A 229602-nucleotide genomic window follows, 5' to 3' on the forward strand; every position below is an offset into this window, starting at 1 on the left:
GCAGATGTTTTTTGGGGGTATTTAGTAGACATTTATGAAGCTATAAAACTATAAAATAAAACACTATTGTGGTTTTTGTTTTTATTTTTTTGAGACAGAGTCTCACTCTGTTGCCCAGGCTGGAGTGCAATGACATGATCTTGGCTCACTGCAACCTCCACCTCCTGGGTTCAAGCGATTCTCCTGCCTTAGCCTCCCAAGTAGATGGAATTACAGGCATGTGCCACCACATCTGGCGAATTTCTGCATTTTTAGTAGAGATGGAGTTTCACCATATTGGCCAGGCTGGTCTTGAACTCCTGACCTCAAGTGATCCAAAATGCTAGGATCACAGGCGTGGGCCACCGCACCCAGCCTATTTAGCTCTTTTCTCTCTTATGAACGGTAGAGAAAGAGCTGTCTCTATTTATTTATTTATTTACTTATTTTTGAGACTGAGTCTTGCTCTTTTGCCCAGGCTGGAGTGTAGTGGCATAATCTCAGCTCACTGCAACCTCTGCCTCCTGGGTTCAAGCAATTCTCCTGCCTCAGCCTCCCGAGTAGCTGGGACTACAGGTTTGTGCCACCACACCCAGCTAATTTTTGTAGTTTTAGTGGGGACGGGGTTTCACCATGTTGGCCAGGTTGGTCTCGACTTCCTGACCTCATGTGATCCACCCGCCTCAGCCTCCCAAAGTGCTGGGATTACAGGTGTGAGCCACTGCGCTGGCTGAAAAAGCTTATCTTTATTGTGAGAGACTCATTTTCCCTCTTCACCAGGTTGTTGCTCAAGTCATATACTACTGATACTGACACAGACACACACAGAAAGCCAGTTATTTTCTTGACTAATTTATCAGTTTTAAATCAACAATTAGTAATTAAAATTAGAAAAATACATCTTTTTTTTTTAATGGAGTCTAGCTGTCGCCCAGGCTGGAGTGCAGTGGCACAATCTTGGCTCACTGCAACCTCTGCCTCCCAGGTTCAAGAGATTCTTCTGCCTCAGCCTCCCAAGTAGTTGGGACCACAGGGGAGTGCCTTCACATCCAACTAACTTTTGTATTTTTAGTAGAGATGGGGTGTCACCATATTGGCCAGGCTGGTCTCGAACTCCTGACCTCATGATCCACCCACCTTGGCCTCCTAAAGTGCTGGGATTATAGGCATGAACCACTGTGCCTGGCCCCTAGAAAAATAATTCTTAACTTTAAAGATATAAGTCAGATTTAAAATACTTCATGCATGAAAGTTTGCATTTGCCAGACCAAAAAAAGAAAAAAATTCACCTCACAGCTTGCTCTTTGTTTTACAGTTTTACATTTTAAAAATGAATAAAAATTCCACATTGAATGACAGATTGAAGTGACGCAAGTTCTGTGTCATCTCTAAAACTATGGGGCTAATCTGTTCCACACATAAGGATGTGTAAGCCCACAGGGGCGTGCAGATACCAACATCCCTGAGTAAACAACAATTACATGCCATTGAGAACTTACTCTTGAAACAAACACATGTGGCTGAGTTGGGATAATTTTATAACTAGCTCTTCAAATTAGTTACCATACAATGTTTATTAAAGAGTAAGTGACCAGGTGCAGTGGCTCATGCCTGAGACCCAGTGCTTTGAGAGGCGGAGGTGGGAGGATTGCTTGAACCTGGTTCGAGGCTGCAATGAGCTATAATTGCATCACTGAATTCTAGCCTGTGTGACAGAGCAGGACTCTGTCTCTAATAAATTAATTAATTAATTAAGGATAAGTAACTGAAATGTACTAACTTGAACCCTAAATACATTATTAAAAGTCAACAGTGGCCAGGCCTGGAACCTCACGCCTGTAATCCCAGCACTTTCAGAGGCTGAGGCAGGCGGATCACTTGAGGTCATGAGTTCAAGACCAGCTTGGTCAACATGGTGAAACCCTGTCTCTACTAAAAATACAAACATTAGCTGGATGTGGTTGTGAGTGTCTGTAATCCCAGCTACTTGAGAAGCTGAGGCAGGAGAATCGCTTGAACCCAGGAGGCGGAGGTGGCAGTGAGCTGAGTGGCGCCACTGTACTCCAGCCTAGGTGACAGAGCGAGACTCTATCTCAAAAAACAAATAAAATAATGTATTATTTTGCCGACGCCGATATAATTTAATTTTGCTTTCATCTGAAAACCTTAATAGCAACCCTTTTCCTGTCACACCAAAAGGAAATTGACCTGTTTTATTTCCAGGCTCTTCAAAGCACAACCCCACCCACTTACCAGTAATTCTAATTCTTCAACTTCCAGTGGTTGGAACAAGCCCCCGCCCCCTGCCAGTGTTCCCTGAACTTGCCTTCCTTGTTCCTGCCCCTGGGCATTTGCTCACCTTCCTTCTCTTGCCCGGGACACTCTTCCCTCGCCCGGCCACCCTACTCACCCTACTCACCCTGCAAACAGCGACGGCAGCTCTCATTTAACTAAAAATGGCGGGAGCGAGAAAGCACTAGACTAGATGCTCCATGTGCTCCCCAGATCCACCCTCGTCACCTCCCCACCCAGCTCTGAGTCCCAGGAGGCTGACCTGGAGAAACTACCCCAATAGTCTCTTACTCTCTGGCTTCCAGTTGGAACTCTCAGTCTCAAACTTTGTGGGGTTTTATTATATTTATTTATTTATTTATTTATTTATTTATTGAGATAGGGTCTTTCTCTGTTATCCAGGCTGAAGTGCAGTGGTATGATCATGGCTCACTGCAGCCTCTACCTCTTGAACTTAAGAGATTCTCCTTCTTCAGCCTCCTGAGTAGCTGGGACCACAGGCACAAGCCACCATGCCCAGCTAATCCTTTATTTTTTTCTAGAGATGGGGTCTCACTCTATTGCCCAGGTTGGTCTCGAACTCCTGGGCTCAAGCGATCCTCCCATTTTGGTCTCCCAAAAATGCTGGGATATCAGGCGAGAGCCACCGCACCAGCCCTACCTCTTACTTTGTGAGATTACCCTGGGATTGGTGGTGTCCCTTGACCAAAGGTCATTGTTCCCTTCAGGGTGATGTCTTCTACATGAATGTCGTTCTGAGTCTAGTAATTACTCTCTTCCCTAAACCCCTCCAGCCTGAACTTGGTAACAGCTCTGTTACTACCAGCCCAGAGCTACCAAATTATTCCTCATGCTTCCCTTACACTGCTATCTCTAGAAAGAGTGCCTTTATGAATAGATTTTTCTAACATTACCTTAATTTGAATGTCTTACCTCTTTTCTCTTGGAACTCTGTATCAGAGAGAGTTTACATACCGCCCCAGTTTCCCCTGGCCCCACCTGTCTTCCATGCCCTTGGCTGCTCACTCATGGAGATCCCCATCATCAGCCATCACTACTATCAGTGCCTACATTATCGGCTGGACTGACAACCCCAAGCCTCCACCTAGGAGGATGCTCAGCTCCGACACAGCTCCGTTGCTCCCACTCTGATGGGAGTTGCAGCAGTTCTGATTCCCAGGCATGACCAGACCTGGAAGGCTCTGGTCTTTCCTGTCACTGATGGATCTGGAGGAAGAGCTGAACTGTAGTATGTGGAAACTGGCTTTCCCAGCAGCTGCAAAAAAGTGTTTGGAGACACAATCCAGAAAGGCAGGAAGAGAGAATACTCATGGGGGAACCCTGACCAGTGGGAGACAGGAGAGAGGAGAGAGAGAGAAAATAGATTCCTCTCCCTTTTCCCCTTCAGTGGGCTGTACTGGGTACACTGTGTTCGCTATGGCTCCGCTGAAGACATCCCATGTGACTAAACAACTAGCCGTGTGTTTTCCTGAAGCCACGGACAGTTCTGGAATACGTAAAGCTCCTTTTATTTGCTCCCCCTCCTCTCCTGCGGAGATTCCCTCTTCCCACTTCCCTCTTCCCTTACTCTCACTGACCTGGAGTTGGACCTCCCATAAAATGTTAGCACTTAAGCCTTGCCTGATGCCCAGTTTTCTAGGAAGCCTGGTCCAAGAAAGACTCTAAGTGAGGCAGATCCCTTCCTCCTAGTCCCTTCCTTCCTTCCTTCCTTCCTTCCTTCCTTCCTTCCTTCCTTCCTTTCTTTCTTTTCTTTCTTTTTTCTTTCTTTCTTCTCTTTCCTTCTTTCTTTCTTTCTCTCTCTTTCTGTCTTTCTGTCTGTCTGTCTTTGTCTTTCTTTCTTTCCCTTTCTTCTGAGACAGAGTCTATCTGGCTCTGTCACCCAGGCTGGAGTGCAGGATCATAATCTTGGCTCACTGCAACCTCCCCCTCCCAGGCTCAATTGATCCTCCCACCTTCACCTCCCAAGTAGCTGGAACTACAGGTGCACGCCACCATGCCTGGCTGATTTTTGTATATTTTTGGTAGAGACAGGGTTGCATCATGTTGGCCAGGCTGGTCTCGAACTCCTGTCCTTAAGTGACCTGTCCACCTTGGCCTCCCAAAGTGCTTGGATTACAGGCATGAGCCACTGCGCCCGGCTGAGTCATTACAGTCTTATTGCTCCATTTCTATTCTGTAGATAATAATAGAGCAGTCTATGCCTCACAATCACATCCTTAATTACACTGAATGTCCTGGTTGCTATCTTCAGGTTCCTGATCTTGTCCGACAAGTCTGTTAGCTCTCCTGAGCAAGGATTACATTCTATACCATTCTATTTTATTATTTATTTATCTTTTAGAGACCAGGTCTCCCTCTGTCGCCCAGGTTGGAGTGCAGTGGTGCGATCATAGCTCACTGGAGCCTTGAATTCCTGGACTCAAGTGATCCTTCTTCCTCAGCCTCCCAAGTAGCTGGGACTACAGACCAGTGCCGCTATACCCAGCTAATTTTTAATTTATATTTTATAGAGATACGGTCTTGCTCTGTTGCTCAAGCTGGTCTTGACCTCCTGGACTCAAGCAACCCTTCTGCCTCAGCCTCCCAAGTTGCTGGGATTACAGGCATGAGCCACTGCACCCACTACAGTTCTGTTTCAAAGAAGAGGGTATGTTCGAGTAACAAACATTCTGATAATTCAAGTAACTTCATTTTTAGAAATAGGAATAACATAAGGGTCATAGAATTTGGATTCTCATCTTAACAAAGCTTTGGTAAGAAGTTTCTTTCTCCCCTTCCCTCCAGTGACATCATGAAACAATGAAATTTAGTGGAAGGCCATAATTTTTGGAGTCAGGAGAGCTTGGTTTCAACTGTCAATGCTTACTGGTCTTAGCAGCTCTCCTCACAGCAGTTACACAATCTCTCAGAGTCTCAGTTCCCTAGTTTGCTAATATCTGTAAAAAACAACTACCACAGTATCAGTTACAGACAAGACACTCAATAAATATTAGCATCCATTTCCTACATGGTTGTTCCCTTGATTGACAACAGGAAAACCGTGACAATGGCTCAAGCCCTGCTTTGACCATTTCTGATTGAACAAACTTTGCAAATCGTGAGCACAGCCCTCCCCTGACCAGACCCAGGCTCTGGCCTCTAGGAGACAGGTCTGACCCACTCTAGCTTCGGGTTTCTGAGCCTCAGTCACCAAAGCAAAGGACAGAGGAGACCAGCACTCCTCAACACACCTGCCAATTCCAGGTTGAGGGTTAGTTTGGAAGAACTTTGCTCTTAGAATACTTGGCATCACATTGCTGAATTCACAATGTACTGACATTCTAGTCTAGTCATCCCAAACAGGGAAAGTAACACCAACATTGCGATATAGTTTACATTAAAAGAAGTTTGGGGCCAGCCACAGTGGCTCACTCCTGGAATCCCAACACTTTGGGAGGGTGAGGCAGGAGGATCACTTGTGCCCAGGAGTTCAAGACCAGCCTGGGCAACATAGCAAGACACCATCTTTACAAATTTTTTTTTTAATTAGCAAGGTGTGGTGGTGCACGTCTGTAGTCCTAGCTACTTATGAGACTGAGGTGGCAGGATCCCTTGAATACGGGAGATCGAGGCTGCAGTGAGCTATTATCATGCTACTGCACTCTAGCTGGACAATAGAGAGTGAACTTGCCTCAGAAAAATAAATAAATAAGTTTTTTAAAAAAGGAGTTTGAGTGCCATAGAGTTAGTTCACTGTGTCTACTCGCAACTGCATCCCACAGTTCTTTTTTTGGGGGGGTGGGTGACAGGGTCTCACTCTATTGCCCAGACTGGAGTGCAGTGGCATAATCTCTGCTCACTGCAGCTTCTCCCTTCTGGGTTCAAGTGATTCTTGTGCCTCAGCCTCCTGACTCTCGAATTCCTGACCTCTGGAGTAGCCGAGGTAAGGAATTCAAGGCTAGCCTGGCCAACATGGTGAAACCCCATCTCTATTAAAAATACAAAATTAGTGGCGGGGTACGGTCTCAGCACTTTGGGAGGTCGAGACGGGTGGATCACCTGAGGTCAGGAGTTCAAGTCCAGCCTGGCCAATATGGTGAAATCCCATCTCTACTAAAAAATACAAAAATTAGCCAGGCGTGGTGGCAGGCGCCTGTAATCCCAGCTACTCGGGAGGCTGAGGCAGAAGGATCGCTTGAACCTGGGAGGCGGAGGTTGCAGTGAGCCGAGATCGAGCCACTGCACTCCAGCCTGGGTGACAGAGTGAGACTCCATCTTAAAAAAAAAAAAAAAATAGCTGGGCATGGTGGTGCATGCCTGTAATCCCAGCTACTCCAGAGGCTGAGGCAGGAGAATCACTTGAACCCGGGAGGCAGAGGTTGCAGTGAGCTGAGATGGTGCCATTGCACTCCAGCCTGGGCAAAAAGAGTGAAACTCCATCTCAAAAAAACAAACAAAAAACAAAAAAGAAAATGTAGAGACCTATGTATAAAGTGCGCCACCGCGTGCACATTTGCTGTTGTTTATGAAGACGAGTGTTACATAGTCGCTGTATCATCACATATGCCTGTGTGTGCGTAGACTACCTCTGCTAGCAGCAGTCGTTTGCAGAGAACAGAGCTGGGGAATGGAGAGTGGGGAGAGCATCCAGAGGAAGAAGGACAAGCTGAAGAGGTGAATGAGGAAGGCACGTGCCAAATATTTCTGTTCCCTCTTGCTTGCTGGCCAGACCAAAAAAGGAACTTTCAGTTTCAGTGAGAAAATCTGAATTAATTACTTTGTTCTTTCTCTTTCTTCCCTAAGTAACTTAATTAAGGTAGAAACAATTGGTGCTTTCTTGCTCACTGGCCCTGGCAAGGACTCACAAGTAAGTCCACACAGGGAAGTTGTGAGAGATTCTGAGTCTTCGAGGCCTGGAATCAGCTCCCAGCCCTCTGTCCTATTGCCAGCAAAACCTAAGCAAGATGCAAATTTCCAATCAGAAGAAAGAGCTAGGCAGCAAGAAGGGAGTTGTGCGTGTATGTGAGGTTGACACCATTTTCTTTTCACACAAGCCCAGACATTGACAGAAGACTGTCCTAGTGCCAGCTGTTGTCATGCTGTAGCCTCTCTCTATTATCTTTTTTTTGAAATGGGGTCTTGCTGTGTTGCCCAGGCTGAAGTGCGGTGACATAAGTGTGTCTCATTGAAGCCTTGAACTTCTGTGCTAAAGGGATCCTTCTGTCTTAGTCTCCCAAGTAGCTGGGACTATAGGCACATGCCACCATGCCTAGCTAATTTTTTATTTTATTTTTTGTAGAGACAGGGTCTCTTTCTGTTGCCCAGGCTGGTCTTGAACTCTTGGCCTCAAGCGATCCTCCTGCCTGAGTACCAAAGTGCTGGGGTTATAGGCATGAGCCACCACTCTCAGCCCTCTTTCCAGGAGCATCAGTCCTGTGGGCTCACTGTCACTGGTGCATTTGCAAAAAGCAAGAATGAACCAAAAGTTGACTCCCCTACAAGCTCCAAGCCTTCCTTCCGTAGTGCCTATTACCCTTCTTTTTGCGAAAATATTCTCCTTCCTTCTCATCTCTGTTGATTCCTTGGAAGAACGCTAATTAGGCTGAAAAGAGTCAAGCCTTTTTTCAAATTTATAAATGGACCAGTGTGAAGATATGCTCCAATGAAATGCTCCCTGAATTCTACATACATACGGGAAAGATAAAGTGGAGTTTCATCAAGCTTCATAGAGAGAACATCTAGTTAGCATTAATGAATTAAAACGATAATAATAGCCAACATGTGTAGGGAAATTCCATATCTCTTCTAATCTTTAATGTTATTCGTATGATGATACAGTTGCTAGACCAGCTCAGGGCACCTTGGTGTACAGCTGTAATGAGAGACTGCTATGCTCTTAACTGATTATGCATTGATTTGCATTTCCAGTTGACCTCCTTGTACAGTCACCAGGATTAACAAGATGTCATTAAATCAGCAATTCTGCTCCAGGCAGCCAGATAGCCAGCTTATCACCTTTGGTTCTGTAATGTGTGGTGAAGCAGATGTCTTGAAATTGGTTAAGTACTCAGAATTTATCCCAGCCCTGAAAATAAACGCAGCACGTGCTGTGTTCTTCTGTGTGCTGGCTATGAGTGGTCATCTCTCACTGTGATTTTGAAGTGTGACAAAACAGATTTCCCACATCCAGGTTAAACATAGGCAATGTGGGAGGAAATCTGTAGTCCAAGTCCCAGGTGTTGAAAATGCAGCTGCTGCTCCCGGAGCCAAGGACCGTTACCCAAGAGAATAGGATCGTGATTCTCTCTCCGCTCCATGCTTGAATCTGCACACCCTGCCTGGAGAGAGCTGAGCACAAGCCCTGATGAGGGTGTTCACAGAGGAGTACAAAATGCTTGATGATGTGATCTTATACCTGGAAAACCCTAAAGACCTCGCCAAAAAAATTCCTACATTTGATCAATGAATTCAGGAAAGTGTCAGGATATAAAATAAATGTACAAAAATCAGCACCATTTCTTTACTTCAGGAACAATAAAGCTGAGAACCAAATCAAGAAAATAATCTCATTTTCAATAGTTACCAAAACAAACCAACAAACAAATAAACAAACAAATAAACCTAGGTATGGTTTAACCAAGGAGGTGAAAGATCTCTATAAGGAAAACTACAAAACACTGCTGAAAGACATCAGAGACGACACAAAGAAATGAAAAAATCTCCCATGCTCATGAATCGAAATAATTAATATTGTTAAAATGACCACACTGCCCAAAGCAATCTATAATCTACAGATTCAATGTAATTCAAAATACCAATTTTTTTTTCATATTTTAAAAAACCCCTAATATTTATAGGAAACCACCAAATAGCCAAAGCAATCCTAAGGAAAAAGAGCAGAACTGAAGGCATCACATTACCTGACCTCAAATAATATTACAAGGCTATGGTAACCAAAACAGCATGGTATTGCTATAAAAACTTGCATTGCCAGGCATGGTGGCACCTGCCTGTAGTCTCAGCTACTCGGGAGGCTGATGCGGGAGGATCTCTTGATCCCAGGAGTTCTGGGCTGTAGTGCACTATACCGATTGGGTCTGCACTAAGTTTGGCATCAATATGGCGACTCCCGGGAGCGGGGGACCACCAGGTTGCCTAAGGAGGGGTGAACCGGCCCAGGTCGGAAACGGAGCAGGTCAAAACTCCTGTGCTGATCAGTAGTGGGATTGTGCCTGTGAATAGCCACTGCACTCCAGCCTGGGCAACATAGTGAGACCCCATCTCTAAAAAAGAAATAAAATAAAATAAAAAAATAATAAAAACAAACAAAAACCAGTTGCATAGATTAATGGTACAGAATTGAGAACCCGGAAATAAAGCTATATGTCTATAACCAACTGATCTTAGACAAAGTTGACAAAAACTTTAAAAAAAAAATGCTTGGTAAATGACTACTTTGCATCTCTCCTCTCTCTAGCTCAAAGCAGAGTTTTTTTTATTGATTGACTGATTGATTGAGACAGAGTTTTGCTCTTGTTGCCCATGCTGGAGTGACTGCAGTGGTGCGATCTCGGCTTACCACAACCTCTGCCTCCCAAGTTCAAGTGATTCTCATGCCTCAGCCTCCCAAGTAGCTGGGATTATAAGCATGTGCCACCACACCTGGATAACTTTTTGTAGTTTTAGTAGAGATGGGATTTCACCATGTTGGCCAGGCTGGTCTCAAACTCCTGACCTCACGTGATTCGCCCTCCTTGGCCTCCCAATGAGCTGGGATTACAGGTGTGAGCTACTGCACCTGGCCCTAAGTAAGCTTTTGAAACCTGATGCTGATGCCTAAACCATGTCCTTTTAGCCACCATCTTCTTAAGTGTTGGAGAGTAAATGCACATTTAGAAAGCCAGCTCACAGGCAAAAGGCAAAATTACAAGTAAATACTTGATGAAAAAAAGTCTTTTTGGAGACAGATGGGAATATACATGAAATCAAAGAACCTTCTAACAATTCCAAAATGGAACGTGCTTCCTTTTAGCAGAGAGTGGCTAAGTAAGAGGAGCTAGAACCTTCTCTCACTTGTGTTCCCTTCACGGCCCCACACAGTTCCTTGCCCAGAGTTGGTCCCCATAAGACTTCAACTCTCCATTGGTAGGCCTGCTCTCCTACTGGGCACATTCCCTGCTGGCTGCCCACGGGGAATGGCATCAAGCAGTCTTTACTCCTAATCACATTGCAGACCTATGAAAAAAATCCCCCAGGCCCTCCAGAAAACACTGACTTTCACATTGAGTTACACCACAGAAACTTGCTGTCAATAAAAGACCAAATTGCTTGTGTCTGATGGACAGTGAGTAAGCATCAGCAAGGAGCCCAGGGGACCAACAGGATTAATCCCTTCTGGGTCCCACTGTGGTTCTTGGTGACATGGCATTCATCTGTAGAAGCTTAACTCAAGGGGCACTGGCTGATCCTCAGATGAGAAGCATCTCTCCAAGGCTAGGCAAATTCCCATTAGGTCCAGTAAATTCTTGGTACAGTCTCCATCATCTGTTTCTGAATATTTTACAAACCTCAAGGAAAACACAAAAGGCACCCCCTTCTAATTGTGACCATCAGAAGATGAGGCACTAACATTGGTTGCGTGCCTCCAGCGAGCATGTTCTTCTACCCATCTGTCTTGCAAAGGGCTTAAATAAGACCATCTCTAAGGCATGAGCTGGAAAAGCTCTGTATACCTTCTGCAGTGCATTCCAGTGCTTCCATCCAATTCCTGAAGCAGGAATTATCGAGGTGGCTGGAAGTTGCTTTCTTTGTTTTTTGTTGCTGTTGTTTGCTTGTTTTAGAGACAGAGTCTTGCTCTGTTGCAGTGGCATGATCATAGCTCATTGCAGACTCGAACTCCTGGACTCGAGCGATCCACCTGCCTTAGTCTTTCAAGTAGCTGGGACTGTGGGCATGAGTCATCACACCCAGCTATTTTTTTTTTTTTAAGAGATGGGGTCTTGCAATGTTGCTCGGGCTGGGCTATGAATACACAAAGGCATACAGAGTGACATAATGGGGAAGGGTGGGGCTGGGCACAGTGGCTTACACCTGTAATGTGAGGCAGGTGATCATCTGAGGTCAGGAGTTCGAGACCAGCCTGGCCAACATGGCGAAACCTCATCTCTACTAAAAATACAAAAACTTGCTGGACATAGTGGCACACGCCTGTAATGCCAGCTACTGGAATTATCGACTCTGAGGCACAATAATTGCTTGAACCTGGGAGACGGAGGGAGCCAAGATCGTGCCACTGCACTCTAGCCTGGGTGACAGAGTGAGACTCTGCTTCAAAAAAAAGGGGGAGGGGTGTTAGGATAAAAAAACTATATATTGGGTATAACATACACTACTTGGGTGATGGTTGCATTAAAGTCTTATAATTCACCGCTTGATCATTCATTCATGTAACTAAAAACCACTCATTGAAATAAAAAATACATTTAAAAAAATTAGTTACAGAGCTATGGTGGGGCCCTTGCAAGTGATGAGCCCTGAGGCTGAAGCTTTGTTAGCTTCATGGTCAATCTGTCTCTGCCCTTACCGGAGGGGCACCTGTTTCCTCTGCAGTGTTGATGTCTTACTTACAAGCAGGAACATACTGTAAGGCCGGTTGCCTCGCCAGGAGCATGGACGCAGACCACCCCCACCTTCTTTTCAAAAGCTCGGACAAGCCTGGACGAGCTCAGGCAAGCTCAGACATGCTCAGGCTTTTTCCCTTCTCCCATGCTCACACAGCCTGACCTTCCCTTAAAAGAGCCCAGTATGCAAACCCTAGCGTCTTAACAACCAATAGCAGCCAAGTCTTAACAGTTATCAATAGCAGCCGAGTAATTCCAACCAACAACAAGCCAAGTCCTAGGTAAAGGCTTGTAACTTACCCAATAGCAGTCCTGCTCTCCCACAACCAATCGAGCTGTTTCACTCCCTATAAAACCCCCTGTCTGAGAGGAGTCCATGCGACTTCTCTGTCGGACCATAGAACCTCGTCCGGGAGCCTGAATAAATTCCTTTGCATCAGATCTTCCTGTGCTGGCCTCAGTTTCTTCACTTTAAACTCGGCGAGAACAGACCTTACATATACGAGGGAGAACAGGTGTATTGGAGTCAGAAAGGGCTGGATTCAAATACCGGCTAGTTCTTCACTTGCTTTGTGGTCTTGAGGATAACATTACTTACCCTCACTATGCCTCAATTTCCTTCTCTGAGAAAAAAGAGGTAGCAATGCATGTTTCATGTATGTTTACATGGATTGCAATGGATGGCATACTTTACGTAAAACAGGTGAAAGTGTTTGATACTATTTGCTACATGGATGATAGACTTCCATTTAACGGTTTTCACTAGATTTCATGTACATGAGTTAAAGCCACCTGCTACAATGGCTAGTTATTACCTTGCCAAATAATAATGGACAAAGAGCATGCAAGCGTGTATTCAAGGATAGTATAAATGTATAAAAACAAGGTGCAAGATAGAACCACATAACCCTAAACCAGTGGCTCACAATTATTATTTTATTTTTAGTGGGGACAAGGTCTCCCTCTGTTGCCCAGGCTGGAGTGCTGTGGTGTGATCTTGGCTCACTGCAACCTTCATCTCCCAGGCTTCAGTGATCCTCCCTTCTCAGCCTCCCGAGTAGCTGGGACTACAGGCATGCACCACCACACCTGGCTAATTTTTGTATTTTTGTAGAGACGGGGTTTCACCATGTTGGCCAGGCTGGTCTTGAATTCCTGGGCTCAAGCAATTTTCCCACTTCAGCCTCCTAAAGTGCTGGGATTACAGGCACAGTCACAATTATTTTTTCTACCTCAATGTAGCACGGGGCTGCAAATCATTCCAGTTGACAATAGCTTCATACTATTGAAAAGGAGTGTATTGGCCGGGTGCAGTGGCTCATGCCTGGAATCCTAGCACTTTAGGAGGCCGAGGTGGGTGGATCACCTGAGGTCAGGAGTTCAAGACCAGCCTGGCCATCATGGTGAAACCCCATCTTTGAAAAAAAAAAAAAAAAAGAGATCGAGACCAACCTGGCCAACATGATGAAATCCCGTCTCTATTAAAATACAAAAATTAGCTGGGCATGGTGGCGCATTCCTGTGGTCCCAGCTACTCGGGAGGCTGAGGCAGGAGAAATGCTTGAACCCGGGAAACGGAAGTTGCAGTGAGCCGAGATTGCGCCACTGCACTCCAGCCTGGTGCCTGTTGACAGAGCAAGACTCTGTCTCAAAAAAAAATATTTTTTTTTTAGAAGAAAAGGAGCGTATTAATACAATTTGCAAAGCTCCTGGTGTTTGTTGCCTTCTTACGACACATATTTCCCTCCAACCTATATCCCAGTTCCTATAGGCTGTCCTCAGTCCCAGTTGAGAATCATAGTCTTCACAATAACTAAGGCAAAATACTGAATTTATTCAGTTGATTTGACCAATCACATTGGACAAAAGGGTTTTATTTGCATAATATAAAAACATACTTTAAGTAAAACTACTTGCATACTTTACAATGTTACAAATATATAGATGAGAGATTCATGAAGGCATTTGATATAAAACATACATAGTATGCTATTTTAATGTACAAATGCTTAAAAGAAAATTGAGTCAGAAGAATTACAAAAGGAGCATCATCAATAATTTACAAAAGTTTTCGTTTTTCTTAAAGGTCACATTCTCATCCTTTGGGATGTACCAAAATAATGTGGTTTACACAGTTTTATCCACATTCAGAACAACATGTTTTGAATGTCTTAAGCATAGCATGTACAGTACACAATGTTTCCATAGGAACACAAAAGAAACTGTCACTAGTGGCCTGCTCTCAGATGGCTTCTAATTCATCACTTAGCCATTTTTAAGACACTAGTCCAGCTTATTGCTACAATATTCAAGTTGTTCTATTCACCCAAATTATAATCAATTCAATGTATACTAGAATTTAGCAATAAAGACTCAAAGAGTTATATACATCAATATACACAACACAACTATTCCGAGTAAAATGAAGATTCTATACATAAATAAGAACCAAGAATAGTAATTTTCAGGTACCCTATTATCCTTGTGACTGGTATTTTTACAATTTTGAGCAAAGTGCACAGCGAATGAAACAGTCAGCAGACACGATCCTTCTGTGAACGCTCAAACTCCTTCCTTGGAATCACATCACCTGAGAAATGAGAACCTTGAGGCCTGGTGCACACCAGATAGCTTCATGAGTCAAACCCACAAGGGCCACTTGGAGGTACATTCGTGGGTCACGGGAGGTCACACTGCTCCTTCAAAAATGGTACAATTCACTATACAGGGTCCCTGTGTGGAGGTGGAAGAACCAGCCTCTAGGAGATAAATGCTGTCTTAATTTAGAGAAACATGTCGTCCTTCAGCCATATTCAAGCGTTGGTGGCCCGCGAACAAGATTGAAGTAGCCAGCCAGGGCGCCGAGGTCTATGTAGAGAGAACGCTGTCTCTTGAGCATCTCAGACTCCTCGGTGCTTCCCGTGCATGAAGAATCTGAAAAGGAAAATATTAAAAAAAAATAAGTTACGAGAAAACATATCAAATAATAAATAACTGTTCCTTCTGCAGAGAAATAAATCCTTTGGGGCCTAATAAAACCAGCTGGGCACAATGGCTCACGCCTGTAATCCCAACACTTTGGGAGGCCAAGGTGGGCAGATCACAAGGTCAGGAGTTCAAGACCAGCCTGGCCAACACGGTGAAACCCCTTCTCTACTAAAATATGAAAATTAGCCGGGTGTGGTGGCGGGTGCCTGTAATTCCAGCTACTCAGGAGGCCGAGGCAGGAGAATCTCCTGAACCCGGGAGGGGGAGGTGGCAGTGAGCCGAGATAGTGCCATTGCACTCTGGCCTGGGCAACAGAGCAAGACTCCATCTCAAAAAAAAAAAAAAAAAAGACAAAACATTACATAGACCAAAAAGTTCAAACAGGAGTCAGTGGAGATAAGAAATTAGTTAGAAATCCTAGCATATTTTTCCAACAGTCAGATGGTCCTCTTTAAATACACAAAAGTCAGACAAGCAGCAAAGAAATATAAACAAGTATGCCAGGCTTGACATCTGGGTTTGGAACTAAACAGATTAAGAACGCCATAGATTTTTAATAAAAATGGAAACCCCTCTCCCTGCATATTCAATGCTCCTGGAATGTATACTGACTTTCCTAAGTGGAAAAAATTCACAGCTGGCAAGATTTCAAGCAGAGGAAGATGGAAATGTAAGTTGACTTCAAACTCAGTATTTTATCTGTGCAGGGCAGTGCTATGCTGTTTCCCTAACTCACTTGATGTGAGTTAGGCTGGGCACAGTGGCTCATGTCTGTAATCCTAGCACTTTGGGATGCCGAGGCGGGTGGATTGCCTGAGGTCAGGAGTTCAAGATCAGCCTGACCAATGTGGTAAAACCCCATGTCCACGAAAAACACAAAAATTAGCGAGATATGGAGGCAAGCACCTGTAATCCCAGCTACTCAGGAGGCTGAGGCAAGAGAATCGCTTGAACCTGGGAGGCGGAGGTTGCAGTGACCTGAGATCATGCCACTGCACTCCAACGTGGGTGACAGAGCAACTCCATCTCAAAAAAAAAAAAAAAAAAGAAAAAGTGAATCAAGCAGAACCCTTGACTTTACCAACAGCAAAGCTGTCATGTTCAATTTTCAAAGACCAGTATTGCAAACAAGCAAGTCAGAGGCGTTTTCCAATGACTATGCTGCCTACACTCGCACTGAAAATCTGTTGTAATTTGGTGCTAAATTAGCCAGTTTAAAAACAAAACATGCTTCTGTCCGTCTTCTTGCTGGAATTTCTCAAGCAAGGTATGGGACTCGAGGAGTCATTTCGTTTTTTCCAAGTGCTTTCAAGAACTACATCAGAGGTTTGATGTGGATGGAAAGAGAAGGGAAGCCAGGGTGCAGACACAGCAGGGTGTCCCTACCGGCAATGTTCTCAGGAAGTTCCAGCTCCTTCCTACTCAGCAGCCTCTTGCGCTCAAAGAGGGCAGAGTCCAGACTCTGACAGCGCGGCTGATCCTCTCTGGGCGGGTTCAGGGCCTCGTGTTTCAGCAAGTCTCCGGCTCTTGGGCGGTGATTGGGGTTTCTCTCCAGGGCAGCTTCTATCAGCTCTCTCATCCCCGGACTACAGTCATCTGCGATGTCTTCTAGTGGAGGCGCTTGCTTGTGGATCTAGCAATAAACCAGCTCTCTTAGCATCAAAGGTATGGAGATACTCCCTCGACAGCAAAGGCACACTAGTAACAAGATTTAGAGGCTGGGCACAGTGGCCCACGCCTGTAATCTCAGGACTTTGGGAGGCCAAGGCGGGTGGATCACCTGAGGTCGGGAGTTCAAGACTAGCCTGACCAACATGGAGGAACCCCATCTCTACTAAAAATACATTAGCCGAGCGTGGTGGCACATGCCAGCTATAGGTGACACCTATAATCCCAGCTACTTGGGAGGCCGAGGCAGGAGAATCACTTAAACCCGGGAGGTGGAGGTTGCGGTGAGCTGAGATCGTGCCATTGCACTCTAGCCTGGGCAACAAAAGTGAAACTCTGTCTCAAAAAATAAATAAAGTAACAGGACCTAGAAAGGAATTAGTTTCCTACCGTATGCCCTGCAACAAATGCAGTTCATGCCCTCAAACAAGCAAGGTTCCCTTTAATTTCTTTTATCTTTTCCTTTGAGACAGGGTCTTGGCTCTGTCGTCCAGGCTGGAGTGCAGCGGCATGAACACAGCTCACTGTAGCCTTGAGCTCCTGGGCTCAAGTGATCCTCTCACCTCAGCCTCCCATGCAGCTGAAGCCACACCATCATGCCTGGCCCCCTTTAATTTCTAAAGGATACGAGATTAAACCCATCTTCTGGTTTAATGTTGCAAAACATAAGTGCTAGGTTTGAATGTCAGTGACAGCTTCCAATCAGTAGCCCAAAGGTCACTATGCAGTAACAGAGAAGTGTCTGCTCCTGAATTTATCCACAGTAAAATGGGAATTGCGTGTTCCACTACAAGCCAGGCTGGTGTGAACATTCATAATCAAAAATGTTTCAAGTGTTCAAAGAACATACACAACTTCCTTGGCTGAAATATTTATGCTACTCTGATGCTACTGAGTAGTACTGCATTATTACACATACAACGGAATAGCACAAATTATGCCCAATGCACATTTTAGTAAGTTCCCACTAAAATAGCTGTTTTCTTTATAAGAATGAAGCTTGCTTCTACATGGGAAGAACTTGTAGCTTACCTGTCATTTCACCACTGCCTCATTCACATAGGGGTGGTATAGAGGGCACAGCAGCCCCTCCCAGCCTTCGCCATGCATAACTCACCCCCCCAGCCCTGGTTCACCCCCCAACTTACTATGTACAGGTAGGAGGGATAGGCTGAGCGAGGGTAGCGCTTCACCCAGGGTGGGGTGCCCGTCTGCATGTGGATGAGCGTGGCCCCCAGGCTGTAGATGTCTGCTTTTGTTGAATGGCCCCTGCATAGGATGACCTCTGGACTCATGTAAATCTGAAAAAGATGTGGGAAACATTCAGCTTCATTCTCCTCCTTTGTGTGGGGTTCCATTTCCCTAACCCAGTTCTGGAAATTGGCTCATTCACCTTAAGCTAGGAGAATAACATGGGCATTCCCCGGGAACCAGGCCACTCTTGCTGGAAATGTCCTTGCAATCTGACAAAGAACACCTGGCCAGGCGCAGTGGCTCACGCCTGTAATCCCAACACTTTGGGAGGCTGAGGTGGGTGGATCATTTGAGGTCAGGAGTTCAAAAACAGCCTGGCCAATATGGTGAAACCCCATCTCTACTAAAAATACAAAAATTAGCTGGGTGTGGTGGTGGGTGCCTGTAATCCCAGTTACTTGGGAGGCTGAGGCAAAAGAATTGTTTGAGCTTGGGAGGCGGAGGCTGCAGCGAGCCGAGATCACGACACTGCACTCCAGCCTGGGAGACAGAGTAAGACTCTGTCTCAAACAACAACAAAAGAATAAAAAAAAAACCTTTTTCTGGTTGATTGGGTGGCAAAGAGCCTGGAACCAGGAATCCATCTGGGACTCCCACTCATAAGAGTTCTGCAATCCACTGATCAGGTGTAGCTAAGTTTTCTATTAAAATGCCATTCCTCTTACGGTTAAATGAGCTACAAATAGACTTCTTCATCTGTTTGTCATTACATTGCCAACCCCCTAAATATCTGCAGTGATAAAAGGTGAGAGAAGTCTATAGGGTATTAACACAAATTTCTTGAAAGGGAAAACCTTAAAAAAATAAAGTGTATGTTGTAAACGTGATCCTAAAGGGTCATTTTTATGAACCGTCTGTTATTTTTACCTACCATGTAGCCCAGTGACTATTAAATGCAGCCCTATTAACATTGTATATGTTATATTTGGTTTCATGAGTCCATGCTGAATAAACAGGGCTGGTTTTAGAAACAGTTTCTCTAAGAAGCATTTCTTTCTAAACTTAAGAAAGAAAGAGAGGTGGGGCATGGTGGCTCATGTCTCTAATCTCAGCACTTTGGAAGGCCAAGGCGGGGAGATTGCTTGAGCCCAGCCTGGAAAAGATGGAGACCCCCCATCTCTACAAATTAATTAGTTACCTAATTTAATTTTAAAAAGTTTTTAAAGGAACAGAGCAAGCACTGGTGACCAGTGATCTGTATTTATGGCTGGTGCAGACATATAGTAGTGAATATCCCAATTATCAATATTTTGCTCTAAACAGCTTGTACACTGCCACGTGAATAAGAGAATGGAGGTCAGTGTTTCTGGAACACATTTCAGGGTAAGTAGAGAACTAGCTTACAAAAGCTGGAGAAACTGCCCAGTCTCCCCCCAACCCTGCTCAACTCCTTCCTACAAGCCACTTCCTGGCGGGCTTCCTCTTGCTTTCAGCAAACAGGTTAAACTGAGCTCTGGTTCTAAGCTGTCCCTGCAGCAGAGCCGGACCTTCTGGAAGGATTTTGCCACTAAATATATCACAAAGTTAAAAAATTAATGTACAGTATTGTACCTATAGTCAACAATACTGTATTGTATCCTTGTTTTGTTTTGTTTTTTGAGATGGAGTCTCTGTCACCAGGCTGGAGTGCAGTGGTGTAATCTCGGCTCACTGCAACCTCCGCTTCCCAGGTTCAAGTGATTCTCCTGCCTCAGCCTCCCGAGTAGCTGGGACTACAGGCACACGCCACCACATCCAGCTAATTTTTTTGTATTTTTAGTAGAGACGGGGTTTCATCATGTTGCCCAGGATGGTCTTGATCTCCTGACCTCATGATCCACTCACCTCAGCCTCCCAAACTGCTGGGATTACAGGTGTGAGCCACCATGCCAGGCCTACTGTATTGTATACTTAAAAATTTGTTGAGAGGGTAGAGTTTGTGCTAAGTGTTCTTACAACAATGAAATAAAAAAGAAAAAGATTCATCAGGATATTCCCAGACAAAAAAATAAACAAAAAATAAAATAAAATAAAAAATAAAAAGAAATGCAGTGGGTATCATTAACTGTCCATAGAGGATGCCTATCTTCTCTCCTGTACCCCCTCCTCCCCACCAATAAGGCAAGGAATAGGCTGAGTGCTCACTGTTGGCGTAGCCCACAGGGGCTGTGCCTAGAGGCTCTGCAGGTTCTACGTGACTGCACGCCTAGGAAGCCTGCAGGGATGGAGCATCCATAAGCCTGTTGGCCTGGGTGCTGCCCTTCAGGCAGAAACCCAGAGCTTCCTGGCTCACAGCGCTTGTTCCTCAAGCTCTACCAACTACCAGACAGATCAGGGAGGAGCAGGGTAAGAGGTTCAAGCACTCTGCAGGCTGGCTGATTCGAAGGCATGAAACAGCCCCGGTGGGGCCAATACAGGGTTCTCTGGGAGTTCTGCACCCTCAGGTCTGGGCACTGGAGCAAGAGAAAACCTTAAGGTCAGCGATCAAACCCTTCAGCTCTCAACATACTTATTCGAAAGGGAAAGACTGTGCGTGTGTGTATGTGTGCGTGTGATGACTGCACGTTAACTTACGAAGGTAAAACCAAGCAGACTTAGAAGGGCTTTTCAAAAAGGACCAAGTTCTAAAAGTAATTCTAATTTGTTATTCACATAGTGAATTTGCATTCACTATGTATTCTTTGTACCACGTGACTCAAAAACAGTCGATTCTGCAGATGCTGGATTAACCTTGTATGTGTATTACATGGTTACCACAGAATGCTCTGAATATGAATGCTTAGAGAGAAAGACCAGACAGGGGTGACTAGGGTTTGCATTTGCAGCTATGCTGCAGAAATCAGAAATTGTCTATGACTGTGCAATAGCCACACGATCAAGTTCTAACATCAAGCAAGTTCTGCACAGTTGACTGACTAATTAGATCTCCTGGCTCTTTAAGGAGGAAGAGTAAAAGCAAGCTTATTGAAAGGTTTCATTGGTGACATCACAACTTTGCTCATTGTCAAACTTCAACTTGTGTGTGCTTTGCTACTAAGTATATCACAAAGTTAAAAAAGTAATGCACAACATTGTACCTATAGTCAACAAAAGCGTATTGTATACTTAAAAACCTGTTGAGAGGGTAGAGTTCATGCTGAGTTCATTTACTAAGCAGACAGTAAATGCAGGTTGATTAGAAGAGAGTTTATATTTATAAACTCCAAGGCTCAGTTTCTCACTTCATAAAAAGCAATTTGCATTTGCCAAAAATAACTTGATCCAAATACTACTCAGGAGTGAAATATGTTATTATCTCATATCCAGGCATTCTGCTAGACGGCCCCAGAAGGAACACTTCTTTCTCCAATGTTGCAAAATGTTCGACTTCACCACATTGCCAGGAAAAGTATTTTCCATCTTTAATACCATAAATAGTTTGTTTCTCAAACTGGTTCCAGGAAAAAGGGTGGTGGAATATTACATATCTCAACTCCTGACTAATGCCAAATATGCTGAAACATTTTCCAAAGAAAACATATCGTAAGTATTAAGTCTTATTAGATCTCACACTTTGGTAAACTATTCTTAAGATCTAGGGACTGAGCATTCTTTAAAACAAACAAAACTACAGTTTCCCTTCTGAATATCGTTCTGCTCAAAAACAACTATCAAGAATCTTCTCTCGAGTATTTTCAATAATAACTTCAGCAATATCCACAAAAGCAAGGATTTCTTCTGCTGCGCTGGAGAGTCTTGGCTCTGAGATTGTTGAGAAAGGGCTTATAGAATCCTGGGGTTTTTGTTTCGTTTTGTTTTTTTAGGACAAGGTCTTGTTCTATTGTCCTGGCTGTGGGTGCAGGGGTGTAATCACAGCTCACTGCAGCCTCATCCTGGGCTCAAGCAATCCTTCCACCTCAGCCTCCTGAATAGCTGGGACTACAGGCATGAGCTATCATGCAATTTTTACAAAAAATTGTTTTTTATTTTTTTTACTTTTTGTAGTGATGGGGTCTCACTATGTTGCCTAGGCTGGAAGAATCTTGATTTGAAAGGAAGATCTTTTTTTTTTTGTTGCTGCAATCCAGTTCAGTGCAACACGTATACTAGCTAGACTAAGGGTTGTCACCTGACTGAACACCAAGACTGACCTGGTAACCTTGACACAGAGGTGCAGCCAAAGACCCCCTCTCTATTTCCTATGAGCACTTTCAGCAAAGAGAAGGGCATGGGGCTGAGTGGCTCAGGCAGTGAAGCTTCCCCCGGTAGTGATGAGGGCCCAAGGAGGCAGCTTTTACACCCATTTACCTTCCTGCTTGCATCACACCTTATGTTCATCACAATCAACTGTGAAACTAAACTGTTGTGCCTTTTCTTTCCTCCCTTCCTCGCTTCCCCTCCTTCCCCCTCCCTCCCCCTCCCTCCCTGCTTTCCTTTCCTTTCCTTTCTCTTTCTTTCCTTCCTTCTTTCTTTCTTTCTTCTTCTTCTTTCTTTCTTCCTTTCTTTATTTCTTCTTTCTTTTTCACAAAAGAGATGAAGTTTCAGTATATTGCTCAGGCTTGTCTTGAACCCCCGGGCTCAACAGGGAGACAGAGGTTGCAGTGAGACAAGATCACACCACTACACTGCAGCCTGGGAGACAGAGCAAGACTCTGTCTCAAAAAAAAAAAAAAAAAACACCCAAACTTGGCCTCCCAAAGGGTTGAGATTATAGGTGTGAGAACCCCATGCCCATCCCTAAACGGTTGCTCTTTTAACAATTCAGGTAATTTAAAGTAGGTTCTCCCACCAAAGAGTGGGGACCACTGGAGTACCACTAAGGCATGGTCCTCACTGCCTGGTCTGATGCTTCCTTGTCGGTGCCCATGACAACCTGCCACATAGCAGATACTCAACAGACACTTGCTAATTGAATTAACTAGTCAGCCTACTGATGTGAATGTAACATATATTATTTGAAAGACCGTGAATGCATCTTTCAGAATCTCATTTAGAGTTAGCAAAGAAAGGCTTTTCTGGGTTGTTTTGGCTTCACAGATGAGATAAACATGAGAACTATTTTACATCTTTAAATAAGATACATTTATGCTCACTACTTGAGGTTTATTATAGGATTCCTAGGCTCAAAGAGAGGCTTTTAGAGTCCTCATAAATATGAATGACCACGATAGTTAAGACTGTCATTGAGCCAAAACTCAGTGATATTGGTTATATCAGTAATATATATACATATAAAATATATATATATATATTTCATTCTACAAATATTTATCGAGTACCTACTACTTGAATAAAATATGCCAAATTTCCATGACCTGGTGGTCATGAATCTGCTTTAGCAAGCAGAGACAGATAGTAAATTTTTTCTTTATTGCATTTTAGGTTTTGGGGTACATGTGAAGAACATGCAAGATTGTTGCATAGGTACACACATGGCAGTGTGATTTGCTGCCTTCCTCCCCATCACCTATATCTGGCATTGCTTATTTTAATAATGTATGTAGTATTATATTTTTTAAAAGTTATGTCGCAGTTTGATCTTAGGCGTAGACTTAGAAAGAACTGAGTTCAGGCCGGGTGCAGTGGCCCAAGCCTGTAATCCCAGCACTTTGGGAAGCCAAGGCGGGCGGATCACCTGAGGTCAGGTGCTCGAGACCAGCCTAGGCAACATGGTGAAACCCCGTCTTTACTAAAAATACAAAAATTAGCCGGCCATGGTGGTGGGTGCCTCTAATCCCAGCTACTTGGAGGCTGAGGCAGGAGAATCACTTGAACTTGGGAGGCAGAGGTTGCAGTGAGCCGAGGTCGTGCTACTGCGCTTCAGCCTGGGCAACAAAGAGCAAAACTCTGTCTCAAAAAAAAAAAAAGAAAGAAAGAACTGGGTTCAAGTCCACGGTCTGTCACTGAGTGACTTTGACACTTTAATCTCTGCAAACTTATTTCCTTTATTTCAAATGAGAATAACAATAGTATCTGCTTACAATAATAGCATTTACAACGACTGGGTTGTTGTAAGAATTAAATAACATACTGGTTTTTAAGTCTAAGCTTATTATAAAGTTAAGTATAATCTATAATTATTATTAAAGCTGAACTCTGGGTCAGACATGAGGGCTCGCACCTACAGTCTTAGCACTTTGGGAGGCTGAGTCGAGCAGATCACTTGAGGCCAACAGTTCAAGACCAACCTGGCCAATATAGTGAAACTCTCATCTCTATTGAAAACAAAAAAATTAGCTGGGTGTGTTGGCATATGCCTGTAATCTCAGCTACTCAGGAGGCTAAGAAGTGTTTGAAACCAGGAGGTGGAAATCGCAGAGAGCTGAGATTGTGAGCCACTGTACTCCAGCCTGGGCAACAGGGCAAGACTCTGTCTCAAAAAAACCAAAACCAAAACCACGCAAAATAAAGCTGAACTGTGGATATGATCTATTTTGTGGGGCTTTTTTTTGAAACAAGGTCTTGCTCTGTCACCCAGGCTGGAGTGCCCATGGCGTACTGCAGCCATGAACTCCTGGGCTCAAGCAATCCTCCTGCCTCAGCCTCCCAACCAGCTGGGACTACAGGCATGTACCACCACACCAAACCAATTTTTTTATAGAGATGGGGTCTTGCTCTGATGCCTAAGCTGGTCTCAAAGTCCTGGACTCAACTGATCCTCCCGCCTCAGCCTCCCAAAGTACTGGCATTATAGGCATGAGCCACCACACCTGGCCAATCTGATCTATTTTGACATTACTTTGCTTACAAATGTTCTATATTATGCATATCAAGATGCATATTATATTATAAATACTATTACGTATTATAAATAACACAGCAAAAAACAAAATGAAAAATCATGTAACTTTGTACTTGGCATAGAGCAAGTGCTTGTTGAATGTGTTCCAAGGATAATAATGATTGAATGCAATGGTTTTCTTCCCCTTCTTTGTCCTTCTTTCCTACGGTAATTCTAGAACACTTTTTCCTTTTTACTCTTAATAAAATAGTAACAATTTTCATGTGAATATAATTACCTCTGTTCCTCGGAGGTCCTTGGGAAAATAGACATCTTCAGTCATTTGAACACTTAGACCAAAATCCACCAAAACAGCTTTTGTGGACATGAAAACAATGTTGCTAGCTAAAATAAGAGGAAATTTTTTTAAGATAAAATGTTTTATATACTCATAACTCAAATGAAAACATTATCTAAAACAATAATGAATCTCAAAGCAGAAAAGACTGAAATGCTTCCTCTTGTGAGATGGGTGTATTATATTCAAAAGAGGAGAATGAATTTCAGAGTTTAGGTGAAAATCACTTCAGATCCATCAAAAATTCAGTCAATGTGCGTATGAATATTATAGCCCTTAATAATGTTTAAGAACTTGAGTTTCATACTCCAAGATATAAGCATACTGTTGTCAAGCCACTTTTCTACAACAGAAAACTCAAATACCCATTTTCTTTTTCCCCCAGTAAAAGTTGTGCCACTCTAATTTAGTACTGGCTATTAACGGTTATATGGGTCTCTCTTGCCTACTTCCTCTTCATATCCGACCCCTAGAAAACAGCTGGTGAAAGTGTTTTTAATGGATTATTGTTCCACTGGTATACAAAATGAAAAAGGGATTTATTTCTCAAAAATATTTGTCTCTGTGTTTTTAAGTAAATTGCTATTTTTCTTTTTTTTTTTTTTTTCGAGACAGAGTTTGCTCTTGTCACCCAGGCTGGAGTGCAATGGCGTGATCTTGGCTCACTGCAACCTCCGCCTCCCAGATTCAAATGGTTCTCCTGCCTCAGCTTCCCAAGTAGCTGGGATTAAAGGCATCTGACACCACACTCAGCTAATTTTTTTTTTTTTTTTTTGTATTTTTAGTAGAGATGGGGTTTCACCAGTTGGCCAGGCTGATCTCCAACTCCTGACCTCAGGTGATCCACCCGCCTCAGCATCCCAAAGTGCTGAGATTACAGGCATGAGCCACTGCGCTGACCCTAACTTGCTATTTTAAAAGTCTTTTTAACAGGACAGTACCTAATAGGTATGTAACTATAACCTTTCAACAACTGTTGAAAGTCATCTTTCCTTATGACTTTGAAAGCTCTAGCAACCTCGAATGATTCTAAGATATGCCTCTGGAGAAGGAAGATGGACGGTGCTCTGAGGGAGCTGTCCACCCCCACCCATGGAGGGTCTTCGGATTACAGGAAGGAGCTTGTCTGTCTCCTGAATAGTCTCTTTGAGCCACGTCCAAAGATACTTACGTTTAATATCATGATGGATCACTTTCTTTGAGTGTAGAAAATCAAGTCCCTTGAGAACATGCTTCGTCACCCAAATAATTTCAAATTCTCTCATTGGTCCACAGCTCTCCAGTTTCTCCAGAACAGACCCTCCCTCGCCTGCTTCCATAAAGAGATGGACAGTTTCACCCCACAGGACCGCGCCGTACAACTCAGCAATGTTCTCATGCCGGAAGCACGCCTGGATTTCCACATCAGATGGCTTAAATTGATCTACTGGGATCTAGAACACAACAATATGGGCGAGATTCTTAACCCCAAAGTCATCTTAAAAATATATAATATAGGTCAATGCAAAAAACAAAAGTCAAATAAATGCCCTCAAGAATACTCTGCCCTGTATGAAAATGTATAGTAACTCCGCCCCGTTACTATAATGTTCACCTGAGACCTGCCTTTATCTGTCAGTCAGCTTTAAGTATAAAATTCAGAACAAGAAAATAAAAACCAAAATAATGAGTTATTATTTTCATTTAGAGGTCAGAATTCCATCCAAGGTTTTAAAAATTATGAATGAATCACAAAAGAGACAGTTTCCTACCTGTTAGACAACAGTATTTACAGTACTTAGATTTTAGGTTGTATTTTTAATATTTCAGTTTATTGTGAGATGATATGAAGCGTTTGTTGCCACAGTTCATATTCCGCTATAGCAATGTATTTAAAATAAGCACTGGGGCCATGTACAGTGGCTCACGCCTATAATCCCAGCACTTTGGGAGGCCAACTTGAGGCCAGGAGTTTGAGACCAGCCTGGCCAACATGTCGAAACCCGTTTCTACAAAAAATACAAAAATTAGCCAGGTGTTGGTGGTGCACACTTGTAATCCCAGCTACTCTCTTATTACAATGAGAGAAACCAGGACATAATATTAATTATGTATTTTATTTTTTGTTAAATCAAAAATGAGTGTATTTTATTTTATTGTACTTTTAAAAAAATAATTAAAGCAAAACAGACATACGAAAAAGTGTAAAAATGATGGGTCCAACTCAATGAATTACCAACTGAATGTACAAATGTAACCTCCATCTAAATCAAAATGAAAAACCGGATGTCAGGCTGGGCACAGTGGCTCATGGCTGTAATCCCAGCACTTTGGGAGGCTGAGGCAGATGGATGACTTGAAGTCAGGAGTTTGAGACCAGCCTGGCCAACATGGTAAAACTTCGTCCCTACTAAAATACAAAAATTAGCTGGGCATGGTGGCTGTAATCCCAGCTACTTGGGATACTGAGGCAGGAGAATCACTTGAACCCGGGAGGCTGAGGTTACAGTGAGATGAGATGGCGCCACTGCACTCCAGCCTGGGTGACAGAGCTAGAGTCTGTCTCAAACAAACAAACAAACAACAAACAAAAACAGATGTCTCCTAGCATCTTGGCCTTTTCCATCACTACTCTCCAAGGGTAGGTACTCACTATCCTGACATCCAGTAGCATGGATTTGTTTTGCCTGTTTTAGTCCTTTATATAAAGGGAATCTCATGCAGCTCTCATTTTGTGTCTGGCTATTTGGGCTCAACATAATGGTTATGACATTAATCCACATTATTATAGTTGTAATCATTTATTCTCTTTGCTATCCAGTATTTCATTGTGTAAATATACCCCATTTCAGCATCTGGAAAGTTTCCAGTTTGGGACCCTCACAAATAGCGCAGATATGAACATGCCAGCACTTAGCTTTTAGCTTTTGGTGGCCACGTGGCAGGTCTCTGTGGAGTGAATGCACGTACAGGAGAGGAATTGTTGAGTCTTAGGGGTGTGAATGCTCAACTTCGGTAGATACGGTTTTCCAAAGTAGTGGCACCTTGGCAGTTATTGTTTAATAAGAAGGGATAGGGCCCTGGCACGGTGGCTCATGCCTCTAATCCCATCACTTTGGAAGGCTCAGGCGGGTAGATCACTTGAGGTCAGGAGTTCGAGACCAGCCTGGCCAACATGGTGAAACCCCATCTCTACTAAAAATACAAAAAATTGGCCAGGCATGGTGGTGGGTGCCTGTAATCCCAGTCACTCAGGAGGCTGAGGCAGGACAATCTCTTGAACCCAGGAGGAAGAGGTTGCAATGAGCCGAGATCACGCCACTGCACTCCAGCCTGGACAACAGAGCAAGACTCCATCTAAAAACAACAACAACAACAACAACAACAAAAACGGGATAGGGCCTTTTCAATCACTGACGTATTTAAACTCAGCCCTTAAATCTGCCTTCCTGAGAAGGCTACTCTTTCCCAGTTTCTGCCTCTACCTGGCCAGCTCCGCAGCGGGTGGAATGAAAGGAAAAGCAAACAGAATTGCTCCTACTGTGCAGGATGGCTCTTTTCTACTTCTCTCCAAGAGTGATGATGCTATTTATCCAAATCAGTGCTTAAAAAAACAGCACTTTCCTTTTAATCATATAGATTAAAATCAACTATGCACCTAAAGAGACATTTCGGGGCTGAATGGCCCCAGGAAACCCAGAAATTCAGAAAAACAAATGTTTTGAGGCAGTGCACCCTTGGATAAGATCCAATCGAAGGATAAAAATCTTCGGTTAATGCAAATGGACAAACAGACAAAAGCCAGAATGCCAAGACACAGTGTGGGTTATCTAGTTAAAAAACACATACCAGTTTACACGCCATTCTTTTCTTTGTCTTTATATCTTGTGCCAAGTACACCTTTCCAAAGGCTCCCCGAGGAATAAAATCAGAACCAATATTCCTGTAAGTCAGTTTCCAAGGGATCAGGAGAACATCGGAATCTATTTGGTAACGTCCATTTTGGGGAGTGATGACCTACAGCAAAATAAAAATGTGACAGTGTGAGAACTTCAGTCAAGTTGGTTTTTTCTAAGCCCCACCCATTAGGGAGCTGATTATTTTAGAAGCATTCTGATACATAGTTACGAAATTCATGTCACTGTGGGTAATCCTACCAACTGTACAGAGACGGTAACTATATTTAGAGCTTGAGGAAGTCAGAGAAAGCATGTAACAGACACATACGCCTGATCAGACCTGGTCATATTTCCACCTACTCATGAGTAATTAATTGCCAAATAGAACTTTAAAAATTATTTATCTGAAAAAGCATGACTCCTGCAATCAGAAGGCTGACAATAAAGATTGCGTAAATATAAACCGTGCCTGCAGGTTGACTTGTTTCTATTAAAATGTGCGAACCTGTTAGTCTGCATAACTATTACTCACACATGATGTATACAGAGAAAGAGCTGATTAATTGAAGATCATGGAAGATTTTGGAAAACCACGAGCTAAGCCAGAGCTATGAGTTGACAATGCTATGTAAATAAAGTGATGGCAGAATTACTTCTCATCTACTTACTCACTTAATATTTATTGTATACATTGTATCTATCACGTGCAAAATAGGTGCTAGGCACAGTGTTTGGTGCTGCAGAGGCAGCCATGAACAAGAGCTGGCTGACCCCTGACCTCCCAGGGTTCAGCAGCAAGCTGACTCTTAGAATGACAAGTTTTGAAACTAGTTGATTCAAAAATTAAGAGACAGCTGGGAGCAGTGGATAACACCTTGCAATACTAGCACACTGGGAGGCTGAGGCAGGTGGATCACTTGAGGCCAGGAGTTCAAGACCAGCCTAGGCAACATAGTGAGATCTCATCTCCACAGAAAAAAAATAAAAATAAAAACACAATTTAAATTTTAAAATAATAAAACAAAAATTAAGAGTTGTATTTGATAGCAATGTGGGTTTCAAGGACTTGTGCATTTGTCAAAACTCATAAAATTGGACATTTAACATCTGTATATTTGACTATATATAAAGAATATTTCAATTTTTAATTTAAGACTGGCTCCACTGAGGATTTGAACCAGCAATTGCAGGCCTTATACTTTAACTACTGTGCTAACAGGCCACTTATTTCAATTTTTAAAAAGGAGAAAATTAGAAGAGAAAATAATTATATTTAAAACTAAAATAAAACGATATCATGGTCCATGAAAAATGCGATCTGGAATGCATGCCTATAACATGTCTAAATTGTTCTTTCAGGGGATAAATAGCCCCATACCAGTTTTTCAATGTAATCAGTAATATTACGCCTTCTGATTCTGAATTCAGGAATTATGAAACTATCTTTTCTTTTTGAGATGGAGTCTTGCTCTGTCACCCAGGCTGAAGTGCAATGGCGCTATCTTGGCTCACTGCAACCTCTGCCTTCCAGGTTCGAGGTATTCTCTCACCTCAGCCTCCCAAGTAGCTGGGATTATAAGGTGTGCACCATCATGCCCGGCAAAATTTTGTATTTTCAGTGGAGACAGGGTTTAACCATATTGGCCAGCCTGGTCTAGAACACCTGACCTCAAGTGAGCCTCCTGCCTTGACCTCCCAAAGTGCTGGGATTACAGGTATAAGCCATAGTGCCTGGCTCAGGAATTATGAAACTATCAAACAACCTTAACTTATTTCAAGTAACAGAAGAAGCTGAACAGCTAGGTGCGGTGGCCTATAATCCCAGCACTTCGGGAGACTAAGTGAGGTGGGAAGATTGCTTGAGGCCAGAAGTTCAAGACCAGCCTGGGTGACACAGTGAGACCGCCCTTTCTGTTGCATATAAAATTTAAAAGAAGCAGCAGCAGCTGAAGGGGGAATGTGACAAATCCCCAAATCTACCACATGGGAAGAGAATGAAATCCTGAGTCATCTGCAGATGCGTGGGACTTCTCTCTTGGGACACTGCACAGAAATAGTTCTAGTAACTGTAAGGGCCATTCATTCAACTCTACCACTGCTAATTTTAGCTACACATCCCACAAACAGATGTGTTCACTATTAGGGAATAAAGCAGAGACTAACTCTAATGCTTAGAAATATGAAGTCATTGAATTTCAAAACTCAGTATTTACTGAGTGCTTCTGCTGTGTGAGACCCTGTGCAGGGGCCCGAGAGCTAACATAAATATGTGCAGATGGCGATCTTGCCTTGTTTGAAAGATGACCTCCTTTCAAGAAGTATGTCACCTCTGGTCGCTGGAGGCCTCTTTAGCAGCATGCTGAGAACATGATGGATTTAGTCCCTTTTCGCATTCAGACAGAACCCTACGCACAACACTCAACAGCACTCACTTCTTTTCCCTTTCTAGTCATTAAATATTTACAGGCCCGATTTCACCACACCCTCCGGTGAACCATCTCTGTGTTCAACTCACCTTCACGGAAGTTTCATCAACCTACATTTGTTATAATCCAATTTGTTTTTTTGTTTGTTTTTGTTTTGAGATGGGGTCTGGCTCTGTTGTCCAGGCTGGAGTGCAGCGGCTGGAGGGGAGTGGCGGATCTTGGCTCACTGCAACCTCCACCTCCTGGGCTCAAGCGATTCTTGTGCCTCAGCCTCCCAAGTAGCTGGGGTTACAGGCATGCGCCACCATGCCTAGCTAATTTTTGTATTTTTGGTAGGGACGGGGTTTCACCATGTTGGCCAGGCTGGTCTTGAACTCGTGACCTCAAGTGTTCTACCCCCCCCCTCGGCCTCCCAAAATGCTGGGATTACAGGTGTGAGCCACAGGTGCCTGGCCTATAACCCACTTTGAACCAATGTCCAAGAGGAAAAAAGATAATTTCAGCCATTTGTTGAGTGCTAACTACAGCACTGTGCTCAGTACTTCAATATATTATCTCATCAAAGTCTACAACAATAGTTTGAAGTTAACTGCTATTTTTATCTTCATTTCACAGATGAGGAAATTAACTTCAAGAGGTTAAGCAATATGCTAGTTAGTGCAGGCGTTAGGATTCAAACTCAGATCTGTCTGACTCCAAAATCATATCTCCTAGTCTGGGTAAGACTCTTTTATCTTCCAGAAGGCTACAATTAAAGCCTATGATGAAACCCCAGTTATTAAATGCTGGGTTATAAAAATAACTCAGTTATTTATGTGTTTACATATTTTCTGAGCACACCTTAGCCTTCTCCTCTATAGATCACATAATGCAAGTTCCTTCACCCCCATTCACCCCTACTTTATAACTTCTCACATACAGGAGACCCTGCTCTCAATACCTGTGTGTTCTCCTAGGCTCCTTTCATGACTGGCTCTGAATTTCCAGTGTAATGTGCAAGTCTTGACCAGTTCATAGTTCTGCAAATGCCTGGCTCTTGCCTAGCCCCAGATCTCCTGTATTAATTTTTTTTTCTTTTTTGAGATGGAGTTTCGCTCTTGTTGCCCAGACTGGAGTGCAGTGGCACAATCTCAGCTCACTGCAACCTCTGCCTCCCAGGTTCAAGAGATTCTCCTGCCTCAGCCTCCCTAGTAGCTGGGATTACAGGCGTACGCCACTATGCCCGGCTAATTTTGTATTTTTAGTAGAGACAGGGTTTCTCCATGTTGGTCAGGCTGGTCTTGAACCCTGCATTTAAATTTGAGATGGGTTTTTTCCTTCTTTCTAGCAGCCCTTATAAAAACAAAATGTTTTTTTAAAGACAGGGTCTTGCTCTGTCACCTAGGCTGGAGTGCAGTGGCACCATCACAGCTCACTGCAGCTTCAACCTCCCAGTCTCAAGCGATCCTCCCACCTCAGCCTCCAAAGTAGCTGGGACTAAATCACCTGGCTGATTTTTAAATATTTTATAGAGATGAGTGTCTCACTATGTTGCCCAGGCTGGTCTCAAACTCTTGGGCCCAAGTGATCCTCTGGCCTTAGCCTCCCAAAGTGTTGGGATTACAGGCCTGAGCCACCATACCCAGCCCTATCAAACCATCTTAGGGAAGTCTATGCTGTTTATCTCTGTCAATTCTTCAACTTACCAAAATCATTTCTAAGGGCAGACATTATAAGCACACTTTCTATTTCCTCATTCAGATCACCATCATTTATACTAAATGACACGGAGCCCAGAAGCAGCATTTGAGAAAAAAATTTTAAGTATTATAGTAAGAATAAATTCCATGAGTGACCTGTGTGATATGCTACTATGAAACAGACATGGTATTGATCTATATTCATGCAGACATATTATCTAGCACAAAGGCCAAGCGAGCTCTGTCCTACTCTGCTGATCACAACAAATGGATCCTCACATTCAAAATCGGCTCTAAGATAGACACTGACACAAGCTTGAGTTCCCATGGTCCTGCCAAGATGACGAGAAAATTTAACAGTACAATACATGAGAAGTTGTGAACACAGTTGGAAATGTATGTGAAAGAAGAGAGAAGATCTGGGGAACATGGAATTTAAACAATTTCGGAAGGACTGTCATAAGGAAGGGGTGTAACAGTTGCATACAACAGTAACGCCCACAATGGCTTGCATTTATTAAACACTCATTATGTGTAATGAGGCCACGTGTTCATTAATTGCTCCAAATATCAACCCTATAGAGTGTTATGATGTTGCCCATTTTATGGTTGAGTAAACTGAGGCAAAGGGGGTGAAATGACCAGCCCAAGGTCACACGGCTAATCCATTTCAGAGCTGAACTACATAAGCCAGATACTTTAATTCAGGGCCCATCGTCTTCACCACTGCTCATCACAGGTAGTTTTTTTTTAATGGCCAAAAAGTAGGGCTTGCATTAAATGGTCAGAGATGAAAATTTTGTTTCTATATAAGGAAGAGAACTTTCTTACAATCAGGACTGGACAAAGAGGAAATTCTGTGTCCCAGTGTGTGATGAGCACCTTGTCACAGTAGATTTTCAAGAGCAGACCAAAATGTTCTACCAATTATTGGAGATGATGAACAGGGTGATTTGAGTCCCAGACAGAGGGCTAGACCTCAAGTATCTTTAAGGCTTTTCAACTCCGAGGTCATGACTCCATGACTAAGCCCTAAGGAACATCTTCAGCATCTCACATTTATAGCTATAAAGTTGTAAAAAAAAATGGGTGAAGATTTTCTGGTCCTTCATATCCATAAAACCACCAAAGAGTTGAGTGTATGAAACCCATTTTAGATTATTTGTCCCCAGACCAGGTTATGAATCAGCGTAGATGGTAAATAGCGTGTGGCACTCTTACGCAGAGCATTTCCCAGGTTCATCTCCTAAAGCGTCTCCCCCAGGTCTTGCTGGATGTTGGTGGGATCTTTAACAAATGTTACTTTTAGTAAAATCACACACACATACGATCTCTAAACATGCCTATGCTTCAGGATACTTTTGTAATTCCTGGTTCTGCACCCTAAGTAACTCTACGGTGTTGTGGTTGTGGGTTGCCTGACATATCAGGTCTCTATGACTCTGGGTCTCTGCACATGCTGTTCTCTCCATCTGGACCCTCTCCACGTCATCTGGCTGACTCCAGCTCAATGCTTCAGACCTTACCTTAGGCATCAATCCTTCTTGGAAGGCGGTGCTGACATTCTCCTTCCTTCTACCATACTCATGGCTATGTAAGGTACCCTGCCCGTGCATTGCCAGAGCAAACAGGGTGCAGGTGCTCTGGGAGGCAGCACACTCTACGACAATTGCCCATTCAACTGCATCCTGCATGCACCAGGCAGAAAATTCCCAGAGGCACAGATGTTCCATACTATCTCTAGGACCTGACGCACTGTATGTCGACGTCCCAGCTATGTCTAGCAAATGAATGAGTAAACTGTTGAAAGTTTCCCCATCCCTATGTGGATGTACCATATAGGTGGATTTTACTTAGGAACCAATCTGTGTAGTAGATAGTCAGCTGCTGTTTTTCTAAAGCTGAGAGACAGAGAGCAGCAAAAGAAGCCCAGTCGAGTAAAGTTTTGGTAGGGTAGAGGGTAGAAGATAATGGGAACAGAAAGATCTTGAGTACTGATGATTCCAAGTAGAATACCGTGTGAGGATGGAAGGGAGTTAAAAGCAAGCCTTGCCTCCCTTATCATCCTGACTGAAGTGACTATGATCAGAGATGACAGTCCCCATTCCTAGGCTATCATTTATGAAGCATGGAGCTCTGAGGGGTTACCTAGCAGGCACAGCAGTGTAGTCCATCTTTAAGGTCAGTGTCAGGAAAGTCAACTGCAGCACCCCCGAGCCATTGCCCACTAGGTCGATTTGCCTAGTGAGGCCATGTGTAAGATCCACTGGTTTAAGGTCCTCCCCTTATTCTATTCTGTTTTTTAGTCTTCTTGTTTTATAAGATATATTCTTGATCATTTTTAAAATAAAAATCTTTTTAAAGTTTTTCAAGATCCCTGCCTTTACTCATTTGTTTATTCTTAAACTTTGTCCTGGCCTGGCACGGTGGTTCACACCTGTAATCCCCGCATTTTGGGAGACTGAGATGGGCAGATCACCTGAGGTCAGGAGTTCCAGACCAGCCTGGCCAACATGGTGAAACCCCGTTTCTACTAAAAATACAAAAATTGGCCGGGCGTGGTGGCAAGCGCCTATAATCCCAACTACTCAGGAGGCTGAGGCAGGAGAATTGCTTGAACCCAGGAGGCGGAGGTTGCAGTGAGCCAAGATCATGCCAATGCACTTCAGCCTGGGTAACAGAGCGAGACTCTGTCTCAAAAAAAAAAAAAAATTGTCATTAATTATGTACTTCTTCATTTAAAGAGCACAGGACCCACGGCAGGTAATGACAATATTTTACTCAAACCCTTTGCTGATACAATTTTACCCCTCCTCTTAATGTCTTAGTCTCTCTCTTTTTTAGGATTAACTTTTCTGGCCCCACTCCTAAAAGACTTCGGAAGGCTATTTCTTTGTATTTCTTCTAATTTTCCTGAATTCCTTTCTGTACATTCCCAGATAGGCTAGGGGAATAGCCAAACATCTTTGCACGTTTTTGCACATTTACAAGCAAGAATAATTTGCTTTTTCTGCATATTTTCATTTAAAATACTCGTTTTTATAGAAGGAGGATTTAAAAATTTTTAGTACTCATTTTAACAAATAAATATGCTAAAAATGAGAGAAATATACGATTATATTTCTCAATAGAGACATCTATATTACTTTGAACCTGAGTTCTCCAACTATCCTTTAGTTGGAAAATCAGATATGGCTTCTAGTTAATTACTTCTCATTTATAAAAGGAAGAAATATTCTGATGGTAAAGTACTTAGTCAACTATTAAATAGAACTCGGTAGATCCAGACCAAAGCAGTCACACAACAATGCAAAATGTAATCTTGCCCCATGGTGACTGGCTTCTGACAAAACAATTCACTGCATAGCTGACCTAAATTACTGTGTTGTTTCTAACTAAATGAATGCGGTATACAAAAAAAACAAAATAATTAAGTACTTTGTCTGGACTCCGTACTCATTCAGCACTGACCTTCCCCCAAATTAGCCATTTTGCCATTTAGATACACCAGAAGAAAGGGCATCACTTTCATCAATAAGCATCTTTTGCGAGTTACCACCTACTCCTTGGCAAATTATTCTTTTTAAAAAAATTAGGTTACCCTTAGCCAACACCTATGTTCACCCCTGACATACTAAAAGCCTGACAGAATCCCAGGCACACCTAAACACATCACCTGATCTACTCTTATGGCAACAAAATGTTGCCACAATATTTTGCATGATTTACATAATTGGGATGACTAAGCGATTATATCATTTGCCATTCATACTTTGCCAATTAAAGAGAGTGAATCTGTGGATAGCTATTTACTGCCTACATACCATTTTTTTGCAAGAAATGAATTAATAACATTTCAAGATGTGACAAAAAAGGAACAAATAATTCAGCCTTCAAGAAGATTAATTAGTGGCAACGTGTGTATTCCCCTCTCAGACGAAGGAATCTCCTTAGGCCTTTCTTTTCTGTATAACTGATGAATAAACTTTCTAACGAATTGTTTTCTGATTTTTTGTTGTTGTTATTGAGACAGAGTCTCACTCAGTCACCCAGGCTGGAGTGTCGTAGCGCAGATCTTGGCTCACCACAACCTTCATCTCCCGGGTTCAAGTGATTCTCCTGCCTCAGCCTCTCAAGTAGCTGGGATTACAGGTGCTCGCCACCATGCCTGGCTAATTTTGTATTTTTAGTAGAGATGGGTTTTCACCATGTTGGCCAGGCTGTTCTCAAATTCCTGACCTCAATTGATCCACCCACCTTGGCCTCCCAAAGCGTGGGGATTACAGGTGTGAGACACTGCACCCGGCCAAAATACATTCTTCTTAATTACCTATTTGTAGAAATACTACCAAAATATGATCAAGATTCTTTAAATAGAACTTTTAATGAAGACTTTTTTTTTGCATCTTTAACATGGAGGTACTTCTTAGTGATGATTACATATTTTTAAACCATACCTGGCAGCCCATCTAAACCACGTTCAGACACCACTCTGCATTAAATGAAGCTGCAGTAGGAAAGCTGAGCACACAGCACTCAACTAATCGGAAAGAAACGTACCATGTTTAATAAAATTCCAGATTCTTGTGGTCGCTGTCCATAGAAACGCTTTGCAGTGTTGGATATATGGTTTGCAAAAGCAAGCAAATCCTCCACGGTTCCGTATCTGACTGATGACAACCATGGTACCTCTTTGCCACTAAGCAGCAGAGACTCAGCACGCTCATCATTTTCATTGCTGTCTTGACACACGGTCATTAGACTGGGCTCATAAACTGCTGGCTCTTCACTTGCATAAAGGTTTTCCATAATGTCTATTACGTCGGACACATTTAAGTGTTTAATTAATAAATCAATCTCTTCTTTATTGTCACTTCCAGTGCTCATGTACTCCATTACTGTTGTACTTTCTGGAGAGTCTAGGAAAGAAAACACAAATACTTAGCTTACGAGATTTGTATTTGCATTCAAGACCAACGGGAAACTGACATACGAGGATTGGCAACAGGATTTTCTATGCTTTTTATTTTAGAAAACGAGGGTTCTGTGTCAATTGTGTGTGTGAATTCAAGTTGACAGCGCAGAGTTGAAAGGGACCTAAGATAACCTTTAGTCCAGCTCACTTTGCAGAGGGGAAACCTGAGATCCGGAGAGCTTACTCTTACTCACGGAGTCAGTGGTATCACCTAGAGCCAACTTTCACTAAACATACACACGAATCAAGAGCAGCTGGGGAATCTTTGAATTCCCCTCAGGCTTCCAGCTCCTTAGGGCTTCCAACCTTACACAACCCAGCTATTCCGCCAAAGTGGCACCCTCCCTGCAAGAATCGCTACGACTTTTTTAAGCCTCCGGTGACTTTAAAGAACTACTTCGCTAAGTGCAGGAACTAACTTGGCAAATAAAACTCAGGCCCTGAAAGCCAGAAGCTGGTAAAATGGATTTCAATCTAAGCAAATTTGATGGCAATAGGTCAAGTTTCAGGAATGATTCTTATGCAAATGAGTTAAACAGCTCATTGGAAGGACAGAGAGCCTTGTTCTCCCAGTGATGAACGTAAGATGACGATACATTTAACCTCTGATTCAGCTGTCCTCCCTTTAAGACTAAAATTCTTTAATACTGCAAGGCAAACATCTTGAGGGACCCAGAAGACTAATATCTGGATAAATGGCACTCTAGAAGCTGTGAGTAGTAGAAAGAAGTCAGGCAAGTCAAATCTATCATAAGCAAGGCCAAGTGACTATATTAACCAAAATTGCATTTCAGTTCTTATATACAAATCAACTGCCACACTTAGAGATCTGTAGATGAGAAAAAGAAAGTAAAGCAAGGGTAAAAAGTGACGCTGTTACTCAGGATTTTAGAACAACTCTGTTCTGAAGGAGAAAAGATAAAAGGCTATAAGAGATCTAACAGAATTTCAAAGCACACTGATCTACTTAAAGCATTGCTGGCACTCCTGAAAGCACAGCCTCTCTCTGAAAGGTATTTCAAGTTCTTAAAAACACAAGCCTTTAACAAACAAGACACTCAGGGCTAAAGCCACGCACCTCTGATCAACCTGGAGCTTCAGTTCAAAGCTCAGGAAATGCTCCACTGCAGAGCCACCTGCACGCATGACCCAGCCATCTGCCTCTCAGTGATTTTATTTTAAAAATTTGCACTCAATCTGCAATTTAGTGTCATCATTAACTTACTTGATGGTCATTTTCTGACGTATAAGTCGTGTCTAAGGAAAGCGGTCTAGCACCCGGCAATCCAACATTCCTCTGGTCTCAGACTGCTTGGAGTCAAATCTCATCGCCTCCCCCTCCCCCAACACACCCCCTATTTATTGCTTGCATGACATTGAGCAAGTCTCTTAACCTCTCTCGACCTCAATTTTCCCCATCTGTAAAATGGAAGTCATAAAACACCTACCTCATGAGGTGGTGGAGAGGATTAAGAGTTCAAGCTCATAAAGTGCTCAGTGCAGGGTCAGGGGCATGGTAAATAAGCTGTGTCATTTTTAGCTGCTTTATATGCATGAGAGAGAAAAGTACTGAGTCAGACTTGTGGCTTGGCAGATACTGCATTAGCCTCCTTTCTTATCTGCAAAGGAGACGTGGCTATCTATTCCCCTGGCTTCTTCGAAGTAAGAAGATAGCATCTAAAACAAGACACAAAGAGAAAAAAAAAGGCAGAAACCTATGAAATGCTTTGATGGCTGTTATCACCACAGTGAAATCTAGAGTGAGGAGGCAACTTCCCCTCCTGAGATCTTTGACGTCCTCAAGGGAGATTATGATTCAGGTTCTTGGAGCCTACTGAGTTAGGAAAGGAACTTCTTAGGTTAATGGAGGAACATTTGACTTCGGTTTTACTGAGCTGTTTAGCTGCAGTTTCTGCTTGTCGAATTTAATGGAAACACAGAAGTTAAAACAAAAACAGCCGAATTTGGGGCCTCAGGTTGAAAGGATCCAAGTCTCCTGGTTTATTTAGCAAATGGATGACTTGACAGAAAAAAAAATGTTGTCAGTACTAACATGACTCAAGAAAGAAACAGGAAAAAAGTCCACATGGTTCAAATTCATTCAGTTGATCCGGAAAGACAAATTCTAGAGGTTTTTTTTGTTTGTTTGTTTGTTTTTTAATTAGTAGTAGTAATATTCTTTTCTTCTTTATTCTTTTGGTTTTTTTTTAACGGCTGGGGTGTTCCTGTGAAAACTGGAAATTCGAAATGACAAATCCTAAAAGAGCTATAACACAAGGTTTTGGTTTTTAAATCCTGCAAATTCTCAAGCATTTATATGTAAAACTCAAGAGCTTAAACACACAGATCCACACCCCTAAACTGAAGGTTGCCAGGAATGGGGAGAGGGAGGGAAGCAGGACCGGGAGGTAGAGGAGTGTCTGACGCTGAGACTTTTCTCAGTGCCTGCATTAATTCCTTAGCAACACAGGGCTCCTGTCACGCAAATCTGTGTTCCCCAGAAACCCTGCTGACCGGTCCGCCTGCTAACTGCTCCTGCAAAAAGCCTCAGCACTTTTCAGCCTTAATTAAGCACACAATATGCTAATAGTTTCTGGGTTATTCATGATCTGTACCCATCTAGAGAAAGTTCGGATTGTGAAGGTATTCTACTTTGGCACTAAAGATGTTTAGTATAAGATGATTTTTCCTCTAACACAGTTTATAATAAAAGACTTCATAAAATTCCTGCTTCCTAATCGAACAGAAAATTATGCCAACTTTTGGAATTGGAGAGATGTGCAAATACAGTCAAAATTAGTTACACTGAATTATTTCAGAAATCAGCAATAAAATTGTGAGGATATTCTGTTCCTAAACATTAACATAATACTCTTAGCTGCTTCCATATACACAAACAAAATGTGAGTGTTTCCTGGCAAGTGTGAATGAAAATGGCCAATGTACTAACATATGCTTCTGCCTAACAAAGAATGACTAGTCCTTGTGTTATTTCCCACCAAAAATATTTTTTTAGGCTGGGTGCAATGGCTCACACCTGTAATCCAGCACATTGGAGGCCAAGGAGGGTGGATCACCTGAGGTCAGGAGTTCAAGACCAGCCTGGCCAACAAGGTGAAACTCTGTCTCTACTAAAAATACAAAAATTAGCCGGGTGTGGCCGCCAGCGCCTCTAATCCCAGCTACTGGGGAGGCTGAGGCAGGAGAATCGCTTGAACCTGGGGGGCGGAGGTTGCAGTAAACTGAGATCCGGCCATTGCACTCCAGCCTGGGCGACAAGAGCAAAACTCCCTATATGTATATATATTCCTGCCAAAATAGGACACATCTCTGATTATGTTTTTGTTCTCAAAAAGCCCTGGAGTGATGCCTTTCAGGCGTTTAGAAGAAAGAACCGCCACTCTGCTTCAAAACCTCTAGATGCCACAACGTTCCCATTTTCCTTATATGACAAAGTCCTCATGGGCCACCTGCCAGGAGTCCTGCACACAAACCTCAGTCCTTCGGAGAGAGTTGGGGGCGTCATCGGGAAGTGGATTACACTCCCCTGGGCACAAACGACTCAGGCCACAGGTATGTAAAGCAACTGCAGGAGTCTTTCTTTCCCTGTTTTTATCAAGAGCAGCCTTTTATCTTGTCTTCCCAAAAGTGAAATAGATAAGCATCGCAAAGTTTCACTCTTAAAGGCAGCCAGTGGCCTTCCCCTGTTAACTTTGGAGACTATCTCTGTGCTCCCCAAGTGTCCTTCTCCGCCCAGAGCTAGAAAAATTTCAGAGTCCTGATCAAGCTTTATCTCTCGAAAACAACTTCCGTGAAAATAATTTTTTTTTTCTCCTAGTATTCTTTCTTAGTCCAAAAGCCCAGCATGCGTGTTCTGCGAAGACCTCTTTAGTCACGGGATACAGTCCAGGTTACAAACTTGAATTTAGTTTCAGCCATTCACAAGTCTCTCGGCTCCGCCAACCCACACTCCCATCCCTTCCTCCCGGTTCTCTCTCCCTTTAGTCAAGGGAGGCTAAAAAGCGTGTAAATTATCAAAGCACCCATCATTTGGGAGGGTCGCGTCCTCCAGCCTCCGAGCTGCACTCACCGGGTATCGGGCAGGTAGAGTGCGGCCGTCCCAGGGGCGTCGGCGACGGGAGGCTCAGTGACAGCGGGTCCCTGCTTCCCCGCGCACTGCCCAGACCAGCACTGCCCTGGCGCTGCGGATCCGGGAAGGAGGAGGAAGGGGGAGGAGTCGCGAGTCTGCACCCCGTGAGAGCCTTGCGCAAGGTGCTTTCCAGCTGTGCCTGGTGCAGCCGGCGACCCGCGAGCGCAGCTGTGGGCACACCCCCCACCCCTTCCCACGCCAGAATTCCCCTCTGCTGGGGGCATCCTCCATTTCTGCATGGGAATCCCCGGGCACCCATGCGTGATGCGACCCGAAAGACACGCCCGAGACCCCCAACCCTGGGTTACCTGCGGCTTCGGTGCTCCCACGCCTGCCGAGCGCTCCAGCCGCGGCCCCCCGACAGTTCGGTGCGCAGCTGTCTGCAGGCCCGTGGGAGCCGGGCACGCCGGGCCACCGGGATCCGGCGGCGGCAGAAGCAGGAGCCAGGGCGCTGGACCCCAGAGCGTGGCGCGCTGTCCGGAGCGAAGCGGACTAGTGAGCCCCGCGTCGCCAGCGCGCCCAGACCTCCCTGCTCTGCCCCTGACTCATGGCGTCTGAGCCGGCCCAGGGGCGGCGCAGCGGACGCCAGCCACCGCCTCCCCGACTTTTCCATTTCCCCTTTCTCTCCGTAAACAGAAAGAGAAGGCCAGATTGAAGGGGAAGCCAGAGCCCCCGCGCTGGGAAATTCCGCGCCCCCCCGCCCCCTAGTTTGCCCTCGGCGCGCCCGGGCGGAGCTGGAGGCGGGACGAGGGAGGAGCTGAGCGGCGCTAGGGGAGGGGCGCGGTACTGGAGCTGCGACCCAAGTGGAGGGCCTGGGACAGGGACGAGTTTTCCCCCGGGCCTGGTGACCCAAGGCTTCCTAATGGCGGAGTTGCAAGAGGCGGTTGTGACCTTTCCCGGTCCCCAGGGAAGGTCGTATATCTTAGTGTACTCGAGCCCTCCGCTCTTCTCTGGAGTCCCAGGGTCCGGCGGGAGTGAGGCGGCGGGGGGCGGTCTCCAGACCTTTTTCCGAGCGCCCCACGCCCTGGGGCCGCAGAGGCGCGGCACGCCCTCCCATCCGTGCTGCGGGAGGCGGGGGAGTTTCGGGTCTTCTGGGATCCCGGACTGTGGGTCCGATTGCTACTAGCACGGCTCTCCCAGATTTCGCTTCAAGTCCACACACAATGAGGGCAGTGACCCGTGGTGCGCACGCAGGGACTCGGGCTTAGAGATTCCTAAGAAGCTGTCGCAGGGTGAGCCCCAAACCTGGGTGTTGGGCACCGGTGGGGGGCCCGTGCACTCTGCCTGCAGAACCTGGTTTTCTTCTTTACAGCCTTTATTAAAATCGGTTATTTTGCGGCACCGCCTTATTAGTAAGCGTACCTGTACTGATCTCAACCCATCCCCCACGCCCCTCTAACCCTCAGTCCTAGCTGCTCATCTGGGGTTTTCCTTCTCGAGTGGAAAGCGCTCACTCCAGGTGTAACCGGAAGAGAGTTCTACAGAAAAGCGCCTCTCTCCTGAAATCCACTCTGCGGGACATTCCCAATAACCCGACACCCCCTCCCCCTACATTTCCCACCTATCAAGCATCCACTTTAGCCAGGCATTCGGCCAGAGCGCAGAGGGCGAGGGACCGTGTCAGGTAGACATCCTCTCTCTCTGCCCTACGGCCCAGGACGTGGAGTGTCCCAGGCACAATCCACATCAAACGCGGTCACAAACTGAGTCCACGCCCTGTTCTTCCCGGTGCCCAGGCCGGTGCTCCCTCTGCAGTTGCAAAACTGGCCCCGCGCGGTGGCACACGCCCGTAATCCTAGCGCTTTGGAGGCTGAGGCGGAAGGATCACTTGAGGTCAGGAGTTGGAGACCAGCCTGGGCAACACAGCTACTTCGTCTCTACCAAAAAAAAAAAACAAAAAAAAAAAACTAAAAATTAGCCAGACATGGTGGCTCACGCGTGTCATCCCAGCTACTTCGGAGCTGAGGTGGGAGAATTTCTTGATCCCAGGAGTTCGAGGCTCCCATAAGCTACGATCATGCCACGACACTCCAGCCTGGGCGACAGAGCGAGGCCTCGTCTCACATTTAAAAGATAAAATAATTTTTTTTTTTAAATCTGACTTGGACCCTCACTAGAGCCCTCCACGTTTCTGCTATGGAAAATGAATTGCAATTCCGACCTGAAGATGTATTGAGAGAATTGCTGGAGGAGATAGGTTAGCTGAGGTTACAAGCCGGGGCCTCTTTGCGGGACTTTAACTCGCAGACAAGCCCTGGTAGCAAATCCAGCGTCGAGGGCCGATTGTCTGACTGGGCACTGTCATCCCCCTAGTTATTTTAAATACGACAGCGATTTCATATTATACTCATTCATCTCATGAAGCCGGACGTTTGCCATTCCCTCCAAATCTCCAGGCGGTCCCTTGCACCTAAAGGGGAACCGCTTCCTAAAGTCTGTGCCTCTCTGATCGTGGAGGGAGGGAAGGCAGCTTCCACCAAACTGGCAGCACAGACCCGGCGGAAGCAGCCTGGGCCGGGGTTGGGGAGGCGAAGCCCCGCTCGCCTGCGCGCCGGATGGGTGGAATTTGGCATTGGCTCAAGCGCTGAAGCAAAAGTTATCAATACACTTTTGGCCTTTTCGCTGGAAACCGGGTTAGCACAGGTTGTTGCCTATGATTGTAACGTGAGAGATTGAGAGACGTCTCTTTCTCCTCTGCGGTGTTTAGACAACAAAGGATGATCTTTACACGAGTTTTAAAAATAGAACGATGGAATCACTACCCTCCCCACCCGCCTTGAGTGAGCTCATTAAAACCACACCTAATCTTCTGGGAACTGCATTATTAGCCTTACTTCCTACATAGAAGTCTCCCAAATATAGCTGCATTTTAGGGAGCTGGTGAAATGCTGGGCTAGCAGGGTTCTCAATGGCTTCTCCTGGCTTACACCATAGTGGGTTTCATCTTTTGGGGTGAATTAGGTGAGTTTACTTGAAAATATTTGTAAAGTTTTTAACAAGGAGGCCAAAAGGGAAAGAGCAACTGAAAAGAAAGAAAAAGTTTGTGGACTCTTTGCATTTATTCATTTATTTGAGACAGGTTCTTGCTCTGTCACCCTGGCTGGAGTGCAGTGGGGCAGTCTCAGCTCACAGCAACCTCCACCTCCCCAGCTCAAGTGATCCTCCCACCTCAGCCTCCCAGATAGCTGGAACTACAGGCACACGCCACCACACCCAGCTTATTTTTGTATTTTGGGTAGGGTTAGAGACAGGGTTTTGCCATGTTGCCCAGGTTGGTCTCAAACTCCTGAGCTCAATCAATCCGCCCGCCTCAGCCTCCCGAAGTGTTTGCATTTTTCTTGGTCTGGCTTTTGTTTTGTTTTTTATTCAGATTTACAAAAACAATCCTGCTCTTTTAGGGGCATGCTAGCTAAGTGAGGTTTTGTTGCTGTTTGTTTGTTTTTTGTTTTTTGTGTTTTGTTTTTTTTTTTTTGAGATGGAGTCTTGCTCTGTTGCCCAGGATGGAGTGCAGTGCCATGATCTTGGCTCACCACAACCTCCACCTCCAGAGTTCAAGTGATGCTCCTGCCTCAGCCTCCCGAGTAGCTAAAACTATGGGTGAGCGCCACCATGCCCAGCTACTTTTGTATTTTTAGTAGAGACAGGGTTTTCACTACATTGACCAGGCTGGTCTTGAACTCTTGACCTTGTGATCTGCCTGCCTCGGCCTCCCAAAGTGCTGGGATTACAGGCGTGAGCCACTGCACCCAGCCACTAAGTAAGTTTTAAACATATCAATGAGAAGTCCCTTGAGCCAGCGTGCACAACCATGGGGGGTTATTCTAGAAGTGATCCTAAAGCAATTACAAAGCAGCTCTATAGAAGCTTTTTGAAGCAAACAAAATGCGTTTGCAAATGAGGTGATAACCAATTGCAGTTTACCTGAAGAGGCTTGCTCCACTCACAGGTTGGGACATTAATGGGTTTGTAATATGTGGTTTGGAAATTCGAATTATTTTACTCACAGAAAAAAAATATTAACAATGGGTAGGTAACCCTGTTGACCCATTAACCAATGTAACCACAATTGTGCTCTAGACTAATTAATATGATATGAGGCATTGTTTCTCAGTTTTTAATATTCATAAAATATGGTATTTTGTGAATAAAATAAACCAATAAATTGGGGCATAGCTATAGGTCACTTGGTGAAAATATGTGTTTTTTTTCCTAAAATAACAATAAAATACAAAGTATGAAGGAAAATAATTACGTACTGAATTTGAATAAAGCTTTAAATGAGATAGTTTTAAAGTTCAGAGGAACGTGAGCATGATTTCATGATTGTAACTTTTTCTTTATGGTTTTGTGTTGAAACAGCTATACATATTTGCTAATCAAGATGTTTGAATAACGACCTCTTCATACTTTTGATAATAACCTTCAGGTGAGAAACTTTACAGACACCTAGGTAATAAATTTACAGCTATTATTATTGTCTTAAATTGTAAACAATTTGAAACTGGATTTTAAAATCCAGTAGCTCTTTTTCCTTTCATTGATGTGTATAAGTTTCTTTTTCTTTTTCTTTTTTGAGATAGAGTCTCACTCTGTTATCCAGGCCTGTGTGCAATGGCACCATCTCAGCTCGCTGCAACCTCCACCTCCCAGGTTCAAGCAATTCTCCTGCCTCAACCTCCTAAGTAGCTGGGATTACATATGCTTGACACCATGCCCCTCCTGGCTAATTTTTTGTATTTTTAGTAGAGACGGGGTTTCACCATGTTGGCCAAGCTGCTCTTGAACTCCTGACCTCAGGTATCCACCTGCCTCGGCCTCCCAAAGTGCTCGGATTACAGGCGTGAACCACCGTGCCCGGCAGATGTGTATAGGTTTCTTATGATAATGTGAGTGGATTTCAGATGTAATTGAAGTTTTTCTGTCCAGGCACAGTGGCTCATGCACAGCACTACAGCCTGGGTAACAAGAGCAAAACTCTGTCTCAAAAATAAAATAAAATAAGAATAATCAAAGTTTTTCTTTTCTTTTTTTTTTTTTGTTTGTTTGTTTTGTTTTGTTTTAAGACGGGTTTTCACCATGTTGGCCAGGCTGGTCTTGAACTCCTGACCTCAGGTGATCCGCCCGCCTCGGCCTCCCAAGTGCTGAGATTACAGGCGTGAGCCACCATGTCCGGCCTGTTTTTGTTTTTTGAGACACAGTTTCACTCTGTCATCCAGGCTGGAGTGCCGTGGTGCAATCTTGACTTATCGCAAGCTCCGCCTCCTGAATTCAAGGAATTCTCCTGCCTCAGCCTCCCAAGGAGCTGGGATTACAGGCGTCCGCCACCAGCCGGGCTAATTTTTGTATTTTTAGTAGAGATGCCTTTCCCACTGTGGGAACCAACCGCTCCACCCTCATGACCCGCCCTTGCCACTGGCTGCTCCTTGGACTGTGGCCATCTGCTCCAATACCTGAAACAGGGGGCACAGGTTGCAGTGAGCTGAAACATAAACTCCTTCTTCTAGCACAAACTGGGTCCCTGTTCATGACCACGCAGTGTGTCCTGCAGCTGCTGGCTGATGAGAACCTGTTCAGCCTCACTTAGTATCTTGGGGTGGAGAAGAGCTGTCCCTTAGACCTGTGGGGACCACAGCGTGCATGATTAGATTCTGCTGTCCCCCAGTAGCCCTCTAAGACAGCCCAGGTGAGAGTGCAAAGACACCAGGCCCTGGAGCCACAGGCCCACCTGCCTGCCTTAAGGAATAGAGATGAGTATCTATAATGCACTCACGGTACAGCAGTGGGAAAGGCTATGTCCTCAGCTCTTAGAACCCACCCCGCTTCCCATCCACCCATGAAGACAAGGTTGACAGGGACAGTCTTCTCCATCCTCCTCTTTCCTTTTTCCTTCTCCTCCCCTTTCCAAACATTTCTGTGCTCACCAGGTTTTGCCTTTACTGTGTAAAGTGAAAACAGCAAGTGAGCAAGGGAAATGGGGCCCAGGAGGGATGAGGTCCTCCCCTGGGGGAAGGGGAGAGAAGGCCCCGGTGACCCTGGGAAGGGAAGGGGAGTTCCTAAATTCACTCAGCTGTGGCTGTTGTTTGTCTTGAAGGCTGGGTGTAAATTGGGCCTGTGAACCAAGACCATCTGTTCTCATGTGCACAAAACTAAAATGTAGGTCACTCAGAGCCTGAAGCACTGTTCTGTGTGCTAAGTGTTAAGAATGTTACTTACTTAGTGTTGCGGCTTCCCCAAATTTGAGGTTCTTGAACCACATTGTGAAAACAGAAACTATTGGTCTGTTCCTCTGTTCCACCTCCAAAATGGAAAGTCCTTGTGCAGGGTTTCTTAATCACGGCCTTCCGAAATGACCTGCACCCGGGAACTCTGCAAGGCTCTGTCCTCGTGCCCATGCTTAGCTTTCACTTGCCACACTTTTTTTTTTTTTTTTTTGAGGCAGAGTCTTGTTCTGTCACGTAGCCTGGAGTGCAGTGGTATGATCTCAGCTCACTGCAACCTCCGCCCCCTAGGTTCGAGCGATTCTCCTACCTCACCCTCCCAAGTAGCTGGGATGACAGGCATGCACCACCGTGCCTGGCTAATTTTTGTATTTTTAGTAGAGACAGGGTTTCACCATGTTGGCCAGGCTGGTCTTGAACTCCTGACCTCAAGTGACCCGCCCTCCTCTACCTCCCAAAGTGCTGGGATTACAGGCATGAGCCACGGCAGCCAGCCTGGCTCACTTGCCACACCTTTTTTTTTTTTTTTTTTTTTGACGGAGTTTCGCTCTCGTTACCCAGGCTGGAGTGCAATGGCGCGATCTCAGTTCACCGCAACCTCCGCCTCCTGGGTTCAGGCAATTCTCCTGCCTCAGCCTCCTGAGTAGCTGGGATTACAGGCACGTGCTGCTATGCCCAGCTAATTTTTTGTATTTTTAGTAGAGACGGGGTTTCACCATGTTGACCAGGATGGTCTCGATCTCTTGACCTTGTGATCCACCCACCTCGGCCTCCCAAAGTGCTGGGATTACAGGCTTGAGCCACCACGCCTGGCCACACTTTTAAAGGGGTAGAAAGGCTCAGCAATCGTGCTCCCTCCAGCTCCCTATCTCCCTAAACTGCCTAGGGCTAAATGCTGTGGTGTAGTCCCAGTTGAGTTGGTGGAGATTACCCATGTGCAAAGTGCCTCCTGTCATTCCTTTACATATTAGCCTCACAGTCCTCTCTCCCCTCCCCGCAATGCAGGGCCTGAAAATACTGCACAGTGAAGGTACTGCCTGGAAAGGGAGGGAACTGCTGTCAACATATTGTTCAGGCAGGGGGAGGAATTGGTTAAAAAAACATATGCACACTCTGATCCCCATGCTGTACATGCAAGTGTAAATGCATAAACAAAGAAAACAAGGCTGGGCACCATGGCTCACCCTGTAATCCCACAGTTTGGGAGGCTGAGCTGAGAGAATCACCTGAGCCCAGGAGACCAGCTTGGGCAACACAGTGAGACCCCATTTCTTAAAATTTTTTTTCAATTAGCCCATGTGGTGGGGGTACCTGTAGTCCCATCTACTCAAGAGGTTCAGGTGAGAGGATCGATTGAGCCCAGGAGGTTGAGGCTGCAGTGAGCTGTGATCAGGCCATTGCACTTCAGCTTGGGTGACAGAGCAGGACCCTGTCTTTTTTTTTTTTTTTTTTTGAGACAGAGTCTCACTCCATCACCAGGTGCCAGGCTGGAGTGCAGTGGCATGATCTCAGCTCACTGCAACCTCTGCCTCCCAGGTTCAAGCAATTCTCCTGCCTCAGCCTCCCTAGTAGCTGGGACTACAGGCACGTGCCACCACACCCGGCTAATTGTATTTTTTAGTAGAGATGGGGTTTCACCATGTTGGTCAGGATGGTCTCGATCTCTTGACCTCGTGATCCGCCCACCTCGGCCTCCCAGAGTGCTGGGATTACAGGTGTCAGCCACCGCGTCCGGCCCAGGACCCTGTCTTAAAAAATAAAAAAAGAGAGAGAGATCCAAGATGGCTGATCACTAGCAGCTCAGGCACGTAGCTCCCAGTGAAAGCGCAGAGAACGAGAGGACGCCACACTTTCAGACGAATATTTGTAGCTCACGGACCAGGAGATTCCCAGCGGAGGAGCTCCACGGGTCGCCAGAGCGACTCTTGTGGCCGGCGCAGCGGTTTTGCTGGCGCCTTAAAGCGGCAGTTCTTGGTGCAGAGTCCAGAGATTCCTGGGCAGAAAGGCACCATCAACCTTAACACCGCTGTCTTGGCCGGCGCAGTGGATTGCTCAGATTTCGGCGCTGGGAATCAAAAAGCTGGACGTCCGCTCAGAGACCTAGTTAGAAAGTCGGTAATTACAAAGACGACAGATGGATAAATATATAATCAAGGGAAGAAAGCAGCCTAAAAAGACAGAGAATTCTCAAAATCAGAATGCCTCTCCCTCTACAGGGGATCGCAATTCCTCATCAGTAACGGAACAAGGCTTAATGGAGAACGAGTGTGTTCCAATAACAGAAGCAGGTTTCAAAATGTGGGTGATGAGAAACTTCTGTGAATTAAAAGAACTTGTTCTAACCCAATGCAAAGAAACTAAGAACCTTAAAAAACGGTTTGACGAAATGCTAACGAGAATGGACAATTTAGAGAGGAATATAAATGAATTGATGGAGCTGAAAAGCACCACACGAGAACTTCGCGAAGCATGCACAAGCTTAAACAGTCGAATTGATCAAGCAGAAGAAAGGATATCAGAAGTCGAGGACCAGCTCAGTGAAATGAAACGAGAAGACAAGTTTGGAGAAAAAAGGATAAAAAGGAATGAGCAAAGTCTCCAGGAAATATGGGACTATGTGAAAAGACCTAATCTACGTTTGATAGGTGTACCTGAATGTGATGAAGAGAATGAATCCAAGTTGGAAAATACTCTTCAGGATATCATTCAGGAAAACTTTCCCAACCTAGCATGGCAAGGTAATATTCAACTCCAGGTAATACAGAGAACACCACAAAGATATTCTTCAAGAAGACCAACCCCAAGGCACATAATCGCCAGATTTATTAGGGTTGAAATGAAGGAGAAAATACTAAGGGCAGCCAGAGAGAAAGGTCAGGTTACCCATAAAGGGAAACCTATCAGACTTACAGCAGATCTCTCAGCAGAAACCCTACAAGCCAGAAAAGAGTGGGGACCAATATTTAACATCCTTAAAGAAAAGAACTTTCAACCCAGAATTTCCTATCCAGCCAAACTAAGCTTTATGAGCGAAGGAAAAATTAAATCTTTTGCGAACAAACAAGTACTTAGAGACTTCACCACCACCAGGCCTGCTTTACAAGAGCTTCTGAAAGAAGCACTATACATATAAAGGAACAACCAATATCAGCCTTTCCAAAAATATATCAAAAAGCAAAGAACATTAATACAATGAAAAATTTACATCAACTAATGGGCAAAACAGCCAGCTAGCATCAAATGCCAGTATTAAACTTATATATATTTCAATTGGATAAAAAGCCAAAACCCATCGGTATGCTGCATCCAGACCCATCTCACATGCAACAATACACAAAGACTCAAAGAGAAGGAGGAAGATTTACCAACCAGAGAGTAAAAATAAACAAATACACAAAAAGCAGGAGATGCAATTCTCGCCTCTGATAAAGTAGACTTTAAAGCAACAAAGATCAAAAGAGGCAAAGAAGGATATTACATAATGGTAAAAGGATCAATGTAACAAGAATAGCTAACGATTCTATAGATCAACGAGATAGAAAATTAACAAGGATATTCAGGACTTGAACTCAGACCCGGAACAAGTAAACAATAAACATTTATAGAACTCTCCACTTCAAATACACAAAACATACATTACCACCTCACACCTATTCCAAAAGTGACTATATAATTGGAAGTAAATCACTCCTCAGTAATAGCATAGCATTTCATAGGTTTAAATGAAATATTGGTTGGCTGTTTGTTTGTTATCTTCTTCCCTTATTCCTTCCTGACTACATCATTAAGTATAATTATCAGTATACAAGAGGTTTTCAATACCCATTACTAAATTGCATTCTAGCCTGGGCAAGAAAGCAATACTCCCATTCTCTCTCCCTCTTTCTTTTCCTTTTTCCTCCTCCCCATTCTCTCTCTCTCTTTCTCTTCCATTTTCCTCCTCCCCATTCTCTCTCTCTCTTTCTGTTCCATTTTCCTCCTCCCCATTCTCTCTCTCTCTTTCTCTTTAAAAAAAAAAAAAAAAAAAAATACTAAAGTTAGCTGGGGATAATGGCAGGCACCTATAATCCCAGCTGCATGGGAGGCTGAGGCAGGAGAATCGCTTGAACCCGAGAGTCGGAGGTTGTAGTGAGCCGAGATCACGCCACTGCACTCCAGCCTAGGTTGACAGAGCAAGACTCCGCCTCAAAAAAAAAAAAAAAGCCATGATTACTAGTACACTTTGGTAGCACTGCCTCTTACAGTATTAGAAGTTTTAGCCACCATTGCCTTTTTATCACTAGTACAGTGTCAATGCAGTGACAAAGGGAAATATGTTAGTATTTTTAAGAATGTTGGAGCCCCTCAGTGTTCCAGGGACCTCACTTTGAGAACTGCTGGTCTAGTGGCTGATGTCCCCATGATAGACAGTACCAGACAGTGTACAGTGATCTCCTATCTCCTTTTCCAGCCCCTCCTTCCTTGGGCAGTTCGGGAAAACACCAAGAGCCCCTGGGCCCTTTCTTGGGCATCTGTTGAAGTTGGCTAGGTGATGAGCAGTTTCTTTTTCTTTTCTTTTCTTTTTTTATTAATTTTAGAAAAAAAAAAAAAAAAAAAAAAGAATGCTACCAGGCGTGGTGGCTCATGCCTGTAATCCCAGCACTTTGAGAGGCCGAGGCGAGTGGATCACCTGAGATCAGGAGTTGGAGACCAGCCTGGCCAATATGGTGAAACCCCATCTCTACTACAAGTACAAAAATTAGCCGGGTGTGGTGATGGATGCCTGTAATCCCAGCTACTTGGGAGGCTGAGGCAGAAGAATCGCTTGAACCTGGGAGGCGGCGGTTATAGTGAGCCAAGACTGAGTCATTGTACTTCAGCCTGGGCAACAAGAGCGAGACTTCATCTCAAAAATGAATAAATAAATAAAAATAAATTAATAGCAACTGCATTTTGAGCATGTACTGTGTTCCCAGGCCTCTGCTAAACCCTGTGGATGGATTATCTCCTGTGACTGTCACGACAATCCTGAGGTGGGTCCTATTCTCTCCATTTATGCGTGGGATTTACATGAGTTTAAAGAGGTTAGGCGTCCAGGGAAATCCGTTTCTAATCCATGCCTGGCTGACTCTAAACTCAAATAAACAGCTTCCTGCATCTACAGGCAGGGGATCTGCCGCCTGCAGCAAAGGCACCTCTGTGTGCGGCTGGGATTTGTTGGTGCCCACTGGGGGAACACAGCTGTGAAATGCCTCAGCCTGCTCTCCCAGCCCAGCTTCTTTCCTATGCTGGCTAAAGAAGTGAATGAGTTTCAGGCAGTTTGCAGGTCTAATGTTTTCATCTTTGATCTCTAACTCAGGGGAGGGGCTGTCAAGGAATTTCAGCTATCTCTTGAGAGTAGGGATGTGGGAGGGCTGAGCTCAGGACGCCATAGAACACTAGTTTTGCTCACCCTTAAAGTAGTCCTGCCTTAATTTCTCCAGGTCTGCAGGAACCCAAAGAAACGTGCTGCCTCCTCTCACGCAGAGACGCTGAGGTAGTTCTGGACGGGAAATAGAAAGTGGGAGGAGGTATTGCTGGAGCTTCAGGCCTGTTTCTACGGCATTCCTCAAGAAAGCTTGAGGCAGAGGGAGGCATCTTTCCCCATTCACCCAGCCAACAATAGCACAAATCCTCATCTTCCAGGCCAACACTTTTCCTTAAACAACAGTTCCCTGCCCAGAGACTCGTAAAGGCGGTGGCATTCTGCAGTCGCTTGTTACAGCCTCAACCAAAGCCAGCATTAAACTTTTCAGGGGTCTTTGTGTGAGAACGAGTTGTTAAACATAGCCATTATTAAAAATAAAGTTCCGGCCTGGCACGGTGGCTCACGTCTGTAATCTCAGCACTTTGGGAGGCCAAGGCAGCTGGATCACCTGAGGTCAGGAGTTCGAGACCAGCCTGGCCAACATGGTGAAACCCTGTCTCTACTAAAAATACAAAAACTGGCCGGGCGTGGTGGCACATGCCTGTAGTCCCAGCTACTTGGGAGACTGAGGCAGGAGAATCGCTTGAACCTGGGAGGCAAAGGTTGCAGCGAGCCAAGGTTGCATCACAGCATTCCAGCCTAGGTGACAGAGCAAGACTCTGTCTCAAAAAATACAAAAAACACAAAATAAAATAAATAAAATTCTTGGCTGGGTGCTGTGGCTCACACCTGTACTCTCAGCACTTTGGGAGGCCAAGGCGGGTGGATCCCTTGAACTCAGGAGTTTGAGACAAGTCTGGGCAACATGGTGAAAGCCTGCCTCTACAAAAAATACAAAAATTAGCTAGGCATGGTGGCTCACACCTGTGGTCCCCGCTACTTGGAAGGCTAAGGTGAGAGAATCGCTTGAGCTGAGGAGGCAGAGATTGCAGTGAGCTGAGATCGTGCCACTGCACTCCAGCCTGGGCAACACAGTGAGAACCCGTCTCAAAAATAAATTAAATTTAAAAATTCCAAGAAAATAAAATGTACATTAAAGACATAGATAATAAATACGAAAAACTCACCACTTCCTGATAATTGTATTATAGTCGTCCCTTCTTGAGGCTCTCTGGGTTACTTAGGTCTATCATATCATCTGTGTGTGGAAACACTGCGTAATGAAGTGCCTCTCTTTCCAACACTGCATTCTGTGTCCTCACATTGGTAACTGGAAATACGTCATGGTGGGAAGATTTACATCACAGAAATCAGCAAACACTACGCATCAGGGCGGGGCTTTCAGAAAGCTGATTCTTAAATATTTACCAGCACACCACTGCCAGTGGGCAGAGTTTATATTTTCTGGTACTTTTGACCTACTTTAGGTTTTCTGATATTTACTTATTTATTTAAGACAAGACTTCACTCTCACCCAGACTGGAGTGTTGTGGTGATAGTAGCTCACTGCAACCCCAAACTCCTGGGCTCAAGCAATCCACCGTCTTCAGCCTCCTGAGTAGCTGGAACTACTGGCACATACCACCATGCCCAGCTAATTTTTTTTACTGGTTTTTTTTTTTTTTTTTTTTTTTTTTGGAGGAGTTTTGCTCTTGTTGCTCAAGCTGGAGTGCAATGGCACCATCTTGTCTCACTGCAACCTCCGCCTTTCCAGATTCAAGCAATTCTCCTGTCTCAGCCTCCTGAAGAGCTGGGGTTACAGGCATGTAACCACTGGGGTTACAGGCTAATTTTGTATTTTTAGTAGAGATGGGGCTGCTCCATGTTGGTCAGTCTGGTCTCAAACTCCCAACCTCAGGTGATCTGCCCTCCTCGGCCTCCCAAAGTGCTGGGATTACAGGCGTAAGCCACAGCGACTGGCCTTTTTTTTTTTTTTTTTAACAGGTTTTTTAGAGAAGAAGATCTCACTCTGTTGCCCAGTCTTGTCTCAAACTCCTGGCCTCAAGTGATCCTCCTGCCTCCCAAAGTGCTAGGATTACAGGTGTGAGCCACGTCGCCTGGCCCTTTTTTTTTTGAAACAGAGTTTTCCTCTGTTGCCCAGACTGGAGTGCAATGGCACAATCTCGACTCACAGCAACCTCTGCCTCCCATGTTCAAGCAATTCTCCTGCCTCAGGCTCCAAAGCATCTGGGATTACAGGCTCCTGCCACCACGCCCAACTAATTTTTGTATTTTTAGTAGTGATGGAGTTTCACCATGTTAGCCAGGCTGGTCTCCAACTCCTGATCTCGGGTGATCCACGTGCCTTGGCCTCCCAAAGTGCTGGGATTACAGGAGTGAGCCACTGCGCCTGGTCGCCTGGCCCTTTTCTAATATGTAATACCACATCTGTCAATCTTTTCTTTTCTTTTTTTTTTTTTGAGACAGAATCTTGCTCTTTTGCCAGGCTGGAGTGCAGCGGCACGTTCTCAGCTCACTGCAACCTCCGCCTCCCAGATTCAAGTGATTCCCCTGCCTCAGCCTCCTGAGTAGCTGGGACTACAGGCGTGTGTCACCACACCCAGCTAATTTTTTGTATTTTAGTAGAGACAGGGTTTCATCATGGCCCGGATGGTCTTGACCTCCTGACCTCATGATCTGCCCGCCTCGGCCTCCCAAAGTGTTGGGATTACAGGTGTGAGCCACGGCGCCCTGCTACATCTGTCAATCTTACTTCTATCTGAGTAGCAAAATCACAGGCAATAAATGGTGACTGTGGCCTCAGTTCGCTAGCGGAGGTGTTACTGTAGCTCCATCCTTATTCCAACAGCCTAATCAAGGGAAGAGGAGATTACCCATCACCTGTCCTGAGGGTCAGGCTGTTGCCTTAGGATAGTCCTGCATGGGAATGGCCAGCTTGTCACCGCAGGCAGTGAAGGGGACACATTCACTCAGAATCTTAACTCCATGCTGATGATGGCTTTGTTTAGGATCAGTGATTTCCATTTGCCTCATAAGAATCACCTAGGAAATTCTCGTTCAGTAGGGGTAGGCTTGGGCCCCTGGAATTTGAACTTCAGAAAGCAAGAGGGGAATGTTCCTGGGAAATACTAACCAAGTGAAAAGAACACTTTTTAAATTCAGATCTCTGCTTCCCCATTTTCTGTACATGTGGCCTTGGGCAAGTCGCTTAAACTCGGAGAGCTTTGGTTTCTTTGTTATATAATAGAAAAAAGAAAAGTCACCTTCTTTTCATTTTACTTTTTATAATATCAAAACCTCTTAACCTACAGCTCTGACCATAGGAGAGAAGTGAAATTATGTATTGCATGTATTTATACTGCACCAAAGTGTTTTTGAAAAACATACTTTCATTTACTCGGTTAGTATCACTGATACAGTACCCTGAAAGTTGCTGTAACTAGGCTTGTTTTGTATTTGAGGAATCTGAAATTTGGAGATCCAGGATCACTCAGACCATACACATGGCCAAAACTCTAACTCAAATGTGTTGCCTTCAAAATGATATAGCCGTTGTATTATTATATTCTTGAGCTTAGCAGGTGCTAAGCCACTTGCTCATTCAAGACACACTTAGGCACATCAGTGGACTCCAGGAATTGCTACAGGTCCCAGAGATAAAGCCCACATTACTCATCGGCTGCTGTCAACCATGAAGACGCTGGCCAGCCCTCCTCGCTTCTGCATGAGCCCTGAGTGGGAGCCCAGATTGCCTCCCACATCCTTGTTTGCTTGAAACCCACCATCATGAGTGGTTCTAGCTAAGTGAACTGCTACCCAGTCAGATCGCCCAGTTTTATCCCTCAGATCCAAGACTCACAGAGCATAGACTGGGTGTAGAGACATCCTGGCAGAAGGAGATACTGGAATATTGAAATGTATCTTCTTGGCAGTAGTTAGTTAAATTTGGGGAAATTTCAGATGCTCCCCATCCTCATGCACAGATTATAGTTCTAACTGCTCCCAGAAGAACAGCAAATTAGAGAGCGCACTGAGAGTTTATACTTTTTAAAAGCTTAAATCTGATTGCAAAATAATTCCTCTTTACTAAAGATGTGCTGGAAAAGAGGGATAATGAAATTTGCCCACCAATCCCAACACTCAGATCAGTGATAATTGCTGTCAACATTTCAGTGAACATCGTTCTGATTTTGTAAAGCACAGATATTAAGATTTTATAAACTTTATCTCTGGCATCTGCTCTAAAATCAGCTTTGCAAGCGAGAAGAAAAGAATAACCACAATATCGTTTTAAAGACAATCTGCTCCCTCATCCGTTCATTCAGCAAATATTTGAGTGTGTAGTATGTGCCAGTCACAGTTTCAGGTGCTGGGGAGTAGCAGTGCACAAAACTCAATGGCCTTCATGGAGTCTAGAGTTTAGTCTGGGACAGAGAGAGAGAGAGAGACACTGGACAAATAAATAAATGCACATAAGTACACAATTTATGACACCTGCCAAGAAGGAAATCAGCAAGGTGAAGGGAGTGAGTGGGATGGGGAGAGACGCTTTTGGATCAGAGCTTACTTAGGTCACAAAGGATACTTCTGAGACTGTGACGCTCACATAAACATAATGCTATAGATTATAGCAACCTGGTATAAGTCAAAAGTCCCTGTGGTTGAATAATCATTTGTCACTGAAGTCCATGTTTCCAATTTGTTATTAATTGATATGGATAGATTCTCGAAGTAAATATCTTACAGGTGATTTAATATAACACTTTTACTTTATAAATGATGAAACTGAGGTCAAGAGGGTGTCTTAGTTAGAATCACATTACTAGCAAACAACAGAACTACACCCAGAAGCCAACTTTGTTTGTTTGTTTTGTTTGTTCTTTGTTTTTGAGATGGAGTTTTGCTCTTATTGCCCAGGCTGGAGTGCAGTAGCATGATCTTGGCTCACTGCAACCTCCACCTCCCAGGTTCAAGTGATTCTCCTCCCTCAGCCTACTGAGTAGCCAGGATTACAGGCATGTGCCATGATGCCTGGTTAATTTTTTATTTTTAGTAAAGACGGGGTTTCTCCATGTTGGTGAGGCTAGTTTCGAACTCCCGACCTCAGGTGATCCGCCCAACTCGGCCTCCCAAAGTGCTGAGATTACAGCCATGAGCCACCACACCTGGCCAGAAGCCAACTTTTTGGGCCCACAAATTCCATCTATTACAACTATAACATGCAACTCCTTTCAGAAAAGAATATTATAGGCCAGGCGCGGGGGCTCATGCCTGTAATCCCAGCACTTTAAGAGGCCAAGGCAGGTGGATCACTTGAGGTCAGGAGTTCAAGACCAGCCTGACTAATATGGCAATACCCTGTCTTCACTAAAAATACTAAAATTAGCCGGGCGTGGTGGTGCATGCCTGTAATCCCAGCTACTCAGGAGTCTGAGGCAGGAGAATCGCTTGAACCACCCCAGAGGCTAAGGTTGCAGTGAGCTGAGATCTCAGCACTGCATTCCAGCCTGGACAACAGAGTGAGACTCAGTCTCAAAGAAAAGAAAAGAATATTATAAATAAATGTTGCTTTATGTAGTTCCCATAAATACATTGTAATCAAATATAATCAATTACATAGTAATTGAACCTGTTTTTTTCCCTAGTGGAAAGTCTAGGGTAGAAGAGAAAACATGGGCTTTAATGTTATATAACATCCAGATGCCCATTGTTTTTCTTTTTTTGCCTGACACTAGCTGTTGATTTAGAAAAGCCACTTAATCCCTTTGAGCTTTACTTTCCTTGATTATAGAAAAAAAAAAAGGCATAAATAGAGGGAACAAAATTAACCTCCTTGATCCCAGAAAAATAAAGTAGAGCTTGGTGGTGGTTGGGTTTTTCTTGCAACTCAACAGGGCTCTGGTTAGTAACAGAAACCCCACGTGGAGTTTCTCCAGTGCATGGAGAAACCTGGGTAACCACTCGGCAGGTTGAAGCCTTATCACTGTGGTTTTTCTCTTTAAGATACAGAAACTTCCGGTTTCCTTTGGTGCCTCTTTTATTTCACTTACTTTATTGCATTACAAGCTTTGTGGCAGTGGTTTCATGTTTACCATGTGAACCGGATTATCCCACTGCAAATCTCCCTTGAGTTCTTGGAAAGATATCTAACATTGATAAGAAACAGGACATTTTAAAGGAAATACCCAGCTAAGGAACGACTGAATGTTTGACATCGTTTGCAGAGGCTTTAGGGAGATCTTAACAGCTTCTTTTTTTTCTTTTGTTTTGAGATAGGGTCTCAATGTAGTGGCACCATCTCGGCTCGTTGCAAACTCCAGCTCCCAGGTTAAAACGATTCTCCTACCTCAGCTTTCTGAGTAGCTGGGATTACAGGTGTGCACCACCACAGCCTGGCTAATTTCTGTATTTTTAGTAGACAGGGTTTCACCATATTGGTCAGGCTGATCTTGAACTCCCGACCTCAAGTGATCCACCCGCTTCGGCCTCCCAAAGTGCTAGCATTACAAGCGTGAGTCACCTCCCCTGGCAACAGTTTATTATTTTATTATTATTTTTATTTGTTTTGAGTTGGAGTCTCCAGGCTGGAGTACAGTGGTGTGATCTCGGCTCACTGCAACCTGAGTCTCCTGGGTTCAAGTGATTGTCCTGCCTCAGCCTCCCAAGTAGCTGGGATTACAGGCACACACCACCAAGCCCAGCTAATTGTGTGTGTGTGTGTGTGTGTGTGTTTTAGTAGAGACGGGGTTTCACCATGTTGGACAGATTGGTCTCGAACTCCTGACCTTTGGTGATCCACCTGCCTTGGCCTCTCAAAATGCAGGGATTATAGGCGTAAGCCACCATGCCCAGCTAACAATTTCTTTAGAAAGGTCAGTTTAAAGGCCTATTTTTGTGTCTTAGGGAGTGTTCGTTTTTCACACACTGGGACAAAGAAGAGCAAGCCTAGTGTTGAATGTCCTGAGCCTTTAGGTACGCAGCTGCCCAGGTGGGCTTTTCCTTTTCTAACACAGCTGGGTTGCCATAGATGAAGGGAAAGTGGCTTGACCCAGGAAGAAAACATGGGGTCCATCCCCAGGAGTGGGGTCAGACTATTTCCCAGATGAGGATCCCCATCCAACTAGAGGCTGTGTCCTCTGCCTTGCAACCCACTGGAAGATACAGTCACTTCTGCCCACAGGAAGACAGTCTGGCAGCAGTAGCATTTTCTAAGGGAGCCAGTGACAGATGGCTCTGATGGTACAACAGCCCGCAGAGGAAAGAAGCATGGGACAGTGATCTCTCTTCTCTCTTGCTCTTCCAAGGATACTGTCTTTCTTTCTTTCTTATTTTAAAGAAAAGAAGACATGAGTTAGTATTAAATGTAGCAGGAATAGTGGGCTAGGTGCAGTGGCTCACTCCTGTAGTCTCAGCACTTTGGGAGACTAAGCTGGGGGATTGCTTGAGTCCAGGAGTTCAAGACCAGCCTGGACAACATAGGGAGATGCTGTATCTACAAATAAATAAATAAATAAATAAATAAATAAATAAATAAATAAATAAATAAAATTAGCCGGGCATGGTGGCACACACCTGTAGTGCCAACTACTCTGGAGGCTGAGATGAGGGAATCACTTAAGCCTGGGCAACAGAGTCAGACCCATCTCAAAACAAAATGAAACAAAGAATAGAAATGAGTAATGCTGTACTTTTAAGGGTGACTGTGTGTAAGGTTTGTTCTTGGGTTCTTGCCGAGTTTAAAAGGAAGAAACTGAGGCCAACACAAGAAGATTCAATATAAAGAAATTTATTCAGGCTCCCGGGCGAGGTTCTGCAGTCCGACAGGAGGGGCCGGAGAAGTCACATGGACTCCTCTCAGACGTGGGGTTTTATAGGGAATGAAGGAGCTCGATTGGTTGTGGGAGAGCAGGCTACTATTGGGTAAGGTCACAAGCCTTCGTTTGCATACAGGACTTGGCTGCTATTGGTTAGAATTACTCGGTTGCTATTGGCTAGAAAGACTCGGCTGCTATTGGCTAGAAAGATTTGGCTGCTTATTGGCTAGAATCACAAGACCCTGCTTGCATACTGGGTTCTTTAAGGGAAAGCCAGGCTGTGTGAGAAGGGGAGAAGGAAACATGCCCGAGCATGTCCGAGCTTTCGGAAAAAAGAGGAGGGGGATGTGCGTCCGAACTCCCGGCGAGGCAGCCAGCCTTACACTGTGCATCTGAACTCATGGGCTTATTGGGGTCTAAGTTCATAGAACTCATTATTAAAGAGGGGATAACAATTGAAAATCACACGTAAAGTGATAAAACTCTCCATAATATGTCAAAAATTAATGTGGAAGCAAACATAGAAAACAAGCATTCTTGGTCTGCATGGAGAAAAGTGCTTCATTTCTGTATTTTATTTGACTTTGACAAGTTCCATCATTCATTGAACACTCACGCATTTGACAAAGGAGGTCAAGAAGTTCCCAGCATTAGAGCTGTGAATCTCTCGTAAGAGCGCAGGAATCCCTGGCCCTCAGGGCTGGGGGAAAGCATGGGAGTGGAGGACTTTCAATTGTACTCAGCCAATTTGAGGAGAAACAAAGTATTTTAACTGTATAGTTAGAGAAAGCATGATTGTTACATTGTAACAAACATAGAAATAATAAAGAAAATGCAGGCCGGGCGCGGTGGCTCACGCCTGTAATCCCAGCACTTTGGGAGGCCGAGGCGGGTGGATCACGAGGTCAAGAGATCGAGACCATCCTGGTCAACATGGTGAAACCCCGTCTCTACTAAAAATACAAAAAATTAGCTGGGCATGGTGGCGCGCGCCTGTAGTCCCAGCTACTCAGGAGGCTGAGGCAGGAGAATTGCCTGAACCCAGGAGGCGGAGGTTGCGGTGAGCTGAGATCGCACCATTGCACTGCAGCCTGGGTAACAAGAGCGAAACTCCGTCTCAAAAAAAAAAAAAAAAAAAAAAAAGAAAATGCAAAACTTCCATGATTTTAAAAATAAAAGACACAGTTTCATAGAATTTGCAAGAATGTAATAGTTCATGTGTTTCAAAACTGTCGTGCAGCTGGGATGACAGGCATGTGCCACCACGCCCGGTAATTTTTGCATTTTTTGTAGAGACAGGGTTTGGCCACATTGCCCAGCCTGGTCTCAGACTGCTGGGTCAAGTCATCGAACAGCTTTGGTCTCCCAGAAGTGCTGGGATTACAGGCACGAGCTACTGTGCCTGGACCAATATATTTACTTATTTATTTATTTAGCTTTTATTTTTATTTATTTATTTTGGAGACAGGGTCTCACTCTGTTATCCAGGCTGGAGTGCAGTGCTATGATCTCAGTTCACTGCAACCTTCGCTTCCTGGGCTCAAGTGAACCTCCCGTATCAGCCTCCCAAGTAGCTAAGACTACAGGTGTGCGCCACCACGCCTGGCTAATTTTTGTATTTTCAATAGAGATGGGTTTCACCATGTTGGCTAGGCTGGCCTCGAACGCCTAACCTCAAGTGATCAGCCTGCTTCAGCCTCCCAAAGTGCTGGGATTACAGGCATGAGCCACCACGCCTGGCCTCTCTGACATTTTGGACTAGATAGACTTTTTTTCAATCTAGTTCTTTACCCCAATGCATGGTAAAGGTCACAATGCCAGGCTAAAGCTTTCTAGTAAAGCTCCTGGTTGTCAGGTAGCGAGAGAGCTGAAATCAGAATTATGAGATGTGGCTAAAATGTCTGCTGCAGCTCCAGATAAGAGAGCCCCAAGACCTAGGATGGCAACAAAATCTCCCAAGATCTGCAAGCCAAGCAACCTTCTACTTTCTTGATGTTCCCCACTGACACATAAAGATCACAGCTTTTGTCACCCAAGGTTGCTTACGCCTGTAATCCCAGCACTTTGGGAGGCTGAGGCAGGAGGATTGCTTCAGCCCTTGTTTGGGACCAAACTGGGCAGCATGGTGAGACCCCATCACTACAATAATAATAATAATAATAAATTAGCTAGTCATAGTGGCGTGCACCTATAGTCCCAGCTACTCCGGAAGCTGAGGTGGGAGGATCGCTTCAGCCTGGGAGGCAGAGAGCTGAGATCACACCACCACACTCCAGCCTGAGTGACAGAGTGAGACCCTGTCTCAAAAAACCAAACAACAACAACAAAAAACAAAAACCAGCTTTTGAAAAGTGACAGAGTGACAAAGATCACAGAACAAAGAGTTAACAAAAAAAAGTAAGTGGTTCTTCCATTAAGAACGACCAGAGCTGGGCAGAATTGAAGCTGTTTCCCCTCCCAGACAATTGGACCCCTCACCTTTCAGGGGCAGGGTCTGGGTGGGAGTGGGGGAGAAGCCTCCTTCAAAACCAGTTTTCAGAGACCTGGATGCCTTTTGGAGAGGACTGAATTTGGGTTAGCCATTCACATTTATTTCTGCCCTTTGCAGTTATTTCACGGAAGCAAAATCATTTCTTAAAACCAGTGTTATTTCCACCTCTTCCAAAAGGAGCTTTATCATGTAAACTGAGAACCTGCAGTTCCATCCTGTAATGACTTGATTAGTCCTGGGAAAGCTCCTGCCTTTCATCCTATTCTCCCTCATCTCCTGGTGCCAGGAAGGGCCCCCACAGGACCCTCCCAGGTCTGGAGGTGTCCCCCTCACTGTCACTGTCTCCTCCCTTATCACCTGCTAGTCCCTGAGGCCTTCTGAGTGATGGGGAGGGTTTGGTCCAGATCCTCATGGGGAGCAAGCCAGGAGATACTTCCCTAGGTCCATCCCTGGGGAGGCCCCACTTGCTTCATTTCCCCATTCATCCAGTTAACACATGCTTTAGTCCTTCTCTTATGCCAGACGCTGTGCTCTGCACTTCACTCTGTGAGCTCTGATCATAGGGACTGGTGTTAGTTTTCATTTATGGATGAGGAAATCAAGGCTTAGAGGGGTTAAGTCGCTTGCCTGAGACCACACGGTTAATGCGTGGCTTTGCTGTCCTGTGGCCTAGTCTGAATCCAGCCAAGCGACTTCCAGTGCCAAGCTCACACCAGATCCACACTCGGAGCAGACGAAGCCACATTGCAGTGGACAAGGGCTTCCTGGAAGTGTGTGGCCCAAGGCCAGCAAGGACCAGGCTGGGACAGGGCTATCGACTGCTTACTGTCATCAGCTTCAGATTTTCAGCATCAACAAGGCAGAACCCCAGTGGTGGCAGGAGGCTCTTGGTGACTCTGGATGGGCTCTGCTGGTGGGAATTTGATCCCATCATTAGTTTTTGAGCTCTTGCCACATGCCAGGTACAGGCCCTGCTCCAGGAATCTCACATACCACCATGTGCCATGGCCTGGGTCTCCGCTATGGCTTCAGTGGCTCACGTTCCCTTCTTCCTGGACACCCATCTTAAAGGATCCTAGATCCTCAGGCCAAGGCATCCCCAGAATCCCCAAGCTTCTAGGCCCCTACCTGCAAGACTGATGCTGATCACAGTCCTTCCCCCTCCCCCTGCTCCCAGTCCAGGCGGGGGATGGCTTCTGTTTACCTGGGTCTCCCCAGCTCAGCTGAGCTCTAGCTCATAGTGAGTTACATGTTGGGAATCAGCTGAGAGCTGGCCCTGAAGATCCCTGAATAATGCATCAAAGCCCTTCTCCCCTGCAGAGCCATTAGGGTGGGGGTGAGGGGAATAGTGCAGAGGAGTCACAGTGTCCCCCACCCCAGGAAGAATAGAGTCACAGTGTCCCCCACCCCAGGAAGAATAGAGTTACAGTGTCCCCCACCCCAGGAAGAATACTAGGGCTCCAGAGGTCTTTGCCCTGGTGTGCATGGGCTGGTGACTCTTTGAGTCTCAAGGAAAAGGATCAAAGGATCAAATGACTCATCAAGTCATTATAGGATGGGATCGCAGGTGCTCAGTTTACTTGATAAAGTTCCTTTTGGAAGGACCAGTCCACAGGGCTGGGTGACCCAGTACATAAGTAAACCGAGGTAGGTTTGGCATGACTACAAAACCAGTACTTCCTCCAAAAGAAGGCAAAGGAGGTTCAGCTTCCAAATAGTCAGACTTTTGCCATTGAAAACTTTAAGAAAAAAACTTATTTTTAGCATCCGCATAAAAGTTGTGTTGTATGGTTTATGGTTTTCTTTTTATTTTGAATTTTCTCCCCTGCGGAAGCCCAAAGCATTTTCAGTGCTTAGACCTGGAAAAGTCAAAGTCCTTCCTGGAGATCCAGTCACAACCACAGAAGAGCAGAGCTGGGGGCCTGCTGAGTTCACTCCGTCTCTACCCCACCCCACTCCCAGAACTCTACAGGCTGGGCAGTCCAGGCCAATTCAGGCAACCCCTTCCAGTTCTATGAAGAAAGTCTAGGAGTGGAGTGGAGAGCTTCAGAGAAGAAGGGAGGGGATCAGAGGGAGGAGGAGGAGGGGGAAGAGAGTGCCAGATGGACAGAAATTTTTGCTCCTTCTGGCACCCTGTCCTTCCCCTAGACCTAACTGAGCCTTCCCAGGTGCTGTGCATGGAGTGTTTGTATCCTGCATGATGGGATTAGTGCCCTTATAAGAAGAAACACAAGCAAGCAGTCTCTCTCTCTCTCTCTCTCCCTCCCTCCACCCCCCCCGCCCCACCCCGTCTCTCTCTTTCTCTTTCTCTGTGCCACATGAGGATATAGCAAGGTGGTGTCCATAGGAGAAACCAAGAAGAGAGTTCTTACTCAACCCAAACCATGCTGGCAGCCTGATCTCCGACTTCCCAGCTCCAGAACTATGAAAAATAAATTACTGTCTAAGCCACCTAGCAATTTATTATGATTTGTTAGCGCAGCTGGAGCTGACAAAGGCACCAGGCCGCTATGTGACTTGACTGCCTGCTGTCTCTCTCTTTGCTGTCCAGCCCCTGGGGACCCTGGTTCTCGGCCCCGATCTGCCTGCTCCTTCCCTGTGTGCTGTCCCTCCCACAGTCTGCAGCTTCTGCTGCTCCTCAGTCCACTGCTCTTGGCCATCTCTTCCACGTGTGACCACTCGCTCTTCATTCCCTCTCACGCCCTCCTTTGGTGCCAATTGCTATCACGGCATTTGTGCTGCCATAACAAAATAGCAGAGACTGGGTAATGTGTAAAGAACAAAAATGTATTTCTCACAGTTCTGAGGGGTGGGAAGTTCAAGATCAAGGCTCCAGCAGGTATGTAGTCTAGTGAGGGCTGCTCTCTGCTTCCAAGATGGCGCCTTGAATGCCAAGTCCACCAGAGATGAGGAACGCTGTATCCTAATATGGTGGAAAGGACAGAAAAGCAAAAGAAGAAAACTGAGCTAGGTCGCTGCTTCAAGCCCTTCTACAAGGTCACTAACCCTTTTGATGAGGGGCTCTTCCCTCCAGACTTAATCATCTCCTAAAGACTCCACCTCTTTGGTTTTTTTTTTTTTTTCCAAGCCGGAGTCTCACTCTGTCACCAGGCTGGAGTGCAGTGGCACTATCTCGGCTCACTGCAATCTCCGGCTCCCAGGTTCAAGTGATTCTCAGCCTGCCTCAGCCTCCTGAATAGCTGGGATTACAAGCGCGTGCCACCATGCCCAGCTAATTTTTTGTATTTTTAGTAGAGATGGGGTTTCACCATGTTGGCCAGGATGGTCTCTATCTCCTGGCCTCCTGATCCACCTGCCTTGGCCTCCCAAAGTGCTGGAATTACAGGAGTGAGCCACTGCACCCAGCTAAGACTCCACCTTTTACTACTATCACGATGGGGTTTAAGTTCCAATATGAATTTTGGGGAAGACACAAATATTCCAACCATAGCAAATATACTTTACTGAAAAAAAAAAAATGGAAAATCTCATCTCTAAACATATTTTAAGAGTTTATATATTTACAGCCCAATTTTCTGCTTGCTTACATACATATTTGTGACCATGAGTGTCATTCTTAGCTGAGAAAAGTTTCAGTCAAATTTTTTTAAAAGTCTCACATTATCTATTAATATCTTACTCGGATAAGATCAAATTTCTAACCTAGATTTTAGGTGAAGACAGAAACCCATAGTCATTTGTTGCAATGTGAGAATGACATAGAGATATTAACCAGCAGAATCCAACTATAAAAATAAATGTAAGGGCACAATTCTCTACTAATGACTCCCGCAGACAAATCATTACTGGGCTAGCAATGAATCAACTAAAAACGGAAGTGAGAAGAGTTGGAGTCCTTTTGGCAATGGATGGATGTTTATGAGCCTGTTAAGTGAAGAGAGATCAGAAACAAGGGATAAATGGCACGCTAATTTGGGGTTGAATGGAGTAATGGGATGATCTTGGAAATATAAGCATCCTGCTTAATGGGGCTTGTCTACTTGCAATTCAATAAACTAATACACGTAAATTCAAAGAGATAAAGGACATGAGCACTCAGAACAAGATTACAGGAATAAATTTAACAAAGAGGCACCAAAGTGGAGGTAAGGGCCACTGTTCCACATCTGACATCTTTAATTCTTGAGTCATGGGAATGGAAAGGTACAGACCAGAGTCTTCTGACTGGAAGCTAAAACCAGCCTTTGGGGTGGCTTCAGAGACTGCTGAGATTGAAGATGCGAAAGCGGGTGTTATATGGCCGAAAATATACCGAATGCGAGGGCATTTTCCAAGGCTGTGGTGCTCGGGGAAAAGAATGCTGTGTGTTTAAAAAGAAAAAATAAATAAAAGAAAGAATGGAAACAAGGAAGAAACAGTGACCGGAGCATAAGGTGACCATATGTTCTGGTTTGCAAGGTACAGCTAAGGTTATGTCTGCTGTCGCGGTGCAATTATAACAGTGGCCCTTTCACTTTCCAAAGTGTCTGGTTTTGGATGATAAATCATATGATCACCCTACCAAAGAGGGGAAATCAGCCAGAAGACCCAGGCTGTCGATTTCAAAGGGTGTGGGCTGATCCGCAGTCGCGCTCCTGCTGCCCAGCTGAGTGATGTGCTCCACCTCTGCCTCCCCTTACCCTCCTGCCCGGGTGTCCAGGAAGGCTGGGGCAGAACCCTCGGCTTCCGCGCTGCTCTGGTGCTACCTGCTGGTTATGCGGGGGAACTGCTTCTCTCCATCCCGCTACCCATCACCCCGCCTCCCCACCCCGAGCCCGGACAGCCTTTACTTGGCCGAAAGACATTCAGAGCACGCGAAGCCCTGGCTGGGGAGTGGGCTGGACCCGCAGTGAAGCCCACGTTACAGAATCAGACGGGCCCAGCTTAAACTAACAAAGCCAAGCTCCTCCTCTTCTACCCACTGCTGTCCTGTCTCATTTTGTAGAGAAGAAATTGAAGCCCAATTCAGAATTTTCATTGGTAGGATTGTGAGGCATACAGCTGGAGTCTCCCAGCTGCCTTTGCCAACATCTCTGTCTTTCCCCTAATACATTAGGTTAGTGGAGAAGCAAGAGAACTTAAGTTTACCAAGAGCCTACTGTGTACTGGGCAGAGTGGGCACTTTTCTCTCCAGCCTGGCAATTGATGGGAAATAGGTGATTATACACCTGGGATATAGGATCAGAGTGGGCTTGTGATGTGCTCACAGTCCCTCAGCTGAAACTGGAACTCAGGGGTCTTTGACTCTAAAGCTAGTGCTCGTTTTGGGTCTCCAGCTTGAGCAATAGTTGCAAAATGCAAAGAACACCATGAAAATCTAATATCGATCCATATAAGACTATATTGCAAACAAAAACACAGAGTGTCTTCATGGGGGTGACAGGGAGATAGGGAGATTATCTCAATTCTATGTAACCTGGGAGTTCTCCGAGGAAAATGAATGAAGCATGACTGAGTGCAATTTGTCTGATAGACAAAATCTGTCAGAATGTGGGGCCTTGTGGGTCCTGAGTGAAGGTAAGAATCCATGGTGCTGGACATTTCTTAAGGTGTTCTTTATGAAATTACTCAGGGCGGTAGGGCACGGTGGCTCACACCTGTAATCCCAGCACTTTGGGAGGCTGAAGCGGGAGGATCACGAGGTCAGGAGTTCGAGACCAACCTGACCAATATGGTGAAACTCCGTCTCTACTAAACATACAAAAATTAGCCAGGCGTGGTGGCACACGTCTGTAGTCCCAGCTACTTGGGAGGCTGAGGCAGGAGAATTGCTTGAACCCAGAAGGCAGAGGTTGCAGTGAGTCAAGATTGTGCCATTGCACTCCAGCCTGGGCAACAGAGGGAGACTCTGTCTCCAAAAAAAAAAAAAGAAAGAAAAAAGAAAAGAAGAGAAAATAAAGAAATTACTCAAGGCCTCAGTGCAAAACCCCATGTCTACAAAAAATACAAAAATTAGCCAGATGTGGTGGTGTATGCCTGTGGTCCCAGCCACCCAGGATTCTGAGGTGGGAGGTTCACCTAAGCCTTGGAAATCAAGGCCACAGTGAGCTTTGATTGTGCCACTGTACTCCAGCCTGGATGACAGGGTAAAACCCCATCTCAAAACAAACAGGGGCTCTGCACAATAATTTTTGCAGTATTGTGAGTCTCTAAAGATCTTAATTTAGGCCCTAAACTCAGATTAAGATTAGTGTAGACTGAGATAGGGTAAGTCTCAGGAGAGCGGCCGATATGCCAGTGGTTCTCAATGGCTGCACCTGGAGAGCTTAGCATCACCTGGAGGCTTGAAAACATTCCGATGCCCACGCCCCGCCCATGTTTACATGCCAATTTGGTTGCAAGTTGGCCACTCAAAATTTCCAATCTCTACTTTTTAATAGAATTGATCCATAATAAATGTGATAATTGACTTACTCTGATTCAGATTTGTTATCAGATGTTGATTTAACAAGGTTTTGTTCAGGTCTGTTTGAAATTTTAAAACAATTTATAATTTCCTACGGATAATTTTGAGGTTGAATGTCTTTCCCTTCAGGTGTAGATAACTGGATTGATCTAATCCCTGATTCATGGCACACTCTCCCACTGGTAAAATGCAGGAGCATTTTAATACGTTTGTTTATTTTAAAAATATTATAAGCATCATTTTTAAAGGCAGCTTACTATGCAAAATTAAAGTTAGGACCGTGACAACTTACAGCTGGCGACACAGCATTTCCCCATGTTCCCGACTCCCTATCACTTCCCCCTGCCACAGGCAATCACTTTCCTGGATCCCATATTCTTAGTTCCCTTAAGTTCCTTTTTTCTTTTCAAAATTGTGGTAAAATAACATGACATGAAATTTCCCATCACTACCACTGTTGAGTGTGCAGTTCGGTGCTGCTGAGTATATTCACGCTGCTGTGCCCCGTCTCCAAGAACTCTTTCCATCTTGCAAAACTGAAACTCTACACCCATCTATAACTCCCTGTTTTCCCCTCCTTCCAAGATGCTGGCAACTACCATTTTACTTTCTATTTCTGAGTCTGACTACTCTAAATACCCTCTACAAGCGGAATCATACAGTGTTTGCCTTTTTGTGCCTGTTTTTTTTCACTTAGCATAATGTCTTCAAGGTTCATCCATGCTGTAGCATGTGCCTTTTGGCTATTGTGAATAACGCTGCTATGAAATGTGTGTACAGATGTCTCTATTCCCCTAGAGATCCTTTTGATACAGTTTTTTTTGAGACAGGGTCTCCGTTGCCCAGCTGGAGTGCAGTGGTGCAGTCATGGCTCCCTGTAACCTTGAACTGCCCAGCTCAAGAGATCCTCCCCGCTCAGCCTCATGAGTAGCTGAGACTACAAACCTGCACCACCACACCTGGCTAATTTTTCTACTTTTTGTAGAGACAGGTTTTGCTATGTTGCCCAGGCTGGTCTTGAACTCCTGGCCTCAAGCAATCCCTCTGCCTTGGCCTCCCAAAGTGCTGGGATTACAGGCATGAGCTACCATGCCCGGCCTATATATACATTTTCTTTTCAGCTGTTTTCCAAGTTATATAAGATATGCTATATACATCCTTCTGAAATTTGTTTTTTTCACTTTATTGTTAAGATTCATCCTTATTGTTTACAGCTGGCACTCATTCTTTTTGACTGCTTGTGACATCACAGAAGATCGAGATTCTGAGATCTCTTAAGGACTGATGCTGGGAGTGTGCATTGCTATGACCACTTCAGAAAACAGTTTGGCTCCATCTCATAAGGTTCACACTCCTCCCAGCCCAGCAATTCTACTCTACATCCAAGAGAAATTCTTGCCTATATAAAACAGGGGATGTGGACAAGGAATGGTCCTAACAGCTCCGTTCAAAATAGAAAAAACCTATTGCCCATCAACTGGAGAGTGGGCGACTAAATTGTGCTTTTTATTCCCTTTGACTTCCTGTAGTCTTATGATGCAAGTGGCTTTCCTATGGCGAGCTTGGGGAGAAGGATACCCTTGGCAATTGAGTCTGTAGTGGCAGCCCTGCTTAGCCCTAGAGCAATCGGCGCTGCCCAAATCAAGAGTAAATAGAATGAAGTGCCCCATTGAGCCAGTGCCCTGGGTCCCTGGAGGTACAGGTTTGTACCTGTAGGGAACAGCCATCATACAATTCAGTCTTTTCAAACACTCTGTCACTGGGCTGAGTCCAAAGGACACCCTCTCTCAAAACATTACAAAGTTTATTGGGGCTACCATTTATAGGGTACTTATCATGTGCCTGATCATGTACTAGTGTACTAACTGCATGTATTATTTCATGTATTTATTTCTTATTCATTTGTTTGAGATAGGATCTCTCTCTGTTGCCTGGTGCAGTGGCGCGATCATGGCTCACTGCAGCCTCAAACTCCTGAACTCAAGTGGTCTCGTCTCACCTCCCGAGTAGCTGGGACAACAGGCATAAGCCACCAAGTCCAGCTAATTTTTTTAAAAAGCATTTTCATAGAGATGAGGCCTGGCTATGTTGCCCAGCTAGTCTCGAGCTCCTGGCTTCAAGCAATCCTCCTCCTTCAGCCTTATGATTTCATTCAGTCTTCACCATCACCCTGTAAGAGTGCCTGGGGGTGGGTGCTCCATACAGTAGCAAGGTTATCACCTCCACTCATAGTTGACAGCGAGACTCAGTGTAGTTAAGCAACTTCTCAAAGGCTACACAGCTGAACAGTGGCTGAGCCAGGATGAAGATCTAGGACTCTAAAGCTGGTGAGCCAGTAAATGAGAAAAGTCTCTGAGGGTTCAGGATAGCTTCCTCCCAATAAATCCTTCTAAAAACAATGATAGGTCCATCTTTCATAAAGCAAACAAAACTAGCAGCCCCTTCATTTTAGGTAGTGGGGTAGGGGGGCTAAATAAAGGTTAGCTAAGCTCCAGGACATCCCATTTCAATTCTACTTATTTATTTATTTTATTTATGTATTTATTTATTTTTGAGATGGAGTCTCGCTCTGCAGCCCAGGTTGGAGTGCAGTGGGGCGATCTTGGCTTACTGCAACCTCCGCTTCCTGGGTCCCGGTTCAAGCAATTCTCCTACCTCAGCCTTCCAAGTAGCTGGGATTACAGGCATGAACCACCGTGCCCAGCTAATTTTTGTATTTTTTTAATAGAGGCGGGGTTTCACCATGTTAGCCAGTCTGGTCTTGAACTCCTGACCTCGTGATCTACCTGCCTCGGCTTCCCAAAGTGCTGGGATTATAGGCATGAGCCACTGCGCCCAGCCAATTTTAGGTATTTATAAGCTACCTGCCAGCACAGCACCCCAAACATAAAGACCCTGCACAGCTGTCTCTGTGGGGCATGTCGTGTCTATGGATGTAAAAATTTTCCAATGTGTGCTTATGGGCCAGTGGCATCACCCCCAGTCACAGGTTAAAAAGCAGCTAGGCCTGGCCTGCTAGGAACCATTGGAAGAATCTGCCGACCTTTCCAACTAATTTATCTGTTGTTTGCAGTCAAAGACGCCCTAAAAAGTAGGGGGTGTGGGTGGGAAGAGTTCTGGTTTGAGATCCCCTGATCCAGGCATGATCTCCTTCCCCAGTCTCAGTCTCATGGATCAGGGGACTCCATCTGTAAACACAGGCTCAAGCCATGTCCCCCAGCCCCCTCTTTCAACCAGGTGCCACCCTCTGCTTCTTCCATAGACAGCCTGAAGCTGTCAGCAGTCCCTTAGGATCTGTGGCCTTAGGCCTGGCTGAATTTTTTCCTCTTCAAAGAGCCATCTGTAGGGCCAGAGGCCGGCCAAGCCTAACTTATTACTAGACACCAGTTCTTTTGCCTGTCAGTGATTCCTACCTTCCCCTGGGGTTTTGTGTTTCCTGTCTCAACACTATCATTTCTCATTCTTACACAAGTTGAATTGCTCACTCCAGCAAACTGAAGCATGCTCTTCTTGACACAGATAGCTCTAGGCACGTGGTTGTGGTTGGTGCTTAAAAAAAAAAAAGCATTATGTCAATTTCATCGATCAACAAAAGTGATGGCTCCACTGCAAAGTAAATTTGATACTGCCTGGGCCTCTGAGTTTAAGAACCTTCTAGATAAAGGGCTTTGAGCTGAAACACGAGCATACACACATTGGCATCTCTCTCGGTCTGATAAGATAATTTGGGTACTTGGTTGTTATCCTTGAGCATTTTCTTGCCTCATTAATGCATGTGTAGCCAGCACAATAATAATCATAGCTAATAATGGCTAAATCTGAGGACTTTCCTGAGCTAGGCAGTGTACTTTAAAGTTTTCACAGACTCTCACTGAGTAACATCTGTTTTCAGATCAAGAAACTGAGGCTTACTATCACATTTGGGATTAAGTTAAAAAAAAAAAAAAAGAAACTGAGGCTTAATGCTGTCAAGTATTTCACAGCCAGCAAGTGGCTAAGTCGGAACTTGAACCCAGGCAGTCTAGCCCTGGGATCCTGTGCCCTTACCCATTATCCAGTATTGGCTACACAAAATTAATGTGTACATATTTTCAACTATAGGTTAAGTGGGTGACATATTTTCACTATATTTTATGTATGTGACTTTCAGTTTGAGGGTATTCTACTTACGCAATCTATTGAACTGGATATTAACTGAGAACAAATAGAAACTAATGAACTCTGAAAAAACATAAAACATGAGCAACATGACATCATTGCAAAAGACAAAACAGCACATAGCCTTCTTCTGAATGTATTTTGCTGACAGTCCACGAGCTAATGATCAGCCTGAACTCGGCAGTGCTCTGTTCCCTTGGGACACACAAACACACACACACACACACACACACACACACAGAGCACACACAGAGTTGGTGGTTGTATCACCTTGAGCCTCCAGTCCAGTGAGGCAGAAAAGTGCTGGGTCAAGGCCAGGAGGGGGCAGCCGGGAGGAGCAGTGTGTTCCCTGGGAGGCTGCCTTCAGTTGCAGGTTTCTTTGCACTGTTCCGTATGTCCCTATCCCGGGCACCAGAGCAAGGACCACTGGTTATGATACAGGCACTGAGGAAGAGCTTTGAATCAAGGGCAGAGCTGTGACTTTAAGCTGTGACTCCCCAGGTGTGCCTGTGGCCAGTCCCTGTCTGATCTGTGCCCCACTTTCTCGTGTCCAAAATGAGAAAACTGAACCAGTCCTCTCCAATGCCTTTCCTATGGCTTTACGATGAAGTATGCACTTCTCACTTGGAGGAGGGGCTGGCAAAACCACTTTAATTTTAATTTGAATCGAGGCATCTTGGCAGAGGTTGTAAAATGTCCTCACATGGTTCAAGGAAGAAGATGACGCCCTGCCTGCTCCTGGTGCCCCTTTCAGAGGTTAAAGGCCTTTCAATTATTTCCACTTTTTTTTTTTAGAGACAAGGTCATGCTCTGTCTGTTGTATAGGCTGGAGTGCAGTGACTCCATGTCGGCTCACTGCAGCCTCCGCCTCCCGGGTTCAAGTGATTCTCGTGCCTCAGCCTCTCGCGTAGCTGGAATTACAGGCGCGTGTCACCACGTCCAGCTAATTTTTTGTATTTTTTAGTAGAGACAAGGTTTCCCCACGTTAGTCAGGCTGGTCTCGAACGCCTGACTTCAGGTGATCCACCACTCTCGGCCTCCCAAAGTGGTGGGATTACAGCCGTGAGCCAGGGCGCCCGGGCTCTGGCTCTATTTTCATGACGATATTTGCAAGAGTAGGTGGCGCGCTCCTTGTATGGAGATTTTCATTTGGAAATCTGTATGACTGTGGAAGTAAACCGTGTCTGAAAGCTCGGCCATTTTGGCCTCAATTTCTTCTAAAAGCGAACTTCTTTCGCCTAGTTTGACCCTCGAGGCTTCCCATTTCTTCTGCCCCCGGGCGCATGCGCGGAAACGCGCTGACCTTTCATCTTGGCGCATGTGCTGTTTTTTTTTTTTTTTAGCAATGGCGGTTCCCGCAGTGGGTCTCTTGACCCGTTTGCACCTATATGCCCAGAGAAGAACTCGGGTCCAGCGGCCTGTCCTCAGGCTTCTGAGTTGCCCAGGAACTGTGGCCGAAGACCTCAGGAGAGACGAGCAGCCTTCTGGGAGCGTGGAGACAGGTGATGGCGCCGTGGTCTCGGTTTGCTCTGTAGCCCCGTCCCGCAGCGGACGAGGGAAGGGGGAAGAGTCTGGGATCCCGGGCGAACGCGTGGTCTGTGGAAACGGCCGTGGACCCTTTGGCAAGAGGGTGGGACTGTGTCCTGTCCTCTCCTCTGCTCTCACTAGGGGAACCCAGGGTCGCCGCCGTTGCTGAGGCAGAAGTGAGATGTGTGACGTTTCTTCGGGGGCGACTCCTGTGTACCTACAGTAATGGAATTGTTTAGACTTCCGGGAGCCCTGCTTGCTAGCACTTTGCAGTTTGACGAAACAGTGTTCCCAATGATAGTGATGCTACACACCTGAGCCAGTCGCTTCGTCATATACGTGTATTTCTGATTTTGATACATTAAGTTATTGCTAGAGGCCGAGTATAGTGTAGCCTCATGAATGACGCGGATTCTTGGTTCCTAGACGTAGGGTTCTGCCTGTGAAATTTACTGCCGTTTACTTTATTCTTTTTGGCCATTTTGAACCAAATCAGTCTGGTAAGAGATTTGCATTCACTGCCACAGGCTATTGTCCCGCGTTCGTTCTACATTTATATGCTTCTTTGTTTGTTGAGACGCCACCGTTATCTCTTTTTGTGACTCAAGAGCTTATATATAGTATTTACAGTTCTTAAAACAATATTGCAAGAAATGTATCACTGTGTCCATTTTACAGATGTAGAAAAAGACTCAAAGGGCTAAATAACTTGGACAACGTCACTAGCTCAATTAATTTAGACTTTTAGTCAAATCATCGAACAAAATGTGTTGCTTTCTACGATTCCTTGGAGCTATTTTTCCCTAAAATAAGCTGCTGTCTTTATCAGACTGTATAAAAGACATAGTGACACGCAGTGAGAAATCTTACTTTATACAATATTTTATTGAAATATTGATTGGATTGTATTTGGTGGAAGCTGCGTCTGTTGAAAATTTCTAAGTAACACTGAAAATTTAAGGATTCTGCCAGAAAAAAAGCTAAGGTAATTTAACATTTGTTTAAGAGTTTAAATTTGAGAGTCTGTTCATATGCCCTTTGAGACATGAAACAACCCTGCGGCATAGGTGTGGAAGGAAATACTATTACTCCATCTTATAGATTAAGAAACAGGGTAGTCCAAGGGTAGCTTGAGTAGTTCAAGCTAAACTCAAGTATTCAGTGGCAAAAAGAGTAAAACTCACTTCTTTTTTTTTTTTCTCAGGACGGAGTCTTGCTCTGTCGCCCAGGCTGGAGTGCAATGGCACAATCTCGGCTCACTGCACCCACGGCCAATAAAAGCCACTTCTAATTCCAGGGCTATACTCTTCATTTATTGTAGCTTTGATATTTTTCTTTTTTAAGGAAATGTTTCATTTTATATCATTAGGAAAACATGACTGAATATTCAGGGATTCTTGTGGGACAACAAATAACAAAATTCTCATTTGGATGTCTTTACCATTTTAAAAAAGAACAGATAACTACACCTTATACTCACCTAGAAGCGTGTAATTTTATAATTGGAAGGAACTTGAGAAATATCCAATTCAGTTTTTCTTTCAGTGTGAGGATTCATTACCAAAACATTCCTAGTAACAGTTTATAGCAATAAGGAACATTGTTTCATAAATCAGTCAATTCCATTTTTGATCAGGCTCTAGTGGTTGAAAAATATTTATAGTGAGTTAAAATCTGCTATTTTCCCATTTCCTCATTGGTCTTAGTTTTGACATAGCTTTCGTGTGAGTAGTGGAAAGAGCTGTAGTAGAAAGAGAACAAGAGTGTGTACTGTATCATTCAGGATTCTTTCCGATACGGGTAACAGAAACTAACTCAAAATAGTTTAAGTAGAAAAGGGAGACAATACCAATCTATGTAACCAAACTCCAGAAAGAGACATACATCATACTTTAAGGTCAATTGGATTGATGTGGTCAGTGTGAGATATTTTTATTTTCCTTAGCTATTGTTTAGCGGCCTTATAATCTTAGACTTTTCTACATGGGATGATGATGGTGGGGGTGATGATCACCAGCAGCTTGGTGTTCACATGTTCGGGCTTCTGATTGATCACATGCCAACCCTTTGGATGAAGAGGAGGTATCCAAAATAGTCTGATAATCCCTATCTCATGGGGTGGGGGTAAGTGTGACAGTTTTATCACAACCACATAGAGTGGTTTTTTACTAGCAGGGGTGTGCTGTTAACAGAACAAAGGGTGTGCTAGTATTACCAGAACTGTTACCTGAACAAGATTTAGCTGCAGTTTGGATGCCAGCAGCCAAGGTAGGGCTGTCTTTAAAGATAGAACTACCCTATCTGTCTTAAAAGGTTACTGTGAAATTCAGAAGAGTGTGTATGTGACAGGGCTTGGAAAGCTATTAAGAGAAGGTGCTATATTATGTTTAAAGGCAGTGCTCAGCTCTCAGATTCTCATTAGTTTGTTGTTTTATTTTTGTTTTTTTCAGGCTGTAAATGCCCTCGTTTTCTGTAATAATTGTATATTAGAATTTCTAGACTTTCTGTTATTCCTCTCTGGACGCTCTCTGGCTCATTAATATCCTTCATATCCATTACATCCAGAGCAGAACATATACTCTCTATGTGGCCTGATTAGTAAGTACCAAAGAAGTGCTATTACCCCTTAAATTTGGATTTTTAAAAAATTTGTCTTAAAAAGGTTCAAAGTTTTATATATGTATTCAGTCTCTTCCTATCCTCAGTCCAGAAGTTAAGACATTCCTTTGATGCATTTCACTTTGCATCAAATCAAACCTTTGGGCCTCTTTTATTTTCAATTTTTCTTTTTTTTTTTTTAATTTCTTTTTTACCCTCTAAATGTATTCATAGCAAAACAGTTCAGGCCTCTTTTATAAAACTGTGCTAGGTTGATTTTCCCCCCATCATGTACATGCATCTTTATTTTGTTTTTAATTCTAAATGAAAGATAGTATTCAGTCTTTTTTTTTTTTTTTTGAGAGAGAGTCTTTCTGTTGCCCAGGCTGGAGTGCAGTGGTGAGATCTTGGCTCAGTGCAACCTCTGCCTCCCGGGTTCAAGCAATTCTCCCGCCTCAACGTCCTGAGTAGCTGGGATTATAGGTGCACGTTACCACACTTGGCTAATTTTTTGTATTTTTAATAGAGATGGGGTTTCACCATGTTGGCCAGGCTGGTCTCAAACTCCTAACCTCAAGCGATCCACCCTCCTCTGCCTCCCAGACTGCTGGGATTACTGGCATGAGCCATCACGCCGGCCTATTCAGTCATTTTTTAATGTTGATTTGTGTTTACCATATTGTATTTTAAGACCATTGCACATTTCAGTCTGTCACAAAATATTAGCACTTATTAGTTCTTCCTCTTAATTTTGTTATTTATAGATTTGATAAACCTTTGGTGAGGCTATAAATTACCTCAACGTTTTGTTCCCGCCTTCACAACTTTGTCATCGTGTGTATGTCATTCTTAACCTACTGTTGCTCAAGTCTTTACATTCTGCCTTTTTCATCTTCTCAAGCACATTGCCTCCATTTTTTCAATCAAACTTTTCTATCTCATTCTCAAATGTAATCCCTGCTCTTTGTCTGCCATCCTGCAGGGATATATTTGCATAAATGTGCAAAGACATTGCATACAGATAACATTGCAATATTGTTTGTAATAGTGAAAAGTGGTAAATCACCTAAATACTTATCAGTAGAGATTTGGCTAAACTATGATATATTTAAGAGTATATATTTTAAAAGAAATAAATATGTATGTACTGATATGGAAAGATGTCTCCAGTGCATTAAATATCTTACAGCATGTTACAGAATAGAATATATAGTAAGATTTCAGTAAATTTCAGTTGTGTAAAAGATGTTTATCTATATGTATATGTTTACATATGCCTTGAAAATGTCTGAAAAGATAAGTACCACAACTTAATGGTTGGCTGTTAGGGAAAGAGGACTGGGGGAAAACTTACGCTTCTACTTTAGAAAATTCTACACTGTTTGGGCCGGGCACCATGGCTCATGCTTGTAATCCCAGCACTTTGGGAGGCCAAGGCAGGTAGATCACCTGAGGTCAGGAGTTCAAGACCAGCCTGGCCAACATGGTGAGACCTTGTCTCTACTAAAAATACAAAAATTAGCCTGACACAGTGGCACGTACCTGTAATCCCAGCTACTTGGGAGGCTGAGGCAGGAGAATCGCTTGAACCCCGGAGGCAGAGATTGTGGTGAGCCAAGATCACACCACTGCAATCCAGCCTGGGCAACAGAGCAAGACTGTCTCAAAAATTAAAAAGAAAAAGAAAAAAGAAAATTCTACACTGTTTGACTTTACTTTTGCAACAAGCAGTTGGATATCAGTTTAGACTCAGTAAAAGTCAGAGACAAGAATGTGTAGGCGGCAGTCACAACTGAAAAAATGGTAAGATGGTCTAGGCAGAACCTATAGCAGAAGAGAAGGAAATAAGGACCACTTGGAGGAAGGACAGTTGGTAGACTGAGATCAAATGGAAAAGTCTTTGTCCTTAATATGGAAGAAGGTATTCTTCTTCTATATTGCCATAACCTGGGAGGCAGAGATTGGAGTGAGCTGGGATTGTGCCACTGCACTCCAGCCTCGGTGACAGAGGGAGACCTTGTCTCTTAAAAAAAAAAAGAAGAAGAAGGTATTCTTCCATATTGTTAAATAAATAATATAACGCTATGAATTACATTCTTTCATAGTTGTTAAAATTAGGTAATAAAGAGGTGGAAAAGATTCTACCATAAAGAGTCAGAAGTTTTCACAGACCTAAGCAAGATTTGGAGGATGAATGAGAGTTTGCCAGACAGAAAATGAAAAAGTGGGGATTCCAACCAGAAGGAAGAAGACATAGGTAGTTCATAGTATGTGATAGTATTGTGTGTGTAGAGTACCATATGTGAAAAGTGCAACAAAAAGGAATGGTATAAGTGACATGAAAGAGGGGGTTGGGACATGGTGCAAGCACTTTATACCCAGGCTATGGAGTTTAGATGTGACCTTAAAGGCACTGGGGAAGCTATTAAAGGATTTAAGCAGGGAAGTCAAAGAATAAGACTTAAAAACTAAAGACCCCTTTTTTTTTTGAGACAGAGGCTCGCACTGTCGCCCAGGCTGGAGTTCAGTGGTGCCATCTCGGCTCACTGCAGTCTCCACCTCCTGGGTTCAAGCAATTCTCCTGCCTCAGCCTCCCAAGTAGCTGGGACTATAGGCGTGTACCGCCACACCCAGCTGATTTTTTTGTATTTTTAGTAGAGACACGGTTTCACCATGTTGGCCCTGATGATCTTGATCTCCTGACCTTGTGATCAACCCACCTCCGCCTCCCAAAGTGCTGGGATTACAGGCGTGAGCCACCGTGCTTCTGCCAAAAAGACCATTTTATAAAGAACACTTTGGCAGTTATGTGGAGGATAGCTTGAGAAAAACAAAACTAGAGTTAATGAGACTAGTTTTGGAGTCAGATTATTGTCATAGAGGCCTGAAATAAGAGATTGATGTTAAAGAATTGTCATTGGGAATGGAGGCGAAGGCACATAGTTAAAAGCTGTATTTTCAGGCTGGGCATGGTGGCTTCATGCTTGTAATTCCGGCACTTTGGGAGGCCAAGGAGGGAGGATTGCTTGAGGTCAGGAGTTCGAGACCAGCCTGACCAATATAGTAAAACCCTGTCTCTACAAAACATATAAAAATTAGCTGGACAGGAGTGGCATATGCCTGTAATCCCTGCCACTGGGGAGGTTGAGGCATGACAGTCACTTAAACCTGGGAGGCAGAGATCACAGTGAGCTGGGATTGTGCCACCACACTCTAGCCTGGGTAACAGAGGGATACCTTGTCTCTTAAATTTAAAAAAAAAAAAAAAAGATAGTAAAATAGTAGGTATGGAGAATTTCCTTGATCGATCGGCTTTATAGCCTCTTGGAAGAAAATGAGGCTAAAAGTTTCTGCTGATTTCTATATATCATTTACATTTTCTGTTGTATTTCTTCAGAATTTTGTTAGGGTTTTTTTTGTTTTTGTTTCTGTGTTTTGAGATGGAGTCTCGCTCTATCACCCAGGCCAGAGTACAGTGGCGCAATCTTGGCTCACTGCAAGTCTGCCTCCTGGTTTCAAGTGATTTTCCTATCTCAGCCTCCTGAGTAGATGGAACTACAGGTGTGTGGCAGCGCGTCTGGCTAAGTTTTTAATTTTTAGTACAGATGAGGTTTCACCATTTTGGCCAGGCTGGTCTGGAACTCCTGACCTCAAGTAATCTACCCACCTTAGCCTCCCAAAGTGCTGGGATTACAGGCATGAGCCACCGTGCCCAGACCATTGTTATTAATCTCTTATTGTGCCTAATTTATAAATTAAACCTCATCATAGCTGTGTATATGTAAAATAAAACATTGTATATATAGGGCTTGGTAGTATCTGAGGTTTTTAGGCATTTATGGGCGTCTTGGGACATAACCCCTGTGGGTAATGGGGGGACTCCTGCAGTATAGTTTAACACTTAGAAAGGAAGAGAAGAAAATAAAATAGATTAGGTAAAGTTGTTTTTAGTCATGTATAAAGTCCTTGAACACCTTATCAAAATATTTAAAAAATTTTGTGTGTGTGGTGGAAATGTTTTTGTCTCATTCATAGGCTTTGAAGACAAGATTCCCAAAAAGAGATTCTCTGAGATGCAAAATGAAAGACGAGAACAGGCACAACGGACTGTTTTAATACATTGCCCAGAGAAAATCAATGAAAAAAAGTTTCTTAAATATTTATCCCAACATGGACCTATTAATAATCATTTCTTCTATGAAAGCTTTGTAAGTATTTGAAAAACAGTCTAACTTAACGTTTATGCTTTTCAGGGGTAGCGGTCTCCATTAGTTGTTTTTTCTTTTGCCTTTTGCAGTATGGTAGTTAGGTTTTCTTTGCTATACTGCTTCTTCCTTATCTAGATTTCTTTAATGAGTTTTGTTTTTGATATGAGAATGGAAATTCTTAGAGCAGTATTTTAGGATTATAACTCATTTATGACTGATTTCGTTATTTGAATGCTTAATTTTATTTTTTAAGAGACAGGGTCCACTATGTTGCCCATGTTGGAGTACAGTGACTATTGGCAGGTGCCATAATAGTGCATTACAACCTCAACTCCTAGGCTCAGGTGATCCTCCTGCTCCTGGAGTAGCCGGGACTAGAGTCCTGCACCACACCCAGCTTGAATACTTTAGATAGTCCCTTTAATTTGGAGATGAAGGCCAGTGGGCGGGCATCTTTGTTTTGCCTTTGGATTTTTTATTTTTCCTTTTCACCATTCTTTTCAGCTTTTCTTGTCTAACATCGTTTTCCAGTGTTCCTTTTCTTTTTTTTTGAGACGGAGTCTCACCCTGTCACCCAGGCTAGAGTGCAGAGGTATGATCTTGATCTTGGCTCACTGCAACCTCTGTCTCCCAGGTTCAAGCAGTTCTTCTGCCTCAGCTTCCCAAATAGCTGGAATTACAGACACCCACTACCATGCCTGGCTAATTTTTGTATTTTTAGTAGAGATGGGGTTTCACCATGTTGGCCAGGCTGGTCTTGAACTCCTTACCTCAGGTGATCTGTCCACCTTGGCCTCCCAAAGTTCTGGGATTACAGGCGTGAGCCACCTCGCTCAGCCCAGTGTTCCTCCTTTTCTTAATCTATTTAAAATGGGTAAAAATAATGCTGTGTTAGGATCATATCATTTGTAAATTTTAAAAGCTTGATATTTTGTAGCATGATAATTATTTTAAAATATGAGCTAATATATGTTAGATATTTTGTGAAATGTGTTCGGTTTTTTCAAATGTTTTTGGTATAGGGTCTCTATGCTGTCGTAGAATTTTGCCAAAAGGAAAGTGTACGTTCACTGCAGAATGAGACTCATGCTCCAAGCAAGGGCATGGAGGCGGCAATTCCATTCAGATCACGTTTCTTCAATCTGAAGTTGAAAAACCAGACTTCTGAACGGTCATGTGTGCAGATGAGTAATCAGTTGCCACCTTCAAGCAAGAAGCTTCTTGAAGTACTTTGCGATGCAGAAAGTGTAAGTTTTTAGGTATACTTCAACTTTTAGAAATATGTATTTTTTTAATATGTGATAAAGATTCCTGTAAAATATTTAAGCTCCATTACTGTTTAACGTATATAGATCTTCAGTTTTAAAAGGTGAAAAGAGTTACGGAGATGGATGCATAATGTGATGAAGGAAAGTTTTTTTCTATTTGTAGCTTTCTAAGAATGTCATCAAGGCTGGGCGCAGTGGCTCACACCTGTAATCCCAGCACTTTGAGAGGCTGAGGGCAGATAACCTGAGGTTGGGAGTCTGAGATCAGCCTGATCAACATGGAGAAACCCCGTCTCTACTAGAAATACAAAACTAGTCAGGTGTAGTGAAGCATGCCTGTAATCCTAACTACTCAGGAGGCTGAGGCGGGAGAATTGCTTGACCCAGGAGGCAGAGGTTGCTGTGAGCCGAGATAGCACTGCACTCCAGCCTGGGCAAGAAGGGCAAAACTCTGTCTCAAAATAAATAAATAAATACATGAATAAAAAAAAATAAAAAGAATGTCATCATGCTCAACACATTGAGCATTGAGCAGATGTTGAGTTTTGACATTTGAGATTATCTTTTTTTTTTTTTTTTTTTTTTGAGATGGAGTCTCGCTGTGTTACCAGGCTGGAGTGCAGTGGCACAATCTCGGCATACTGCAGCCTCAGCCTCCCAAGTAGCTGGAACTACAGGCACATATCACCACGCCTGGCTAATTTTTTGTATTTTTTTTAGTAGAGATGGGATTTCATCATCTTAGCCAGGATGATCTCAATCTCTTGACCTCATGATCCATCCACTTCGGCCTCCCGAAGTGCTGGGATTATAGGCGTGAGCCACTGCACCTGACTGAGATTATCATGATGACTGGCATATGATCTTGAGATTATATATGGTTTCTCTCCTAATGTCTTTTTTCTCCTCCTAATGGCTTAATGTAGTGAACTGTAGATTCACTATAGATTTCCTCATGTCAAGTCATTCTTGAATTCACAGAATAAACCCTACTTAGTCAAGGTATATTAAAAAAATACGTTATTACATTTGTTGTGCTAATATTTTTATTACAATTTTAATCTCTCTATAAATAAATGGGATTGCTTTTAAAAACTTCAAATTGCAGGATATGTTGCATGAAAAGTGATAGTAATCCCCTACTCCTTCCCCGCCATGCCCCATTTGTACTCCCACATTGTTCCGAAGTTTTTGGCCTTTTTGAACAATTTAGGTTTTCTTTCTCTTTCCAGCATAATAACATAAAATTGTGCATGGTTTTCTGTCCATTTTGAATTGTCTTCTTTCTGATTCTATCTCTCTTTTTTTTTTTTGAGATGGAGTCTCACTCTTGTTGCCCAGGCTGGAGTGCAGTGGCACAATCTTGGCTCGCTGCAGCCTCCACCTTCTCAGTTCAAGCAGTTCTCCTGTCTCAGCCTCCCAAGTAGCTGGCACTATAGGAGTACACCACCACACCCAGTTAATTTTTGTATTTTTACTAGAGACAGGGTTTCACCATTTTGGCCGGGCTGATCTGGAACTCCTGACCTCAGGTTATCTGCCCACCTCGGCCTCCCAAAGTGCTAGGATTACAGGCGTGAGCCACTGCGCCTGATCCAAGATTCTGTCTCTTTTCTCTGTTCAAATATTGTTTGTATTTGTCCTGGTGTTCCTTACTCAGACTTGCCAGACCTTGTTAGTCTTTCCAGAGAATCAACTCATGGCTTTTTATCAAAATACTATTTTTAAGATTTAATTTTCTAATAAGAAAATTTTTGCTTCTAATCTATTTCTTATACTTGCTTTTATTATGTTATTTTTTGAGACAGAGTCTCCCCCGTGTTGCCCAGGCTGGAGTGCAATGGTGTGATCTCGGCTTACTGCAACCTCCGCCTCCCAGGTTCAAGGGATTCTCCTGCCTTAGCCTCCCAAGTAGCAGGGATTATAGGCGCCAGCCACCACACCTGGCTAATTTTTTGTATTTTTAGTAGAGACAGGGTTTCACCATGTTGGCCAGGTTGGTCTCGAACTCCTGACCTCACATGATCCATCCTCCTTGACCTCCCAAAGTGCTGGGATTACACATGTGAGCCACCAAGCCTGGCCTCTTTTATTATTTTTGAGTTGAATGCTTAGTTCAGTTATTTTAATTTTTTTTGAGACAGAGTCTTGCTCTGTCACCCAGTCTGGAGTGCAGTGGTGCAATCTCAGCTCACTGTAGCCTCAGACTCCTGGACTCAAGTGACCCTCCCACCTCAGCCTCCTGAGTTGCTGGGACTAGATATGCATGCCACTGTGCCCAGCTGGTTTTTGTATATTTTTAGTAGAGTCAGGGTTTTGTTATGTTGCCCAGGCTGGTCTCAAACTCCTGAGCTCAAGCGATCTTCCTGCCTCGGCCTCCAAAGGGATTACAGGTGTGAGCCACTGTGCCTAGCCAGTTGATATTTTCAGTGTTGGTTTCAAATAAGAGCATTTGAAGCTATGGTTTTTTTTTTTCATTTCAGATACTTTTAATAGTTTCAGTATGGTATCATTTTAATGCCAGTCTTCTAGTGAATAGACAGGATTGTTATTCTGAGAAACTGAGAGGTGCTGGGCCTTCATTACTTAAGTGTTCCTAGCTTTTCTTGCCCTTTAACATTGGTCTTTCATCCCCTTGGGTTTAAAATGTCTACTGTGTGGTGGTTCTGATCTCTTCTGGGGTGTGCTAGTACTTTCATTTTCCTAAAACAATGCTTTATACTCATTGCTTACAAAGTTTTAATTCTAGCCAACTTTTATTTTGCTAGTGGCATTCCTTAGAGCTTTTGAAAAATTTTAAACATTATGTAATTTATTTCTTTAACGAAATAGAGATGAGGTCTTGCTGTGTTCCTCAGGCTGGTCTCAAACTACTGGCCTCATGTGATCCTCCCGCCCCTAGGCCTCCCAAAGTACTAGGATTACAGGCATGAGCCACCACGCCCACTGGCCTCCTCAGTGCTTTTTAAAGAGTATTTTTTTAATCCACTTTTAAGACTGAACAAAAAAATATTGCGTATTTCTTTTTTCTTTTCATTTTTTTTTTTTTCTAGATGAAGTTTTGCTCTTGTTGCCCAGGCTGGAGTGCAATGGCGTGATCTTAGCTCACTGCAACCACTGCCTCCTGGGTTCCAGCGATTCTCCTGCTGCAGCCTTCCGAGTAGCTGGTATCACAGGTGCCCTCCACCACGCCTGGCTAATTTTGTATTTTTAGTAGAGATGGGGTTTCTCCATGTTGGTCGGGATGGTCTCCAACTCCCGGCCTCTAGTGATTCGCCCCCCTCGGCCTCCCAAAGTGCTGGGATTACAGGCGTGAGCCACTGCACCCGGCCTTGCATATTTCTAAGGTAGGTCTCCAAAGCCACCACATCTTTTGAAGTAAATGGTAACTCTTTTATATGACCTGTACGTTTTCTATCTTTTGTTGTTTTGTTTCGGCCAGCTAGATTGATGATCAGCTGAACACTCTCTTGAAGGAGTTCCAGCTCACAGAGGAGAACACTAAGCTCCGATATCTCACCTGTTCTCTTATTGAAGACATAGCAGCTGCTTATTTTCCGGACGGCATAGTCAGACCCTTTGGCTCCTCAGTGAATACTTTTGGGAAGTTAGGATGTGACTTGGACATGTTTTTGGATCTCAATGAAACCAGAAACCTCAGCACTCACAAGGTAAGTCTATTTCTTTTGACCACTGTAATCATTTAAAGTTAAGAAAGTAGAAAAGGAAAATCTTTGAACTTAATAAAATTATAACTGTTGATTTCTAAATTTATTAAACATTATGGTTAAAGAATAAGGTATATTTGTTATTGATTATTTGGAATTGTATACAGCTGAGATGGTAGGTCAAAAAAGAAAAAAGGAATTGTGAAGTCTTCATATTGTTCTATGTGATAATTTTTGTGAATATTCTGTACATATGCAATAAAATAGTTATTCTTTTCAAGGGTTCAGAAGCTTAGGTCAAAGTTGCCTGTTGTGTTATTCAAATTATTTATCTTAACTAATTTTTTCTTTTAAACCTTGTGATCTAGTTACTGAAATATTTTTACATCTCATGATTCTTGGTTTTGTTAACTTTTCTTTAAAATGCTTTTGATTTTTGTTTTATCCAAAAGCTATATTAGCTACATATAGGTATATGATTAGTATATTTACTTGTTGGATTGCTTTATTATTAGATTATATCTCTCATACATGCTGTTTTCATCTCTATAAATGCTTTCTTCTTAAGTTCTATTTTATTTGTTAATATGGCTGCTTGCTATTTGTCTCACATGTCTTCTGTTTATTTTCAGCCTTTCTATATGTTACTTTATTTTGGGCGTATCTCTTATAAACAGCAGTATGCTTTTACTCCAGTCTGTCAGTCTTTGAGTTCAATATGTTTATTGTTACTCTGATCATTCTTGGACTAATTTTTCCTGTTTTACTTTTTATTTCCTATTTTTTGTGCTTTTTCTTTGCTTTTTCCTCTGACTGAGGTGGAGTCTTGCTCTGTTGCCCAGGTTGGAATCCAGTGGTGCAATCTTTGCTCGCTGCAACTTCTGCCTCCCAAGTTCAAGTGATTCCCCTGCCTCAGCCTCCTGAGTAGCTGGGATTACAGGCACACGCTACCATGCCCAGCTGATTTTTGTATGTTTTTTAGTAGAGATGGGATTTCACTTCATTGGTCAGGCTGGTTTCAAACTCCTGACCTCAGGTGATCCACCCCCCTCAGCTTCTTACAGTGCTGGGATTACAGGCATGAGCTGTCGTGCCCAGTAGCTTTTCACTTTCTTTCTTCCTTTTATTGGATTACTCCTACTTTATTCCTGCACTTCCTCTTTATTCCTTTTTTTCTCTTACAAATTTGAATATTATTTCGTCCATTATGTTCTCTCTAGCATGCATGTCTAACAAGGTAAAGTTAACCAGTATCTCTTCCATCCTCCCAAATAATATAAGGAACGCTCTAATTTAATTACACTGTTGAAAAGGCTATGTGTTTTTGTTTTGTTTTGTTTTTTTGAGACAGTCTCTCTCTCTGTTGCCTAGGCTTGAGTGCAATGACATGATCTTGGCTCACTGCAACCTCTGCCTCCTGGGTTCAAGCAGTCCTCCTGCCTCAGCCTCACTTATAGCTGGGACTGCAGGCACGAACAACCATGCCTGGCGAATTTTTGTATTTTAGTAGAGATGGAGTTTCACCATATTGGTCAGGCTGGTCTAGAACTCCTGACCTCAGGTGGACCACTGTGCCCTGCACCCAGCCAAAGCTATGCTCCTGGGACTTCAGGCACATGCCACTATGCCCGGGTAAATTTTGTATTTTTAATAGAGATGGGCTTTCGCCATGTTGGCCAGGCTGGTCTTGAGCTCCTGACTTCAAGTGATGCACTCGCCTTGGCCTCCCAAAGTGCTGTAATTACAGGTGTGAGCCACTGCACTCAGCTCCCCCTTTTCTTAAATAATTCTAAATAAAAACAAGACTAAATCATAAAATAAAATTTATGTTTTTGGGGAAATGACACAAAACTTCCATGACAGCTGAAATTAAAATAGTTTTTTCTAGATTTTCTGCTGTGCGTGTGTGTGTGTGTATGTGCACACGCACTCGTCCTTGGTTAGTGCCCTATGTGTGTACTTGATGTATCTACTGTGCCAAGTGAAGAACTGAACATCGGCTTCTGAAATTTCTGCCTGAAAGTGACACTTAAAACCTCTGATCGCATTTCACTGGCCAAAGCAAATCACATGACTTTGCTTAACCTTAAAGGGACAAGAACGTGAGGTCTTCCGAATGCCAGGAAGGTAATGCAGAACGTTTAGTGAGCAGCTTCAATAACTACCACACTCCTGCTCGTGGTTCACAGTTTGCCAGTTTCCTGCACCCAGTTCCATTATTCAGACCTATTTTTTCTTGTCATTTTCATTTCCATTACATCAAATATTTTATTCTCTCATTTATAGTACTTAATTTAAAAAATCTCTATTGCCTTCCTCCTGAGTGATTCTAACCCTTCTGTATCTTCTGAGATTGAGTCCACCGTGACTCCTTCTGATGTAGTCTTAATACTGCTTTCTCAGTTGACCTCATTTTGCCATCATGAGATTTATTTGACCCCACATCTGTCTTTACTTTTGTTTGGATTCCTAGTCCTAATATAAATTGTGTGTGTTTGTATTTTAAAATAGAATGGACAGGGAAATAGGTTATGGAGGTAAATTATAACAAACTGGCTAAGAGTCTTGAAATTTTAATTTTTTAAAGGAAATTTATTTTTTAGTCCTTTTAATATAAAAATAAACAACAAATCAGTAGAGAAAATACCATGTTTATGGGGATTGTTTGCATACAGTAATGGATTTATTTAATCTATTTTTTTCTGATTATAAAGTGACAGATATAGAAATATATAACAGAAGTGTCTCTGATGGTCCTACTGCCTCCAGAGAGAACCCTATGAATAATTTAATATATTCTGGATTTTTTTCCTTTACATATAGAAATGCTTGGGAAAAAAAGAAAAGAAAGAAAAAGGAAAAAACTCCAGAACATAATCTTTACAGATGATAACTTTATCTATACAAATTGTAACTTGATTTTTTTCTTCATTGGTAGTGTCTTGGCGATTCAGTCTACTGTATTGTCCTCGGTGGCTGCAAAATACTGCACTGAATGAATGTATCGTAATTTATTTAATCAGTCATCTTTTTGTAGATAATGAGAGTGGTATCTTTTTTTCCCTTCTTTCAGTGAAAGTGCCAAATCCTAGGCACTAGACCACCAGGGAACTTTTCTCCTCTTTATTGCCGAATATATATTAGTTAATATTATTTGATTATACATAACAGAAATAACACAAACTAGCTTAAATAAAGAGGTAGAGGAGGCATCACAGAACACAGGGCCAGGAATATGGAGGAGTCTTAGGAAAGGACTAGAAGTAAGAAGTGTAAACCATCAAGAACCTGGGAAGTGGCTGGGCCTGGTGCTTCATGCCTGTATCACAGCACTGTGGGAGGCTGCGGCAGGTGGCAGAGTAATACCCTCCTTTTCTTTTGTGAGTCTCACTCTGTCACCCCAGGCTGGAGTACGGTGGCACAATCTCGACTCACTGCAACCTAGGCCTCCAGGGTTCAAGCAGTTCTCCTGCCTCAGCCTCCCAAATAGCTGGGGCCACAGCCACCATACCTGGCTAATTTTTTTTGTATTTTTAGTAGAGATTGGGTTTTACCATGTTGTCCAGGCTGGTCTCAAACTCCTGACCTCAAGTAATCTGCCCGCCTTGGCCTCTCAAAGTGTTGGGATTACGGGTGTGAGCTACCACACGCAGCCTATGATACCCTGTTTCAAAAGCAACAACAAAACAACCCAGGAAGTGTTCTGTTCCTGTCTACATATTTTTGCTTCATTTATTGCTTTCTCCCTGTCCTTAACTCCTTCCTCCCCAGCCCCAATGATTTTCTTTACTTTTTCATGCTTATATAGATATGCCTGCCCCAAAGCTTCCGAGTTAGATGTTTTAGCCACATGGTTGCCTCTGAACCTTAGTTCCGGTTCCCAGTAACCAGTTCCCAGTAGAGATCTCCAAATGAATGTGGGGTACACTCCTGCAGTGCTTAGATCAGCTGTCTTACCCAACCCATTCAGCTGGAAGGAAGGGGATAGATTTCCATGGTAAATAAGCATTGTTGGAACCTTGATCCCTTTAGGAGGAATGAATTCTAAAAGAGGGAAAAGTTGTTGATAGGGAACTTGATTAAGCTAGATAAAACTCCCAAAAGGTGTACAACCACATGATTAGTACTGTGGTGAATGAACATCTTTGGAAATTGGCTCATCTATGCAAATATTCCTTTGACATAATTTCTTTCTTTCTTTCTTTTTTTTTTTTAAAGGACATTGATAGTAGTTCTCAAGGAATAACATAATTTCTAACCATTTTAATAGCCAATGTACTATACAAGTTTCAGTAGATATGGACAGGTTCTACAAGAAGTATGTCCCTTGTTTACACTCCTGTCAACAGTATATACATGTTTTCCCATACCATTAGTTCTGGTCACCAACCTGTTTGTCTTTGTTGGGCTAAAAAATACAAAATCTCATTGCTCTTTTAATTTCTATTTAGTTTCTAGAAAATATGCACAACTTTTACTATGGTTTTTAGCCATTTTTATTCTGTCAATTTTTCTTTGTCTTTTTTGCCCATTTTTAGACTATGTTGGGTTCCCCCTTTCATTTGCATAAAACTGTCATAAATTACCGGTTTGTATGACATGTGTTATTTGCTTTGTTCTTTAGTAGTGATTATATGCTTTGCCTTAAGGTGGTTTTAATTTTTTATGCAATCTTATTACTTCTTTTGTGTCTTCTTTAAATTTGTGTTATGCTTACAGAATCCTTCCCTACTCTGATTGTAAAAGCATTAACTCTTTGTCTTGTAGTACTTTACTGATGTACTTTTTACATTTTAGTCTTTGATCTATGTTGAATTTACTTCAGTTTTTTTTTTTTTTTTGAGATGGAGTCTTGCTCTATCGCCCAGCTGGAGTGCAGTGGTGTGATCGCAACTTACTGCAACCTCCACCTTCTGGGTTCAAGAGATTCTCCTGCCTCTATTTTCAGTAGAGACAGGGTTTTACCATGTTGGCCAGGCTGGTCTCAAACTCCTGACTTCAAATGATCCGCCTGTTTCCGCCTCCCAAAGTGCTGGGATTGCAGGTGTGAGCCACAACGGTCAGCAAATTTAACTGAGTTTTAGTAATTTTTTTTTTTTTTTTTGAAATGGAGTCTCACTCTGTTGCCCAGGCCAGAGTACAGTAGCGTGATCTTGGCTCACCTCAATCTCTGCCTCCTGGGTTCAAGCGATTCTCCTGCCTCCAGCTCCCAAGTAGCTGGGATTACAGGCACTGGCCACCACGCCTGGCTAATTTTTTGTATTTTTATTAGAGATGGAGTTTCACCATGTTGGTCAGACTGACTTCAAACTCCTGACTCAAGTGATCCACCTGCCTTGGCCTCCCAAAGTGCTCTAGGAGTATAGGTGTGAGCCAGCACACCTGGTGAGTTTTACTATTTAACAAAGGATCTAGTTTATTTTTTTTGATGGCCACTTAACTCATTTGTTGAATAGGAATTTTCCCTTAGTAATTCGCAGGCTTAAATATTAAATATTAAATTGCTGTATACAAGCCTGTTTATACTGCCTGTTTTCTTCTACTGATACACTATTCTTGTGCCTGTACTTCCCCACTGCTGTGGGTTTATAGCATAGATTATAACGGCCAATTAGGAAAGGGCAAGTGTATGTTCACTGAATGTATAGAAGGAGTGGTTCTGTGCATAATATTACTTTATGATTCGTATTATACTGTAGTTCATAAGTTAATTACAAAAAGCAGTGATTGTTCAAGTTAGTGCTTTGTATTCCTCTATATTCTGGAGAAACAAAAGGCAACTGAGGACCTTTTAAGTTTGCTTTTGGCTGTGATTTCATGAAGAGTTTTGCCAGCAATGATTTAGAGCATCCTTTTACAAAAGTTTATTAAGAAATTGTTTTTTACCAAAAGCTCCTATTTAGAAATGTTTTTATTTTTCAGACCTCAGGAAATTTTCTGATGGAATTTCAAGTGAAAAATGTTCCTTCTGAAAGAATTGCAACTCAGAAGATCCTGTCTGTGATAGGAGAGTGCCTTGACAACTTTAGCCCTGGTTGTGTGGGTGTGCAAAAAATACTAAATGCTCGGTGTCCACTCGTGAGGTTCTCACACCAGGCCTCTGGATTTCAGTGTGATTTGACTACGAACAATAGGTACCATTTCTTAACGTTTATTGTTTTAAATATGAATATTCTAATGTATTAGCTTAGTTTTTCTCATACAGAAACAGTGGCTTTGGAATCTTAAACATGCTTGAACAATAATTTTTTAAAATTTCGAACACTTGGATTGGAAAGTAAGAAATCTTTTATATTATACTTGTTGATAATTTGGTGTTCCTAACTAGTGTTAGGATATTGTGTGAAAATGTACATATATCTAACCTCTAAGAAGAAATGTATTTCATTATTCTTGTGCAGCCTGCTAGTGTGTACATGAATTTCTGATGGCAGAAAAAGAAAAAAGTACAATTAAGAAAGATTCCTATTTATAGTATAAGTCTTCTAAGAATACTTAGAAAATAAAATAACCACTTGAATTTGACCTTTGAATTGCCTTTAGATATATAGTCAACTTTGTGTACTAAACAAACGTCCTCTTTACTTAGGTCCAAAAGTGGTCGGCAGAGCTTAAGACTGGATGGTTTTCGTTCGGCCTATGTGCATTGTATTATCCTAGTGATTTGTTTGCCAAAAACAAGTGGAGTGGGAATAAATACTTTTGTACTGATAACTTTTCCTGGATTCATAACAGGGAAAATTTATTTTATTATTATTTGAGACAGTCTTGCACTGTTGGCCAGGCTGGAGTGCAGTGTGGCTCATGATCTTGGCTCACTGCAACCTCCACTTCCCAGGTTCAAGCTATTTTTGTGCCTTAGCCTCCCAAGTAGCTGGATTATAGGTGCGTGCCATCATGCTGGGTGAATTTTTGTATTTTTAGTAGAGATGTGATTTCACCCTGCTGGCCAGGCTGATCTCGAACTCCTCTCCATCCATCTTCGCCTCCCAGAGTTCTGGGATTACTGGCGTGAGCCACTGAGCCTGGCCCACAGTAGGGAAAAATTTCTTAATTGAGAAGTTTATTTCTTAAATTCTCATTGCATGAGTTCAATTTCGCTATAGTTATTTGTTAGATAAATAATCATTACTGAAAATGGATTCAGAAAATCAAGGCTAGAGCAGTTTTGATTAAACTCGTGTTCACCAACAAGCCAATCCTAAGTACTTGTGGATTTCTCTCAAGTCAAACTTATGGAGTAAAGTCTGTGATTCCTTGTCAAATTTTAATATAAAAAATAAAGATACATACTGTACTTTTTATCATCATTATATTTTTTATAGTATGTAAAACAGGACAAAATGACATTTATCTTTGTATTTCTGTTATCTTCTTTATATCAGATACCTTATGCTTTTTCATATTTATTTTTAGCTTAATTTAGCTTCATTTTCATAAAACAATCACCATGAATTTCTAAGTTGCTGTTTCTTCTTTATTTTTTTTGAGGCATAGTCTTGCTCAGTCACATAGACTGGAGTACAGTGGCAGGATCTCAGCTCACTGCAATGCAACCTCCGCCTACCGGGTTCAAGCAATTCCCACCTCAGCCTCCCGAGTAGCTGGGATTACAGGCACACTCGATCATGCCTGGCTAAGTTTAGTATTTTTGTAGAGACGGGGTTTCACCATGTTGGCCAGACTGGTCTTGAACTCCTGACCTCAGATGATCCGCCCACCTCGGCCTGCCAAAGTGCTGGGATTACAAGTGTGAGCCACCACACCTGGTCTTGTTTCTTCTGTTCTTTTTACTTTTTAAATGTAAATGCCATTTTAGAGACAGTTTTAACCTGATGCTGTTAAATTATTTTTTGTGCCCTCTGTTGGTTCTTTGAGAAATCGTAAGACACGTTTTGATCAGTAGGAACTTAATATTTTTAATTTAATTTAATTCTATTTTTACTTTTTTAGAGACAGCTTCTCACTCTGTTGCCCAGGCTGAAGTGCAGTGGTGTGATCATAGCTCACTGCAGCCCAAACTCTTGGGCTCAAACAGTCCTCCTTTCTCAGCCTCCTGAGTAGCTGGGATTACAGATGCATGCCACCACACCTATCTTTTTTAAATTAAATTTTTAAATTTTTGTTTTTATTTTATATATACGTTTTTTATTTTTATAGAGACAGGGTCTTACTGTGTTACCCAGGGTGGTCTCGAACTCCTAGGCTCAAGCTATCCTCCTGTCTTGGCCTCCTAAAGTGGTGGGACTACAGGAGTGAGCCACCATGCCCAGCCAACAAACACCTCTCTGTCTTTATCCATTTTATGTATATATATATATATGTATGTATGCACGTATATGTATATGTAGATGTATATGTATATATAGTTGGAGATGACATCTTACTCTGTTGCCAAGACTGGAGTGCAGTGGCTCAATTTTGGCACACTGCAGCCTCGACCTCCCTGGGCTCAGGTGATTCTCCCACCTCAGCCTCCCAAGTAGCTGAGCCTAAGGTGTGTGACACCACACTCAGCTAACTTCTGTATTTTTTGTAGAGACAAGGTCTCGTCATGTTTCCCAGGCTGGTCTTGAACTCCTCAGCTCAAGCTGTCTGCCCGCTTCAGCTTCCTAAAGTGTGTGAAATCACAGGCGTGAGCTACTGTGCCCGGCCATTTATTAATAATTATAAAGAGCTTTGTGTGTTTTACTTATTATTTAAAATCATGTTTAGAAACTTTGATTTAAAAATTCTAAGTTCTAGAACATTTTCTTTCTTTTCTTTTGGAGATAGGGTCTTGCTCTGTTGCCCAGGCTGGAGTACAATAACGTGATCTCGGCTTACTGCAGCCTCCGCCTCCTGGGTTCAAGTGATTCTCCTGCCTCAGCCCCACAAGTAGCTAGGATTGCAGGCATGTGTCACCACGCCCAGCTAATTTTTTTATTTTTAGTAGAGATGGGGTTTTACCATGTTGGCCAGGCTGGTCTTGTCTCCTGACCTCAGGTGATCCACCCGCCTTGACCTCCGAAAGTGCTGGGATTACAGGTGTGAGTACCACGCCCGGCCCTAGATCTACATTTTCTTTTTTTTTTTTTTTTCCGTTCTGTCACCAGGCTGGAGTACAGTGACTCGATCTCAGCTCAGTGCAACCTCTGCCTCCTGGGTTCAAGCAATTCTTGTGCCTCAGCCTCTTGAGTAGCTGGAATTACAGCCGCACACCACCGTGCCTGGCTAATTTATTGTATTTTTAGTAGAGAAAGAGTTTCACCATGTTGGCCAAGCTGGTCTTGAACTGCTGGTCTTGAACTCCTGGTCTCAAGTAATCCGCCTGCCTCAGCCTCCCAAAGTACTGGGATTACAGGTTTGAGCCACCATGCCCAGCCTACATTTTAATTATCAATTTTAAGAGGATTAAGAGGATGTTTTAATGGGAATGAATGTATTTGCTATTCAGCCATTAATACTAAATTTTATATTGCAAATTTATAATGCTTTTGATTACCTATTATGATGTTCTGAATATATTCAGATACAGTAGGATGTTTAGATATGTTTCCTGGCATATGTTTAATTTTACCCTTGGTTTATAATTTGGGGATTTGAAAATTTTTCTGTTTTTATTTTTTGAAGGATTGCCTTGACAAGTTCTGAACTCCTTTACATATATGGTGCCCTAGACTCAAGAGTGAGAGCCTTGGTGTTCACTGTACGATACTGGGCTCGAGCACATTCACTAACAAGCAGTATTCCTGGTGCATGGATTACAAATTTCTCCCTTACAATGATGGTCATCTTTTTTCTCCAGACAAGATCACCCCCTATTCTTCCAACACTGGATTCCTTACAAACCCTAGCAGGTAAGACTAGAAGGAAAAACTTCTCCATTTTCTTTTTCTGATGTTATGAGCAAATATAATTACCATGTGTTACCAAAGCCCCGTCTGTTTTTTCTCTTAGTCACAAAATTTGTCTTGACTTTTAAAGCCTTGCGAATCTAAACTTTTTATCATTATTATTATTATTATTATTATTATTTAAAGCCTACCGGAGTCATGAGAGCAGATAATTTGGGAGGCTAGGGCCTTTAGGATTTTTGAGAGTTCTGTTTTCTTTGAATCAGTTGGCAAGGTTGTTTACCACAGTCATGAGATAGCTGGAGCTTCTCCCCCAGTTGACCAAGTCTAGAATGACCTTTTTCAGATGCAACTTCTTCAGATACAACTTTTGATTGGATCACAGTCTCAGAGATGACTTTCAAATCTGAACCTGTGTTTAGACTTGGATTAGAGATACTAAAACTGTTTGATGATGTTTCAAAGATTCTAAATGTGTTTTTAATTAAAAGTTTATAAGCAGTCTTAGGTGCATTATTTTAAATTTGGCATACTATTTAGTTTGTTATTATGAATGATTTTATAAATGCCTCCCAGGTTCAAGTGATTCTTATGTCTCAGCCTTGCTGAGACCTGCTGGAGAAGTTACATTATAAAATCTTGCAGCTGTAAATGCTAAAAGGAAGCTAATTAAGGGGCACATACATTGAAAATGCATACTCTGTCTTCTACCCATCTTATATAATTGCTGCCTGGTAATTCGATTAAATTCGTTCTTGAATCTTCCTGTTTAAAATAACCTTAAAAGGGATTATTCCGTATAGAATAGACCTCAAACTATTTCCATAGCTTGGTGTTTAAAATCTTTAGCTCTCTAGACACAGCCCGGTTTTCCAGCCTCTTCTCTGCTTCTCTTTATGTGTTCCACATTCCAGCCAGTGCTGTGATTACTCTTGGAACGTTTCATCGTAGCTCTTTGTTCACACTGTTTTTCTGCCTGGAGTCTGCTTTTTTCCCTCAGATTAAATTATTTCTTCCATGCTACCGTCCCTTATTATCCACTTTAGAAGTGATCTCTTCCTATAAGTGTTTGATGTAGTTTGAAATTGACCTTAAAAAAAGCTCAATTTGTGTTTACAACTAATCACGACCAGTTACAAATGTCTTTGTTCCTTCTCCACTCCCACTGCTTCATTTGACTAGCCTAAAAAAAGAAAGAAAATCTAGATTTGATAGGTTAATGGAAAATGGGAAGTTTTCAGTGGGGTAGAGTGGTGATCATGTATCTCACTTTTGAAATTAAAATGGCAATATGCATATCTGAGCTCATTTCAGCCCTTAGTGTCATTCATTCAGTATTTACTGATTACTTCCTATGCGTCAGGTGTTATTGGAGGAGTGGGGATATGAACAGTGTCCTCAGGTAACTCACAATCTGGTGGAGAGGTAGGGCATACATAAGATATGGGCAGATCTTCACCACTAAACTACCTGCTGTGTGCACTGATGCTTACTGCTACTCTCATAGAAACCATTGTGGGGAAAAATCATGGAACTTTCAGAAACTAAGAAACAGGAGGTGTAAAAAAGAGGAGAAAGTCGAAATTGGGTTAGGCTACTCCTAAGCATCTTGATTGCCTCCTTCGGTCTTAAAAGTCCTGCCACCCCTGCCCATGTCAGGCCCCTGTTGTCCTCTGCCTGGGAAAGTTTATACTGTCTTTCTCCCTATCTCCATTTTGGTTCCCACCAATCCATTCTTAGTTAACAGAGTGATTTGTAAAAATACTTATGATAGTATTATTCTCTTTTTCAGTCCTTCAGTAACTTTCTATTATCTTTTTTAAAAATGTCTAAGTTTTAAAAAATTTTGTTTATTATTTATTTTGAGAAAGGGCCTTGCTCTGTTGCTCAGGCTGGAGTGCAGTGGCACAATCTCAGCTTACTATAGCCTCGACCTCCTGGGCTCAAGTAATTTTCCCACTTCAGCCTCCTGAGTAGTAGCTAGGACTACAGGCAGGCACCACCACACCTGGCTAATTTTTTTATTTTTTGTTGAAACGGAGTCTTGCTGTGTTTCCTATACTGGTCTTGAACTGGGCTCAAGGGATCCTCTCACCTTGGTCTTCCAAAGTGTTGGGATTACAGGCGTGAGCCACTGTGCTCTGCCTTATAGGCAGCCTGGAGTGCAGTGGTGCAGTCTTGGCTCACTGCAACCTCTGCCTCCCAGGCTTAAGTGATTCTCCCACCTCAGCCTGCTGAGTAGCTGGGATATACAGGCTTGTGCCACTACTCACTCAGCTAATTTAAAAAAAAAAATTTTGTGGAGATGGGGTCTCACTGTATTGCCCAGGCTGGTCTCAAATTCCTAGGCTCAAGTGTTCCTTCTCGGCCTCCCACAGTGCTGGGATTATAGGCATGAACCACTGTGCCTAGCTTCCACTAATTATTTTAGGAAAAGAATATGATATGTGCACAAATTTTAAATGACCTGTTGAGTTTTTAGTCCAAATCTACTTTAAAATAAATTTAAATGTGTTCACATTCTTACTGCATCAAAACAAGCAAAACTAGCTTGGAATTCTTTAATATTTCACTTGAAACATCAAATTTGACTGTTTTTAAATTCTTGTGCTAGTTTTTAAATACAGTAAGATAATTTTTCAGACTAGTTTTTGCAGTTGCTGCTTGGCATATAGCACATTGTAGGTGCGAATTGCCAATAAATGCCCAGCAAAGTTTGAAACGCTTTTTGCTTTCCGTCACCTGTGGTTTTTGAAGTTGCTATAAAATAATTTGTCTTAGATTAATGTATGTTAAAAATGTGGTGAAGATCATTTTGAGGAGAATTTATCAACATTTTCCTCCTCCTTTTTCTTTTTTTCAAAATCCATGGTTTTTATACTTTCTAATTTTTACCAGTAGTTCAACATTGGTGGGCATTAAACCTAAGGAAGAAAACGATTTTAAACTGTGACACAATAAAAAACCCATCTTGAGTACTCTGCATTTAATCATCTAAGTGACTTGAATCTTCTGTACAAATCATTTCATTTCTTCTAAGCTGTACCTCTCATTTGATGTACAAATAAAGGATTAATTTGTTCTTTTTTAAAAGAAAAAAATACTTTGCTTCCTTGCTTATTTATTAATAGAAGACAGCATGAATTTCTAGAATATCTTCCAGAACTTCTAGGAGTTTGTAAACTACTGTTTAGAACCTAAGCTAAGATAAAGACCAAACTTTTTCGCATTGTGTGCAGGGCCCTTTATCAGCCTCCTTTTCATCCTGTTCTCTTAAATTGATTCCTGTGTACCAGTTGTAAGCTTGAGCCACTCCTGATCTCCTTGATGAGCCTCAGATGTTTTATGCTTTTTTTCATTGCTCCATGCTTTTGCCTGAAATGGCTTTCTCCCTGCTCCCTCTTTTCAATGGAGAACCTCCTCAAGATTAAGCCAGAGAAGACAGACAAACCCAGTACAGGATCTCATTTGTTAGGTCTTTTCTTGCCGTGCTCTCTGCTTCCCAGTGGGTAGTGCTTTGTTGGTTTCCAAGCCCTTGGTACACATCTGTATTGTAACAACTGTTAGATTGTTGTAGTTCTTTTATCTACCTACCTCAATGTGATCAAGCTTTTCTAAGAAGGGCTGGCTGTCTTTGCTTCATCTCTGCATCTTCTATTCCTGGCATAGTGTTGAGTTCATAGCAGGAGTTCACTATATAGATTTCAAATAATTGGATGAACATTTTAAAGTTGAGGGCTGTTTGTACTGAGCAAGATGGACCATGATGTTAGCTTTCATATTTGGTTCCTCTTGAATTGTTGTGTTTCTTTGTGTTTTCTATAATCTCCACTACTTTCTCTCATATGTCTTTTATTTTCTTGTGTTTTCCATGCTTTCTGGCTTTGCAGCTTTTGTTACATTTACTTCTGTGCTTAGTGCTTTAATGGAAGATTCATTCCTGAAAAAAGACACAGCAGCTAAAAGAGCATTAATATATGTGACTGGCACTGCGTCACAAAAAAACATAAACTGTTAATCATTTGACATAGTAAAACATGTGCCCAGGTTCCTAAAAAATGGATCTAAGTAGAAATACACACACACACACACACACACACACACACACACACACACACACACATTGTATATAGCTCTTTCAGCATACTATAAATTGTATAGAACACATAAAATGTGCTGTTTAAAATATGTTAGAATGTAGAATAATTTTTGAGAAATTATATAAGTAACCAGGTCTTGACAAAAAAAATAACAAAAACCACAAAAATGGGAGACAGAAATGTACAGGAGTCTTATTTATCTTTCTGGTGATTATAGGCATTTAAAATCAAATATAAGGACTGGGTGCAGTGGCTCACGCCTGTAATCCCAGCATTTTGGGAGGCCGAGGCAGGCAGATCACTTGAGGTCAGGAGTTCAAGACCAGCCTGGCCAACATAGTGAAACCCCGTCTCTACTAAAAATACAAAAATTAGCCGGACATAGTGGTGCTCGCCTGTAATCCCAGCCACTCAGGAGAGTGAGGCAGGAGAATTGCTTGAACCTGGGAGGCGGTTGCAGTGAGTTGAGATTGTGCCGCTGCACTCCAGCCTGGGTGATAGAGCCAGACTCCATCTCAAAAAATTTTTTAAAAATAAAAATAAAAAAATATCAGCAGTCATTCAGATTATTGATTATACGCCTGCTATATGCTAGATGCTTGTTGGGGGCAGATAGGTGGTGGGGAGGTGGGCAATAATGAATAGGAGAGTGACCTTTGTAGTTCCAGACTTGGGCACAGAGTGGACAGCGTGCCGACAGTCAGAGTGCAGTCAGATAAGTGCACATGGTGAGTGGAGCAAAAAGGATGGAGAACCAGTTTGGAATTACGAAATGCTTCTAGATAGGAAGTAGCCATTGATGAGATTTCTGAAGAGTAGGAATTTGCTCTTGAAAACAGCTTATTATCTATCGTAGATAGCATGGGCCATGGATTTCATGGTGGTTGTGTATTTATCAATAATTAGGAAAATGAATACATCTAAAGATATAAATACTAGTAGGAAAGGTGAATGCCTGAGTCTAATGTGCTGTTACTGAGTCTGTGTTTCTGAATTACCGAATTCCAGTTACTCTAGAGTGCTACATTTTAGAAATTACCTGAAGCTTTTTCAGTTAGCATTCAGTTTGTGTCATGAATGAAAATGGTAAGAATGGAATTTGGAGATGTAAATTAATTATTGACTTAGAGATAGTGCCAAAATTTAGTTTGGTGGATGATGGGGGAACTCTGTACATTTTCATCTATTACTAGAAAACTAATACCTCAAAAATTGATTAGGAATCATTGGGTTGTTGATAGGCAATAATTCTAGTATGCTAAATTAAATGTTAATTTCACTGTGGCATAACTAGTCTCAAATCTTTTTTTAAAATTTAACTCCATTAAAAGAAGATAAAAAGATTTGAGATTAGTTATACCATAGTGAAATTAACATCAAGTCAGACAAGAAATCATAGAGTAAATCATTATTAAATCATAATTATTCAATCGTTTATAAAATCTATGATTTAAATAAAGAATAGAGTAGAAATTTATTTAAATTTGTTTGTTTTGTTTTTTGAGACTCCTCGCTCTGTTGTCCAGTCTGGAGTACAGTGGCCTGATCTCAGCTCATTGCAACCTCCATCCCCTGGGTTCAAGCAATTCTCATGCCTCAGCCTCCCCAGTAGCTTGGATTACAGGCATATGCTACCATGCCCAGCTAATGTTTGTATTTTTAGTAGAGATGGGTTTCACCATGTTGGCCAGGCTGGTCTCCAACTTCTGACCTCAAGTGATCCACCTGCCTCGGCCTCCCAAAGTGTTGGGATTACAGGTATGAGCTACCGTGCCCAGCCTTAAATTTATTTCAATTATAGGTTTTTATTATGAGGTAAGGAATATCTTTGAAATATGTGAAATAGGCCAGACGTAGTGGCTTTCACCTGTAGTCCCAGCACTTTGGAAAGATGAGTTGGCCAGATCACCTGAGGTCAGGAGTTTGAGACCAGTCTGGCCAACATGGTGAAACCCTGTTTCAATTAAAAATACAAAAATGAGTCAGATGGTGGTGACATGTACCGGTAATGCCAGCTACCCGAGAGGCTGAGGCAGGAGAATTGCTGGAACCTGGGAGGCGGAGGCTACAGTGAGCAGAGATCATGCCACTGCACTCCAGCCTGGACAACAGAGTGAGACTCTGTCTCGGGGGGGGAAAAAAAGAAATATTTTTCATTTGTGTTTAAGATGCAGAAGATAAATGTATAATAGAAGGCAACAACTGCACATTTGTTCGTGACTTGAATAGAATTAAACCTTCAGAGAACACAGAAACATTAGGTAAGTGTTTTTCTTTTCACTTGATCCTTTTTGGATTGAAATAGGCTTTCCTCTGATTGTCCTTATTTTATTTTCTTACAGAATTACTACTGAAGGAATTTTTTGAATATTTTGGCAATTTTGCTTTCAATAAAAATTCCATAAATATTCGACAGGTAAGTAATGTTTTATTATTTAGTTATTAGAATCTGGTCTTCCACTGTACTAATATTTAATTAACTGTTTTCAAAACACTCTAATAAATGTTATTTTCTTTCTTTTCCATGGTAATGGGTAGTAACCAGGAGGTTGATGTCCAGAGAAGTTGCATGACTTGACTAAGATCAGTCATCGTGTTATGCTAAGAGCAAAAGCCGGCTCTTCAGCATCTGCCTTTGTCGTTATGCCATGGGACTTCTGTCCTCACTTAGTGCTAATGCTGTTTGCCTCGCAATGTGGAATACATTCCAGAAAGTTTTCTGAGAAATATAATTTACGTACAGTTGTTTTTAAACTGGATTTATGTCTATGGAATAAATTTAAGTCCCAAAGATAGATTTCAGTGATTCCCTCAATTTGAGCCCTCAGGATTTAGGTTTTTTTTTTTTTTTTTTAGAGCAAATGAACTTATGATTTGGATTTCTCTAAGCAGCTGAGATGAAAGATATTTTTTATTTTAAAAAAGAAAATCAGTCAGGCAGAAGCCTAGACAAACTTTGTTTACAAGTGGGAGATAACTTGGGATAGTCCTCTGTTTGGGTTTATTCTGTTTAGCATTTGGCTACTTGGTTACAAAACTTACCAGATTGGCTTCATAAAACACAAACCCAGATATTCTTTCTCCTTATTTCTTCACCTCTCCTTTTCTCATTCTTCCCTCGTATCCTTCTCATGGACTCTTTGTCAAAATAAAAGATTGGAGAGAGGAGAGAGAAAGCATTCAGAAAGCGCTGCAAATGCAATCTAGAAGGAAAAGGTCATCAAGCATACAAAATTCTTCACCCTTTTTGTACTCCAGAGTTCAGAGGTGCCAACCATGAAATAAGTTAGGGAATAAACAGTTGCTGCTCACATTGGGGAATTCTGACTGTTGGCTTTGTAATACTAATTAATAATTATGGTATCATTTGAAAGAGGAAAAGATACATAGACTAATGGCTTATGTTGGTCACATGATTCATAGCTTTAGCGTATCTTTTTTTTTTTTTGAGACATTCTCACTCTATTGCCCAGGCTGGAGTGCAATGGCATGATGTTGGCTCACTGAAATCTCTGCCCCCCGGGTTCAAGTGATTCTCCTGCCTCAGCCTCCCAAGTAGCTGGAACTGTAGGCATGCGCCACCACACCTGGCTTTTTTGTATTTTTAGTAAAGACAGAGTTTGTTGGTCAGGGTGGTCTTGACTCCTGACCTCAAGTGATCCACCTGCCTCAGCCTCCCAAAATGCTTGGACTACAGGCGTCTTTTGCGTCTTTTGCGTCTTTTTATGAGATACTGTCTTATGTGGCAAGGCCCTGTTGTATTGTTAGATCTATAGGAATATAATGGAAACTTTCTACTGTTTTAAATAAATAATGAATAATCCTTTGTTTCTTCTCTTTTTTCCTCATCTCATACTTGGGAAACATTAATATATTTAATGTAAGGTTTCTAATTTGGTGTGTTTCTGTTTCTACCATAATAGGTATGTTTTTAGCAAGTCTCAGAAATAAACACATCTTCATCTTCCTTCTGCCGTTTTTAATCATTTTTTCCCCTTTCATGCTCCACCTTGTTAGGTAAAATTACATTATTTTAAAAATACTTCTGTTGGTTGACTTAGCCCGGATACCTCTTACCTGAGCAGTGACATAATCGTAAGCCCTTCATATACTTACTCACTTTTTCTTCTGTGTAATCATCTATAGGGAAGGGAGCAAAACAAACCTGATTCTTCTCCTCTGTACATTCAGAATCCATTTGAAACTTCTCTCAACATAAGCAAAAATGTAAGTCAAAGCCAGCTGCAAAAATTTGTAGATTTGGCCCAAGAAAGTACCTGGATTTTACAACAGGAAGATCTAGATGGACCTTCCATATCAGGCAGTCAGCCTTGGGGCCTGGTAGCCCTGCTGCTACCATCTGGAGCAAACAGAAAATCCGTTGGCAAGAAGAAAAGCAGAAAGCCTGCAAATGAAAGGATCAAAGTCTTGTTAGAATCCATAAAAAATAACAGAACAGAAAATTTCACAGATACCAATGGGAAAAGAAAAATTAGTACTCAAACATAATGGCTGCTATGTTGTGTAAAGAACTGGTCTTACCCTATCAAATCATCTGTGGACTACTTGGAAAAACTGGTTTGAAACTTTCACAGATCTCAACTTTCATCTGATGTCACTTTTCGTGATCTTCTCATTGGCTCCCTTTACCTGGTCTAAAGTTCTGGGATGTTTTCAGTCTGGTACTCAGTGGCACTTTATTACAACATCAGCTGTGGAGTGTGACAGTGCATTCCTGTAGTCCCAGCTGCTCCGGAGGCTGAGGCAGGAGGATCTCTTGAGCCCAGGATTTTGAATCCATCGTGGACAACGTAGCAAGATTCCATCTCTAAAAAAATGAAAATAAACTAGCCACAAGGAACGGTAAAAGATTATTGTAATGTGCTTTAACTAAATAGATAAACTATACTAAACAAATACTAAAACCCAGTTTTAGGATGAAACCATTGTTGATATCCACATCAGTCCCTGTTTAGAAGACATTTAAAACGACTTTTAATTATGTATAATATGCTGGCAATGAATACATTAGTCAAAATTTGGTAGTGCTCTTGAATATGTATATTTGTATTTTTCAAGCAAAGTTCTCTTATTTACATATACATTAAAATGGGTTGGTACTGATATCAAAAAATGTTTATGTTTTTAGAACAGACACTTCAGTTACTGCATTCTTAGGTACTCCAAGCCAAATATGACATCAGTAGATTGGATTTTTAAAATATTGTTTGATTTTTCTGTTTTCAAAAATAAAACCCTGTTTCTAACTACAATGTGATATTCCCAGTATTCCTTCACATCTCTTTTGAGAACTCCCCTCTTCGCATAGAAAATAGACATACTTGTTTCTCAGTATCTGCAGAGAATTGATTCCAGGATGATCTCATGGTACACCCGAGTCTGCACACACTCAACCCCCTCAGTCAGTCCTGTGGAGCCCGTGCATGGGAGAATTCTACCTAGCGCATAAGCAGATTTTGCATCCTGTGAATCCTGTATTTTCAATCCAAGTTTGGTTGGAAAAAATCTGTGAGTAAATGGACTTGGTGCAGTTCAAACCCATGTTGTTCAAGGGTCATCTGTGTATTGAAATGTAATTTCCATTACATTCTCTGTGGAGTAACTTTTTTCTTTTCTTTTTTTTTTGAGACAGAGTTTTGCCCTTGTCACCCCAGGCTGGAGTACAATGAATGTCACAATCTCAGCTCTCTGCAACCTCTACCTCCTGGGTTCAAGCCATTCTCCTGACTCAGCCTCCCAAGTAGCTGGGATTACAGGTGCCCGCCACCATGCCTGGCTGATTTTTGTATGTTAGTGTTAGTAGAGATGGAGTTTCATCATGTTGGCCAGGCTGGTCTCGAACTACTGACCTCAAGTGATCCACCCGCCTTGGCCTCCCAAAGTGCTGGGATTACAGGAGTGAGCCACTGCACCTGACCTATAATGACCTTTTTATTTTCTGAGATGATGGGTCTTACTGTCACCCAGGCTGGAATGCAGTGGAGTGATCTTGGCTCATTGAAACCTCTGCCTCCCCAGTTCAGATGATTCTCCTGCCTCAGCCTCCCAAGTAGCTGGGACTACAGGCCCGTGCCACCACACCCAGCTAATTTTTATATTTTTAGTAGAGACAGAGTTTCGCCATGTTGGCCAGGCTGGTCACGAACTCCTGACCTCAGGTAATCCACCTGCCTAGGCCTCCCAAAGTGCTGAGATTACAGGTGTGAGCCATCACACCTGGCCACAAAGACCTTTTAATACACAGTTTTAAAGTTTATTTAACTAAATAAAGACTATAGACAAATATATTTTCTCATAACTTTATTGTACCCCAGATTTTAAAAATATTTTTATTACATGATAATGATCACTAGCAATTATTTGTCATTGCCATTTCTTAATTAAAAATAAGTGCAATGATAAGGAAAACTTTTTTCAAGTTTTTTTTTTCTTTTATAACTATTACTAGGCTTTCATTCAGTAACTTTCACCTACAATGAGTTTTATTAAATATGTGAAAGTAATTTTGATATGAGACTACCCAGATCAAGTTGATTTCAGCTATAGCCCACTAGTATAATTTCTGGAGCTATTGCCCATCTTTAGTAAATGAGAGAATTGGCCAGAGACTTTCTAGGAAGTAACAATTAGGCTGAGACATTATAGGAAAACAGTGTGTAATTATCTCATTCACCAAGCCTTCAGTTACCATAAAGGAGAAGGGAAAGAAAGTTGAAATGACTTTCTTCCTGCTGTCATTTCCTACTGGCCTCTTTCTTTTGCTTTAGTCAGGTGTAGAGCCCTAGTCAGGTGACTTACACTGTAGTCAGATGAGAGCAGAATTAGATTGTTCCACCTCATTTCATGCTCCTAGAATTTCCTTGGCCTTCCAACTACAGCCATATTCAGCTCCTTAGAGCCTGATGGTGCCATGGTGGGGAAATGCTTTATTTGCCTGTGTAAATAAGCAAACGCTGAATATCTGCAGCAAAGCCAGAAGGGGCAACCAACCAGATGCATCTCGTTGAAGTAGCAACTCCACTTTCCAGAGTTTGACATTCAGTTGGTGAGTAGCTGTCGTGTGTTTGGAGAATTGGAGGTCCAGATTGGCTAGGATGTAGTTTTTAATGTGATACTCAGAAGTTAAGGTTGAGCAAGATGGGGAAGAACTGCCAGTTGCAAGTTAAGGAGGTTGAGTATATCTTCACTGGTAAATCATGGATGGTTTTTTTATTTTGTTTTTTTGAGATGGAGTCACGCTCTGTTGCCCAGGCTGGAGTGCCATGGTGCCATCTCAACTCACTGCAACCTCCATCTCCCAGGTTCAAGCAATTCTCAGGCCTCAGCCTCCCATGTAGCTTTATAGGCGCACACCACCTCACCCGGCTAATTTGTATATTTCTAATAGAGATGGGGTTTTGCCATGTAGGCCAGGCTGGCTTTAACTCCTGACCTCAGGTAATCTGCCTGCCTTAGCTTCCCAAAATGCTGGGATTACACGCGTGAGCCATTGTGCCCAGCCCATGGATGGTTTTCATGCAAAGGGATAATAAAATAGCAATGCTTTCAGATGATTAATCTGTTGATACCTGGTAGTTTTAGATCATGGTTCCCTTTTTTATTTTTTATTTTTTTGAGACAGGGTCTCGCTTTGTTGCCTAGACTGGGCTGGACTGCAGTGGCACAATCTCAGCCTCGCTGCAACCTCCACCTCCCAGGCTCAAGCAATCCTTTCACCTCAGCCTCTTGGGCAGCTGGGACTACAAGTGTGTACCACCACTCCCAGCTAATTTTTGTATTTTTTTTGTTGAGATAGGGTTTCACCAAGTTGCTCAGGCTGCTCTCGAACTCCAGGACTCAAGCAATCTGCTTACTTCAGCCTCCCAAAGTGCTGGGATTACAGGTGTGAGCCACCATCCCCCACCATGATTCCTTTCTTTAAAAAATAACAAATTTCAGTACTATAGGTTTTATCATTCACTTAGAAAAAAATTGGCTATTAAATTTTTCACAAAAGGCCAGGAGGTAACTGGCTTTCATAGGCTTCAGAAGAGTCTTTCTGCTTAGTGTTTAATTAGAAAGTAAATCTTCAGTAGTTAAAGCTATCAGCGGGAAGTAACAACTCATGGCTTACATATGATTGTATGTAAAGCCTTATTAATGATAAATTCTTTACAGTATATGCTTGGAAAGGAATGAAAACATGAACAGAAATCACTTTTCATTTTGGTATGAGGTTGGAAACTTATTTTAAATACTTGAAAGGCTTATTTGGCTTTCCACAATGAACTGAATTACTTGTGGATACAGATTTCAAAGAATATAAACATTATAGCGTTCCTCTGGAATTCCCATGTAGCAACTCCCAGAAAGTGTCTGCTGTAGATAGAATCTTTAATCTGTAGTATCTATGATACAGGATATATAAAATCACCACAAATGATTAAAAAATGCACTTGATATTTTCAGTGTGGTTGCTCGTGTTTTATGTTATCTGTGCATGTGTGTGTATCCACTCCTTTCAGTACTCAGTGGAATCAAAGCGAGATTAAAGGCATTATTCATGTTTCTAAGATGAATATATTGCAACAATATGTAGCAAAGTTTCTAAGCTTCTGGAATGTGGTGCTAAGACATATTTTAAAGAGAATACTAAAAAGGTCTAACTTGGCCAGACGCAGTGGCTCACGCCTGTAATCCCAGCACTTTGGGAGGCTGAAGCAGGTGGATCACTTGAGGTCAGGAGTTCGAGACCAGCCTGGCCAATGTGGCAAAACCCTGTTTCTACTAAAAATACAAAAATTAGCTGGATGTGGTGGCAGGCACCTATAATCCCAGCTACTTGGGAGCCTGAGGCAGGAGAATTGCTTGAACCCAGGAGGCAGAGGTAGTAGTGAGCAAAGATTGTGCCACTGCACTCCAGCCTGGGCCACATTGAGACTCCACCTCAAAAAAAAAAAAAAAAGGATCAAAGGATCTAACTTGAAACTCTAGATACTATACTGTGATGAGTGCATGGTATGCGGAAAATACCTAATTTGGAACAGGCCAAGTCTAATGAAAAGTAGGCCGGGCCCAGTGGCTCACGCCTGTAATCCCAGTACTTTGGGAGGGCGAGGTGGGCAGATTACTTGAGGTCAGAAGTTTAAGACCAGCCTGGCCAACGTGGTGAAATCCTGTCACTTCTAAAAATACAAAAATTAGCCGGGCATGGTGGCAAGCACATGTAATCCCAGCTACTCAGGAAGCTGAGGCAGGAGAATCGTTTGAACCTGGGGGTCGAGATCACTCCACTGCACTCCAGCCTGGGCAACAGAGAGAGACTTTGTCTCAAAAAACTAAATAAATTTAATTAATTATTAGTGAAAAGTAAAATTGTAGGTTATTATTTTTGCCTGGGTTTATTTTGAAGTATGGCACATTGAAAAGTTACTGTAATGGATGCTGTCAAATAAAATGGGACAAACTAATGAAAAGATTACACATTAAGTCTGCATCATGCTCCATGTCACTAAAATCCTTTAACATGTTAAACTTGTTAGGTACGATGGAAGTGTTACATTTCTGAAGCTTTTCCTCTCACAGAGTTAAAGCATATTGACATTTCTCTCTAGTTCTACACTGTCTTGAAAACTGGCAGTAAAAGGTGGGTTATTAGCAAGGAAACTGGCTGATTAGCGAGGAAAGCAAGCTCACTAATAATTACATAAAACTTTGCTATGTAGAATTTTGAACACAGGCAAAAGTAAATTGAAAAGTGTAATGAATTTGGCACACATCCATCAACCTCTTTCAACAGTTATTTTATGACCAATTGCCTTTAATTTATAACCCATTAACTTACCACTTCTGTATTATTTTAAGCAAATTCCATTTTGCCCTTTCATCGGTAAATATGTAGAATTTCTAAAAGATAACTTTCGTTCTAACATAATCACAAAATCATTGTCAGACCAAAAAGGAACAAACAAAAACAGTAATTCTCTAAGAATATCATCATATTTGATTACTGTTCAGGCTCGCCATTGTCTTTTGGATATCACAATAGTTTTTTCCTAGTGCATTTGTTTGAATCAGTATCCAATTACAGTCCACGTACTGTGATTGGATGGTCTGTTTCTTAACTCTCTTAGACTCCAGGTTTCTGCTTCATCTCTTTTTTCTCTTGCAATGTGTTGTAGATATGGAATTGTCTCAGGGTGTTCCTACAACATAGATTATGCTGATGATGTCAGCACATATGATTGTTCAACATTGTTCACATGTGAGCTGTTCAACATTACTTAATGACTTGAAAATATTTTTTATTAGTTTTAGAAAACAATTTTCAAATATTGCTTTGGCTACATTCGCCTTCACTCCTCTGGGATTCCCCTTAACATTTATTAGGCCTTTTTGCTTAATTCCCCGTGTCTCTTCGATACTTTCCTGTATTTTCTATTCTTGTGTCTCTCTTTACTCCGAGAATTTACTTCTGTTTGTTTGTTTTTGAGACAAGTTCTTACTCTGTTACCCAGGCTAGAGTGCAGTGGTGTGATCTTACCTCACTGCAACCCAGGGTTCAAGCAATTCTCCTGCCTCAGCCTCCTGAGTAGCTGGGATTACAGGCACCCGCTACCACACCTGGTTAATTTTTGTATTTTTAGTAGAGATGGGATTTCATTATGTTGGTCAGGCTGGTCTCTAACTCTTGACCTCAGGTGATCCACTCACCTTGGCCTCCCAAAGTGCTGGAATTACAAGTGTGAGCCACCATGTTCGGCCAGAATTCTGACCTATATAACAGTTTATCAATTTTTTTCATCTGCGTCTAATTTTAAAAATCCATTTATTGAAGTCTCAATTTCAGTATATTTTTTCAGTTTGACATAGTTATTTTAAAGCCTGGGTCTGATAACTTGATCATGTGGGTCCCCTGTGATCTGTTTGTTTTTCATGATGTTGACTTCTCTCCTGGTATACCTGGTGGTGGCAGTGGTGGCATTGTATGTTGACATTGGATGGGAGAAATAGTAGGAATTACTTCGAGGGAGGATGATGTTTTCTCTTCAGAAAGGATTTACTTTTGCTTCTGGGAAGTGGGTGGGGGTATTTATGATCCTGGATCACTAACCAGAAAGGCTTTGAGATTTTGAAGTTGGACTCAATTCCAGATTCTCGTTCATCTTTACTCACACTGTGGCAGGGAGGATCCCAGTCCAAAGTGCTGACCAGGGGCCCTTTTCCTTGGCAGGCCCTGAAGTCCTTTTTGTCTCCTATCCCTGTGAGTCTTTTAAAACCTCTACTCCCCTCTGATCTACCTCATCAGCAGATGTCTGTGGCCGGGGGAAGCAACCCCAAATGCTAGGCTCACCTGTTGAAGTCTACTTCTCCACGATTTTGTAATTTTTCACTGCCTTGTTAGCATTCTGATGCTTTCAAGCAGCTGTTTTTGTTTTTCCAGGCTGCTTTCTCTCTCTCTCTTTTTCCCTTTCCTTTTCCCTTTTCCCTTTCCATTATCCCTTTTCCCTTTCCCTTTCCCATTTCCCTTTCCCTTCCTTTCCTTTCCTTTTTTGAGATGGAGTTTCACTCTGTCAGCACATGCCACCACACCCAGCTAATGTGGAGACAGGGTTTTGCCACGTTGGCCAGGTTGGTCTCGAACTCCTGACCTTAGGTGATCCACCTGCCTTGGCCTCCCAGAGTGCTGGGATTACAGGCATGAGCCACCTCGTCCGGCCTATTTTGCCAAGCTTTTCTGGTGGTTTTCATTAAGTGAGAGAGTTGATGGATATTACTGGACATCATTCTTTTTGACTCCAGCTTCTGATCCTTATATATATTTAATCTTATAGAAATGTACACTATTTATTTAGTTTGCTTCCTTGTAAGTAGCCTTCAAATGTGTCACTTGCTGATGCCTGTTCAATTAGGCTTTGGATAACAGTACAAAATCTGGCTGACATGAATGCCTAGTTCACCACTAAAGCTGGGCACTGCAAATGTTCTGTGCTGTGCTTCAGAAATTGCCAGCTTTTATATCTAGACTGTGATTTCCTCATAGAGGATTTCATACATGCGAATTCAAAGTTTAAATTTGTGCCATGTGTGAATATGTGCACAAAATGCCCAAATAGGAATGAGAAAAATATCTCTTTTTCCCATCCACATTGAGATACCTCAAACAACTATGAAATACAGATTTTCTTTCAGTTTTCCAAAATACTTACCTGGGTTGAGATCAAGAATAGAGCATTTTAGGCCAAAATGCTGCTTAAAAATTTTATGATTTATGAGTTTAGAAAAAAATCTCTTTTGAACTTTAAGCATATGTTATTTTTAGGATATCTTATTCATGAAAAAACAAATTTTAGTGTATTTTTTACATAGGTGAAATAATTTAGGTGTTTGTATGAGTCAGTTATTTCTATGACTATTTTATTTTTGTAGTTTTTCAGCTACTTTCAGTAGCCTACATTTGTTTAGTAACAGAATTAACAAGAATTGCTGTCATTATTTTGAGTTAATTTTCAACTCATATTTTTAATTTGCTAAATACATTCTGGCACAACTGTATTATCAGAGACCTTAATTCAATATTTTATAAACTTATATGAAGAACTGAAATCATTTGATGTTTTTATTTTGAATCCTCCAGACAACGACAGTATTTCCAGCTTCTTCATGCTTCCAGATGAAAGTTGCATCAAACAATATTTGAATCTAAATGTGGTTTAAAATATTTCTTAATTCTAAAGCTTTTTGTAGTTCCTATTTTTTTTTTTTTTTTAGACGGAGTTTCGCTCTTGTTATCCAGGCTGGAGTGCAATGGCGCGATCTCGGCTCACCGCAACCTCCGCCTCCTGGGTTCAGGCAATTCTCCTGCCTCAGCCTCTGGAGTAGCTGGGATTACAGGCACGCGCCACCATGCCCAGCTAGTTTTTTGTATTTTTAGTAGAGACGGGGTTTCACCATGTTGACCAGGATGGTCTCGATCTCTTGACCTCGTGATCCACCCACCTCGGCCTCCCAAAGTGCTGGGGTTATGGGTGTGAGCCACTGCACCCGGCCCTAGTTCCCATTTTCTAAGCAAGATTAGCTATATTTGATCTTCTAGATGAAGAAAGATTTGACTGTGATTAAATATGTACAGTACCATCCTGGAATAGATTTTATTCATAGATTAATAAAATATGTGCGCATGATTTAGGAGAAAATATTTTAGGACATTAAATTTAGTTACATAATACAGTCTGTTTTTAATTCTGTGCAACTAAAATCTGGATTTGCTTTAAAAAGAAAAAATGTTTAAATTTCACTGGGAAATGTAGAGAATTTGTTTTCCAGGCCCATCAAAATCATACCCAATCATCCTTTTAGGAAATTTTCAAAATACTAGATTTAGCTTTTCAACCTAATGATTGTTACTGTCTAATTTTCTTTTCTTTTCTTTTTTTTTTAATTGTACTTTAGGTTCTGGGGTACATGTGTAGATCATGCAGGGTTGTTGCATAGGTACATATATGGCAAGGTGGTTTGCTGCCTCCATTCCCCCATCATCTGTGTCTGGCATTTCTCCCCATGTTATCCCTGCCCACCGTCCTCAACTCCCGCTGTCCCTCCCCTAGCCCCCTGCAACTTACCCCAATGTGTGATGCTCCACTCCCTGTGTCCACGTGTTCTCATTGTTCAATACCCGCCTATGAGTGAGAATATGCAGTGTTTGATTTCTTGTTCTTCTGTCATTTTGCTGAGGATGATGGTTTCCAGATTCATCCAAGTCCCTACAAAGGACACAAACTCATCATTTTTTATGGCTATGTAGTATTCCATGGTGTATATGTGCCACATTTTCTTTGTCCAGTCTATGATGTCTAATTTTCTTACCTATACTTACCATTTGGTTACATATTTCTTATAGTACCTCCTTGGTTCAAATGTAGTTCTTTTCTGATATTGAATAAACTGTAATGTAAAGGACCTAGCATAATGCCTGGTATATATTTGGTAATCAATAAACATTACTTTCTTTCCCTATCCTCTTGTGTTCTTAGCTACTGATTTTTAAAGGTATTGAGAAAATGGCAGCAAGAAAAATTTAGGAGCTCAACTTCCATTCTAAATCTTTAAACTTCTTTTTCTAAAAGAAAGGTTCAAACCAATGCATGATGTTTTAGGCATAATTCTGTAATGACCTCTTGAGACTTCTATCCTCTGGAGCACACATCCTGGAAAATCTCCTCCCCATGAGTGTGATTGCAATCTGAATTTGAGGGAATACTCATTCCCTTGATTGGGTTGCATTAAATTGCAAAGGTGATGGTATAATTATTCCTGTGATTATGTTATATAATATGACTCCTTCTTAGGAGGCTGGAGAAATTCCTGCTGGCTTTGAAGAAGTAAACTTCCATGTTTAAGAGGGCCATATGGCTAGGACCTGAGGGTGGCTTCTAAAAGTTGAGAGCAATTTCTGCTGACAGCCAACAAGAAGTCAGGGGTATCAGTCCCAGCCAAAAGGAGACTGAGTGCTTTATTCATAAGAAGTTTGCCACCAACATATAAGTATTGTGAAAACCACCACTCGATTAACCCATTTATGCCTAGTGTTCCATTAATGGAACTCTAAACTTGTGGGAGTTATTTATATCCTACTACTCAAGGTCATTGCCAAAGTCTGATTTCCCCCCACCCCGCAAAAATTTGCAACCTTTGGCTTAAATGGGTTAAGGCCAAAATGGGATAAGCAAAGAATCATATCAACATTACCGTCATTCGACATGTAGATTCAGGCAAGCCCACCATCTGATCAACAAAAGAACCATCAAAAAAATTGAGGGGGAGGCTGCCAAGGTAGAAAAGGGCTCCTTCAAGTATGTCTGAGTCTTGTAAAAACTGAAAGCTGAATGTAAGCATAGTCTCACCATTGATAACCCCTGTGGAAATTGGAGACCAGCAAGTATTATGTAACCATCATGGTTACTCCAAAACAGACTTTAAAAAAATGATTATAGGCACATCAGAGAAACATTCTCCATAGGAGTACAGCTCTTCCAACACTCTGATTTAGGATTTCTGGCATCCAGGACTGTAAAATAATTAATCTGTGGTATTTTAAGCCACTAAGTTTCTGAGAATTTATGCAGCAATAGAGAATAATACACTCGATATCTGAGAAGAGCCTTTTAACATGGAAGAAACCAAAACAAACTCGAAGGATAGAAACTATACAGGAGCAAGAGCCCCTCAAAGATGAAAACTTTTCCTAATATACGTGGAGCGACAAGTGAATGTATGCATCCATTAGAGAACAGAATCATACATAGTAAACACTCAGAACAAAAAGATTCTTGAAAAGTGAAATATAATGGAATTTTAAAACACAATATAAGCGCTGGTGGATAAAGTTAAGGAAATTTTGCCCCCCCCCAAATTAAAGATAACAGGAGAGAGAAAACAAAAAAGAAAAAGTAAAGGAGCAGAACAGTAGGTCCAAAATCTGAATAATAGAGGAAATCATCAACAAAAATATTTGTCAGAATTGAAGGATATGCACTGTCAAGTTGACAGCATTCACTGAGTAAGCAGCACAATGTGTAAAAATAAATTCACACTAAAGCACATTACCATGAACTGTGATGGGTGCAATTAGAAGATTCCGTAGGTCTCCAAGGAGATGTCGGATGGGGAGAGAAGGAAAGATTATATTCAAGGAAACCAAAGGGCATATGAAGAGGAACATATCAGGAATCAGAATAGGTTTGATCTTGTTAATGTCAGCATGGAGTAGCAAGGTAATGGTCAATGCCTTCAAAGTTCTGATGGAGAAGTAATTCTAACCTGGAATTCTATACCTAGCCAAATTGTCATAAGTTGATGCTGGAATAAATATTTTTATAATAAAGTACCCTTAACTATGTCACTGAGGGGTATCTTCCATCAAAATGAAAGAGCAAATCAAGAAAGAGGTAGATGGAATTCAGAGAAAAAAGGAAATTGAGAATACCGTATGATAGGAGATCTCTGAAATGCCCAGGGAACAGTCCCTGAAGCTCTTTTTTTTTTTTTTTTCTTATTGATTTATTTTTACCATCCCCATGGATACCATGGATGAAGCTCTTTTCTATCAACAATAACTCGCCATGAAATTATTTCCTTTTTTCAAATTGAGTATAATTGGCATATTGGAAACTGTGCATATCTAAAATGTACAATAGTGTAAGTTCTGACATACACACCGATCACCAAAATCAAGATACTAAATATGTTTGTCACCTCCAAAGCCTTCATGATGCATCTTTGTATCCCTCCCTCTTTTTCCTTTCTGCCTGTGCTTCAGTCCCAACCCAGGCCCTAAGCAAGCACTTACCTGTTTTCTATAACCATAGATATTTGTATATTCTAAAAAATATTATAAGGGGAAGATACAGTATGTATTCTGTGTGACTTCTTTTAATCAGCATAATTAATTTGAGTTTCATTCATGTTTTTGTCTATATTGATAGTTCAGTCTTTTTGGGGTTTTTGTTTGTTTGTTTGAGACAGGGTCTTGCTCTGTCTCTTAGGCTGGAATGTATTGGTACAATAATAGCATAGTTCAATCTTTTATTGCTGAATAGTGTTCCACTTTATGAATCATTTGGGTTGTTTCCAGTTTGGGGGTGTTATAAATAAAGCTGCTGTGACTGATCGTATACAAGTCTTTATATGAACATATGCTTCCTTTTTCTTGGGCATATGCCTAAGAATGGAAGTAATGCATCACATAGTAGATATATATTTGGTTTTTCAAAAAATTGTCAAATTGTTTTCCAAAGTCGTTTTAAACTTCGCTTTCTCATGATATGTATATAAATAGTTTCACTTCCTCCTCATCTTCACCAACATTTAATATAGGCTTTTAAATTTTAGCCATTTAATGATGTTATAGTCACGCTTTATAAGAATGGACCCTCATCCAGAATTTGGTTCAGAATCCGATATTAATAATGCCACACACACACATATACACACACCCCAAAAGATGTGAAAGGATTTGTTACATAATGAGTCTCTGAGAAGATCAGGAAAGGCTTCCCAGCTGGTTTGAAAATGGTTTGAAAACTCACTTCAGCAGCACATGTACTAAAATTGGAGTGATACAGAGAAGATTAGTATAGGCCCTGAACAAAATGACAGGCAAATTCGTGAAGCATTCCATATTTTAAAAAAAGAAAAAGAAAATGGCTTGAGAGTCCAGGTGCAATGGCTCAAGGCTATAATCCCAGCACTTTGGGAGGTTAAGGCAAGCACCTTGCTTGAGCCCAGGAGTTCAAGACCACCCTTGGAAACAGAGTGAGACCTTGTCTCCACAAATAATTTTATTTTTTTGAGACAGGGTCTCTCTCTGTCGCCCAGGCTGGAGTGCAGTGGCATGATCAGGGCTCACTGCAGCCTCAATTTCCATGGCTCAAGCAATCCTTCTGCCTCAGCCCCCAAGTAGCTGAGACTACAGGCACACACCACCATGCCTGGCTAATTTTTCTGAATTTTAATAGAGACAGGGTTTTGCTATGTTACCCAGGCTGGTTTTGAACTCCTGAGCTGAAATGATCCTCCTGCCTCAGCCTCCCAAAGTATTGGGATTATAGGCATGAGCCACTGTGCCTGGCCTACAGATAATAATTTTTAAAAATTAGCCAGGCTCGGTGGCATGTGCCTGTGGTCCCAGCTGCTCAAGAAGCTGAGGCAGGAGGATCACTTGAGCCAGAGAGGTTGAGGCTGCAGTGAGTTGTGACTGTCCCACTGCACTCCAACTTGAGTGACGGAGTGAGACCCCATCTCAAAAACAGCAACAAAGAAAATGGCTTGAGAGAGCAAGGGAAGGAGACTGGCTTAGGGATTCAGTGGTGATTAAGAGGTGGGTGAAGAAGATTCTTAAACATAGGTCAGGGTTGTGCAGTTTACTTCCCACTGGCATTAAAGAGGGGAACACCAGTTTTCTTATCAGCTCTCGCAGTTGTTTGGCAGGAGATGGAGAGGTGAGCTTCAAAGCTACCAAAATCAAAATTGGAGTCAGATACTTTATTACAAATGAGCATGTAATGGTGTCTTATTTTAGCATTAATCTGCATTTTCCTAGTAACTAATGATGCTTAGCATCTTTTCACATGCTTCCTGGCCATATTTACATCTTTTTTATTGTGGTGTTTGGTCAAATCTTTTGCATTAAAAAATGAGTTCTCAAAGTATTAAAAGCATATATGACAGACCCACAGCCAACATCATACGAAATGGGGAAAAGTTGAAAGCATTCCCTCTGAGAACTGGAAAAAGACAAGGATGCCCATTTTTACCACTTCTATTCTGTTCTATTCAATATAGTACTGGAAGTCCTAGCCAGAGCAATAAGACAAGAGAAAGAAATAAAGGGCATCAAAAGTGGAAAAGAGGAAGTCGAACTCTTGCTGTTTGCCAATGATATGATTGTATACCTAGAAAACCCTAAAGACTCATCCAAAGCTCCTAGATCTGATAAATGAATTCAGTCTCAGGATTCAAAATCAGTAGGATTGCCATACACCAACAACAATCAAGTTGAGATTCAAATCAAGAACTCAATCTCCTTTACAACAGCTGCCAAAATAAATAAAATAACATAAAATAGTTAGGAATATACTTAACCAAGGAGGCGAAAAATCTCTATGAGGAAAACTACAAAACGGTGCTGAAAGAAATCATAGATTTCACAAACAAACAGAAACACATCCCATGCTCATGGGTGGGAAGAATCAGTATTGTGAAAATGACTGTGCTGCCCAAAGCAACCTGCAGATTCAATGCAATTCTCATAAAAATATCATCATCATTCTTCACAAAACTAGAAGAAAAAAAAAACTCTAAAATTCATATGGAAGCAAAAAAGGATCCTATGTAGCCAAAGCAGTGCCAAGCAGAAAGAACAAATCTGGAGGCATCATGTCACCTGATTTCAAACTATACTACAAGTCTCTGTTTACCAAAATGGCGTGGTACTGGCATAAAAAGAGGCACATACACCAATGGAACAGGACAGAGAACCTAGAAATAAACCCAAAAATGTACAGCCAACTGATCTTCGACAAAGCATACAAAAACATAAATTGGGGAAAGGACACCCTATTCAATAAATGGTGCTGGGAAAACTGGTGAGCCACATGCAGAAGAAGGAAACTGGATCTCCATCTCTCACCTTATACAAAAGTCAACTCAAGATAGATCAAAGACTTAAATCTAAGACCTGAAACCATAAACATTCTAGAAGATAACATCAGAAAAGCTTTTCTGGTCATTGGCTTATACAAAAAATTCATGACTAAAACCCCAAAGCAAATGCAACAAAAATATAACTAAATAAATAAATGGGACTAAATTAAACTAAAAATCTTCTGCACAGCAAAATAAATAATCAGCAGAGAAAACAGACAACCCACATAGTGGGAGAAAATATTCACAAACTATGCACCCAACAAAGGACTAGTATTCAGAATCTACAAGAAACTAAAATCAGCAAGACAAAAACAAATAATCCCATCAAAAAGGGGCAAAAGGACATGAATAGACAATTCCCAAAAGAAGGTGTACAAATGGCCAATAAGCATATGAGAAAACACCCAACACCACTAATTATTGCAAGTGAAAACCACACTGAGATACCACCTTACTCCTGCAAGAATGGCCGTAATTAAAAAGTCAAAAAGCAATCGATGTTGGCATGGATGTAGTGAAAAGAGAACACTTTTACACTGCTGGTGGGAATGTAAATTAGTACAACTGCTATGGAAAACAATATGAAAATTCCTTAAAGAACTAAAAGTAGAACTACCATTTGATCCAGCAATTCCACTACTGGGTGTCTACCCAATGAAAAGAAGTCATCATATGAAAAAGACACATGCACATGCATGTTTACAACAGCACAACTAGTAATTGCAAAGATATGGAATTAACCTAAGTGGATAAAGATAATGTGATATATATATATATATGTATATACATACCATGGAATACTACCCAGGCATAAAAGTAATGAAATATGTCTTTTGCAGCAACTTGGATGGACTTGGAGGCCATTAGTCTAAGTGAAGTAACTCGGGAATGGAAAACCAAATATCATGTTCTCACAAGTGGGAGCTATGCTATGAGAACACAAAGCCATAAGAATGATACACTGGACTTTGGGGACTTGGTGGGGAGAAGGTTGTGGGGGAGCAAAAATAAAGGCTACATATTGGGTACAGTGTATACTGCTCAGGTGACAGGTGCACTAAAATCTCAGTTATCACAAGTGAAGAACTTATCCATGTAACCAGAACCCACCTGTACCCACAAAACTATTGAAATAAAAAGAGTCCTTATTGAATTTTGAGTATTATTCATATATGCTGAATACAAGTCCTATATCTGATAGCTAATATGCAGGTATTTTCTCCCAGTTTGTAGCTTATCTTTGCAGTCTATCAGTATTTTTTGAAGAGCAGAAGTTATTAATTGTGATGAAGTCCAACTTACCATCTTTTTCTTTTCTAAGTCATGATTTTGGGATCCTATCCTGGCCTAACCCAAGGCAACAGATTTTCTCATTTATTTTCTTCTAGATATTTTATGGTTTTACTTTTACTTTAGGTCTATAGTTCATCTGAAGTTGATTTTTATATTTGATAAGGAGTATGGAATGAAGTTTTTATGGGATACAGCAAAAGCAGTTCTAAGAGGAAAGTCTATACCTATAAATGCCTACATTAAGAAAAAAGAGGCTGGGCGTGGTGACGCACGCCTGTAATCCCAGCACTTTAGGCGGAGGTGAGTGGATCACTTAGGTCAGAAGTTTGAGACTAGCCTGGCCAACATGGCAAAAACCCGTGTCTACTAAAAATACAAAAATTATCTGGGCATGGTGGTGCATGCCTGTAATCCCAGCTACTCAGGAGGCCGAGGCAGGAGAATCGCTTGAACCCAGGAGGCTGAGGTTGCAGTGAGTGGAGATTTGCCACTGCACTCCAGCCTGGATGACAGAGTTCGACTCCGTCTCAAAAAAAAAAAAGAAAAAGGAAAGAAAGAAAGATATCACAAAATAGCCTAACTTTACACCTAAGAGAAATGGAAAAAGAACAAACTAAGCCCAAAGTCAACAAAGAAACTGAGATGAGGAAAACAATTGGAAAGATCAGTGACACTAAGAATTATCTTTTGAAAAATAGAAATAAGATTGGCAAAACTTAGACTAAGAAAAAGAGAGGACTTTGCAGGACAGTGACCTCTTGAGAGTGATCTTGGACCACCCCAATTCTTTTCCTGTCTCACTTGCAGTTCTCAAGAATAACTATAGAATGCAGTAGGAATGTGTTATCCTGAGGCAGGGGGAAACTGCCTGAAACAACCCATGCCTCAGTCCTGTCCTTCCTAGGGTATGTAACATCCTATGTTAGGGAGGAAGTACCTGGGACAGCCTGGACTTTGTTCCTCTCTCCCCTGGAATCAGGATGTCCTTCAGAGCTTTGCCCAGGGTGTCATGTGGCCCTTGAGATATATAACCCAAAATGGGTTGCCTTTCAAAGTCCCTCAGCTGCGTTGCAAATGAGGCGCATGCAATTCAGATTTTATCCATCCGAAGCAGCTTTCATAAATGCTGAGGTACTGGTTCTTAGTGGATCCTAGGCTTATTTTTTTGTGGCGGTGTCTCACTCTGTCGCCAGGCTGGAGTGTAGTGATGCCATCTTGGCTCATTGCAGCCTCCGCCTCCCAGGTTCAAGCGATTCTCCTGCCTCAGCCTCCCAGGTAGCTGGGACTACAGGTGGGCCCCACCATGCCAGGCTAATTTTTGTATTTTTAGTAGAGACAGGATTTCATTATGTTGACCAGGATGGTCTCTATCTCTTGACCCCTAGGCATTTTTTATTGGTCCCTTGCAATCCATCAGCTTCATATAATATAGGTTTGTTCTGTCTTTCCAGACTCAGGGAAATGTTAATTATAGACTCAAACAAATAAAATTAGCAATGAAAGAGGAGAGCTTACAACAGATGTCACAGAAATACAAAGGATAATAGACTAGTATAAATAATTATATACCAACAAATTGGATAACCTAGGAGAAATGAATGAATTCCTAGAAACATACATGCAAACTAACAAGACTAAATTATGAAGAAATAGAAAATCTTAACAGACCAATAACAAACAAGGATATTAATCAGTAATCAAAAACCTCCCAACAAAGAAACGCCCAGGACCAGGTGAGCTCACTAGTGAATTCCATCATCCTTTTAACGAAGAATAATGCCAATCCTTCGTAAACTCTAACAAAAGATTGAAGAGAGAATACTTACCAACTAACTTTATGAGGCCAGCATTACCCTGATACCAAAGCCAGACAAAGGCATTACAAAAAAGAGAAAATCAAAGGCGAATATCTCTAATGAATACAGATTCAAAAATTCCCATTGAAATACTAGCAGACCAAATTCAACAGCATGTTTAAAGGACCATCCACCATGATCAAGTGGGATGCAAGGATGCTTCAACATAAACAAATTAATAAAAATACAAAAATTAGCTGGGCGTGGTGGCACATGCCTATAATCCCAGCTACTCAGGAGGCTGAGAATTGCCTGAACCCGGGAGGCGGAGGGTTTTAATTATGCATATGTCATTATTTATCTAAAATATCTGCTCACTTGAAAATGAAAAAAACCCACGAAAATATAGGGAGAGGGTAAAATAGGTGAAGCATAAGGAATTTTTTAGCATGGTGAAACTATTCTATAATGGTGGATTTATTACACTATGCATTTGTCAAAACCCAGAGAACGTTAGAGCATAAAGAGTTAACCTTAATATATGCAAGTTTTAAAAATTATTTAGAAAGCTAGAGGATCCCAGGATGGAATGCAGACTATGACAAAGACTCTAACTCTATTACAAATCTGTGATATGCCCTCACCAGAGAAGGTGGGGAGAAAAGGTGCTGATTAGGTCAAGGTCACTGGGGGAATGAATGCCGACTCTAAGACCAATGGCAAAGGGCACTCACTGCTCATCAGTACATTAGACCCACACAAAGTGCCTAAAATTCAGATTCCCAAGCTAAACTCCAGACCAATTGGAATAGAATCCCTCCAGATAGAACCAAGACAACAGAGCCAGCAGGCAGACACATATACGTGTGCTGAAGCTGCGCCCACAGCCACCCCTTCCCCTAAGTGCTCTGTCCCAGGGAGATGGGAGTTTTATCTATAAGCCCCTGACTGGGGCTGCTGCCTTTCTTTCGGAGACGCCCTGCCCAGTGAAGAGGAATCTAGAGAGGCAGTCTGGCCACAGCCACTTTGCTGCACTGTGTTGAGTTTTACGCAGTCTGAACTTCCAGGCCTCCTTAGCGCTGTCAGGGGAAAACCACTTACTCAAGTCTCAGTAATGGTGGATGCCCCTGCCCGCAACAAGCTCTAGCACTCCAGGTCGACTTCAGATTGCTGTGCTGGCAGCAAGATCTTCAAGCCAGTGGTTCTTAGCTTGCTGGGCTCTGTGGGATTGGAACCCACTGAATGTGACCACTTGGCTCCCTGGCTTCAGCCCCCTTTCCAGGGGAGTGAACGATTCTGTCTCAGGGTTCCAGGCACCACTGGGATCTGGAAAAAAAACTTCTGCCACTAGCTTGGTGTTTGCCTGAAGAGTCACCCAGTTTTGTGCTTGAAACCCAGGGCCCTGGTGATGTAGGCACACGAGGGAATCTCCTGGTCTGTGGGTTGCAAAAACTGGGAAAAGCATAGTGTCTGGGCCGGGTAGCACAGTTCCTCACAGCTTCTCTTGGCTAGAAAAGGGAGGCCCTGGCTCCTTGCACTTCCAGGGTGAGGCGATGCCCCACCCTGCTTCAGCCTGGCCTTCATGGGCTGCACCCGCTACCTAACCAGTCCCAATGAGATAAACAGGGTATCTCAGTTGGAAATGCAGAAATCACTTGCCTTCTGCATTGGTCTCACTGGGAGCTGGACTGGAGCTGTTCCTATTCAGCCATCTTGCCAGATCTCCCGGACTCTTTTAAACATGCTTGAACAATAATTTTTTTAAAATGTGAACACTTGGATCGAAAAGTAGGAAATCCTTTCTCTTACATTATACCTATTGATAATTTGGTGTTCCTACACAAAGGGTTAGGGCATTGTGTTATGAAAACCGTAATTAAAAACCACAATTACTTTTGCACCAACCTAATAAAATGTTAGCATATCTAATCTCCTCTGAGAAGAAGTATATTTCATTGTTTTTACTTGTGTAACCTGGTAGTGTGAAAGATGCCTATTTATAGTATAAGTCATCTAAGTATACTTAGAAAATAACAACTTGAATTTGACCTCTGGATTGCCTCCAGAAAGAGTCAACTTTGTGTACTAAACAAATGTCATCTTAAGTCAGAAAGTGGTCTAAACAGGGCTTTTGTTCAGCCTGTGTGCGTTGTAATATTCTAGTGATTTGTTTGCTTAAAAAAGTGGGGTTGGAATAAGTTCTTTTGTACCGATTACTTTTTCTGGGTTCACAATAGGAGTTTCTTAACTTCTCATTGCATGAGTTTGATTTCACTATGTTATCTATTAAATAAATAATCATTACGGAAAATTGGTTCAGAAAATCAAGGGTAGAGCAGTTTTAATTAAACTCAAGTGTTCACCAACAAGCCAATCCTAAGTATTTGTGGATTTCTCTCAAGTAACCCATGGAGTAAAGTTTTTGTGATTTCTTGCTAAATTCTAACATGGAAATAAAAATATGTACTGTTTTTTGTATCACTATTATATTTTCTTTATAGTATATAAAATAGGACAAAATGTCATTTATCTTTGTTATAATGTTTTCTTTGTCTTGTTAGGACGGGTTTTTAACACTTTGTTTTAACGTGCTCTCTACAGATTGTTATATTCTTGCAATGTTTCTTTATATCAGATGCCTTGTGCCTTTTGATATTTATTTTTAGCTAATTTAGCTTCATTTTCATATATAAAACACTTAATCCCCGTAAATTTCTAAGTTGCCATTTCTTCTGTTCTCTTTAAACTCAGGATATAAATTCCACTTTAGAGAAGTTTTAAGTTGATACTGTTAAATGATTTTGTGCCCTCTGCTGGTTCTTTGAGAAATTACGAAATATGTTTTGATCGCTAGGAACGTGGCATTTTTAATTTCATTTCATTCTATTTTTACTTTTTTAGAAACAGTGTCTCACTCTGTTGCCCAGGCTGGAGTGCAGTGGTGTGATCATAGCTCACTGCAGCCTAAAGTCTTGGGCTCAAATAATCTTCCTGCCTCAGCCTCTCCAGTAGCTACGATTATAGGCACATGCGACCACACCCAACTAATTTTTAAAATTAAATTTTAAAAATTTTGTTTTTCTTTTATATGTATATTTTTAATTTTTATGGAGGCAGAGCCTCACTCTCTTACCCAGGGTGGACTTGAGCTCCTGGGTTCAAGCAATTCTCCTGCCTTAACCTTCCTAAGTGTTGGGATTACAGGCATGAGCCACCATGCCCAGCCGAGGGTGCCTGTTACTTTAAACCCTCACCAAGAGAGTAGCATCAATTTATTTTTAATATAAGTAAAAACTAATGTCATCGTTTTACTTTGCATTTACTTTCCCATAAGTTAGGTTGAGTATCTTTTAGAGTTTGAGGCTTATTTGAATTTTCCATTCTGTTAACTCTCTTTTATAAAACTCTTTATCTTTCTAATTTTTTTATGATAATTATTTCTATATTAGGGAGATTCATTCCTTGACTATAATGCGCCCCCTCATTTGTCATTTGTCTTTTGACTTTGGTATTGTAGCTTTTGCTATGTAAATATTTTTAACTTTTATATGATAAAATATATCAATTTTTTTGCTTAGAGCTAAGAAAGGCTTCCCCATTTCAGGGTTATTTTAAAATTATCCTGTTGTTTCCTCTAATACTTTGTGATTTTATTGCTTTCATTTAAGACTTCAAAGTATCTGGAATTTGGGCCAGGCACCAGTGGATCACGCCCATAATCCCAGCACTTTGGGAGGCCAAGGCAGGCACATCACTTGAGGCCAGGAGTTCAAGACCAGCCTGGCCAACATGATGAAACCCTGTCTCTACAAAAATTATCTGGGTGTGGTGACGCATGCCTGTAATCCCAGCTACTCAGGAGGCTGAGGCAGGGGAATCACTTGAACTTGGGAGGTGGAGGTTGCAGTGAGCCAAGATCACTTCCAGCCTGGGCAGAAGAGGGAGACTTTGTCTCAGAAAAAAAAAAATGTATCTGGAATTTATCCTAATATATGAATAGTATCCAATTTATTTTTTTCCAGTAGGCTACCCATTTGTCCCACCACCATTTCTTAAATAATCCATCTTTTCTCAGGGATTTAAATCCTACCTTTAATATATAGTAAACGTCAATTTGTATTGGGGTCTGAGTCTCTGTTTTCTTGTATTGATTTGTCTATTTATATGCCAATATATCATATTGTTTTAACTTTACAGCTTTATAATATGTTTTAATATCTGAAATGGCTTATCACACTTATTTTCAGAAACTCTCTTCTTTTTTTGTTACTGTTTGTTTTTTTGAGATGTAGTTTTGCTCTGTCACCCAGGCTGGAGTGCAGTGGTGAGATCTCCACTCACTGCCACCTCTGCCTCACCGACTGGAGCGATTCTCCTGCCTCAGCCTCTTCAGTAGCTGGGACTACAGGTGCACACCACCATACCTGGCTAATTTTTATGTTTTTAGTAGAGTCAGGGTTTCACCATGAGGGCCAGGCTGGTTGCTGTTTGTTTACTTTTTAATATGAACTTTAGAATCCGTTCGCCGAGTTCCAACAAAACCTGGCTGGCATTTTTCTTGGGATTGTATCATATTAACAGATGAATTTAGAAAGAGTTAACATCTACGTGATGTTTTGCCCGCCTGCAAACGTGAGGCACCCTCCTGTTTGTTGACCTTTTTTTGTTTCTCTCAGTAGTGTTTAAAGTTTTCTTCATATAAATCATGGAAATTTCCTGTTAGGTTTGTTCTTAGGTTGTTTATCTTTTTTATTGCTACTATAAAAATGGAGGGTTTTTTTCCCATTATGTGTTCTCATCTACTGTTTTTTTTGTTGTTGTTGTTTATTTGTTTTTGATTTTTAAGAGATAGGGGTCTCACTATGTTGCCCAGGCTGAGCTCAAGCAATCCTCCCACCTGGCTTCCCAAAATGTTGACTGACAGATTTCAGTATTCTTTTTCTTTTTCAGACAGTCTTGCTCTATCACCCAGGCTGGAGTGCAGTGGCACAATCTCGGCTCACTGCAACCTCCGCCTCCCAGGTTCAAGCAATTCTCTTGCTCAACCTCCCAAGTAGCTGGGACTACAGGCATTTACCACCATGCCCAACTAATTTTTTTATTTTATTTTATTTTATTTTTTTAGTAGAGACAGGGTTTTGCCATGTTGGTCAGGCTGGTCTCGAACTCCTGACCTCAGGTGATCCATCCGCCTCAGCCTCCAAAGTACTGAGATTACAGGGGTGAGCCACTACACCTGGCTCAAGTATTCTTATTTATACAGATGAGTAGACTCACACTGATATAGATGACTCACTCAAAATCTCACCATGAGTTATGTCGGAGATGGAACTTGACCAGGGTCTTCCGATTATGCCCTCTATACCAACTTGGAGATAGAAACCATCTTCTTTTTAACATATACTTTGGTGACAAATACCTATGATGTCTCTCACATGTTTGTTCCTTCTCAGAGCTTAAAGGAACCTCAAAACATGATCTAACCCAGTCTCATTTTATTTATGCAGAGAATGGTGCGGTATTATCAGGGAGCAGACTGAAATTCACAGGTGCAAGAGGGAAAACTAAATTTCTATGTGCTTCTGTCATCTTTGACCAATTCCTTTCTCATGAGAGCAACTTCAAAATGTCAGGGAGGCTTTTCTCCATTGGAGTTGGAAATCATACCTTGCAGCCTGGATTATACTTTGATTTGGCAATGCTATTTTATTCACTCTCTGCTGAATTTTTTCGTGAAACTGACATTACAAGGACGGTTTCTATTCTACATACTTGTTTAAAATACTGCATTTTGCTCTGCTACTATAAAATGCACAACAGAAAGTTTTGTTTTGTTTTTTTTCTTTTTTGGTTGCAGCACATTTTATTTTATTTTAAAGTAATTGTAGTTTCTGGTGACCACCGTCTTCTGTTTTTTCAAGGAAGCTGAGAATGGAAAGGTGGCCAGTTATTACTCTCAGTGACCTGCAGAGGGAGCTCAGTGGTTGGTTCGTTTATTTTTCCTCCAATGTCCGCAGGTCCATTAGTTAATGTGGGAGAATTTAGAACTATGTTATCATCAGCTTGTGCCTTATCAACTATAGTTTTTTTTTGTTGTTGTTTGTTTGTTTGTTTTGAGACAGAGTTTTGCTCTTGTTTCCCAGGCTAGAGTGCAATTGCACAATCTTGGCTTACCACAACTTCTGCCTCCCGGGTTCAAGCGATTCTCCTGCCTCAGCCTCCTGAGTAGCTGGGATTACAGGTGCGCGCCACCACATCTGGCTATTTTTGTATTTTCAGTAGAGACAGGGTTTCACCATGTTGGCCAGGCTGGTCTCAAACTCCCGACCTCAGGTGATCCACCCTCCTCAGCCTCCCAAAGTGCTGGGATTACAGGTGTGAGCCACCACGCCCTGCCTCAACTATGTAGTTTTAAGGAGTCAAGGTAATTGTTCCTTTCCCTACAGTTTCACTATATAATGGTTACCACTATGGGACTGGGGTCAGTGCATAGGTAGTTTTAGTCAAATATACTCTGCAGTGCTTCTGAAAACCTCTGGAAAATCTCCCTTCTAGGGCTGGACCACAAGACATCTTCTGGCTTGGGTGCTGGGGAAATGTGGTATTAGACCAGGAAACCCCAGAAACAAAGAATAATCATTTTCTTTTCTTTTCTTCTTTTCTTTTCTCTCCTTTCTTTCTTTCTCTTTCTTTCTTTTCCTTTCTTTCTCTCTCTCTCTCTCTCCCTTCCTTCATTTTCTTTCTTTCTTTCTTTTTTTCTTTCTTTCTTCTCCTTCTTCTCTTTCTTCTCCTTCTTCTCCTTTTTCACAGAATCTTGCTCCGCTACCCAGGCTGGAGTGCAGTGGTGTGATCTTGGCTCACTACAACCTCCGCCTTCTGGGTACAATCAATTCTCTTGCCTCTGTCCCCAAGTAGCTGGGAGTACAGGCATGTGCCACCATGCTGGGTTAATTTTTGTGCTTTTGGTAGAGAAGGTTCGAGCCAGGCTGGTCTCGAACTCCTGACCTCAGGTGATCCACCTGCTTTGGCCTCCCAAAGTGCTGGGATTATAGGCGTGAACTACTACCCCCAGTCTTCTTCTTCTTTCTTAAAAAATAATTAGGCAGCAGGTGGTGGCTTGCATCTGTAATCCCAGCACTTTGGGAGGCTGAGGTGGGAGGATCACTTGAGGCCAGGAGTTCAAGACCAGCTTGGGCAACATAGTGAGATCTCTTTTCTACGAAAAATAGAATTAGCTGGGGTGTTGTGGCATGCACCTATAGTCCCAGGTACTCAGGAGGCTGAGGTGGGAGGATCACTTGAGCCCAGGAGGCAGAGGTTGCAGTGAACTGAGATTGTGTCACTGCACTCCACCCTGTGTGACAGAGCGAGGCCCTGTCTCGAAAATAAATAAATCATTTTATTTGCATTTTCTCAGACTGATTTCTTCTTGGTAAATGTTTTCCTGTTTAAGTGAGGTCCCCTTAGCATCTCAAAAATGAAGAGTAATAGAATTCATAACAGATTAAAAAACATCCATTTTAAGAGCAGCATTTTATTTTTTACATTTTAGAGATGAGGTCTCACTATGCTGCCCAGGCTGGGCTCCAACTTCCAACCTCAAGAAATCCTCCAAACTCAGCCTCCTGAGTTTCAGGTGTGAGCCACTGCACCTGGCCTAAGGGCAGCCTTTTAAATCAAGGGCACTGTGATTGCAAAGCATCCTGGCCTGTTGACCTGCATAGTGCTTTTGTAAGAGATGCTGAGAAGCCAAGGTCCTACAGAAGTCGAGGAAGATTTTTTTAAAAAGTGATCTCACTGAAAGATTGAAATATCCCCCAGGTTTGCCTCCAAAAAGCAGAGGGTAATTCCTGAGGGTGAAGTCAAACCTAAAAGGGCTATCATCCTAGTCAGACTGAGGATCAGACTTAGGCAAATTGAGATGAAAAATGTTCTTTCAGCAGGAATCATTTTCTAAATTTCAGTTATGCAGGATGATTTCATTCAAATGGGATGATCAATTCTCCAATTAAAATGTGAGACTAGAAAAGTAATATGGTAGGAGCACATTTCCTGTGTGCCACAAACTTGATTTTATTTCAGTAACGGGAAGGGATGCTGCACAGCCTTGATAAGACTGAAGAACTCTTCTGGGTGCGGTGTCTCACACCTGTAATCCCAGCACTATAGGAGGCCAAGGCGGATGGATCGCCTGAGGTCAGGAGTTCAAGACCAGCCTGACCAACATGGTGAAACCCCCATCTCTACTAAAAATAAAAGAAATTAGCCGGGTGTGGTGGTGCGCACCTGTAATCCCAGCTACTCTGGAGGCTGAGGCAGGAGAATTGCTTGAACCTGGGAGGCGGAGGTTTTGCAGTGAGCCGAGATCGCGCCATTGCACTCCAGCCTGGGCGACAGAGCAAGACTGTCTCAAAAAAAAAAAGACAGGAACTCGATGAAGGCGCTAAATTAGTTGCAACAGAATAATTCCTGGGACCTTTGTTAGCATGCATGAACTTATCTATGAACCAGGGAAGCCTTATTCTCAAAGGTAGAATTTTTGTAATCTTGCCAGAGGAGGAGTTTATGGTTTATATCTATGTCAAAGGCAACGTTATTGTTGCGGTCTTGTTCAACGTCAACAAAAAGCAGCAGAACGGTAGAGTGGAAGAGGCTGATTAAATTCATAAGTTAATGTCCTTGAATTCAAGGTTGCATGACCTAAACGCATGGTGTTTGTCAATGTCTGGGTGCTCAGTAAACATATGTTGAATGAATTTAATGAATCACTTTTTTCTACCACTATGAACTGCACACCTGGGCCCATTTCCTGAGATGACATAAAGGAAGCACCTATGTGCCTCTGCAGGCCATTGGGTGTCTTCTTGGGCTGGATTCAGAAAACAAAGGGTAAGCAGCTGACCCAGGGCGGCCCAGATGGCTGCCAAGAGACACAGCTGGAGAGGAGGGGCTTGCGGAAAAGAACCTGGCTGGCTTGGGTGCTGGGGAAACGTGGCGTTAGACCAGGAAGCTTTAGAAACAAAGAAGCTTCCTGCTGGGCCAAGGGATGATTATCTTCATTCTTCTTCTTTTTTAAAAAATAATAAATTAATTAGGCTGGGTGCGGTGGCTCATGTCTGTAATCCCAGCACTTTGGGAGATGAGTTGGGAGGATCGCTTGAGCCCAGGAGTTTGAGACTAGCCTGGGCAACATGGCGAAACTCCATCTCTACTTACCAAAAATACAAACAATTAGCCAGGTGTGGTGGCCTACACCTATAGACCCAGCTACTCAGGAGGCCAAGGGAGGAGGATCACCTGAGCTACAGAAGTGGAGGCTGTAGTGAGCTATTATTGTGCCACTGCATTCCAGCCTTCGTGACAGGAGTGAGACTCTGTCTCAAAAATAAATAAATAAACAAATAAAATTCATTAATTATCCCAGCTTTAATAAGGTATAACTGGCAAATAAAAATTACATTACAGTACACAATATGATGTTTTGAACTACACATACGTTGTAAAATGATTAAATTCAGATAATGTACGTTTCCATCCCCTAACATATTTATCGTTTTTAAGAATAATTTATTTTTTATTTTCACTTTTGAGGCAAGGTTTCCCTCTGTCACTCAGGCTGAAGTACAGTGGCATGATCATGGCTCACTGCAGCCTTGATCTTCTGGGCTCAAGTGATCCTTCCACCTCAGCCTCTGGAGCAGCTGGGACCACAGGTATGCACCACTATGCCAGGCTAATTTTTTTGCTTTTTGTAGAGATGGTGTTTCACTGTGTTGCCCAGGCTGGTTGAACTCCTGGGCTCAAGTGATCCTCCCTTCTTGGCCTCCCAAAGTGCTAAGATTACAGACATGAGCCACCGCACATGGCCTTTATCACATTGTTTTTTGTGATAAGAACCTTTAAAATATGTTCTCAGTAATTTTCAACTATAGGCTACATTAGCTGCATTATTATTAGCTATAGTCTTCATGCTGTACAATAGATCTCCACAGCTCTTCCATTCTATCTAACTGAAACTTTTTGTACACTTTGACCAACCTTTTACCATCTGCTTCCTTCTGACCTGACTTCCACCGCCACCCACCCCCCTCCAGCCACATCCATTTCTTTACTTTTGAAATTATGTGTTCTTTGTTTCAAATCTCAGGAGTAATGTGTGTTCCTTGTGAAAATAAAGAGTAAAGCACAAAGCAGAAAGTTACCCATAGTCCTGGTACCCAGAGCAGGGATCGTTCAGATTTCAGTGTATGACCCTTTCGTGCTTTGGCCTAAATATGCCTGTGTATACATATGGATTTTTATACTAGCACACAGGTGGGCTTTTACATTAGGATTTCTCATACATAGTGTTTCACATGGTTAGTATTATTAAAACACAGTATTTCTTAGAACATGTGTTTTATGTCTGCATAACCTAACCAGTGCATGAGACTAACTCCATCAGGTCAAATGCTGGCTCTTGGCTCTTCCATTTGATCACTATGTGACTTCAGACAACTTACTAATTTCCGTATACTTTAGTTTTCTTTTCTTTCTCTTTTTTAATAAAATGTTAGTTCCATTATTTACTTATTGAGTTTCCTTATCTGTAAGATGAGAAAGATAATACCTATTTCACATTGTTGTAATGGAGATTAAAATATGTTAATCAGTAAAGTGTTTAGAATGACAGACACATAGTGAACTCTTAATAAATGTTATCATTTACTACTAACATTAGTAATATGAGCAATAGTGTGAGTAGTAATTTAACAAGCCTCTTAATTGTGGGATATTTAGGTCCCAGATTTTTGATACTGTAATTCATTAGAACATTCTTGTAGATAAATTTTTGCACACTTATCTGATTATTTCCTCTAAGTGTAACTGCTGGGCGTGCATAATTTTAAAGTTTTGGTCCATTTTGCAAACTGTTCTCCGGAAACTTTGCACCGTTTCACTTTGCAGTCAACATTGAAAAGAATGCCAATGTGCTTCCTTTAAAGGCTGTTATTTAAAAATCTGTATGTGAATTCAGTTTTTCTTTAATTAGAAGTAAGAGAATTCTTTCCATATGTTTATAATCAGTTGTATTAAATCTTTTGTGGGTTGCATCCTTTTCCATGAACTGAATTAAATTGAACACATAAGTTTAATCTATTTATGTTATATATAGTTATATTTTAACGTATTTTATATAACCCACATTTATTGTAAACACTTTATTTCTACCACATTGTCTTGTGTTTTGTGTTTACAATATACATACATTTCTTCTCTTCTGATTTTGCCCTTTTCTGCTTTCTACTGGAATGATTACATTTTCTTAATTCCCTTTTCTTACTTGGCTGCTGTTTTGGAAGGTATATATTCTATTATTCTATTTCTGTTCTTCTGTGGCTACTTTCCAGTTTTTAACTTTGTTCCTGAATTAACAAAGCCTTTACTTGTTGTTCTTTTTTTAAGACAGAGTCTCACTCTGTTGCCCAGGCTGGAGTACAGTGGCGCAATCTGGGCTCACTGCAACCTCCCCCTCCCAGGGTTAAAATGATTCCCATGCCTCAGCCTCTTGAGTAACTGGGATTACAGACATGTGCCACAACACCTGGCTAATTTTTGTATTTTTAGTAGAGATGGGGTTTCGCCATGTTGGCTAGGCTGGTCTCGAACTCCTGACCTCAAGCGATCTACCATCTCGTCCTCCCAAAGTGCTGGAATTACAGCGGGGAGCCACTGACTTTACTCAGTAGTTATTTCTGTCTTCCTCTTGCACAGTACACAGTTCTTGGAATGCTTAACTCCCTATCCCTCTGACTCTCCTCAGTCAAACGTGTCATTGTTATCTAGTGTTTTATTTCACTTTCGTACCTCATTCCTGAACACTGTCATCATTCTTGTATAGCTGTTCCTTGTTTAGATTTTTTGAATGCTTACCAATCTCATTGCTTACCACTGCTTACCATTGCTTTTACATCTTATTTGTTTCTTCTGGGTTTAACGGTTTCTTCCAACATTTAAAGAAATCAAAAGAATTTAAAGAAATCCTTTAAGTGTTCATTCAATGAGAGTTAATGGGCTAAATGCTCTCGGTCTTGGTTTGTCTGAAAATATATTTTTTTTTTCGTTTTTTCTTTTTTTGAGGTGGAGTTTTGCTCTGTCGCCCAGGCTGGAGTGCAGTGGTGCGATCTCAGCTCACTGCAACCTCCGCCTCCCGGGTTCAAGTGATTCTTCTGCCTCAGTCTCCCGTGTAGCTGGGATTATAGGCACATACCACCACACCTAGCTAATTTTTGTATTTTTCTTAGGGGGTTTCACCATGTTGGCCAGACTGGTCTTGAACTCCTGACCTCAGGTGATCTGCCTGCCTCAGCCTCCCATAGTGCTGGAATTACAGGTGTGAGCTACCATCCTGCCCTGAAAATATTTTTAAGTCTCCTTCACACTTGAACAATAGCTTGTAAAAGTCTAGATTAAGAGTTGTATTCTTTCAGCACTCTGAAGGTATTATCCCAATGCCTTTTGGTTTTTGTTGCTCCTATTAGAATGTATTTACTATCAGTCTAAAGAATGCCCTCTCTGGTGACTTTTAAGATCTTCTCTTTGTTTCGTGTTTTGCATTTTTATCTTGATGTATTCAGATGTGGACTTGTTTTATTTATTTTTCTTACAGTGTGTTCTACTTCCTGAATCCACAGATTCATGTCTTTAATAAAGTCCAGAAAATGTACAGCCATTCTCTCTATAATACTGACTCTCCTCATTCTCTTAATTCTCTTTCTGCAACTTCTATTAGATGTGTTTGGCTATTTTCATTCTAACTGAATATCTCTTTCTTAAAAATATATTCTTATTGATGTAAAAATTCACATAAAATTAACCATTTTAAAGTAAAATTTAGTATAGCCACAATGTTATATAACTATCACCTCTATCTAGTAAGAAATATTTTCATCATTCTGAAAGAAAGCCTTATACACGACAAGTAATTGGTCTCCATTCTCCTATTCCCCCAGACCCTGACAACCAGCGATTTGCTTTATTTCTCTATGGACTTACATATTCTGAGTGTTTTTGCATCTTTTGATCTGTGTACTGCATGTTGTATGATTTCTTCAAATTTACTTTCCAGTTCACTGATTCTCTAATCAGCTGTGTCTAATCAGGTGAAACCTAGCTCCTGAGTTTTTCATTTCAATTACTCAATTTGTTTTTGTTTTGTTTTGTTTTAGAGATAGAGTCTTACTCTGTCACCAAGGCTGGAGTGCAGTGGCACAATCATTATGCACTGCAGTCTTTCATTTTTCTTTTCTTTTCTTTGTTTTTTTTCTTTTTTCTTTTCTTTCTTTTTCTTTTTTTTTTTTTTTTTTTTTTGGTACAAGGTCTGGCTCTAGTGTGCAGGCTGGAGTACATACAGTAGTGTGATCTTGGCTCACTGTAACCTCTAAATCCTGGGCTTAAGCCAATTTCCCACCTCAGTTTTTCAAGTAGTTGGGACTACAGGTGCACATGCACATCACCACGCCTGGCTAGGTTTTCGTATTTTTAGTAGAGATGGGATTTCACCATGTTGCCCAGGCTGGTCTCAAACTTTTGAGCTCAAGTAATCCACCTGCCTCGGTCTCCCAAAGCATCAGGATTATGGGCATGAGCCACCACACCCAGCCACTCACTGCAGTCTTTAATTCCTGCACTCAAGCAATTATTTTCCCTCAGATCCCCAAGTAACTGTGACTACAGGTGCATGCTACCATGCTAGCTAATTAAAAAAAAAAATATTTAGAGATGAGGACTTGCTATGTTGCTTAGGCTGGTCTTAACTCCTGGCCTCAAGTGATCCTCCCACCTTAGCTTCCTAAAGTTCTGGGATTGCAGGCATGAAATGCCCTGCGTGGCTAGATTTTTATTATTTTTAAATTTTTGTTTATTTCTTATTTTTACCTGATTTCATTTTTGATAATGTTCTATTATTTCCTTATGTTTTGATTTCCTTTCTTTCTGACATTAATCATGTCAAATACTCTTAGTTTATAATCTATAAGATTATCCAGTTTTCTGAAGTCCTTGGGTTCTAATACTATCGTTTATTATGTCTGCTGGTTCTTAATCTTGGTGGATTATTTCCTCAGGCATTTTAGAGGTTTTGATTGTGAGCTCATCCTCTGTGAAAATCTTGTGCAGCCTGAGTTTGGTCCCCTGGGGGGTTTTATTGGCTGGAACCATTTTCATACTCTTTTCTTGGCTTTTCGTGAACCATGCTGATAGTGTGAATTTGAACCCAAATTTGAATGAAGTGCAGCTATAAATTTCCAGGAAGGACTTTTTTTTTCTGACTCCCAGTGCACTAAGTAACACAAAATCTCTCTCGTAATGCCACTGCGTATTACATGGATATTTATCTAGTCTAATCTTTTATTGAGATTGTTGTTCTTTAAGTGTTCCTACTTGCTGTAGGAGTCTTGACTTGTATGAGACGAAAACTCTGCCTTCTATCTTAGCAGGGATGCTAAAACCCAAGCCCCAAGGTTACTGAGGCTGACTGTTTCTGGGCAGTCACAGTATCAGCTCACTCGCTCACGGCTCTGGTATTCAGCTCGCCCTTTAAGCTGCATTTAAAATCATGTTTATCCTACATTATGCCATATTACCAGATGTTTGTAATGGTTTGGTTTTCAAACCATCTCTTTAAAAATGGAATTTCCCCTCTTTTGGTTCAGTTGCAGCTGACATAATATTTTCTGTAGGATGGAACTGGAGCTTCAAGAACCACCTATGCATTCTCCCCAAAGACTTTCAAACCTGAATTCAGATGCAGTCTTCCCGAATACTTATCATGAATGGAGGGCCTTCATGTCACACACAGAGCACACTCTCGCCGGAGTTTTGCAATGTGGTAGCCTTGGGAGAAGGTTCAAAGGCACAGCTCAGGACATACTGTACAGAGACTTGATGTGGTGCCACCAAGTTGCTAGGAGGAAAGATAAAGCAATGGCAGACAGACCTATCTGAGCCCCAGTCCTTTGAAATGAGCCCCAACCTTCTGGAAATAGAAGGCCTGGGAGGAAATGGTACAAATCCAAGGTGGCTCTTGGCCTTGGAAAGGTGAATTTATATAATCTGCCTCGTGTAGGATACTGGCTGAGAGATGCAGGTAGGGGACTGTGTTAGTCTGTTTTGCTTTGTTATAAAGGAACACCAGAGTCTAAGTAATTTTTACAGAAAAGAGGTGTATTCGGCTCGTGGTTCTGCAGGCTATATATCATGGCACCAGCATCTACTCAGCTTCTGGTGAGGCCTCAGGAAGCTTCTAGTCATGGTAGAAGGGAAAGAGAGTCAGTGTGTCACATGGTGAGACAGTGAGAAAGACAGAGAAGGAGGCTCAGGCTCTTTTTAACAACCAGCTCTCATGTGAATTAACAGAGGGAGAACTCACTCATTACCATGAGGAGGGCACTGAGCCGTTCATGAGAGATCCATCCTCATGATGCAAACACTCCCCACGAGTCCCCACCGCCACCACTGGAGGTCACATTTCAACATCTGGGTGAGACAAACATCCAAACTATATCTGGAATGTTCACTTTCTAGTCAAAAGCAACCAGAAAAACTGTAGTTCTAAATTTGAACTTCCTCCCAAGTGTCTCACTTAGGAGGAAGATCTGTCACAGATGTAATACTGGTTTTATATGTTGCAAATAATGACTATTCGAGCTTGCAAAACAACAAACCCCATTTGCTCTAGCTCAACCCATGAAGTTAGTAGGGCAAACTTAGTGTGAAAAAAGGTCATACGTTGGCTGGGTGTGCTGGCTCACGCCTGTAATCCCAGCACTTTGGGAGGTTGAGGCACGTGGATCACTTGAGGTCAGGAGTTTGATACTAGCCTGGCCAACATGGTGAAACCCCATCTCTACTAAAAATACAAAACTTAGCTGGTCGTGGTAGCACATGCCTGTAGTCCCAGCTACTCAGGAGGCTGAGGCAGGAGAATTGCTTGAACCCAGGAGGCAGAGGCTGCAGTAAGCTGAGATTATGCCACTGCACTCCAGCCTGGTAACAGAGCGAGGCTCTATTTTAAATTAGTGTCATGGAAGCTTCTTGAACTCTAGGTTAAAAGGTTGAAATGGAAGATAGTTTTAAGAAGAGATAGTTTAAGGAAAAAAATACAAGTCTCCAGACCTCTTAGTCAATGTACCTAGTCAGTTCCTTAGAGTGACAAGTATTTTTATTAATTTCATTACAGAGAGCCTGGAATTAACAGAATCAGATCAAGCTTTGGGAAAAACTGATGCTCAGAAATAAATAACTGATGCAGTCAGTTGTCCAATAGCTCACTGACTGGGGGCAGGAGGTCTTTTATATAATTAAAGTATGGAAGTGGGCCTAGGATTACCCAGAAATGTGCTGGTGAATGGTGTGGCAGCGATCTCATTATTTCATCTATCTGAAATGAACGTGCACAACTTCATGTCATTTCCTGGCCTCAGATGCTGTGAAAAAAACACGCCACTCTAAAATCTAGGTTTCCCTTCCTGAATAAACAGCTAGACCTCCTTTCTCAGACTTCCTTGTGTAACTGAAGTGCAGGCTCAGTTACTTGCTTCTTGCAGAGTGCAATTAACAGGGGTGAGGTCTGGTATAAAGAAAGTGACTTTATTTTAAGGCTTAGCTTAGGGAAGATGTACAGGCTCCTGCCTTTAAGGGGACTGCTTCCCTCTGGGGGCAGAAAGCAGAGCTTTTAGATGGGACCCTGGCCTGAACAGCATGCAGAGAGGGAGCGAGCAGGTGCAGGGCCTACCGACTCGCTTTGTTGCCTTAGCTACTGGGTGGTCCAGCTGGTGCCATCACGGGCAGAGCTGGGTTGTAAGGTGGCCATTGGCTTGAGATTCTCTCCAGGTGGGAGCAAGTTCCATCGTGCTCCTTTAGGTTGCAGATTGCGTGTTGTCTCTTGAGGTGATCTCCTGGTGGGAGAGGGTTGCAGCTCTGGAGCTTCTAAGTAAACTGGTAGTTAGATCATCTGGCCATGTAGGGAGTGTCTGGCAGGTGGAGGTTTTACTTGCATTTCGAAAGAGCTAAGTGGGAAGTGGGGAACAAGGAAAAAAAGGACGAAAGGGAAAAGAAGAAAAAAGTAATTAACAAAATAACTCATTCTCTTTCTCTTGGAGAAATGGGGTACTCAGTTATACCTGCAGTTCGGGGTTTTTTTGTTTGTTTGCTTGTTTTTTTGATGGAGTTTTGTTCTTGTTGCCCAGGCTGGAGTGTAATGGCATGATCTCGGCTCACCACAACTGCTGCTTCCTGGGTCCAAGTGATTCTCCTGCCTCAGCCTCCCAAGTAGCTGGAATTACAGGCATGCACCACCTTGCCCGGCTAATTTTGTATTTTTAGTAGAGTTTGAGGTTCTCTATGTTGGTCAGACTGGTCTTGAACTCCCGACCTCAGGTGATCCACCCACCTCGGGCTCCCAAAGTGCTGGGATTACAGGCGTGAGCCACCACACCCGGCCGAGCTTTTATATTTCTATGATGTTGAGCTAGTGCACATTTGGGTTTATTTTGTTATCTCAGCCTAACCTCCCTGAACTAATGCAGAGCATAACCAGGATGCCAAGGATTTTAGAGGTCCTGTAAGCCTGTGTGTGTGACTCCCAGTATAATTACTTTTTCCTAGTTCTTTGATGAAAGGTGCTGTGTAGTGTCTCTGGCCATCACCCAGAGCCTGGCACCTGTGCTCCCTGCCCTTGCCATCTATGGCAACCCAATCGCCAACCAGCCTTTGTCTAAATGTGCCTGGCGATTCTGGACACCTGGTGATTCAAATCCCTGGGCATCTGAAACTGGGCCATGTGTTCTCCTGCCACACCCTCCTAGAGCGTTGGGTTTGACTGAGTGATTTTTAGAGGAGAAAACGCATGATTTTCATATTAAAATAAACATTCATGGGTAGAAGGCAAAACTGGATGAATTTCAAAGACCAAGCATAAGACTTCAAAGAGATCTTAGGCTTGCATTTGCACTTCTGGATCAAGCCTGCAGACCTCTCCTGGGGCACACGTTCACTGTGTTTTGGGTAGTCAGAACTGTACTTTATTTATTGTTATTCTAAGGGCTTTTAGGTTTTAATCCAATGGCCAAATATTTTCTTTCAATACAGTGCAGACACCTAATTCAAGGGTTGTTAAATATTATTAGAGCATCAAATCACTTGTTATTGGTCTCTTTTCCCTTCCCATATCACCACGCCCCCCGAAAAAAAAGTGAAGGAAGATATTTACTACCCTAGAATATAAACTATGAAGTAGATTTTAGATGTGAGTCTCCCAGCCCACGTGGGGAAGAACCAAGCTGTCTTTCAGCCTGTGGCTTCAGAAGCCCCCTCCCCTCCGCAGGATGCGCTCCCAGCTCCCCACGCCCCCACTTTTCAGAGAAGCAAGAGTAAACCTTCAGGCCCACAGGCCACTGTGTTTCTTCACCCTCAACCTAGACAACTCTCGAGTCTGTGTTTTGGAATCCTGTGCAACCTGGTCATCATGGACAGAATGGCCAACTTCTGCTCTGGGCATCCTTGTGTTTAGTGCCTGTGCTGGGCACTGTTTTTCTCCCAAAAGTTCATGGCTTCTCCATCTACTCGGGGAGAAAATCATCTCCTCAGGAGCTACCAGCTGACTTGCAAAGACTTTTTCGTTTCCATCAGCAGCTCATTTCATATTCACAGTCCACGCGCCCCTCGCAGCACTCAGTCCTGCCTGTGGTGTCTCCTGGGATTGCTGGGCACGTGTTTATTCAACTTGGAGTCACAGTCTTCCGAATGAGGAAAATACACCCAGGGTCAGATTTGCTTCCGGAGAGGCCTCAAGCAAAGCTGGTGGAGATGGGCCAGCACCAACCAGAGGTCCTGGAGGCAACGCCTTGCCTCGAGTTCCCTGAGGACCAGGAATTGCAGCTAATATCAGAGGAGCTGGGGCAGTGTCTGGCAGTCAGCACCATGTGCAGAAATGGAAGGCAAATGGGAGAGGCTGAAAAGGCAAGGATTGGAGACATGTGTATGCCTTGCCCAAAGTGGGTCAGCCTGTTTATAGCCTGGAACCCTGAGAGCAAAGCAGCAATTATTTGCAATGAGAATCTCCTGATTTAAAAAATATATATACTTATTTTGACTAGGTAGTATATCCAGAGGAAAAACATCTCCAAAGTGCTGGGCTCTGTGGCTCACACCTGTAGTCCCAGCACTTTGGGAGGCTGAGGTGGGAGGATCACTTGAGCCTAAGAGTTCAAGGCCAACCTTGGGAACATAGTGAGACCCTCATCTCTACAAAAATTAAAAAAATCAGCAGGGGATCATGGTGCACCTGTAGTTGCAGCTGCTTGGGAGGCTGAGGTAGGAGGATCGTTTAAGCCCAGGAGTTCGAGGCTGCAATGAGCCATGATCACACCACTGTGCTCCAGCCTGCGAAACACAAGACCCTGTCTCAAAAAAATAAATAAATAAAAATTTTAAAAATTCCAAAGTGGACAAAAGGACCTACTTTCACCTTATCCCCATGAGACTGTTTTCTTCCCCCAAGGCAACACTTCTCCTAGTTTCTCATTTATGGTTCTGTAGTTTATGCACGTGTAAGCATATGTGTTTGCATTATTTATTTGTTAGTTTATCTGTTTATATTTCACAAATGGCACATTCTATACCACTTTTCATTATGATGCTTTTGGCTGCAAGTAACTGAAAATACCTATTAAAAAACTTAGCCTTTATTCGATGTAACAATAAGTTGAGAGGTGGGTGGTTCCAGGGATGGGTTGAAACACATCTTGCGTCCTAGAGTCCTCTTGCAGAGGTGGATTTCCTCCCCTTGGCTTCAGGCCACAGCCTTCTGGGAGTGCAGAGTGCTCCCTGCATCACTTCCTGACAGGTCAAGAGCAAGGCTGGGGCAGGGCCTTGTCTAGGGCTGCCAGAGGACCACGTGGCCAGAACAGTGAGTTATGGCCTATATTAGAGGAGCTGGGACCCGATTATCCAGCATCAATTGCTGAGTGGGTTCTTTCTCAGTTATTTCTCATCTTTGGATGAGGAGAGTTCTTCCTCTGGAAGCTATTAACGCTTCTGGGACGATCTGAATTATGTTCAAGGCTAGCAGGAATCCTTTCACCAGAGCCTGTGAGTTCCTGTAAACATTTCCCCACCATGTCCTGGAATCAGGCCTTGTCCATACCTTTCCCCATCCTGTGCTGCCTTTTTTGGGTCTCAAGATTTCAGCGTAAGGCCCCAGCCCTGGTCCGACACCTGTCCGTGTTTTCTCAGATGTGAGATGGGTGTGTGTGCTCCTCGGGTAGGGAGTCTCTGAGCCTGGAGGACTTCTTGCCCCTCTTTCCATAGCCCTTCCTCACCACCAGGCTTCAGGGGACAGCTGACTTCCAGTTGTGTTTCTGTTTCTTGTTTTGCTTGTTGTTTCTGAGCAATTCCCCAGTGGAGAAAGGGGAATAGCCCATTCGCTCCTGCTCTGGGAGACTGGCCGAAGCTTCTGCTCCTCAGGTCACGCCAGTGCCACTTCCCCATGGTAAACGTCTTTCTTTTTCACATTCTTTTCTTTTTTTCTTTTTCTTTTTTGAGACGGAGTCTCACTCTGTCACCCAGGCTGGAGTGCAGTGCTGAAATCTCAGCTCACTACAACCTCTGCCTCCAGAGTTCAAGTGATACTCCTGCCTCAGCCTCCTGAGTAGCTGGGATTACAGGTGCCCATCACCATGCCCAGCTAAGTTTTGTAATTTTAGTAGAGACGAGGTTTCGCCACATTGGCCAGGGTGGTCTTAATTTCCTAACCTCAAGTATCAGCCTGCCTTGCCCTCCCAAAATGCTGGGATTATAGGTGTGAGCCACTGCACTCAGCCCATAATGAATGTGTTTCATGTCAGCCCACTCTGAGGATGACAGGCACCAGGAGATGGTATTTCAGTCCACTGTTATTTGTCAGATTACATTAAATTAACATGCTTTATTTATTTAGTGTTTATTTAAGACAGAGTCTTAGTCTGTTGCCCAGGCTGCAGTGCAGTGATGCACTCATAACTCCCTGCAGCCTCAAACTTCTGGGCTCAAGCAATCTTCCCATCTTAGCCTCCTGAGTACCTGAAACAACAGGTGTGAACCACCACACCCGGCTAATTTTTAAACTTTTTTTTTTGTAGAGACAGGATCTCACTATGCTGCCAGGGTTGGTCTCGAATTCCTGGCCACAAGTCATCCTCCTGCCTCAGCCTCCCAAAGTGCTGGGATTGGCCAGGCGTGGTGGCTTATGCTTGTAATCCCAGCATTTTGGGAGGCTGAGGTGGGCAGATCACAAGGTCAAGAGATAGAGACCATTCTGGCCAACATGGTGAAACTGTCTCTACTAAAAAATACAAAAATTAGCCAGGCATGGTGGTGCATACCTGTAATCCCAACTGCTTGGGAGGCTAAGGCAGGAGAATCACTTGAACCTGGGAGTCAGAGGTTGCAGTGAGCCGAGATCGTGCCACTGCACTCCAGCCTGGCGATGGAGCGAGATTCTGACTCAAAACAAAAAAGTGCTGGGATCACAGATATGAGACACTGTACCCATCCCAACATTTATTCATTTAATTAAGAGAAAGCATGGGATGGCTTCAAGGTTAGCCCTGGAGAGCTTTTTTTTTTGTATTTAGTAGAGATGGGGTTTCACCATGTTGGTCAGCCTGGTCTTGGACTCCTGGCTTCAGGTGATCTACCTGCGTCGGCCTCCCAAAGTGCTGGGAGAAAGTACTTTTTAAACTATGAAGAACTGCATAAATCTGTGGACACTTTATGATTACCACTGTGACAACATCAGTCTGAGTTGGATCTTCATTCTTTAAGAGGATCACTCACTCACCCATAAGACAATGATTGATCGCCTATCCCTGTGCCAAGCCACAGTCCAGGGGTTGCACGTGCTACACTAACAGCAGCATCTCCCAGGAGGGACAAATACCCTTTTCCACCATGAAAGCCACCGACATTAGAGCTGAGGTGGATCTTCACACTTGGGTTGTCTGAACTTGGCTTCAATTCTAGCCCATGTCTTATCAATCTGAAAAACTAGTAACCCTGACCGGGTGGGTTGGCTCACATCTTTATCCCAGCACTTTGGGAGGCCAAGGCAGGCAGATCACCTGAGGTCAGGAGATCGAGACCAGCCTGGCCAACATGGTGACACCCTGCTTCTACTAATAATATAAAAATTAGCTGGGTGTGGTGATGTGCACCTGTAATCCCAGCTACTTGGGAGGAGAATTGCTTGAGCCCGGGAGGTGGATGTTGCAGTCAGCTGAGATTGTGCCATTGCGCTCCAGCCTGAAAGACAGAGCAAAACTCCATTTCAAAAAAAAAAAATTACTACCCAGTAACAGTCAAGGTGGGTCTGAGGGCCACTTGGGGTTTGGAGAGCTGCCGTTAGGATGATCTGGGTTATATTTCTGTATTCAAACTATGTTTCCACTTTCTTTTGGTAGGAAATTGACCATTTTCATATGCTTTGGCAAAAGCAACTTCAACCATGCCATTCATTCTTGTCAGTTTTGGTTCTGCTGAAAATGCCGACATTTAAAATGACATGTATTTTGCCCTGTGGTGAAACGCACAGAGTGAAAATCTAGAAAGCCTCTGGTTTACCATGCTCCTGTCATGTGGGTGTGTGAGTAGGACTAGAGTGGAATTAGACTGTGGGCTGGTCACCAATGGTAACATGAACTTGGAAGGGTGCATCAGGAGCTGTCCAGTGACTAAAAGTGAGTGAAGCTCACTGCGGAGACCGTGACCCTGAAGTCAGACAGCCCAGGCTTAGTTGGGCCTCTCTTTGACTAGCCAAGGGGACCTTATTTTTCTCAGGTATAAAATTGGGATCATAAGACGTTTCTGAATTTTTAATAAGCTATCTTAGGTAAAGTGGCTAAATGATGGCCAGGCACAGTGGCTCACGCCTGTAATCCCAGCACTTTGGGAGGCTGAGGTGGGCAGATCACCTGAGGTCAGGAATTTGAGAGCAGCCTGACCAACATGGTGAAACCCCATCTCTACTAAAAATACAATATTAGCTGGGTGTGGTGATGCATGCCTGTAATCCCAGCTACTCAGGAGGCTGAGGCAGGAGAATCGCTTGAACCTGGGAGGTGGAGGTTGCAGTGAGCCAAGATTGTGCCATTGCACTGCAGCCTGGGCAACAAGAGCAAAACTCCCTCTCAAAAAACAAGTGGCTAAATGAACATCAGTTATAAATGAAAAATTATAGGGGGATGGGACTTGATATCAATTCCAAAGCAAAAAATATACTAGGAAGAATAAAAGATTTGAAAAAGACAAGGCTTCTATAAGAAACACATACTTTAAAGGGTTATAAAAATAATATAGGCTAAAGCACTGTTTTTTTTTTTGTTTTTTTTTTTTTGAGACTGAGTTTTGCTCTGTTGCCCAGGCTGGAGTGCAATGGCACTATCTCAGCTCACTGCAAACTCTGCCTCCCAGGTTCAAGTGATTCTCCTGCCTCAGCCTCCCAAGTAGCTGGGATTACAGGCGTGTGCCACCATGCCCAGCTAATTTTTTGTATTTAATAGAGATGGGCCTTTCACCATGTTGGTCAGGCTGGTCTTGAACTCCTGGCCTCAGGTGATCCACCCGCCTCAGCCTCCCAAAGTGCTCGGAGAAAGCACTTTTTAAACGATGTGAAGAACTGCATGAATCTGTGGACATATTATGATTACCATTGTGACAGCATCAGTCTGAGTTAGATCTTCATTCTTTAAGAGGATCACTCATTCATCCATCAGACATTGATCGAGCCTCTGCTCTGTGCCAGCCACTGTTGAGCTATGGAGCAGCGGCCAGCACAGGTGAGGCTCCTGCCCTCAGAGGGCCAGGAGGCCAGCAGGACAGACAGACAATCAGTAGCAGTGACAAGGTGATGAAAGTTAAAGACCCCGAGGGTGTAATAGGACTTCAGAGCAGAGGCCTAACTGCCTAAAGAAGTCAAAAGCTCCGCTCAGAGGAGATGACTTACCTAGAAGAGCTCCCAGGAAGTCAGAGCCAGGGAGGGAACCTGGGGCAGGTGTGTTAGTCTGTTTTGTGTTACTATAAAGGAATACCTGAGGCTGAGTAATTTACAAAGAAAAGAGATTTGTTTGGCTCACGGTTCTGCAGGCTGTACAGGAAGCATGGCACCAGCATCTATTTCTGGTGAGGGCCTCAGGAAGCTTCCATGGAAGGTGAAGGGAGAGCAGTCATGTCACATGGTGAGAGAGGGAGCGAGAGAGAGAGAGAAAGAGAGAGAGGGAGAGAGAGAGAGGAGCCAAATTCTTTTTAACAACCAGATCTCATGTGAACTCATGACCATGGGGACCGTGGGGAGGGCACCAAGACATTCATAAGGGATCCGCCCCCCATGACCCGAACACCTCCCACTAGGCCCTCACCTCCAACATTGGAGGTTATATTTCTTTTTTTCTTTCTTTCTTTTTTTTTTTTTCAAGATGGAGTCTCACTCTGTTGCCCAGGCTGGAGTGCAATGGCACGATCTTGGCTCACTGCAACATCTGCCTCCTGGATTCAAGTAGTTCTCCTGCCTCAGCCTCCTGAGTAGCTGGGACTATAGGCATGTGCCACTACAGCTGGTTAATTTTCGTATCTTTAGTAGACATGGAATTTCACCACGTTGGCCAAGCTAGTCTTAGAACTCCTGACTTCAGATGATCCGCCCACCTCAGCCTTCCAAAGTGTTGAGATTGCAGGTGTGAGCCACCACATCTGTCCTGGAGGTCACATTGCAACATGAGATTTAGAGGGGACAAACATCCAAATTATTTGACAGGCACGTGTTCTGCCGTCCCAGGCAGAGGGAACAGCCCACGCAAAGACTGGGTGATGGGAGACAGCTTGGCACAGATGAGGAACTGAGACCAGTGCTAGTAATATCAGCATGGAAGCAGCGGGAGCCACAAGAAAGGGGAAAGGATTGGAAACTTACTGGAAAAAGAGGAGCACAAACATTCTCTTTGGAGGGGAACATAGATATTTTAGGACACGCCATCTGAGACAGCTCCGAGGGACGTGAGATGTGACAGGCACCAGCTCTGAAGCAGGTTTGCCGAGGGGTCTGCAGGGAGCTCAGAGTGTGTCGCATCCACTGGTCAGGGCAGTTCCCAAAGTGTCAGCAGCCCTGGCTGGGTAGGAGGGAGGTAGGAGGTGAGGGACCTCGGAGCTGAACAGTGTGGGGCACTGGCATTAGCACTGTGGCCACCGCAGTGGCCAGCCACAGGGCAGCACTTACATATTAGGGTTGCAAAAGTCTTACACAGGCAGAGGGATTTCTCTAGAGCTTCCATGAATTTTTTGTGACATCCATGGGTGCCAGAGGGCAGGATCTGTTCTTTGACATTTGCTTCCCAATTCTCACAGGGACCCAAAATCAAGCTGGGCAGCTATCCAGTGGTTCCTTGGCCTCATTCCACGTGGCTTTGTGTTTTTAAGGTTCGCTTACTCCAAAGAATTAAAATGCTTTATAGACTTCATGTAGCAGCCTCGTCAGGAAGAGGCTGTTTCAAAGGGAAAGTGACATTCATGCATGTGACTTGGGGGAAATGGGCAAAGATAGGCACTGAATGGGAGCTTTAGGCACACTGCAGTGAGTCAGGACTTTGAAATCAGATGCACCATGTCTTTTATTGCTGCTGTTTTCTTTGAGACAGAGTTTCACTCTTGCAGCCCAGGCTGGAGTGCAATGGTGTGATCTCTGCAACCTCCGCCTCCTGCCTCAGCCTCCCAAGTAGCTGGGATTACAGGCATGTGCCACCACGCCTGGCTGATTTTCTATTTTTAGTAGAGACAGCATTTCTCCAAATTGTTCAGGCTGGTCTTGAACTCCCAACCTCAGGGGATCTGCCTGCCTCGGCCTCCCGAAGTGCTGGGGTTATAGGCGTGAGGCACTGCACCTGGCCTATTGCTGCTGTTTTGTTTGATGCTGTTGTTTTTAGAGACAGGGTCTCACTCTGTCACCCAGGCTGGAGTGCAGTGGTATGATCACAGCTCACTACAGCCTCATATTCCTGGGCTGAAGTGATACTTCTGCCTCAGCCTCCTGAGTAGTCAGTAGCAGGAAGTACAGATGTATGCCACCACACCCAGCATTATTTTTTCCTTCACTTTTTATAGAGATGGGGTCTTGCTATGTTGCCCAGGCTGGTCTCAAACTCCTAGCCTTCCACATAAGCCTCCAAAGTGCTGGGATTAGCGGCATCAGCTACCATGCCTGGACTACACCTTGATTTTAACTCTTGCTTTGCCATTTTCTTGCAGTTACTTGACCTTGGACAATTCATTTCCTATGAAGCTCAGTTTCTTTGTGTGTGAAATGGAATAAGATGGCTTCATTACAGAGTAGTCACATGGAGATTACAAAGTAAGTGACTATCAAGTCTCTGGCCCGGTTCCTGTTTCTCTCAGGTGTGTCTGGGTGCAGTCTGTGCATTATGGAAATGTCTGTGTGTCTGATACCTTCGGCAGCGAATGTTCTGCGGCACCAGCTTGTTCCTTGATGTAGTCTGTGCATCATAAAATGCCACAATGGCTGCTTTGTTTATTGGCTTTCCCCAACAGCAATGGGGAAAATTGCTGCAGAATATTTGCATTTATAGAGAGCTGCTCTCCATACATGTGCTGCTCTTATATAGGATTATGGCTCAGGCTTGCCAGTGTGCATCTTGCTGTTCCTGAATAGGGAAAAAGAGCGTCCTATGGTCCCCTGATGAATATACAAACTGAGGGCAACGGGAGCCTGAGCAAGCTCTCCTGTGTTTTACGCTCAACCGGTGTTTTCCCATCCTTTATACACCTCCTCATTCAAAGAGGATTCCAGGCAACTTACAGAGCTAGAACCAAGGTAAGAAGAAATCGTGAGTCACTGAGGCAGGAGAATCGCTTGAACCCGGGAGGCAGAGGTTACAGTGAGCCGAGATCGCGCCACTGCACTCCAACCTGCTGACAGAGCGAGACTCCACCTCAAAAAACAAACAAACAAAGAAACAACAACAAAAAAGAAATTATGAGGACGCAAAAATAAGAATAGTAACCCAAATGCAGGTCATAAGGCTTTGATTGCATTGGTAGAGGTGGCCTTCAAATTTGGCTCTGAACATCTCAGCAGCCAGGGTGGAACAGAAAGCAGATGTAGCCAGCTTGTGATACCATCCGGCAAAACCATGTTCCAAGCACAAAAAGGAGTGTACATTGTTTTAGCTGGTATTAAGTGTAAATATATTGAGTACTCATCGGGCACATGGACGTTTTATGGAGAAAGGGACTTGTTGGATTAACAAAAGCAACAATCTTATCCCTGGACTCAATAACATTCGTAATCTGATTTTTCAAGGCAATTAGTTTGTGGAAAGCCACAAGCGATATTCAACAGATTTCACGGAGGCAGTGGAGCAGTGGGGCATTCTGCAAGGCGCTCTGCTTCTGGTCTCTTCTCTTTTATGACTGCTCAGGCGGCATCTGCTCGTCTGAACCTACCCCTTGTGGCACAGCTGAGCACAGGAATACAAATAGATTCCTACCCAAAAGATGAGTGCCACCCTCTGTGTGTATTTTAAACCAGTTAACTTTGACCACACCCTTTCAACATGGATGAGGTTTTTGCTTGTAGTAAATTAAAAATAGTCAATTCAATAGAGAACCTGAAAAATGTGTGATTCAGTTTCACACTGTGAAACCATAATCCTTTGTGCCCAGTTGGGAATCTCTAGGTTTACATGTGGTTCTTTCAAAACCCCAGTAGCCTCATGATGTAATCCTAGCACTTTGGGAGGCAGAGGCAGGTGGATCACAAGGTCAGGCGTTAGAAACCAGCCTGGCCAACATGGTGAAACCCCATCTCTACTAGAAATACAAAAAAATTAGCTGGGTGTGGTGGCACACACCTATAATCCCAGCTACCCAGGAGGCTGAGGCAGGAGAATCACTTGAACCTGGGAGGTGGAGGTTGCAGTGAGCTGAGATTGATTCCGTCTCAAAAAACAAAAACAAAAAACAAGCAAACAACAAAAAAACCTCCAAAAAGTAACGAAGGAGGCTTTTCAGGGAAGTCTGGGCCTGAAAGCCCTGAGCAGGCATTGAAGAAAATAACTGCACAGGATTTCTTTTAGTGATGTGGAGGAGGGAGAGGGTACAGAGGTCTTGGAAATCAACGAGCACGTTGGGGGCAGAGAGGGTAGAGGCAGGTGAAAGAACTGAAACACACTGAGAGGTTACAGAAAGTCCTCTGTTAACAACAAGAGCCAAAATATCTCCCGGAAATTGGGAAACATTGCTGTTATGTATAAAATTATATTAAGCTTCCAGCTCGGAGCCCACGTTTCTTCCTTCAGCTGCACATTCCTTTCTGCCGCTCACTTTGCTGCTTTCTCGTCCTGTTTGTGTAACTGACGAGTGATCTCTCAAAGCCAAGCCTGGACTTGACTTCCCTCCTTGGCCCTTGTTCCAAAAAGAAACCCTCTCATGCTGCAAGCTTTGGCTCCCTGGAACATGAGGCTGCCCAGGAAGAGCGCCCACTGCTTTTGTAGCAATGGCCCGGGGCACGTGGATTAGGTTTGCCATTTCACGTTAGTGCTGCACACAGCCTCACAGGGTGATCCCTGACTGACAGCTGTGCTCCTCCCCAGCTGTGGGGGAAGTTGCTATTCTTATCTGAGAGCACGGGTTCATCATTACCTTTCCTGCAGCAGCCTCACTCGATTTTCTCCAAGTATTATCATCAGGACCTTCCTCCCAATTTCTCATTTTGAAAATATTCAAACGTGCAGAAAAATGGAAAAAAATCATAAAGTGAAATTCTTACACTTTTGGACCGGAGTCACCAATTTTGCCCCATTTGCTTGTTCTCCCTCCAGTACACACTTGAGCGCACCGCTCTCTCTTCCCCCCTCCCCTCTCTCCCTTTCCCTTTCTGTTCCTCTCCCCCTGCTACTCCCTCCCTCTTTTTTTCTGTGTACTTATATACATATATCCACTTCTTTTTGCTTAATTATTTGAAAATAAATTGTAGTCATCAGAACAGTTCACCTCTAAATACTTCAGCGTTCATCTCCTTAAATTAGAATGGTTTCCTACCTAATGTAATATCATTGTCATACGTAATAAAATGAACAACTTCGGCCAGGTGTGGTGGCTCATGCCTGTAATCCCAGCACTTTGGGAGGCTGAGGCCGGTGGATCACCTGAGGTAAGGAGTTCAAGACCAGCCTGGCCAACATGGTGAAACCCCGTCTCTACTAAAAATATAAAAAATTAGCTGAGCATGGTGTCACGTGCCTGTAGCCCCAGCTACTCAGGAGGCTGAGGTAGGAGAACTGCTTCAACCCAAAAGGCGGAGGTTGCAGTGAGCCAAGATTGTACCACTGCACTCTGGCCTGGGCAACACAGTGAGACTCCATCTCAAAAATTAAATAAATAAATAAATTGAATGATTTCATTCTATCTTCTCATGCAATATATATTCCTTTGTGCAATTCAGGATCCTATTAAAGTTCAAGCATTGCACGTGACTGTTACTGCCCTTTAATTTCTTTATAATAGAACAGTCCACATGCTTTTATATCTTTTGGGATTCATTTTTTGAAGAACTCAGACCAATGGTCTTGTGCCGTATTCTGCCTTCCAGATTGATCTGGTTGTCTCTTCGTGGTGGTGTTTACCATGTCCCTGGTAGCTCCTGTTTTTTCCCTGTAAGAGTACTTGAAGTCTAAATGTGTGATTAGATTCAGCTTAAGCAACATTGGTAAGAACATTACAGAATTGACCTTGAGGGCTTGTGGTTTCATCACATCAAGAGGCACATGCTATTAGGTTGTCCTAATATTTGTGATGCAAGTTTGCTATTTTGGCTAAGACTGTGACCACCAGACCCCTCCATTGTATGGAAGCAGTTTGCTGTTGTCTTCGACTGTCAAATTATCTGTAGGGGGAATACTTTGAGACTGTATATATACCTCGTCACTAACAATATTGTGTCCAGCTGTTGAAGCATCCCTGAAGATCTCTGCCTGAATCAATTATTATATTGAGAGCTGCAAAATGATTTTTTGAATTTGAGAATCTTTTCTACATTTATTAGCTGGAATTCTGTAAAAGAGGAGCTTCCTTTCTCCTTCCACCTTTATTTCTCTTTCTCTCTCCCTCTCCCCCCGCACCCCGTTTCTGGCACAAGTCATCTCAGGCTCATCTTGTGCTTTCTCTGACCCAGATCTGAAGTCAACCATTTCTTCAGGGATCCCTGGTTCCTTTTAGTTGGAATGACACTTAGAAGCCAAAATCTGGGCACTGGTTGTGTTCTGGCCATTTTAGTGAGCAAAGCTGGGAGATGCATTTTCAACATGATCATGAGTTCTTAATGACATTTCCTGCACAAATGTCATGGTATAGGGCTTCTCTCATCTTCCTTTACTTTGTATTTTTATCTCTTTTCTTTTACAGAGAGAACCTTGCTTCCTAAGTAGATTATTATAGTTCCTTATTTGCTTTATCCAAAATAAAAATAGAACTGTTTTAGAATTACAATAATATCTTCGAGTTTTCCACGAAACAGAGCCAAAAGGATTTGTGTGTATGTGTTTTTATATGTGTATCTATAAACATGTATATAAACATATATAATGTTTATCAGCCAGGTGTGGTGGCTCATGCCTGTAACCCCAGCACTTTGGGAGGCTGAGGTGGGTGGATCACTTAGGCCCACTAGTTTGAGACCAGTCTGGGTAACATGATGAAACCTCATCTCTACTAAAAATATAAAAATTAGCCAGGAGTGGTGGCACATGCCTGCAATCCCAGCTACTCAGGAGGCTGTGGCACAAGACTCGCTTGAAGCCAGGAGGTGGAGGTTGCAGTGAACTGAGATCGCCCCACTGCATTGAGATCGCCCCACTGCACTGCAGCCTAGGTGACAGGGTGAGGCTCCATCTCAAAACAAACAAACATATATAATGTTTATATGTACATATATAAACATGTAAATAAACATATATATATGCAATAAACATATGTATAAGATATCTTTATATACAGTAAACAAAAATTTACTCTAAAGAACTGGCTCATGCAATTACAGAGGCTGACAAATCCCAAGATCTGCAGCCAGCAAGACCCAGGAGAGCCAGGCCAAAGGCCAGCAGGCTTGAGACCCTGATAGAACCGATGTTTCAGTTTAAGTCTGAATGTAGGAAAAGGAATGATTTCCCAACTCAGAGACAGTCAGGCAAGAGGAGTTCTCTTTTATTCATGGGAGAGTCAGTCTTTTTGTTCTGCTTAGGCCTTCAGCTGATTGGATAAGCCCCGCCCATAGGAGGGAGGGCAGTCTGCTTTTATTCATTCTACCAACTCATAGGTCAGTCTCACCTAGAAACACCCCCACAGACCCACCGAGAGTGTGTGACTAAATGTCTGGGCACCACATGGCCTGGTAAAGTTGACCTGTAACATGAACCATGACAAATATCAACATTACTGCTATCAACAAAACTAGTAAGTCAAGTTTCAAATTTATTTGCCATTCTTTTTGGCCTTAGCACATATCCCATTATAGATGACAGTCAGAAATAAGAGTAAGTTAAGGGCTGAGCACAATGGCTTGTGCCTATAATCCCAGCACTTTGGGAGGTCGAGGTGGGAGGACCACTTGAGGCCAGGAGTTCCAGACCATCCTGGGCAACATAGCAAGATCCCACCTCTGCAAAAAAAGGGAAGAAGAAAAAAAAGTAAGTTTAGTTAGCCAGAATCAAAAGATTTGTAAAATTAAAAGTTACTTGAAATACTTTTTTTCTCTTTGTGGTTACTTCTTAAATTTGATATATATATTTGTGCTTACTTGCTTCTGTTTGCATTCAATTTTAGAATTTGAAAAATCCATTTGAATTTAATTTTGTTTTTTGAATATGTAAAACATTTATATGTTTCAAAAATCAAAATGATATAAAAAGTTGTACTCTGAGAAGGCTCATTTCCATCCCCACCTCCCATCCTACTCATTCCCACTCATCCATTTCAAGCTTATTATTTTTGCATTTCTTTTAGCAAAAGTAAGAAAACACTCTCTGCACTATTTACTGAAGGCTTTTCTAATTGATTCCTTTCCGTTTTTGATCACCAAAGTATTACAAATTCACTGTAGTCATTTCACAAAATGCACACAAGTGCCTAAACACCACAGAAACATTTTGGACACCTATTGCTTGATAAATTGTGTTAATTCACTGAGCTAAGTCAGATATTCATACGATTGGATTGAGATTTGGTTCAGTTGATTCTTTAGTTTCTTTATAAACCTCATACATCTTATTTGATTTACATGATTTAATTATTTTTTCTATTTTCACAAACACATTTCCTCTCTAAAGTCAGTATTTCCTTACAAGGATGACACCCCGGAGAATAGGATGCAGGAAGTCATGAGGCACTTTCTTTGCTTAGCAGAAAAGAGGCTTCAGTTAGACGAGTAACACCAGGAAAGACCTCAACCTTGGCTCCGCCCCGATTCCCGGGAGGAAGTGCTCATCTCCACAGGCCAGGATGTCCTCTGACAGCTGACTCCCTAGAGGAGAGAAACACGCTTTGAAAACACACTCACTGCATTTCAGTAGCAACCCAATGCTGCGTTTAGCTTTGCCAGGTTGTGTACAGTTTCAGTTGGTCGTATTTCTCAGGCTAAACACGACACGGCACAATTGGGATTGTACAAGAGATGGATGTATTTAGAAAAATAAGAACAGAAAATGGCAATGGGGCCAGGACTGGCTGCTAAAAACAAAACATTTCATGTGTGTGAAGCCCTTCACTTGCTGAAAGTGGTTTTACATGTATTATTTCTACTGGTGTAACTCTGAAAAGTAGGGTGGAAACGATCAGACCTTTTTTAAAGACGAGGAAAGTGAAGGTATTTAACCCAGAGATGCTCTGTCAGTCAGCCGTGGAGCTGGGGGGCTCAGGGAGAGACATCCTGGGTCAGAGTCACTGACTTTTCCTTCACGTATGAACAAAGGTTTCAGAGAGTGCAAACACTCTTCAAGCCAGAGTCTTACATAAAGCCAAATTCCTTGTATTACCAATACTCAGTATACTAGCTATCTATTGCTATGTAACAAATAACCCCCAAACACAGTGGATGAGAGCAGCAGACATGCATTTCAAGGCTCTTGTTTTGCAGGCATCAGGATGCAGTTGCAGTTAATCTGGGTGTCTGAGACTCTTCATAAGCCTAAAGAAAACACAGGATCTCTCAAAAGAGAGACTGACATCAAGGTGTGGGCTGGGGCTGCAGTCCTCTTGAGGCTTCATAGAGGACACTGCTCCCAAGCTCATTCACGAGGCTGTCGGCAGGCCTCAGAGCCAAACTCACGATTGGCCACAGACTCCAGTTCTTTGCGGGTCTTTCCACAGGGTTATTCACAGCATGGAAGCTTGCTTCACCCAGAGTAAAGGGGAGGGGAGAGGGAGACAGAGAGAGACAGACAGAGACAGACAGAGACAGACCAGATAACAGGAGAAAACTCAGAATCAGAATCTTTTTTGTAACCTAATCTTGAAAGTGACAATCCATTGCTTTCACCATGTTCTTTTTGTTAGAAGCAAGTCACTAGGTGGGTCTAGCTCACACTTGAGGGGAGGGGATTAAACAAGAGCAAAGGCATGTATGTCGAAAGGTGAGGTTCTCCAGGAGCCATTGTAGAAGCTGTCCACTCTATTCAGCAATTTAGTTAAAGATTTTTTTTTTATTAATTTTTTTTTTTGGGAGACGCAGTCTTGCTCTGTTGCCCAGGCTGGCGTGCAATGGCACCATCTCAGCTCACTGCAACCTCCACCTCCTAGGTTCAAGGGATTCTCCTGCCTCAGTCTCCTGAGTAGCTGAGATTACGGACGCCCGTCACCATGCCCAGCTAATTCTGTGTTTAGTAGAGATGGGGTTTCACTATGTTGGCCAGGCTGGTCTTGAACTCCTGATCTCACATGATCTGCCTGCCTCAGCCTCCCAAAGTTCTGGGATTACAGGTATGAGCCACTGCACCTGGCCTTAAAGATTTCATTTTATATTAGCCCTTATGGTGTTGTTTTTTTTAGAATTTCCACAATTCATTGAGATCTTTTTCAAAGAGAATTTAAAATATTATTGTCCTTAGAAGATATAGATTACTTTCCTCTACCCAAATGACAGCAGAGATTTATCATAAGGTATCCAATGTGATTGAAATTAATTTTGTACCCCCTAGAAAACCAAACACCTAAAAACACCTAATGGATAGGAAGAACTTAATGGCTGCTGTGTGAGACAAGGGTAATGTTCATTAGGAATTCACAGGTCTTCAGAGAAAGATAATGGCAGATATCAATCCTTCTTCCTGGAGAATAAGTGCTATTACAAGCTGGGATGGCCCTGACCAAGTCTCAGTGACAGATATAGGCAATTGAGGCTCTCTGGATAAAATTACCCCAAGGGCGGAAACTGATGTGACAGTGGTCAGGCCCCTTGGCCAAGTCCAGAGATGAAAGGAGAACCATGGTTCCGGCAGCAGATGCTGGAGCCTCCCCTCCTCAGTCATCCTGGGCAATGCATTTTGCCCAATGGGAAAGTCCTTAGCAGTGAACCTAAAGAGCTCTGACACTGGGAGCCCAGGGCAATTCTGGCATGGGACAGCCCTGGTCAGTTGTAGCCCTGGAGAGGGGGAGCTTGTCCTCTTCCCACACTGGTGAGCCACTCTAGCCTGAGCACCCTGGACACCATTGGTAGCGGGGGTCTCAGAAGCAGGGAAGTCAGCATCATCCATCTTTCTTTGGCCCCAACAGTGACAACCTATTCCAGTGCCAACAGCTGCAATGGTGACGTGGGATTTGTTATGTCCAAGCAACCAGGGCTCGTCCTCGGATGTGAGTGAGGGAGTTTCCTGTGAGAGCCTTGGGTTTATAGGGAATGAGGTGTTCGGAGGGTGGGAAATAGATTTCCTACTAATGTGAAGATCTGTTTATCCCACTGTTGCATTTTAGACGCCATTGCATGACCTTGGCCTCCCAAAGTGCTGGGATTACAGGCATGAGCCACTGTGCCTGGTCTAAATTATTTCTTTTTAACTCCTTATTCTTCCTCCCACTTCTTTTAGCTTCCATGCCTGGTTTTTATATCTTATTTATCTATCTATTTATTTATTTATTTTTGCTGATGCTGGGGACTCTGTATTTAGCTAGAAATAGTCAATATAAACTGGCGTTTCATGCTTTATCCACCCTGGGCTGCAACTGACAAGATGAGGAGCACAAACTTCCTCCCAAGTTTCCTCTGCCTCCCCTTTCTGATTTTTGTTTGTTATGTTATTAAACCTTGTGATATTTACCTCCATTTCTCTTCTATCATGACATGCTCAGGACAAGCCTGTAGCATAGTGGGTCACGAATTTCGTGTACCTAAGGATCAGGCATGGTGGCTCATGTGTGTAATCCCAGCACTTTGGGAAGCCGAGGTGGGCAGATCACTAGGTCAGGAGTTCAAGACCAGCCTGGCCAATATGGTGATACCCAATCTCTACTAAAAATACAAAAAATAGCCAGGCATAGTGGCACATGCCTGTAGTCCCAGCTACTTTGGAGTCTGAGGCAGAAGAATTGCTTGAACCTGGCAGGCGGAGGTTACAGTGAGCCGGTGAGCAGAGATTGCACCACTGCCCTCCAGCCTGGGTGACAAAGTGAGACTCCATCTCAAAAAAAAAAAAAAGAATCAAATGGAAGGTCCGGGTGGGCCTCAGGAATCTGCATTCTAAACAAGCACCTTAAGCGAGTGTGTCGCAAGGGTTCCACAAGGCCAGACTTCAAGAACTGATGCTCCAGAGATGGAAGTTGCTCTGGAGCCCAAGAGTCTACTGCCTTGGGTGGTAATCTCAAGGTTAGAAGCAACAGGCATGTGGGGTAGCTACTGCCTTTCCTTTTGCCCATTTGCAGATTGTATCTCTTCTTAGATGCCTTCATATGCACTGAGGACAGGAATGGTGATGGTGTGCCAGCTAAACCATTGGGTTAGTTTTTCCGCCTAGATGACTTACCTGCACTATGCTTCATCGAGTTAAAAAAGAAAGCCACACGCTAGGAGCAGTGGCTCATGCCTGTAATCCCAGCACTTTGGGAGGCCAAGGCAAGTGGATCACCTGAGGTCAGGAGCTCAAGACCAGCCTGGACAACATGATGAAACCCTGTCTCTACCAAAAATACAAAAAAATTAGCTGGGCACGGTGGCAGATGCCTGTAATCCCAGCTACTTGGGAGGCTGAGGCAGGAGAATCGCTTGAACTTGGGAGGAGGAGGTTGCAGTGAGCCGAGATCATGCCATTGCACTCCAGCCTGGGCGACAAGAGCAAAACTCCTTCTCAAGAAAAAAAAAAGAAAACAAACAAAAAAAGACACAATAGCATACTCAGTTACACCATAGGTCGCTCCTGACCATATGAAGAGATGGTTAACATTCAAGTTATGTTTTGTGTTTTTCCAATAAGATGAAGAAAAGTGACATGTATGTAGTGTATATATCCCTGAGAGATTGCCTTGTACTGTATTTAAGGTTTGGGCTCTGAGCCAGCACAGCAGCATACACCTACGTCCCAGCCACTCAGGGGCCTGTGGCAAGAGGATCATTTAAGGTCAGGAGTTCAAGATCAGCCTGGGCAACACAGGAAGATTCCATCTCAAAAAAAAAAAGAAGAAGAAAGAAAGGTAGGAAGGAAGAAAGAATTCACCGAGTGTGGTGATGCACGCCTGTTGTCCCAGCTACCCAGAAGGCTGAGGCAGGAGGATCACTGGAGTCCAGGAGTTTGAGGCTGCAGTGAGCTATGATTGCACCACTGCACTCCAGCATAAGAAAGAGTGAGACCTTATCTCTAACTGAAAACAAAAAACGATTCAGGCTCTGGTGTGAGACATTTGAGTTAGAGTCTCAGCCTCACCACTTAGGAACCTGACCAGTTTCTCAGGCTCTCCAAGCCAGAGTTTCCTTATTTGTAAATGAAGAGAAAGGTAGTTCTTTCCATGTATTATCTCATTTAATCCTAACAAGAATCTCCACAAGATATTATTAAATGAGCTAATATGTGTAAAGTGATTGGAACAGTACTTGGTACATAGTAAGCCCTTACTATTATAAACATGCAGAGGAATCGCTAAGTGCAGTTCCTAACAAATGGAAAGATTGTTGGCAGCTTTTATACATTTGGAAAACTATAAAAGTGTATACACTTGGCTATAACTAAAAAACTATGAATATAACCAAGCTCAAGGCTCGGTCCTATTTCTTAGACAAATATAAACCGTTTATCTTATTGTCCATCTGGTCCCTTTCCCCATACTACTCGGGGCTACTGTGGTTCATTTGTAAGGGAAAATATCAAGGTCAGATGCAAGGAACTGAAGAGAGTTCAAGTATTTTTGTTGGAACCGTTAGCATTCTCTGAAAGCTCTTCCCCTGGTGTGAGTGCCTGGGGGGTTAAGTGACTATTGCGGTTTTGCAGAGCAACGTGGGGGCCATCTAGGGGGCAACAGGAAACAGTGGCCCCTTTCCCAACTTTGATTTTGGCATCCAGATCTGAGCTTCCATTTCTGGCCCTCACAACAATACCTGCCTCACGTTCTGCTGGAAGACAGTGTAAGAATGAATGGAATGTCTGCAAAGTGGGAATTGACCACCGTCACTGTCATCGAGAGCATTTACTAAGGGCCTGAGGCTATATATAGGATAGCCAGAGAAGCTGGGTAATTAGGAGAGATCGCCCTGCTCTTGAAGCTACGCTTTGAAGTGTGGACAAGAAACATCAGTGCTAATAAACCACAGCTGTTCGCAGCTCCCATTCTAAGGCTGTTTAGGTTACACCGGGCTCTCATTTCTTTTCCTTTTTGACTTCTTAACCTTTATGCCCCATCAGGTATCTCCTCTCCCTCTGTGTCTCGGCAGAGTTGATCTCTCTGCAATGGCTTCACTGACTTCTGCAAATGTGCTCAGGTCTCCGCTACCCTAAACAAAACCTCTCTGGGCTGGGTTGTCACCCTCAACACCTGGCCCATCCTGCCGTTCTCGTGCTGCCACCATCCTCACGCGCTGCCGTAGCGTTTCCTTCACACATGCTTTGCACTGCTCTTCGCCATGTTCCTTACTTGCGCCTTGAATTAACACTCGGTTAAGAGCGACCTCCAATTACTACTGGCCACTTTTTCATCTGGTCCCCTCAGTGGGATTTTGACACCCTTTCTCCCTGGCTTCTGCACCTGTGTGCCCTGCCCTGTTTTCCTTTGTTTGGCACCAACTATTTTCCTCTTGTTAGGACTACGTGAATGTAAATGACATTTTTCAGAATTCTCTTTTTGATCTTTCTCACTCTCTTGCTACATTCATTCACCCCTTGGTGTCATCCTCTTTCATGACTTCGGATCTGGGCCAAATCAGTTAATTTTTAATTTGTATCTATCTATCTGTCTGTCTGTCTGTCTGTCTATTTCATCCATTGCTATTACTTCAGGATGGGCTAAATCAGTTAAGAGTGACCTCTAATTCCCAAATCTACTTAGAACTCATCTCCTGAGAAGCAGGCCCCTGTTTTCAACTATGCACTCAGATGTGGCATTTGGGGTGTCAAAATTAATATTTCCCAAAGCCGCCCATCCCCTGGAGATCAGTTCTTCTGCTGGCCCAGGCTAAACCTGGGATTCCATTCTCTTTTACCTTCTCCTTTTAATTCGTTGCCAGGAACAATGGGTAATTTCATTATGATGTCTCCTCCCCTTTCTTTCTATTAGTGCTACCTTGGTCAGTGCCACCTCACACCTGGCTTGGACAATTCCAATAGCAGGCTCTTAACGGGTTTCTTCACCTCCAGTGTCCCTGTCCACCTGTCCTGCACACCATCTTCTGATTGATCTTAAGGCCTTACATGGGTCTTGTTACATAAGTCTCATTACCAACTAAGTCAAGTTTAGTCGCCTTACTGGGATATTCAGGGCCTTTACAATCTATCCCTATCCTATCTCAGGTTAGTGTTTTCGTCAAGTCAAACCATTCCCTTATTCAACAACTCATTCCCTCACAGTACTTCATTCATCGGACAGTGAATTTGTGAATACCTCTTATGGACCAAGCACTGTTTTTATTTATTTTTTAATTTAGTTTCAAGGGCACATGTGCAGGTTTGTTACATGGATGTATCGAAAGATGCTGGAGTTTGGGCTTCTGTTGAACCTAGCACCTGAATACTGAACATGGTACCCTGTAGGTAGTGTTTCAACCTTTCCTCTCTGCTCTCCTTCCTCTCTTTTGGAGGCCCCGGTGTCTGTTGTTTTCATCTTTCTGTCTGTGTGTCTCCATTGTTTTGTTCCCACTTGTAAGTGAGAACCGCAGTATTTGATTTTCTGTTTCTGTGTTAATTGACTTAGGAGGATGGCTTCCAGCTCCAGTCGCTACAGAGAACACGATTTCATTCTTACTTATGGCTGCATAGTACCACATTTTCTTTATCCAAGCCACTGTTGATGGGCACCTAGGTTGATCCCATAACTTTGCTATTGTGAATAGTGCTGCAGTACACATGAGTGCAGGTAACTTTTTGGTAGAACAATTTCTTTTCCTTTGGGTACTTACCCAGAAATGGGATCACTAGGTTGAATGGTAATTCTATTTTAGTTCTCTGAGAAACCAAGCACTGTTTTAGATGCCAATGATATGCAGTGATGAGCAAGACCCACAACGTCTCTGTAGTTACAGATTTTACAGTCCAGTGGGCTTCAGAAGTGGGCTTTGTGTTTGGTAACAACAGTGACCTAAAGAGACTTGCATCAATTGTACTACTTACTACCATTCCCACTTTAAGATTCCACAGCATTCATCAACTTTTGCTGCAATCGCAGACAGCCCTAAAATCTCAGTGTCCTAAAACAGCAAGTATTTCTTTCTCACTCACTTGACTCACGGATATGTAGGTAGGCTGGGGCTGATATGCTTTGGTCTGAGAATTAATCAACTTTCACATGTTATTTTCATAGTAAAGGGTAGAAACTCCCAGGGACATGAATGGAAGCGTACAATGTGTCTTCAGGTTTAGGCTCAGAACTAGCTCTTCTGCTCTGATTCCTCTGATCAGAGAAAATCTCGTGGTCAAGGCCAACATTACAGGGTGGGACAGCATACCCCCTTATGGTGAGGGAAGGAGAAATATAGTCTGCCACACATACAACCTTCAAGAAGAAGCTCAAATCCTTTCTTTCTAATGTATGTTTTAGAAGTTGTAGGGATTGAGATATATATTCTTCATGTATCGTGGTTTACTTATAGTTAATATGTACCTGATGATACATATTAACATATTTAATTTGCAAAAATTAAAAGTGCAGTAATATCTAGGACGATTAAGATGCAGAGAAATAGACATTGCAGGTGGAAATGCGCGATGCTATTACACAGTCTTTGAGGGAAGTAATCTGACAATGTTTATTACAATTGAAAATACACATTTATTATACAGCATCACATATCATGTATATTTCCTTTTTGTTTTTCTTGCCAGAAATGTGTAACTTGAATCTAATCAAGCCCCTAGACCTAACTTTCAGTTTCAGAAATAGCGGAAGTAAAGAGAAAGTTAAATGATTAATGGGAAGAAATGATCAGAGCAATCCAGAATGTGGAACATTCTACATAATAACTGGGCTGATCACTTTAAATGCCAATGTCTTAAGAAAACAAAATGAGAGGACTCTTCTTCACTAAAAGAGACCAAGGGGTGTAAAGCCCAAATGCAATACATTAACCTAGGTTGAATCCTACTTAGCAAAAAGAGAAAACTGTAGAGTCTTAGGACAATTGGAGAAAATTTGAATATGAACTGAATTGTTACATGATATTATGCAATTATTTTACATTATCTTAGATATGGCAGTGGTTTTATAGATGTGTAGGAGATAATCCCTATTCCTAGAGAGGCACACTGAAATATTTAGAAGTGAATTATCAAGTAGTATAGCAAAATACGAATTATACATACTTGTAGAGATAAATCACATACATTTAACCTAGCAGCCCCATCTTTGTGAGCCACTACTACAAAATAACTGTGCTAACACATAAGAATGAATGTGCAGGGGTGCTTGTTGCCAATTGTTTATTATGACAAGAAGTTAGAAACAACTGAAGTGCCCATTAATAGCAGAAGGGGAAGAAATTATGACAAATTTATGTCATAGAATATTATACAGCAACAAAAAAAGAATGAGTTAGATTTGTCTGTACTGACTTGGAGACATATGCGTGATCTGTTAAGTAACAAAAATGTTATAAAATAATAGTGTAGTGTAAATCCATTTTATATAAGGCAATGTTTATATAAAAACAAACCATATCCTCTGCAAACTACCTATAGATCGATCAGTCATCTACCTATCATCTGTGTGTGTGTGTGAAATATAAATATCAGGTGTGAACACTGGTGGCCTTAAAGGAGTAGGGAGAGATTAATTTTTTTTAAATCTGTGAGTGACAATTTAATTTCTTAAAAACCTTAGGAGATAAATTTTGATCTGCCCATGACACCTTTTCCTGCTTTCCAACACTGTTATGGATTTGTTCTTTGAAAGTGTCATTTCTTATCATTGCAATGGGATTAGGGGAGAGAGGGCAACTTAATGCATGCTCAGTGCATCATCTTAAACCTGGGTCCCTCCCACTGCTCTCTCCAGCTTCTCCGTCTGTAGTCATGCAGTTTCTTCTCCCTGGGGTGCTCTTATCTGCGCATAGAGCTTCTAGCTAGAAATAGTGGATCTGGGAACTCCTTCATGGAACTGTTCAAAGTTTAAGCATTGAGGCATGATATGAACTCCTGGACTTGGTTTGTTTTGGGAAGGAAGAGGAATGAACTGTGACCAATGCCTATCTTCAAAATTCCTCCATTCTCTTAAAAGAGATGCATTTGGTGGAACAACATTTCCAGCTGGTCTGATAATACACAGGCTCTCTGTTGGAGATCCACAAGAGATCTTTGCTCTTTCTATTAGCTGCGCAGACCAGGAGCCTTCTGAAGCCATTAACCTACTTTCTAATTGGCACCTGCTGCCTTGGTGTAAGTTACAGGGACATATTTATAGCAAGCAGTGGGGTAAAAGAGGGTAAGCCAACTTAAATCACCAATCATAGAACTGGCACAACACAGGCGGCTGGCACGCCCGTGTTAAGTAAGTAGGTCAACTGTTCCCTTTAAGTGCATACAGGTAGTTTGTTGAAGGAAAGTTTTGAAAGAACATAATCCCTAGGTTTGCTAACGTAGTTTGTCAAAGGTGGAAAAGGTATGTCTCAGGGAGTGCAGGTGGGGGTGCAGATTTCTTCTCTGGGAACGACCGAGAGTGTGTTGCTCCCATGCCAGGTCAGGAAGGAGCCTCTGGGAGTCATCATGTGTGGCACTGTATCTGGAGTGAGGATCTTCCTTTTATAATAACTGAAGGACAGAGATGCCACTCCTTCTACAGAAATTGTTTTTGTCATAAAAAGTATATTTCCTCTTTAAATCAATATTCATAAATGATCAAAAATGCACATTTGGTAAAAGTGGGACTTGGAAAGAGTTATTATTCTGGTCCTTTTCCTTCTTTTTTTTTTTTTTAAATGGTCTTACTCTGTTACCCAGACTGGAGAGCAGTGGCACAATCGTGGGTCCCTCAAACTCCTGGGCTCAAGCACTCCTCCCACCTCAGTCTCCCAAGTAGCTGGGAATACAGGTGGGTGTGACACCGTGCTTGGCTAAATGTTTAAATGTTTTTGTAGAGATGGGATCTCACAATATTACCCAAGCTGGTCTCAAACTCCTGGCCTCCAGCAATTCTCCTACTCTGGGATGCCGAAGTGTTTGAATCACAGGTGTGCCACTGCCCCCAGCCTTGGTCCATTTTGTCATCAAGACACTCATCCTGGCTGCTTGTCCTCAGTGTGTCCCCAGTAAAAACAAGGTGAAGGATAACAGTAAAAGCACCAAAGAAACCCACCTAGGGCAGCCAGTGAGAAGGTGGAGAGCACCAGTGAGAAGTTGTGACTGTTCAGCAATGCTTAGCCCTGCCTGACTCCACAAATTATCTGCCCCAGCAGCAAGAAACTGCCCTCTGCTTGAACAGCAAGTTCCCAAGCCCCCACTCTGCATGACCATGCCCACCTTGAATCTTGGATTCCCTCTCATCCTTCCCCTCTTCTTACCAAAACAAATTTGGACCACGGACATCTAACTCAAAGCCCTCATTGACTCTCCCTCACTGGTGTCTGGGTCAGGTGTACAGACTTCACCCTGTATTTTGGTCTTCTAGTTTGACACGTTGGTATGAGGCTTGCCTACTGTTTTCACATCTCTGGACTTCTCTTTCACTCACATAATTTTCCCCACGGGCAATGTGTACCCTGTATGACAAATTCCAGGGCAGATAAACTTCCCTTATGCAGCTCTTCAGCAACACAGATCAGCCGTCACCATGTCTTGCATTGAAATGGCTCTTAGAGGCTGGGCACAGAGGCTCACGCCTGTAATCCCAACACTTTGGGAGGCCGAGGAGGGTGGATCATGAGGTCAAGAGTTCGAGACCATCCTGGCCAACAGGGTGAAACCCCGTATCTACTGAAAAAATACAAAAATTATCTGGGGGTGATGGCGCGCACCTGTAATCCCAGCTACTAGGGAGGCTGAGACAGGAGAATTGCCCAGGAGGCGGAGGTTGTAGTGAGCTGAGATCACACCACTGTACTCCAGCCTGGCAACAGAGTGAGACTCCATCCAAAAAAATAAAAAATAAAGAAATGGCTCTCAGAGTTTATAAAGCACTTGTACATATATTGGCTTGATTTATCTTCCTAGCTGACTTCTAAGGTCAGGATAGTACCCAGCTTTTTAAAATAAGGAAATTGAGGCCCAAGAAGGTTAGGCAATGTCTTGTCTACTCACCCAGTCAGTGCTGGGTTGGTGCCAGGATCCAGGTTATCTGCCTCTCCATCCTCTGCCCTCTGGCCTCTCGGCTCTAAGGTCATCCTGCTGCATTTGGAGCTGGAGATCTCCAAACTCCACTTCTTAGGCCCTCGCCAGTAGACTTCCTGTTAGGTTCTGTCAATAGGAAGCATTCAGGGTAGATTGGCTGAGTAGGAAGAGGACACGAAAAGCTTTTTTCCTAGTGTCCAGTTCCAAGCAGCACTGCTCTCATAGCAGCAGGGAGAAGGTTCTAGCTGCCCATTGTGTGACTGCTCCCAGCACCTGCCATGCTATGCCTGTTCAGTGATGTCCACAGCAGCTGGACGCTTTGCAGTTGCACAGCCAGGCAGGCTATCCTTTTATTCTCACCCTGATCCAGTCCCTCTGGGCCATTTGAGCATCTGTGGGGCACACTCCCCACTCCATGAGTGACTGGAAAACCCACTGGGTTGTGCTGCCAGCTCAGACATCCAAGGCATGACCAGGCTTCCTTTTTAGGGGTACAGCTACCAGCTAAACTGAAGACCCTTCTCTAAATATGAGGGTCCACCACTATCAACACCGTACTTAGAGTCTAGGCACTAGCAGTACAAAGTGTCCCCCTGAAGGTCTGATCTCCAGAACATGGCACCTTGTTCTCAGAGGCTACAGCACCAGCTGTGTAGAGATTTTCCCTCAAAGGTTTAAGTGGAACTCCCACAACACCAAGGTCCTGATAGCAATATCCCTTTGCTTTTATTCTCCCAGCCTGGGATGGTAGTTTCTTCCTGCTCTGAGTAATTCAGGGTTATCTTAGTATCTGCTTTTTGTTCTTTCAGTCTTCCAGTGCCTGTGATGAATCCGTAATTACCCGTGGTTGCTTGTGGCAGAGTGGCCCAGAAGGCAAAGCCTTAAGAATGCAGCTGACTGTTTCTGATGGCACTGGAGAATTTACAGAGGGAGGGAAAATGACAAGCCCAGGTCTTTAAGCCCTCAGCTCTGTTTCTTGGTAGAACAGCCCCAAATCTCTAGGATTTATGTTATAAACCTACTTATGATTACTCAAACCACCAATTCCATTTGGAGGTATGTCCCAAAGAGGCATGGAAAAATATAGCCCTACAAAAACTTGTACAGGCATACTTCAGAGATATTGCAGGTTCCAGACCACCACCATAAAGCAACTATCACAACAAAGTGAGTCATACAAACTTTTTCCTTTCCTCTGCATGTGAAAGTTATGTTTAAGTTTCTTACAGATTCTGGATATTAGACCTTTGTTGGATGCATAGTTTACAAATATTTCCTCCCATTCTGTAGGTTGTCTGTTTACTCTGTTAATAGTTTCTTTTAATTAGGTCCCATTTGTCAATTTTTGATTTTGTTTCATTGCTTTTGGCATCTTCATCATGGAATCTTTGCCAGGAACTTAAACAAATTAACAAGCAAAAAACAAGCAACCCCATTAAAAAGCTGACAAAGGACGTGAACAGACATTTTTCAAAAGAAGACATACATGCAGCCAACAAACACATGAAAAATGCTCAACATCACTAATCATTAGAGAAATGCAAATTAAAACCAACATGAGATACCATCTCACACCAGTCAGAATGACTACTATTAAAAAGTCAAAAAATAACAGATGCTGGTGAGGTTGCAGAGAAAAGGGAACACTTACACACTGCTGGTGGGAATGTAAATTAGTTCAGCCATTGTGGAAAGCAGTGTGGCAATTTCTCTAAGAACTTAGAACAGAATTACCATTTGACCAAGCAATCCCATCATTGGGTATACATCCAAAAGAATATAAATTATTCTACCGTAAAGACACATGCACTCATAAGTTCACTGCAGCACCACTCATAATAGCAAAGACATGGAATCAACCTACATGGCCATCAATGGTAGATTGGATTTTTAAAAACTGGTACGTATACACCATGGAATACTACGCAGTCATAAAAGAGAATGAGATAATGTCCTTTGCAGCAACATGAATATAGCTGGAGGCCATTATCCTAAGGGAACTAATGCAGAAACAGAAAACCAAATACTGCATGTTTTCATTTATAAGTGGGATCTAAACACTGAAAACACATGGACACAAAGAAGCGAACAGGCACCAGAGCCTACTTGAGGGTGAAGGCTGAAAGGAGGGAGAGGATCAAAAACTACCTGTTGACTATTATACTTATTACCTGGATGACAAAATAATATGAACACCAAACCCTGTGACGTGCAATTTACCTATATAACAAACCCACACATGTACCCCCAAACCTAAAACAAAACTTAAAAAAAAAAGTTCTTGGGTAGACGTTTCTTCTAAGAAGATCTACAAATGGCCAATGAGCACACGAAAAGATACTCAACATCATTAGTCATTAGAAAACTGCAAGTCAGATCTATGAATGAGACACTAAATAACACTTATTAGGACAGATATTATAAAAATAATAATAAAATAAAAGTTATGTTTATATTTATACTGTGGTCTGTTAAGTGTGCAATAGCATTATGTCTAACAAAACAAACTTAATTAAAAAATACTTTATTGGTGGGAGCTAAGCTATGAGGATGCAAAAGCATAAGAATGACACAGTGGACTTTGGGGACTCAGGAAAAAGGGTGGAAAGGGGCTGAGGGATAAAAGTCTACAAATTGGGTTCAGTGTATACTGCTCGAGAGATGGTTGCACCAAAATCTCACAAATCACCACTAAAGAACTAACTCATGTAACCAAATACCACGTGTTCCCCCGAAAACCTATGGAAATAAAAAATAATAATAATAAAAAAATACTTTATTGGGCTTGGCACAGTGGCTCATGCCTGTAATCCCAGCACTTTGGGAGGCTGAGGCAGGCAGATCACCTGAGGGCAGGAATTCAAGATCAGCCTGGCCAACATGGTGGGATTCCGTCTCTACAAAAATACAAAAATTCAAAAATTAACCAGGCATGATCGTGTTTATGTTTTTAATTATATGTGAAAGTGTTTTTCTTCCTGAATGATCCTTATTTTCTCCAAGTGAATTCTTTTCTGTTTGTTTCAGTCTTCTCAGCTGTCTGCTAATCCTCAGCTGGCACAGTTTAAGAGCTGTGAAGGCTGGGCATGGTGGCTCACACCTGTAATCCCAGAACTCTGGGAGGCCGAGGTGGGTGGATCACCTGAGGTCAGGAACTCAAGACCAGCCTGGCCAACATGGTGAAATTCCATCTCTACCAAATACAAAAATTAGCTGGGGTGGTGGCACACACCTGTAATCCCAGCTGTTCGGCAGACTGAGGTATGAGAATCACTTAAACCCAGGAGGCAGTGGTTGCAGTGAGCTGAGATCGCACCACTGCACTCTAGCCTGGGCAACAGAACAAGACTCTGTCTCAAAAAAAGAGAATACTTTATTGCTAAAAAACGCTAACAATCATCCAAGCCTTCAGTGAGTTATAATCTCTTTCCTGGTGAAGGGTCTTGCCTAGATGTTGATGGCTGCTGACTGATCAAGATGGTGGTTGCTGAAGGTTAGGATAGGTGTGGCAATTTCTTAAAATAAGACAACAATGAAGTTTGCTGCACCAATTGACTCTTCCTTTCACGAAAGATTTCTCTGTAGCATACAGCACTGTCTGATAGCATTTTACCCATAATAGAACTCCGTTCAGAATTGGAGTCAGTCCTCTGAAACCCTGCCACTACTTTATCATTGAAATCTGTATCATATATGAAATCCTTTGCTGTCATTTCAATGATGTTCACAGCATCTTCACCATGAGTAGAAGATGCTTCTCAGGGCTTTCTTTCTACGTCCATAAGAAGGAGCTCCTCATTCTTTCCAGTTTGATCATCAGATTAGAGAAATATTTTGTATTAGCAATGAGCAGCAATATTTTGAAAGGAATCTATTTTTCTGAGCAGTAGGTCTCAACAATGGGCTTAAAATATTCAGTAAATCATGCTGTAAATAGATGTGCTGCCCACCAGGCTTTGTTGTCTGGTTTCTAGAGCACAGGCAGAGTAGATTTAGCATAATTCTTAAGGGCGCTAGGATTTTCAGAATGGCCCATGAGCACTGGCTCCAACTTAAAGTCATCAGCTGCATTAGCCCAAGCCTGTCCTTTGAAGCTTTGAAGCCAGGCATTGACTTCTCTCTGGCTATGAAAGTCCTAGATGGCATCTTCTTCTAATAAAAGGCTGTTTTGTCTATATTGAAAATCTGTAGTCTAGCGTAGTCATCTTTGACAAGGATTTTAGCTAGATCTGGGTAACCTGACATAGCTTCTACATCAGCACTTTCTGCTTCACCTTGCACTTTTATGTTATGGAGAAAACTGCTTTTTTTAAACTTCATGAAGCAACCTCCTCTAGCTTTGAACTTTTCTTTTGCAGCTTCCTGACCTCTCTTAGCCTTCCTAGAATTGGAGAGAGTTCAGGTCTTGCTCTGGGGGAGGCTTTGGTTTAAGGAAATCTTGTGGCTGGTTTGATCTTCTTATCCAGATCACTCACACTTTCTTCATATCAGCAGTAAGCCTGGTTTACTTTCTTGTTACTTGTTTGTTCAGTAAAGTAACACTTTTACTTTTGTTTGCATTCACAGCTTGGCTGACTGCTTGACACAGAGGCTTTCAGCCTGATTCACCTTCCTCACTAAGCGGAATCATTTCTAGCTTTTGATTTCAAGTGAGAGACATGTGACCCTTTCCTTCACTTGAACATTTAGAGGCCATTATAGGGATATTAATTAACCTAATTTCAATATTGTTGTGTCTCAGTGAATGGGGGGCCCAAGGAGAGGGAGAGAGACAAGGGTACAGCCAGTCACACACAGTCAGAACACACACAACATTTATCCATTAGATTTTTCATCTTGTCTTATATGGTGAGGTTTGTGTAGCCCTAAAACAATTGCAATAATAACACCAAAGATTGCTGATCACGGATCACCATAAAAGATATACTAATCATGAAAAGGTTTGAAATACTGCAAGAATTACCAAAATATGACAGAGACAGGAAGTGAGCACCTGTTGTTGTGAAAATGGCACCGATAGACTTGCTTGATGCAAGGTTGCCACAAACCTTCAGTGTGTGAAACACACAATCTCTGCGAAGTACAAGAAAGCAAAGTGCAATAAAATGAGACACACCTGTACACGAATGTTCACAGCAGCATTATTTATGACACTCAAAAGGTGGAAACAACCCAAATGTTCATCAACAAACGAAAGAATAAGCAAAATGTGGTATGCACATACAAGGAAGTATCATTCAGCTGTAAGAAGAAATAGGCCAGAAGCGATGGCTTGCGCTTGTCATCTCAGCACTTTGGGAGGCTGAGGTGGGCGGATCACTTGAGGTCAGGAGTTCGAGACCAGCCTGGCCAACATGATGAACTCCGTCTCTACTAAAAATGCAAAAATTAGCCATGTGTGATGGCAGATGCCTGTAGTTCCAGCACTCAGGAGGCTGAGGCAGGAGAATTGCTTGAACCCAGGAGGCAGAGGTTGCAGTGAGCCGAGATCATGCCATTGCACTCCAGCCTGGGTGACAGAGCAAGATTTCATCTCCAAAAGAAATAAAAGTAAAAAAATAAAATATCCACAATAGGCACTTTCACAGAGACAGAAATTAGTGGTTTGTAGGGCTGGTGTAAAGAGGAGGATGGGGGTGGCATAGCTTTGGAGGTGGCGGAAGTGTTTTCTAAATGATTTGTGCAGATGGTTGCACCACTCTGTGAATATACTAAAAACCCCTGGGCGGTGCACTTTAAATGAGTGAATTATATGGTATACGAGTTATATTGTAATAAAGGTGTTCCCTCCACCAAAAAAACACCTGAATAATAAGAAAATTTATTTCTTTTATAACAGGAAGTCCAGAATGAGGTCAGTTTTATAGTTGATTCATTCAGTGGATTAACTATCTCATTAAAGACTGATTTCCCCATCATTTCACTCTTCATCTTCAATTAGCTGCCCTCATGGTTCTAGGACAATTGCAGCAGCTTCAAACATCCTGGAGACAGAAAAAAGAGAGTTCTTTCCTTATTTCCTTTATTTTGGGAGGAAAAACCTTCTCCAGTCAGTAGTCCTCAAGCTAATCATCCATCATATCTCATTGATTAGAAATGGTCTCCAGCCAGGCACGGTGGCTCACACCTGTAATCCCAGCACTTTGGAAGTCTGAAGCTGCCAGATCACCTGAGGTCAGGAGTTCAAGAGCAGCCAGGCCAACACAGCCAAAACCCCATCTCTACTAAAAATACAAAAAATTAACCGGGCATGGTGGTGGGCACCAGTAATCCCAGCTACTTAGAAGGCTGAGGCAGGAGAATTTCTTGAACCCAGGAGGCAGAGGCTGCAGTGAGCCGAGATCACACTGTTGTACTCCAGCCTAGGTGACAGAGTGAGGCTCCATCTCAAAAAAAGAAAAAAGATATCCTACTAAATACTGACCCAGTACCAGGCAAGGGTACTGGGGTCACCAGGACTGGCTTAGAACAATCAGATTTAACTCTGAGTCGTCAGTAAGAGAGGTGGAATTGAACCAAACCAGGGTTCTGTCACCACAGAAGAAGGGGACAATGGCGGCCAGGTAGGCAACCCCAGTGCCTGCAGAAAATAATAGAAAATTTTCTTGCAGGAAGAATAAAATCAGAGAATTGATAGAGAATTTACTTCTGTCCATCTATCTATCTATCTATCTATCTATCTATCTATCTATCTATCTATCTGTCATCTATCTATCTATCTATCTGTCATCTATCTATCTGTCATCTATCTATGTATACAACCATCTGTTAAGCAAACTAAATATGGCCTGAGAAGCACTCTGTGCTTCTATATTTGAATCTTTGTGGATGAACTGCAACCTAGCTTAATAGGCAGACAAATCTGAAAACCTAACTTAGTAGTATGCACCTGTAACAGTAGCTGAGTCTCGGCCAATCCCAGCCGCCATACTTCAACCACTCATAGACTGCTAAGTGTTCAAATAAGGCAAACACCAACCTGTAACCAATCCTTCTATTTCTTTACCTCACTGCTGACATCTGTACGTCATTTCCCATTTTTTGTCTATAAATTTGTTCTGGCCACGAGGCTTCCCTGGAGTCTTCGTGAATCTGCTGTGCTTCTGGAGGTTGCCTGATTCACAAGTCATTCATTGCTCAATTAAACACCTTTAAATTTTACATACATCCACCTACCTACCTACTTACCTATTATTTATCATCTACTATTATCTACTGTCCTCTACCTACCATCATCTATTATTTATCTATCACCTCTAAATTTAACTATCATCTATTACCTATCATCTATCTGTCCATCTATCTATTTCTCTCTATCATCTGTATACTTACCTATCTACCTATGTGCACATGTGTGCACACGCACACAGATTTTAAATGTCTGTACTTTTGACTTCTTGTAACTAAGGAGCATGGTTTTTTACCTTTAAAAAAAATATGCAAAAATATGCATTTTCTTCCAAGTGTCTCAAGTCTGGGAAGATCAGAGCCAATGCAGCTAGCATTCTCCTCTCCTCTGGGAGACAGCGTGGGCCTGTGCCACGTTGCCCACCTCTCCATCCTGGTAAAAGCATTGGCTACCCAGAAGCAGGCCAGGAGGAGGGAGCCTTTGGCTGAGGTCTCCTCGGAGTAGGGGGCACACCCTTGATCTTGGCATCACTTGCCTCTCTAAAGTTTCCGATCCCTGTCTTGCCTTTGCAGACGTTGGCAAATGGGCCACTAGAGCCGCCTCGGTCACATATGGTTGTGTTTAACGCTATAGAACTTTGAACCAACCTCAAGCTGTGCCAGTGGGGAGATCAAAGTCAATAAAGTGTATGTATTTTATAAACGGTGAACTTTAGTGAAGAAACAAAACTCATTTAAGCCAAAGCCAAGGGGAGTGTTATGTTTTGACTGATGCGTAAAACACAGAAAGATTTCTTTCCCCGTGTGTTATTTGTTTTTTTTTAAGACTGTTTATTAAAGTCCATACTTTAAAATAAACATAGAGAACTCTCGTGTTCTCTTTGTAAACATGTTGAGTCCTTTGAAGCCAAGGATAATGAGGATGATAACAGATACTGTTTATCCTCTCCTGGGCTCCATGTTTAGTTAGCTGGGTCTTGAAGACTCTTTCCTCCGGAAAGAGCTTTTCAGAATTGACTCTGTTAGAAGAGAGGGAGAGGGAGAAGGCTTGGAGAGTTAGTATCTCTACTCAAACTTCTCTGCCAATGAAGTCCTTCCCCTGGAGGACACAGCCTGGGCCAAGGGCTCATCTTCCTGGGCATCCACATTCAAGCCGAAACCCATCAGGAGGGAAGTTCTGCCACCTGGCGGGATGTGCTGGGTCCCTACTGGTCTGTCTGCCTAGTGGTGTGCTGGTAAACGTGGAACCTTCTGTTCCACGGTGGCGGGGAGAGGAGCCCTCATTTGTGGCACGTGCCTGTTTCTGCAGTGTGGCTCGTCTCATCGTGGACTGTGTCAAGCTACCCACAATCTGTCACGCAACCCAGAACTGAGGAACAGATTGATGTGCACAGCGGTTGGTTCCCCAGCTGGGGAGAGCCGGCCTCCGGCACCCAGACCTCTCCCTCTGCCCTGGAATATTTCCTTCCTGGGTTTGGGAGTGAACGCACAACTTTGTCTCAGTAAATATTTATAAATGGCAGTTTCCTCTGCTATGGGGAAACTTTCTTTTCTTTTTTTAAATGTCCCATCTCCTTGTGCTGGACAGACCCCGGCTTCCATTTTTCTTGACTCTCCCAGTATGCAGGGATGTGCTGGGCTATTTTGGTCACTTCCCTTGGACATTTCCTTGAATTGTTTGGATGGCATTGTGTGATTCACAGAGCCCAGCTTCCTCTCCCCTCTTAGCAGCCGGGAAAATCAGGCCCCTTCATGTGTTTCTTTGTTAAGTGATGGATCCTGAAGTCATTCATGCCTCGCTGGGGAGGGGTGGGTGAGCTAGGGGCTCCAATGTCCAGGTCCCAGGTGTGAGAGACGTCTGGTGCTGATGTCCCAGGAGAAGGCTGGGCTGCTGGGGATGAGAATGTGCTCAGCTCCACGGGGGTTTCAAAAGTTTTGAGGTTGTGGTGAGTAAGTAGGGAGCCTGCATCCCATCATACAGCTGGAGGCACCTATCCAAGGTGATGAGATTTTTATCCAAATACAGAAACACAGATTTTGTCTCTATGGTTTAAAAGTTGGAGGAATAAGGAGTGCCTTGCAAAGAGGCTGGGAGCTCAGGAGGTGATGCCTGTACTAATGGGGCATTTGTGGGTCCAGAGAGCATGCTTAGACCCAGGCGAGGCCAGGAAGGGCCAGGAACGGCCTCTGGGCTGACAGTCCTGACCTCATGGAGCCTGACTCTCCATCCCATCAGCTTCCCAAGATTGACTCAAAGGGGCCCACGGGACTCTTCTGGGAAAATGGCCTTAGAAATCAGCGGCAGCTCAGCTTTACTATGACTATTCGGATCAAAGGACCCACAGTGGCTCTTCTGGCTGAGGCAAGAACTGAGGCGAGAGGTGGCTGGGGGAGAAGTCCTAGGACTTCGTCCTGACCTGCCACCCTGCCATCCCTTACGTGCCTGGCATCTGCTCAGGATTCTGGGGAGGGGAGATCCTTTGGAAGGGCTCATATCCATGTAGTTAGAAGTAGGGGAAGAAAAGGGAGCCCCACAAACAATTAGAAGGATGATTGAGCTCGGTCCTGCCCTCTCCTTGCCACCTGCCAGCCAGTAATGTTTGTTTTCCTGATGCTGATAATAACAACCAATAGAGGTATCATTTATTGCATATTTAGTGCAAGTCGACTCTGTGCAAACCATCCTGCACCTCTTATGGCATTTCACTACTACATTAACCTGGTGAGTTACATGTTTTATTAATATTCCCATTTTATAACTGGGAAGACTGAGGCTTAGAGAGAGATTATAGATTTGCCCAAGGTCACAGCTAAGAGTTAATAGAGGCCAAAGTCTGAGTCCGGGTTTATCTGCTTCCAAAGGCCATCCATCTACCCACTCTCCAATCTGCTTCTCTGAACCCCAGAAGGGGATGCAGTGAGCTGGGATTCCTGTGTGTCCTGGTTATGTCCTAATAGAATATACTAGTAAGTAGACCACATCCCAACTTCAGGACCAGGCTCTGCCAAGCCAGGAATATGAGAAGAGGAACAGCACCTCCCCCACCGTGCCCCAGAGACTCTCCAGGCCTGAAGGTTTCCCATGAGGAGTAGTATGGCGCGCTCGGAAGGCATCTGTCCCCACCTCGTCTTAGCTGCGCCTGCATGCTGGGTTCATGGTTTCCACCCTGCTAACTCACACCTGCATTCCTCTGCCCTCTCAAATCCTCTTGGGCAGATGACCTAGCCAGGCGGTTGACCTGGCTTTCCGTTTCACTTTGACCTTTGGACTCTGAGCTCAGTTAACATCGTACAGTTCACAATGAAGCCCTGCCCCAACCCAGCTCGCTGTCCCTGGTCACTGCTGGGGAAGGAGGGAGACTGGACAGAGCCTCCCTCCCACCCTGAATTTCCTGCTTGGTCCTTGAGTGGAGATGCAGCCCTCAGCTTCACACTCATCTTGCCTTTCCTGGTTCCTGAGTTCTCATCAATTCAGCAGGACTATGATTCTTCCTCCTCATGGTGGCAGCACAAATTCAGCCTCAGCAAATCAATGCCATTAATTGCCCAGAGTTCATTAAAAATCGTGGTTGGCTTTTGCCAACGTGCAAGGTGAGACAGGGACTGGCTGAGTCTTGGGTCTACATAAGGCCCAGCTTACCCTGTGTGACCTTGGGGAAATTGCTTACCTCTCTCTGACTCCGTTTCCTTGTCTGCACGATGGGGATAACAATAAAACTCACCTCAGCCAGTGGTTTTTAGGATTAAATGAGTTAATGTATGCAAAATGCTTAGCATGATGCCTGGCTCAGGAGAAGCTCTAAGTGTTAGCTGTTCATATGATTATACATAAATTACTTCACTTCTTCTGTGGATCAGAATTTGTGGTCACTAAGCAATGAATGGCCAGATCCCTGAGCCAAAATAAACTAACTCTTTCCTGTTAGTTCCAAGCACATTAGTCACCAACCAGATTCATAGTATGGCACTTGGTTCAATTAGTCCCAGAGGACCCATTAAGTCCCGTTGAACCACAATTGCCAAACAGTGCCTGGGGTCTGAACTAGTTAAGTGAACCCCAAAAGGTGAAAAGAAACTTTCAGCAAAGACGTAGTCTAGTTTTAAATTCCTAAAATCAGTCAGGCGTAATGGTGCATGCCTGTAGTCCCAGCTACTTGGGAGGCTGAGGTGGGAGCATTGCTTGAGCCCTGGAGTTGGAGGCTGCAGTGAGCTATAATTGTACCACTGCATTCCGGCCTGTGGGACGGAGCAAGACCTTGTCTCTACAAAAATAAAATTAATAAATAAAAATAGATCTCTAAAATTCCAGTGTAGCTGGGACAAATCACACCATCCTCCCACCCACCCCAAATTATCATATCCAGATGGTCTGATGAGTATCCAACATTCTCAGTGAACTATATAAGAATGTATATTAAAAATTAGAAAGAAGAGTCCCCACTTGCAACAGTTTAGTATGAGGCAAAAATAACGGTAAATTCCAAAGCAAGTGCTCCGGAATAGAGTAACGCATGAGCAGTGAGTGGTGGGCGGCCACCCCAGTTGGCATAACAAAGCAGGGGAGCTTTGATGGCTGCTCAGTGACGGGTTTTTGTTTGTCTGTTTTTGGGTTTTCCTGTTTGTTTGGTTTGGGGTTTTTTGTTTATTTGTTTTTTGGATTTTGTTGTTGTTGTTGTTGAGACAGAGTCTCACTCGGAGTGCAGTGGCGCTATCTCAGCTCACTGCAACCTCCACCTCCCAGGTTCAAGTAATTCTCCACCTCAGCCTCCCGAGTAGCTGGGACGACAGGCACACGCCACCAAGCCCAGTTAATTTTTGTATTTTTAGCAGAGGTGGGCGGATCTCTTGAGCCCAGGAGTTTAAGCCACATGGTGGCTGGGCTGGTCTTAAACTCCTGGGCTCAAGCAATCTGCCTGCCTCAGTCTACCAAAGTGCTGGGATGACAGGTGTGAACCACCGCACCCGGCCACAGTGACTTGGTTGAACCCACCATCTGGTTTGCAATGTCTCTTGTCTTTGCTGAATTGGCTCCGGGCCTGTATGTAACAAAGAGAGTTGTCGGAACTGTGGCTCTCCGGCCGTGGGATGTGTGATTTGCAAGGTGGCTCCAAGCTCAAGAGAGACCTGAGTGAGACGGGGGGCCCGCTGCCCGCCTTCCCCGCATATGCCACTCCCATGCTCTGGTTTATTTAAGCCTACCATTCTGAGGCTGTCCAGAGAGCTGAGCAAATACAGAGCCCGCCCACCGCCAGGACAAGCAGTCCCTATTCTCTGCGGTGCCAGAGGAGACGGACAGACCTTCCCAGCCATGTGCACCTTCCCTCAGCCTGGGAAGAACTAAGGAGTCCTTTACGGTAGTGTTGTAATTACTGAACTAATGTGTGTACCTGCATCAGGACGGATTTCAATACGCAGGGCTTGAAGTTTCTGAGGACCCTCCGTTTTGTAAGCCATGCTGTGCCAGAGATAACAATTACTGTTGCTACAGTGTTGCATCGGGAGACTCATTCCCAGGAAGATGAATGTGGCTCCTTCCTGCACTCTGGGTTCTGATGCACCATGTTTAGGGAACTGAGGGCAGGAACTTCCTCATCTTTTTCCCCTCAGACTCTTTCCTGCTGACTTTGTCCTTCCTTTCTTCCTCCTTCCTTCCCTGCTTCCTTCCTTTCTCTGTCTTTCTTTCATTTTTGAGATGGGGAAATCTTGCTATGTTGCCCAGGCTAGTCTTGAACTCCTGGCCTCAAGCAATACTCTCACCACAGCCTCCCAAGTCGTTGGGATTACAGGCTTGAGCCACCATATCTGGCTTCACTCGCTCTGCTTTACCAACAGGTAAACATGACCACGTGTTCACGTTATCCTGAGGATCCATGAGAAAAGGTATGTATTAGGTTGGTGCAAAAGTAATTGCGGTTTTTGTCATTGAAAGTAATGGCAAAAATCGCAATTACTTTTGCACCATGTTAACAGAAGCACGTTGAGAATAGCTAAGCCCTAAACGCATGGGGATGCCTGCTGATGGAAAGCGCAGGATTTGGAAATGAGGGAGTCCCAAGCCAGACCTATCTACGAGGAATCCAGATTTGGAAAACCAGCTACCTATAAACAGAGGGTGTTCCCTGAAAAACATTCACATGGAATTGGCGGTCTCTGGGAGGAGTGGGGACACATTCTTCCTGCTCCTCCCCTCTCCCTCACCGCACAGCGGCTGGGACTCAGGTATGGGTCACTGAGCACAGCCGGGAAGCCCAGCACATCTCTTTTTGTGGTCCCCTCCCTCATTCATGGTCCCATACCTGTACTCGGCATTCTCACTTCCGGCCCTTTTTGCTCCCATGAAGAGGAGAGTCTGATGAGTGAATTTCCCCAATGATGCCAATTACTGATAAAGCATAAAGTATTATTCTCTTTGAGATGATGGTGTCTGAAGACGGAAGAAGAGAATGGCCTTTAAGTGTAGAATTTCAGGCGTGGGCAATGGGAGGGAAGGTGGGCTTTTTTTACACACACACACGTGCACACATATGCACACACATACATGCACCATGCCCCAGCCCTGCAATCACACATAGGATGCACACATATACCACTCTCTAGGAAGGACAGCGCTGGCTAGCTCTTCTCTCAGGAGGAGAAAATACCGAGGGCATTGTGGAACCCCTCTTCCTCCCCATCCTCACTAAGTGGCCAGCACATTGAATGCTGACTTTGATGCTTCCTTTTCTCACTTGCTAAACTGCAGACTTGTTGAGGCTCCTGTCTTCACACTGCAACTCCTCAGCACAGGGGACACACAGGGCCAGAGTGAAGGATGGCAAATTCCTCCAGGAAGGCTGGTGTGAGTCTGGCTCTGAGGCCCAGAGCTCCCTGGCACTGGCAGACCCAGGCTGGCAAGGTACTGCTAGTGTAGATGGCATTCCCAGCCTTTGTGCTCGTATCTCCTCCATCGGGGGCTGGGTGTTCCTCAGGCGATGGAGCCCACTTCCCCAGCACCATAGCCCTGCAAGCTGCATTCTGAGTCAGAGAGAAACCAGGCTGGCAGTAGATTCCACAGCCGTGGCTGTAGGACTGTTCTGTTGCTCAGTTAAGGGACTCTCCTCTTAACTGCTGGGTGAGTCAGAGCATTCCATTTCGTCTTCCCTCTCCTGTCTGTCCAGCCCGGCCAGAATTCCTGTCTGAATTCTTCTTCATTAATACTGATGTGCTCTCCACCCGGAAGTTCCTAAGAGCTCATTTCAGTGCGTAATGATTGTTTTTGCAGGAGGGACCCCGATGGTTTTTCCATTTCTGTTTCCATAATATGTACCGAAACCCACACTTCATTGAAAGCAGATGGCGAAAGCGGCTCTCGACATGTGAGGGGAGACGCCAGGCTGGGACGCCTCTGATTTGTCTGCCTTCTGGGCAGCCCTGGCACCGATGGGGGCCAGGGCACTGGAGCCCCGGGGCTCTGGACATGAGAGCAGGAAGCTGGATGATGGAAAACAGAAACTGCGGGCCTGGGGTGGGAAGATCAAAAGAGAGGGGAAGAAAAAAGCCAGTTGAAGAGGTGAAATAGGGACTCTCCAAACCTCTCTTTCCCGAATTCTGAGTCTTACAGTGTCAAATTCTTGGGAAAGTAGTGTGCATTGGGCAGCCACCCCTCCAGAGGAAATTGGTACTAAAGCCTCAGCTCCAGAGACCTGGGCCTGACCCTCAGCCTCGTCTGCCTCTGTGTAATGTAATGAAAAGCATATTCTCCAACACATCTTTCCCAAGCACATCAACCCTATTGCTCTGTCTCCAAAAAAGGCAAAGAGGAGGCTTGCTGATTTCCCAACAAAAAACTGTCACCACCGAAGCCTGCTGTGGGAAACAGGCTTCCCACAATTCTGCATTGTATAGAGGTCCCAGGCAGTGGTCCGATAAGTACCTTAACCCTAAGCTTCCAAAATGCAGACCTGGACTCTGCTCACTCAACATATTCCTTAGTGACTGTTGCTCATCCGAAGCCACTGTCCCTGTAGCTCTGCTGGGCATGCTGGATGGAGGGGGCAGACACCCAGCTTCCCTGGGCAGTGGAGGAACGTGCATGACCTCCGTCCTGACCCTAAGCTTCAGCACAGCTGTCGACTGGTGCCAGAACCCTCTGTGCCCTGACCCCAAGCCCCTTGCTCTACGTGCATCTGGATTGGGCAGCTCAGCCTGGGCCCGAGTGGAGGGGTTAAGGTTTACCCCTTACCTTGTGGGGGAGGCCTGATAAGGCAGGTCTTCCCAGAAACTTTTTTTTTTTTTAATTTAATGAATATTGGAGGCACCTCTTGGGAGAAAACTTATCCCAACAAACAAGGGAGTCTGGCAGGATAACTTTTTTTTTCTTTAAGAGATGGCATCTCACTCTTAGCCAGGCTGGAGTGCAGTGGCCTGATCACAGCTCACTATAGCCTCCAACTCGAGCTCAAGGGATCCTCATGCTTCAGCCTCCTGGGGCACACCACCACACCAGCTAATTTTTTCTTTTTCTAGAGACAGGGTCTTGCTATGTTGCCCGGGCTGTCCTCAAAGGATCCTCCCGCCTTGGCATCCCAAAGTGCTGGGATTATAGGCATGAGCCAGGTACCCAGTGGCCCTGGCATGATAACTTTAACTCAGTGACAAAGGTGAGGGGAGACCTGTGGTGATGAGAGCATGAGAGTGTGAGTTCAGCTGGCTGTTTGCCTCTGAGCCCTGCTCTCAGGGCTGTGAGTCCGTGGACCAAGCTGATTTAGGGATGCTGTGCTTGGACCCCTGCTGGTGGAAGCTGACAGAGGCAGAGAGGTGATTTTCCCACCAAGCCAGCAGAACAGTGAAGACTTGACAACTCAGGGACTCCCGTGCCTGGGCAGTGCCTGGTAGGTAGGAAACCCAGGTGGGAAGTGCAGCTTGCCAGTGGGAAGTGGGGGAAGAGGAGGAGGGGCTGGAAGCAGGAAAGGAGGAACCATCAGCAAAAGTCGGGGACTCTGTGGATGAGGGGAGCACCAGTGTCCGTGTGCAGCTCCCAGGCAGACAGGTGGGACGCCAGTGGGGAGCTTGTGAAATAGGAGATCTGCAAGATAGAATACAGGCTAAATGAGTCTAGGTCCCCAAAGTGACCCCATGGTAAGCGTTTCCTTCCGAGAAGGTGAGTGTGCCCATGGCTGCAGTGGGGGCAGGTTGGCACACACGCCATTCCTCACGGTCAAGCCCTAAGGTTTTCACTTTTCAGATAACCTTGGGTAGTACATTCTCACATAAGAAAACACTCTGTCCTGTTAGGATCATGTTACTCATCAAGTTTAATCTCCCCCAATTCAGGAAGTCCAATATGAGAGCAGAAATGCTCTGCCTGAGGGAGATCCTGGAATGACTGAAAATCCAGACACCCAAGAACACTGAGCTTCGGAGGGAACTTGAAGTGAAGTTGCTCAGGGATTCTGAGGGGAAAGTGCTATTTTGTAGCCAGTCAGTGGGGAGGGAAATGGAGGCCTGGAAGGGATTGTGGCTGAAGGACTCAAAACCTATCCATCCTCTCAAGGGCTCAATGACTGGGACCTCTCTTATTTACTGGGGGTTTTGATGATTCCTTTTTCTGAAGTCCTCCTTGACTTTTTACCTGCCTTTCTGATTTTTTTGATTTGATTGAGTCTGCATCTTGCTGCGTCACCCAGGCTGGAGGGCAGTGGTGATCATAACTCACTGCAGCCTCTGACTCTTGGACTCAAGCGATCAACCTGTCTCAGCCTCCCATGTAGCTGGGACTACCGGAGGCGGAGTCTGAGCCCAGGTAATTTTATTTTTTCTTGGTAGAGACAGGGTCTCGTTCTGCTGCCCAGGCTGGTCTCGAAGTTCTGACCTCAAGCAGTCCTCCTGCCTTGGCTTCCCAAAGTGCTGGAATTACAGGCATGAGCCACTGCACCAAGCCTATTTAGTGAGAGTAATAGAATGAAATTCATGTGTTCATCACCCAGCTTCAGAAATAAAGCATGACACATACAACTGAAGCCTCTATCTCCCTTGCCCATGGTCTATTTTCCACTCTCCTCCCCGAGGCAGTCACCATCCTGAACTTCATCTTTATCATTCGCAGCCACATCAGACTTTGCTATATGCATGTGTATACATAGAACCAGATCGATACGGTTTGTTCATGTGTTTGAACATTGCATACATGATATATATAGTGCGTATCCTTTGCTCTTTACCTCTTTCTACATTTTATTTGTGATTTTTACCAATGTTCATTCATTTCCACTGCTGTATGATCGTCTATTGTGTGGCTCAGCCAGAATTTCTTTGAATACATTCTCTTCTTTGGGAACTTTTAGATTGCTGACCTTTCTTCTTCCTTCCTTTTGTGGTTATCATATACAAACCTGGTTGGAATGTTCCTGTCTATGTTTCTTGATGCATCTATGAAATGAGTGTTTTCTTTCGTTTTGTTTTGGAGGGTTGAGACAGGGTCTCACTCTGTCACTCAGGCTGGAGTACAGTGGTGCAATCTCAGCTCACTGCAACTTCCGCTTCCTGGGTTCAAGCGATTCTCATGCCTCAGCCTCCAGAGTAACTGAGATTACAGGTGCGTGCCACCACACCTGGCTAATTTTTGTATTCTTAGTAGAGACAGGGTTTCACCATGTTGGCCAGGCTGGTCTTGAACTCCCGACGTTGTGATCCACCTGCCTCGGCCTCCCAAAGTGCTGGGATTACAGGTGTGAGCCAACATGCCTGGCCTAGAATACCATTTTCTAATGGATCCTTCCATGGGCATTTTATGTAGACACAGGCAAATGTGTGTGTGTGTGTGTGTGTGTGTGTACGCATATGTGTGTACCCTTTTTTGTTTGTTTTTGAACACAGAGCTTCCTCAGTCTTTTTGTTTGTTTTCTTAAATCATTCACTGCTACTTAACTTTTTTAAACCAGAAGAATGATCTTTTGTGAAATGTATCATGCATAATAGAATAGAAAACATGTACAAGCAGAAGAATAAAATTACTCTTCTCTACACACTCTCAGGCTCAGAAGGAGGATCATTTCAGTAGCTTGAAAGCATCCTTTGATACTCTTCTAAGACAGCCCCTAGCCTTCACCTTCGGGAAATCCCTCTCCAGACTTCTGTATTAGTGATTCCTTTGCTTTTTTAAGATTTTTTAAATAGATTTCCAGCTCATGTTTGTATCCTTAAAAAATGCATTGCTCAGTTTTGACTGAGTAGCAAACGAGTAAATTGCCACTAGTTTCCTGGGAGAAGAAGTTCAACTGAAGTTCTGGGTTTAGATTCCTAGATGTGTAGAGAGCATCCCTTCTGGAAAGGTCAAGGGCAAGGCCATCGTTGATACCTGGAAACATGGGAGCACATCACTGAGGCATCCATTTTGGAGCTGGATCTGGGTTCAGCAGGGACATGGTCAGGCAAGTATGCCGCCCAGGACGTCCTGGGTCTAAACTCAACATAGTCTACCTCCAGCTCCCAAGAGTAGGTCAGAGAACATTTCTGTGGGGGTGAAATGAGGATTCTCAGCTGATCCAAGCAGTAGGTCATGGAGGAAAAAGAAGAAATCTCAGAACCAGGACAAGATAAGATAACATAAATATATATGTTATATATATTAATGTTTTAAATTATATGTAAAACTTTAACATTTTAAATGTATGTTTTATATATATTTAAAGTTTTTAATTATGTAGAAAATGTTTTTCTTCCTGAATGGTCCTTATTTTCTCCAAGTGGATTCTTTTCTGTTTGTTTCAGTCTTCTCAGCTGTCTGCTGATCCTCAGCTGGCACAGTTTAAGAGCTGAGAAGGCTGGGCATGGTGGCTCACACCTGTAATCCCAGAACTCTGGGAGGCCAAGGTGGATAGATCGCCTGAGGTCAGGAGTTCAAGACCAGGCTGAGTAACATAGTGAAACCCTTGTCTCTACTAAAAATAGAAAAAAGTTAGCCAGGCATGGTAGTGCACACCTGTAGTCCCAGCTACTCTACTTGGGAGGCAGAGGCAGGAGAATCACTTGAACTCGGGAGGTAGAGGTTGCAGGAATACAAAGCTGATTGGAAGTTCTGAGTTCATGATTAGGACTTGGTGATTTTCACACTAGAGTGTGAGGTGTGCAGGCATTTGTTGGGGGACCCTTTAGTGTCAGTGTCTCAAGATATTGATAAGATTCTTCTGAGGCTGTTACAATCTCCTGGCTGGAGAGGATGGGTCTGGCCTCCGGCATTCTGGTAGTTGAGTGGCAAAAAAGAGCTGATGTCTGCATCAAGCATTGGGTACACGTGCTGTACCTGTGCCCTTCACTGTGACTGGCAACCCCCGGTCCCCTGACCTTCTGTATTTAGCCGCTCCAGAGAGGCAAAGAAGAAGTAGAAAATACCAAGAGTGTAGAGCAAATGTGAGGATTTAGAGACTAATTGCTTCTCTGACAGCTTTTACCCTGTTCTGCTTATTTTGTCATCTTCTTTACTCCAAATTCGAACTTTGTAGTATCTGGACCTCCCATATTTTATTTCAATTCGACTTTTAGGCTGGAAATAGTTTTTGGTGTTCATGTATTTCTTGTAGTCCCTTGTCAGAGGCAAGCAATGGAAGCAAACTCATGGCTAGCAATGTTTTGTTTTCCTGCTTCTTAACAAAGCCGCAGGTTCATTCGGTCCATTTTTCTCATTGCAGGCAAAAAGTCATTGCAGGAAATATGCTATGTATTTCAGGATTTTTAGTAGATCAGTGTCGCGTTTCTGGTCCTAATACCTACATCCATCAGCTTAAGCTAAATTATGTTGCAATAATACAAGTCCTCCAAAATCCTGGTGACTTACAACATCAAATGTTTATTTCTTGCTCATATATGCATTGGCAGTGAATCAGATTTCACTCTGCATTTTTTTGTTGTTGTTCTGCAATACAGGCTGAAGGAACAGTCTCTATCTTAGTCTTGTGAAACAAAGCAATGGCAGAACCATGCAACTTCCAGGACACCGATAGCTCTTAACACATCTGTTCAGGCATCGTATCAATTCCACCGACAAAGACAGCCACATGGGGAACCCTGCCCTCAGTGGGCAAGATATATACTCCTCCCACCAGGCAGGGTGCCAGGGAGGGGCCCCCTTGGGGTTAGCCTAGTAGAGAGGAGGAACAAATATTTGGAATAAATAATGCAATCCACCATAGTAATTATTGGGGTTTTTTCTTTATTTCTTTTTTTTCTTTTCTTTTCTTTTTCGCTGCCATGATTCAAATCCAAGGTTTTAAAAATTTATTTATTTATTTATTTATTTTTGAGACAAAGTTTTACTCTTGTTGCCCAGGCTGGAGTGCAATGGCATGATCTCGGCTCACTGCAATCTCTGCCTTCTGAGTCCAAGCGATTCTTCTACCTCAGCCTCCCAAGTAGCTGGGATTACAGGCATGTGCCACCACACCAAGCTAATTTTGTATTTTTAGTAGAGATGGGGTTTCTCCATGTTGGTCAGGCTAGTCTCGAACTCCCAACCTCAGGTGATCCACCTGCCTCAGGCTCCCAAACTGTTGGGATTACAGGAGTGAGCCACCATGCCTGTCCTTGCATTTTTAGCAGAGACAAGGTTTTACCATATTGGCCAGGCTGGTCTTGAACTCCTGACTTCAAATGATCCACTTGCCTCAGCCTCCCAAAGTGCTGGGATTATAGTTGTGAGCTACCATGCCTGGCTGCTTTTAAAAAATTTAATAAACTGACTAATCCGAAACTAGAATTTATCTTTCTTTTCTTTTCTTTTTTTTTTTTTTTGAGATGGAGTCTTGATCGTTGTCCAGGCTGGAGTGTAATGGTGCAATCTCCACTCACTGCAACCTGCCTCCTGGGTTCAAGTGATTCTTCTGCCTCAGCCCCCCGAGTAGCTGGGATTATAGGCGTGCACCACCATGACCGGCTAATTTTTGCATTTTTAGTAGAGATGGAGTTTCACCACCTCGGCCAGGCTGGTCTCAAACTCCCAGTCTCAGGTGCCCCACCTGCCTTCGCCTCCAAAAGTGCTGGAATTATAGGTGTGAGCTACCGCGCCCTGCCCAGATTTATCTTTTTCATGCTGTAATTTTCCAGGTAAGAAGTTATTATCTAATATCTCTGTCGTCACTGTCTCTGTCTCTGTAGTGAGCACATGGCCTGGATCCTCAAAAGACAGCTGACGCTTGTGATAGCTGCTTAACCATTGCCCCTCGTGACCTGTCAGCTCTCCATCCCAGGACACCAGGGAGGTTCCCACTGCTGCTCTTCCCTCCAAGGCACCCGTGTCACTCTCAAAAGCCTGCTCTTCCCCTGAGGTTCTTCTAAATAGAGCCCCACTGCTGCTGCTGAATGAGCGCCTAGAAATGCTTTGTATTTGTTTTTTATTTATGTATTTATTATTTTGTAGAGACAAGGTCTCACTCTGTTGCCCAGGCTGGTGTCGAACTCCTGAACTCAAGCGATCCATCTGCCTCTGTCTCTCCATGTGCTGGGATTACAGTCTTGAGCCATTAGTCCTGGTCTTGCTTTGGATACAGTCTCATTTCCACCAAAGTCCCGGTGTCCACTGGCTTTTGTTCTTAGGTTCCCATGAGATCCCTGCTTCTCGTTTTACTCATGTATATATCCTCACAAGAGAACCCTGCTACCTAAAGAAGCTTGAGAGAATATGTTCTAGCAAGCAGAAAAATCAAACACACCTCGTGTCTCTAAATAGTCTGTATTTGAACACAAGGCAGGTGCTAGATCCTCCCTGTTCTCTAGCTGCTGCGTAGGCATAATTAATTTGGTTTACAGTTTTAGGAACAATAATTAGCCCATGATTCATGCTGAAGAAAACGTTCCTATCGCTTAGGCTTTATAAGAGTTTGTTTTAAGTTTCCTTATTGTTTATATTGAGAGTTCCAAGATCCATTGACTTCGTGAATTCCGCAAAAACTCCACTGTCTAAACAAACAGCACCTTTCACTGGGTCTGTAGGATACAGACTATTTATTTTTACGTAAAAGTGACCAACATCAAGTTACACATTTGTTCCAGATGTTGCACCCGAGAAAGCTAAACTAGCCAGCGTGTAACAGTGTCACCTTGGCTCCGGAAGTGAGAAGGCTGACGCCTCCACGTGCTTAGAAAACAATGATGCTTAGGTCAAGGGCTGGGACATTGGAGGCCGTGGTGTTTTGTGGTTAAGCACGGCCTCTCTGAACATCTGGCCCATCCAGATACTCAAATTGGTCACAAGCTCAGCTAGTAGCGATCTGCTGGCATGTGGGTCTGTATTGCTTTACTTTGCGTGTGGATGTGTCAGGGAAAGTCATAGAATTGGGGTTGCTAGAAAAGCAGTTCTTCGCCCAGACTCAAGCAAGGGAGGAGGAGCCTGTGGCCGTCATTAAGGGGTCTCATGCACATTCCCTTTCTCCTGGGCACAGCTGGAATGGCACTGACCTCCTGCCTGGAGCTCAGGTCGGGAATAGGACTTGCTTTGGCCGATGAAATGTGAGTGACAGCCTCAAGTGCCAGTGTGGCCTTTGCCACGACACTTTCTTCTGGCACAGTGATGGTAGACACACAGGTCAAGGCAGCCTCTGAAGCTCAGATCTCGGAGTAAAAGCAGGCCCCCATGGTACTGGATGTGTGGTGTGAGCAAGAAATTAGCTTGATCGTGTTAAACCAGTGAGAGTCTGTGGTTATTTATTTCTGTGGGTTAACTCAGACAATCTTGGTCAGTGAAATATCCAAGCTTTTTCTCACTCTGATGCAAAACTCAGAAGCCATAAGAGAGAAGATTAATACATTTGACTACATTTTTTTGTTGTTGTTTTTTCAGATGGAGTTTCACTCTGTTGCCCAGGCAAGTGTAGTGGCGCGATCTCGACTCACTGCAACCTCCACCTCCCTGATTCAAGTGATTCTCCTGCCTCAGCCTCCCGAGCAGCTGGGACTACAGGTGCATGCCACAACGCCTAGCCTAATTTTTGTATTTTTAGTAGAGATGGGGTTTCACCATATTGGCCAGGGTGGTCTTCATCTCTTGACCTTGTGATCTGCCCACCTCAGCCTCCCAAAGTTCTGGGACTACAGGTGTGAGCCACCGCACCCGGCCGCATATCTGTACAAGTTTTATATGCATTACCCTCTGAGTTGTCAATTTGCTCCTAGGAATTTACCTTACGGACTGCATTCTTCTATGCAAAATGCCATATTGTTTATAATGGCAAAACTTGGAAACAACCACTAAAATGTAAATTCCATGAAGGTGGGGATTATTTATTTGTGTGTTCGTTTCGTTTGCTATTATGCCCCAATTTGTAGAACCTAATTAGCAGAGGCTGGGAAAGGAAGGAGGAGGAGGGTATAAAGGGAAGTTGGTTAAGGAATACAAAAATAGTTATAACGGCTAGGTGCCAAGGTTCATGCCTGTGATCCTGGAACTTTGAGAGGCCAAGGAAGGAAGATTACTTGAGGTCAGAAGTTCAAGGCCAACCTGGGCAACACAGTGAGATCCCATCTCTGCAAATATATACTTTTAATTAGTTGGGCATGGTGATAATGTGTCTGTCATCCTAGCTATGAGGGAGGCTGAGGCTGGAGGATCATTTAAGCCCAGGAGTTTGAGGCTGCAATGAGCTATCATGACACCACTGCACTCAAGCCTGGGTGACAACGTGACACCTTATCTCTAAAATAAAAATAAATTAAAAAGGACTTAGATAGAAGGATTAAGTTCTAGCATTCAATAGTACAGTAGGGAAATTTTAGTTAAGAATAATTTATTGTATACTTCAATATAGCTAAAAGAGAAGAACTGTAATGTTCTCAACACAAAAAAAGGTAAATCTGTGAGATGATCCATATCCCAGTTACCCTGATTTGATCATCGCACATTGTATATACATACAATATTACATGCGCCCTTAAAACAGGTACAACTATGATATATCAATAAATTTAAAATGCCATATACTCACTAATTACTTCAAAAATGAAAAAGAATAACGTTAGGTCATTAATACATGTTTGTTGAATGGATTAATGACTTTCGTTAAGTGAAAAAAGCAAAATGCAAAATAGCATGAATTTTATGCTCCTGTTTGTGTTCAAACTGTTAGAAATTCTACAGGGCAAACAAGTTGGTTTCTTCAACAAATAAATTGCAAGGAATAAAAAGAAAAGAAGCAGAGGAAGAATCTAGATTAAAAGAGACTTAAAAGACCTATCAACAATTGCAGTCTGTGAACCTTACCTGAATCCTGATTCAAATAAACTAACTGTCAAAAAAAAAACCCACATGTATGAGGCAATTGGAAATTTGTATATTGACTAGATAGTTAATGATTGTAAGGAATTATTATAAATTTTCAGGGGTCATTATATTTAGGTTCTGTTTTAAAAGTCTCCATCTTTTCAATATATATACAGAAATATTGATAGATGAAAATTCTACGATATCTGGGAGTGAAATAATGGGCTGTGGATGAAACAAGATTGTTCTGGATTTGACGTTTGTAGCAGGTGATGGGAACATGGAGGTCCCATTGTAGGATCCTGTTCACTTATTATTATTATTTTTTTTTGAGAAGCGGGTCTCACTGTGTCACCAGGCTGGAGTGCAATGGCATGATCTTGGGCCACTGCAAGCTCTGCCTCCCGGGCTCAAGAGATCCTCCTGCCTCAGCTTCCCTGGTAGCTGGGACCGCGCGGATGTGCACCACCACGCTCGGCTAATTTTTCATAATTTTGGTAGAGATGGGGTCTTGCCTTGGTACTCAGGCTGGTCTCAAACTCCTGAGTTCAAGCGATCTGCCTGCCTTGGCCTCCCAGAGTGCTGGGATTACAGGCGTGCACCACCGCACAGGCCGATTCTGTTCACTTTTGTATCTGTTTAACATGTTCCACAGCAAAAAGTTGACAAAAGGATACACACACACACACACACACACACACACACACACTCCCCTCCACTGACTTGTCTATGTACACAGTATCTCTAGAAAAATCCCTAAGCGGCTCATTATGTTGGTTGCCTTTAGGGACAGAAACTGTGTGGTTCTGTGTAGGTGGGAGCTTTTATAGTAAATCTATATATAATTTTTGAATTTTGAACACTGAATGTATAATCTATTTTAAAAATTAAGTTAAAATACAATATTTTAATCCAGGTCTTGGCGTCAGACAACCTGAGATGGTGCCCAAACTCCACTATTATTAGCTTTGTGACCTCAGGCCAATGTCTCAAATCTCTCAGCCTAAACTCCCCTTCTATAAGATGAGGATAATAAATGGGGAATGTCAGACACTTAACATAATGTCCAAGACATGGTAAACTTCTAATAAATTCAGGCCTTTTCATTTGTATCACCTTGAGTCAGGGACAGCAGGAAGCAAGGAGAAAAAATGAGAGCGAGAAGCTGGCTGGCTGGGGCTGAAAGCTTAGACGGAGAACTGCTTGTCTGTTTTTGGTGTTCAGATAGTCTTGCCTTGATTAATATCAGCTGCATGAGAGGAGGCAGACTTATTTATTTTAGAGAAGATGACTTTGGTGGGCACCCTGTTTGATTTCCATATGCCTTTATTTTAAAAGTGTGGTTTGAGGCCTGCTTCAGGAATTGGGAACAGCTGGGGCCCCCTGAACCTCTGCACGGCTCTGCCTTGGGCAGTTCTTACCTCTCTGCGCCACTAGATCGTCTTCATCTGGAAAATGAATGAGTGGGTCAGATGACAGTCCAGGACCCTCTAGCTCTAACACGCAGGGATCCAGTTCACTTGTCCTAGTTACTTCCCAGAAATATTCCCGTATCTGGTTCCAGTGTTCTCTGGAGGACACTTGGAGTTCATTCATTCAATCATTCATTCAACAAACACATGTCAGCACCATTCTAAATGCTAGAAATTCAACAGTGAAATAAAACCTCTATGTTGTCTGTTCTCATGGAGCTTACATTCTAGTAGTGGAAGATAAATAACAAACAAGTGAACCCACCAGAAATCAACAAGCATTTAACTGCTTCAGAGGATCACGTGTACGTTAGGAAAGTGAAATAGGACAGTGGCATAGAGAACGATAGGTTGGTCAGCAAAGTTTTCTTCCTAGGGAAAAATATTAAGGTCAGACCTCAAAGATAAGGCATGAGTTATGCAAAAATCTGGGAGAAGTAGTTTAGAAAAATGCAACTCAAATGCAAAATAAACGCCTTCTGCTATCCCTCTGCATGTGTCTACTTTTTTAGGAAACCCACTTTTCACATTCCAATCCACTCCCCCAGCCTACAGAAGGGCTACGTACTAGGAGATGTCTATTACTCTAAAAAATAATTCATCGGAGGTTTGTGAATTTCTCTGGTGATCTGATTTTCAGAAATGCAAACACTCCATTCAGATGATAGATTGATTTGGTAATAAATGCCTTATTTTATTCCAAAGACTATCATAATAATAAATACTAAAAACTGTGAAAGACCCTAAGGATGGGATTTAATCCACAAGAAGAAAAGAAGAGTCTTTGGAATTTTCTTTTTCTTTTATCTTATCTTGCCTTGTCTGTTATTTTTCTTCAACTGCCCATGCCCGCAGAATCTTCACAGAGGAGGGAAGGACAAATCTCTGTTCCGTGATACCTTATCTGCTCCAGGTCACTTTGCTATTCTCCAGGCAGTTGTTTCAGTGGCAGAAACTGCACAGGATGAAGCTAGGCTATAGCAACTATGTGCAAAACTCTTCTTTCTGAGTAGAGTCATTCCCTCTTCATTCATCCAAGTGCTTGCTTTCATAAAACTTTTTGATTAAAATGTGCACATAGGCTGAGCACGGTGGCTCACACCTGTAATTTCAGCACTTTGGGAGGCTGAGGTGGAAAAACTGCCTGAGCCCAAGAGTTCAAGATCAGCTTAGGCAACACAGCAAGACCCCGTCTTTATTTTTTTTTAAATAAAAAAAAATGTGCATATGTGTTCCGCTGACACTTAAGACCTTTCGAATGAAGGTCAGTTGAATTCAGCCACTGGCACTTAGCATTGTAAATGTGACCCCTTGGTCACGCCCAGCGTTGACCCTCCATTCCAGGAATCAGGACTCAGTCACCACTTGGTGACACACGCAAGCTACATTATTAATTGATAAAGAGTATTATCAGAGCCAATGGCTCATAGGTATGGTGGGGACAGAGTCTAGGGCTCACGATACTTTCAGGCACCCACAAAATGTTTTACTTTCTTTTAAAGTCAGAGGAGAAAATGTTCTAATATATACTACTGATATATTCATCTTTATACAAACATAACCTTAAAATATAATTTTTTTTAGTGGAGGAAAGGCCTCTGAAGACAAAAGAGCCCGGGTCCCTGATATTATCCAGGGCCCATGACTGATAATGCAAGAATAAGGTTACACATTCATTATCTATGAGCAGGAGAGGCTGTGTTTGAGGCAGAACACTTTAATCAGGTTAAGCGAAAAAAGTCACGTTGGGAGAAACAACGCGCTGCGTGATGAAAGTCCTGCTTCTGACTGACTTGATTTTCTCCATCATTGTCTCCCCTCCCTTGTTTGACATCACTGGTGTCACTTCAGTCATCCTCCTTGTCACATGGTCAAGAGGAAGTACGGATGGTAGAATTCTTACCTGATGTGTAGCCATTGGGAATACGTGAGGACATGGAGGTCAAGCAAGTAGCCCACGTCCTCAAACAGCGAGTACCTAGGAGATCATCTTCCTCCCCCCTGCCCCTCAGCCTTCATCATTCCTCTTCCTTCCTCTTTTCTTTTCACTTTCTGCCTCATTCCCTCCTTTTTCCTACCCACTTTCTCCTTCCCTCCATCCTACTTTTCTACCTTCCCTGTGCCAGCACCATGCCTGAAGGAGCCAGAAATAACACCGAAAGCAGACACTCGAGCCTGGGAATTACAAGGTACACGCAAAGGGATTTTTTGTGATATGCCTGGCTTTCCCAAAGGACTCATTGTTTTTTGTTCTTTTTTTTTTTTTTTTTTTTTTTTTTGAGATAGAGTCTTGCCCTGTCGCCCGGTCTGGAGTGCAGTGGTGCGATCTCAGCTCACTGCAACCTACACCTCCCAGGTTCAAGTGATTCTCCTGCCTCAGCCTCCCGAGTAGCTGGGATTACAGGTGTGCACCACCATGCCTGGCTAATTTTTATATTTTTAGTAGAGACAGGGTTTCACCATTTTGATCAGGCTAGTCTCGAACTCCTGACCTTATTATTCTTCCACCTCAGCCTCCCAAATTGCTAGAATTACAGGCATGAGCCATGGCACCCAGCCTTTCCTCTTACATGCAAGGCAGTGTGTGTGTGTGTGTGTGTGTGTGTGTGTGTGTGAAGCTGCCTGCTTTAGTTTCTCAAGAAGTCTTGCTACAAATTTTGTCTAAGTCTCCACACGGCTTCCCTTAGAAATATCCTAAAAATATATTTCTGTGGCTTGACAGTAAGTTGAGAAGCATGACAGCTAAGGACACTGAATTAATGTAAGTCACAAATGTTTAACCGCCATGAGATTCCCTCTTGAGACGGTAAAACTGTAGCCAATGAAAAATAGCAACTGACGACAAGCATGGGGGTAAATAAATTATCTTCTGCATTTTGCTTCAATCTTGGGTGCAGATTGGGTATCATATTACCTTTGTTGCAAAACTTTGAGTTTGTAAATAAACATGATTTAGACTTTTTTTTTAAAAAAATGGAGTGGGGCAAAAGTTAGCTGCATGCAAAAGAAGGTCCTTGCTAAGATTTTCAGCAGCTAGATTCGTGACAGTTCTGCAAGGCTGTTTGTTCACTGGAAAGTTGAACCATATTTGAACACCGACTCTGCCACTTGCGAAAGGGGCCAGGCCCTGATCTCATCTAGAATAGTGATATTTCTGGAATTTTAGTTATCTCTTTCCAAAAGAGCACAATAATCTCACTAGAGAAGTTTTAGCCTGTCGGTTATTATCTCTAACATGGGACATAAGGTGTGTAAGGTACAAAATAAACATAGTTTATAATAATATAATTTTGAAAAACCTTTTATTTATTATAAATATATTGTGTAAAGCAATTAAGGGTTACACTGATTTCTAATGACCTATGTATCGTTCTTTGTGTAAAATATCTGCTTACTTGAAAATGGAAAAACACACAAAAATACAAGGAGAGGTTAAAACAGGTGAAGCCTAACAAGTGTTTTAGGATGATGAAAGTATTCTACACTGGTGGATCTGTTACATGACGCATTTGTCAAAACCCAAAGAACATCACAGCATAAAGAGTTAACCTTAACCTATGCAAATTTAAAAAATATTTAGGAAGCTAGAGGATCCCAGGATGGAATGCAGACTACGACAAAAGATAGACTGTGTATGATACACCCTCGCTAGAGTTGGTGAGGAGAAAAGGTGCCGATTAGGTCAAGGTCACTTGGGGAATAAATGCCGACTCTAAGACCAGTGGCAAAAGGCACTGAGTGCCCATCAGCATTGTACTTTGGTTGGTAAGATTGCTGCCATGGGGATATGGTTTCACAATTTCAGATCCACTAGTCTAGCATTCTAAGTCAAGTATACTGGAATTGAACAATGAAGTACGTGTATGGCAGGTGGCAGGAATCAGGTGTCTTACTGTTGAATTGCAGGGTTGCAGACAAGCGAAAAGTCTGGAGGGCCAGGTGCAGTGGTTCACACCTGTAATTATAGCACTCTGGGAGGCCAAGACAGGGAGATTGCTTGAGCCCAGAAATTCAAGACCAGCCTAGGCAACATAGCAAGACCCCATCTCTATTAAAAAGAGAGAGAGAGAAGGCTGGAATAATCCATGCCGTGCCAAATTAGAGTTACAGCCATCAGTGTGAACTCATGTTTAGCTTAATTTAGATACAAATGGCTACCCACATGGGTTAGTATACACACATATCTTTCTTTGCCGTCTGCTGAGCAGGCCTAGAAGGAATGACTCCCCAGTAACAACACACACTCCCAGCACCTAGATTGTGGTTTCTAATACCATTCTCTGATGGAAGGGACCAGGGTGTCTGTAAGAAATGACTGTTTCTAGAGAATAAACAAGAGCCAACATCTTGTAGTGCCAGAAAGTAAAAATGGGCTTAAAACCAAAACAAAAGAAATAAACAACCCCCACCCCTGCAACAAACAAAGAACAAACACACACATGAACAAAACACATGCAGAGTGAAGACACTGGAGCCAACTGAAGGAGCTCATGGTGGCCAAAGCTGATATACTTTACAAAATAATTAACATACTGATATTTGTAAATATTGATACAAAGTATAACATAAATGTCCATAAGCCCATACTGATATATATATTCATGATCAAATTAAAAAAAAAATAAATGGGAGGCCGGGTGTGGTGGCTCACGCCTGTAATCCCAGCACTTTGGGAGACTGAGGCAGGCAGATCACAAGGTCAGGAGTTTGAGACCAGCCTGACCAACATGGTGAAACCCCATCTCTACTAAAAATACAAAAATCAGCCAGGCATGGTGGCCTGTGCCTGTAATCCCAGCTACTCGGGAGGCTGAGGCAGAAGAATTGTTTGAACCCAGGAGGTGGAGTGAGCCGAGATTGCGCCACTGCACTCCAGCCTGAGCGACAGAGCAAGACTCTGTCTCGGGTGGAAAAAAAAGAAATTAAAAAAAAAAATGAGAGAGTGTAATAAACATATCTCCCATGCAGAAAAGTTCCGAATAACTTAAGTAGGTACTTTCTTCTCAAGGGGGAAGGGCCTAAATTTCCATGCCTTAAGTGTGAGTCATGCATGGAGACTTCCAGAGTGTAGGAGGGAAAGGAGGCAGGAGAGAATAACTTTACAGAAGGAAACTGATGAGCTCTACCTGACCGAGGTGATCAAGGGCAACAGCCACATAAATCAAGTTGATGGTACATGCCCTTGAAATGATGTGATGAGAACAGCACTTTACCTCTTTCCTCTTCCTCCTCAAAACCCATAACCCCTGTCTACAAGAAAAACATCAGACCAAGAATAGTCCTTAAATTGAAGGACATTCCTTAAAACACTTGACTTGTACTCCTCAAAGCTGTCAAGGTCATTGAAAATGAGGAAAGTCTAAATAACCATCACAGTCAAGAAGACCCTAAGGAGACATGATGACTAAAAGCCATGCAGTCTCCTGGATGAGATCCTGGAACAGAAGGAGGACATTAGTGCCGGGCACAGTGGCTCACGCCTGTAATCCCAGCACTTTGGGAGGCTGAGGTGGGCGGATTGCTTGAGCGCAGCAGTTTGAAATTAGCCTGGGTAACATCAAGAAACCCTGTCTTTACCAAAATTACCAAAAAAAATTAGCTGGGCATGGTGATGTGCGCCCAGCTACTCAGGTAGCTGAAGTAGGAGGATCACTTGAGCCCAGGAGGAGGTTGAGGCTGCAGTGAGCCAAAATCATGCTACTGTGCTCCAGGCTATGCAGCAGAGTGAGACTTTGTCTCAAAAAAAAAAAAAAAAAAGCACTTGGGCCTGTAATCCCAACTCTTTGGGAGGCTGAAGCTGGAAGATCACTTGAGCCCAGGAGTTTGAGGCCCTCCTGGGGAACATAGAAGCATGCCGTCTGTACAAAAAATAAAATACAAATTAACCAAGCATAGTGGTATACACCTGTAGTCCCAACTACTTGGTAGGTTGAGGCAGGAGAATCTCTTGAACCAAAGAATTTGAGACTGCAGTGAGCTATGATTGCACCAATGCACTCTAACCTGGGTGACAGAGTGAGACCCTATTTCTAAAAATAAAAAATAACTAAATAAATAAATATTCTGGTCTTGCTAAAACAAACAAACAACAACAACAACAACAAAAAGCTAAGGATACAGTTTATCAGTTTTCTCTCCAAAAAACCAGAAATTTACCTGCCTACTCCCTTCTTTTAACGCCTTACATGGGTCCCTCCCTGCTGAGGGCGCTGCTGGCTCTCCCCATCTCACCATGCTTTTCTTCCTGGGATGTCTCCTCCAGCTCGTGGATCTACAGTAACCCCTATTCAATTATAAATGATCTTTGTTCCATGCATTTCTGAGATGTGCACATCTTCTGACTGAGTTATTTGTGATGCATCCACAGGCGCCCCCTGCCCCCACACCATCCCTATCTCATGGTCAAAGCCACCATGACCTCACCGGCCAGCAGGCAGAACACACCACTGCCATGCACCACAAACCACTGCGGATTGCTCCTCGCTGAGTACAATGGCCCAATTTCTTGAATGGATAATCATTAACATGTCCTCTTGGTGCAGGTTTATGTTTGGAAGCTTCTAGTGGCTGCAAATGACTTCCTCTCATATCTAAGGGGAAGGGTTGATGACGCCTAGCTTGCCAGGCTGTTGGGAGCTTATAGCTGTACATGGTCATGCCTGCAAAAGGCATGGCATAGCTCTTGCACATACACTCAGTGACTGTTATCCTCACCATTTACAGAGGAGTTGTATGACCCAGTGCAATGCTTCCCAAATTGTGTCCTTGGTATCACTAGCAACGGATGTGCTCTACTCATGTATGTTTGGGAAGTTCTGTACACTACACCTTCTCTCAGAGCTGTAAAATATAAATTAGCCTGTTAGGGGATCAGACAAGCCTTGAGGTAAAGAAAGGCTTAGGCTGGGCATGGTGCCTCACGTCTGCAATCCCAGCACTTTTGGAGGCCGAGGTGAGCAGATCACCTGAGGTGCTGAGGGGAGCAGATCACCTGAGGTCAGGAATTTGAGACCAGCTTGGCCAACATGGTGAAAGCCCATCTCTACTAAAAATACAAAAGTTAGCCAGGGGTAGTGGCAGGTGCCTGTAATCCCAGCTACTCGGGAAGCTGAGGCAGAAGAATCGCTTGGACCTGGGAGGTGGAGGTTGCAGTGAGCTGAGAATGCACCATTGCACTCCAGCCTGGGCCACCAGAGTGAAACTTCATCTTAAATAAATACGTAAATAAATAGGCTTAATTTTGCTCACTAAATCCCCCTACCCACTGGACTCATTGTGTGTGAGACATCAACCAGTGAACCAGTTAGGGACCCTTAATCTAGTCTTGGGGCAGAAGGTAGGAGGAGATGGAAGTTTGAAAACTAAACATCTAAAATGCTGATGAGGCCAGGAGTGATGGCTCATGCCTGTAATCCCAGGAGGCAGGAGGATCTCTTGAGGACAGGAGTTTAAGACCAGCCCAGGCAACACAGCGAGATCCTATCTCTAGATAAAAGTAAAAAAACGATCTGGGTGTGGTGGCAGGCACCTGTGGGCCCAGCTACTTCAGAGGGTGAGGTGGGTGGATGACTTGAACCCAGAAGTTGGAGGCTGCAGTGAGCTATGATCGCATCACTGCACTCCAGCCTGGGCAAGAGTGAGACCCTGTCTCTAAAACCTAAATAAGTAAAAATAAAACTAAAAAGCAGATGAAAATGTGGGCTGCCAGCTTCTCATAGGGCATTTGGAAGACTGGCGTGAAACAGAGACCTTCTTCTTCCTTGCAAGCATGAATGGTGGGGGCTGGGTTGGAGCCGAGGCAACTGGGGACTCCTGTTCTCCAGGTGTGTGCGGTAAAAGATGCTTTTGCTCGTGCCAACTCTTCTGATGCAGGGAGAAGTGGAACAGGCTCCTAGAGGGCCCTTCCTGGTGAAAGCCTCTGAATGCACAATGGTTGGGGGTGACCTGTAACCTCTCCAGAAGGCTCCAGCCTAGAATGACTTCTCTTGCTCCCTGGAGACTTTCCGACTCTTCTGGGAGGTGACTGGCTGTCCTTCTAAGATCTCTGTGCTTACCAAGATAAGATCATCTCTGGTTTATCTGCTTAAGAGGAGATAACTTCAGGGTGTGTGTCTGCCCAGATCCCAAAAGCCTCAGAGAAGAAAAGCAGGTCCTTTCAAAGAAGTCACGTGAAGGCTGAAGCGCAAATGTGGCCCGGCACTTGGCCTGGAGGGAGGTGGAGCCCTGTGGTGTCTTATTCACAGAGTCACAAAGAGTCCTAATTCCTCTCTTTGGTCAATGCAAAAGCCTCAGGAACAGACAAAACTCAGAGGGGAACACAGAACTGGATGTTCAAACATGTCTAAGGAAATTCTCACGGGAGATAATTCATGTCATTGACCCAATCTTCTAGATCTCAGATTCTTCTTTTGTATAAATATGAATGTAAAAATCCTACCAACAGTACACTGTAGTTGTTCCCACGGTCTAGCCCATATCCACAGTCATAGAGCTTTTCAGAACCCGCTTCTAGCCCACTTGCTTCACTGAATGACTCTATGCGACACAGATGCTCTCTGGTCTTTGTTATTGTGACAGTGATTTGTTGTTACAAAAACGTATCTTACTATGGATATTTAGTTGTGTAGGCAGAAAATGGGGAGTGGTTCTTTAAGCTGTGCGGCCCTTTTTCTTTTTTTGAAAACTTTTACTTTAGGTAGAGGGGTACACGTGCAGATTTGTTATATAGGTAAACTCATGTCACAAGTGTCTGTTGCACAGATTATTTCATTGCCCAGGTATTAAGCCTGTTTGCAGTAGTTATTTCTCCTGATCCTCTCCCTTCTCCCACCCTTCACCCCCAGGTAGGCCCCAGTGTCTGTTGTTCCCCTCTGTGTGCCCATATGTTCTCATCATTTAGCTCCCACTTATAAGTGAAAGCGTGTGGTATTTGGTTTTCTGTTCCTGTGCTAGTTTGTTAAGAATTATGACCTCCAGCTCCATCTATGTCCCTGCAAAGGACATGATCTCATTCTTTTTTATGGCTATATAGTATTCCATGGTGCATATGTACCACATTTTCTTTATCCAGTTGACCATTGATGGGCATTTAGGTTGATCCCTGCCTTTGCTATTGCGAATAGCGCTACAGTGAACATATGTATGCATGTGTCTTTATGATAGAATAATTTATATTCGGCAAGATGCGGTGGCTCACGCCTGTAATCCCAGCACTTTGGGAGGCCGAGGCGGGTGGATCACGAGGTCAAGAGATCGAGACCATCCTGGTCAACATGGTGAAACCCCGTCTCTACTAAAAAAAATACAAAAAAAATTAGCTGGGCATGGTGGCGCGTGCCTGTAATCCCAGCTACTCAGGAGGCTGAGGCAGGAGAATTGCCTGAACCCAGGAGGCGGTGGTTGCGGTGAGCGATATCACGCCATTGCACTCCAGCCTGGGTAAAAAGAGCGAAACTCCGTCTCAAAAAAAATAATAATAATTTATATTCTTCTGGGTATATACCCAGTAACGGATTGCTGGGTCAAATGGTATTTCTGTTTTCAGCTCTTTGAGGAATTGCCCGTATGCCCTTTTCTAAACCTGAGTTTCTCATCTGTAAGCTACTTGGTTTTGAATTTCTGGCCTCTATAACTGAGGGAACAGATTTCTGTTGTTTTAAGCCACCAAGTTTGTGGTAATTAGCAACAGCAACCCTAGGAACCTAATATAGCCCTGAAGTGGTGAAGATCTGGGTTTGTTCAGAGATTTGAAGGAGACAGGACAGCAAGGTTGAGGGTGGCCCCACATGGGGCTGGAGCAAGTCTTAGAACCCCCAGGAAGAAGTTTGGATTGTTCTAAGGACAATGCGAAGTCACTGAGAAGCTTAAAGCATGGGCTGTAGTAACCCACTTTTTGAAAGGAGACCACAGCTGTGTGGAGAGAGAATGGAAGCGGGGAGGCCATGCAGAGGAGTGAGTGAGAGACAACAGCGGCCTGGACGAGGAGGGGAAGTTGGGGCAGAGGGCAGCAGAACCAGTCAGGGAATATTTGGTAGATAAAGTTGACAGGACCTGCTGACAGACTGGATATGGGGGGAGAAACAAGAAGAAAGGAGAAAGAAACGCCCAAGGAGGACACCTAGGTGTATGGTCTGGGCCACAGGAGTGGGTGGTGAACAAGAGAGAAAACAGGTTTGGAATACGGCATAAGCATCCAGGGTTCAGTCTTGAACGTGTTCAGTTGTTCAGTTGAGATGGCTGTAGATTATCCAAAGAGAAGCGTTAGGTGACTTCAGAATGTACAAAACTGTAGTTTAGGAAAGACATCTAGGCTAGAGATGTAATGAAATCATCAAAGAGATTATATAAGGTTTGGACTCCCCACGAGAGAGAATGAGAAGATAGCTCAGAACCAACCCTTGAGAAATACCAACACTTAGAAATTAGAAAGAGGAAGATGATGCAATAAAGATAATAAAAGGCACCAAGGTGGCCAGCAAGATGGAGGCCAGCAAGGTTGAGACTGCAGTGAGCTACGATCACATCACTGTACTCTGGCCTAGAAGAGAGCAAGATCCTGTCTCGAGAAAGAAAGAGAGAAAGACAAAAAGAAAGAAAGAAGGAAAGAAAGAAAGAAGAAAGAAAGAGAAAGAAAGAAGAAAGGAAGAAGGAAAGAAATGCATGGATGTAGCAGGTGGTTCATTGCTGCATTGGCAGTAGAGAAATATTGCAATCAAGGGATCAGTAGCCTTGCATTCCTTTCTGGAGCTCTGGGTCCTCTTCCAAGCTCACGCAGCATTCAATTTGTTTTCTTTTTCTTTTCCTTTTTTTTTTGAGATAGAGTCTCACTGTGTCACCCAGGCTGGAGTGCAGTGGTGTGATCTCAGCTCGCTGAAACCTCTGCCTCCTGGTTCAAGCTATTCTCCTGCCTCAGCCTCCCGAGTAGCTGGGACTACAGGTGTGTACCACCATGCCCAGTTAATTCTTGTATTTTTAGTAGAGATAGAGTTTCACCATGTTGGCCAGGCTGGTCTTGAACTCCTGACCTCAGATGGTCTGCCTGCCTTGGCCTCCCAAAGTGCTGGGATTACAGGCGTGAGCCACCATGCCCGGCCTCAGTTCTTTGAGATTGTAGAACCGAGGTCTCCATTTTCTCACTGGCCATCAGTTGGGGGTCACTCTGAGCTTCCAGAAGCCACCCATAGATCCCTGCTGCACGGTCTCCTCCCAACACAGCAGCTCCCTCCTTCAAGGCTAGCAGGATCATCCCTCACTGCAGTCTGCTAAGATGGTCTATGTCATATAATACATTCAAAGACGTGACCGTCGCATCAGCAAGAGGAAATCATATCTGGGAAATCATTAATACAGTCATGGAAGTTATTCTGGCTTGGTGTGAAGTAGGTAAGCCTTCGATAATTTCTGCTCATAAATTTAGTTTATTTTATTGGAGATTAGAAACTGCTTAATTATGTGGCCTCATTATACTGTGTGTTCTTTATCTTTGACTTCTAAGAAAAAATTGACTTACCAATCAGAAACTTTACTTTTTGACTAGACCAAAAAGGTAACCAAAATGAACTCAACTAGGTAATAAACATGAAAACAATTCCTTCGATGCCAGCTTCCTGCAGCGCTCTGCCCTGCTGCTGCTTGTACTAAACATTTCTGTAGCTTCCTTTTTCCTGAAGGACACCGGGAAATACTGTCAAAAGCAAGATGTGTGCAGGGGTGTGCAACCCAGGTTTTGTTTTTCTTGTTTGTCATTGTGGATAAGCTCATTGATGGTGTGGTCCTTGCTTAGGACTGAATAGGACCGGCGATGCGGATATATAGAGATATATAGGACCCAGGATTTCCTGCAGAGCTTGTCATCTTTGGAGCATTCACTGTGGAAAATAAAAGAATTCCTCACCCAGTAGTTCCCTGTGGCTGCAGTAACACAAAGCTGTGTTCTTTGGACAGGTTTGGCTGCCCCAGCAGTCCATAAGAGATTTCCTCTTTGTCACTGAGTCACCATCATGAGCAAATTGTTTTGTCAGTTGGCCGGGACCTCCAAAGATTCAGGGGTTAGCAGGAAACTCCAGCGGCAAGTGTGGTGGTGAGGAGGCCGTGCCTTAAAGACACTTTCATTTTTGTTTTGGGTTTTCATCATCTTTTCTTGGGTTCAACAACATGAGATGAAACTGCATCTATTGCTGTTTCTACACCTGGAATTAAGCTGTCCCACTGAGGACAGTCACAGCGACTCCAGGGAATGACCATGGAAAATAATCAGAAAATCCTTCTGAGAGCCAGAGAAAGAACTCTGCTTTGCACGAAAATGCTCAAAGAGCATCAGAGCCCGTGTCAGCCTTGCATGTGTACCAGGAGTAATCAGACTCCACCACGGGCCCGGTTCTCTTCATACCATCCAGCTCTAGTTCATCTACTACTCATTCCTTTAGACCTGGACCAGCCTATCCCCTATCCAGTGCCTGCCCTGGGAGGAAGTATATAGGAGGTCTTCAACCCATAGGTGCTGATCATTGAACTCAGATAATTAGTGCTGCCTCAAACTTGATCTGTTTAACTCTTTGAACTCCCCATGTGTTCTTGGCCAATGCTAACTGATATAATTTGGATTTGTGTCCCCACGCAAATATCATGTCACATTGTAATCTCCAGTGTTGGAGGTGGGGCCTGGTGGGAGGTGATGGATCATGGGAGAGTGGAACCTTCATGAATAGTTTAGCACCATCTCATTGGTGCTGTTCTCATGACAGAGTTCTCATGAGACCTGGTAATTCTAACGTGTGTGGCACCTCCCCACTTCCTCTCTTCCTCCTGTTCCAGCCATGTAAGACATACCTGCTTTCCCTTTGCCTTCTGCCATGATTGTAAGTTTCCTGAGGCCTCCCCAGAAGCTGAGCAGATGCCAGCACCATGCTTCCTGTACAGCCTGTGGAACTCTGGGCCAATTAAATCTCTCCCTTTTTAAAAAATAAATTATCCAGCCACAGGGATTTGTTTATAGCAGTGTGAGAACAGACTAATACAGTTTAGTCCTTGATCCTGGTTCAGCCACCGATGCTCTGTCTTGTAGATCATGGTTGTCACACCCTTTCTAACCCTAAATGTAAATGTTCCCTCTTAGAGTCTAGACGGTGGCCCTCTTCTGGGTCCAGTCTCACTGATGCCCAAAGCCCACCTGCCCACGGAGTGCAGCTTTTCAAATCAAGGCACCCTGACCCTATCAGGCTTTGCTCCACCCTCCCTCAAGGCAAGGCTCAAGCTTGAGGAGGGTGTGGGGCAATGGACAAGGTCTGACTCCAGAGCAAGATGAGAGATGGGATGGGGGTGGAGATAGTGACAGTATCTGTTGCCTGCATTTCCTGGTAGCACACAAATCACTAACATTTAATGCTGTGATTAAGGCTATGAAAAATTGTGTGGAGGTCAAAATGAACTCATCAAAATGACTGGGTCAAAATGGCACTGATATAGGAGTTAAGAAGAAATCACTCAGGCAGATAGGGTATGAGAGTCCTCAGTAAGCCTTTCCTTTTTAATGAAAACCAGGCCCAAATCACTTTCTAACAAAGAGCAGTCTGCAAAGTTCAGCTGCAGACACAGACAAGCAAGCTGGGAGCTCACACGGGGGAATGCTGGCAGGAAATAGGGACCAGACATGTGCAAGATGGCGGCTCCATCTTCCCTTCTCTGCCAGCCACATGTACAGTAAGGAGCAGACAACATGGCTTTGGCCAAGGGGAGAGCAGATTAAGGTGGGATGGCCAGCCTTCCCACCTGCCCCTGCTATGTAAATGTCACACCCAATCGAACCAATCTGTGAACCCTACGCAAATCAGACACCGCCTCCTCAAGCTGGACTGTAAAATTCGGTTCATCTGCCACCAGCTGGTCTTTTCCATTCAGAAGACTCCTCTCTCTCTGTAAAGAGAGCTGTTTTTCTTTCTCTTTTTTTCTGTCCATTAAACCTCCTCTTCTAAATTCCTCATGTGTGTCCCTGTCCTAAATTTTTCTGGCATGAGACCATGAAACCTGGGTATGTACCCCAAACAACATAGCCACTTCAGTACCGTATACATACACATTCCAACGGCTCAGTCCTGGGTGACAATAACTGTTACGAGTCCACATTAACAACTCCTTGTTTGGCAGTGTTTCTAAGTTTAAAAAGCACCTTCACATCTCATTTTAAAATAAATTCTAAAATTCTATTTTTTAAATATTTCAATGTTTCTGAAATTTATATATGTCTTACATTCTGTGTTTTATCATCACTGTTGGCCAGACATCAGCATTACGTAGCTCCAGTGCCTAAGCTTTAAAAAAAAAACCCACCAGCTTCAAAGTCTGGCGGCAGTCACCTGGAAAGGTCCTGGAGCAGTCAGGGAGTATGCTTGTTACCCCTAGGGACTAAGTTATTTGGTGAGGGAGAAAGGGAGAGAAAAGTGGTGAATCAGATGAGTGTAGCAATTCCTAAAGTAGAAGTTAAAGAAGTCAAACTCTTCAATAATTGCAGGGCCATCTTAAGAGCTTAGCTCCATTGGCTTTTAGCTTTCTGATGGGTTCTTTTAACAAGAGAATCCACAGACACGTTGAAGGAACCAGATCATCTCTGAAGTCTCCCTCAGATGCCAAAAGACTGTGAGTCTGCTTACTTTCTCAACAGGGAGGCTCGTGGTCTGGGGCAAGCTCTCAGCCCTCGTCACCAGCTGCCTGGAAATAGACTCGGTGCTGTTGGGGGAGCACAGTGGAAGTGAGACCGACCTTTAGGACTGCCAGCTGCATGGGAGCAGGGTGAGGCCAGCGACTACTGGCTCTCCCCGACTTACCTGGCAACTTGTATGACTCAGCAGAGGCAGCCATAATCCCCCTGAGAACATAACTCCATTAGACTGGGAACCACACTTCTGTCCCCAACAACAGCCACAGTAAGCCACACTTAATGAGAGGTTGAGTTCAGACATGCCTATCCCTGCCCCCACCTGGTGGTCTTTCTCTACCCACCCTGGTAGCCAAAGACAAAGATCATAATCTTTTAAGAGCTTTATGTTTCTGTCCACCTCCTGAGAGACCTGAATACTTAACAAGGCATCCCTAGGGCAAGTTTGCATTCTCCCCATAGGACCGCAGCTTATGTGCTCTTGAAAGCACCCCTTTATGATTAAAACCATCAGCAAAATCAACATACAAGGGACATAACTTAAGGTAATAAAATCCATCTACAACAAACCCACAGCCAACATTATACTGAATGAGGAAAAAGTGAAAGCATTCCCCCTGAGAACGGGAAGAAGACAAGGATGCCCACTTTCACCACCTCTATTCAACATAGGACTGGAAGTCCTAGCCGGAGCAGTCAGACAGGAGAAAGAAATCAAAGGCGTCCAAATCAGTAAAGAGGAAGTCAAGCTGTCATTGTCGATGATATGATTGTATACTAGAAAACCCTAAAGACTCATCCAAAAAGACCCTAGAACTGGTCAACGAATTCAGCAAAGTCTCAGGATACAAAATTAATGTACACAAATTAGTAGCACTGCTATACACCACCAGCAACAAAGCTGAGAATCAAATCAAGAACTCAACCCCTTTCCCAATAGCTGCAAAAAAACAAAAACAAAAACAAAAAAACCCAATTTAGAAATATACCTAACCCCAAGGATGTGAAAGACCTCTACAAGGAAAACTACAAAATACTCCTGAAAGACATCATAGATGACACAAACAAGTACAAACACATCCCGTGCTCATGGACGCGTAGAATCAATATTATGAAAATGACCATAATGCCAAAAGCAATCTACAAATTCAATGTAATTCCCATCAAAATGCCATCATAATTCTTCACAGAACTGAAAGAAACAATCCTAAAATTCGCATGGAACCAAAAAAAGGGCCTGCATAGCCAAAGCAAGACTAAGCAAAAAGAACAAATCTGGAAGCATCACATTACCTTACTTCAAACCATACTATAAGGCAACGTCACGAAAACAGTGTGGTACTGGTATAAAAATAGGCATATAGACCAACCATTGTAACAGAATAGAGATCCCAGAAATAAAGCCAAATACTTACAGCAAAACGGTCACCAACAAAACAAACAAAAACATAAAGCAGGAAAAGGACACCGTATTCAGCAAATGGTACTGCGAAATTGGTAAGCCACATGCAGAAGAACGAAACTGGATCCTCACCTGTCATCTTATTCAAAAATCAGCTCAAGAGGGATCAAAGACTTAAATCTAAGGCATGAAGCCATAAAGATTCTAGAAGATAACATCAGAAAAACCCTTCTAGACATTGGCTTAGGCAAAGACTTTATGACCAAGAACCCAAAAGCAAATGCAACAAAAACAAAGATAAATAGATGGGACTTAATGAAACTGAAAAGCTTCTGCACAGCAAAGAAACAATCAGCAGAGTAAACAGACAACCCACAGAGTGGGAGAAAATCTTTGCAATCTATGCATCTGGCAAAGAACTAATAATATCCATAATCTACAATGAACTCAAACAAATTAGGAAAAAAACAAACACTCGCTTCAAAAAGTGGGCTAAGAACATGAACCGACAATTCTCAAAAAAGATATACAAATGGGCAACAAGCATGTGGAAAAATGCTCAACTTCACTAATTATCAGAGAAATGCAAATTAAAACCACAATGCAACACCACCTCACTCCGGCAAGAACAGCCATAATCAAAAACACAAAAAATAATATGTGTTGGCGTGGATGCGGTGAAAAGGGAGCACTGTTTTGGGGACTGTAAACTAGTAAAACCACTATGGAAGGCAGTGTGGAGACTCCTTAAAGAACTAAAAGTAGATCTACCATTTGATCCAGCAACCCCACTATTAGGTATCTACCCAGAGGAAAAGGAGTTATTTTACGAAAAAGACACTTGCACATGCATGTTTATAGCACCACAATTTGCAACTGCAAAAATATGGAACGAGCCCAAATGCCGTAAATCAGAGTGACTAAAGAAACTGTTCTATATATCTACCATGGAATACTACTCAGCCGTAAAAAGGAATGAAATAATGGGATTCACAGCAACCTGGATGGAATTGGAAACTCTCTTAAGTGAAGTAACTCAGGAATGGAAAACCAAACATTGTATGTTCTCACTCATATGTGGCGGCTAAGTTATGAGGATACAAAGGCCTAAGAATGACACATTGGACTTTGGGGACTTGGGGGAAAGGGTGGAAGGGGTGGAGGGATGAAAGACTACACATTGGGTACAGTGTACACTGCTTGGGTGATGGGTGCTTCAAATTCTCAGAAATCACCACTGAAGAATTTATTCAAGTAATCAAACACCACCTGTTCCCCCAAAACCTGTTGAAATTTTAAAAAATTTTTAAAATGATTCAGCAGAGTCAGAGTGTGAATGCAAAGTTCTCAGCAATTTTTCTTGTATTTCCCTCTTAATATATGCATAAAAACAATCTATTATAAAACCTAGCTCAAAATAAGACCAAAACACCAAAACAGCTTTTTCAATATGAATAAGAGAAAATTCCTTCATGATACAAAAATATTGTCTCATAGTTTGGAAGTGCATTTTCTTTCTTACTAATGGTGCATCTTGTAGACACTGGCTCTCAGATCATGTGTTCTTTGGTCATTGAGAAGTGGATGACACTTTGCCCTTTAGTGCGGCTCACTGGTTCTCCTTTTGATGTGACGTGGATTCTACTTGGGACAAATGGATCCATACTTTCTACTCTGATAGATTTAACTGTGACTGCAGTGTGTATGCATGTGTGTGTATGCATGCGTGTGTGTGTGTGTGTGCACACATGCATGTGTGAAGTTCTTGGCTTTGTAAAGAAGGGTTTTTTCCCTGACTTTCTCAGGGCGTGCCTGCATACAACCATCTGTCCTTCCCAGGTCGGCGTCTAGCTAGCCTTGTTAAAGTGCTTCATCCCCTCACACCTGTGCTTCCTGGACCTTAGATTCACATCTTGGGGAGAAAGAAGATCTTGCTCCAGATGAGAAGAGACCAGCTGCATTCCTTGCTTCAAAGCAAACCAGCACATCCTGGGCTCCACAATGAGAGGCCCACCCTTTTCCTGGCCCGAGTGTTACTCCTTTTCCTGGTGTCCAGGGACTTCAGTTGAGCTCTCTCCACCTAACCCTCGTCAGCAGCAGCCCAGGTGGCACCATCATCCCCTGTCCTCACTGCACCCAGGGACCAGTGGGCCCTGCCATTCTTGCCTTCTGCCCTGCAGTCTCTGGAGTAAACCTCCCTGGATCTGTCTGGGATCAACTGAGCCTTTTGTGAATGGCTTATCCACAGTGTCATTTGCAGTGTGCAGGGCCTTACAGAGTAACCGCTAGAATATTCAGTGTCAAGTATTCTCTAGTTGGGTACTCAGCGTGATAATGCTGCATTGGCAAATGAACTGTCAACACTGGGACAGACGTCTGTAATTAGACAAACTCAGCAGGGAGCTGCATTTCGTCTCTTCCCCTTGGTGGGTTTGGATCCATGCCTTTTAAATCGCATGTAGCAGATTTAAAACCAGGACTCCACAATGAAATGCATGTGTCTGATGAATTATAGCCCTACTGCCCCATTCATTCCAAGCCATACATTTTATAACTTTATACTTCTACCTAAGCATGGCCAGCGCATATGTGCCACCAGCTGGAGATACCGTGTGAAGCAAGTTTGGCACCAAATGGAGTTTGACCTCATCCCACCCTGATGACAACAGAGAGTAATGATTTGGTCACTATGAGATACATTGATTTGGCTCCAGGCCAAAAAAAAATTCTTTTATAGGTACTTACAGTTTGATGATGGCACTGTTGAGTCTGGAACTAGAAAACCACAGGCACAAAATTATAACTACCTCTAAACCTAGCAAAAGAACATTCTAGACCAAGACTGCGAGGTGGGAGGGTGCTTCTCCTGTCTCCCTCCTCACCTCTCAGGTCTCTCTCAGCCTGTGACTGTCTTAGAAACAGAGAGCATGGGAGAAATGTGGCCTGTTCCGATAGAGTTATCAAGGACATATTTTAAATTGGAATGTGTTGGGTTGTGCCTATGGAAAAAGTCATAATAGCATGAACTACAATTTCCTTGGTTCCTGAGGTTTTGTGATGATCCCTTTGGAGCCGTGGCAGTGTAGGATTCAGGGCACCCTCAAGGGGGGTGCAGTTACCAAAAATGCTGCAAATAATCTCACTACAGCACATTTTCCCTTTTAATTTGCTCTCCTGGAAGATGGCAAACTACAGCTGCAATGCTGGTTCTCAGATATTTCTACCACGTCAGTGTACGTTACCTTGACATTTCTACCTCGTCAGTGTATATTACTTTGACATGTCACTAAATTTTTTGTTGTTTTCATCTTTCTTTCTTTCTCTTTCTTTCTCTCTCTCTTTCTCTTTCTTTCTTCTTTCTTTCTCTCTCTCCCTCCTTCCTTTCCTCCTTCCTTCCTTCCTTCCTTCCTTCCTTCCTTCCCTCCTTCCTTCCCTCCTTCCGGGTCTTGCTATTTGCCCAAGCAGGAGTGCCAGCCATGGCATGATCATAGCTCACTGAAACCTGTGCTTCCCAGGCTCAAGCGAGTCTCCTGCCTCAGACTCCTGAGTAGCTGGAATTACAGGTGCCTGCCACCACGCCCGGCCAACTCTTGGCGTTTTTAGTAGAGATGGGGTTTCGTCATGTTAGCCAGGCTGGTCTTGAACTCCTGACCTCAGGTGATCTGCACATCTCAGCCTCCCAAAGTGCTGGGATTACAAGTGTGAGCCACTGCGCCTGGTGCTGCCATTTTTCAGTTGTGTAAAGTTACCCTAGAATTTGAGGTTTCCCTACACATTCCATCTCATCAGAGGGTGGGTGCCTGTGGCTCACAAAAGCACCCACTCTTGCCATGCGCAGAGGCTATGACTGATGAAGAAACCTGTCCTGAGAGTGAGTACCAGGTTTCCTGTCATCTCTGGGGTCTTCCAATGACAGTGTGTCTCAGTCTCAAGCCCTGACCATTTAACATCGCCGTGAGGATGGTGTGACTTATGCCTGGACCCGGAGTAGACAGGGCTGGCCATAGCCCTCTGTCTGCCTCCATTGGGACGACGTGTCTGACCACATTGGGAAGGGATTATTTGCTGGTGCTTTTGCCACGTCCACAGCCAGGCTTCATGTTGCCCAGAAAAACCCCCGAGACATGAAACCCTGTCTCTACTAAAAATACAAAATCTAGCCAGGTGCGGTAGCAGGCACCTGTAATCCCAGCTACTCTGGAGACTGAAACGGGAGAATCCCTTGAACTCAAGAGCTGTAGGTTGCAATTAGCCAAGATTGTGCCACTGCCCTCCAGCCTGAGCAATGGAGCAAAACCTCCGTCTCAATCAATCAATAACAGTAGAAGTAATACATGTGAATTAGTAAGGCAACAGCTTCTTATTCATCTTACTGGGTCTATTTCCTTGAATTTAAGTCCTTGAACATGGCTTCACCTAGAAATAAATTAATTAATAAGCATAAACTCTAGGCCATACTTAGGTCAAAATAAGTGAAGTTACAGTGAGCTCCTCAGGTTCTTCTAGAAAGCAAACAGCCCATCAATCTTTAAGTAATATGAAGTCATTGGAATATGAACTAGTATCCTCAAAGTGAAACGCTCTAATGGCGGACTACAAATTCCTGAGGCATTTTGTCCTCACAACTTTTGTGCATCATGTACAACATTGTGAACAAGATGTTGCAGGTGTGTGTTGTGAGGTTTTTTCACTATGTGATCAGGTCACTTCAGCCATTCTTAAATGGTTGAAAACAATGTTTATTTATTTATTTCAATAGAGACAGGGTCTTGCTATGTTGCCCAGGCTGGTCTCAAACTCCTAGGCTCAAGCTATCCTCCTACCTCAGCCTCCTGAGTAACAGACTACAGGTGAGCACCAGCACGGCTAGCTAATTTTTTAAAAACATTTTTGGAGAAGCAGGATCTCATGTTACCCACACTGGTCTCGAACTCCTGGGCTAAAGCGATCCTTCCTCCTCGACCTCTCAAAGTGCTGGGATTACAGGCGTGTGTGAGTCACCGCACCCAGATGATAACATTAAGAACTTCTGACACTGTGACAGTGGGTTGTGTCCATTTTGTCCGTTTACATTCTCTGCCCTTCTAGATTTTTCTCTGGATGTCACTTCCCCCATCGATGCTGTTCACTCATTTTGTTAAGTTCTTAGGACCCCGGTGCTGGACCTGATGGGTAGTTGCATGAGGTGAATAGACCTCCGAGGTGTCCACCTGTGACTCTCCAGGGCTGGCGTGTCTGGTGGCCCCGTTCTTTCTGACATGCGTGGAAGCTTAGGGGGTGCTGGACCATGCCTGAGTGGGGGACACTGGGCTCTGAGTCTGAGGAGGCTTCTTGCAATCTATCAAGAGAGGTGTACAGTAGGGCACGAGGATCCGGTTTTACTGGTGGGCTCATGTGTCTACTGAGTCGGGGGTCCCAGCCACTCTCTGCTGCTCTCTCACTGGTAGCTTCATTTCCAATCATGGGGTGAGGGGTTGCCCACCCTCTGCAGGGCCGTGGACTTGAGGGGCTTTCCAACAACAGAGGTAGTGTTGCTCTGTTCTGCAGACAAAGCGGGAGAGGAAAGGAGTGAGGCTGGGCTTTGGTTTTTCTAACCCATTTTCATGAAATAGTCAAAAGGTGAATTCTCACATGGAGCTCCCCTAAGCAGCAACACTTCAGGCAGACAGAGGGGTACAGAGATGAAAACCCCAAACACCCGAAGTTCACAAGTTTTAAGTAGTTCTCTTCTGAATACACTTCATGTCAGAAATAAAATCCTCTGGACTGTAGACAGTCACAGGCACTCTGGAACAAAGTTATTGTGGTCCAATTGAAGAGGTGCCTAAGACTAAAACCTGGACATTCAGTTCCCAAGATCTCTTTTCCAGAACTATCCAGAAAGTCGTGAAACCTACCATCAGTGTTTCCATCGATCTTCGGTTGAGGAAAACTGGCCTCACTAGTTAAGGAGAAAGTTCTTTTTATCATTTCTTGTTCTCCCATCTCCACTCCGACCTGTAAAGGCACCTCTTGACAATTACCAAGATGAGGGTATGTTATTCCTTTGTTTAATTTATTTGATTGTACCTGAAACTGGAAGAGGGCTGAGTTTTCTGCAGCATCTGATTAACAATGAGGACATATATCCAAGGTCCTTTGAGGGCTCAGAGTAGCAGGGGATTGTTTTGCTTGAAACTAAGAAGGGATTTTACCCTTGAGCTGCCTTATATCTTTGTCAGAACAAGGCGGTTGGGGAGGAAAATTAATAAAGGATTTGAACCCTGGTTCACAACAGAAGTGGATCCTGAGCTGGGGCCAGGTGGAGGACCTGAGAACCCGAGCCCTACTTGGTGGCCCTATTCCCACCAAGCCCGGCATCCTGGGGCACACCGCTGTTGCCTGTTCCCCGCTTGGCTAGAAGCTGAAAAAGGGTCTGGTCTTAAAAGAATCACTTCCTTCAATCCAACTTGTAAAATTTATGAAGAATGGAATATGGTAACCTGTGACAACGTGGATGAGCCTGGAGGACACTATGCTTAGCGAAATAAGCCAGGCTCAGAGAGACAGAAGCTGCATGATCTTTCTTATTTGTGGAATCTAAAACACTTGAACTCATAGAAGCAGAGAGTAGAATGGTGGTTACCAGGGCTCGCAGTGTGGATGGGGAGAGGAGGACTGGAAAGATGGGGTCAAAGGATACAAAATATCTTTCAGACAGGAGGAATAAGTTCAAGAGATCTACTGCACAGCATGGTGACTATACTTCATCACAGTGTATTGAATACTTGAACGTTGCTAAGAGAATAGATTTAAGGTCAGGCATGAGCCATCATGGCTGTAATCCCAGCACTTTGGGAGGCCACAGTGGGTGGATCATCTGAGGTCAGGAGTTCAAGACCAGCCTGACCAATATGGAGAAACCCCATCTCTACTAAAAATACAAAATTAGCTGGGCATGGTGGTACACGCCTGTAATTTCGGCTCCTCGGGAAGCTAAGGCAGGAGAATCGCTTGAACCCGGGAGGCGGAGGTTACAGTGAGCTGAGATTGTGCCATTGCACTCCGGCCTGGGCAATAAGAGTGAAACTCCATCTTAAAAAAAAAAAGAAAAGAAAGAGAATAGATTTAAGTGTTTTCAATATAAAAAGTAACTGGCTGGGTGCAGTGGCTAACTCCTGTAATCCCCGCACTTTGGGAGGCCAAAGTAGGTGGATCCCTTGAGGTCAGGAATTCCAGACCAGCCTGGCCAACATGGTGAAACCCCATCTACTAAAAATACAAAAATTAGCTGGTCATGGTGGCGGGCACCTGTAAACCCAGCTACTCCAGAAGCTGAGACAGAAGAATCACTTGAGCACGGGAGGTAGAGAGGTTGCAGTGAGCCGAGATCACACCACCGCATCTCAGCCTGGGCGGCAGAGTGAGACTTCGTCTCAAAACAAAAAAAAAGCGAGATGATGTATGTTGATTCGCTTGATGCAGTCATTTCACAGTGTGCGCATGTGCACTTAAATACATACAATTTCTATTTGTCAACTAAACCCTAATAAAGCTGAGAAAAGAATATCATTCGAATAAAGCACTTCGACTTCTCTTGCACAGTGAGTTAGATATAGGAAAGGAGATTGCCTGTTTAAAACCAAAATGCAGGTACCAGCTCTAACGGCAAGTTCAGAGGCCCACGCTGGGCCCCAAACCTGGTTAAGCCCTCACTGATGTGTGGCTTTGAACAAGTGACTTAACCTCCGTGTGCCTCGGTTTTCTCACCTGCATGCTGTAGATAGTAACTTGCCTCAGGGAATTGTCATGAGGATTAAAGGGGTTAATATATAGAATGGCTAGAGTACTAACTGGCTCGCATTAAGCACTAGACAAGGGCTAGCTATGATGGCAAAAATCCCTTTCTTCATCTTATAGGATACCAGAGTCGGAATTGTGAGACCTTTAAGGGTGCAGTCCACCGCACCTCTTCATTTCCCTGCCAGAATTCTGCTATTCCAGACCAAAGTCTGTTTCTCTTCATCTCAAATGTCTCTAAGAAAAGAGTCCACCAATTCCTCAGTTATCTGATCGGTAATAATCCTTCCTTACACTCAGAAAGTTTTCTTTATAAGTAAATTAACCTCTCTTCTGGAAATTAAAGCCATTTCCTCTTGTGTAAGCCATGCTAAGATAGAGGAGTGCTTTTCTCCTTAAAACAACTCTCCCAGCTGGGCACGGTGCCTCACACCTGTAATCCCAGCACTTTGGGAGGCTCAGGTGGGTGGATCACTTGAGGTCAGGAGTTCGAGACCAGCCTGGCCAATGTGGTAAAACCCTGTCTCTATTAAAAATACAAAAATTAGCCGAGCATGGTAGCACACGCCTGTAATCCTAGTTACTCGGGAGGCTGAGGCAGGAAATCTCTTGAACGTTGGAGGCGGAGGTTGCAGTGAGCCGAGATCAGGCCACTGCACTCCAGCCTGGGTAACAGAGCAAGACTCCATCTCAAAAAAGAAAAAAGAAAAAAAGATTGGACTAGGGTAAGACCCATTGTAAGATTCTTTGGTAGGCTTCCCCTCTGCTACCTCTCCAAATGGGCATGGCTGTGGAGTGCATCTGAAGGAGAACTCGGGCAGTGCATGCCCATGTGGAAATGCGGTGCTTAGATTTTCAGCCCAAGTATTATTATATCTTAGAGTTGGAAACTCTCAAGAAGCCTTTGCAAAGCCCCACAAAGGGAAAACTTGATGTGCTGAGGTCCCACATGCCATTCTGATGAGCTCTTTGGAGAGATATGGAGGGGGAAAGTGGAACGTTGTGAAATCAAACCAACAATTACAGTGTCTCGGAACTTCAGCGTGGCTGGAAGTTATTGATTCAAGTCACACTTTCCACTGGGCCGCTGTCTGTGAGCAGTGTGCTTTAAGAAGAATTATATAGCCACTTGCTAAATACCTATAAGTCAGATTTATTTCCAGCTACTCCCATATGTGTCCCCTCCGCCCCAAATGACTGTCCATCCTCTCTGCTCTTGCCTGGCTTAGCCTCATTTCTGTGGCTTTTTTGCCAAGTAGGCCCTGCCTCTTCTCCACTCTCGGGGCATCCGATGCAGCATGTGAATCCTTCCTGAGCCCTCCTTTCTTACGTCTCGGTCTCTCCTTGTTCATAGGTGCAAGTTGGGTCTTCTCAATCAGGCATCACTGAAGGTGAATCAGGGAGTCCCCTTTCTTCCATCCTTTAATTCCCAGCAAAGTTTAACATAGAAGAAAGAGCCTCAGATTAGTATACTCAAAACCCCACAGGTTTCCAGAATCACCCAATGACTTTTTTAAAAAGATCTACTGAGGCTAGACACAGTGGCTAACACCTAGAATCCCAGTGCTTTGGAAAGCCAAGGCAGGATGATCACTTGCAGCTAGGGGTTCAAGAACAGCCTGGGCAATATAGCGACACCCTGCCTCTACAAAAAATACATTTTAAAAAACTAGCCAGGTGTGGTGGTGCATACCTATAGTCCCAGCTTCTGAGGAGGCTGAGGTGGGGGGCATGGCTTGAGCCCAAGAGTTGAAGGCTGCAGTAAGCTATGATTGTACCACTGCACTCTAGCCTGGGAAACAGAGCAAGACCATGCTTTCTCTCTTTTTTTTTTCTTTTCTTTTCTTTTCTTTTTTTTTTTTTGGCGGGGGGACTGAGTTTCACTCTTGTTATCCAGGCTAGAGTGCAATAGTGCCATCTCAGGTCACTGCAACCTCTGCCTCTCGGGTTCAAATGATTCTCCTGCCTCAGCCTCCCAAGTAGCTGGGATTACAGGTGCCCACCACCATGCCCAGCTAACTTATATTTTTAGTAGAGATGGAGTTACACCATGTTGACCAGGCTGGTCTCGAACTCCTGACCTCAGGTGATCCACTTGCCTCGGCCTTTCAAAGTGCTGGGATTACAGGCGTGAGCCACCTCGCCTGGCCAAGACCATGTTACTAAAAAATAAAAATAAAAAATAAAAAATAAATCTACGGAATCAACATTTTTAGAGGTGAAACCCAGGAATCTGCTTTTTTAAAAAAGCTTTCAGGGGTAGATCTGATGGTAAGTCAAGTTTCGAGAACTACCAAAGAGATCTGAGAGGAGTTTGTGTCAAGTCAAAAATCTTGGTACCTAGATGGTAGCACCCAAGAACCCTGGGCTTGGTCCCATGAATCCCAAAAGGCATTCTTCCCAAGAAGTACTCTGCAAGGTCAAACCACTGGAGCCCATGGGCACATTTCGCTGCTATGATGCTGTTTACCCTGAGATACTGGCTTTTTGCTCCCTGGAGATACTGACATTTTAATTTTTATATCTACTGATGTTTACATGCTGCGTTACATCTACTTCCAAACTAAATGCCACCACTCTTACCAAGAGCACTTACCCTTGGTCACCAGTTTTGCATTGAGAAAAACAGGCTTGGCTTGGCAACTGTCATTCTTCATCCCTCCTACTCTGAAATGGTGCTTCCTTGGCCAACGTACGAGACACATTCTGTTCCACTTAGCGCTTAGCCATGGTTTTGTTCATGATGTGCTCATGAGTTCCAAAAAGCACAACCCCCGACCACTGTCATTACCGCATGCATCCTTCTTTCCCAGGCGGGGCCTAATCAAGTGTGCTGTTGGGCGGGGCGTCCATGCATTTATTCAGCCATTGTCTAGGCTGTGGGCTGCAGCCTTTAGCCTGCTTGTCTGCAGCTTCCTAATCTGTGGCCTGGACTGCCCCATCAGCCACTACTCTTGGGTCTTGGATGTGCTTTAATATATCCACATGACAATTTTGTTGTTGTTGTTTGAAGGCACCAAATTTTACTTCCCATGTAATATCTTCTTGTTTTATTTCAAACTACTGGGATAATGTGATGCCAATATCAATCAAACAGTTTATTGAGAACCTAATATGTCTAGGGCAATGTACTGGGGCACTGGGCTTTCAAAGATGAATAAGATAAGGAGTTTGCTCTAGAGGGGGCCATATTCTGATAAAAGAGACAGAAAACCATTCAGAGAAAAAGCAGTTCAGGCCAGACAGCAGATAGCAAGTACAAAATGAATGGCCCACCACTAGCCCCTGTTTGACTTTGGAGGAAGGCTTGATCATGGAGTACTTGAAAACACCGTGGGGAATCCACATAGCTCAGCTCAGAGCCTGGAATACAGCAGAGGCTCAATAAGTACCTACCAAGTGAAAACACAAATGACTGGATAATGGCAAGTTGTGTGAACCCCTGAAATTCGAGACAGGTCTCAGTTAATTTAGAAAGTTTATTTTGCCAAGGTTGAGAATGAGCACCAGTGACAGCCTCAGGAAGTCCTGAGACATGTGTCCAAGGTGGTCAGGAAATAGCTTAGTTTTATACATTTTCGGGAGACATGAGACATCAATCAATGTATGTAGGAAGTACATTGGTCTGGAAAGGCGGGAGGAACTTGAAGCAAAGGCAGGAAGACTCAAAGTGGAGAGAGGGCTTCCAGGTCACAGACAGGTGACAGACAAATGGTTGCATTCTCTTGAGTTTCTGATTAGTCTTTCCAGAGGAGGCCATCAGATATGCATTCATCTCAGTGAACAGAGGGGCGACTTTGAATAGAATGGGAGGCAGGTTTGCCCTAAGCAGGTCCCAGCTTGACTTTTCCCTGTAGCTTAGTGATTTGGGGGCCCCCAGATTTATTTACCTTTCACAGTTGTAAACTGTGCCCTGAAATATAGGCAACGTACACTCAGAAAAGAAACAAACCACACACCACACACACACAGACACACGCATTCTGCACCAAGGAAGCCTGAGCCTGTTTTCCCAGGAATAACATAAGTGAGAAATGTAGAAAAACACACCCTCTTGTGAAAGTTAATCTTTATGTTATTGGCAGGAGTCATTTATTGAACAGTAACTAAGTTAATAGGACCTACCAGATACTGTTTATGCTCAGCATGTGGATTAGACACTCATGGTGTAAATTTATTGATTCACAGTATAACAAGGAGACAAGGGAGACGACCATTCTGTCAGCTGAGCTATGCACAGTAACTACCTGATTTATTTCATAATCAACTAACTTATATCCTACCTCCTTCCAAAACAGGTTTAATGTCCAACTATTTACAAGACCCAATGTAGGAAGCAAGTAATAAAGAAGGTGAGAAATGGGACATCAAAAAAATGACAAGGCTGTGCACAGTGGCGCACACCTGTAATCCCAGCACTTTGGGAGGCCAAAGTGAGTGAATCACCCTGAGGCCAGGAGTTTGAGACCAGCCTAGCCAATATGGTGAAACCCCGTCTCTACTAAAAATACAAGAATTAGCCAGGCGTGGTGGCATGTGCCTGTAATCTCAGCTACTCAGGAGGCTGAGGCAGGAGAATTGCTTGCTTAAACCCAGGAGGCAGAGGTTGCAATGCACCAAGATTGCACCACTGCACTCCAGCCTGGGTGACAGAGCAAGACTCTGTCTCAAAAAAAGAAAAAAAAGAAAGGAAAGAAGCTGGACTCCTTGCAACTTTGGCTAAAAAGAAATCACATGGGTTAGTTATATAAGTTTTGGCAACGAAAAAGAAGAAAATTTTCTTCTAGTCCTAATTTCAGAAGGAAATTATGTCATGGGGTTGTTTCTCTAACCCTACCCCCTTCATGACTTGTTGCTATCCCTATTTTTATGACTAGTGGGACTCTTACTACCAGCTAGGTAGCTAACTTTCTGTGTGGTAGGTGTTGCGTGAATTCCTGTACACGTACTTTAAAAACATTTAATCCTACACCAGTCCTGTGAGGGGTCCTATGATCTTGCAGGCAGCCCTTTTTACGTGTAGCCTTCCTAAAGCGGCTGATGTTCTCCATGAGCAGGTTTTCTGCAGCCTGGGAATTAACACGTGGAGAGAGAGCCACCGCAACCAACCAGAAGCCTCCCCAATAACAGGTAAGAAAATCCTGCAACTTTTATCTAGAGGGAGAGGCAGGAACACAAGGTTGTGTTCCGCCAAAGCAACTCAAGGACACTTAGAAGGGTGTCTCGAGATTGATCAAGGGTCAGCACCACTCTGACCATTGGGAACACTGGTTTTGATCAACCACTACCTCAGTTGTTTAGAAGCAACTGTGGCCTGGAAACCAAGATGCTAGACTTGAAACCCAAGAAGTTGTTTCCAGGCCTAGCTCTGCCACTGCTAAGTGGTGTGAATTTGAGCAAGTCACTTAACTTCTCTTAGCATCAGTTTCTTTCTTTTTTCTTTCTTTCTTTCTTTTTTTGACTGAGTCTTGCTCTGTTTCCCAGGCTGGAGTGCAGTGGCGCAATCTTGGCTCACTGCAACCTCCACCTCCCAGGCTCAAGCAATTCTCCTGCTTCAGCCTCCCGAGTAGCTGGGACTACAGGCAAGCACCACCATGACCAGCTAATATTTTTGTATTTTTAGTAGAGACGGGTTTCACCATGTTGGCCACGATGGTCTCGATCTCTTGACCTCATGATCCACCTGCCTTGGCCTCCCAAAGTGCTGGGATTACAGGAGCATCAGTTTCTTCACCTGGTCATTGTAGCAAGAAAGAGCGTCACCATCTGCTATGCTGATAACATGGGAACTGATGTGAAAGTCTAAAGTATTGAAAATGAAAGCTACAATATGTTATTGACATGGTTTGGATTTGTGTCCTCCCCCCGAATTTCATGTTGAATTGTAATCCCCAATGTTGGAAGAGGAGCCCGGTGGGAGGTGACTGGATCATGGGGACAGACTTGCCCCTTGCTGTTCTCGTGATAGTGAATGAATTCTCACAAGATCTGGTTGTGTAAAAGTGTGTAGCCCCTCTCCCGTTGCTCTCTCTTCCTCCTGCTCTGGCCATGTAAGACGCGTATCCTTCCCTTTCACCTTCTGCCATGACTGTAAGTTTCCTGAGGCTTCCCCAGCAATACTTCCTATATGTGGAGAACTATGAGCCAATGAAACCTCCTTTCTTTATGAATCACCCAGTCTCCGGTATTTCTTTATAGCAATGCAAGAACGAACTAATATAGTTATTTAGCCCAAATTTTAAAATCCTACATGTACTTGTTTCTACATAGGCCCAAAAAATCACTAAAATTTTGTATTATCTAGTTTCTGCTATTTCAAATTTTTTCCTTCTTAATACTGCTGCCTTCATGCTGTCTTCCCTGTGCCCTAAATCCTGGTAATTGTCTGCCTCTCAGCCCTGCCTCTCTCCGTCTTGTTATCACTTAGTATTACACAACCCTAGATAAGAAAGGAAAGATAAAGGAAGGGAAGGTGTATTAGTCCACTTTCATGTGGCTGATAAAGATATACCCGAGACTGAGTAATTTATAAAGAAAGATGTAATGGGAGTCACATTTCCACATGGCTGGGGATGACTCACAATCATGGTAGAAGGCAAAAGGCACATCTTACATGGTGGCAGGCAAGAGAGAGTGAGAGCCAAGCAAAAGGGGAAACCCCTTATAAAATCATCAGATCTCGTGAAACTTATTCACTACCACAAGAAGGGAAACTGCCCCCATGATTCAGTTATGTCCCACAGGGTCCCTCCCACAACGTGTGGGAATTATGGGAGCTACCATTCAAGATGAGATTTGGGTGGGAACACAGTCAAACCAGATCAGAAGGGTATGGAAGAGTACTTATTGTTGTACAAACATCCTATACAAAAATTAGCCAGGCTTGGTGGTATGCACCTGTAGTCCCAGCTACTAGGGAGGCTGAGGATGGAGAATCGCTTGAACCCAGGAGGCGGAGGTTGCAATGAGCTAAGATGGTGCCATTGCACTCCAGGCTGGGTGTGCATCTCAAAAAAAAAAAAATCTTTACAAAAGCAAAGGCAATTTCATAAAAACCAGTCCACCTACCATCACATCACCTTCACATATCAATTCATTCTTGTCCCACCCCATTTCCAGTTTGTCCATAGACATTTTTGCTTTCTGAATGGCTGTGATCACAGAGTCGATCAGTAATCTGGTTCTGCTAGTTTTACTTATTCAACATTGCTATAACTATTTCCTCAGTTGCTACATCCCTTTGTAATTAACCCTGCTATTGGTTGTAAACTATTCCATGGGGTAAAAGTATTGTGATGAAAATCATAATTTTCTTACTGTCAGACATCAAGGTTTAGTTTTATAAATAATGCCATAAAAATAGTTTGCATACTTAGTCCATACCCCCGCCACACCTCCATGAATTAGATAGAAAAGTGCTTATAATTTATTTTCTAAAAGCTGACAAAATGTTCTAAATTTTCTGCAGGCTGAATATTTACCACCCTTTGTTGGTCCCTCTCTTCTTTACCTTCCTTATTCTTCATAAGATCTTCTGGGCCTTAAGGCAAGGATTCAGCTGCTGTTTCTTTTTCTCTTTTTTGTTTTTTTTTTTTTTAAGACAGAGTCTCACTCCTGTTGCCCAGGCTGGAGTGCAATGGCTTGATCTTTGTTCACCACAACCTCTGCCTCCAGAGTTTAAGTGATTCTCCTGCCTCAGCCTCCCAAGTAGCTGGGATTACAGGTGCATGCCACCATGCCCAGCTAATTTTTGTATTTGTAGTAGAGATGGGGTTTCAACATGTTGGCCAGGCTGGTCTCAAACTCCTGACTTCAGGTGATCCATCTGCCTTGGCCTCCTGAAGTGCTGGGATTACAGGTGTAAGCCACTGCATCTGGCCTTTTTTTTTGTTTTTGATCAGCTGCTGTTTCTAATCATGACTTTTTCCATCAACAAATCTCTCTGAATGCTGCTTCTTGTTCTCCAAAAAGGCCAGAAGAGTTACGTAGATGGCTTGCTAACACCTGCCTCATTGTAGTCAACTCTGTAGCAGTGATCCTGTCCAAAGGAAGAAGGGGAATTCTATCAAACAGCACAAAGCTCTGCCCAGATAGTCCCATCGCCAGCCAATGGGTGTGTGCTGGTTCTTTAACCTGGACCGGGGCTGCAGAGAGAACTCTACCAATCAGGGTTCAACCAGGAAAATGGGATCTGCTTTAAATGTTAAAATAGAGGAAATCTGGCCGGGCATGGTGGCTAAGGAGGGTGGATCACCTGAGGTCAGGAGTTCGAGACCAGCCTGGCAAACATGTTGAAACCCTATCTATACTAAAAATACGAAACAGCCCAGCATGGTGGGTGCTTGTAATTCTAGCTATTTGGGAGCCTGAGGCAGGAGAATTGCTAGAACCCAGGAGGCAGAGGTTGCAGTGAACTGAGATCACACCACTGCACTCCAGCCTGGGCTACAGAGTGAAACTTTGTCTCAAGAAACAAATAGATAAATAAATAAATAAAGTAGAGGAAATTTGGTCAGTGAATTGGTTACACAGATGAAGGAAAAGCAGACAGGTGCACTGGGGATGGTGAGGCAATGGAGAGATCAGAAATAGCAGGAAGCCACTACCCCACCTCCCTTCGAGGCTGAAGCACAGAGCCAGAAACACCTGGCAGAAGCTGAGCCCACAGGACCTGTCCCAGCAGAGCTCAAGTTCCAAAGGAGAGGACGCAGCCCTGCTGGAGATGCTAACTGAGGTGAGGTAGCAGGGTGAGGATACCTGCCTTCTCCCTCCCTCTTGCCTTTTCCCTCCCACCATGTCTCCAATTGGTGGGATTCAGGTGGAAGCCACGACACAGTCTACAGTACACAAGGAGCAGGGCCAGCCCGCTGCCGCTCCCCGACGCCATGACACAAGGCGAAGAGGAAGAGAGTGAAGAATGAGCGCAAAGGCAGATGAGCCAGGCATTAGTACAAAATCACATTGCAAATATTCATTCAAAACTGCATCAAGGCCAGAAGGACGAATCATGAGAGTTGGTCAAGAAAGCAAAAAGAGACTAAATGGTTTTGTTTCAGTACCCGTATCAACCATACACGTTTACATTCTTAGTTGCAAATGATACCCATAGCTTGTTAAAGGAAAAAAAACACGTAGATTAAAGGGTACCACTAGGTCACAGAATCCCTGGGAGAGCAGAGCCAAGCATGGAAACTGCATAATCAGGAACACTAAACAAGCGACACACTGAGTCCCCTGCGGCCACAGAGGTGGGGACAGGCAGACACCAAACAGGACACCAGCCTGGCCCTTCCTGAGACCAGCCAGAGAGTTGATGTCCCCCTGCCAGGTGGCATTGGCCTCCTGTAGCATAGATTTGCTCCCTTTTCTGCCTCCTCCTGGTTCGTACTAGTGAGTCTCTTGCAGTGCACCTGCTGTGCAGCCTGCAGCATCTGCGTGTGCCCCAGCTGCAAACGAGGCTGGAAACGAGAGTCCTGGCTTCTACTTTGGGGAAGGGGGACTCAATGTGGGAAGTCCAAGTTTACCAAAGGGAGACTGCTCCCCAGTTGTGAGGTGGCCATACGTGTGATAACTGTATGATTTTTGTTCACTACAGAATGTCTGTCACACGGTGACCATGAAAATGGATATGAATAAGGGGGGTGACGTCACCCACTGAGATAATGGCACAATGCTAATGACAACACCACTTGCCATGCCAGGGCCGGTTCCTCTCATGCTCCGGACATGATGGGGGCAAATCTGCCTCTCTTGGCCATGTGATCACTTTGTCTTCTGAGGGTGTCACACCAGAGAACCCAGATTACTACCAAGCCTTAGAGTTAGTTATCATAGAAGGGAACTCAAGGGACACGCAGCCTCCTTCCCACCAAACACGGCCCTCTTTAGCATCTCCTGACAGCTCTAGCAGTGAGAAAGATTCTTTTCCTAAGTGCGGTAGATGTGTATTTCTGCAATGAGGCTTTTCTTTTAGAAATTCAAAATTTGACGAGCAGCTACCAGAAGAGTGCATAAAAGTCAGCTCCACCCAGGGGCAGAGTTAGAAGGACAAGGCCAGGTTCATACCCGAGGAAGACCATCTTAGGAACCTCATCTTCAGAGACTGTCAGGCAACCCTTTTATTCACCACCCTTGAGATTACAATCTGGTAGAGTGAGACTGATTGAGCTATTTTCGTAATAACGATTAATAAAGTATCCCCTCTATGTCTTTGACTATTTTAGAGTCTAGGGATTAAAAGATGAATAAGACATGGTGCTTGCTCTCAGGAAACCCACAGTCTAGGAAGAAAGGCAAAGACATAAATAGATAGTGAGGGTGTAACTAAGGTAAGAACTGCAAGAAGAGAATGAACAAAATATGATAAGCGGCTGGAGGAGGAGGCCTGAGAAGATCCACAGAGAACTTGAAAGACAAGGTACCCTTGGGACTGACGAGGAGGAGGCCCTGGCAGGGCTCCAAGGCTTCTATATGAGAGACCAGCTGCACACAGCCATGTTGAGTTCCTGGAGGTGAGGCCAGGTAAACTGTGTCTGTCCATCAGCGTGGCTAGGCAGGAATGAGGGTCCCTGTGTAAAAGACTTTCTCTGATGAATGAATAAGGAAATTGGAGACTTATGGCCTGAATATGGGTTGGTGGTGTGAGTAGATGTTCCCTCCATAGTATGATCCTTAGTAATTATTATAATGATGATGATTATTTTATTTTAGTAGAGATGGGGTTTCACCCCATTGGCCAGGCTGGATTTGAACTCCTTACCTCAGGCGATCCGCCTGCCTAGGCCTCCCAAAGTGCTGAGATTACAGGCATGAGCCATCGCGCTGAGCTGATCTTTAGGAAGTATTGAAAAAAACCTGCTTGTTCCTTTCTGCCACCCTTTTATAAACAAAAACAACACAAACAAAACAAAAAACCCTCTGTAGCAGAGGTCACACATTTTTTCCTAGGAAGGAGCAGCTAGTAAAGAGTTTGGGCCTTGCCGGGCCACACAGTCTCTGCCACATCTATTCCACTCTGCTGCTGTCGTGCCAGAGCAGCCAGAGACAGTGCCTGAATGAGTGAATGTGCTTGTAGACCAATAAAACTTTATTGAGGAAAACAGTCTGTGGGCTGCCTTTGGCCCAAGAGCCACCATTGGCCAACTCCTTTTTTGTTTTGTTTTGTTCTGAGACAGAGTTTCGCTCTTGTGGTCCAGGCTGCAATGCAATAGTGTGATCCTCCCGGGTTCAAGCGATTCTCCTTTCTCAGCCTCCTGAGTAGCAGGGATTACAGGCACCCGCCACCACGCCCAGGTAATTTTACACGGGGCTAATTTTTTGTGTTTTTAGTAGAGGCGGGGTTTCACCACGTTGGCCAGGCTGGTCTCAAACTCCTGACCTCAGGTGATCCGCCCACCTTGGCCTCCCAAAGTGCTAGGATTGATTACAAGAGTGAGCCACCGCACCTGGCGGTCCAACTCTTGATCTATAGAATCAAATCTGCAAACCATCACTTACCACTTTGTTTACTGGCTGTTTTCTGAGTGCACATTTTGAATTTGTGTGTGTAGGTAGTATGGAAAGAGGCCTCTGGGGGAGGGCATAGGGAGACTCCGGAAGAGAAGTGATGGGCAGAATGAAGAGGTCCCACTGAACTCCGTGGATAAAAGGATCCGCTACCAGAAGGACAGGCCCGCTCCTTCCTCCTTGCGGAGCGCTTGCTGGCCGCCTGTCCTGCCGTCTAACTGCGGCTCCAACCTGACTGGTTGCATCTTGGCCAACTGCTCCTAGGCAGGGCTGTATTTCGTCCCCGAGGTGACAGTGCACATGATAATTTATATTTTGGTGCAAAAGTACCTCAAGCTCCTTTGAGATAAAAAACTCTATATAAAACTGAGTTATGACCCTGCTTAATAGGAGAACTGCTGCCTTTTTCCAAACGTGGAGTTAAACCCCTCTGGCATCTGCGAAGGGCTGGCTGTAAAGGATCGCTGGCCCTTTCAGCCGCCCTCATTTTTACTGTTGATTCTGTGTGCCATAAATCATTCTCCTCCAAGTCCAAAGGCGGCATTTG

At 43.3% G+C, this 229602-nt stretch overlaps 2 protein-coding genes and 1 non-coding gene across 17 annotated transcripts; 2 read left to right on the forward strand and 1 right to left on the reverse strand.

Annotated features, from left to right (window-relative positions):
- Positions 1–13705: 13705 nt before the first annotated feature.
- On the reverse strand, positions 13706–42605 carry MAP3K8 (mitogen-activated protein kinase kinase kinase 8). Of its 4 annotated transcripts, XM_064368524.1 has the most exons (9): positions 42255–42443; positions 39245–39473; positions 37382–37740; positions 28667–28834; positions 26010–26271; positions 24779–24885; positions 17696–17848; positions 16266–16512; positions 13706–14825 (listed from the first exon to the last, which is right to left on the reverse strand). In XM_064368524.1, exons 3-9 carry the CDS (start codon positions 37715–37717, stop codon positions 14695–14697), a joined length of 1404 nt encoding a protein of 467 aa, XP_064224594.1. In that variant the 5' UTR covers positions 37718–37740; positions 39245–39473; positions 42255–42443; the 3' UTR covers positions 13706–14694. The 4 variants fall into 4 exon arrangements, with proteins under 4 accessions (XP_064224594.1, XP_064224596.1, XP_064224595.1 ...); XM_064368526.1 differs by lacking the exon at positions 39245–39473 and having other exon boundaries at positions 42255–42605; XM_064368525.1 differs by lacking the exons at positions 39245–39473; positions 42255–42443 and adding an exon at positions 41887–41989.
- Positions 42606–75716: 33111 nt separating this feature from the next.
- Positions 75717–194901, forward strand: MTPAP (mitochondrial poly(A) polymerase). 12 transcript variants are annotated; one of them, XM_064368527.1, is made up of 11 exons: positions 75717–75882; positions 82541–82713; positions 83736–83960; positions 87428–87652; positions 93572–93783; positions 97262–97488; positions 103754–103846; positions 103928–104001; positions 130024–130121; positions 150191–150293; positions 190832–194901. In XM_064368527.1, the coding sequence occupies exons 1-10, from the start codon at positions 75726–75728 to the stop codon at positions 150252–150254; spliced, it is 1548 nt and encodes a 515-aa protein (XP_064224597.1). In that variant the 5' UTR covers positions 75717–75725; the 3' UTR covers positions 150255–150293; positions 190832–194901. The 12 variants fall into 12 exon arrangements, with proteins under 12 accessions (XP_064224597.1, XP_064224598.1, XP_064224600.1 ...); XM_064368528.1 differs by lacking the exon at positions 190832–194901 and adding an exon at positions 188791–189355; XM_064368530.1 differs by lacking the exon at positions 130024–130121.
- On the forward strand, positions 118669–118770 carry LOC135271423 (U6 spliceosomal RNA). Its single transcript, XR_010339566.1, has one exon. It is a non-coding gene; the product is annotated as a U6 spliceosomal RNA (small nuclear RNA).
- Positions 194902–229602: the final 34701 nt, after the last annotated feature.

Source organism: Aotus nancymaae, unplaced genomic scaffold (assembly GCF_030222135.1).
Source record: "Aotus nancymaae isolate 86718 unplaced genomic scaffold, 86718_ANA_hifiasm-v0.15.2.pri h1tg000077l, whole genome shotgun sequence".
NCBI lineage: Eukaryota > Metazoa > Chordata > Mammalia > Primates > Aotidae > Aotus > Aotus nancymaae.

Coding starts and splice junctions, on each gene's coding strand:
- MAP3K8 (XM_064368526.1), bottom strand. CDS start 37,717: ATGGAGTACATGAGCACTGGAAGTGACAATAAAGAAGAGATTGATTTA. Junction 16,513..17,695: donor ATCCCTCCTACCTGTACATA/GTAAGTTGGGGG, acceptor GTTTATTGCTAG/ATCCACAAGCAAGCGCCTCC. Junction 14,826..16,265: donor ACTTCCTGAGAACATTGCCG/GTAGGGACACCC, acceptor TTTCCTTTTCAG/ATTCTTCATGCACGGGAAGC.
- MTPAP (XM_021665182.2), top strand. CDS start 75,726: ATGGCGGTTCCCGCAGTGGGTCTCTTGACCCGTTTGCACCTATATGCC. Junction 83,961..87,427: donor TACTTTGCGATGCAGAAAGT/GTAAGTTTTTAG, acceptor TCGGCCAGCTAG/ATTGATGATCAGCTGAACAC. Junction 97,489..103,753: donor TTCCTTACAAACCCTAGCAG/GTAAGACTAGAA, acceptor TTTGTGTTTAAG/ATGCAGAAGATAAATGTATA.